Below are 288,358 nucleotides of genomic sequence, written 5' to 3'. Positions count from 1 at the left end.
ACAGCAAAGAGAACAGAGCTCAGATGGGATGAGACATCAGCCCATAAAGTTATGCTTGAGGCTACGGCTTGGCAAGGGGTGAATACCAGGGGCTGGGAGGAGGGTGGAGATTAGAAAAGAAAGCACCTCAAGTAGCCCAGGAAGAACCTAAAGGCATTAGGTACTTGGGATGGGACTGTGAAGTGGAATGTTCCTCCAGAGGAAGGAGTTGGACACCAAGGCCAATGTGCCTTTGACCTTGGTTTTAAGAACCAAGGCTTTCAAGACAGCATGGCTTTCAAGAAGATCAAAGGGCAGAAAGAAAAGGTGCTCATCAAAATATTGCTAAATATGTCATTTAATGGAGGGTGTATTTGGACAAAATTGAATGTTTTCAGTTTGATTTGGCCTTCAGAATTAATAAATCTTTCCATAGCCCTGGAGATTAAATAATTATTTGAACCCAGTTTTATTAAATAATACAAATTCAGCTCATTGGTAATGAAAATAATCATAAGTCACCTGAGGAAGATGAGAGATTTGACCTTTTAATTAAAGATCAGCAGTCTCTAGCAACAATGTGCTAAAATCATAAAGGCAACATGACCTTTAAATATCTGCACTAAGGATGCAAGTGGGGTAAGTTGTGTATGTGTGCGTGCACACGCATGTGCTCATGCACTTGTATGTATCTGTATATCTATACATTTTCATGTAATGTACTATCGCACACGTTTAGATTGAACATGCACTAATCTCAAGAAATGTGGAAAATATCAGCATAATTTTCAATAATGTTAAGGTAAAAAAAAAAAAGAAATTGAACGTCTGTTTTCGTATTTTCTACAAAATGATCCATGCATAAAGGTCAGGCATTTATATCGTTCTAGCCTCGGAAACACTAGACAAACTTTCAGTATAAAACATCCATTCACTGCTCCAATGTTTGTTTTGTTTTTTCCATGTAAGCCAAAATGAAAATCAAGTGACTACCTTATTTAGAGTTCATGTGGGAGCACGGATCAAAGGGCCACTTAAATTTGCTGAAAGAAAAAAAAGGTGGTGGAATTTACTGGAAGAATATAGAGGTACATCACAAACCCTGGGTTAGGGAACATAGGTCAGTTTCCTGAGGACCTGGAACCAGTAACATCAAAGTTGGTTAGAAGACAGCTACTCCGATCTCTTTTTCTTTGGTGACAAATGGTGCTGTCTTGTCTCTTGATTTCTGTTTTTCTATCTCCCGGTGGTCTCTGTTCCACGTGCACATTACCAAAACAAGGCTATCCCAGTTTCAGCTTCACTTGATCTCCCCCTGTTCAGGTGCCCAAAAAAGACTAGTTGGAACCTCTTTTTTCTGGAGAAAGAAAATTTATTTAAGCTAATATTCCTGTACTATGGCTGCCAACCCAGAAGTAGGTACCTGTAGCTCTGTTTATACTATCTCCTTGGTTCAGCTGATTGGGTAAGAACTGGACACCTGAACCACTGTAACATTTAATATTATAGTTACAAAGTATAAGCATAGTGCCTACAAAGAAATAATCCATGTCTCCAAAAGTGATATTAACCCATTATCTGGAGTCATGCTCATTTTAATTAGGAAGCATTCATTTCACTCCAAGATATAATGTAATACGATACTAGTTACAGAGTTTGGGAATGATATATGTTGAAAGACACTATTTCACAATTCTATATACAATTGGAAGGAGCCCTGGTGGTGCAGTGGTTAAGCGCTCGGCTGATAATCAAAAGGTTGGAGGTTCAAACCCAACAGCCTCTCTGCAGGAGAAAGACGCAACAGTCTACTTCCATAAAGATTACAGCCTTGGAAATCCTATGGGGCAGTTCTACTCTGTCCTAGCTTAACCACTGCACCACCAGGGCTCCTTTCCAAACTAGATAGTAGACAGCAATTCAGAAATCCCCAGAGGTTAAAGAACAAAGAACTATGAAGAAAAATGTGTGCCTTGTAAACAGTGTTCCCCAGTAATTTGTTTAAGTTGTAAGCCGACAGCCATGCTATATCAGCAACAAACTAGGAAGACTGAGCAAACATATGAGATCATTGCTGTAATCCAATAAAACTCTCAACAAAGATGCCATCCGATGCACATTAGATGGCCTACATAATTATTACTGTTACATGCAAACTCATGCTTTTTAAGCATTTAAAAACCAAAACTAAACCTGTTGCCATCGAGTTGATTCCCGACTCATAGCAACCCTAGAGGACAGAGTAGAACTGCCCCATAGGGTTTCCAAGGAGAGCCTGGTGGATTCTAACTGCTGACCTTCTGGTTAGCAATCAAGCTCTTAACCACTGCTCCATCAGGGCTATAGGGTCACTATGAGTCGGAATCAATTTGATGCAATGGGAACAAAATTGAACGGTCCCGGTCCGCCAGGAGCTCAAAGTCTAGAGGGAGAAGACAGACAAACTGATAGAATGCTTTAGTAGTAAAACACAACAAAACAAAACCCTTTGCCGCCAAGTTGATTCTGACTCACAGTGACTCTCTAGGACAGAGTAGAACTGCTCCTCAGAGTTTCCAAGGCTGTATATCTTTTTTTTTTTTTTATATCTTTATGGAAGCCGACTGCCACATCTTTCTTCCTCAGTGGAGCTGGCGGGTTTGAATCGCTGACCTTTCAGTTAGCAGCCAAGCGCTTAACCTCTGTGCCACCAGGGCTCCTTAATTTAGAAGTACAGTAATGCAAATACTCACAATATGTTTTGAGGGCCCAATGCAGTCTGTAGGACGGAAAGGGATTGTTATTGGGTGCCATTGATTTTCAACTCATAGCGACCCCGTATGACTGAGTAGAACTGCCCCATAGGGTTTTCTCGGCTGTAATCTTGGAAAAAGTACAGCCAGAATGCTCCTTAGAAGCAATGATGGTGAGACTTTGTCTCACATACTTTGGACATGTTATTAGGAGGGGCCAGTCTCTGGAAAAGGACATCATGCTTGGTAAAGTAGAGGGTCACCAAAAAAGAGGAAGACTCTCAATGAGATGGATTGACACAGTGGCTGCAACAATGAGCTCAAACATAGCAATGATTGTGAGGATGGCGCTGGACCAGGTAGTGTTTTGTCCTGTTGTACATAGGGTTGTTATGAGTCAGAACCGACTCAAAGGCACCTAACAACAATCTCTACAGAAGAAGATCACCAGGTCTTTCTTCTGTGGAGCCACTCGGTGAGTCCAAACCATCAACCTTTTGATAAGCAGCCTAGTGCTTAACTGTTTGCGCCACGAGGGATGGAGAGTAAAAGGCAGGTAAATCTCTCTGGAAGAGGTGCTGTAAGACTTGATTCCTAACGGAGAAGTATGAGTGTACTAAGGAAAGGACGAGGGTGCAGGAAGTGTAAGTAGACTACATGAGCAAATGCATCATGGCAGCAAGAAACATTGTGGAGTGTGTGTGAGGAAAAGGCAGGCAACTCATCCCTGCAGAAGTATTCAGTGCGAAGCAGGGATAAGGCTGGAAAATGAAGGAACACCCAGATCATGAAAAGGCTTAAATAGCAGAGAGTGATAGCAATGGTGGCATGACTTTCTCTTTGTAATTTTAGTCCTCTAGCATCACGGTAGGAGCCCTGGTGGCGCAACAGCTAAGCGCTTAGCTGCTAACTGAAAGGTCGACAATTCAATCCCATTAGTGGCTCTACTGGAGAAAGACCTGGCAATCTGCTTCCATAAAGATTACAGCCTAGAAAACCAGATGGGGCAGTTCTACTCTGTCACACGGGGTTACTATGAGTCAAAATATACTTGATGGCCCCTAAAAGCATCACGGTGGACATTTTATACTGGCCCTATCTAATTATCATCCTCACTGCACAAAATAAAGGAAACACTAGTCTCAGGTTTTAGCCCCTAACATCTGAGGTTTCCCTGCAATCAACTGCTTTTACCTGCCCTGTTCGAGAACCAAGTTTCACTTCGTTTCACCGATGAACAGCCCAACTGGCTGGCTTCTCCCTTGCTCCAGCCCCAAACCTCCAGGGCCCTGGTCAAATAACCTGGAACCAGGATGTCCTAAAGCACCTAATACTCTGAACCATAAGATTTTGAATTGTTTTCCAGCCCTATATGGGGCTGGGAAGGGCTATGATTACAATGGTGGGAGGAATTTTCCCCGGCATCTCAGAACCCTTGAACAGGGAACAGAATGGGAGAGAATAAGGTCAGTGTTATGAAAGTGGAAAAAATCACAGTAATAATGATAGACAATTTTGCATGATAATGGCATTTACTGTACATGTATAATGCTCTGCTAGGGGCTAGACAGATATCATCTTGTTTAATTCTATAAGGTAGTTGTTGTTGTTGTGTGCCATTCAGCCAATTCTGACTCACAGTGATCCTATAGGACAGAGTAAAACTACCCCAGGGTTTCTGAGGGTGTAAATCTTTATGGAAGCAGACTGCCACATCTTTCTCCCAAGGAGCGGCTGGTGGATTTAGAACGGCCAATCTTTTGGTTAGCAGCGAAGCGCTTAACTGCTGCGCCTCCAGGGCTCATTATAAGGTAGTTAGTGCCTCCATTTCGTAGAAGGGGAAACTAAGGCCCTGAGAAACTCTAAAAAATGAGTAAATTACTCAAGTTAGTATGTAGCAAGGTTCAGACCCAGGTTATTCTGACCTCAAAGCTGAAGCACTCCAAAACATAACACTCTGGCGAGTGGAAGGAGAGGGGAGACCACAGGAACTGACTCATTCTTTGATCCAGGTCCCCAGACATAAAGAAGAGACTATCTTTAAGGATTGCAAGGGAGGGACGTTTAACTCTTTCAGAAAAAAAAAAGGCCTCTCCAGCCTCCAAATACCCTCAATCCCTCACCCCATTCCCACCTAATATCTTTTTAACAGGAAGGAAGACAATGTATTTCCTTCTACTGATAGTTACAATTTAAGTCCTTTTGCTGGAAGAAACATGGTCTTTGAAGACAGACTAGGGTTTGAGTCCCAGCTCCCCGTCATCTGAGCCACAGTTTCATCATCTATAAACTGGATGCTATAACAATCTCATCTTCCGGGTGTCTAATGAGATTTAAATTAGAGCATGCAGGAAAAGCATTTATCACAGTGGGTTTGACCTAGAAAATGCTCAACAAGTTGGAAAAATATATCCAATCGTGTTCTTCCTTACCAGCACCCTCAATTTCCTCACTTCTTTGACTTTCCAATATGTGTTTCTGCCAAACCCCAAATTTCAATTGTTTATTACGTTAATTCAAATGCCCATTTTCTCTTTTCCTGCTCCTGGGTGGCTAAGAATTCTAGAAAATCATGTGAATATCATGACAGGCTCTTTTCCATGAACTCTTGCTGTCCACCCTCTACTGGGTCTTCACAAGGGAATGGCAATGCTTTTATTTTTCACAAGTCCAGCATATTTGGGCAGTTTTTCAAGGTAACTATACCGAAGGTGAAAACCCTGGTGGTGTAGTGGTTAAGAGCTATGGCTGATAGCCAAAAGATCAGCAGTTTGAATCCACCAGGTGCTCCTTGGAAACCCTGTGGGGCAGTTCTACTCTGTCCTATAGGGTCGCTATGAGTTGGAATCAACTCAAACGCAATGGGTTTGGGTTTGGTATACCAAAATTATTCCACTTTTTTCAATGCCCCCAAGCCATCAAAGCCCCCTTCAACTTTGGCAGATGGCTCCTTCTATCTACTTTTCTGAGGGGAAAAACAGCCATTTCATAGGAACCCTTCCAACTCTCAGTGGGCCAACTTAAAACTTCCCTATATCTTTACCTTTTTTCCCTTTCATCCTTCCTTCTTGTTTCAGAGGAAGAAATGTCTACCTCTTCCAAGACAAATTTCTAAATCTCTGTTGTCCCTCTCAGCAACTCTGGCCTCCTCCAAGACCTTACTCTGGTAGTCAGCCCTTCTGCCTCTTCCATTTTCAGTCTTTTTTCTTTGCACAACTTCCTTCTCTTTGGCCTGCAAACCTGTTTACATCTCCCTTTAATTAAAACACTCTAGGAGCCAGCAGAGTGTCTAGGAAGTAGCAGTCAATGAATGTTTATTAAATGAGTGAAATCTGTGGTGAAAAATTCTCTCCTTGAAAAAAAAATTCCATATCTCTCATTCTTTTTACTCCAAATCTTTGTTGAAAGAGTAGTTTTTAGTTAATTCTGTATTTGTTAGGTGCACTTATCTCATAGATGTATTTCTTTGACTCTTCTTGCTCGTTATCTTTTATGAGCACTTCTTCTCCCTTCTAATTCCTGAATATAGGAGTTCCACAAGGAATAGCCTTCACCTTCTCTTCTCCCACTAGACCTCTACTCATAGTGATGCCACCAACCCTAAAGAGTAAGTGATCACATTTATGATAAGAGCTTCTAATTCCATATTTTTACTCTGACTTTTCTTTGAGATTCCCACTGCATGCATTTTCAGCTGCCTTCTGAATACCTCCATCTGAATGTACAAGTAGCAATCAAGCTCAACATGTCCCAGCTTCCTCCTATCACTTATCTCCTCTAACAAACTGCCCCAGTGATCCCAACTCCGACGTATGGAACTATCTTTCTCCCATTGATCTGTATGGACATAATGGTGTCATCTTTAAAACCTTCCTCCCTTCATCCATCAGTTCTAGTCAGCTGCTAAAATCCCATAGATCTCCTTCCACCTGTCTTTTTTCCTACCCCACCTTTCCATCTTCTCTGCCAGTGGGCCCATTAAAAGCATCATCACATCTCACTTATACAGCTAAAGTAGCTTCTTAACTCTTTCCCATCCTTCAGCCTTCCTCACTTCAACCCAACATTCATAGTCCATCAAACGTATCTTTTAAAATTAGAGCTCCTGTCTTCAAAAACTAGTGATGACTTCTTGTTGCATAAGGAATAAAATCTAAATGATTCTTCCTAATAATCAAAGCCTATTGGTATCTTCTCCATAACACAATCCTCACATACCCTACACTCTGGCCAGATGAAACTCCTTACTGTTCTTGGAACATGTCCTGCTACCTAAGGGTACCTAAGGAGCCCTGGTGGTGCAGTGGTTAAGCACTAGGCAGCTAATAAAAAGGTCAGTGGTTTGAACCCACCAGCTCCTCCTCAGGAAAAAGACGTGGCAGTCTGCTTCTGTAAATATTTACAGCCAGGAAACCCTGTAGGGCAGTTCTACTCTGTCCTACGGGGCTGCTGTGAGTTGGAATCAACTCAATGGCAACAGGTTTGGCTTTTTTTTTTTTTGGTCATATTTTCCTATTTTGTTTGAATTTTGTTGGTAACAGGTTTTACAGTTTGGTCTCTGAGTTATCCTAGGGCTTGTCTTTCATCTCTTCCATTTAATTTTTAAGCTGCTAATTTTCTTGAGGATAGGACCATGACCCATTAGCCTTTATATCCACCATATCTACCCAGTCAGGGCCTTGGATGCAATGGATGATCAATAGCCATTGATTTGAATTGAACTGAAAATACCCCACAGCAATATCATCATCACAGGAATGCAATGAAAGTAAAGCAATCCAATCATTTTCTGGTTAAGTAAGGGAGGCAGGTAAAAAGCAGCAGGGTGCTGAGAACCTGAAAGAGACGGGCACTTCACGGGGCAAAATGGAACAGAAATGGAAGGCTGAAGCTTCCAAGAAAAACTTGGCTGACTGCACAATTTTGCCTCCTCCGACTCTCAACAGAGAATAAAGGAAGCAGTGTACCAAATTGGTCCCTGCCATCCAGATGGGCAAGCACAAGTGTATCTTAGACTGACAGCATAGGCTTCATTTGCATCCACATCCTTTGGTTCTCCCAAATTGTAATGTATGCTACTAACCACAAAGACAAGTGCTGGAGATACAGACAGTCACACTTATGAAGTGACTTCAATTGCTTTGAACCGTGATCCATAATGCTGTTTCCACATATACCCAGTGTTTTACAATACAGCCATATTCCTGAAGTGTCCTGTGCAAAACAAACTTACATAAGTTGAGTCAAATTTTAATTCCTCTTGTCACTGCCACAGCACCTTCTGCCATCCACAAAAGCTATCGTCTGCTATAGGATTTCAAGACAGTACAACTCCCTACTCTGCCTGGAAGAGAAGGCTCCCTTCTATGCGAGATTAAACACACGCCATCCTCACCTTCTAACTTAAACATTAGAGAGCCCAGTGTGGCCCTTCCTTGTCCGCTATCAAGCCATCAGATCACCAGAAGAAAAAGTATCAAGAACATGCTACACTACTCTTACTTAAGCAGATGCCTTATTGGGCCTTAGCCCATGGGATCCAACTACAACCCCTGTACATATTTGCATTCATCTATCCTGTGCTAGGAAACCCTGGTGGTGTAGTGGTTAAGTGCTACGGCTGCTAACCAAAAGGTCAGGAGTTCAGATCCACCAGGAGCTCCTTGAAAACCCTACGGGGCAGCTCTATTCTGTCCTATAGGGTCGCTATGAGTCAGAATTGGCTTGATGGCAATGAGTTTGGGGTTTTTTCTGGTTTTATCCTGGCTAGGCAGTGGGGGTACTGGGTAGACATGGCCCTTGCCCTGGTGGACTTAGTTATTTGTAACTGAAATAGCTCTTATAATTAAAGCAGTTATGCTTAATGCCTTTATGTTATTCACAAAACAACTGTTTATTTATTCAGCATTAGCTGAATGCCCACTTAGTGCCAAGCACTGGACAAGGGAAGATTTTAATTTAGAAAGGGAGGCAAAATAGATAACTCATGGTCTATCAGGAACTGCCTGTCACTCTAGCCTTCAGTCAGCAGCTTTCATTATTTCCACCTCATGATCTAGACTTAAAAAACGGGCCCTGCCTTCATAAAAAAAAAAAAAAAAAAAAAAATTTTTTTTTTTTTTTTTTAGAAGGTAGTATATAAAAGCCCTTGGGCCGACACAACTAGGTTCTTGTTAGGGTCAAATTTATATATTTTTCAAGAATGGTAGGATGTTAGGTCAGTTTACATAAGGATCTCAAGATTTATTAGAGACGAGTAGTTTGACACAGTGGCTGCAACCATGGACACAAACAACAACGATTGTGGAGATGTTGCAGGATCAGGCAGGGTTTCATTCTGTTGTACATCGGGTAGCTATGAGTCAGAGCCAACTCAGTGGTACCTAACAACAACAACAGTGAATGGAAATCTTGTCAGATCCTCTATGTAAAATTTAAGATAGTCCTCTAGAGGATTGGACTGGACTATAAGATAGATAACAATACTGGTAAGAAGTGAGCTTCTTGGCTCAAGTAGACATATGAGAGTATGTGGGCAGCTCCTGTCTGGAGGTGAGATGAGAAAAAAGAGGGGAGCAGAAGCTGGCTGAATGGACACGGAGAAAATAGGGTAGAGAGGAAGAATGCACTGTCTCATTAGGGGGAGAGCAGCTAGGAGTACCTAGCAAGGTGTGTATAACTTTTTGTATGAGAGACTGACTTGATTTGTAAACTTTCACTTAAAGCACAATAAAGAAATTAATTAAAAGAAAAGATAGTCCTCTAGAAGGAGGTAACCAAATAAATACTACAACCCCTACAGCCATATTGGAACTCATCTCAAGCAAAGGGATGTCCAGCCCTCATGAGTCCTGTCTCATGACACTGTCAAGCTATTGAGTAGAGCCCTGAGTGGTATTCCTGACAAAGTCTCTCAGGATAGCTGTAAGGTATGGGAGTCAGGCAGTCTTACAACTCCTAGTAACTGAAGAAGTATAAACCCGTTACCTGTTGCGGTTGAGTTGATTCCAATTTGTAATGACCCTATAGGACAGAGTAGAACTGCCCCATAGGGATTCCAAGGAGTGGTTGGTGGATCTGAACTGCTGACCTTTTTGGTTAGCAGATGAGCTTTTAACCACTGCGCCACCACTGAATAACAGCCATACAATAAAGCTCAACACAAAGTTAACTATGTCACCATCTGTTGTGATAGCAGGTTCAGGAATAGAGCAAGGTGGTCCCAAGAGAGACTAGAACAAAAAAACCAGCTGCCATTGAGTTGACTCCACCTCATGGTGACCCCATGTGTGTCAGAGTAGAATTGTGCTCCATAGGCTTTTCGTTGCCTGATTTTTTGGAAGGAGATCACCAGGCCTTTCTTTCAAGATGCCTCTGAGTGGACTCAAACCTCCAACCTTTTAGTTAGCAGCCCAGTACATTGACTGTTTGTACCACCCAGAGGAATTTCCCTGAACACGTGGGCTAAGGAATTTGGAGTCCAGAGTTTTTGGCTCAGTAAAGAGGACACACCACTGCAAGGAAGCTACATTCTGCCATTGGGCATCCTGTAAGGGGGTGAAACACAGGAACTTGCCATAAACATAAACACCTCAAAGTGGGCACAGCATTAAGTCCCTAAGCTACTGAGAACAGACATGGGGGAATGGGAAACCCTGTAGGAGCAAGAGAACCTGCATGTAGCTCCCAACTTGGAGGTAAGCACTCTGCTCCATGTTCTGCCTATCTAACTCAAATACCTTGTAACGTCCCCACCAAGTCCGTGAAAACCACAAAGCAATAACTCATTTTGCCAGTGAAGTTAAAGCGATGCGAAAATCTGCCCAATGGCTGTGATCAACAAGTTCTTTGCCCTCCTTTAGCAAATTCAGAGTCTGAAATATTGGCAAGGAGAGCTGAGGGAGGAAAGCTGCAGTGGGGGAAGAAAGAAAATGATTTCTGCTTCCGAATCTCTGCTTGCTAGACTTTATCCCCCTAACCCCGAAGTCAAAGAAAGCATTTCCACACACTTTCCCACATTTGCTTCCCTCCCCAGTCTCCCAGAGGCTCTTCAGTCTCAAACAGGAGATAATCTTCCGATCAATGAGGGCTGATGTCAAACTCTTAACTAAGCCATGTTTTCCCAGCTGGGGGTAAATTCCGCTTGCCTGGATGTAAAACTTCCTAATTAGAAATGTCAAGTCTCTGTTTAAATAGCAAGGAAGGAACTCAGGCTGGGGAGCACTAAACATAAAAAAAAAAATTTAAATTAACTCTTCCTTTACTCAGAATTTCAAGGCATTGGGCTGTGAAGACTGCAGAGTTAAACTGCTGTGGCTTGATTTTCAGTCATTTTCTGCTTGATGCAGCTTGGGGGGATGCAGGAGTGTGGGGTGATACAAGGAGTCGCAGCTAGGGAAGCTCTGAAATTATTGATTCCTGGGTAGCTGGAGAAGACAGTGAAAAACTTCTGTCCTGAAACTGCTACTGCCAGTCCTCACTGTATTGACCTGCTGTTGTTATTGTTGTTAGGTGCCATCGAGTCAGTTCTGACTCATAGTGACATTATGCACAACAGAACGAAACACCGCCCGGTCCTGCGCCATCCTCACAATCTTTGTTATGCTTGAGCCCATTGTTGCAACCACTGTGTCAATCCATCTCATTGAGGGTCTTCCTCTTTTTCGATGACCCTCTACTTTGCCAAGCATGATGCCCTTCTTAAGTGACTGGTCCCTCCTGACAACATGTCCAAAGTATGTAAGATGAAATCTCACCACCCTTGATTCTAAGGAGCATTCTGGCTATACTTCTTCCAAGACAAATTTGTTCGTTCTTCTAGCAGTTCATGGTGTATTCAATATTCTTCACCAACACCACAATTCAAAGGCATCAATTTTTCTTCAGTCTTCCTTATTCATTGTCCAGCTTTCACATGCCTATGAGGTGATTGAAAATACCATGGCTTGGGTCAGGTGCACCTTAGTCCTAAAAGTGACAACTTCGCTTTTTAACACATTAAAGAGATTTTTTGCAGCATATTTGCCCAGTGCAATGTGTCATTTGATTTTCTGACTGCTGCTTCCATGGCTGTTAGTTGTGGATCCAAATAAAATGAAATCCTTGACAACGTCAATCTTTTCTCCATTTATCATGATGTTGCTTATTGGTCCATTTGTGAGGGGTTTTATTTTTTCTTTATGTTAAGGTGTAATCCATATTGAAGGCTGTAGTCTTTGATCATCAATAAATGCTTCAAGTCCTCTTCACATTCAGCAAACAAGGTTGTGTGATCTGCATATTGCAGGTTGTTAGTCTTCCTCCAATCCTGATGCTGCATTCTTCTTCATATAGTTCACCTTCTTGGATTATTTGTTCAGCATACAGATTGAATAGGTATGGTGAAAGGATACAACCCTGACGCACACCTTTCCTGACTTTAAACCATGCAGAATCCCCTTGTTCTGTCTGAACAACTGCCTCTTGATCTATGTAAAGGTTCCTCATGAGCACAATTAAGTGTTCTGGAATTCCCATTCTTCGCAATGTTATCCATATTTGTTATGATCCACAAAGTTAAATGCCTTAGCACAGTCAATAAAACCCAGGTAAACATCTTTCTGGTATTCTCTGCTTTCAGCCAGGATCCATCTGACATCAGCAATGATATCCTTTGTTCAATGTCCTCTTCTGAATAGGCTTAAATTTCTGTTCTGTTCCCTGTTGATGTACTGCTGCAATCGCTTTTGAATGATATTCAGCAAAATTTTATTTGTGGGTAATATTAATGATATTGTTCGATAATTTCCGCATTCTGTTGGGTCACCTTTCTTTGGAATAGGCACAAATATGGATCTCTTCCAGTGAGTTGGCCAGGTAGCTGTCTTCCAAATTTCTTGTCATAGACTAGTGGGCACTTCCAGCATTTGTTGAAACATCTCAATTGGTATTCCGTCAATTCCTGGAGCCTGGTTTTTTGCTGATGCCTTTAGGCAGCCTGGACTTCTTCCTTCAACCTCATCGTTTCTCGATCATATGCTACCTCCTGAAATGGTTGAATGTCAACCAGTTCTTTTTGGTAGAGCAAGTGTGTATATTCCTTCCACCTTCTTTCCATGCTTCCGGCATCATTTAATATTTTTCCCCAAAGAATCCTTCACTATTGCAACTTGAGGCTTGATTTTTCCCTTCAGTTCTTTCAGCTTGAGAAATGCTGAGTGTGTTCTTCCCTTTTGGTTTTCTAATTTCAGGTCTTTGAAAATTGCATTATAATACTTTACTTTGTCTTCTCAAGCTGCCCGTTGAAATCTTCTGTTTAACTCTTTTACTTCATCACTTCTTCCTTTCGCTTTAGTTACTCTACGTTCAAGAGCAACTTTCAGAGTCTTTTCTGACATCTGTTTTGTTATTTTCTTTCCTGTCTTTTTAATGACCTTTTGCTTTCTTTATGTATGATGTCCTTGATGTCATTCCACAACTTGTCTGGTCTTGCGTCATTAGTGTTTAATTATTCAAATCTGTTCTTGAGATGGTCTCTAAATTCAGGTGAAATATACTCAAGGTTATACTTCGGCTCTCTAATGGAATTGTTCTAATTTTCTTCAGCTTCAACTTAAACTTGCATATGAGCAATTGAACGTCTGTTTCACAGTGGGCCCCTGGCCTCATTTTGACTGATGATATTGAGCTTTTCCATTGACTCTTTCCACAGATGTAGTCCATTTGATTCCTTTGTATTCCATCTAGCCATGTCCACGTGTATAGTCACCATTTATGTTGGTGAACAAAAGAATTTGTAATGAAGAAGTCATTAGTCTTGCAGAATTCGATCCTGGGATCTCCGGTGTCATTTCTATCACCAAGGCCAAGTTTTACAACTACTGTTCCTTCTTGCTTCATACTTTCATATTCCAATCACCAGCAATTATCAATGCATCTTGATTGCATGTTTGATGAATTTCAGACTGTAGAAGTCAATAAAAATCTTCAATTTTCTCATCTTTGGCATTAATGGTTGTAAATAAATTTGAATAGTAGTTGTATTAAGTGGTCTTCTTTGTAGGCATATGGATATTATCCTATCACTGTCAGTATTGTACTTCAGGATAGATCTCGAAATGTTCTTTTTTGATGATGAATGTGACACCTTTCCTCTTCAATTTGTCATTCCCGAAAAAGTAGACCATGAGTTTATCTGATTCAAAATGGCCAATACCAGCCCATTTCAGCTCACTAATGCATAAGATATCAGTCTTTATGTATTCCATTTCATTTTTGACAACTTCCAATTTTCCTAGATTCATACTTTGTGCATTCCATGTTCTGATTATTAATGGATGTTTGCAGCTGTTTCTCCTCATTTGAGCTGTGCCACATCAGCAAATGGAGGTCCCCAAAGCTTGACTCCATCCACGTCATTAAGGTCAACTTTACTTTGAGGAAGCAGCTCTCCGCCAGTCATATTTGGAGTACCTTCCAACCTGAGGGGCTCGTTTTCCAAGACTATATCAGACAACGTTCCACTGTTATTCATAAGGTTTTCAATGGCCAATTTTTTTCAGAAGTAGACTGCCAGGTCCTTCTTCCTAATCTGTCTTAGTCTGGAAGCTCCACTGAAACCTGTCTACCATGGGTAGCCTTGCTGGTATTTGAACTACTGGTGCCACAGTTTCCAGCATCATAGCAAAATGCAAGCCTCCACAATACAACAAATTGACAGACATGTGGGGCTGTAAAGATTACAGCCTTGGAAACTTTATGGGGCAGCTCTACTCTGTCCTAAAGGGTCGCTAAGAGTCTGAATAGCCTCCACGGCAACGGGTTTGGGTCTTTTGGTTAATCTTTACAGAAGTACACTGCCACAGAGCGCCTGGCGCGTTTGAACCATGGACCTTTCAGTTAGCAGCTGAGCGCTTAACCACTGGGCCGTCAGGACTCTTCTTTAGGTTAGTAGTGAGTGTTTAACCATTTGTACCACCCAGGCACTCCTTTAAGGTGTGGAAGGCCCATCAAAAACATAGAAAAAATGTCTGGGAGTAGAGAAGAACTCATTATCTGCCATTAACACCTTCATTCAAATGTGTTTATTATAATAGCTAAGGGGTCTGTGGAGGAAATGAATGAAGACGTGTTAAAAATATCCCCTCATTCTTAGGGAGAGGAGAAATACTGAAAGCACACAGTGACACAGATTGATCAAATAACCCCACATTACCCCCAATTGAAAAAAACGGCTGGGAGAGACAGAGCCAAGATGGCGGAATAGACAGATGCTTCCCGCGAGCCCTCTTTACAAGAAACCCAAAAAAACAAGTGAAACAAGTATATTTCTGACAAGCTGGGAGCCCTGAGCATCAAAGGTAAGTTTAGACAATGAACTGAGGGGCAGGGGGAGGAAGAGACCGTTCAGAAGTAGAGAGGAGTTACCAGACCTGAATCGCATGAAGCCCTCAGGCACCATTCCCGGAGCTGCGGCAGTGGTGGAGGACTGGTACTAGCATTCGGCTGCAGTTTCCTCAGTGAGAAGCAGACATCCACACAGCCTGCTAACACCTCCGGAAACTGAGGGCGCTCTCGGAAAAAGTTAAGGACTTGCGTATATTTTACCACGCCCCCCCACCCCCAAGCCGGCTGCAGTGGCTGAATCCCTGGGCCTGAGATAGACCCTGTTGAGCACCTAGAGCCATCCTCCCGGCCTTGGGGAAGGAAAAAACTTGCAACTGGGGGGAAAAGATAATTTGCTAGCTCCATTAACTGGGGGGGCTCAGGACAGAAGCAGCTCCTGTCCAGGCATAAACTGTCCGTGGACCTTGAGCACCTTTCCCTTCTTCATGGACCTGTGTGGGCCTATTTCGGGGGAATAGGCCCTTGCTGGCAATCTCCAACCATTTCAGCTGTGTGGTAGAGAGGTGGGTATTTGATATTTGACATTGCTTTGCCTATTAAACAAGGTCCTCACCTACCCACATCAGGGATCTAAGGACTGGTAGCTACACTGAGATCACCCAGCCACCCGCGACAGGGGTCCAAAGATAACTGGTACCTCCCAGTCCTTACAACCAAAAACTTTGGGTGCCCATGGTCCATCTGTAGAACCCACCCACCAGTACACTCTAGGAACAGAGACACATTTTCTTCAGAGACGCTTTGGGGTCAGTTCTCAGTCCCCTGCCTTGTTCAGAGCATGACCCCCAGCTGCAATCAGATACTGGTATATACGCCAATCACCCCTGCCCCTCTAAGACTGTAGGACAGAGCTTCTATCACACACTTGATGATCAGTTACCTGGAAACCTGAGCTGAATTCATACAAGAAAACTGAATGGACTCCTAGAGTGATATACCTGATAACAGCTCTAGCCAGCTGGGGACAGGACACCAGAGCTCCAAAGACAAAAATAATCAAGCTAGCTCACTCAAGCAACCCATAGCGGTATACCAAAACAAAACAAAGCAAGCAGCTACGATATAGTAAGCAAGCATAAACTAATACCAAAACTTATAGGTGGCTCGGAGACAACATTCAACATCAAGTCATATAAAGAAACAGACCATGATCAACTCAACAGGCTCTCAAAACAAAGAATCTAGGGATCTTCTAGTTGAAAGTGCATTCCTGGAATTACCAGATGCAGAATACAAAAGTTTAATATACAGAACCCTTCAAGACATCAGGAAGGAAATGAGGCAATACGCAGTCCAAGCCAAGGAACACACAGATAAAGGAACTGAAGAAATTACAAAGATTATTCAGCAATATAATGAAAACTCTAATAAGCTCTAAAACCGTGGACAGACAGCAATCAGAAATTCATAAAATTAATAATAAAATTACAGAATTAGTCAACTCAATAGAAAGTCAGAGGAGCAGAATTGAGCAAGTAGAAGCTAGAATTTCTGAACTCGAAGATAAATCACTTGGCACTAATATATTTGAAGAAAAATCAGATAAAAGAATTAAAAAAAATGAAGAAACCTTAAGAATCATGTGGGACTCTATCAAGAGAAATCACCTACGAGTGATTGGAGTACCAGAACAGGGAGGGATAACAGAAAATACAGAGAAAATGGTTGAAGATATATTGGCAGAAAACTTCTCTGATATTGTGAAAGATGAGAAGATATTTATCCAAGATGCTCATGTAACTCCACATGAGGTAGCTCTTAAAAGAAAGTCACCAAGACGTTATAATCAAGCTTTCCAAAACCAAAGATAAAGAGAGAGCTATAAGAGCAGCGAGGGATAAATGAAAAGTCACCTACAAAGGAGAGCCAAAAAGAATAAGCTCAGACTACTCGGCAGAAACCATGTAGGCAAGAAGGCAATGGGGTGACATATTTAAAAAATTGAAGGAAAAAACTGCCTGCCAAGAACCATATATCCATTAAAACTGTCTCTTAAATATGAAGGTGAAATTAAGACATTTCCAGATAAACACAAGTTGAGGGGATTCATAAAAACCAAACCAAAACTACAAGAAGTACTAAAGGGAGTACTTTGGTTAGAAAATCAATATTATCAGGTATCAACCCAAGACTAGAAAACTGGGCAGAGCAACCAAAAGTCAACCCAGACAGGGAAATCCAAAAAAAAAAAGCAAGATTATATATATATATATATATATATATATATATAAAGCCCAAAACAGGGTAACAGCGATGTTATGATATAAAAGAAGACAACATTAAAATAATAAAGAAGGATTAAGGAATGTAATAATACACCTTCCATATGGCGAGGAAGATACAGCAATACAAAGAAATAAAAGTTAGTTTTAAATTTAGAAAACTAGGGGTAAATAATTAGGTAAGCGCAAAGGAGACAAACTATCCTATTCATCAAAATAAAATACAAGGAAAAAATACAGACTCAGGAGAAACAAAATCAACAACAACAAATATGAGGAAAGGACAATATATAAAGAAAATCTACTCAGCACATAAAATCAAGTGGGAAAAGGAAACTGTCAACACACAAAAAAAGACATCAAAATGACAGCACTAAATTCATACCTAACCAAAATTACCCTGAATGTAAATGGACTAAATGCACCAATAAAGAGACAGAAAGTGGCAGAATGGATTAAGAAACAAGATCCGTCTATATGCTGCCTACAAGAGACACACCTTAGACTTAGAGGCACAAACAAACTAAAACTCAAAGGATGGAAAAAAATATATCAAGCAAACAACAATCAAAAAAGAGCAGGAGTGGCAATATTAATTTCTGACAAAATAGACATGAAAGTTAAATCCACCACAAAGGATAAGGAAGGACACTGTATATTGATTAAAGGGACAATACACCAAGAAGATATAACCCTATTAAATATTTATGCACCCAATGACAGGGCTGCAAGATACAGAAAACAAACTCTATCAGCATTGAAAAGTGAGATAGACAGCTCCACAATGATAGTAGAAGGCTTACACACACCACTTTTGGTGAAGGACAGGACATCCAGAAAAAAGCTCAATAAAGACACGGAAGATCTAAATGCCACAATCAACCAACTTGACCTCATAGACATACACAGAACAGTCCACCCAACAGCAACCAACTATACTTTCTTTTCTAGTGCGCATGGAACATTCTCTAGAATAGAACACATATTAGGTCCTAAAGCAAGCCTTAAAAACCCGTAAACCCATTGCCATCGAGTCGATTCCGACTCATAGCAGCAGAATCCAAAACACTGAAATATTACAAAGCATCTTTTCTGGCCATAAGGCCATAAAAGTGGAAATCAATAACAGGAAAAGCAGGGAAAAAAAATCAAACACTTGGAAACTGAACAATACCCTGCTCAGAGAAGACTGGATTATAGAAGACATTAAGGATGGAATAAAGAAATTCAGAGAATCCAATGAGAATGAAAACACTTCCTATCAGAACCTTTGGGACACAGCAAAAGCAGTGCTCAGAGGCGAATTTATATCAATAAATGCACATATCTAAAAAGATGAAAGGGCCTCAGAAGACAGGGCTGGTGATATGCTTCCAAAGGTCACACCCTTACATCCAAAAAGAAGAAAGGGCCAAAAATCAAAGAATTATCCCTACAACTTGAACAAATAGAAAAGGAGCAACAAAAGAAACCCACAGGCACCAGAAGAAAACAAATTATAAAAATTAGAGCTGAACTAAATGAAATAGAAAACAGAAAAACAATTGAAAGAACTAACAAGACCAAAAGCTGGTTTTTTGAAAAACTCAACAAAATTGATAAACCACTGGCCAAACTGACAAAAGAAAAACAGGAGAAGAAGCAAATAACCTGAACAAGAAATGAGATGGGCGATATTACAACAGACCCACCTAAAATTAAAAGAACCATATCAGATTTTATTATGAAAAACTATACTCAAACAAATTTGAAAACCTAGAAGAAATGGATGAATTCCTAGAAACACACTACCTACCTAAACTAACACAAACAGAGGTAGAGCAACTAAATAAACCTATAACGAAAGAAGAGATTGAAAAGGTAATCAAAAAACTCCCAACAAAAAAAAAAAAAAGCCCTAGTCCGGATGGCTTCACTGCAGAGTTCTACCAAACTTTTAGAGAAGAGTTAACACCACTACTACTACACGTATTTCAGAGCATAAAAAAGACAGAATACTACCAAACTCATTCTATGAAGCCACCATATCCCTGATACCAAACCCAGGTAAAGACACCACAAGAAAAGAAAATTACATACCTGTATCCCTCACGAACGTACATGCAAAAATCCTCAACAAAATTCTAGCCAAAGAAATTCAACTACATATCAAAAAAATAATTCACCGTGACCAAGTGGGATTCATACCAGGTATGCAGGGATGATTCAACAGTAGAAGAACAGTTAATGTAATCCACCACATAAATAAAACAAAAGACAAGAATCACATGATTTTATCAATTCACGCAAAAAAGGCATTTGACAAAGTTCGACACATATTCATGATAAAAACTCTCAGCAACATAGGAATAGAAGGAAAATTCCCCAACGGCCAACAACACCCTAAATGGAGAGAGCCTGAAAACATTCCCATTGAGATCAGGAACCAGACAAGGATGCCCTTCATCACCACTCTTATTCAACATTGTGCTGGAAGTCCTAGCCAGAGCAATTAGACTAGATAAAGAAATAAAGGGCATCCAGACTGGCAAGGAAGAAGTCAAAGTATATCTATTTGCAGATGACATGATCTTATACACAGAAAACCCTATGGAATCCTCCAGAAAACTACTAAAACAAATAGAAGAGTTCAGCAGAGTATCAGGAGGTAAGATAAACATACAAAAATCAGTTGGATTCCTCTACACCAATAAAGAGAACATCGAAGAGGAAATCACCAGATCAATGCCATTTACATTATCCCCCAAGAAGATAAAAAACTTAGGAATAAATCTTACCAGAGATGTAAAAGACTTATACAAAGAAAACTAGAGTACACTTGTGCAAGAAACCAAAAGAAACTTACATAACTGGAAGAATATACCTTGCTCATGGATAGGAAGGCTTAACATTATAAAAATGTCTATGCTGTAGACACTTCACTAAAGAAGACATTCAGGTAGCTAACAGATATATGAGGAAATGTTCACGATCATTAGCCATTAGAGAAATGCAGATCAAAACTACAATGAGATTTCATCTCACTCCAACAAGGCTGGCATTAATCCAAAAAACACAAAATAATAAATGTTGGAGAGGCTGTGGAGAGATTGGAACACTTACACACTGCTGGTGGGAATGCCAAATGGTACAACCACTTTGGAGAACTACCATACAATCCAGCAATCCCACTCCTCGGAATATACCCTAGAGAAATAAGAGCCTTTACACGAACAGATATATGCACACCCATGTTTATTGCAGCACTGTTTACAATAGCAAAAAGATGGAAGGAACCAAGGTGCCCATCAAAGGATGAATGGATAAATAAATTATGGTATATTCACACAATGGAATACTACGCATCGATAAAGAACACTGAGGAATCTGTGAAACATTTCATAACATGGAGGAACCTGGAAGGGATTATGCGGAGTGAAATTAGTCAGTTGCAAAAGGACAAATATTGTATAAGACCACTATTATAAGAACTTGAGAAATAGTTTAAACGGAGAAGAAAACATTCTTTTGTGATTACAAGAGGGGGGAGGGTGAGAGAGGGGTATTCACTAATTAGTTGGTAGGTAAGAATTACTTCAGGTGAAGGAAAAGACAACACACAATACAGGGGAGGTCAGCACAATTCGGCTAAACCAAAAGCAAAGAAGTTTCCTGAATAAACTGAATGGTTCGAAGGCCAGTGTAGCAGGGGCAGGGGTCTGGGGACCGTGGTTTCAGAGGACATCTAAGTCAATTGGCATAATAAAATCTGCATCCCACTCTGAGGAGTGGCATCTGGCATCTTAAATGCTAGCAAGCAGCCATCTAAGATGTATCAATTGGTCTCAACCCACCTGGATCAAAGGAGAATGAAGAACAGCAAGGACACAAGGTAATTACGAGCCCAAGAGACAGAAAGGGCCACATGAACCAGAGACTACATCATCCTGAGACCAGAAGAACTAGATGGTGCCCGGCCACAACCGATGACTGCCCTGACAGGGAACACAACAGAGAATCCCTGAGGGAGCAAGAGAGCAGTGGGATGCAGACCCCAAATTCTCATAAGACCAGACTTAATGGTCTGACTGAGACTAGAAGGACCCCGGTGGTCATGGCCCCCAGACCTTCTGTTGCCCCAGGACAGGAACCATTCCCAAAGCCAACTCTTCAGGCATGGATTGGACTGGACAATGGGTTGGAGAGGGATGCTGGTGAGGAGTGAGCTTCTTGGATCAGGTGGATACTTGAGACTATGTTGGCATCTCCTGCCTGGAGGGGAGATGAGAGGGTGGAGGGGGTTAGAAGCTGGCGAAATGGACACAAAAAGAGAGAGTGGAGGGAGAGAGCAGGCTGTCTTATTAGGGGGATAGTAATTGGGAGTGTGTAGCAGGTTTTGTATGGGCTTTTGTGTGAGAGACTGACTTGATTTGTAAACTTTCACTTAAAGCACAATAAAAATTATTTAAAAAGAAAAAAAGGGCTGTGTGTGTAGAGCTAGCAACTTTCCCGCTAACCTAGGGTGGCTGAAAAAGAGCTGGAGGCATTTCTCAAATTCAGAAGGCTGAGAACTTCTTTCTGCCGTGTTTATCTCACCTCTGCAAGTGGTTTTGAGCCCAAGTCAGAGTGTGATTTTTTTATAGGTTCTATTACCAGCTGGCTTTCACCATCTGAGTTGCTTGCTCATGGGACTTTGGAAATAACAGGTCAAGCTGAAATGGTTGAGTTTTTCTTTTTTTTTTTCAAAAAGCTAAAGAAAGATTCTCTCCTATGTTTTAATTTTTTTTTTCTAGAAATAAAGGAGAGCTTGCCAAGCGGCATTTCCAAGTTCTAATTGGGAGCTGGGTAACATTTATCATAATTAGTCCTGTCCCCAGTGCCAGTCTCAAACAGCTTTCCTGTTGAGTTTCTGGCTGAGGCAGGCATGCCAAGCAGAATGGGAGAGTACCAGTCATCATGAACTCTTATACTATGCCAGGTCCGCCTCATCTGCCCAGAAACACGGGAGCCTACAAACATTTCCAATGAATGACAGAAAACTCATGTACCATCGGTTTGGTTTAATGGGGCACTTTCACCAGCTCCCTCAAATCAGAAATAACAGAATTATTGAGGAGGGTGTGCTGCCAGGAGCAAAATGGCGCGTTGCTTTTGTCCTTTACTTTGACTCTATCAGTGCAGTTCCTGAATGTGGCTTTCTCCTTTGAAAGGCATTCAGGACAATTAAGAATCCAAATTGAGTTGTTAGCACTAGTGGTTCTTTTCAGAAAAGTGGTACATGGATTTTGCTACAGCTGGGGACAAAGGAAGGAGCCATGGTGGCACAGCAGTTAAGTGCTCATCTGCTAACCTAAAAGTCGGCAGTTTGAACCCACCAGCCTCTCCATGGGAGAAAGATGTGGCAGTCTGCTTCTGTAAAGTGCCTTGGAAACCTTACAGAGCAGTTCTATTCTGTCCTTTTGGGTTGCTATGGATTAGAACTGGCTTGACAGCAATGGGTTTTTGGAGTATTTGGGGACAAAGGACATTCAGCATGGCAAAAGCTAGATGATAATTTTACTGCATGCCCAAAGTTAGGGATGTGAAAAACAAAACAAAACAAAGTTAGGGATGTGGCTGTTTTCCATTGTTTGTTCTTATAGTGAATATTGCTATTGGCTCTGAGCTGCAAGTGATGACTTGCCTGGCTAAGCCATGTGAAGTCACAGAAGGACTCTGCAGTTGCTTTTCCCTTGAGAATGACAAAGGTCTGGGGATGGCCTTCACGAACATCGGAAATTGTTTCCACAGATTGCATGTTTCAATGTGGGTGTGTAAGGCAGTGTTATACCCTAAGAACCACATCTGGCAGCCTTGAGTGTTGACCTATTTGGCAGTAAGTCCCTAAGACCTCTAAGGATGCTGCAGCATGAACATAAAAAATGGGAACCCAGTACCTCATCCCAAGACCCAGGGAGATTTTCCATATAGACTAAAAAGAGCAATTTAAGCACGAGCTGACGCTGTTATGTGGCTTTCCATACTCATCTGCTGAAAACTTTTCAAATGCACAAAAGGCAGCATGGAAAAAAAGAAAAAAGCTTGCAATCAATGGGCAACGGAGGCCAGGCACTTAAGGATGAGTGAGGGCTCAGAATCTAGGCTTCATTGGTCCCTAGAGCTGGACTCTGGTCTTCAGCAACAACGCTGACTGCTGCAAGGAAAATTCATGTCTCTTAGAGGAATTTAGGCCCCACCCACAGTCAGCTGCAGGAAATACTTGTGGCAAACAAACAAGGGAAGCAAGCCTCTCTAAAACAGCTACCTTGGCCCATCTTCATCAAAGGAAATGGGACTCTGCAGGCTTTGAGGTGACAGAACTCTGCAAATGACTCTGCCCAAGCCTGAGTTTGTGATAGCAGAGCTACTGTTGCTGGCTTGATTTATTCCAGTGTCTGGCCAGCCAGTGGCCAGGAGACAAATGGCCTACCTTCTATGTCTTTAACTTCACCTAAGCCCGTCTAGAAGCACCAGGTCAAAGCAAGTGAGGCTCTTAGCCAGAGCCAGTAGTTTATAAAAAAAAAAAAAATTAAGAGCTGAGCATTTGAGTTAATGGCATTTTTTATTTTGTCCACGATTTGCAAAAGAATGTCTTAATCTGTTTTGTTATCTGACACCAAAAGTTGGGTGTGCTAGTATTCTCTTGTGCTAGGTTTATAAGAAGAATACCTAGAAGGGTCTTGCATTTCCTCACACGTATCAAAATAAGCTAGCAATTGAATGTCTAGCTTGTGCATATCCCTGGGCTTGGATGTAGCTGGTGGGCTATGCTTGGAATTCCTAAGGCTTTTTGGCATCATGGGGGCCTTTCTGTGATGCCTTGTCCCAAATAGTCAAAATAAATATTTGACTTACATTGAGAGATGCACAGAAAGCTGAAGGTTGTTTGAAATTGTAATGGTAAATGTTGAAGCATTTGCAAGGGAAGCAAATACATGCTGTATTGTTCTCTTCAATTACATGCTGCACACCTGCGCTGTCAAAATGATAGTGCTTGTCCACTGGGAACATTTAAGTATAAACCAAGGGGTGAGTCAGCTGCCTTTAGTCCCTGGAAGTTTAAGAAGTTTCTTTTTACCTTTAATTTATCTTCTACTGATGATCTGTGGAATGAGTGAGGCGCGTAGTTTGGGAATTACTTACCACTGAGTGTGGTAAACCTGATTTCAAATGACTGGCCATTCCTGGAAAACCTGTATTATATTCTCTCCCTACTCCCGAAACTTAATAATTTTTTTTTATTGGCAAATAAACATTTCTTTGTTAACTTTGTATTTTTCTACCTATTAAGAGGTTTCAAAGGAACACTATTTTAAAAATCCTGGCAAATGAGAGCTATAAGAATGCCCAGATCAAGAGTTTGCTTTGGGCTTTCAGGCTCACAGTGAGTGAGAAACAGCACCATCACTAGGTATGATGCACAGAGATAGGACTTATTCTGCCATTGGTTGATAGTGGTTGAAAGTATACTTAGATACTATTAACATTTTTATGTGAAACTTGAAGTGAATCTCTAATGGTGAAATGTCAGGGAAAATGACAATATGACAAGCAGTAACTAGTCTTCATCCCTTTCCAGCACTCCTGCAACCTACTCTATCTACTCATAAGGTTAGGAGTGACCAGGGCCATGCCTTGACTTCCATTCAAATGTGGCTACACACACAGGTGGTACAGGCAAGTTCCTACGTACATAGCATTGTACTCTGAGGGAGACTGAGAAGTCCCCAAAGACAAAATTATTAGCAGAACATCCCTATACCATGATACCTCGAGTTCTACAATAAAAGATTCGATCCCCTACCTTAAGTTCTCCAACTTGAGAGAGTCATCAGTATCCCCTGGAGGACGTGGTCAGACTCAGATTGCTGTATTAAAAACAAAAACTAAAAATGATTTTTGGGCCCCACTGCCAGAATTTCTGATTCAGGAGGTCTGGGCTAGGGCTCAAGATGTTCACTTTCTGACAAGTTTTCAGGTCACACTGATGCTGCTAAGCCAGGGACCACACTTTGAGAACTGTTGCTCTACCTTGGAAACCCTGGCAGCATAGTGGCTAAGACCTACAGCTGCTAACCAAATGGTCAGCAGTTCAAATCCACCAAGAGCTCTTTGGAAACCCTGTGGGGCAGTTCTACCCTGTCCTATAGGGTCACTATGAGTTGGAATCAACTTTGCGGTAATGGGCTTTTTTTTTTCTCTACCTTAACGTAATGCAACTTTCTCTACGAAAGGTAAGTCATGACATCATTTCCCTGCTATTGCTATAACCTGTTGACCTGTTGCCATTGAGTTGATTCCTACTCATAGTGACTCTACAGGACAGAGTAGAACTGCCCCATAGAGTTTCCAAGGAGCACCTGGTGGATTCGAACTGCTGACCTTTTGGTTAGCAGCCATAGCACTTAAACCACTACACAACCAGGGTTTCCCCTATTGCAATGGGATATATCAACTGACTTTCCTGACCAGAGGGACTTAGGGCAGCAAATGAATATTTGGTGACTGGGCAAGAATGAAGGGAAAGAGAGAGAGAATGATTTAAGGCATAGAGAGGAGGAGAGAAGAGAGAACTGCAATGCTACACATTTTATTGATACCACAATTCTTCCAAGGATCACCAGGTTCAGTATATCCAGATTCTTTGGAATAGGAATTTCTCATAATTCATCAGATGGAGCAAACTTCTTGGATGTCTACTATGTGCCAGACATGGTAGAAATTAGCTCAGAGAAAATTGTCCTTCCATCTCATTGCAGAATCAGAAGCAGAGCTCAGCAGGCAAACGTTTTCATTTAAATGCGAGATTTAATTAATACATTTGTTGTTGTTAGGTGCCTTCAAATTTATTTTGACAAATAGCTACCCCCCGTAACACAGTAGAACTGTCCCACAGGGTGTTCTCGGCTGTAATCTTTACAAGAGCAGATCACCAGGTCTTTCTCCTGCGGAGCTGCTGTGTGGGTTCAAACCACCAACCTTTTGGTTAGCAGCTGAGTGTTTAACCATTTTGCCATCAAGTTTCCTTAAATAATGCATTAGGAAAATAAAACTGCGTTGGCCATTCATGATTCATACCTTTTAGGGATTAATGGAGTGAACTACTGCAGACAATTGAGAGAAATTACTCTTAGATTTCTTTGGCAGAAAAATGATCCCCCTTGGGGCTAAGATAGTATTTCTTTAGTGCTGATGGTAGGCTAGGCTGGGCTGGATGCAATAACAAATTACCTCCAACTCCCAATTGTTTCCAACAAAAAAAGGTTTATTTAAATTTCACACATGCCAAATGCACTGTAGTGGTCCAGGTCACTCTCCAGGGTGGCTGTTTTTCTCCTGCTGGTTTCTCATTGGATCTCTGCGTTAACACCTGCCTCCATAATCTCCTTAGCATTGGAAGAGGGAGTTGAAGAGTTGAGCACCAGCAGCTAAATGCGACTATGCTGAAATGGCACATGTCACATCTGCTCACACGTCATTGCCTAAAGAAAGTTACAGGGTGATGCCTGACTTGAAGGAACAGCAAAGCACAATCTTTCCATGTGCCCCAAAGGAGAGGAAAACCAGACACTGGTAAGGAGTAGTAATGAAAAAAAAAAAATGACTACCATACAAACTACCTCCATGGCAGCAAGAAAATTGGTGGGTGAATAAACATACCTGAAATTATTTGCTTCTGGTTCATGCAAATTCTGTTTTCCTAGCCATCAAATCTGCTTGCAAAGCCTGATATACCCTACAGGACAGAGATAAGTGGTCTGCTGTTTAGTTCTGACCCACTCTCCCAGGCTCAATTCAAGTCTCTCTTCCTCTAACCATTTTTTTTAAATCTTCACATAGATTTCTGTCCTCTCTTCATAACACTTATCCCTTCTGTTTGGGTAAGGCATAAATAGTAACACAGTAGCATACATTGTCGAATTTAATCCAAGTACCCATGAGGTCAACATGATTAGCCCCATTTTTCTGATGGGGAAATAGAGGCTCCATGTACCCTTCTCATGAAATTTGCTAGGCAGCAGAGCTGGACTAAAACTCTTCTCTGAGTAGCAAAGTTTAGCACTTAGGTTGGTTTCGAAACATTTGGCATATGTAACTTTTCATTCCCCAGCTAGTTGGCATATACTTTTGTAGCAGAGACCATGAGCGCCCTGCCCACATCCTCTTAGGTGTATCCTGCGCTCACAAAAGGTCCCTGGGTGGTGCATATGATTTATACTCAGCTACTAACCTTTTTTTTTTTTTTTTTTACTAACCTAAAGGCTGGTGATTCAAACCCACCCAATGGTACTTTGGAAGAAAGGCCTGGTGATCTGCTTCCATAAAGATTACAGCCCAGAAAACCCTACAGAGCAGTTCTGCTCTGTAACACGGGGAGTCACCATGAGTCAAAACTGACAAGATGGCAACAATTTTGGTTTTGTATTTGGTACTCACAAATAATATACTACTGCAAGCCCCTGTGCTTCATCACCTGAGAGCTTCTCTCGGCTCTCCAGAAGGTTCAGGAACTTCATAGTCTCAGGCGCATCCCTTGTCCAAAAGAGAATGCGAGTTTAAGGATAAATTACCTATACCCTTCAGCCCTCATATGGGATGATTTGCAGAGATTCACAATGGCACAGAGTCCCAGTCGCCTGCTGTAAAACATGCACATTAGCACACCCTGCATTGGCTGCCTTCCCTCCTCTCTCTCTTAAGTCCCCGTTCTCCTCTGCGACTGAGGCCATTCTGACTCACAGCGATGCCACATGTGTCAGAGTAGAACCGTGCGCCATAGGGGTCGCACAGCTGTGACCTTCCAAAAGTAGATCACCAGCCTATAAAAAGTTGTGTGATAGATATAATTAAAGCAATGACAAACAAAAATTTTTAAAGTAGCTCCTGAGGCTGCATGTGTACAACCAAAATTCTCATGGGATTTGGTTTCTTGGTTTGGAGGTTTAGGGCTGTGGCTTCATGGGACATCTCAGTTAACTGGCCTAATAACTTGTTTAGTGCCTCTGTTCTACTTCCTAGTTTGTTGCATAGTGCCTGGGGTATTAAAAGCTTGCAAGCAGCCATCCAAGGCACAACAGTTGGTCTGTATTCACCTGGAGCAACAGAGGAAGAAGGAGAGTCAAGAATATAAGGAGGGTATGGAATGTGTGGTTAATTTCCTCCATGAACAATTGCCTCCTTTGCCATGAGACCCGAACTGGATGATGCTTGACTACCATTATTGAACATCTTGATCAAATATTTTATAGAAGAATCCTGATCAAAACGGAGAAAATACAGAATGTAATGTCAAAATCTCATGGACTCCAGACTTTCTGGAGCCATGGAGGCTGGATGAACCCCTAATATAATTGTCCTGAGATAATCTTTCAACCTTAAACCAAAAGTATCCCCTGAAGTCTACTTAAAACCAAATAATAGTTCAGCTTAACTAGTAAAGAATGTCTGCCTTGAGTATTATGCTCCTTTAAGATCTATCTATATGGGATCAAATTGACAATAGCAACTGGAAAGATTAGTTAGGAACCTTAGGAGACGGTGAGTGTACATTAATGGGGGAGGAACAACTCAGAAGAGGAGGATGAGAATGGTTGCAAAACTCAAAGAATGTAATCAATGTCACTGAAATGTACATGAAGAAGCTTAAATTGGTGTATGTTTTTCTCGAGCATATTCTCAACAATAACAGCAAAAATAATAAAAATTAATTATTGTTTTAAAAACGTAGGTCATCAGGCCTTTCTTCTGATGAGCCTCTATGTAGGTTCGAATAACCAATCTTTCGTTTAGTAACCAAGTGTCTTAGTTATCAAGTGTTGCCATAACAGAAATACCACAGGTGGATGGCTTTAACAAAGAGAAATTTATTTTCTCACAGTCTAGTAGGCTAGAAGTCCAAATTCAGGGCACCATCTCCAGGGGAAGCCTTTCTCTCTGTGTCAGTTCTGGAGGAAGGTCCTTGTCCTCAATCTTCCGCTGATCAAGGAGCTTCTCAGGAGCAGGGTCCCCGTGTCCAAAGGACCCGCTCTGCTCCTGGTGCTGCTTTCTTGGTGGTATGAGGTCCCTAACTCTCTGCTTTCTTCCCTTTCCTTTTGTCTCTTGAGAGAGAAAAGGTGGTACAGGCCACACCACAGGGAAGCTCCCTTTACATTGGATCAGGGAGGTGACCTGAATAAGGGTGGTGCTACAATTCCACCCTAATCTTTTAACATAAAATTACAATCACAAAATGGAGGACAACCACACAATATTGGGAGTCATGGCCTAACCAAGTTGACACATATCTTTGGGGGGACACAATTCAATCAATGACACCAAGTGCTTCACTGCGCCACATATTCTATGTGTATCCTAATATCACCACCCAAAGAAGCCACTTGCATGCAAATCCTTCTATCAAGGTCTGTTCCTGGGGAGACAGCCCAGCCTAAGGGGGAGCCTGGCCTAAGGCAGATTGAAAGATAGGAATGTTCCACCATTTTCTCCCCTGAAAGAAAGGTTCACTAAACATCTATAGATTCATTGGGATGGGAAATTGAGTCATTTTGGCTTTTGTTCTGCATCTCAAAATAGAAAGCACCTCACAGTTTCAGCCTTGTTTGAAATGGAAAGTGTGGGGTCTTAAAGGAGAAAATGGTATCACATGCTATCAGTTTAATGGATGTAGAAAATATCATCACACAAGGCAAGTTTGTTTTGTGGAGCTTTTGAGAGGCTGATAAGTCTCTTTTATGAGTCCAAATTCATATTGTGCATTACAGAAAAGCAGCTGTCTAACTCAGTATAGACCACCAGGCTTAGAAAAAGTTTCTCTATGAACCCAGAGACTTCCCTGTACCAAAAAATGATGCCTAGAAACCTTGATATTGGTGGATAAAACCTGCCCTGATTCTAATAACAATTCACAAGCTTCTGGAGAAATAATGTTTCCGAGCAAGAATGATAAAAATTGCACAGGCTTTTGGTTCTAGTGAAAAATTAAAAAGATCACCATATACTTCCTTCAGTGATTGGGAACGCTAATTCAGAATGCCTTTCTTTTCCTTCAGTAAGAATCCATCCTCCAAAAAAATAAATATCAAATCTCAGAAACAACAAAGGAACTTCTCACACCCTCAAAGATGATATCAGACAAAATGAGAGTAAAATGCAAGACATGAGCCTCCTGGGTGTGAATTTTATTAAAGATGCAGGAAGTTACCGTGCCAGATAAAATAGAGAATACACTTTCTTCTGCATCTTTTGCAATGCCTTGCATTTCCATATGCAAAGACACACGCACACACATGCATAAGCGGGTGTGCGCACACACACACACACACACACACTTGGCATAGCTTTCTGGCTTTAACAACTCTAATAGGGAAAACGGAACAATCACTACTACAGAGATGGATGATTTCTTCTTGCCAGGAAGGCTTTCAAAAAAAGGTTCTAAATCTGTCATAAACTATTCAGGCCCTGACTCGGGCCACAGATCCTGTAACAGAGTCTGTTTCATTCATTCTCTTTTTGTCATGCTGAAGTTCCACCACTGAGGTTTCTATGACTGCACATGTACTCAGGACCCAGCACTCCCCATTGTACCCAAGAGTTGGTTAAAGTCAACTGGTTAAGGTCTGTCTGTTTCTTTAAGTCAAATCAATTTAATAAACATTACTGAGTGTGTACTATATATAGGGCACTGTGTAAAGCAGTGTGGGGAAACTCAGGAAGGCTGTCCTCAGCTTGTTGTTGTTGTTGGTAGATGCCATCGAGTTAGTTCCAACCCATAGTGACCCCATGCACAACAGAACGAAACACTGCCTAGTCCCGTGCCATCCTCATAATCATTGTTATACTTAAGCCCATTGCTGCAGCCACTGTGTCAATCCACCTTGTTGAGGGTCTTCCTCTTTTCCTCTGACCCTGTACTTTGCCAAGTATGATGTCCTTCTCCAGGGACTGATCCCTCCTGACAACATGTCCAAAGTATGTAAGACGTGGCCTCGCCATCCCTGCTTCTAAGGAACATGCTGGTTGTACTTCTTCCAAGACAGATTTGTTCGTTCTTTTGGCAGTCCATAGTACATTCAATATTCTTCGCTGACACCACAATTGAAAGGTGTCAATTTTTCTTCCATTTTCCCTAGCCATTGTCCAGCTGTCCTCAACTTGGATTTTTCATTATCTAAAATAAGCTGTTAAGAACACTAGTCTCCAAATGCCTGGCAGTACTAATCAGTGCTTTAGATCAGAGTTCACAATAAGGGAGGACATACATCTAGTAGGTTCAGTCAGGAAGGGCTTATGGAAAAGATAGGAACTGCACTGTCTCCATCAATGGGTCTGGCTTGGTTAGGGCTTGGAAAGAAGAGAACAGCCTATTGTCAGGAAAGTGCATGGAGAAAGGTACTGAGGTGGTAAACTCAAAGTTAGCCCAGTGAGTACAAGAGACTGGTGATGAATGACAGAGACTGAGCCGTCAAGAAAACTTCTTAATCAAAATCTCTGGGGATGGGGAAGGGTGTCAGAAATTTGTGGTTTTATAAAGACCCACACAAACACCAGTTAAACCCAATTCAAAGTAAAGTTGATGAACCACTTACCCTATACTATTCGTACCTTTACTCTTACTCATGTATCTTTCTAGGCTGTCCTTTCCCTTCATCTTTGTCCATCCCTCAAAAGTGAGCTCAAATGCAGCCACCTCCAGAAAGTCTTCCCTGATTTCATGTCCCTCACCCACAAAAGGTACATATTGTTTATTTATAGTGATTTAAAAAGAGAAAAGAGTTAAAAAGGATGAAGTATTCCTGAAATTAAGTTTGAACCACCCCCTTCCAATCCCAAGATCAAATCTGAGCCTAACATAGAAGGAATATGCCAACTGCAGGACATCTTATCTGCAGAAGGATGGCTTAGGCAAGCTGACCTCTTTGGTGTGTTCAAACTCAGTATATTAAGACCCTGAGACATAACTTTTGCATTTGGTTCAGTGGTAGAATTCTCACCTTCTGTGCACGAGACCTCGGTTTGAGTCCAACCCAATGCACCTCATTTTCAGCCACCACTGATCTGTCCAGTAGAGGCTTGCATGTTGCTATGATGCTGAACAGATTTCATCAGATGGGCTGGGAAGAAAGGCCTGGTGATCTACTTCCAAAAAATCAGCTCACAAAAACCTTATGGATCACAACAGTTCAATCTCATTGTGCGTCAGGTCACTAAATGTCGGGGCCGACTTCAACAACAGCTAACAACACCAGAAGAGTAAGGGGCAATGATGACTGGCCTTAGGGTTGTAAAGAAGGAACAGAGCAACATCCTAGTCACCTAGCAACCTTGGGCTATTCCCTGTAGAGGGCCATGGGAAAGAAAGGGGTAATTAGGAGTTGCAAAACATCTGCAAAATCTTAGTTCATGTCCTTGGAGCAGTCCAAGCCCTGGGGAGCAATAGTACAGACAGGAAATCAATATTAAATACTCTCTGTGCATCAACTTCTGAAAGTTCACTATCAACTTCTGAAAATGATCCTCTACAAAAGGCACCTAAATCCTGGGCAACCTTCACATAGCTTGGTGACACAGAGGCAGAAGGGTCCCCAAGGGACCCATGGAAACAGAGCACAGGAGCTATAGAAGATTTTTACAGAGTGGCATCAGGGCTCTTTGAGGGGTCATTCAACTCTGCATTTGCATACAATAACCTCTTCAACTATATCCTCCATGGGAGGTACCCATTTGCTGGAAATTGCTGAGTCACCTTACCCAGCATTGAAGACCTTGTCTACAGCGGGGAAAGTGGAAAGGGCAATGGGAAATAAGGAAGGGATTGGATTAGGAAAGTGGTTAGTAATAGGTGCCTCCCTCAATTTCCTTTAGGGATATTGATTATTCCTCTAAGCCGACTGTCTTCGTTTCTTAGTGTTACTGTAATAGAAATACCACAAGTGGGTGGCTTTAACAAACAAATCTATTTTCTCAAAGTTTAGGAGGCTAGAAGTCTGAATTCAGGGCACAGGCCCTAGGGAAAGGCTCTGTCAGTCCACTCTGGGGGAAAGTCCTTGTCTCTGGCCCCAGCATTCCTTGGTTCCTTGGAGATCTCCATGTGGCATCCGTTTTTCCTCCACTTGTGCTTGCTTACTTCTGTGCCTAATCTGCTCTTTCTATATATCAAAAATGATTAGGCTTGAGGAGCCGTGGTGGCACAATGCTTAAGTGCTTGGCTGCTAACTGAAAGGCTGGCAGTTTGAACCCACCCAGTGGCTCCATGGGAGAAAGACCTGGCGATCTGCTCCCATAAAAATTACAGCCTAGAAAACCCTATTGGGCAGTTGTTCGCTGTCACATGGGGTTGTTAGAAGTCAAAATCGGCTCAATGGCACCTAACAACAACAACAATAACATGATTGAGTATGTACAGAATCCAAAAATAATCTACATATGAATTATCTGAATAAATACATGAGTTTATCAAATCACTGGATGCAAGATCAATATACAAAAATATTACATTGCACTGTTTACAATAGCAAAAAGATCGAAGCAACCAAGGTGCCCATCAATGGATGAATGGATAAATAAATTATGGTATATTCACACAATGGAATACCACGCATCGATAAAGAACAGTGAGGAATCTGTGAAACATTTCATAACATGGAGGAACCTGGAAAGCATTATGCTGAGTGAAATTAGTCAGTTGCAAAAGGACAAATATTGTCTAAGACCACTATTATAAGAACTTGAGAAATAGTTTAAACTGAGAAGAAAACATTCTTTTGTGGTTACAAGAAGGGGGAGGGAAGGAGGGAGGGTGGGAGAGGGGTATCCACTAATTAGATAGTAGATAAGAACTACTTTAGGTGAAGGGAAAGACAACACACCATACAGGGGAGGTCAGCACAATGGGACCAAACCAAAAGCAGTTTCCTGAATAAACTGAATGCTTCGAAGGCCAGCATAGCAGGGGCAGGGGTTTGGGGACATGGTTTCAGCGGACATCTAAGTCAATCGGCATAATAAAATCTTTTAAGAAAACATTCTGTATAACACTTTGGAGAGTGGCATCTGGGGTCTTAAACGCTAGCAAGCAGCCATCTAAGATGCATCAATTGGTCTCAACCCACCTGGATCAAAGGAGAATGAAGAACACCAAGGACACAAGGCAATTATGAGCCCAAGAGACAGAAAGGGCCACATGAACCAGAGACTACATCATCCTGAGACCAGAAGAACTAGATGGTGCCCAGCTACAACCCGTGACTGCCCTGACAGGGAACACAACAGAGAACCCCTGAGGGAGCAGGAAAGCAGTGGGATGCAGACCCCAAATTCTCATAAGACCAGACTTAATGGTCTGACTGAGACTAGAAGGACCCTGGTGGTCATGGCCCCCAGATCTTCTGTTGTCCCAGGACAGGAACCATTCCCGAAGCCAGCTCGTCAGACATGGATTGGACTGGACAATGGGTTGGAGAGGGATGCTGGTGAGGAGTGAGCTTTTTGAATAAGGTGGACACTTGAGACTTTGTTGGCATCTCCTGCCTGGAGGGGAGATGAGAGGGTGGAGGGGGTTAGAAGCTGGCAAAAAGGACATGAAAAGAGAGAGTGGAGGGAGAGAGCAGTCTGTCTCATTAGGGGGAGAGTAATTGGGAGTATGTAGCAAGGTGTATATAGGTTTTTGTGTGAGAGACTGACTTGATTTGTAAACTTTCACTTAAAGCACAATAAAAACTATAAAAAAAAATTACATTGCTATATACCAGCCTCAAACAATTATAAAATGAAATATTTAAAAATGATTAGGTTTAAGGCATATGCTACATCGATATGGCCTCGTTAATAGAGCAAAGAAAACCCTAGTCCCCAAAGCATTGCGTCTACAGGTATTATATAGGGGACACAATTCAACGTGTGACACAGCTCATCGACTGACGGAGAGAGGGCGCACACAGAAGAGCCCTGTCTGCTGGAGCTGCGTTGTTGGGCCTCCCGCCCTGTGCCACCCTATCAGGCAGAGTCTGGTTGCCAGGTGTGTGCGCTCACGTGCTTGTGAGAACGTGTGCACGTGTGCTATGATGTGTCTTAACTCATACAGGAAAGGAACTGAAGAGTAAGGGGTCTCCCTGTGATTCATTTGGCTTCAAGGCCCTCAAATCCTGAAGCTAAACTTGACCCTAAAAGGGACCCATACACATTTTAAGCTTTTTTTTTTTTTGGTCATGGGACATCTTAGCAGATGGTCGCAAATAGAGTAACAATGGCACTGGGTTTCTGGGATACAACCTTTGACTTGGCTCTTGTCGGCTGAAAAATATTGTTGCCATGGCGGACAGGTCATCCCGTCACAGGGCATCATATTTCCAGTGTTCACATTTGGTTAAAAAAAAAAAAAGCTGTCTCATTCAGAACACGGTGGGGGGGGGGTGGAGGGAGACCAATTTGCGATTTATCTCCTCCCCCAAATCTATGTGCGTTTCTGCATCCCAAAATACTGACAGGTTTAGCTCTCTGTGACAGGAAGAAAGACCATATACAGAATGTGCTTGCTAAGGTTAAATGGCACATGATGGAGTTTGCTTACTTGCCAGTTTACGCCTATTGTCCTGGCTTAATTGGCGCTCCCTTTCACTTTCAAAATTGTCCCAGTTTGAATGCTGAATAATTTGGCTTTGTTGTTAGGTTGTTAGGTGCTGTTGAGTGGATCCCAACTCATAGCAACCCTGTGTGACAGAGTAGAACTGCCCCCATAGAGTTTACTAGGCTGTAATCTTTAAGGAAGCAGGTCTTTCTCCCCCACAGAGCTGCTAGGTGGGTTCGAACTGCCAACCTATCAGTTCGTAGCCAAGCGCTTAACTGTTGAGCCACCAGGGAGATTCCTTGGGTCGACTGCTTTTTTCTAATTTAATTAATATTTGGACTTCTGTCTATGTATCCCCTACTAGATGTTTTCAAGGCCAGTAGCAACACCAAGTGAAAGTGAGTGACGATTGCTAAGTGCACAAACTTCATTCAGTGACTGCAGGGCACTCTCTACAATGTGGAACCTCTCCCTTATGAGATTATTCTTTTCAGCATCTCATTAGGCATGCGTTGCACATGAACTTGGGAGCCAGGGTATGCTCTGAAGTAATGCTCTCCTGCACCCTAACAGTACACTGGCAACCTTTAGCCATTACACTTGGAAATTGAAATCAATTTCCCCACTGTGTCTTTAGGGCCAGGTGTTTGGAAGGTTCTTTTGTGGGTAAAAGTGCCTCCACAGTTCAATGGAGCTGATGAACTGGACTGGAGAAAGCCACCCCACTGACAAGCCCGTGCACTTGAGGTTGCAATGAGAGGCCTGCTGTTACAGAACGGGTTAGAGGCCAGGAATTCAGATCTAGTTCTAGGGCCAGCCTGTGCATGCTGGAGGCACTGTCCACACATTTTCTTCTTAACTGCCCTTGTACTCCTCAGGGCACGGGTGATATACATTTGCTTTAATTACCTTGATGGCTTCAAAGTATTTCTCTTAAATGACTAGCAGTTAACTCCTAGGTCCATAAAAGAACCTCTCAAGCATCTCCTAGAGACACTAAACTGCTCTGAAACTAAAAAAAACCAAAACCAAAACAAAACAACAGTAAGATCAAAGAGGACTCAGGTGTCTGTCCAGAATAGCAGAAAGAAAACAATTAGAACCAGGGTTCTCAATGGCAGTGTGATGAGAAAGCAGACTCTAAGGCCCACTTTCTTGGAGATTTTGATTGCTTAAATTTGTGATAGGAGCCACGGTGGCATGGTAGTTAGGAGCTCAGCTGCTAGCCTAAAGGTCAGCCATTAGAACCCACCAGCCCACTTCACAAGAGAGAGGTGTGGCAGTCAGCTTCCATAAAGATTACAGCCTTGGTGACCCTATGAGATAGTTCTGCTCTGTCCAGTAGGGTCCTGTGAGTCGGAATTGACACAATGGCAGTGGATTTGGGTTTGGAAGTTGGTGATAGGACCTAGGAATCTGCATCTTACTAAGCCTTGTGGGTGATTATGATGTGGTGGTTTCATGATCACTTATTGTTTGTGCTCGACTGCTAACCTAAAGCTTGGTACTTTGAACCTGCCCGGCAGTACCACAGAAGAAAGGCCTGGCAATCTGCTTCCATTAAGATTACAATTTGGAAACCCTATAGAGCAGCTCTACTCTGTTATACATGGGGCTGCCATGAGTAGGAAACAACTCGACAGCAATGAGTTTGGTTTTTCGGTTGGCTCTTGAGAAAAACTAAATTAGAGAAAGAATTTTAGTTCAGAAAATTCAGAAAAAGGAGATAACAGTTCAAACTAAGGGAAAAGGAACTCCCTGGAAAGGCAGACATCACTGACCCTGCAGGAGAAAAAGCAGTCTAAGCAATGGTGGGCTGATATCGGCAGGCAAAATAACCAAAGGAAGCTGGCAAAGGCTGTGAACACTACATTAAATATCTGTAGAGGCCAATTCTGGTAGGGATGAATGCCCTATTCCAGCCTCACCACCTGTAGGATAGTAGTAAAGGCAGCAATCAAAACCACAAAATTCAGTGCCCAGTGCTCTGCAGGTAGCAGACATTCAATAACAAACAGGCTGACAGATAGACAGATACCAGCATGGAATTTTACATGGAAGAGCCTCAAGAGATGGTTGGGGGCAGAGTAAGGATATGATTCACACCGTATGGCTACTGTCATGGATTGAATTATGTCCCCCAAAGAATGTGTATATGAACTTGCTTAGGCCACAATTCTCTGTATTGTGTGGTTGTCCTCCATTTTGTGATTGTAATTTTATGTTGAGAGGATTAAGGTGGGGTTGTAACACTGCCCTTATTCAGGTCACCTTCCTGATCCAAGGTAAAGGGAGCATCCCTGAGGTGTGGCCTATACCACCTTTTATCTCTAAAGGAAAGGGAAGCAAGTAGAGAGTTGGGGACCTCATACCACCAAGAAAGCAGCACCAGGAGCAGAGAGCATCCTTTGGACCTGGAGTTCCTACACCTGAGAAGCTCCTCGACCAGGGGAAGATTGGTGACAGAGAGAGAAAGCCATCACCTGGAGCTGACATCCTGAATTCAGACTTGTAACCTACTAGACTGTGAGAGAATAAATTTCTCTTTGTTAAAGCCATCCACTAGTGGTATTTCTGCTATAGCAGTACTAGGTGACTAAAACAGCTACCAAGTCTTCCTCCATCTTTGGGCAGTGAGACCACAGGCAAAGAACAAGAAGTAAGTGAACTATTGGTGCATGTCCCCATTATGCTTGCCCTCAAAGGCTGTTATTTTTGGCAATTGCATCGGTATTTCTCATTTTCTGGCTCCTCCCTCCAATCCCTTGCTTTATGTCCCTACTTATTACACACGCAGTGCAAGCGGGCAAGATGATTTTCATCAAACTGAAAACTTTGCCTCTCATATGGGGCTACATTGGTGCACTGGCTACTGAGAAAGGAAATAAGGTGCAGCTCATCCCATAGGAAAGAAAGATGCTCTGACTGAGGATGCATCATGGGAAAATAACTCCTGTCCATGGGCTCCTGAAACAATGTGTTTTGTGTGATACAGTAAACAGGCAAGAATTTCTTCTAGATTACTCTAAAACATTAGGAAAGAAGTACAGGCAATAAAGCAGGGAAAGCCAGGGTCAGTGAAGCAAAATGAATGAACCTGTGATCTGGAATCAAAAAGACCTGGATTTGAATCCAGCCCCTGCCGTGTGGAAACTTGGGCAGAGCATTCAACATGTCTGCGTTGCCATTTTCACATTTATAATGACAATAATAATACATTCTCAATTCCACAGATTATTCTGAGGATTGATTAAATGAGATTAATGTAAAACATTGAGCCCAATGCCTGGCACATAATAAGCACTCCACATTAGAAATCATATCTGCATCTATATGCTGGAAGTCATAGCAATGTGAGAAGATTGACTTTGTAAGGGCCTAGAGAAGCAGCCTTACCTCTGTGCTGTCCACATTGCCTTGGTGATAAAGGAAGACGGCTAGTAATTTGTGAACTGATGCTAATTATATATAAATATCTCCGGTAGATATTTACTATTATTATTGTCAGCTAGTAGAGGCAGTTGATATACAGCTGCAGCAGTACATCGACGGAGAAATGCCAGAAATTCAAGCCGGATTTAGAAGGGGACATAGAACAAGGGATATCATTGCTGATGTCAGATGGATCCTGGCTGAAAGCAGAGAACACCAGAAAGATGTTTACCTGTGTTTTATTGATTATGCAAAGGCATTCGACTGTGTAGATCATAACAAATTACGGATAACATTGCAGAGAATAGGAATTCTGGAACACTTAATTGTGCTTATACGGAACCTGTACGTGGATCAAGATGCAGTTGTTTACATAGAACAAGCAGTTACTGAGTGGTTTACAGTCAGGAAAGGTGTGTGTCAGGGCTGTATCCTTTCACCATATCTTTGGAAAGTGGCATCTGGGGTCTTGAACGGTAGCAAATGGCCATTTAAGATACATCAATTGGTCTCAACCTACCTGGAGCAAAGGAGAATGAAGAATACCAAAGACACAAGGTAATTATGAGCCCAAGAGACAGAAAGGGTGACATAAACCAGAGACTACATCAGCCTGAGACCAGAAGAACTAGATGGTACCCAGCTATAACCAATGCCTGCCCTGACAGGGAACACAACAGAGAACCCCTGAAGGAGCAGGAGACCAGTGGGATGCAGACCTCAAATTCTCATAAAAAGACCAGACCTAATGGTCTGACTGAGACTAGAAGGACCCTGGAGGTCATGGTCCCCAGACCTTCTGTTAGTCCAAGACAGAAACCATCCCCAAAGCCAACTCTTCAGACAGGGATTGGACTGGACTATGGGATAGGAAATGATACTGGTGAAGAGTGAGCTTCTTGGATCAACTAGACACGTGAGACTATGTGGGCAGCTCCTGTCTGGAGGGGAGATGAGAGGGCAGAGGGAATCAGAAGCTACCGAATGGACATGAAAATAGAGGGTGGAGAGAAGGAGTGTGCTGTCTCATTGGGGGAAGAGCAACTAGGAGTCTATAGCAAAGTTTATATAAGTTTTTGTACGAGAGACTGACTTGATTTGTAAACTTTCACTTAAAGCACAATAAAATTTTTTAAAAAAAGGAATCAAAAGACGCATTGGGCAAATCTGCTGCAAGAGATTTCTTTGAAGTGTTAAAAAAGCAAAGATGTCACCTTGAGGACTAAGGTGTGTCTGACCCAAGCCATGGTGTTTTCAATAGCCTTGTATACATGTAAAAGCTAGACAATGAATAAGGAAGATAGAATAAAAATTGACACCTTTGAATTGTGGTGTTGGCAAAGAATATTGAATACACCATGGACTGCCAAAAGAACAAACAAATCTGTCTTGGAAGAAGTACAACCAGAATGCTCCTTACAAGCAAGGATGGTGAGACTACATGTCACATACTTTGGACGTGTTGTCAGGAGGGATCAGTCCTTGGAGAAGAACACCATGCTTGGTAAAGTAGAGGATCAGCGGAAAAGAGGAAGACCCTCAACGAGATGGACTGACACAGCGGCTGCAACAATGGGCTCAAATATAGAAACAATTGTAAGGATATTGCAGAACCGGGCAGTGTTTTGTTCTGTTGTGCCTAGGGTCATTATGAGTCGAAACCAACTTGATGGCAGCTAACAGCGACAACTAGAGGCTCTGGTTGCTGCTTCCTCCCTTACTCCCCATGTGGTGCCTCTTCAGTCTTCTAGCCTCCATAGTAAGACCGGGTCTCCTAGGATGTGGCATCAATTTTCTTATATCCTGTATCCAAATCAGATCTGGTTAAAATGCAAAAGCTAACTAATACCAGGCAAAAACTAGCTAATACCAGGCAGTAATGAAAATAACCAGCAAGTGATAAGATTTTAACAAAGTTGACTGCACAGTAAGGAGCAGCATGAAGCCAATCTGCAAACTGTGGAGATGAATTCAGTCCCTACTTTCCCACTTCTCCATCCTTGTTGTTAGCCACCCCTACAGCACTCTCTCTCTCTCTCTGAAACTATCCCCCCAGAGCTAGGTCAGACCTCACAAGACTGCCAAATAGGCAAATGCCAGCCACAAGTTTGGGGAGTCTACACGACACCCCAACTTTCTGACCTGCTGGCCACAAAATTGGGGCTGGTTTCCCACTGCCACTTCAGGATGCCAGCCACAAGCTCAGGAGTCCATAAGACACCCTAACTTTCTAATTTGCTGGCTCCCAATGCCCCTTTAGTTTCAATAATTCACAGCAACAACTCACAGAACTCATGGAAAATATACCATACTTATGACTACAGATTTATTATAGCCAAAAAGGACACATGAAGCAATGCCTAGGGCAAGGTCTGGGAGCTTTCCCAACATGAAGCTTCCATGTCTCAAGGGATGCGCTACCCTCCCTAGAGTAGATGTGCTCATCAACCAGGAAGCTTTCTGGAGCCTCCGGGTTCAGATGTTTTATCAGCCAATCCTGTATGATAGGGTAAGTAATGCCTCCTGAGGCTAGCTGATATTGGCCTTTCAGGTGCATCTTTTCTGGTCTGGCCAGCCCCCACTTGCCAGCACAAATTCTCAGGTGTGCCCTAGAATTCCAAGACCAAGGCACCCCACTTACTCCAAGGGTTATTTCTCTGGAGCCAAGGACAAAGGCTGCCTTACTTGGGACAAAACTAGGTCCTTTACCCCACACTCTCCCACACATTTTTTTAAAAACATAATTGTTTCTGAATTTTACTCGTGTTGGTTGTTTCCATTCCACATTCTCATTAGACCAAAAGATAGTCTGTAGAGCTTGTCAAGGAGATTGCTCTGGTTATTTTCTTCTGATTTTATGACTAACTGGGGATTTGGCACACTTTCAGAGCCGGTAGCAATGCCACTTAACATTGTATAAAGATTGCCATTTGCAAAGCACTTTCACATACCCAGTCCTCATGATAACTCTATGGTAGAGACTTGCAGGTATTATTACCCTTCCCCTCATTTTACAGGAAACCCTGGTGGCGTAGGTGTTAAGAATTTGGCTGCTAACCAAAAAGTCGGCAGTTCGTAATCCACCAGGCACTCCTTGGAAACCCTATGGGGCAGTTCTACTCTGTCCTATAGGGTCGTTATGAGTCTGAATCGGCTTTTTGCCTGATCATAAGAAATTGCTTGTTGAAAATGCAGATTAGTGTGCCCACTCCAGATAAACTGAATCAAGATCTTTGGTGGTGTGTTCTGTAAATCTGCATTTTCCCACTCGCCCCATTAATTTTCACGCACACCAAATCATCATTGGCTAAGACAGAGGGTGCCAAACGTTTTCTGAAAAGAGCCAGAAAGTAAATGTTTTACAAAACTTCATTTACAAAAACAAGGTCTGATTTGGCACACAGACCCCAGCTTGCCAACCCCTGGGTTAAGAGAGGGATCTCAGGGTGGTGCAAATGGTTAACACGTTTGGCTACTAGTTTAAAGGTTGGAGGTTCAGGTCTACCCAGAGGTACCTGGGAAGAAAGACCTGGTGATCTGCTTCCAAAAAAATCAGCCACTGAAAACTCTGTGGAGCACAGTTCTACTCTGACACGTGTGGGGTTGTCATGAGTTGGAATCAACTTGATGGCTACTAGTTTCTGGCAAGTTAAGAGATTTTGTGTTTGGGGAAGGCAAAAGACTTGGTGGGGGGGGTGCTCCAGGTAAGTGAAATATCATCATTCTCTCCCCCACCCCATAAAGTAACTGAAGTCATTGAGGATCTTGTTGGGGGTAGGGGATTTTTCACACAAGGTTGTGTACAGGAGAGTGTCAGAGACACAAAGAGAAGACCTGGAGAAACATAGAAAATCAAAAAAGGCAGACAGAGGCTAAGAGAGTGAGATAAAGAGACAGACCTCAATAAGGAGAAAGACGGCGACCAACAGGTACTATGGAGACACAGAAGCTGAGGGAAAGGGAACCTGAAGTCATCAAGTGTGAGGTAACTGGATATAAACAGCCAACAAGCAGACTAAGCAAGGCAGAAGCGGTCAAAGAAGAAAACAGGTGAAATGAAAAGGCAAGGGGAAAAATCAAGCACCTCATGAATGAATAAACACTGAGTCGGGCTCTTAAGGAGAGCAAGGTGCTGTCTGTCACACAGGGCACTCTTCCCTAGTTCCCCTATACAGGACACAGGTGAACTCAAAGGGCCACCAGTCAGAGCGCAAATGCATGAGCAAGGAAGGCCTAAAGGAGAACGTTGATTTTCTCAATCTGTTAACAACGCATCCCCTCTTTTGAGAAATGTAACTGCTTCCTTTGTTGTGATGAATCCTCTCAGAGGTATTTGATACCCAAGCACTTGAGAATCACTGACATGAGGTGAAGGAAACGGTTAAACGCTCGACTACTAACCGAAAGGTTGGCAGTTTGAACCTACCCAGAGCCACCTTGGAAGAAAGGTGTGGTGATTTGCTTCCGAAAGAAAACAGCCTTGAAAACCCTATGGAGAAGTTCTACTCTGCACACATGGGGTCACCATGAGTCAGAATCGACTGGACAGTGCCTAACAGCATTTTCACCCCAGGAACCGTTCATCCACAAGTAATCGGTACTTATGTTCGCCAAGAATGTTCCTAGCAACATTATTTATAATAGCTAAAAGTGGAAACAATCTACAGTCTAAATATCCATCAATGGATAAATATGTGATAGTACAGTGTAATCTTCCTGGGATCACGGTTTTTACAATGTCTTTCCTTCTACCATCAATATTCCAGGCCTCAGGTAGCATGGACTAATTGGTGTAGCAGAAACTATCATGAAAGAGATTTGATGTCTCTCTCTCTCTCTCTTTTTTTAAGGCTTAAAAGGCTGTGTTTTTCCTGTGAATGCTCTGACCTTAACTTTGTAGCGACTGCAAGAAGATACTGCTGTCGCTTCATAAAACCAAGGCAGCATGCCCATCTCAACACATCCCTAGTGGGTGAAGGGGTCCACTGGCAGTGAAGTGCAGCTAATGCCAAAGGAAAAGTCATTAGAAACAGAAGCAGGGGGCATGCAAAGAGCAGCTTCCAACTGAGTTCAGCTAAGTTCCCCCTCCTGCTGCATTGGGTAATATTTCTGGTGTTGGGTGTGGGGATGGGGATGAGTCTCTAACTTGGCCTGCTGCAGAGGCTGCCAGGCCACTTGGATGATGACCTGAGGGGTCTAAAGCATTTGCAAAGGCCAGATCACAATTGGCAGGTGGCTGGATTGCCCGACCCCTGCCTTGTATCACTGTACCAATGGGGAGTCACTGACTGCTGCGTGTGAGGGAAAGCAAGCAGGTTCATTTCACTTCACACTTCACACAGGGGTAGAAGTAGCAGGGAACTTCAATGTATGGCAGCAGGTGGGAGCAGGAGAAACTGTATGGAGCAATTTGAATTGCATTGTAAATGGCACTAAGACCAGAAAGCAAGTGGAAGTCCCTGCTGCCTTGCCTGGAACTGGCTAGTTCAGGGGCATGGATATGATCCCCCTGTGAGTCAATGAGTTTGCTCTTATCCTCTTCACTACTCAGACCTTAACCTTGCACAAAACTGAAACCCTAAACCCTGGCCACATCCTGAGCCCCAAATCTTGACCAGCTGTTTTAAAAATCAGAACCGAAACCAGACAAAAGAGGGGGCCTGGGTCACTCCATTCCTACAGCCAGAGAACCAGTTCAAAGTAACATTTAGGGACTAAATAATCTTTGTATATGAAGAACAGAGAAGAGAAAACTTGGATTGTAAAAAGGAGAAAGAAGGCTTGCCTTGAGAATCTTCTGCCAGAAGTTTTTCCTACAGGGCCCAGATGTTAGCTGCCTGCTACTTTTGACTAATGGCTAACCACGTGGAATGCAATGCCCTGTGTGTATATTCTGAGGCTTCACCTCAACAACTTGGCAGAGGGAGAGTGAGTCACTGATTTCCCACACCTTGTCAGAGTGCCTCATTGTAAGACAAAGAATACCTTTAAAGGTTGGCCTTTCCAGCTAACTGAAACATGGCACTGTGGTAAGATGACTTGATTTTGGGAAACCAGAATCAAAGAACCCTGAATTCAAGCCCTGACATTCCTACTCCCTACTTACAGGGCCTTGGGCAAGACATTGTCCACCCTGAGCCTTATATTCCACACCTACCACACAAGAATTCCTATGATATGTATTTCATAGAACTGGTGTGAGGGTTAAATGAGATCATGCAGGTACTTAGCAAAGTTCTGAGCACTTAATACTGGTATGATAGGTCTCTGGGTGGCACAAAAGGTTTCTGCTTGACTATGAACCGAAAGGTTTGAGGTTCGGACCCACCCAGAAGCACTGCAGAAGAAAGGCCTGGCAATCTACTAACATAAAGATTGCCAAATCAAACCCTTTGCCATCGAGTCAATTCTGACTCATAGGGACCATATAAGACAGAGTAGAACTGGCCGATAGGGTTTCTAAGTGTGGCTGTTGGATTTGAACTGCCGATCTTTTGGTTAGCAGTCATGTGCCACCAGGGCTCCATAGAATGAAACGAGGCCCCAAATAGCCAAACCGCTACTGAAGAAGAAGCAGGAGGCCTCATACTCCCAGATCTCAAAACATACTGTACAGCTACAGTAATCAAAATGGCCTGGTACTGGTTCAACAACAGACACATAGACCAGTGGAATATAATTGAGAACCCAGAAATCACCTATCTATGAACAACTGATTTTCGAACAAGGGGTCAAAGTCCATTCAATGGGGGAAGAAACAGTCTCTTTAACAAATAGTGCTGGCAAAATTGGATATCCACTTCCAGAAAAATGAAACAGGACCCATACCCCACACCATACACAAAAACTAACTTGAAATGGATCAAAGACCGAAATATTAAAGCTAAAACTATAGAAGTTCTTAAAAAAAATAAGGACAAAATTATGGGATCTAATTAAAAGAAAAACACATACAGATTATCAAACACAAATGAAAACAAATTAGGTAATTAGGACCTCATAAAAATTAAATACTTATGCTCATCAAAAGACTTTATCAAAAAAGTAAAAAGACAACCTACAGACTGGGAAAAAAATCTTTGGGTATGGCATATCTGATAAGGATCTAATCTCCAAAATACATAGAAAACTTCAACAACTCAACAACAAAAAGACAAACAACCCAGTTAAAAAATGGGCAAAGGACATGAACAGACACTTCACCAAAGAGGACATTCAAGTAGCCAACAAATACATGAAAAGATGTTTGTTATCATTAGTCAGTACCCCACCAACCCCACTGCCATTGAGAGATGCAAATCAAAGCTACAATGAGATATCATCTCACCCCTGCTAAAATGGCACTGATTAAAAAAAAAAAAAACAACAACAGAAAACATCAAATGCTGGTAAGAGTGTGAGGAGACTGGAACAGTATAGCCCTTTCTCAAAAAACTGGAAACAGAACTACCATATGATCCAGCAATCCCATTTCTAGGCATATATCCTAGAGATCTAATAGAAAAGACACAAACAGACATATGCACACCTATGTTCATTTCAGCACTATTCACAATAGCAAAAAGATGGAAACAATCTAAAGGCTCATAAATGGATGAATGGATAAACAAAATGTGGTACATACACACAATGGAATCATGTGAAGCCATAAAGAATGATGAGCCCTCAAACGTGTTTTAATATAGATGAATCTGAAGAACATTATCCTGAGTGAAATAAGTCAATCACAAAAGGACAAACATTATATGATCTCACTTTTATAAAAAGACAAGAATAGGTATATATACAAGACCAACATTCACTGATGCTTACCAGGACTGGGGAGGGGGAATGGTCGGGAAGGGAAAACACTCTCTAGATAGTAGATATTTACTATTTTTGGTGATGGGAAATGTAACACTGAATGTGGGTGAAGTGTGCTCCGCCTGATCAAGATAAATGATGTCACTAAGACAAACGCAAGAAAAAAAGACCTTTTGGTAGTTATTATGGCATATATAACTTTGCAACAACCACCAAAAAATATATGTGCAGATATATGCATATATGTGTATGTTGTTATTGCTTTTGTTAGGTGCCATCCATTTGGTTCTGATTCATAGCGACCCTACGTGCAACGGAACGAAACACTGCCAGGTCCTGAGCTGCCTTCAGAATCCCTGTTATGCTTGAGCCCATTGTTGCAACCACTGTGTCAATTCATCTCGTTGAGGGTCTTCTTCTGTTTTGCTGACCCTCTACTTTACCAATCATGATGTTCTTCTCCAGGGACTGATCCCTCCTAACAACATGTTCAAAGTATGTGAGACAAAGTCTCACCACCCTTGCTTCTAAGAAGCATTCTGGCTGTATATCCTCCAAGACAGATTTGTTCGTTCTTCTGGCAGTCCATGGTGTATTCAATATGTTTCACCAACACCATAATTCAAAGGCATTAATTCTTCTTCAGTCTTCCTTATTCATTGTCTAGCTTTCAAATGAATGTGAGGTAACTAAAAACACCATGGCTTGGGTCAGGTGCACCTTAGTCCTTAAAGTGACATCTTTGCTTTTTAAGACTTTAAAGAGGTCTTTTGGAGCAGACTTGCTCAATGCAATGCATCTTTTGATTTCTTGACTGGCTTCCATGGGCATTGATTGTGGATCAAAGTAAAATGAAATCCTTGACAACTTCAATCATTTCTCCATTTATCATGATAATGCTTATCGGTCCAGTTGTAAGGATTTTTGTTTTGTTTATGTTAAGGCGTAATCCATACTGAATGCTGTAGTCTTTGATCTTCTTCAGTAAGTATTTCAAGTCTTCTTCACTTTCAGCAAGGAAGGTTGTGTCATCTGCATATCACAAGTTGTTAATGAGACTTCTTCCAATCATGATGCTGCGTTCTTCTTCATGTAGTCCAGCTTCTTGGATTATTTGCTCAGCACACACATTGAATAGGTATGGTGAAAGGATACAACCCTGACACATACCTTTCCTGACTTTAAACCATGCAGTATCCCCTTATTCTGTTCAAACAACTGCCTCTTGATCTATGTACAAGTTCTTCATGTGCACAATTAAGTGTTCTGGAGTTCCCATTCTTTGCATTGTTATCCATAATTTGTTATGATCCACACAGTTGAATGCCTTATTATAGTCAATAAAACACAGATAAATATCTTTATGGTATTCTCTGCTTTCAGCCATGATCCATCTGACATCAGCAATGATATCCCTCATTCAACGTCCTCTTTTGAATCTGTCTTGAATTTCTGGCAGTTCTCTGTCAATGTACTACTACAACTGCTTTTGAATGATTTTCAGCAAAATTTTACTTGTGAATGGTATTAATGATATTGTTCAATAATTTCTGCACTCTGTTGAATCACCTTTCTCTGGAATGAGTACAAATATGAATCTCTTCCAGTCGGTTGGGCAGGTAGCTATCTTCCAAATTTCTTGGCATAGATGAGCGAGCGCTTCCAGCACTGCATCTGTTTGTTGAAACATCTCAATTGGTATTTCGTCAATTCCTGGAGTCTTGTTTTTCACTAATGCCTTCAGTACTGCTTTGACTTCTCCCTTCAATACCATCAGTCCTTGGTCATATGGTACCTCCTGAAATGACTGAACATCAACCAGTTCTTTTTGGTATAGTGACTCTGTGTATTCCCTCCATCTTCTTTTCGTGCTTCCTGCGTTATTTAATAGTTTCCCTGTAGAGTCCTTCAATATTGCAACTGAAGGCTTGAATTTTTTTCCTTAGCTTGAGAAATGCCAAGCGTGTTCTTCACTTTTGGTTTTCTATCTCCAGATCTTTGCACTTGTCATTATAATACTTTACTGTCTTCTCGAGCTGCCCTTTAAAATCTTCTGTTTAACTCTTTTACTTCATCATTTCTTATTTTCAATGTAGTTACTCAATGTTCAAGAGCAACTTTCAAACATCCATTCTGGTCTTTTCTTTCGTGTCTTTTTAGTGGCCTTTTGCTTTCTTCATGAATGATGTCCTTGATGTCACTCTACAACTCTTCTGATCTTTGGTCATTAGTGTTCAATGCATCAAATCTGTTCTTGAGATGGTCACTAAATTCATGTGGAATATACTCAAGGTTGTACTTTGGCTCTCGTGGACTTGTTCTAATTTTCTTCAACTTCAACTTGAACTTGCATATGAGCAACTGATGGTCTGTTCCATAGTCGCCTCCTGGCCTTGTTCTGACTGATGATACTGAGCTTTTTCATTGTCTCTTTCCAAACATGTAGTCCATTCGATTCTTGTGTATTCCATCCAGTGAGGTCCACATGTATAGTTGCCATTTATATTGTTGATAGGTGTGTAGGTATGTATATGTGAATATAAATGTGTGTAAATACATGTGCAGGTATATGCATGAATATCTGTATGCATAAATACTCGTGTATATAATAAAGCACATAGGGGTCACAGTTACAGATACTCCTTAGACATAACCAGATACCTCGTGAAATTGGTTTCCTGGGTTTAAGGCTTAAGACCACAGTCTTGTGGGACAACTCATTCAATTGACATAATATAATTCATAAAGTTTATGTTCCACATCCTACCCTGGTGAGTAATGTCTGGGGTCTTAAAAGTTTTCAAGCAGCCACCTAAGATACAACTATTGTTCTCTACTCATTCAAAGCAAAAGAGAAAGATGAAAACACAAGACTCAGAGAAGAAACTAATCTATAGGACTGTCTACATGAAACACGGCCTCATCTACCCTCAGACCAGAACTAGATGGTCCCCAGCTACCAGACTGTAATCAGTATCCGTAAAAAGTGTCTGTAACTGTGACCCCTATGTACTTTGTTATATATACAAATATATATGTATGCACACACATTCATGCATATACACATACATGTATATAAACACACATATACATGTGTATATACACACACATATACGCATATATACTCACATATACATACACACATATATGCATACATACATACATACTTATATATCTGCACATATATTTTTTGGTGATAGTTGCAAAATTACATATGCCATAGCAATTACCAAAAGGTCCTTTTTCTTAAGACTATGGTCTTAAGCGTTCAAATCCACAACAGATGGATTCTGATAGAATGAAAGAAAAATGTGGAACAGAACCTCAAATTCTTAAAAAATACAGGCTTTCTGGACTGCTTGAGACTATAGGAACCCCAGAGACTATTGCCCTGAGATACTCTTTAAACCTTGAACTGAAACTATCCCGAGGCCACCTTTAAGCTAAATAACAGATTAGCTCACAAAATAAAAAATATTTCCCGTGAGCACTGTGCTCCTTTAAAAAAATCATCTATATGAGACCAAACAGTCAACAATTACTTTAAAACAAAGATGAGAAGGAAAGGGGGCAGGAACATTAGATTACTGGAAAGGGAATAACCAGAACTGAAATAATGAGAATGTTCACACCTTGTGAAGAATGTAACCAATGTAACTGAACATTTGTGTAGAAATTGTTAATTGGCAACCTAATCTGCTATGTAAACTTTCACCGAGAACACAATAAAACAAAAGAAAATCCTATGTAGCAGTTCTACTCTGTAACACATGGGGTCGCCATGAGTCAAAATCGACTCATCAACAACAGGTTTGGTTTTTTTTTAAAATAATGGTTTTAATTATTGCAATTATTACTACTGCCACTACTACTGTGACATAGTTCTCTCCAGAGCCACCAAATATAGTATTGGACGGTCATTACTAAGAGCACAGGTTTGGCATCCAGACTTGGGTTTCTGTGTGTGCTCTACCAGTCCATAGCTGTGTGCCTTTGGGCAATTCACGTCCCTGCTCTGTGCCTCAATGATAACAGCATTGTCTGCCTCACAAGACTGTAAAGATTAATTGAGTTAACATATGTGAAACACTTAGAAATGATGCCTGGTACAGAGTAAGTGCTACGTAAATATTAGCTACTATTATCAGTATTTTGGTAAACATCTTGAGGGCTTGGCTTACAGGTCCCAATGGTGCCTTCAGCTCACAGCAGTTCTCCGTCTGTGTTGCTAAACCTACTAGTCCCATTAAAAGCCTAAACCCACTAAAGCTTCAGCCCACAAATGAGGACTTGGCACCACATCTGGTCATTAAGATTCTGTCAGCAAAGGCGTGTGCCATCTCACTTCTCTAGAATCCAGCCCTCTGTCGTCTCCCATTTATGAATCACTGAGATGCCATAGTTGCATCTGTCACGGTAGATTATGTTATGTCAACAAGACAATGCAACAACAGACACAACTGGTTGTGACATGTAAGAAAATGACAAATAAGTCCTACGAATTTGAAAGGACAGTTTTTTGAAGGGAGGGCAGGTGCTGAGCCTGGATGTGAAATGAAACTGCTTACAAATTGAAAGATGGAGAAATGGTTGCTTCATTCCAGATTTGGCCTTTGGCCAAGTTGGAAATCCACACAATTATATTTAAAGCCTTCCTTCTAGTCTCTCAGTGTACCCAATGTCTGGATTGGTCACTATGGCTCCCTAGTTAGGCCTGTCTTCCCTGGAAGGGATCCTTTCTCCAGAATCTTCCCTTTCAAGTCCCTTCTATTTCTCTTACTCCCTCAATATCTGTCCTGGGATATATAAAGCTAATCAAAAATATTCTTCTCAGTAGTATTTCCATTTTCAAATCCTCTAAGAACATGGCAATGCTTTAAAAAAAAAAACCAAACCCACTGCTGTCGAGTCAATTCCAACTCATAGCAACCCTATAGGACAGAGTAGAACTGCCCCATAGAGTTTCCAAGGAGCACCTGGCAGATTCGAACTGCCAACCCTTTGGTTAGCAGCAATGCTTTAGCCTATGGAAATTCCTGAGGGAAAAAAATATCTGGGATTTTTGGTAGATAGAGGTATATGAAGATATTAGACTAAGAGGGACCACTGGTAGTGCCTATTGAATTAATTCATTTTTTCAACAAATATATATTGACACTATGTATTAATTTTTTCCTAGGCACTAGAGTTTTAGCAATAAAAATGCTAAGGTCCCTACATTTAGGGAATTTACATTCTAGTATGGAAGAAAATAACCAGGATAAAATTAAATTGCAGATTATGTGAGCAACATGAAAGGAATTTATTTAGCAGGGTGATAAGATAAAGGGTGAATGGGATAACAGTGATTGCTAATTTATATAGTATTGCAAGGGAAGAGGAAACCCTGGAGGTGTAGTGGTTAAAAGCCACAGCTGCTAACAAAAGGTTGGCAGTTCGAATCGACCAGGTGCTCTTTGGAAACCCTATGGGACAGTTCTACTCTGTCCTATAGGGTCGCTATGAGTCGGAATTGACTTGATGGCAACGGGTTTGGTTTTGGGGTAAGGGAAGATGTCTTTGAAGTAGTGACATTTGTCCTGAGATTTGACCGATGAGAATGAGCCTGCCAGGCAGAGGTCAGTATCATGGGGAAAAGCATTCCAGGTGGGAATAACAGCAAGTGCATAGACTGCATAGGGGGGAGTGAACTTGAAATTGTTGTTGTTAGTTTCCTTCCAGTCAATTCCGACTCATGGTGACCCCATGTGTGTCAGAGTAGACCTGTGCTCCATGAGGTTTTCAAGGCTGTGACTTCTCAGAAGTAGATCGCCAGGCCTGTCTTCAGAAGTGCCTCTGGGTGGGTTTGAACACCAACCTTTCAGCTAGCAGTAGAGCACTTAGCCATTTGTGTCATCCAGGGACTCCTTGAAATTGTAGAGGAACACGAAGAAAAGCAGTATGGCTTAAGTGTGGGGAACTGGGAACAGAGAGGTAGGAAGTGAGATTAAGGAAGAGCCCAGGGCCAGATTATGGGATAGAGCTCCGTCAGCAAAGGAAAGGGGGATTTGGACTTAATCCTAATGGGAAGCCATTGGAGGATTTTAAACAAAGGAGTAACATGATCTGACTTACATTAAAAAAAAAAAAACAGAAATAGTGGTCAACAGGAGATGCAAGCAGGAAGAAGATGATATAGAGGCTTCTAGAATAGGGCAGGAGCCCTGGTGAGACAGTGGTTAAGAATTTGGCTGCTAACCAAAAGGTCAGCAGTTAGAATCCACCAGTGGCTCCTTGGAAACCATAAGGGGCAGCTCTACTCTGCCCTATAGGGTCGCTGTGAGTCAGAATTGACCTGATAGCATCAGGTTTAGGTTTTTTTGGTTTTAAAATAGGGTGAATCATATCACATTAGTCCATAAATCCTACTTTGTTCAAAAGGAGAATAGGGGTAAACTTCTGGGGTGTGTACACCATAGCTTTGATAGCTTTATCTTTGTGTAGGCAAAGAACCCCTGAGTTTCCCTGGAATCAAGCTTCTTTTCTTACCTCTCTAATCCAATTACTGTCCTCAGTGACTTCCTTTCTACAAACCATTTTCCTTTTCTCAATATATGAGTTTCTTGAAATCCATGTACCAATGTACCAAATAACTTAGCATTTACATTCTTTTCTAATGACTCCATGTAAGATAGTTTTTTTTCACCTCAACAAGTGTTTCACCCAGTATTGTCCTTAGAACACCTGCTTCCAAATTGCCACGTGAGCCTGTGAAAGAAACAGATTCTTGGACCTCATCCCAGACTGACAGAGTAAGAATCTCTGGGGATAGAACCTTATTAATTGCATGTTCTATGTTTCCCGAGTGATTCTGATGTACAATCAAGTTTGAGATCCATTGTCTTACACTTTACACGCCCTTGTTTCTACTGTTGTCCCTATCTGGATTGTGTTTTCTCTAAATATCTATCTGTAGAAATTTTGCACATCCTTCAAGGCTCTTTCTTACCTCACACCACACACACAAAGCATTTCAAAATGGATTATAGATCATCAGGTAAAAGATAAAATAACAAAGCTTCTAGAAAATAATATACAGCAACATCTTGAAGACCTTGGGATAGGAAAAGGCTTATAACCTGAAGGATAATACTGATAAATGGCAGTTTGTGAAAATTAGGAACTTCTGTTCAAAAAGAGACATCAATAAGAGAGTGAAAAGACAAGCCACCAAATAGCTTTTGCCACATATAACTAGCAAGGAATGTGTATCCAGAAAATAGAACTTTATCAACAAAAGGTTGAAAAAAGAATCGATACATAAAAGTGTATAAACTATGATTCCAAACAGGCCAATAAAATCTATGGGATTCAAAATCAAGATAGTGGTTACCTTTGGGGAGGGAAGTTGGAATAATGAATACAAGGAACAAAGGGAGGCCTTTGAGGCCTTGTAATGCTACCTTTATTAATTGGGACAGTGATTACAACAGGTGTGTTCCCATGGTCATTCACTTATTTTTCCTTTCTGAGTCAGAGAGTCAATTCATATCCCATTGGACCTTCCAATGGCTTCTTGGTCTCAGTCTCCTCACTACTATGCCCATCTCTGCACAAGCTTGACATGACTAGCACAAAACTTTAGTATTCAAAGGCTAACTGGTTTTCTACTGACATAAGCAAGTGAGAAAGAGAGAGGGAAAAAAGAGTAATAGAGCAAATAAGTAGAAAAGTTGGAATCTGTGAAGGATGGACTACATCCCTCCGTACGAAACTGGGAACAGCATAGGAACCAAAAACTTGGAACAGCAATACCTACTGCATAATGTCTACTCGCCAGTCACATAGGGTCTGATAACAAAAGAAGTGGTAAGGGTGTGCACACAAACATCCTCCAGCTTTCTCCTTATATATTTTAAAGCTTTTGTCTCTTTATACATGCAAACACACACTAATATCTGTCCACCACAATCACCGTCCCTTGCCCCTAATATTTCCCTTCTTTACATCTGTTTCCTCAGTGATAAAACAGTTGAAGCAGTTAGGGTCATGAGCCATGGTACATGATCTCAAAGCCAAAGAAAGACAGGTAAGAAAGATTCGAGCAGGAAGGAATCTAGTCTAATGGTTCTCAAAAACTTCAGTGTGCATCAGTATCACCTGAAAGAGTTCGCAAAAACAGATTCTCAAGTATTTTCCCTAGAGCGGCAACATTTTAGAAGCACATAGGTGATTCTGATGCAGGTGGTTTATGGGGAGAAATACCGATCTAGCTAAATATCCTACCTCCCCACAGGGTTACTTTATAATCCCACTGCCTACATCAAGTCACTTCCGACTCACAGCGACCCTATAGGAGAGAGTAGAACAGCCCCATAGGGTTTCCAATGTTGTAAATCTTTACAGAAGCAGGCTGCCACATCTTTCTCCAGTGGAATGGCTGGTGGATTCAAACTGCCGACCTCTCGGTTAGCAGCCAAGCGCTTTAACCACTGAGCCGCCAGGGCTCCTTATGGTATAATAGTGTCATGTATATTAACTCTGAGCCTATTTTTTTTTAAGTTATTTTCAAGGAAAGAAAAAAATCTATAAAATTTACCACGTGTCATAATAATTGCCTATTTTTTGAATACTTGAATTTGGATTTTTTTTTTTACAGTAGAATACCTTTGCGACATGCACTAAGGGATCTAGCTACTTCAAGGAACCCCCTGGTGACTCCTTCTGTAAAAGGAAAAATTATCCCTTGATTTATTTGTTGCATAAATCTAGATTTTCATATCTGAATTCATCTGCTGGGAAAAAAATGTTCTCCCCGTTGTCTAGGTCCTCTTGGCTAGCCTTCTGTTCAATATGTGACCTTCTCACAATTCTGTGATTTACATGGAACTATTCAGAGTAAGAAACAAGTAGAGTTGCATGTTAACTAGAGTGATTGGATTGAAGGGCTGCCAGGAGCCAGCCGGACAAAAGATAAAGGAGCTCAGGCCTCTGTATGGGAGGAAAACAAAGAACAGGGAGGAGGTTAAAACGAAAAGAAGGATCTTGTAACACTGAGAACTGTAAGGAAATGTAGCTATGAGACTCAAGAGCCCTAGGCATGAGATGCTGTTTTTCCACAAGCTGGAGCAGGAGTTAGACGGCAACACAGTCATCAGTTCCTTCAATGACAAGGTAAGTTTAAGGAAATGTCTAATTGGTCTGGGGTATGAAAATAGAGGAATTAGGAAGTGAAGACTTGTTAGAGATCCAAGAGAGAAAGGTGTGGGTCAGAAAGGACCTATATTTGGGGGTTCTTTAAGTCTTTTTTTTTTTAAGTCTATAATACCAAAGTTATTTACATGTCCAACTGCTTCCGTGTCAACATTCCGTACTCTGTGATGGCCTCAAGCCTATAGTAAAGGAGATCTGTTAAACCCCGTGGAAACAGCCAAGAAGGGTTGTATCAAAACTCACTACAGGAGACAGAGTGGAAGTTGTATTTTCCAGGCCACATTCCATAAAGAAGCCCTGACGACCAAAGTGATAGCAGCAAAAGCAAGATCAGACTTTTGAACCATACAGTCTGCATGTTAAATCAGACAAGAAGCCAACAGTATGGCAAGGAAGACCCAAATGTCTATACTGGAACCTGTTGCATTGCTATATAAGCACAATAAATAAGATAACATAGGCAAGATGCCAAGGACAATACACAGTATATAGTAAATTTATAAAACGGTCAGTTCCCTTCCTGTTTATTCCCCACCAAACTCAACTTATTTTCAACAAGACACCTGTTTTAACACGGAATATCATAGTGAGTTATGGTCTACTTTGGCACCAATTTGATTTAACAAATTATTTCTGCACACCTACTTCCTGCCCGGTACTATGGAGGACACAACCCCTATCTTAATGGAGAAAATAGTCCATAAATGAAATAAAATGTGCACAAATGACCTCAATTCAAAGAGTAAGCCAAAATGCTGTAAGTTTCCGTTAAATACCAGCAAATCCACCAGGTATTTTTAATTAATCACAACAGTTAATCAGAAGAAAAAAATATATAATTAATAGAATTTTACTTTTGTTAAAATGATAGTAGCATATCAAACCAATAGATCTGAAAGACAGCTGGAGTTCTATTTCACATTGTTGGACACACTCAAGATAGAAAAGCATAGAAAGGAAAGAAATTGATGCCCTTAATAGTAAAATCATCCTAACTCAAAAGTCAAATCATCCATTGCCTACATCCAGGGTAAAACTGACCTCCCTGGAACACAACAAGAATATTCCCTAGAAGTGAGAATGGCAAAACTTTGGCTCACTTACTTTGGATACATCATCAGGAAAGACCAATCACTAGAAAAGGACACCATGGTTGGTAAAGTGGAAGGCTGGCAAAGGTGAGGGAGGCCCTCAGTGAGATGGATTGACACAGTGGCTGAAACAATGGACTCAAAAATAGCAATGATCATGAAGAAATCACAGGACTGGGCAATATTTCATTTTGTTATACACAAGGTCACTATGAGTAGGAGCAGACTCAATGACAGCACAGGTCCTGGCACATAGCAGATGCTCAGCAAATTTTGGTTGAATTGATTTAAACCAGCAATTGTAAAACACTGCCAATCTCTGGTACAGCCTGAATGCCTTATTGCAAAAGACCAGCCAGTAGGAAGATTTGGGGATAGTTTTAAGCCACGGATACTATTTGTCCTGGAGTTTGTCATCTGGACTCTGAAACAGGTTTTCTGCTTCTGCATCTTAGCATTACAAAGTTTTGTACAACTGCCAATTAAAAAAGCAGGTTAATAAAGTGACTAAGAGAAAAGGCACTGGACTCAGACAAATCAGAGTCCAAATTCTGACTCTGTCACTTATGACCTGTGTGACCCTAGGCAAGTTGCCTGATCTCTCTGAGACTCAATTTCTTCACCTTTAAAATGTAGAGAAAAGTAGAACTTTTTCCCCACATTAAATGTGCAGTATAGCAAAGAAATTGACAGTAAGTACTCAAATAACATTAGCTACTTTTTTTTTTTTTTTTTTTACCAATACTGAAATAAGGAGCCCTGGTGGTGAAATGGTTAAATGCCCGGCTGCTAACCGAAAGGTCGGCAGTTGGAACCCACCAGAGGCTTCAAAGGAGAAAAGACCTGGCAATCTGTTCCTGTAAGGAGTACAGCCTTGGAAACCGTATGGGGCAGTTCTACTCTGTCCTATAGGGTCTATCAGTCGGAATCAACTTGAAGGCAATGTGTTTGCTTTGGTGCTTCATTCAGGGCCTGTGGTGTTTTCTCCAGAATATACACTAACCTTTAACAATACTTTCAGCATTGGTGGGGGGGGGTTGGGTGCTGTTGTGTCAATTCGGACTCATAATGATCCTATAGGACAGAGTAGAACTACCCCATAGCGTTTCCAAGGCTGTAATCTTTATGGAAACAGACTGCCACATCTTTCTCCTGTGGAGCTACCAGTGAGTTTGAACCACTGATCTTTCAGTTAGCAGTCGAGTACTTAACCCTTGTACCACCAGGGCTCCTGAATTAAGCACAGTTATAGCTTAACTATAAGTATAACGAGGAAACCCTGGTGATGTAGTGGTTAACAGCTATGACTGCTAACCAAAACGTTGGCAGTTTCAATCTACCACACACTCCTTGGAAACTCTATAGGGCAGTTCTACTCTGTCCTATAGGGTTGCTATGAGTTGGAATCGACTTGACAGCAAAGGGTTTTGTTTGTTGTTGTTTTTTTTTTAATAGCTTAAATGTAGCCCTTGAAATTCCTACACACTCCTTTTCCAAAGTCCTCCCCTAGTCAGAGGCCAGAACTGGATAACTGCCGGTAGAAGGGACTGGAATATACTTTTGAGGCTTCAGAGGTTTTGGGACACTGATCAGTCTCACCAGGTCTAGCTCTGCATTTAGTGCAAAACATCCCACAGGTCTCAAGGCAAATGATGAAGTTCGTCATCTGGGGGTTGGCTTCCTGTGGACAAATACCTTCAATTCTCTGTTACAAATAAAAATCTTGCTATATTTTGAATATCTATGTTTTACAAAATGTCTTCTGATAAAATGTGGATGTGGGCCCTTTAAAAACTCAGAAGCTAGGCTGAGAGTGAACAGAAATAGTGCTAGAATTATTACTAAGGCTTGAAACCAGTTGTATGCAGATGGCCTGGAAATGGTGGGTGAGGGGAAGCATGAGCAGCCTGGAGTGACCTGGAAGCTGACAAGCAAGGAGAGGGCTAATTGGAAAAGGGCTATTTCAAGGATTCACTCTGCTGGCATACAGCCACAAAACGTGTCATCAACCTTGTTTTTTCTTCCTTCTGATTCCATTCAATGGGCTATGAGAGGTTAGAGACGAGATAGCTTCCCTCTGCTCAGGTAAGTTAGAATAGACTTTAGGGTTGACAAAGCTTTTCTGTAAAGAGCCAGATAGTAAATATTTTAGACTTTTCAGACCATATGGTGACTGTTAAAACTATTCGACTCTGCCATTGTAGTAGGGGGTGGGGAAGCCATGAACAACAGTAAATGAATAGTGTGGCTATGTTCCAATAAAACTTTATTCACAAAAATAGGCTGTAGGCTGGATTTGCTTGATTTGGGCCATGGGCCATGTGCCATAGTTTAACCATTCCTGCTCTAGAAATCATCATCTGCGTGTGCTAAGAAAAGGACAGGAAGAATATTTCTGGGTAATAGGAACAGCATATGCAGATCCAGGATCATGAGGGTATGGCCACTGACTAGCTATATGACCCTGGGTAAACCACAGTCATTTGTGCCTGTTTCCTTGTATGTGAAATGAGATGGTAGAAAGAGATGATCTCTAAGAACCTTTCCAGTGCTAAAACTAAATGACTTTCCTGTTGGAGTAGTGATCATCAAACTCTTTTCAGTCCTTGGTTGAGTATTTGCCTTAATAAAATCTTATATAGAAGCCTTAAATGTATAATACATGAAAATGGAGTTAGTCTATTTGGAGCTGTGGAAGGAAAGAGAGCCTGCCCCTCCCATTACCAACTCAAATTCCTGACCATTCCCAAGCCTTTGATTTCCATCCATAGTTGTCAGCACCCTAAACTAATTCACAGTGAGGTGTTTAATGATGGATAATTGTTTCATTATACATACATCTGATCTCCTATTTCTTGACTAGTCATGAATCTCTTCCACATATATTTTCCCCTAAATCAAAAATTTCCTGAAATAGCCTATATTCACTTTAACCAAGACTTTTAAACTCAAAGGAATAGCTATGGACATTTCAAGAAACATGGCAAAAGAAACCCGTTGCAATCAAGTCAATTCTGACATATAGTGACTCTATAGGACAGAGTAGAACTGCCCAGTAGGGTTTCCAAGGAGCAGCTGGTGGATTCGAACTGCCGATCTTTTGGTTAGCAGCCTGGGCTCTTAACCACTGTGCCACCAGGGCTCCTAGTAAAAGAAAAGCGGAGTTTATTTCAACAAATATGTGCAGATTTATTTGGTCTATCATCTCTTAGAAGTAGAAAAGACTGGTAATATTCACGCAAATATTTGAGCTATTTTGGCAACAGTCAGAATTTTGAATGAATGTGACACAGGACTAAGTAATCACTGTGCCCTGAATAACCTTTAACACAGAGTCCTATCATCCATTTCTACAATCTTCAATTGATAGGCTGGAAGTTGAGCTTGCCTGTTGCACCAACAGTGACTGGAACTTGGTTCACTACCTAAATGACTGTTTCAGCTTGTCTCTGTGTGTGTGTACAGGGTGGTGCTTAGAAGAGAGATTTCATTTGCTAGGAAAATGGAGGGAGAGGAGAAGATGGGGACATTCATAGGGCATAGAAGTGAAACATAACAGCTTCTGCAAAATCACTGGAGTCAAATGCAGCAAATTGGATCTAAACTGGGATTTTAAAAGCCTACTATTATCTCATCTGTTATTCTGAAAACCCTCAAAAAGCTGATAATATCATGGCTAGCTGGCTTCTAGAGGGCAATTTTATTCAAGCCAGCTGGTTTTTCCTTACAGCACCTGCAAAATTATACTAAATTAACTAAAAGGCTATCCCAAATCATTAGCACTGCCCAGGGGGACTCAAGCAGTGGTGTAGGAGGTTTCAATGACCAAAAATAAAGGAAGAATACGATCAAACCACCTCACTTCAATTTCACCATTCATAATGGTCACTAAAAGCCAATTGAATGTTTCTATGCTTTCGTGAGCATTTTTATGCCTTCTGAGATCACAGAATCAGAAGTAGATAATACCGTACCACATTGGCTTTATAGCTAATGTAAAGAAAGCAAAATGCATATGTTGAGTATAAGGATGGAGCTGAAACCAAACCAAAACAAAAAAGAAATTTATTGGCATGCTATATCATGAAATGGAAGAAAGAGTAAAAAAATCAGGATCAAAGGGGCCAGGAACCAAGTTAATTCCAGGGATCAAGATAACAGGAGCTAACCAGCAGTCTTTTCAGAGTGGGCCAATGGATGTAACCAACAGTCTTTTCAGAGTGGGCCAATGGATGTCATCAGAGGGACCATCAGCTGCCCCTTTCTTTTATGTAGACCATTAATGTCATCTCAATCTTATGTAAAATGCTATGCAAACACAGCATCAAGCCCTTCCAATCAAACTTGATGGCCACCCTTAAACCCCTCCAGTAGAGACATTAGTCACTGGAGAGGCACCCTTTGAAATGAATTTTATGCCTCCGTCCTTGCACTAATAATGATAAGAATGTTCCTGGGAATGAACCGGACTAGTGGTCTAGCTTGGGTCTCAAGCCTACCCTTGGTTAGAAGCTTACCATTGGCTGGAGCAGACCAGGACATCTTGACTGTTAGTTTGCACCAGCAGGGCACATGGAAAGGGGAAATCCTGTTTCTGTAAAATGTCTTTCTATGTCTTTAGTCCATGTCTTCTTCTTTTTATTTAGGGTAATTATTTATATTTTCTGATCACTAATTCTTTGTCAGTTACATGCGTTGCAAATATCTTCCTGCTTCTGGTTTATCTTTTTACTTTTAAGTGACTTTTGGTAACAAAAAGTTCTTATTTTAATCTGGCCAAATTTATCAATCTTTTTCTTTATGGTTTGCACTTTTTGTGACATAAGAAATCCTTCCCTACTCCAAAGTAAAAACAAGAACAAAAAGTTCTATACATTCTTCCATAAATTTTAAAGATTTGCCTTTCCTATGTAAGTCTTTAATCCATGTAGACTTGTTTTGTGAATGATGGAAGGGATCTAATTGCAGTTTTTCTATATAGATATTCAAATGTTCCAGCACCATTAAATGAATAGCTTCTCTTTTACTCAGCAATCTACAAAGCATCTGTGCCAAAGATCAAGATTTCACATGTACTTCAGTTTATTTTTGGATTCTCTATTTTATTCCATTGTTCTACATGATTATACCTATATTGATACCATAAAGTTCTAATTAAAACACTTTTTTATAACAAGTTGTGATATCTGAGAAGAAATACAATCCCCAATTTATTTTCCTTCTTCTTCAAGAGTGCCTTAGATATTCATTATACTTTCTTCGATAACATGTTCTTGCATATAAATTTAAACTCAGCTTTTCAGGTTCCATGAAAATCTTTTTTGAGATTTTTATTGGAGTTGCCTGGGCCCTACAGATCAATTTGGAAAGAACTGGCATATTTAAAAAATTTAGTTTTCCTACCCATGAACAAATAAATCTCTAAATTTAATAGCTCTCACAAGTTTTACAGTTTTTCCTGAAAAATACTACCCAAACCCAGTGCCATCAAGTCGATTCTGACTCATAGCGATCCTATAGGACAGAGTAGAACTGCCCGTAGAGTTTCCAAGGAGCGCCTGGCGGATTTGAACTGCTGACCCTTGGGTTAGCAGCTGTAGCACTTAACCACTACACCACCAGGGTTTCCAATAATATAGTTAAAAATACTATACATCTTTTATTAGATTTAATCCAAGGCTTTATCACCATTATAAATGGTAGCTTTATTTTAATTAATAACATTCTCTTTTTTTTTTTTTTTTTTGTTTGCTGGTGTCTGGAAATGCTGGTGTCTAGATTTTTATATATTGGCCTGTATCCAGCAACCTGGCTAAATTCTTACTAATTCATAGATTGCTTAATAATATATTCTTCCTATTGCATAAATGGATGAACATTTTACCTGCAAAACATAACATTTTTATTTTTATCTTTACAATTCATACAAATTTATTTTCATGTCTTATTGCATTGGCTAAGAATATCTATATAACTGAATAAAAGTAGAGATCATGAGCATCTGTTGTCTCGTTACTGATTTTAAAAAGAATGCTCCTAGTGGATCATGATTGAGTTTTGCTAAAGCTGTTTTACAGATACTCATCGGGTGAAGGAACTGTGCTTATAATTTTAGTTTGATAAGAGTTTTTTAATTTTTATTATGAATGGATATTAAATTTAATCTAATTCTTTCCTGCATGTATTTAGATGGTCACTTATATGGCTTTAATGTCTTAAACTGAGAGTGGTGAACTGCATTAAGAGTTTCTAATGTTGACCTAACTTTACACTCCTAGAAAAAAAAATAGTTATGGTGCATTATCCTTGTTTTACATTGCTTGATTCAGCTTGCTAATGTTTTGTTGATTTTTGTATCTATGCTAAAAAATGACACGAGCTGTAATTTTCCTTACTCATCTCAACCTTATCTTTGTTTTGATAAAGTTATTAGGAGCTCCACAAAACAAGTTTGGGGCGTTCCCTATTTTTCTCTTTTCTGTATGAGATTGGAGTTATATGTTGCTTAAATATTTTATAGAATTCGACTCTAAACCAAATAGGTATGGTACATTCTTCTTGCAAAGATTTTAAGCTAATGATTCAGAATTTCTATTTCTACCTAAGTCTGTTTCGATAAGTTCTATTTGTATAGACGATTTCACCTTTCATCTATATTTTAAATTCATTGTCATAAAGTTGTTCATACTATTATTTATTTTTCATTTTAATATCTACTAAATCTGTTATTTTACCCATCTTCATTTGTACTATTTATTTGGGCCTTCTGTCTTTGTTCTTTGTTCTAGATCAGTATTGCCAAAGATTTGCCAATATTTTCAGTCTTGTTTAAAATACTGTATTTTGTCTCTGCTGATCTATTATCAATGGTTCTCAACTCTTTCTACATATTAGAATCAACTTAGGACTTTTTTTTTTTTTAAACTCACATCCCCAGAGGCTCTGATTTAATTGGTCTGGTATGAGGCCTGAACATCTGTATTTTTGAAAACTCCCAAAGTGATTCTAACATTCAACAAGTTACTGAGACTTGTTGCTTTATGTGGAATCTTAACTTTTTAATTTTTGCTCTTACATTTATTATTTTTCTACATATACACTATCTTTATTGTTATTCTATTGTTCTTTTTGAAAATTCTTAAGTTGGATATTTAACTTCATAATTTTCAGCCTTTTCCATTCTTAATATAATCATTTAACACTATATATTTCCTTTTGAATATTACTTTATCTGTAATCCCTCATTATGCATTGATATACAGAATTTTCTTTATTACTGGATTCTAGATGCATCCTGACTTGTACGATTTTTTCTTTGACCCCTGAGTTAAACAGCAGTGTGCTTTTAAATTTCCAAATATATAGGGGTTGGTTACATTTTTTTATTACTTATTTCTTACTTAGATGTATTTTGGTTACAAAACATACTCTATAATATTGATTCTTAGAAATTTGTTAAAATTTGTTTTAGGGCATAGTATTTTTTATATGATCAGCTTTCTGTGTACTTTTTTGTGTGCTTAAAAAGAATCTCTGTTCTCTACTAGGTGAAAACAGTATTCTAATTACATATGTCCACTAGATCAAGCTGGTTAGTTGTGTTATTCAAATCTTCTATATCTTTCCTTAGTTTTATATGCTTGATCTATCAATTACTGGACAGATGTATAAAACACCCCTACTATGATAGTGGAGTGGTCAATTTCTCCAGGCATTTCTGTGAGATTTGCTTTCTCCTTACTTGTTGCTCTTGTTAGCTGTTGTCAAGTCAATTCCAACTCGTGGCGACCCCATGTGTGTAGAGTAGAACTGCTCCATAGGGTTTTCAAGGCCATGACCTCTAAGAAGCAGATCACTAGGCCTATCTTCTGAGGCATCTCTGGGAGGGTTCGCACTGCCAACCTTTCAGCTAATAGACAAATGCTTAACCGTTTGTACTACCCAGCGACTCCTTCTCCTTCTTATCAGCTCCTCTCTGAGTTGCTGTCTACTCAGATCATCAAAAGAGGGACAATCACACCTGATAAGTTCTACACTTGGGATGTCTCATTGCCTAGAAACAGTGTCTTTTGAGGTTTACATATGCAGGTCGGATGTCAATGCTCATATTGAAGAGGGGACGAAAGTAGGCAATCAAGGTATTTTATCAGTTCCCCACAAAACAGAGAGAGAGCTACCTATCCACCTACATTCCTGGCTATAACAATTGAGGACCTAAACTCAGAGTAAACTCCATAGTATTTAGTTTGTGCTGCTTCAAATAAGGGACTTACTCTCTTTTTCAGATGTTGCGAATACAATCCAAGAGCTAAAAATAGAGCAGAACTAAACCAGGAAAACCAAGGTGACATCAAAGTAGAAATCTAAAAATACCAGGACCAAAATAACCAGAGTAATTGGTGATTTCCATAAAGTAAAGATAGAATGCCTTCTGCACGTGTGTGTCAAGACATCACCTCAAACATCAAGCACTTCAGCTTTCAAGATACATTTAGCTGCCGGCAGTCTCAAATTAATTACAAGCTGCTTATCCCAAAGAGAGGCACTCCATCCTGAAGGGTGAGTTCCAAAATTCATGGAAGAACTAAGGAGATGGAGATGGAATTCTGGGTGCTGGTATTGACCCATACATCCTCACCCCTCCTTCTTCAACCTTTGATTTTCCTCCTCCTTCTACATACATTTCTCAGGCTTCATGTATCATATTTTTTCCCCTAAAAGACAGCCTTTAAAGTTTATTTCCAGTGGATTTCATTTTATAAATATATATATACATACACACACATATACCAAAAAACCAAACCCACTGCCATCGAGTCAATTCCAACTCACAGTGACCCTGTATATAGGACAGAGTAGAACTGCCCCATGGGGTTTCCAAGGAGTACCTGGTGGATTCAAACTGTCAATGTTTTGGTTTGCAGCTGTAACTCTTAACCACTACACCACCAGGGATTCCGTGTTTTTTATGTATATATACATACACACACACACACACACACATATGTGTATATATATATGTATATATAAATATGTCATGTAATACCATGCTGCGGAATAAGTGTTATGGTATACAGAGGTGGCAGAGAAGTCAATATGACCCAGCCTCATTCTTCCCTGACTCTAAGTTCAAAGGCAAGCAATTTTGCATGATCTATTTTTCCCAGAGAGGAAATCACCTTCACTCTGTCCTCTACCAATATGGTTCAGCCACTGTTATTAGAATTGGCTTTCTGACTCCACCTGAAAAAAGAACCCACTGATTGACCATTTAGCATCTCACAAAAGACATGGAAAAGGCCAGCCAGTTTCCTTTTTCCACTTTAGAAAAAAAATAATAAAAGTTGACAAATAACTGTGAGGAACTGAGAGGCTGGACTTTCTAATACTCAAAAGACTTATCTTGTCTCCTTCTGGGAAGAAAAAAAAAGATATAGAATGGGGTGTCCAGGGAGTAGACAGTGCTGCTGTATAGAAGGGAGCAGCCCACACAGCCTGAGAGGCCTCACTAATGGAGCTCTTAAACTAATATGTGTCATCCATCGGCTGGAAGTTTAATCAACTGGGACCAGTTCCTTCTAATATCCCAAGTTCTATAAATCACCAAATGCTCTAATTAGAATCATCCATCAGGAGACTTGCTGCAGATTACTCTGACCCAGAAATACAGAAGGGAAACCAAAAGAATGAAATAGTGCTGTTCAACTCATCCCTGCCTCTCATTTCTGTAGATCTCTACTTTTCACCCAACAAATATTTACCAAGTCACTACTACAAGCAGGTTTCATATTCATCAGAGCAGTGAGTGAATCAGACATGAACCCTGGCCTCAAGGAGTTTACCAAGAAGGAGACAGACATAAGGCTCTGAGAATTCAGAGGAGAAAGAGATGATGGGATCTGTATTTAAATGGGGAAGAAAAAGGAACACGAGAGCTTCCACAGGAACCACTTCCCTGTGAGAGCTGCTGGGTGAAATACAAGGCGCTTCTCAATTTTGAATTTCAGATAAACAGTGAATAATGTTTTTATTATAAATGTTCCACATGCAATATTTGGGGCAACTTACACTAAAAAATAACTCGTTTATCTGAAAGGCAAATTTAACTGGACATCCTGTGTTTGAATTTGCTGAATCTTGCAACTCTACCCCTTACCATTTCTCTTTGTGACAATCCCAGAAGAGACTTCACTTTGTAAAGAGTTTAGGAGGGAGGCCAACAAACCAGTATGTGGGATTCTTTTGAATTTTATCAACAGCAACATTCCCAGCCAGAGTGATTTTTTGAAGTAGATATAAATCACATCATTCTCATGCTTAAAACCCTTCCTTGGATTCCTAGCGCACTCAGAATAAAATCCCAACTCCTTACTGAACCCTGTAAAGTTGTAAAAGCTCTGACTCCTACCTACCTGTCTAACTCCCACAATAGCCCTCTGAACAGGAAACCCTTATTACTCCCATTTTACAGGTGAGAAAACCCAAGCAGAGAGAAGGGGGACATGCCCTACCAAATATCACAACTAGATCTCTTACATAAAAATAGTTATTGTACTCACGCAGGTGTAGAAAATTCAATTGGGAGAACAATTGAAAAAAAATTGATACTACCCAGTGTTGGTAAGGATACATAGCAACAGGCATTTCATACACCATAATATGAACTGGTTATGCTGTTTAAGAGGGAAATTTGCCATTGTCTAGGACAATTTAAAAAACGTATGTTCTCACTTGAAAGCAGCAAGGCAAACAGAAATATGTACACCAATGTTCATTGCAGCACTGTTCACAATAGCCAAAAGGTGTAAACAACTCAATTGTCTATCAAGAGATGAATGGATAAGCGTACCATGATATGCTATGCCATAAAGAGAAAATAAATCTGGCAAAATGCCACAACATGAGCGAACCTTGAAAACAACAGGTTGAGTGAAATAAGTCAATCACAAAAAGACAAATGTTAGATGATGTCACTAATATGAAGTACATATAATAGGTAAATATATAGAGGTCAGAGTTCAATAGCAGTTACCAGGGGTGCAAAGGGAGGGGGAATGGGAGAATTATTGTTTAGGAAATGTTGAGTTTTTATTTATGGAGATGAAAAATTTGGCAAATGACATTGGTGGTGGTGGCACAACGTAACTGTTACAATTGATCTCACTGAATTGTATACGTGACAAATGTTAATTGGCAAATGTGGTGCTATCTATATTTTTACACCTCTGAAAACTATATAGATACAGATATAGATATATAGATGATCTAGATATAGATACATGTTGTTGTTGTTGTTAGGTGCCATGGAGTCGGATCCGGCTCATAGCAATCCCATGCACAAGAGAACGAAACACTGCTCGGTCTCCTGTGCCAGCCTCAGAATTGTTGCTATGCTTGAGCCCATTGTTGCAGCCACTGTGTAAATCCATCTCATTGAGGGTCTTCCTCTTTTCAGCTGACCCTCTACTTTGTCAAGCGTGACATCCTTCTCTAGGGACTGGTTCCTCCTGTTACCATGTCCAAAGTATGTGAGATACAGTCTCGACATCCTTGCTTCCACAGAGCATTCTGGTTGTACTTCTTCCAAGACAGATTTGTTTGTTCTTTTGGCAGTCCACAGTATATTCAATATTCTTTGCCGACACCAAAATTCAAAGGCTTCAATTCTTCTTCAGTCTTCTTCATCTGTTGCCCAGCTTTCACATGCATATAGGGCGACTGAAAAAAACCATGGCTTGGGTCAGGGTCACCTTAGTCCTCAAGGTGACATCATTACTTTTCAACACTTTAAAGAGGTCTCTTGCAGCAGATTCGCCCAATGCTACGCATCTTTTGATTTCACAACTGCTGCTTCCATGGACCGCTATGAGTCAGAATTTACTCGATGGCAATGGATTTGGTTTTTTTTTTTTTTTGCTTCCATGGGTGTTGATTGTGAATCCAAGTAAAATGAAACCCTTGACAACCTCAATCTTTTCTCCGTTTATCATGATGTTGCCTTTTGGTCCAGTTGTGAAGATTTTTGTTTTATGTTGAGGTGTAATCCATACTGAAGGCTGTGCTCTTTGATCTTTATCAGTAAGTGCTTCAAGTCCTCTTCACTTTCAGCAAGCAAGATTGTGTCATCTGCATAACACAGGTTGTTAATGAGTTGTCCTTAAGTGCCCTGGTGATGCAACAGTTAAGCTCTGGCCTGCTAACTGAAAGGTTGGTGGTTCGAACTCACCCAGAAGCTGCACAGGAGAAAGACCTCGTGATCTGCTCTCGTAAAGATCATAGCCTAGAAAACCCTATGGGGAAGTGCTACTCCGTCACATGGGGCTGCAACGGAAGGCACCTAACAACATATGTCTATTATTTCCTCTGACTGAGCATTCAGATCCTACGTATTATCCTACAGTTGAAGGAGCTCTGGTGGTGCAGTGGTTAAGCACTTGGATGCTAAGCAAAAGGTTGGCAGTTTGAACCCACCAACCACTCCACAGGAGAAAGATGTGTCGATCTGCTTCCCTAAAGATGACAGCCTTGGAAACCCTATGGAGCACTTCTACTCTGTCCTATAGGGTCGCTATCAGTGGGAATTGACTCGATGGCAATGGGTTTGTTTTGTTTCTTTTATTTTTATCTCACAGTTACATGCAGGCACACATACTTATATATATAACTACATAAAATAAGATCAAAGAGGATTCAAACCTCTAGGGAGGGAGTGTGAGGGGAGGAGGAGACTTCAATAGGGCCTTTCACTTTTTACTCTATTTTTTGTTAAAGATTTGTGGTTTTTCTTGTGCAATTTAAAAGAACACTTTAAAAAATAAAGACAACAGGCTAAATAAACCCACTCCAAAAGTCTTTAGGGGTGGCAGAATTATGAGTAACTTCTATTTCTTTTTCTCTTGAAACAGGGTAACTCTAACTGAAAATTGGCTCTGAGGTTTTAGAAACTGTGATGGGCACAAGAGGAAAAAGCTGTCATGTAAAAGCTGCAAGCCATTTTCTTTCTCTCAGGTGGTAAGTACTTAAATCATCTTTGGGACTGACTGCTCTTGTGTTTTGGGGGTACATCCCCTCAATGGCCCCTTATTACACGAACAAAAAGCATCTGTTTTTCTTGGAGAAAAGTATAAAGTAATCTGAATTGTAGATGTTTTAGACTCAGAAGTAAATGCTCTCTCTGGTAATGTAAATTCTCATATATGATTGAGCCAGGGCTATATCTGCAGACTTTATTGCTTTTAGGGTGGCAGGTAGCAGCTTTCTATGCATTTAGACTATATTGTGCTTGAATTGGAGACCCTGGTGGCATAATGGTTAAGAGTTCAGCTGCTAACCAAAAGGTCGGCAGTTCAAATCTACCAGCTGCTCCTTGGAAACCCTATGGGGCAGTTTTACTCTGACCTATAGGGTCGCTTTGAGTCGGAATTGACTCAACAGCAATGGGTTTGGTTTTTTGGTTTGGTGCTTGAAATGTTGCTTGTTCAGTTGGAGATGTAGAAGTGTTCTTGTTTAGCAATTTCTCACCAGATAGCTTTAGCTGAGACCTAGAGAACTAAAGGGAAGATGTGCAGGCATGATCTTTACCTAGTGCATAATTCTCTTATGAAACGAGAACCACAGTAAGTTTATGTGGCTCAAACTGGACTGAATCAGAAATATTCTACACATTGTACTTTGTTGTTTGAAACCAAAAGATGCAGACTTTGGGAATGCAATGCTATTGAATAAATCGCCTTCTGATATAACTACCTTTTGGGTTAAAGAAAAAAAAAATCAGACCCATTGCCATGGAGTCAATTCTAACTCATGGTGACCCCATGTGTTACAGAGAAGAATCGTTCCATAGGGTTTTCTTGGTTGTAATCTTTACCGGAAGGAGCCCTGGTGGTGCAGTGGTTAAGTGCTCGCCTACTAAGGCTGCTAACCAAAGGTTGGCCATTTGAATCCACCAGCTGCTCTTTGGGAAAAAGATGTGGCAGTCTGCTTTCATAGAGATTACAGCCTTGGAAACCTATGGGGAAGTTCTCTTCCATGTTATGAGGTCCCTGTGAGTCCGAATCAACTCAATAGCAATGGCTTCTTTTTTTATTAATCTTTACAGAAGCAGATTTGTAGGTCTTTCTTCCCAGGCACCAGTGGGTGGTTTCAAACCACCAACTTTCAGGTTAAAAAAAAACCGAGCTCGTTGCCATCGAGTTGATTCTGACTCATAGAGACCCTAAAGGAGAGAGAAGAACTGATGCATAGGGTTTCCAAAGAACAGCTGGTGGATTTGAACTGCCAACCTTTTGGTTAGCGGCTCAGCTCTTATCCACTGCACCACCAGGGTTCCATTAGGTTAGTAGTCAAGCACAAACCGTTTGCACCACCTAGAGATCTTTAAAGAGTAAAATTCTTGATAATGCTACACTCAAGAGGGTGTAAGAGATGGTGGCTCAGAAGAGTTGATGTTCCGATTAGCAATCATCCTCAAACATTCCAGAGCTTGGCAGAGGAAATAGGAACATGGGAATTGGTCATCTTTTGGAAGAATGGGAAAACTTTTTCTCTCTCTGGGCATGGAAGGAGTTGGAGCTTGACCTGGATCCTATTGGGTAAATATGCTCAGAGAGTGTTTGTTGGTTGTGGCAGGGAGTGGCAGTTAGCTAGATCCTGGCCACATAAGAAGCAAGCCAAGAGCTAGGCAGAAAGCTGTCTTTTACTAATTTCCGATTATAGATTTGACCCCATGGCTCTAAGAGCAGCCACATGCAGTAGTGGTGGCGGGGGTAAAGTATCTTCTATGTTGTATTTCCCTTCCATGATCACCAACCTTTCAGTAAAGTGTTCTGAAAAGCAAAGCCAGCTTTCTGCACATGCAGCATCGCACAGGGCTCCACATTTAGAACGGTCCTCAACTTGAGCTTACTGTGGTGCAGTCACCATTTTAAATTTCTTACTAATTTTTTAACAAAATGGCCATAATTTCTTATGCATTGAGCTCCTCAAATTATGTAACCGGTCCTGCTCAGACGTTCCAGCCATGTATCAGCTGTGCAGTGGAACACAGAGACATGGGGGGTAGGGGGAGCACATCTCATAGGGTCTTTGCTACCTGGTTGGAGTACTGGTAGCAGTGGTAGACATAAACACAAAACATCTATGCACAGCAAAGCCACGAATCCTAAGGACAATTGACAAGGACCCAGAAGGTTGACAAAAACAACTTTAGAGCACCCCTGAAGATTCTCATATATTCGGAACAATTTCAAGAGGGCCTAGCCAGGTATAGTTCTCAAAGTCTCCGTAATTTGATTAAACAATGGAAGTGTGACATCATTGAAAGCCCATTTGTCTAGAATTATTGAGTGTGGCCCTTTGGCTTCTTTGTATTTCTTTTTTCTAAATAAATAGGGACTGTTGTTAGGTGATGTCAAGTCGGTTCCAACTCATAGCGACCCTATGCACAACAGAACGAAACACTGCCCGGTCCTGCACCATTGAGCTCATTGTTGTAGCCACTGTGTCAATCTACCTCACTGAGGGTCTTCTTCTTTTCCGCTGACCCTGTACTCTGCCAAGCATGTTCTTCTCCAGGGACTGATCCCTCCTGACAACATGTCCAAAGTATGTAAGACACAGTCTTGCCATCTTTGCTTCTAAGGAGCATTCTGGTTGCAATTCCTCCAAGATAGATATGTTCGTTCTTTTGGCAGCCCATGGTATATTCAATACTCTTCCCTAACATCACGATTCGAAGATGTCAGTTCTTCTTTGGTCTTCCTTATACACTGTTTAGCTTCCACATGCATATGATGTGATTGAAAACACCATGGCTTGGGTCAGGCGCGCCTTAGTCTTCAAGGTGATATCTTTGCTTTTCATCACTTTAAAGAGGTCCGTTGCAGCAGATTTACCCAATGCAATGCATCGTTTGATTTCTTGACTGCTGCTTCCACGGCTGTTGATTGTGGATCCAAGTAAAATGAAATCCTTGACAACTTCAGTCTTTTCTCCGTTTATCATGATGTTGCTCGTTGGTCCAGTTGTGAGGATTTTTGTCTTCTTTACGTTGAGGTGCAATCCATACTAAAGGCTGTGGTAGAGATTAATCACGTAAAAATAACTGCTACAGATTCAAAACCATCAATTTTAGGAGTTGGGAGGAATCTTTGTATATATTTAGTCCAGCAATTCCCATCCTATGTGTCACACACCCCTGAAGAAGGGTGCTGTCACAGGAATATATTTGCACCAGCTTGGTTTGCAGGCAGGATAAATATGCCTTGTTGTCTCCAGAGCCTGAAATGTATTTTTTCTCCCTCTATTTTCTTTTTTATTTGCATAACTAACACCTACCGATATTTTGTGTACTCTGTGTCTTAGTTTAGATATGACCTTATCCAGAAACCCTTCTCTGAAGACCTCAGGCTGCACTGGGTGCTCCTTCTTTGAGCTGCCGGAGGACACTGTACTTCCCCTACCACAATACCCATCACCCTACAGCTACCTATTAACTTTATCTGTCTCCCCTACCAGACAATGAGACTTTGAAAGTACAGACCATGGTTCATTTGTCTTTGTACCCCTGCCACTTAGCAAGGATCCTGCCACATCGTAGATGCTTAGTAAATAGTGGGTGAATAAATGACCAAATGAATATACAAAGGACTAGTATTTTTTTCTCAAACTATACAGATACTGCTGTAATTATTAAAGAATGTATTCATTTTGTAGTCTTACTGTCATCAAGTAAGTATTCAATTCACATATACATTACATACGCATTGCTATCACGGCAGTTTGTGAAATTCTTTGATAATAAAAAGGATTCTTCATAATTAAAAATACTAAGAACAACTTATATAGTTTAACTCCTGTATTATACAAATGAAGGTACAAAGGAGAGGTTATATTCATTTGTCCACTGTCTCAAACATTACCAAGGGTAATCGGACCAACAGCCAGCATCTGGGCCTCAGTCTCTTCCTGACTTCTAACTTTCTGTTGTTTCTTCTCCTCGAATTTGTCAATGCAGCCAATTCAGACAAGTTTGATGAAAAAACTGTTTTCTTGTACCAGTGCCTCCTCCAGATCTACAAAGTAGGAGTGGCAAAGTGGTCCATGCCTCAAGGCCTATGTCTGGGTCTCAAGAAGCCAAATGCAAGGATAAGGTAAGGCAGCTAGCAGGCAGGCTTAATGGGTCTTTGTGAAGGCATGTCACAGAGCAAGCAATGAGGTCAAGTTCTTTGTCCAACATAGAATCTGGCAACATCAGATGTTGGGCCAAGGAGTGAAGGCATAAAAACTACCTGGAGCTGAGATTTCTGAGAGTGTCTCTTAAACCACTGCTTCTGCTGCCCATAATTTATAAAAAGTACATTGCTAAAGGGCATTTATACAAAGCCAACAGCCAACATCACCCTAAATGGAGAGGGCCTGAAAACATTCCCATTGAGACTGGGAACCAGACAAGGATGCCCTTCATCACCACTCTTATTCAACATTGTCCTGGAAGTCCTAGCCAGAGCAATTAGGCTAGATAAAGAAATAAAGGGCATCCAGATTGGCAAGGAAGAAGTCAAAGTATCTCTATTTGCAGATGACATGATCTTATACACAGAAAACCCTAAGGAATCCTCTAGAAAACTACTGAAACTAATAGTTCAGCGGAGTATCGGGATACAAGATAAACATACAAAAATCAGTTTGATTCCTCAACACCAACAAAAAAAACATCGAAGAGGAAATCACCAAATCAATGCCATTTACAGTAGCCCCCATGAAGATAAAATACTTAGGAATAAATCTTAGCAGAGATGTAAGACTTATACAAGAAAACTACAGTACACTTCTGCAAGAAACCAAAAGAGACTTACGTAAGTGGAAGAACATACCTTGCTCATGGATAGGAAGGCTTAACATTATAAAAATGTCTATTCTACCAAAAGCGATCTATACATTTAATGCAATTCCGATCCAATTCCCAATGACATTCTTTAATGAGATGGAGAAACAAATCACCCACTTCATATGGAAGGGAAAGAGGCCCCGGATAAATAAGGCATTACTGAAAAAGAAGAATAAAGTGGGAGGCCTTACTTTACGTGATTTTAGAACCTGTTATACCGCCACAGTAGTCAAAACAGCCTGGTACTGGTACAACAACAGATACATGGACCAATGGAACAGAATTCAGAATCCAGACATAAATCAGTCCACATATGAGCAGCTGATATTTGACAAAGACCCCAAAACAGTTACATGGGGAAAAGACAGTCTTTTAAAAAAAATAGTGCTGGAATAACTGGATATCCATCTGCAAAAAAATGAAACAAGACCCTTACCTCACTCCATGTATAAAAACTAACTCAAAATGGATCAAAGACCTAAATATAAAATCTAAAATGATAAAGATCACGGAAGAAAAAATAGGGACAATGTTAGGAGCCCTAATACATGGCATAAACAATATACCCAGTATAGAAAACATTATAAAGAATGTAGAAGAAAAACTAGATAACTTGCAGCTCCTAAAAATCAAACACCTATGCTCATCCAAAGACTTCACCAAAAGAGTAAAAAGACTACCTACAGACTGGGAAAAAGTTTTTACCTACGACATTTCTGATCAGCGCCTGATCTCTAAAATCTACATGATACTGCAAAAACTCAACTGCAAAAAGACAAATAACTCAATTAAAAAATGTGCAAAAGATATAAATAGACACTTTGCTAAAGAAGACATTCAGGTAGCTAACAGATATACGAGGAAATGTTCATGATCATTAGCCATTAGAGAAATGCAGATCAAAATTACAATGAGATTTCATCTCACTCCAACAAGGCTTGTATTAATCCAAAAAACACAAAATCATAGCTGTTAGAGAGGCTGTGGAGAGATTGGAACACTTCTACACTGCTGGTGGAAATGCCAAATGGTACAACTACTTTGGAAATCGATTTGGTGCTTCCTTAAAAAGCTAGAAATAGAACTACCATACGATCCAGCAATCCCACTCCTTGGAATATATCCTAGTGAAATAAGAGCCTTTACACAAACAGATATATGCACACCCATGTTTATTGCAGCACTGTTTGCAATAGCAAAAAGATGGAAGCAACCAAGATGCCTATCAATGGGTGAATGGATAAATAAATTATGGTTCCACATCGATAAAGAACAGTGAGGAATCTGTGAAACATTTCATAACATGGAGAAGCCTGGAAGGCATTATGCTGAGTGAAATTAGTCAGTTGCAAAAGGACAATATTGTATAAGACCACAATTATAAGAACTTGAGAAATAGTTTAAACTGAGAAGAAAACATTCTTTTGTGGTTACGAGAGGGGGGAGGGAGGAAGGGTGGGAGAGGGGTATTCACTAATTAGATAGTAGATAAGAACTACTTTAGGTGAAGGGAAACACAGTACACAGTACAGGTGAGGTCAGCACAATAGGACTAAACCAAAAGCAAAGAAGTTTCCTGAATAAACTGAATGGTTTGAAGGCCAGCGTAGCAGGGACAGGGGTCTGGAGACCATGATTTCAGGGGACATCTAAGTCAAATGGCATAATAAAATCTATTAACAAAACATTCTGCATTCCACTTTGAAGAGTGCCGTCTGGGGTCTTAAATGCTAGCAAGCAGCCATCTAAGATGCATCAATTGTTCTCAACCCACCTGGATCAAAGGAGAATGAAGAACATCAAGGACACGTGGCAATTATGAGCCCAAGAGATAGAAAGGGCCACTTGAACCAGCGACTACAACATCCTGAGATCAGAAGAACTAGATGGTGCCTGGCTACAACCGATGACTGCCCTGACAGGGAACACAGCAGAGAACCCCTGAGGGTGCAGGAGAGCAGTGGGATGCAGACCCCAAATTCTCATAAAACCAGACTTAATGGTCTGACTGAGACTGGAAGGACCCCGGTGGTCATGGCCGCCAGACCTTCTGTTGGCCCAGGACAGGAACCATTCCCAAAGCCAACTCTTCAGAAATGGATTGGACCGGACAATGCGTTGGAGAGGGATGCTGGTGAGGAGTGAGCTTCTTGGATCAGGTGGACACTTGAGACTATGTTGGCATTTCCTGCCTGGAGGGGAGATGAGAAGGTGGAGGGGGTTAGAAGCTGGCGAAAAGGACACGAAAAGAGAGTGGAGGGAGAGAGTGGGCTGTCTCAATAAAAAAAAAATAGGGGGAGAGTAATGTGTATATGGGTTTTTGTGTGAGAGACTGACTTGATTTGTAAACTTTCACTTAGAGCACAATAAAAATTATTTAAAAAGAAAAAACAAATAAATAAAAGTACATTGCTGGTAGACCACTGCTCTAAAATCCAGTTTCTAAAACACTATTCCTCTATTTCACAACAACAAAAACAACACATATATAGGACTTACTATTTTTTTTTATTTACTAGGCACTGTTTTCGACTCGATGGCAATGGGTTGGTTTTTTGTTTTGTTTTGTTTTATAACCCACCATGAAGGCAAGGCCTGTCTTGTTCACTGCCATATCCCTAGTGCTTAGGAAATTGTCCTAGAACACAGCTGCTGATTAGTATATATTTACTGGCAGAATGAATAAATGAAAAATGAGAATTGAGCATCTCCAGGCCTAGAAGGAACTTATCCAAAAGCTACCCAAAGAAGCTTTTGCTGCTTTTGGTCTTGCAGATCCACCTATCTGATTCCAAATGGGCACTGTTTGGTCTTCAATCATGCTCCCTCAATATCTAAATTACTAGGCAAGAGTACCATTTAAAAAAAAAGAGGGAGATGCCCAAGGGGGACTAGACATCAAGGATGCAGCTAAGTGGGGAAGATGGATCCCTAGTTGATGCTAAAATAAAGGAAACCAAGTCAGGGGTGCACATGCACAAAATAGGCCTTTAAAAGCTCATCACCCAAGCAAAGTGAGGGGACTGTGCCAAAGTCTTCATGTTACACCCACAAGGATGGCCTTTTGTAAAGACTTTGTTTTCTTTTCCTTTTAAGTCTTTATTTTATGTTCCTTATATTCTGGTTCCCTCTGAATAAATTGGGGGTGGGGTAGGATCAGTAGAATATGATAGGTAGACAGTAGTGGGATTATTTCTGGGCTTCACAAACCCCAGGGACGGGCCCTGAGCCCCACACACCCCTGGGAAGTCCTGACTCGTCTTAAAAATTTATTTTTTCTGCATAATGGTGTTGGGGACCTTAATTTTTTTTTTAAATTGCTTCGACTCTCCATTTACCTTTGCTTATTTAGACACAAGTTAAGTGGCTATTTCAAGGTGGGAATTTTCTGATTTCTTTCACCTGCCTAGCTGCCATTTCATGGTGCCTTTTTAAGCAAGTTTTCATGTCATTAATTCCCCTCTTTAATCTTGTTAGGAGCCAATGTCCTTTAATATCATCCATTGAATTTCCCAAGAGTGAACATTTTTTCTCATCTTGCGAACATCTCCTAATGAATGGTCAGCACCGCCTTCTCATTAATACTCAATACAGGAGGCAATTAATGATCACTTATGCACCAGATGAGATTTTCAGGCACAGCTCACTCCTACAGTGCTATAGTTTTTGTGACCTCAGTCAAAATTTCATTTCTGTGTCCTTTCGGTAAAGGGAGGATGCTACAATCTTACTCTCTCAACTTCTCTCATGCAACAGACTTTCCGCTAATGAACATGTTCAAGTCTTCATGTATTATTTTTAAGTCCAAGAACAATAAAAAGCACCACAGTCCCTCAGCTCTCTATCTCCCTCTAGATATTACCTTTTCCTCACTTCATCACAGCCAAGCATCTTCAATGAGTAATCTATACTCAGTGTTCCTATTTCTCCCACCTTAAACCAGTATAATCTGGCTTCACTCTTGCCACTGAAATTATCTCTCTAAATTCCACAATTACTTCTAAATGCAAAATCCTTTATTTCTGTGCACAGTATATTTCCACTGACCACCAATTTTTTTTTTTGTAACTCTTCTGATGATGTCTATAGCACCACTTTTTCTCAGCTCTCACCTAATTTCTTAGACTGTATCTCCTCATTCTCCTTCAATGGCTCATTTTACTTCTACTAAACCCTGGTGGCGCAGTGGTTAAGTGATACAGCTGCTAACCAAGAGGTCAGCAGTTCGAATCTGCCAGGCGTTCCTTGGAAACTCTATGGGGCAGTTCTACTCTGTCCTATAGGGTCGCTATGAGTTGGAATCGACTCAACGGCACTGGGTTTTTTTTTTTATCACTTAAATATTAGTATAATCCATTGACCCATTGCCATCAAGTCGATTCTGACTATAGGACAACGTAGAACTGCCCCATACAGTTTCCAAGGAGCACCTGGTAGATTCAAAAGGCTGACCTTTTGGTTAGCAGCCTGAGCTCTTAACCACTGCACTCTTTCCTAAAACCATCTACTCTTCCGCCTTCTCTAATCACTTTCCAAATTGGTGTCTTCAGCCCCATTCTATTCCCCAAGCCCCAGACTCATTATATGACTTCCTATGGAAAATTTTCACTTGTATGACCCACAGGTAACTCACACTCAACATTTCCCAAAACAGACATATCTTCTACCCTCACCTCAGTATTTGAAATACTGGTGGCATGGCTTCCAGCATCACACCAATATGCAACCTACCACAGTACTACAAACTCACAGGCAGGTGATGGCAGAGCTACAAGGACAGGACTAAATTGTCCTGAGGGTTTCAAGGTGAGGGTAGGGAATGGTAGGATTAATGGGCTTGAGGTAAGGAAGGGTTCCAAGGGTAACATGTCTGCCCACAATGTCTTCCAGTCCAGTCAACAAAAGATGGACTTTAATATGCTTCAGATTGGTCTTGACTTACTTAAATGCTTTTGGAGACGCAATACTTAAAAGAAATTCTTCTCCTATGGTACAGAATCCAAATCTTGAATCAGGCTAGTAAGAGAAAGATTTTGAGGCCTTTAAATAGGGCTCATCACAACATCGGAGTAGGCCCTTGTCTTTATGGGTAGTGTGCTAGCATTAAAAGGAGACGGGAAAAGAGGGTGGGATTCTAACATCTCTGTACTTGTTTGTTTCTTTAAGCTTGCCCATTGCCCAACACTACTTCTAGCTCACCTCCCTTTCTAAAACAGCTTGTTTTCTCCATGTATCCTTCAGTGGGTGGTCCACACCTGCTGCAACTGCTATCTTTATGAAGATTATTTTTCAATCCAATTTTCCAGCCTAATACTCCTCTCTGACCATTTCTGACTCTCTTGCTGTTTTGTTCCACTCTCACTTGGGAGATTTCCCCAAGATTTGAAACTCAGCTTTGAAATATAACATATCCATTTCCTTCTCCACCAGGAAAGCCACACAGTCTCAACTATAAGACATTCAACCTGATTTTTGGCTCTTTCCTCTAACATATCATTGTATTCAAGTCATCATCAAAGCTTTGTCTCTTAAACCACTGCTTCCGCTGCCCATAATTTATAAAAACTACATTGCTGGTAGACCACTGCTCTAAAATCCAGTTTCTAAAGCACTATTCCTCTATTTCACAACAACAATAACATGTATATAGAACTCACTATTTACCAGGCACTGTTCCATACATATATATACACACACATATATATACATATATATATAACCCAGAAAACCATGCCGTTGATATGTTTGTGTGTATATATATATATATATATATATATATATATATATATATATATATATATATATATATATATATATATACACACACATACATGTAGTTGTTGCTGTTAGGTGCTGTTGAGTCGTTTCTGACTCATAGCGACCCCATGTACAACAGAACGAAACACTTGCCACTGATCCTGTGCCATCCTCCCAATTGTTGCTATATTTTGAGCCATTGTTGCAGCTGCTGTGTCGGTCCATCTTGTTGAGGGTCTTCCTCTTTTTCACTGACCCTCTACTCTACCAAGCATGATGTCCTTCTCCAGTGACTGGTCCCTCCTGATAACATGTCTGAGGTATGTGAGACAAAGTCTCGCCATCCTTGCTTCTAATGAGTATTCTGGCTGTACTTCTTCCAAGACAGATTTGTTTGTTCTTCTGGCAGTCCGTGGTATATTCAGTATTCTTTGCCAATGCCATAAATCAAAGGCATCAATTGTTCTTTGGTCTTCTTTATTCATTGTTCAGCGTTTGCATGCAAGAGGCGATTGAAAGCACCATGGCCTGGGTCAGGAGCACCTTAGTCCTCAAAGGGACAGCTTTGCTTTTTAACACTTTAAAGAGGTCTTTTGGAGCAGACTAGCTCAATGCAAATTTACCTAATGCAATATGTTGTTTGAGTTCTTGACTGCTGCTTCCATGGACATTGATTCTGGATCCAAGTAAATATATGTATAAAATACAATTTATTCTTGTGATGTAAGTACTATTACTATCTTCATTTTATGTATGCGAAAACTGAACTTCAGTGGAGTTGTTACCTTTCAAAAATCACATAGCTTTAAATGGTAGAGCCAAGATTTGAACCAAGATGTGCTCAGTTTTAAGGTCATCTATCTACATTGCACTATTCTGTAACATATCTAATATATCATTAGCTCCCGTTTACCTATGTACAAGCCACTGAACTAGATGTTTCATAAAGAAAGAAATAACTTATAGCTACTATCCTTAATTCTCACTTTAATTGTTTATGGGAAATGGTGTGAGCTCCATATCACAGATTAGAGATTTGAGGCCCAGGGAAGGAAGTGGCTTGCACACATGAAAAAAACATGGATTAAAACCCAGGCCTGTCTGTTTCTATACCCATAATGCTTCCTGGCTAACAAATAGCTTCCATAAAAAGCCACATGGAGGGCTTTGAGCATGATTTCATCTCTTCTTACCTGTAAAATTCTCACTTCTAAGACTTCCTTCTTTAGACCCTCTTTTAGATTGGGTACATGTTTCAATTGGCTAAGTGCCCACACCATCCAGGAATCCCTCACCCTCTGAAGAACATATCCTCCTCTCAGCTCTTCATTTCATGGGAGTCCACCCAGTGGTGACCCCCAGAGCTTCTGTATGACAGATTTAGAGATGGTGAGCTGACCGGGGTGCTTACTTAGCAGACCTGTCTTGAAGCTGAATCTGCATACCAAGCACACAGTTCTTGCTTTGATTCTAGTATACACTTCAGGATTTTTTCCTATTGATCAGCCTATTTTTTTAAACATTTGTTTTTGTGGAGGTAAAATGTACGTACAAAGAAATGTATGTATCTTAAGGGTACAGTTTGATGTGTTTTGATAAATGTATACACCCATGTAACCAATACCCAAATCAAGATATAGAATATTTCCATCATCCCAGAAGAAAGTTTCCCTGTGCCATTTTCAGCCCTATCCTATCAGGCTATAACCAAAAAATCTACTGTAATCTGAGACTACACTGTATGTTGTCCAGAAGAAAAGCACAAACCCACTATTCTCTGTGCTGCTCAGCTCCCTTATAGAACATGGTGTTTTGGGGGAACAGGCAAGCATGGTTTTGATTAGTTTTGTGTGCTCTTGAAATTCATAAAAATAGAATCATACAGTATGTACTCTTTTGTGTCACATACACTCAGTATTGTGTGTGTGAAACTAATCTAGGTTGTAGCATGTATCAGTAATTCATTCCCTTTTTTTGCCAATTAAAAAATTAGTATTCCGTAAAATTGATATAGTATAACTTTTCATCCATTCTCCCGTTGAGAGACACTTGGGTTATTCCCAATTTGGGGGTTTTATAAATAAATCTACTATACACATTACTTACCAGTCTATTTTGTGGATATATGTTTTCATCTGTCCTAGGAAAAGTGCCTAGGAGTCAAAATGCTGGGTCATAGGGTAGGTATATGTTTAACTTCATAAGGAACTTCTGAATCATTTTCCAAAGTGGTTTTAACATTTTATACTCTTACCAGCAATGTATAAGAGTCTTGGTTGCTTCACACACTCACCAACATTTGGTGTTATCAGTCTATTTAATTTTAGCCATTCCGGTGGGTGTGTAGTGGTATCTCACTACGGTTTAAATTTGCATTTCCCTGATGACTAGTGACACTGAGCATCTTCTCATGTGCTTAGTGAGGTTGGCCTATTTTTATAGTGGTAGACGACACATTTCTTTTAAACTGAGACTCTATTAGTCTGAAGTGCTTTTGGATCAGGTAGGGTGGGGCTAATGGAGGTTATGAGATGGGCTAAAGTCTTTCTGACAAGCAGCTTCTTGCCATGGTCACTGTCTACCTCAGGCAAGGGTTCTATTTGCTGCTACTGCCACTACCATCTTAAAAATTAAAAAGTAATAGCCTTTTTCCCTTGAGCCACTCCTGTCTCAGGACTCAGAACTGTAGTTCTATTTTTTAAGTATCTTACAAATCTACTTAAAGGTTATCATTCTTCCTTTGGAACACTTCCGAGGACCTGAACTTTAGGTTTGAGACCGGAAGAAAGGGAAGAAATTCACACTTCATAGATTTACGTCCCCATAGTCAGCCTACAGGTCCCGAGGTGGCACAAACAGCTTGCTCTCAGAGACTAACCAAAATGCTGGTAGTTTGACCCACCCAGCAGCATGACAGAAGAAAGGCCTAGTGACCTGCTTCAGTAGAGATTACAGCCAAGAAAACCCTACGGAGCAGTTCTACTTGGTAACACATGGGGTCACCATGAGTTGGAATCTAGTCGAAGGCAACAGGTTTGTTTTTTGGGGGGTTAGTCAGCACACACTGGAGATGGCATTTATACTGCATAACTGTATTATAATTTAGGTCTCACCAAGTTTAAATGGGAACCCTGGTAGCACGGTAGTTAAGAGCTCAGCTGCTAACAAAAAGGTCGGCAGTTCAAATCCTCCAGCTGCTCCTTGGAAACCCTGTGGGGCAGTTCTACTCTGTCCTATAGGGTTGCTATGAGTCAGAATCGACAGCAATGGGTTTTTTCTTGGGGGGGGTTGAGTTTAAATAACGGCATCTCCAAAAAACAAAATATATTTTTACAAACCAAAGGAGGAGGAAAGAGGGACAAAGAGACAGAGAAAATCAAACAGGTGAAGGCAAAGTGACAGAAAGTGCAGGGATGCCTACATTTGCTGTGGAGGAATACAGTTCAAATTGACTCACTGTGACATTATTCTCTTCCAGCCAAATGAATTTCGTATAGTGAGGTGGAGGGTGAGGAGAGGATTAACAATCAGCTGGATACGTTTCAGAAGCCTGACTGTTGTAACTTGAAGGCATCTTCAAGGTCATTTAATACAACTCGCAACAGAGTGCAGAAATCAGCTCATAGAACACATAAACGTTTCTATCTTATAAAGTCCATTGGTCATAGACAGAGTCTCTGGAGCCACAGAAAACAAATCTATTGTGTTCTACGTGTCAGCACTTCGTATGTTATGAAAGGTTAGTTATGTTGCTACCCCCAACTCAGGTTTGACATCCTCAGTTTCTTCAACCGTTCCTTATAGAGACTATTAAACATCCTAGCCATCTTTGCTTATCACATTTCGGTTTGTCAATATTTTCCTAAAATGTCCCCCTAAAACACCATGTTCTATATGTAACCTGACCAGCACAGAGAATATTTCTTCTGGACAACATACAGTGTAGTCTCAGATTGGCACTAGCCTTTGGGTTACAACATTACCTTTGACTGGTTTTGGCATTGCGGTCAACTAAAACCCTCAGGTTTTTCCACAAGCAGTTACTTCAACCTTGGCTTCCTCACCTGAGTCCATGGGGGGAAGAAGTTGAGTACAGAACTTTTCATGAGTTTTTATTCTACCACATCCTGTTAGTTTCAGTACACTGTTCTAACCTGCTATATTCTACCACATCCTGTTAGTTTCAGTACACTGTTCTAACCTGCTAAGATTCTGTCGTACCCTGTGAAAATCCTTTGTAATTTCACCACTTATTTTTGTTGGAAAAATTTTCCATAATATCTCAGAACACCTCTCTGCTTTAGAGCCCAGAGTCTAAAGGATAAAACTGAATCATTCCTTGTTGCCTGAGGCTCTTGAAGGGTCAATATTCTAAGCTACAGTATTTACTCTTCAGGACCTTACAAGCATAGGTGAAGACACAGGAGATGTAGGACATTGGCTTGCACTTGTATCAAGCCCAGGACATCCTATGGAGGTATTTTTGCTTCACTAAATACCTGATGGAGCCCTGGTGGCGTAGTGGTTAAGAGCTACGGATGCTAACCAAAAGGTCGGCAGTTCAAATCCACCAAGTGCTCCTTGGAAACTCTATGGGGCAGTTCTACCCTGTCCTATAGGGTTGTTATGAGTCAGAATTGACTCAACAGCAACAGGTTTTTGTTTGCTTGTCTTTTGTTTTAATACCTAATATGACATCATTTTATTTAATTTTCTTCCTTTTTCAGAAAGGGGCAGGTAATAACAACAAACCACAATTCTGTCTGACTCAGGGTCTGAGTTGATTATATGTAATTGGAGACTTTATTGGAATGTAACTTTAGGTAAGTTACTATCCATGTAGCTTACCTGAATTACACCTGATAATTTTATCTACTCGCTAAGAAAAAATATCGGGTCAAAAAATTTCCCTCAGGAATGCAACAGAGAACCCCTGAGGGAGCAGGAGAGCAGTGGGATGCAGACCCCAAATTCTCATAAGACCAGACTTAATGGTCTGACTGAGACTAGAAGGACCCCGGTGGTCATGGCCCCCAGACCCTCTGTTGGCCCAGGACAGGAACCATTCCCAAAGCCAACTTTTCAGACAGGGATTGGACTGGACGATGCGTTGGAGAGGGATGCTGGTGAGGAGTGAGCTTCTTGGATCAGGTGGACACTTGAGACTATGTTGGCATCTCCTGCCTGGAGGGGATATGAAAGGGTAGAGGGGGTTAAAAGCTGGCGAAATGGACACGAAAAGAGAGAGTGGAGGGAAGGAGCGGGGCGTCTCATTAGGGGGAGAATAATTGGGAGTTTGTAGCAAGGTGTATATAAGTTTTTGTGTGAGAGACTGACTTGATTTGTAAACTTTCACTTAAAGCACAATAAAAATTATTAAAAAAAAAAAGTTCCCTTAGCCCCAGAGGTCATGGCCCCTGGACTCTCTGTTAGCCCAAAACTAGAACCATTCCAGAAGCCAACTCTTTAGGTAAAGATTAGCCTGGACTATAAGACATGAAATGATGCTGGTGAGGAGTGAGCTTCTTGGCACAAGTAGACACATGAGACTATGTGGGCAACTCCTGTCTGGAAGCAAGAAGAGAAGGCAGAGGGGGACAGGAGCTGGTTGAATGGACACGGGAAATAAAGGGTGGAGAGAAGGAGTGTGCTGTCACATTGTAGCAACTAGGGTCATATAAAAACGTGTGTATAAGTTTTTGTATGAGAAACTGACTTGAATTGTAAACTCTCACTTAAAGCACAATAAAAAAAAATTTCCCTCAGAAGCCAGTGTTCCTGCCATACCCACATAAGGAGGGGAGCATGGTAACTCTGCTCTTTGATCTAGTCTTATCACTCCTTTAACATCTGAACTTTCTAGAAGGTAACTTTGTACTTTCTGTTTACTTGAATGAGGCAGGAAGGTGGGGGTTTACTAGAAAAGAATCTCTGCAGAAAATATTCGAAATGTTATAATGCAAGTGTTCTTCATGGGGATTTGACATCTCTCACTTTACCACTCAGGAAAGTGCATTACCAAAGGAGAATTCATGATGAATATGTCAACACTCTGTACCTGCTGCGCACAACAGCTATAACATTCACTCCTCCCCACTTACCTTTAAATCTGAACGTTCACTGTTGGTCTAGAAACTTCATTGCCTGAAACTAATCAGATATTTCTCTGAATCTTAGTTCATATCTATTTTATGCCCCCCCCCTTACTCTTATCTTTATCCAAACTGTTGGTTGGATAAAAGTTCAGTAATTGCAAGCACTTGACCAAAGGGGGTTTAAATCCAACAAAATAACTGCTTTCTGATGAATACTAATCAGGCAAAAATTCTCCTGTTTGCTCAGAAACAACTAGAGATCTAGGTCAAGTTCATTAAAAAACAAATTCTGGCTTTACCTAAATTCTGGCTTTCCTCAAATCTTATTCATTTACTGCGATATTGGCAATCTATAAAAATAGTTTAAAAAATGAACATTTTGGGAATTTTCGCCCAAGGTTTTTAGAAAGTTCCAGTGTTTCCACCCCACTCCCAGTAGTCAGAACCTGAATAGAATATTTCAAAGTAGCTATATAGAGTCCCAAGGAGCCCTGGTGGCACAATTGTTAAGAGCTTGGCTTCTAACAGAAAAGTCGGCAGTTTGAACCCACCAGCCACTCTGTGGGAGAAAGATGTGGCAGTCTGCTTCCATAAAGATGACAGCCCTGGAAACCCTATGAGGGCAGTTCTACTCTGTCCTATAGGGTCGCTAGAAGTTGGAATCGACTCAACGGCAAAGGTTTTGGTTTTATATAGAGTCCCCAGGTGGCGCAAGTGGTTAACGTGCTTGGCTCCTAATATTGACATTGGTGGTTCAAACGCACTCAGAGGCGCCTTGGAAGAAAGGCCTGTAAACCTGTTTCCAAAAGGTCACAGACATTGAAAACCTCATGGAGTACATTCTTCTCTGAAACATATGGGGTCACCATGAGTCAAATCAAGTCGATGGCAACTGGTTTGGTTTGTATAATGTAGTGTGGTAGGAGCACAGGGTTCTGAGTTAAATAGATCTGATTTCCAATGCCATCTCAGTCTCAGTTATCTCATTGTCAGAATTGAGCTAATACATATCTTTATAAGGTGAGTGGTATAGAGTAGGCACTCGGTAGAGACAAGTTTCTTTACCCCTCACCCCTAGTCTTATCCCCGTGCCAAGGTTAAACACTACATGATAGTTTCTAAAGAGAGGAGATTTAAGAACAAGATTCAATTTATACCCCTCTCTGTATGGCAGAAATGGTTAAGCACTTGACTACTAGTCAATAGGTTGGCAGTTCAAACCCACCCGGAGGCACCTTGAAGACAGGCCTGGAAATCTGCTTCTGAAAGGTCACAGCCTTGACAACCCTATGGAGCAGTTCTACTCTGCACACATGGGGTCGTCATGAGTCAGAATCGACTCTACAGCAACTAACAACCACTGTGAGCTGAACATTTGTTTTAAGTGAAATGATCTGTTTTTATCAAAATTATCAAAGTCCACATCAAATGAAAGCAATATCTGAATTTCAACACACCCTGTATTTTGTAGACGAAACTCAAGTGCAGCTAGCTTTCTCATAGAAAACACACTGCCGTCGAATCAATTCCCACTTATAGCGACCCTATAGGACAGAGTAGAACTGCCCCCATAGGGTTGCCAAGGCTGTAAATCTTTGTGGAATCAGACTGTCACATCCTTCTCCACGGAGTGGCTGGTGGGTTCGAACAGCCCACCTTTTGATTAGCAGCTGAGCGCTTTAACCACTGATCCACCAGGGCTCCCTTCCTTATATAACTGGGGTATATAGTCCGTTGCCGTTGAGTTGATTCCAACTCATAGCAACCCTATAGAACAGAGTAAAACTGCCCCATAGGGTTTCCAAGGAGAGGCTGGTGGATTTGAACTGCTGAAATCCTGGTTAGCAACTGTAGGTCTTAACCACTGCGCCACCAGGACTCCAGGGTATATAAAAAAATTAAACACATATTGCTTTTAAAAATATAAAGCCCCAATTCATGGATTTACTCATTTGCAGTTCTTTGTTGAGACTATGTGACAATTTGGAGCATGAGTATGTGACTACGATGTGTGTGGGTGTCATATATATATACTTTATGTTACTGATTTTTTGTTTCCTTTAAATCAAGCTCGGAGCCCCCTGAGATCGGGGATTGTATCTCTACTATAGCAAGATGCCATCATGAGCAGCATGCATGTCTTCCCCATTAGACTGAACTTTCCCCGCAAGCAAGGACCAAGTCTCCTCCAACCCAGCTCGGAGTCTTCCCCACAAATGCTGCTGACTGTCAATCCCTTGCTGATTAATTACATGAGCACAGAGCAGAGCCTGGAGATTACTGACAGATGCTGAGAGCAGCTGAATATGTATCGCTGTGACCTGTGTCACCCAACATTGGGCCCTAGATTTAGGATACCCACAATGAAGTAATTCCTGGGTGGGGTCCCTCAATGGCTAAAGAAACTGCAGATGTTCCCCTGCTGCGTTAATAGCATCGCAGCCAAATGGCCAATAAAATGCAGCAGCAGAGAGGCACACTGAAAACATGACTGATGGGAAGTTTGTGGGAACATAAACAACCCTGGGCTGCCAGTCAGAGACCACCTGGGTCCCTGTTCTGTCCCTACCACTGACTTTTCCAAGACTGGCTGGTTTATTCAGTCTCTCTGGGTCGCAGATCCTGGGTCATTTATGAAACGAGTACGTGAGACCCTAAGTCCCTTCTCAGGCCTAACAGTCCAAAGTTTAACATCAAATCAAAATTGGCACTTCTCTCTCAAAACTCAGGCGAAGATCAGAATGTGTATGAGTGGTTTAGCACCTGATGAATTGCTGCTTTGGCATCATACAGTTTCTTATATACACAGCTTGTATCCCTGATACAGGAGCCATGGCTCACACTTCCATATCTTAGGCCAAAACCTAAGCTAGCTGCTCAAACTAGCACACGCTTTAAAAAATATCTGTGTTGATTGATTGATCTGGAAAATGAGAAATCTAACTACTGATGTGGTCTCACAGCTGTGATGTTGAGATTAGCAAGGTAATGTACATTAACATTGGCACTGCTTTGAGCTTGCTAAATAAGAGATGGCATGAGTCCAGAGGAAATGCATAGATCAGGATCAATTTTCTATTTCCTTCCAAACCTTTCCAGTGCTCAGCAAATATGAAATAACATGATGAGGTCTGCTAGCTTCTTTGAAAACCCATTTCTTCAAGAAGTCTGGCATTTCTATATCTGGCCATAAACGAACAGTTAAAAAGGCTTTGTTGGACACCTAGCCCCAGTCAGTAGCCACCAAGATCAGCCCTGTGTTTAAGGGAAAAGTGGCTCCCCACATGGTTTGGTGTGAGGGATTCCAGAAAAACTCTCGGTCCCCAATCCTGCTCAACAGCTTGTCTTCTTGCAGCTTTTCATGGTCACTGAGATTCTCACCTTGGAGCCACTACTACGCAGGTAGCTTGGATGGTGGGCGGAAGCATCAAGAAAAGTGTGCAGGGCATTGAGGGAGAGCGAACCCAGGAAAGGGACGGGGAGAAGGCCTTGAGGAGAAAAGGGATGCTTATTGTATGACTTAAAAACAAACACATAAAAAATAACTGTACCAAGGTTTGATCCAAAGTGGAGAAAGGTGGGCAGAAGGGAAAACATTTCTCTCTGTCGGATGGATGAAACAAAATGACAATTTAAATATGACTTGCAAAGTGAACATTTTGTCATTTTATAGACCCTGGGTATATCGCTTCAGCATTCAGCTTTCAACTTCCCCAACAGAATGTAAACACTTTTGACTGTCTCTGCTACAACCCTAGTCCAAGCCACCATCATTCCTCACCTGGATCTTTTTCTCAGCCTCTTACCTGGTTTCTTAGTTTCCACACTTACCTCTTACATCGATCACACAACAGTCAGAATGATCCTTCTAAGACATGAATCAGGTATTGTGGCTCCCCTGATTAAAACTCTCCAGTGGCTTCTTATAGAAAGTGGAATGAAATCCTGTCCTTTCATGGTCCCTTGCCTATCTCTGTGACCTTCCATCTATCACTTTTCCTCTCTCTTTGAAGTCCACCTACACTGACCTTCATCCTGTCTTAGTCTGTTCTTGTCTCAGGATATTTGCACTTACCCTTCTGAATGGAACTTAAACCAATATAAAATTACTTGTTTTTAACAAGCTTATTTTCCACCTTCCTTCATGTAATGATGAACTCCATGAAGGAAGGAGCCTTGTCAGTCTTGATCATCACTGTACCCCATTGCTTGAGAGCATACCTGAGACATAAGGAACGTCTAATAAGTGTTGAATAAACGAATGAAAAAAGGAGCCGACAAGTGACGAAGAGTAGATGAGCAGCCTCGAAAGCCCAGCTGAAGTTAGCTAGCATGACAGTAGAGAACCAAATCATCATGGTTTAGTGATTTTTCTTAGAAACATTCAGCACTTCGGTGGCAAACAAAGTGGCTGGTGGAAGTTACCAGGATTTGGACTGACAAGGCAAGAATGGTAACAGACTGTCAGAGGCCTAAGGGATACCAGATTGTTAGTGAGTACATCATCAAAATGGCTGCCCACAGAGCTCAGGTGAGCATGGAGGCAAACCATGGCGGAGGGTAACGGGCTGGGAGAATTGGGACTAAGGGTTTGAAGTGAAGATGAGCCCAAAAAGAGAACATTCAGCAGGCGCTAAGGGGTAGGGAGCCATGGAAGTACAAAAGATTGTGGTGGGAGAGGAGAAGCAGAGTTCAGGATCATGGATCAGAGCTGTTCTCAGTGATGATGGGATGCAAGTTATGGCCGAGATGAAAAGAATATGGAGTTGAGGAACTGAGTTTAGGGCCAGGACGGAAGACTCCTGAATTACTTAGCATGGTCTTTTTTAGTTGCAAAAAGTCTTCTCTGACAACATTGTGAAACTAATAGATCCTTCGGCTTTACAATGTACGCCCTACTCCTTCAGGTGTGGTCTATCTCATCAAAACAGGGCCTATCTGGAAAAGTCCCTAAAAGCATCTGATTACTGACTTTGGAAAACCTGGGCCAAAATGAAGGCTAGGAGGACTTCTCCTCAGCTTCCTCTCACCTGGCTTTTCTCCAGCCCTTAAGCCCTACCCCTAATTCTAAATCTTTCCTTTTCCATATCAAAAAGGATCTGACCTCTATAGGATGGCCTTGCTTGCTAATAGAGCTTATTATTAATATAATTCACGATAGATGAAAATGGCTTAAAGCCTTCCCATTCCTGGGTTATGTGAACATTTTGACAGCACCCTTCCTGTCTTAAATCAATGAATGATAAATAAGGCGGGAATTTAGGCCTTTGTCAGGGCCCACTTTTGCTAGGCTTAAGGTCATTTCTAGCAGGCAACATCCCTAGGCTCCACTGCTGTGCTATTGAATATTCATGTGGAATTAGGATCTGTAGGTAGCACTGCCATCTATTTAGATTAAGCCTGGATTATAGGCTCTCTGACTACACAGAACCGGGAAGGACAATGAAAATCTCACAGCAAAGAAAGCAACTCTAATCTCCACACGTCTGTTTGGCTATTGACATGCCCTCCATAAAGAAAGTGTCCCTCCTTGGAGCATGAGGCCCTTAGGGACAGATTCCCCAGCGCGTCATTTTTAGATCCATTAGAACTAACATGCACGATGGTTGCTAGGATACTGTAAATTGGGAAAGAAAGTATCACATAATGGTAGGTGCAGAGAGACAGGCGCTGGCCTGTTTTGCCGGCCACGTACTGGCCCATTACCTATTAGCATCATGGTTAGGATCATTTCCAACAGCTCCTGTCTACTTCCCTTCTGGATGCTAGGATGCTACTGCATTTCAATTGGTAAAGAGTGTTTATAATTCATATTTTTCCAGGAGTAATTGAATTTGTGAAAGTTGAACCTCATAATCGCTACTGAGGTATCTATCAATAAGTAAGAAGGAGGTTGGGGTGTGCTTGTGTGTGTGTGTTTTTCCCTATTAAATGGTAACTTCAATTTGGGAATGAAATCACCCTCCATTGATTTCCAGTGTATTCTGCCATCATCCAGATAGCACTTCCAAAGAGTTCTGTAAATGAGATTTGTAGCTGCAAAAGCATGCAATAGAAGGCAAGCTTTATAACTGCCACTTTCTTGATGTTGCAATTTAACTACCTCCTTGCCAAATCAACGCTGAGTGGGCTAAAAGAGGAGGTTCTGTTTGATACTCGACCTTGCCTCTTATCTCCTCTAGAGAGGAGGGAGACGCTCCAGACAACTCTTTGATCCCCATTACACGTCATGATGTTAATTACCGAACTGGAAAACAGACAAACTTTTGAGCAAATTGCTTGGTATTAAGGATCACAGCTTCATGACTCTTAGATTTGGTGGCCTTCCCTTAAAACTAAGACAGAATAACCAATCACTTGGCAATGATTTTTCAGTGGTGGGGCCTAAGAGGGAACCAGGAGCCCTTTCCCAGGTAGAACTCATTACTTCCAAGTGCAGTGCCTTGGTAGGGGGCCGGCTCAGGGAGATGCTAAAAATCACTTCCACGGACTAACTCTGTCTACATTCAGTGCCTGGGTAAGATTCATTAACAGTGGACACCCTCTACCTGGGTCAATGCTTGAAAAGCAGGCCCTCTATCAACCACTAGTGCTTGTGTCGGAATGCCTGGGGAGGACTCATTACGAGGACCATCAGGCACCTGGGACAGTCCCCCCTTTTCCTCACCAATCTTATAATTACAACTGTGAGATAGGCTGGTATCAGGCTGAGTCTTTACACGGCCTCCTTTGCATTCACTAGCTTCTATTATAGGTAATTGATATGGTCGTATCTTCTTTCCTTCATACCATTGGTCCTAATTTGAGATTTTCTGGAGGGTGGGCAAATATATTATTTCTTCAGCCTCTCATAATCCTTACAGATTTTTTACCTAGCAAGTCCTTACTTAATGTTTGTTTAAATAAAAATGTTTTGTCACTATAATAAATAACACGAAGCTGTTAAAAGTATGGTAACTGCCTTTACTGTCATTTGAACATGGTGGTGGTGGTTGTTAGATGCTGTCGAGTTGATTCCAACTGTTGGCAACCCCTGTGTGCAGAGTAGAAGTAAGTGTTCCACGGGTTTTTCAGAAGTAGATCACCAGGCCTGTCTTCCGAGGCACCACTGGATGGGTTGAACTACCCACCTTTCGGCTGGAAGTTGAATGCTGACCTGCTTGCGCCACTCAGCGACTCCTTGAACATGATTAGAGGAGTCAAAACATCATATCATTCAAAAGTAAATTGCAGCCAGTTTGGAAGCCTTTGGCAGGCTTTTATAAAGAGGTTTGTCTCCCTAGGTATAGCTTTCATAAGATTGTCAGGTATCTAAAAAGATGAAGGGGCCAATGGGGGGAAGGCAAAAGTCTTTTGAAAATAATCTTCAAATTAAACAGAGAATTCTAATGATGACGATGATGAAGATGATGATAATGATAAAAGAATGTCATGGATAATGGCTAAAGACCTTCTTTCATTTTCCCAGACTGAGATTTCCTTCCTTCCTGGATCCTTTGCTTGCTGTAACGTAAGGTCCTGGCATCCTCCCTATCATGTCAGAATTAACTAGGTCAGGATCCCTATGAAATCTAGTCCCTCAGGAGTACTTAACAGGGAACTGCCCTCAAGGAAGCTGTGCAGCCACAGTGAGCAATCAGAAGAATGGAACAGAAATGTCAGCCTCCAGTTTATCTATTATTATAAGGTATTTACCTTGAAGTTTGCCTGAGGGAGGAGGAAAGATTGGGCTCTCTTTTTCATTTTTTTAAAAAATTATTATTAGTATTGGAACAACATGCTAAGAATGACTAAACACACCCCACCCCTGAAAATCACAGGAAGTAATCATCGATTGCCACGGATTTAGGAATGATTCACTTCACTCTCACACAATCTTAGCAAAGCCTCCTGACTGAAGGCTGTGGGGCCTTGCAAGCGACGAAGAAGGCACCTTCACTGGCCTCTATTTTACCAACCTTCATTCTTATTTCGTACTTTTCCAGCTGCCTCCTCCCATTCACCCAATTTGCTTGGCAAAATTCAAGTGAAAAAGCGGGTACACTAGACCAGCTTGTCAGGAATCCCAGAAAGTCATGTTGTAAGAAATCAAGGGAAGAACCCGACCCTGAGTCAGTCCGGGAGTTCTTAACTTGGGAACTCTATTTATACTCCAAACAAAAATCCTCACAACTGGACCAATAAGCAACATAATGATAAATGAAGAAAAGATTGACATTATCAAGGATTTCATTTTACTTAGATCCACAATCAACACCCATGGAAGTAGCAGTCAAGAAATAAAATGACGCATTGCATTGGCCAAATCTGCAGCAAAGGACCTCTTTAAAGTGTTGAAGAGCAAAGATGTCACCTTGAAGACTAAGATGAGGCTGCCCCAAGCCATGGTGTTTTCAATCACATCATATGCATGGGAAAGCTGGGCAATGAATAAGGAAGACCGCAGAATTGACAAATTTAAATTGTGGTGTTGAAGAATATTGACAGTACCATGGACTGCCAGAAGAATGAACAAATTTGTCTTGGAAGAAGTACACCCAGAGAGCTCCTTAGAAGTCAGAATGGCTAGACTTCATCTCATGTACTTTGGACATGTTATCAGGAGGGATCAGTTCCTGGAGAAGGACACAGTGCTTGGTAAAGTAGAGGGTCAACGAAAGAGAAATATCCTCAACGAGATGGATAGACACAGTGGCTACAACAATGGGCTCAAACATAATGACTATGAGGAAGGTGCAGGACTGGGCAGTGTTTCGTTCTGTTATACACAGAGTCACGATGAGTCAGAACCAACACAACGGCACCCAACAACAAATATATACATATATTTATTTATTTATTGCTGGTACTGCAAATGGTGTCTGGGTGTGAGGAGCCTGAAGAATAAAATTTGTAAGCCAGGAAGTCAGGCAGATTCAGGTGAGCCATGATCCCAATTGGGACAGACATGAGAGCTGAAATTTCAGAAAAATACAATTGTTCCCAAATAGAGGAAGAATAATTGTTTTTTGTTTGCAGCGATTATCCTAGTGTGGTCCACGGACCCCTGGGGGTCCTTAATATCTTTCCATAGGGTCCACAAAGTCAAAACTATTTTCATAAAAATCCTAAGACTTTCCTTGTTTTTCTCACAATGTTGATATTTTCATCAATGGTACAAAAGCAACGGTAGGTAAAATTGCTGGCCCTTTAGCATGATTCAAGATAGTGGCACCAAACTATATTAGTGCTATTTTAAATATGGGCTGTCTACAATAATAAATACTGTTTATACAGGTTCATCAATACAGTTTCTCTTTTAAGACATATCTCAAAAAATGAGATGTTCTGTCTTCATTAAAAACCTTTATACACATGAAAAAATGTTTCTGAGTTTGTCAAGCATGCTACAATTTCATGCATCTCTGATGTCATGAAAAGAATCCCAGATACAATCTTCTCTATATTGATAGAAAAAATGCTTAAAACAGTTAATAAGTAGTTGTAATTAAGCTAACAGAGAATTATGCTTCATAATTAAGCTATTAACATGCATATAGGCTATGGATAATGACCAAAGAAAGCCCAGTGATCCTATCAGGGAAGACTCATTTGCAAATTCCTTACTTGAAAGACAGAGCAACTTCAGAGTTCAAGAACAGACTCTGCCACTAGCCAGCCTGGGTTTGAATGCCAGATTTGGCACGTCCTAGCTGAGTGACCTTGGATTAGTCACTTAACTACTTCGTGACTCAGTTTCCTCATTTTTCTTAAATAATCATGACAATTAAATGAGTTAATATGTGCAAAAGGCTTAGAACAGTGACTGGTACATAGCGTCATGTAAGTATTAATTTTTAATATGATTGGTGAATTATTTGGAACTGGGATCAAGTGTGAGGACCAAAGCATTTTAAGAGTGGTTTGATGTGAGTTTGTGGAGGTCAAGTGTATGTCTTGTACTTCAGCATGTACCAATAAATTCTAATTAGCTCATATCTCAGAACTAAAAAAGTGTTACTTTTGGTTGATCTACCACTTCCACAGCTAGAAACCAATTTTTTGTTGTTCCCAGTGGGAGGCAAGTTCAACACTCGGTCATATACAAGGTTGTCTTCTGGCTTTATGCCACTTTTACCAACACATTGATCTATTTTCTGCCACCAGTATCTAAGGATAGTCCCTGATCCCTACTTTTATAATACAATGTTTTCGAAACATGGTTTCATAATATCCCCCTTTATTTCAAGAATCATCACAAAAATCATTTTAAAAAATTAATTTCAGTGTACTTTTTTAAAAGAAAAGGTAAGGAGGGTCTTTAAGGTGTTGTCAGTGTTCTATTTTTTTTATTGGTCGGTGGTTACATGGGTGTTGGCTTTGTGATAATTTACTGAGCTGTACATTCATGCTTTGTGCACTTCTCTGTATGTGTTCTACTTCACAATGAAAAGAGATTTAAATGGAAAATAAAAGAAACAGTAAGAAAGTCGCTTATGTTCTTTTAGGAAGAAATAGAATGGTCTTGCAATTTTTGTCCTTCTTCTGAATTATGATGGGACATTGAGTTCAAAAATATTAGGAGTTTATCAGTCTGAGACTGGAAGAAATAGACAGTGCCTGGCTACCACCAATGACTGCTCTGACAGGGAACACAACAAAGAATCCCTGATTAAAAAAAAAAAATGCCTGATGGAGCAGGAAAAAAGTGGGATGCAGACCTCAAATTCTAGTAAAAAAGACCAGACTTAATGGTCTGACTAAAACTGGAGGGACCCCAGCGATCTCGGCCCCCAGACTTTTTATTAGCCCAAAACTAAAACTATTCTTGAACCCAACTCTTCAGACAAAGATTACACTGGACTATAAGACATAAAATGATACTGGTGAGGGAATGTGCTTCTTAGCTCAAGTAGACACATGAGACTATGAGCACAGCTCCTGTCCGGAGGCAAGATGAGAAGGTGGAGGGAGACAGGAGCTGGTTGAATGGACACAGGAAATACAGGGTGGAGAGGAGTGTGCTGTCACATTGTAGGGAGAGTAACTAGAGTCACATTACAATGTGTGTATAAGTTTTTGTATGAGAAACTTACTTGAATTGTAAACTTTCACTTAAAGCACAAGAAAAAAATTAAAAAAAAAAAGATGACAGCCTAGGAATCCCTATGGGGCAGTTCTACTCGACATACAGGGTGCTATGAGTCGGAGTCGACTTGATGGCACACAACAACAACAAAGCTGAAAAACAAACATCAAAAGGATAAACATAGTCCACAAGTAACTGCCTGCCAAAACAAACTTCAACGTTCTTTAAAGCAAGACAACAAAAGCCAAACATTCAACATAGCATTTGCAATGTCCACCATCCAATAAAAAATTACAAGACATGTAAACAAGTAGCAATATATGACCCAGAACCAGAAGAAAAATCAATTGATAGAAAAATAAATCAATAAAATTCATCATATTAACAGAATAAATGAGAAAAGCAAAAAATCATCTTGATAGATGCAGAAAAACACATATTAGAATTCAACATCCATTCATGACAAAAATTCTTAGCAATCCAGGTACCGAAGAAAACTTTTCAAATCTGATACAAAATATCCACAAAATCCTATAGCAAAAACTATACTTTATAGTGAAATATTGAAAGCTTTGTCCCTAAAATTGGAAAGGTACGAAGATGCCCGTTCTCACTGTCCCTACTCAACACTATATTGGAGGTCCTCAAAAGTGCATTAAGGGAGGAAAAGGAAATGAAAGGCATATAGATTGAAAGGAAAATAAAGTGTAAGGATTGAACAGGAAGAAATAATACTATTATTATTCACAGATGACATAATTATGCATGCAGAAATTCCAAACGAATCTACAGTCAAAATAAATGATAAGTGAATTCAAAAAACTACAAAAATCTATTATAGCTCTATATACAAGAAACAATTAGAAAGTATAATAGAAATGCCATTTACTATAGCATTAAAAATCAAATAGCTAGGAACAAATTTAACAAAAGATGGCCAAGACCTCTCTAAATAAAAATGTAAAACATTATTGAGATTAAAGAAGACTTACATAAATGGAGAGACATACTATATTTCTAGATTATACAGATGCTACTTCTCTCCAAATTGATCTATATATTCAATGTAATTCTGATAAAAAATCCCAGATTTTTTTTTTGTGCAAACTGACATGATGATCCTAAAATTTATACAAGGACTAAGAATGGCCGATAATTGTGAAAGTGGAATATTGTGAAAGAATATACACAATTAAATGTCAAGATTTATTATAAAGTTACAGTCATTAAAATAGTGAGATGCTAGCATAGTAAAAGGAAAATAGACTAGTGAAACAAGGATTACATAAAAACATAAACCAACCCACAAATATATGATCAGTTGATTTATGACAAAGATGACACTACAGTGTAGTGGGGGAAAGGATGATCTTTTCAATAAGTAGTGCTCAGTTAATGGGATAGTCACATTAGAAAAAGATCTTGATCCCTATCTCACATCATACAGTGAAGTCTATTGAGAAGGCAGACACAAAAACATACATTCCATGTGATTCCATTATATAAAGCTAAAAAACAGGCAAAACTAATGGTGCCAGAAGAAACCATGATCATTTGCTTTGGCAGGTAGTATTGACTGGCAAGGGAGGCCTTGATGGCACAGTATTAAAGAGTTTGACTGCTAACTGAAAGATTGGTGGTTCAAACCCACCAGCAGCTCTGCAGGAGAAAGATGTGGCAGTTTGCTTCGGTAACGATTTACAACCTTGGAAACTCTATGGGGCAGTTCTACTCTGTCCTATAGCATAGCTATGAGCCAGAATTGACTCGACAACAGTGGGTTTAACGACTGGCAAGGCCTCCAACAGGGAATTTTGGGAGAGCCGATACTGTTTTATTCCTTGATTTGGGTGATAATTACATGATTGTTTTCATTTTATGAAAATTTATTGAGTTGTTCACTTATGACTTGGGTACTTTTCTGTGTAGCATATGTCAATAAAAAGTTTGCTTAAACTGAAAAAAAAAAAGACAATATTAGGAGTTTGTGCTTTACTCTCTGACAGTTCTAAATCTATCACCCAGAAGGCTCCACTTCAACGGAGAACAAGCTGTGTCCATTGTCTTGAAACTCCACTCAAATGGGTAGCTCATTTCCAGAAGTCAGTGTGAAGAGAAGACTCAGAGAAAGACACCACATTATTTCAAACTGTTCCAACATTAGCTTATGCTGGCACAGCCTCTTTTCTCCAAGTATTGCCCACAGTCACTGAGAAAGATGGCTCTGGTCTGAACCAGTTACCTAGGATTAAAACCTTCTAGTTGGGGAGATAGTTGGTTTTGAGTCTCCATGGCTTGCTTACCACCACCCCCTCACCACCCGCCATGCAATGCTGAGTTTGAAGTCCAATAAGATGATGTGTGAACAGCAAAAGACAGCTGGCTTTTGGCTAGTACCCTTCCTTGTAAATCCATTAAGAAATTCATTTAATACTTCAATAATTTTGTCATCCTCTTTGGTCATATTTTTCATTTCATCCTGTAATGTTCAAACTTCTGCCTTGACTGATTCCCCCTGGCTTTTGACAGTTCAGAGAAACTATGTATTTGAATGATACTAACAGTTTTGGGGGTAGCTATATTGCATTCAATTTTCTTTCTTCCTTACCCTTTACTGACTTGCCTTGTTGTCTGTGACTCCTCTTTTCCAGAAATAAGTCTGGGACAGATGGACTCTGAGTTTTGTTCCTTTGTAGCTGAAGTTTTACATATCATATTGTATCTCCTGATACTCCCCAACAGGCATCTTCCACTTGTAATCAGTCTTCCCAGTCATGTAATTTTTTTTTTTAGCATTTTGAACAGTCACCATGCTACATGAACAATAAACTCTATACACTGGGCTATATAAGTGGAGTTTAGTGATGACTTAAAAAAAAAAAAGGTGATATCAGCAGGAAGAGCAAAATAAGTACCTTCGAAAATCTTCTCCACAAAAGCAATGAGAACACTAGCAAAAGTTTTTAAGAATCAGCTCTTTCAGAACTCTGGCAATTAACCAAAGAATTGCAACAACCCAACGAGCATTTATTTAAGAAAAATAGTTGAATCTCAGTGAGAACAATGAGATTTGTGATATTTTCATTTGTTCTATTCCCCAACTCTGAAATATCCTTGAAAACTCACAATCACCATGAAAACCAGCAGCCTGGCAGCCACTAGAAAGAGTATATAATGGGATTGGAGCTCCTTCAAAGCCCCATCCCCAGAGAACTGTCATTATTTGACCTGAGGGTGACTCCTTGGGACACCCCATTCACAAGGCTTGTATATGTTTAACCTGACTCAGAGATCATTCAGATAGAATTTTTCCTAGGAGCAATCACTGGTAATTATTTAACACTGAAGCTGCCTGTAGCAGTGAATAAGAGTTGAGGAGAATGATAGGCTAGCCAAAAAATTTTAAAGGAAAAGATGAAGAATGAGATATTCATGAGGGCCAAGACAATTCGATGAAGAAAGTATAGTCTCTTAAACAAATGGTGCTGGTACAACTGGATACCCACATGAAAAAGAATGAATTGGAACTCTTACCTCACACCATACAAAAACATAACTCAAAATGTATCATAGACCTAAATGTAAGAGTTAAAACTGAAAAAAAAATGAAAAACCACAAATGTGGGGGAGGATGTGGAAAAATCAGAACCCTCTTCCACTGTGGCTGGGAATGTATAATGATGTAATGTTTTTGGAAAAACGTCTGGCAGTTCCTCAAAAGTTAAACATGTAGTTACTATATGACCCAGCAATTCCACTCCGAAGTATATGCCTAAGAAAACTGAAAACATATGTTCACACAAATACTGAAATATGAACATTTATAGCAGCATTATTCATAATAGCCAAAAGGAGAAAAGAATCCAAATATCCATCAAATGCTGAATGGATAAATTGTGACATATTCATGAAATGGAATATTATTCAAGCATAAAAAGAAATGAATTACAGCTACACACTACAACATGGATAAACCTCAAAAACGTTATGCTAAGTGAGAGAAGGCAGTCAAAAAGTACTATGTATTGTATGATTCCATTCAAGCGATATGTCCAGAACAGGCAAATATAGAGAAACAGAAAATAGATTAGTAGTTGCCAAAGCTTGGGGCCAGGAGTGGGAAAGAAGGAGGAGCGACTGCTAAATTTTGGGGGGTTCTTTTATTGGGATATGAAAACTTTCTCAAACTAGATTATGATGATGGTTACACACCTCTGTGAATATATGAAATACCATTGAACTTTATACTTTAAATGGACAGATCTTATGGTATGGTAATTGTAACTCAATATAGCTGTTTTGAAAACCTTGGTGGTGTAGTGGTTAAGCGCTACAGCTGCTAACCCAAAGGATGGTAGTTCATATCCGCCAGGCACTCCTTGGAAACTCTATGGGCAGTTCTACTTTGTCCTATACGGTTGCTATGAGTTGGAATCGACTCGACAGCAATGGGTTGGTTGTTTGTTGGTATAGCTGTTTTAAAAAGTGTCTTGAATAAGTACCTTAAAAAAATTACTATTTACTAAATGCAAAATAAACCAAAAAAGGAAAAATTAACACCATGTGGTTTTAAGTTCCAGAGCTGGTATTCAAACCCCTATCTGCCTTGTTCTAAAATTTGTATTAATAACTAATGAGAGTTGGAGCCTAAGGGGCTGACTTAATTGTATGGCACTGTTGGGGGTCTGATTTAAAGGTATCTGGAGAAACTTCATCACGAAGGTACCAGAAGACTAAAATTATTACTAATGTGGCATGCCTTTGGGGTAAGCATGCCTCTTTACAAAAAGGGTTTTTTTTTTTAATTATTGTACTTTATATGAAGGTTTACAGAACAAACTAGCTTCTCATTAAGCAATTAGTACACATATTGTTTTGTGACATTGCTTACCAACTCCACAACATGTCAACACTCTCCCCTTCTGGACCTTGGGTTCCCGATTACCAGCTTTCCTGTCCCCTGCTGCTTTCTGATCCTTGACCCTGGGCTGGTGTGCCCATTTAGTCTTGTTTTGTTTTATAGCCCTGTCTAATCTTCGGCTGAAAGGTGAACCTCAGGAGTAATTTCATTACTGAGCTAAAAGGGTGTCCAGGGGTCATATTCTCAGAGCTTCTCCAGTCTCTGTCAGGCAGTAAGTCTGGTCTTTTTTTGAGTTAGAATTTCATTCTACATTTTTCTCCAGCTATGTCCAGGACATTATTGTGACCCCTGTCAGAGCAGACAGTAGTGGTAGCTGGGCACCATGTAGTTCTGCTGGACTCAGTCCGGTGGACGTTATGGTAGTTGTAGTCCATTAGTCCTTCGGACTCATCTTTCCCTTGTGTCTTTGGTTTTCTTCATTCTTCCTTGCTTCCAAAGGGGTGATACCAGTGGAGTATCCTAGATGGCTGCTCACAGGCTTTTAAGACCTCAGACGCTACTCACTAAAGTACAACGTACAACATTTTCTTTATAAACTAAGTTATGCCAATTGAGGTAGATATTACCCAAGACCATGGTTCCCACAGCCCTCAGCCCTCAGCCCTGTAATTTGGTCTCTCAGGGAGTTTGGGTGTGTCTATGGAACTCCCATGACTTTGCCTCAGGCAAGCTGTACTGGCTTTCCCAGTACTCTGTACTGTCTTACTCTTTACCAAAGTTACCACTTATCTATTGTCTATTTGGTGTTTTCCCATCCCCATATCTCCCCTCCCTTGTAACCATCAAAGATTGTTTCTTTTTGTGTCTAAACCTTTTCATGAGTTTTTATAGTTGTGGTCTCATACAATATTTGTCCTTTTGTGATTCACTTATTTCACTCAGCACAATGCCCTCCAGATTCATCCATGTTGTGAGATGATTTGCACATTCATCATTGTTCTTTATCATTGCATAGTTGTCCACTGTGTGTATGTACCATAGTTTGTTTATCCATTCATCTGTTGATGGGCATCTAGGTTGTTTCCATCTTTTTGATATTGTGAACAATGCTGCAATGAACATGGGTGTGCATATGTCTGTTCATGTGACAACTCTTACTTCTCTAGGATGTATTCCTAGGAGTGGGATTGTTGGATCATATGGTATTTCTATTTCTAGCTTTCTAAGGAAGTGCTATATCATTTTCCAAAATGGTTGTACCATTTTGCATTCCCACCAGTAGTGCATAAGAGTTTCAATCTCCCCATAGCCTCTCCATCATTTGTTCTTTCCTGTTTTTTTTATTCCTGCCAGTAATGCCAGAGTGAGATGGTATCTCTTTGTGGTTTTGATTTGCATCTAGTGATCTCGAGCATTTCCTCATGTGTCTGTTAGCCACTTGAATGTCTTCTTTGATGAAGCATCTGTTCCTTTCCCTGGCCCATTTTTAATTGGATTATTTGTCTTTTTGTTGTAGAGGTGTTGGATTTTCCCATAGATTTTAGAGATTAGACCTTTGTCAGATTTGTCATAGCCAATTTTTTTTTCCCAATCTGTAGGTTCTCTTTTTACTCTTTTGGTGAAATCTTTTGATGAGCATAAGCGTTTAATTTTTAGAAGATCCCAGTTATCCACTGTATCTTCTAGTGTTTCTGTATTGTTAGTTATGGTTTGTATCCTGTTAATGCCATGTATCAGAGCCTCTAGTGTTTATCCTTTTTTTTTTTTCTACGATCTTTACAGTTTTTGGCTTTATATTTAGGTCTTTGATCCATTTTGAATTAGTTTTTGTATGGTGTGAGGTATGGGTCCTGTTTCTTTTTTTTCAACAGGACATTCCATTTTGCCAGCATCATTTGTTAAAAAGACTGTCTTATCAAAGATCAGTTGACCATAGGTACATGGATTTACATCTGGGTTCTCAAAAGAAAGGGTCTTTTGAAGGTCAGTAATTTGACTGAAATGGTTATTCTAATAGCTTAATGAATTCTAATTTCTTAGTGAAAAGTCCCAAGACTAGTTGCAGGAAAATCTGGTTCTCGGCCAGTTCTGCCGTCAATTTACTGTACTTCATTGGCCAAGCCATCTCACTTCTAAAACCAAAAAAGAAAAAAAAAAAGCCAAACCCATTGCCGTCAACTCCATTCTGACTCATAGCCACCCTACAGGACAGAGTAGAACTGCCCCATGGAGTTTCCGAGGAGTGAGTGGTGGATTTGAACAGCCAACCTTTATGGTTAGCAGCCGAGCTCTTAAACACTGCACCACCGGGGCTCCATGTCACCTCTGGCTGCTCCAATTTCTTTACCTCTAAATCAAAGTTGAACTTGACAACTCTAAAGCCACAGGTCCTTCCAGCTCTAATATTCCATTTATTAAATCATTTATTCAACAAATATTTACTGGCCACTTGCTATGTTCTAGGTATTGTGATACGTTCTGAGGATAGTGTGATGAATAAGACATAGTTCCTGCTCCCATGGACATAAGATACTAATAATGTGTTTTGTTTTGTTTTAGGGGGAAGGGGCTGGCCACAGAAAGCTGCTCTAAGAAGACAGCATTTGGCTGTGACTTAAAAAGGAAGGAGGAACTGGCCATGTGAAAAAATTAGAGTAAGTGTGTCTTAGTTATCTAGTGCTACTGTAACAGAAATACCACAAGTAGGAGCCTTTAACAAACAGAAGTTTATTCTCTTACAGTCTAGGAGGCTTGAAGTCTGAATTCAGGGCTCGAGCTTCAGGGGAAGGCTTTCCCTCTTTGTTGGCTCTGGAGGAAGGTCCTTGTCATCATTCTTCCCCTCCTTTAGGAGTTTCTCAGCATAGGGACCCCAAGTCCGAAGGACGTGTGCTTCTGGTTTTACTTTCTTGGTGGCATGATGCCCCCCTGTCTCTCTGCTTGCTTCTCTCTTTTATATCTCAAAAGAAATTGGCTTAAGATAAAACCAAATCTTGTCGATTGAGTCCTGCCTCAGTAACATAACTGCCTCTAACCCTCCTCATTAACATCATAGAGGTAGGATTTACAACATATAGGAAAATCACATCAGATGAGAAAATGGTGGACAATGACATATTACTGAGAATCATGGACTAGCCAAGTTGACACACAAATTTTTTTTCTTTTTTTTATTTTATTGTCCTTTAAGTGAAAGTTTACAAATCATGTCAGTCTCTCATACAAAAATTTATATACACCTTGATATGTACTTCTAGTTGCTCTCCCCCTAAAAAGACAGCATACTCCTCCTCTCCACCCTGTATTCCCCATGTCCATTCAGCCAGCTCCTGTCCCCCTCTGCCTTTTCATCTCCCCTCCAGACAAGAGCTGCCCACATAGTCTCATGTGTCTACTTGAGCCAGTATCATTTTCTATCTTATAGTCCAGTCCAATCCCTTTCTGAAGAGTTGGCTTTGGGAATGGTTCCAGTCTTGGGTTACCAGAAGGTCTGGGGACCATGACCTCCGGGGTCCTTCTAGTATCAGTCAGACCAATAAATCTGGTCTTTTTATGAGAATTTGGGGCCTGCAGCCCACTGCTCTCCTGCTCCCTCAAGGATTCTCTGCTGTGTTCCCTGTCTGCTCTCCTGCTCCCTCAGGGATTCTCTGCTGTGTTCCCTGTCAGGGCAGTCATCGGTTGTAGCTGGACACCATCTAGTTCTTCTGGTCTCAGGCTGATGTAGTCTCTGGTTTATGTGGCCCTTTATGTCTCTTGGGCTCATAGTTACCTTGTGTCTTTGGTGTTCTTCATTCTCCTTTGCTCCAGATGGGTTGAGACCAGTTGATGCATCTTAGATGGCTGCCTACTAGCATTTAAGACCCCAGATACCACTCTCCAAAGTGGGATGCAGAATGTTTTGTTAATATATTTTATTATGCCAATTGGCCTAGATGCCCTCTGAAACCATGGTCCCCAGATGCCCGCCCCTGCTACTCTGGCCTTCAAAGCATTCAGTTGTATTCAGGAAACTTCTTTGTGTTTGGTTCATCCCAGTTGTGCTGACCTCTCCTGTATTGGACACACAAATTTTTAGGGGACACGATCCAATCCATAACAAAGAGCAACGATTGTTCCTGACAGAGGACATAGCAACTGTAAAAGCCCTGAGGTGGGAAGAAGTTTGGAGTGTTGCAGGGAGCCAAGCAGAAAAGGAATGCCAATGTGACTGGAGTGTGATGTGCAATGCGCAGAGTGGTACTGGATGACATTGGACAGCTGTGAGTCATAGGTACAACTTTAGGTATTACGTAGGTTACTCTGGAAAACAGTAAAGAAGTTATACGAAGGGGTATGACAAGATCAAGTTTGTATTTTTAAAAACATTACTCAGGCTGCAGTGTGAAAACTGTACAGGAGGAAGAAAAGAGTGGGAGAGGGGTGTCAAATTAGTAATAAATTGCCCACAACACACTAAGTATAGGACATTATGTGTTGATGTTAGGTGCCATCGAGTCTGGTATGACTCATAGCAACCCTATGTACAACAAAATGAAATACTGCCTGGTCCTCAGCCATCCTTATAGTCCTTGCTATGTTTGAGCCCATTGTTGCAGGTGCTCTGTCAATCCACTTCGTTGACGGTCTTCCGCTTTTTCACTGACCTTCTACTTTGCTAAGCAAGATGTCCTTCTTCAGGGCCTGGTCCCTCCTGACAACATGTTCAAAGTATGTGAGATAAAGTCTTGCCAGCCTTGCTTCTAAGGAGCATTCTGGCTGTAGTTCTTTCAAGACAGATTTGTTGGTTCTTCTGGCAGTCCATGGTATATTCAATATTCTTCACCAACATCATAATTCCAAGGGATGAATTCTTCTTTGGTCCTCTTTATTCATTGTACAGCTTTCACAAGAATATAAGGCAATTGACAATACCATGGCTTGGGTCAGGTACATCTTAGTCCACAAGGTGACATCTTTGCTTTTCAACACTTTAAAGAGGTCTTTTGCAGCAGATTTGCCAAGTGCAATATGTCACGTTTGATTTCTTGACTATTGCTTCCATGGATGTTGATTGTGGATCTAAGTAAAATGAAATCCTTGACAACTTCAATCTCTCCGTTTATCATGATCTTGCTTAATGGTAGAGCTGTGAGGATTTTTGTTTACTTTATGTTGAGGTGTAATCCATACTGAAGGCTTCATCTGCATCAGTAAGTGCTTCAAGTCCTCTTCATTTTCAGAAAGCAAGGCTGTATCATCTGCATAATGCAGATTGTTAATGAGTCTTCCTCCAACCCCGATGCCCCATATTCTTCATGTAGTCCACCTTTTCCGATTATTTGCTCAGCATACAGATTGACTAAGTATGGTGAAAGGATACAACCCTGACGCACGCTTTCCTGATTTTAAATGAGGCAATATCCCCTTGTTTTGTTTGAACAACTGCCTCTTGGCCTATGTACTGGCTCTGCTTGAGCACAATTAAGTGTCCTGAAATTCAAAATGTTATCCATCATTACGTTATGATCTACCTAGACAAATGCCTTTGCATAGTCAATAAAACACAGGTAAACATCTTTCTGGTATTCTCTGCTTTCAGCCAAGATCCGTCTGACACCAGCAATGATATCCTTTGTTTCATGTCCTCTTCTGAATCAGGCTTGAATTTCTGACAGTTCCCTGTTGATGTACTGCTTCAACCACTTTTGAAAGATTTCAGTGAAATTTTACTTGCATGTGATACTAATGATATTGTTTCATAATTTCCGCATTCAGTTGGATCACCTTTCTTTGGAATAGGTACATATATGGATCTCTTCCTGTCAGTTTGACAGGTAGCTGTCTTCCAAATTTCTTGGCATAGACAAGTGAGCACTTCCACTGCTGTATCCATTTGTTGAAAATCTCAACTGGTATTCTGTAAATTCCCAGAGCCTTGTTTTTCACCAATGTCTTCACTGCAGCTTGGATTCTACCTTCAGTACCATGAGTTCTTGATCACACCTCCTGAAATGGTTGAATGGTGACCAATTCTTTTTGGTATAGTGACTCTGTATATTCCTTCTATCTTCATTTGATGCTTCCTGTGTCATTCAATATTTTGCCCATAGAATTCTTCAGTGTGGCAACTCAAGGCTTGAATTTTTTCTTCAGTTGTTTCAGCTTGAGAAATGTGGAGTGTGTTCTGTCCTTTTGGTTTTATAACTCCAGGTCTTAGCACTTTTCATCATGATACTGTACTTTGTCTTCTCGGGCTTCCCTTTGAAGTCTTCTGTTCAGCTGTTTTACTTCATCATTTCTTCCATTCAGTTTAGCTACTCTATGTTCAAGAGCAAGTTTCAGAGTTTCTTTTGACATCCATTTTGCTCTTTTCCTTCATTCTGTCCTTTTAATGACATTTTGCTTTCTTCACGTGTGATGTTCTTGATGTCATCCCACAACTCACCTGGTTTTCAGTCATTAGTGTTCAGTGCATCAGTTGTGTTCTTCAGACGGTCTCTAAATTCAGGTGAGATATACTCAAGGTCACACTTGGGCTCTTGTGGACTTGTTTTAATTTTCTTCAGCTTCGACTTGAACAGCATATGAGCAATTGATGGTCTGTTCCTCGATTGGCCCCTGGCCTTATTTTGACTGATGGTGTTGTGTTTTTCCATTGTCTCTTTCCACAGATGTCGTGATTTGATTCCTGTGTATTCCACGGGGTGAGGTCCACGTGTATAGTCACCATTTATGTTAGTGAAAAAAGGTATTTACGTTGAAGAAGTCATTGGTCTTACAAAATTCTATCAGCGATCTCTGGCATCATTTCTACTACCAAGGCCAAATTGTCCAAATACCATTCCAACTTATTTGTTTCAAACTTTTGCAATTCAATCACCAGTAATTATCAATGCATACTGATTGCATGTTCGATCAATTTCAGGCTGCAGAAGTTGATAAAAATCTTAAATTTCTTCTTCTTTTGCCTTAGTGGTTGGTGCATAAATTTTGATAATAGTCGTATTAAGTGGTGTTCCTTGTAGGCGTATGGATACTATCCTATCACTGAAAGCATTGTACTTCAGGATAGATGTTCTTTTTGATGATGAATGCAATGCCATTCATCTTCAATTTGTCACTTTCAGCACAGTAGACCATATGATTGTCCAATTCATAATGGCTCATACAAGTCCATTTCAGCTCACTATATGCTAATCAGAAAATCTAAACTAGTTACTACAACTTTCTAAAGGGTGTAACTCTTCAAGATGGCATATGTATGTAATTGGTAAGAAACCAGTTGATGTGGCATAGAGTAAAATTACATCTTGGAAGAAAAGAAAAAAAATTATTATGTTCCTTGTAAAGGACTTTATATCGGCTAATGGACTACATTTTAGAATGTGTATATACAGCTAAACATTGTCAGAACTACAATGTCAGAACATTATGATGATGTACAATTTTCTGCTTCTAAAATAGTGTTAAACCTTAGGCTTGGGAACAAAAGAATCAGCAGTGATACAATTTACCAATCATTTGGTAATATGTTAACATCTCTGACTAAAGACTAGAGCCCTCATGGTGTTTATTGCTTCAATAAACATGCAATTAGTTTGAAGAGAAAAGATCAGCCCAGCTGGCATCTATAGATATACTGGTCCTCAATTGTCATTAGCCAGAATTTCACCAGCTGTCAACAAAACCTTCCAGGAGTATATCTCAATTGCCTGGAAGATTCACACTTTCGGAATAACACATAGCCCAAGAATGCTTTAGCAATACATTATTACTATGATACCAAAAAAAAAAAAAAATGCACTGCCGTCGAATTGACTCCAACTTATAGCGACCCTATAGGACAGGGTAGAACTGCCCCATAGATTTTCCAAGGAGCGCCTGGCGGATTTGAACTGCCAACCCTTTGGTTAGCAGCCGTAGCACTTAACCACTACGCTACCAGGGTTTCCAAATAGTTAAAAAAAAAAAATTCATATACCATTGGTAGCAAAAGTATCAGCTAACGATATCATGCATAATTTATCTCCACAGAAAGAAAAAATGATAGTAACTCTTATTGCATTCACCTCTCTCCATGTTGGATGAATGTAAAAACCAGAACAGGTAAGGAGCCCTATACTAAGGCTCTACCACACGGCTTTAATATAAGACTGCAAAGAGAAAGGCCTTGGTAGAAATAAGGTAAGCTGTTGTATGTACCTACTTAAGAAAGAAAAGCTGATACTATTAAAGATTTTAAGCTCTGAAATGAATCCTGGTATTTTTCTATGATTTCCATATTTAAAAAAGCAAGATTTTAGGTACAAATCAAGATAATAAGGAATTGATTCAGAGACAAATCACCCATTTGCGGGTAACTGCTAGTTTTTAGCTGTGTGTCTCTGTGAGTCAGAATCGACTTGATGGCAACGGATTTGGTTTGGTTTTTTGGCTGTGTAATGCATAGCTCAGTAGCAGAGCATTCCAGAAAGGCTGCTGAGGCACAAAGCTAAACTTAGCTTTCACCAGGAGTCAAAAGGCCCAGTGAACTTCAACTGAGAATCCAAAGCACAAGGCAGCATGTTTGCATATATATAAACTGCAACAAAGCAGCATGCTGCCTTTAAAAGCAGTGCCTCTATATGCGTGTTTAAGCTGGAATAGTGCCAACAATTCTATTTTAGAGAACTAAGAGAGCTGTAAATAAATGTGTCTGACAAAAAGTCAAGACAAGAGAATGGCCCACTGTTGAATTTCCAACTTTTGTGGGGATTGCAACATGCTACTTATTTTTATGAAACTGTCCCCAGGGTTCTGAGCATTTGGCTACACATTTTGAAATTATTGATAATCCTTTAAACTTCCACAAAACCAGGATTTATACATCCATGTCTTTGCTTCCGGTGATTTGTCAACTGGTGACTGCCTCTACCTCAAGGTCCAGTTCAAATGTCTTATCCTCCCTTCTGCAAGTAATAGCCCTTTCTACCTGACCCACCTCCTCCACAAGCAACTCAATTGCCCTTATGCATATGTTTACTTTATATGTACCCGATTACCAAACCTTTCAAAGAAGTAGCGTAGCTTAGATGTTAAGAACATCAACTTTAGAGAAACCAGACCTGGATCCAAATTCCAGCTCCACTATTCACTATCTGTGTGACTTTGAGCAAGGTGATCAGCCTCTCTGAGGCTCAATTCCATTACCTAGAAACATGGATATTTATTTCCAGTACCTTTATCTCATGCTCTTCTCTAAATTTTTTTTTTCTCTAAATGCTTTAAGTTGTTTGATAGCACTAGGCAATCGCTTCGCTCAATCCTTCCAACTTTCTGCATCTTCATTTACTTATATAGTTATCTCCCCTCTTCTTTCAAAATTCAAGTGTAACTTTCCCCAGGAAGTTTTCCACAATTACTTCTCCTCCAATAGATTCCAAACTCCATACTCTAAGAACAGTTAACATACGATAATAACTTCTATAAAAAAGTGTGAAAGCCATCCATGTTGTTTCATGTGGTGGTAGCTAGTTCACTTTCTTAGTTGTAAGCTCACTTTCTTAGTTGTATACTAAGTAAACTATTGTGTGAATATATCACAACTTATCTTTTGGAAAGTTTCAAGTCTTTTACTATTATGCATAGTGCTGCAAAGAACAAGCTAGTACATACCTTTTGGTAACATATCCACACGTTTGGTTTGCTGAGTCACAGGATATACATGTATTCAAATTAGTTGTTGTTCTTGTTAGGTGCTGTCAAGTTGGTTCCAACTCATAGTGACCCTATGTACCACAACACGAAACACTGCCAGGTCCTGCACCACCCTTACGTTGTTATGCTTGAGCCCATTGTTGCAGCCACTGTGTCAATCCATCTTGTTGAGGGTCTTCCTCTTTTCCGCTGACCCTCTATTTACCAAGCATGATGTCCTTCTCCAGGGACTGATCCCTCCTGACAACATGTCCAAAGTATGTGAGACGCAGTCTGGCCATCCTTGCTTGTAAGAAGCATTCTGGTTATACTGCTTCCAAGACACACTTGTTCATTCTTTTGGCAGTCCATGGTATATTCAATATTCTTTGCCAATACCACAATTTAAAGGCATCAATTCTTCTTCGATCTTCTTCGATCGTCTAGCTTTCACATGTATATAACGTGATTGAAAATACCATGGCTTGAGTCAGGCGCATCTTGGTCTTCAGGTTGACATCTTTGCTTTTCAACACTTTAAAGAGGTCCTTTGCAGCAGATTTGCCCAATGCAATGCGTCTTGATTTCTTTACTGCTGCTTCTATGGCTGTCGATTGTGGATTCAAGTAAAATGAAATCCTTGACAACTTCAATCTTTTCTTTATCATGATGATGCTTATTAGTCCAATTGTCAGGAATTTTGCTTTCTTTATGTTTGCTTTCATTATGGTTATCATTATGTGGCTTACTGGTCCAATTGTGAGGATTTTTGCTTTCTTTATGCATACTGAGCCTGTGGTCTTTGATCCTCATCAGTAAGTGCTCCAAGTCCTGTTCACTTTCAGCAAGCAAGGTTGTGTCATCTGCCTAACGCAGGTTGTTAATGAGTCCTCCTCCAATCCCGATGCCACTTTCCTCTTCATATAGTCCAGTTTCTCAGATTATTTGCTCAGCATACAGATCGAATAGGTATGGTGAAAGAATATAACCCTGAGGCACACCTTTCCTGAGTTTAAACCAATCAGTATCCCCCTGTTCTGTCCAAACAACTGCCTCTTAATCTATGTAAAGGTTCCTCATGAGCACAATTAAGTGTTCTGGAATTCCCATTCCTCGCAATGTTATCCATAATTTATCATGATCCACACAGTCGAATGCCTTTTGCATAGCCAATAAAACACAGGTAAACATCCTTCTGGTATTCTCTGCTTTCAGCCAGGATCCATCTGACATCAGTAATGATATCCCTGGTTCCATGTCTTCTTCTGAATCTGGCCTGAATTTCTGTCGATACACTGCTGCAGCTGCTTTTGAATGATCTTCAGCAAAACTTTGCTTGCAGATGATATAAATGATATTGTTCGATAATTTCCGCATTTGGTTGGATCGTCTTTCTTAGGAATAGGCATAAATATGTAGCCCTTCCAGTTGCTTGGCCAGGTAGCTGTCCTCCAAATTTCTTGGCATAGATGAGTGAGTACTTCCAGCACTGAATCCATTTGTTGAAACATCTCAATTGGTATTCCGTCAATTCCTGGAGCCTTGTTTGTCGCCAATGCCTTCAGTGCAGCTTGGACTTCTTCGTTCCATACCATCAGTTCCTGATTATATGCTACCTCTTGAAATGGTTGAATGTTGACTAATTCTTTTTGGTATAATGACTCTGTGTATTCCTTCCATCTTCTTTTGATGCTTCCTGCGTCGCTTAGTATTTTCCCCATAGAATACTTCACTATTGCAACTCCAGACTTGAATTTTTTCCTCAGTTCTTTCAACTTGAGAAAAGCCAAGTGTGTTTTTCCCTTTTGGTTTTCTATCTCCAGCTCTTTGCACATGTCATTATAATACTTTACTTTGTCTTCTTCAGCTGCCCTTTGAAATCAAATTATTAGTTACTGCTAAAAGTTTTCTAAAGTGGTTCTACCAATGTATTACTCATAACAGCTGTGTAGGTGCATCCCAGTTGTTCCAGATCCTCACCAACACCTGGTATTATCAGGTTTTTTTTTTTGTTTATTTTTTAGGTATTTTGTTAGGTGGGCTGCACTTTAATAGATGGAAGATAATCAGAAAGATGTAGAATATTCAACACACATAGTTGAAGACATAATATGGGATAAAGTAAAACTGTTTCATGTTTATACCCCACCGAGTTTAGATTGTTCAATAAATCAGTTACATTTCTTTAGGAGTTGGACTTCCTCCTATATGGATTACATGGGACAGCAGAAACTATACCTTATACATCCTTGCCCTTGATGACTTCCACAGGGCCCAACACATAGTAGGCGCTCATGTTTGGTGAATAAATGAATAAAGGCACAAATATCTCCTTTTATGAGAGACTTGCTACACCCCAAGGCTGGAGAAAGCAAAGAATGGCGGCGCTTCATGGAGCAAGAGAAGCTTAAAGGATGAATTGGATTAAAGCTGGAAAAAGAGGAGAGATAGTGGAAATAAAAGTACAAAGATGAAAATGAGAGTTATATGAAAGAGAGAATGGAGAGCTAGATCTGAAAAAGTTGACTAGGGCTCTACATCTAATAGTATGGCATGGAGTTACCTGCCAGGAGAGAGAGAAACATAGGTGTGCATCATCGAGGTACTAAAACCTTCCTGGAAGAAGAGAGAAGAAAGGAGAGAAGAAGAGTGACCACCACCACCCTAAACAAAGCCTTCAATATGGCCAGTCCCATGGCATTACGGTATCTACTTGAATATGCTTGGCTTTTGCCAGATCTAAGTTTCAGTCAGAGCTGGTATTCAATCCTCCAGGGGGTTCAAACTGAAGATTTTCCTTTTCCATTTGCTACAGAACCATTTGTCATTTTCCCTTTAAGTCAATAGCTGAAAGCCACTGTGTCACAAGTCTACCCATTTCAAGCCAGCCTGAGTCATATCAGCAAGCAGAGTTGGCACTGACCTTTTCATATTCGGTATTTGACTGCCTGGCCCATCAGTGGGTCTCATGTCTCTCTGTTTACAACTTCACTAAACTGTAAAGAGGGGACCGTCAGTCAAAATACCAAGCGCAGAAAGGTCACAGCGGACAGTTTACTATTTGCCGATGATTTTTAATCATTCACTCTGCAATACACCCGAGACTCTGTGGTTAATTCCATTTGTTCTTGACAGAAAGAATTTCACCCAGCCCTCCCTGTCGGTTTTAAAAAGAAACCAGAGACAAATACAATAGAATCTCAGTATATTCAGGGGACTGGGGATAATTTGATTCAATTCAATAGGTTTTTCTTCAGTACTTTTTACATACTGAGCAATGTGTGGATTACTACAAAAGAAACAAAAATCATGTCCTTCACTTAACTGAGTTTTGGAAATGAATGTAGATAGACAAGACATATACATATAACTCACAGGTTCTCAAGCCCTTCATATTCTCTGGGTATTAAAGTCATCAAAGTACATTGGATCGATTGGATAAATTCTAATACTGTCATAGAATGGAATACTATGTATCCCTCTAAAACATAGTTTCTCAATCTCAGCACTATCAACTTTGGGGGCTGGATAATTCCTTGTCATGAGGCATCTGTCCTGTGCATTATAAGATGTTTAGCAGCATTCCTGGCATACCCACTGACAGTAACACTTTCAGCAGTTGTGACAATCCAAAATGTTTTAAGACATTGTCCCCTGGGGAACAAAATCTCCCCTGGTTTAGAACTACTCCTCTAAAAAATGAAAGAGGTTTATATTCACTGACACATTATTAGTGCACAGTACAAGATGTAGAAGATTTTTCTCTTTCTATATGTAGTGAAGAAAGCCTGGACCAGTAATTCTCTACCCTGGGTATCATTATAATTAGTGGAAGAGTTTTTTAAAAAGTCTCTGGAGGTACACCTAGGCTCTGGCACAGACCTGCCTTAGGGCCAAAGAATTTGCATTTTTAATAAGTCCCCAGGTGATGCCCATGCCGCTAGTCTGAGGACCAAGCTTTGAAAATCTCTGTTCTAGAAGGATATACCCCAAATTATTGACAGGGTATACCCCAAATTATCTTTCTTAGAGTAGAAGAAAAGAGGAAGTTCTATTTTAAATCTTACATTCTTCTGTATTGTTTGAATATTTATGATAGGCATGGATTGCTTTTAATAATAGGTTTTCGATTTCTAAAAATAAAGTGATATTCAAGAAAATAACTGATATTTCACTCTCTGGCTTCCATCTACTCATGGTCTCTAGTATCACCATGGAGAGACCTCTTCTCTAGCATTCCTCCAAAGCTACTCATGGTGTGCCCCCAAAGATTTTTGAGAGTTTTCAAGAAATGCCTCCCAGGTGCTCCTAAAGCACTCTCAGCTACGGCCACCATGTGGCTTCTATCCTAGTCTTTATTACTTGCTTCTGCTACCCTTGTCTCTCAACTTATGAAGTCACATTATAGCGTCTTTTCCTAGTGCTCCCTAATCCTCCAAATGCAAAGGCAAAGCTGAATTCCTTGAAGAAACTGGAAGAATATCCCCACTCCTGTGCTGGGCTGGATTAAGCTTGTCAATTATACATGGCAGTAGAAGCAGGGTAAAGCAATGAGACGAAAGGATAGTACCAACGTAGTACAAGGACAGCCTGACAGCCTTTCCTGGAAAAGCCTAACCCCCTTGAGTCTGTCTGCAATAAATCAAGACACGGAAGAGTTTGGTCTCAGGTGCACGTTGCCACTCCACAATCAAATACAACTGGCACATGCCCCATCTGGTGCTGTACTTTATCACCTGAGTTTTCTTTTGTGCACTCTCCCGCCTCATTCTACAAGTCCCTCAAGGAAATAACTCCTTCAGCTTCTTTCCACAAGACATCATACCATCTTCTGATTTTGTCCTCATTGCCCTCCTGTTTCTCATCCATACACAACAAGGAAACATAGATCTCCTCCCTCTCACTTAAAACACACAAAACAAAAAAGAAATCAAACACTCACAAATCAACCTATGTGCATAAGTGATGTTCAGAGAAGCAACAGCAAAAATCAGATTCCTAGTCCAGGTCAGCTATGCATCCTGCTAGACACGAAAGGAGAGGTAACGACAACAAAAAGCAGGATAGAAACAAGTAGCATAACCTATGGCTCAGCAGGGGAGGGGTGTGGTTCTGCAGAGGAAGTAGAGCTGAATCTAGGCTGGCACGATTATGGAGGGCATCATAGAGAAGGCCAGATTTGAGTTTCATCTGTAGGATGGGAAGGGGGCAAAGAGAGCACCTGGCTCAGTGAAGGCCATGACCATGTCATTATTTCTCAGCACTCAGAATAAAGTGGGGCTCACTGTTGAACTTCCCCTTGGTGACTATGGATTGTAACTTTTTTATGGTGAAAGAGATTGTTCCTACTCATTCAAGGCCATACAGCCAATTTGTAGCTGAGCTGACAATAGTCACCAAATCCAATCCTCTTTTCAGTACTCCGCCCTGCCCTTCTGAGAACAGGTCTGTGAAAGAAATTCAGCATGGAGATCTCTGATATCGGGGGTTCAGGAGATAGAGGAAAAGGTCTTAGGCACAGAAAGTTAGCCTGTAGTGCTCAGACCAAGAAAGTCATTCTTTAAGGGGGTTTTAGCATCACCGAGGGATAGCCTCAATGTTCTCATCCACAGTTAGGACAATCAAATACAAGGTCAGTGAAGGATAGTGCTTTTCAATGAGCCAGTCCCCAGTCACAGAGTAACCTGCCAGCCACCTTGACGTGGGCTTCTAGAAAGCATTGCTTAAAAGCCAGCACCATTGCACTGGCTTAAAATACCTCAGTCAGATTATCATGCCCTTAATTAGCTGTGCATGATGGCAATCAATTAAGGATGGCATAAAAGCCAATAGAAATAATGCAACTCTCATTAGGGATTCCTCATTTGTTATATGAGTGTGTCTACTGGGTGGGCTGCCATTAAAGTAAACTGGGGCCTATTATTTAAGCCATTTCAGGAGAGTGCTGGGTTATCTTTCCCTTTGACATTTATTGTACCTGGCATAAAGGTTAAAAACAATTATGTTCACTAGGAATATTTATTATCTTATGAGATTCAAGCAGGGCTATTATGTTTGTTTTCTTCTCCTTATCAAAGCTGGTCAAGGGGAGACTTTTTAATGAGCTTGAGCTAAATATTAAGAAAATTTTCTCTTTTCTGCACTCAGAGAGATAAACCTGGAATTAAAGCTGGAAATGATGATACTTTATAAAAGCCATAGCTCTGAGACTTGTTTATCATTTGCACGCTGCTGCTGCTGCGCGGGCTTTCAGGCTAGCTTCAATTGTCTGGAGGAATCATATCAGCATTCCAAGGAAGACACAACCATATCAGTGGAAAGAGCACTGGCTTTGGAGATAGGAGGCCTAGTTTCAAGAGCTTGCTCTTCCACCAACTTAATATACAACTTTGACAACTCCACCCTTCCAGTTGCTCCAGCCCAAAACCTTGATTCCTCCCTTTCTCTTGTACCTCACATCCACACCATCAACAAATGCTGTTGGCAGCACCTTCAAAACAAATCCAGCATTCGATCACTCCTCACCTCTTTCACCGCTACCAACACGGTCCAAGACAACATCATCTGTAGGGTGGATAATTATCATAGTTTTTAAACTAAATCTCCTGGTTTCACCCTCATCCCCCAGAAAAGATACATTTAAAATTTAAGTCACAGATGACCCGTCAACCTCAATCCTATGTATGTACCCGGAAGATGGGAGAGCAGGAACACAAACAGATACTTGTACACCAATGTCCTTTGCAGCACTATTCACAATAGCGAAATAGGTGGAAACGGCCCAAGTGTTCATCCACAGAAGAATGGATAAACAAAATATGGTATGTACATATAATGGAGTAGTATGCAGCCATAAAGAGAAATGAAGTCCTGATGCATGCCACAACATGGATGAACCTTGAAAATATTATGATGAGTGAAATAAGTCAGTCGCAAAAGGGCAAATACTGCATGATCTCACTTATATGAAATAAATATTTAAAAACCACAGATTATTAGTAATCAGCTACCAAGAGTGGGAGGAAGAGGAAAAGGGGGAGATTTTGCTTAGGGGAGATGGAGTTTTGTTAATGGTGGGGGAATGATTTGGTAAAGGATAGTGAGAATGGTTGCACAACTTGAGGAATGTAATCAATGTCACTGAATTATACATGTAGAAATTGTTGGGGAAAAAAATCTATGTAAAACATGTCTCCTCTGCTCAAAACCCACAATGATGACCATCTAAAGAAAGATGGCAGAGTAAGCAGCTTCAAACTCCTATCCTCCCACCACAGAAGCACTGAAAAACAAGCAGAAACTACCAGAAGCAACTTTATCAGAGCTCTGGAAAATACTCAAAACTTCACAGCAACTAAATGAAAGCAGAATAATAATAAAAAGGCAACATGAAAATAGTAGGAGAGCTTTGTGTCTTTTTTACTTGCCCCTGCCCTACCCACCCCCTACCTTAGAGGCCATCTTGGAGATGGCAGCACGTGCTTCCAGCCTGAGACCCTGTTCCTTGGTTCCAGAGGGAGCATGGAAGATCTTATTTGCAAATTATTGGATGCATCTGTTCTAACCTGCCTGGTGACTACCTGAAGGTCTGAGGCAAGGTGCTCAACTCTGATCTGACTACCTCAGAACACTCTCATAGCAGAAAAGAGGCAGGCAGGTGAACAATCAACTCATAACAACTCGAGCAAAAGATTACCGCTGAGATATACAATAGCCCACCTAAGATCTGAGAGAAAAAGCTGGGGAGACAGTTTTGTTTTGTTTTATTTTTAAATTAGGGCAATCAAAAGCATCTGTGAATACATGGGAATTTAGAAAGCCTGCACATACCCAGGGCAAGACACATGATCAGAAAGGACTTGAGAAAACCCTAAACTTACACCTGGAGTTAATTTCTATGCCCAGTCTAAATCTAACGAAGTGTTAAAGGTATACTCCAGCAAAGAGCCCCCAGGCATCCGTCGGTTTGTCGTACTGTGGGGCCTTGTGTGTTGCTGTGATGCTGGAAGCTTTGCCACCGGTATTCAAATACCAGCAGGGTCACCCATGGCAGACAGATTTCAGCTGAGCTTCCAGACTAAGACAGACTAGGAGGAAGGACCCAGCTGTCTACTTCTGAAAGGAATTAGCCAGTGAAAACCTTATGAATAGCAGTAGAACACTGTCCGATACAGTGCTGGAAGATAAGCCCCTCAGGTTGGGAGGCATTCAAAGTACTACATGGGAAGAGCTGCCATCTCAAAGTAGACTGGACCTTAATGACGTGGATGGAGTCAAGCTTTTGATGTGGCACGACTCAAAATGAGAAGTAACAGCTGCAACTATCTGTTAATAATCGGAAGCTGGAATATACGAAGTATGAATCTAGGAAAATTGGAAATCATCAAAAATGAAACAGAACACACAACAATCGATATCCTAGGCATTAGTGGGCTGAAATGGACTGGTATTCACCATTTTGAATCAAACAATCATTCATATGGTCTATTATGCCGGGAATAATAACTTGAAGAGGAATGGCACTGCATTCATCATCAAAGAGAACATTTCAAGACTATCCTGAAGTACAACGTTGTCAGTGATAGGATTTTACAAGGAAGACCAGTTAATATGACTATTATTCAAATTTACCCACCAACTATTAAGGACAAAGATGAAGAAATTGAAGATTTTTACCAGCTTCTGCAGTCTGAAATTGGTCAAACATGCAATCCAGATGCACTGATAATTACTGGTGATTGGAATGAGAAAGTTGGAAACAAAGAAGAAGGATTGGTAGTTGGAAAATATGGCATTGGTGATAGAAATACTGCTGGAGATTGCATGATTGAATTTTGCAAGACCAACAACTTCTTTATTGCAAATACCATTTTCACCAACATATACTGCAACTATACACATGGACCTCATCAGATGAAATACACAGGAATCAAACTGAAGACATCTGTGGAAAGAGACAATGGAAAAACTCAATATAATCAGTCAGAACAAGGCCAGAGGCCAATCGCAGATCAGACCATCAATTACACATACGCAAGTTCAAGTTGAAACTGAAGAAAATTAGAACAAATCCATGAGATCCAAAGTATGACCTTGAGTAAATCCCACCAGAATTTAGAGATCATCTCAAGAATAGATTTGACAAATTGGACACTAATGAACGAAGACCAGATGAGTTGTGGAATGACATCAAGGACATCATACATGAAGAAAGCAACAGGTCATTGAAAAGACAGCAGAGAGACAGAAGACCTAAAAGGAAGTCAGAAGAGACTCTGAAACTTGCTCTCAAACATCGGGTAGCTAAAGCAAAAGGAAAAAAATGATGAAGTAAAAGAACTGAACAAAATATTTCAAAGGGTGGCTCAAGACAACAAAGTAAAGTGTTACGATGATATGCAAAGTGCTGAAGAGAGAAAACCAGAAGGGAAGAGCACGCTCTTCATTTCTCAAGCTGAAAGAAATGAAGAAACAATTCAAGCCTCAAGTTACGATTCTGAAGGATTCAACAGGGAAAATATTAAATGACGAAAGAAGATGGAAGGAATACACAGTCATTATACCAAAAAGAATTGGTTGATGTTCAACCATTTCAGGAGATAACGTAAGATTAGGAACTGATGGTACTGAAGGAAGAAGCCCAAGCTGTACTGAAGGCATTGGGGAAAAACAAGGCTCTGGGAATTGACAGAATACCAACTGAGATGTTTCAACAAACAGATGCAACACTGGAAATGCTGCTCACTTGACTATGCCAAAAAATTTGGACAATAGCTACCAAGCCAACCGACTGAAAGAGATTTGTATTTATGCCTAGTCTCAAAGAAGGTGATTCAACTTAATGCGGAAATTAACAATATCACTAATATCACATGCAAGCAAAATTTTGCTGAAGACCATTCAAATGCAGTTGCAGCAGTGTATCAACAGGGAACTGCCAGAAGTTCAAGCTAGATTCAGAAGAGGACTTGGAGAAGGGATATCATTGCTGATGTCAGATGGATCCTGGCTGAAAGCAGAGAATATCAGAAAGATGTTTACCTGTGTTTTACTGACTATGCAAAGACACTCAACTGTGTGGATCATAACAAATTATGGATAACATTGTGAAGAATGGGAATTCCAGAACACTTAATTGTGCTCATGAGGAATCTGCACATGGATGAAGAGGCAGTTGTTTGAACAGCACAAGGGGACACTGCACGGTATAAAGTGAGGAAAGGTGTGCATCAGGGTTGTATCCTTTCACCATACCTATGCAATCTGTATGCTAAGCAAATAATTCACGAAGCTGGACTATATGAAGGAGAAGGGGGCATCAGGACTGGAGGAAGACTCATTAACAACCTATGATGCAGATGACACAGCCTTGAATGCTGAAAGTGAAGGGGACTTGAAGCACTTACTAATGAAGATCAAAGACCACAGCTTTCAGTATGAACTATGCCTCAACATAAAGAAAACAAAAATCTTCACAACTGGACCAATGAGCAACATCATGATAAATGGAGAAAAGACTGAAGTTGTCAAGGATTTCATTTTACCTGGATTCACAATCAACACCCACAGAAGCAGCAGTCAAGAAATCAAAAGATGCATTGCATTGGGCAAATCTGCTGTAAGAGATCTCTTCAACGTGTTAAAAAGCAAAGTTGTCACCTTGAGGACTAAGATGCCCCTGACCCAAGCCATGGTGTTTTCAATCGTCTTATATGCATGTGAAAGCTGGATAATGGATAAGGATCACTGAAGAAGAATTGACACCTTTGAATTATGGTGTTGGAAAAGAATATTGAATCTACCATGGACTGTTAAAAGAACTAACAAATCTGTTTTGGAGGGAGTACAATCAGAGTGCTCCTTGGAAGCAAGGATTTTGAGACTGCATCTCACATACTTTGCATGTGTTGTCAGAAGGGATCAGTCCCTAGAGAAGGACATTATGCTTGGTAAACTAGAAGGTCAGCGAAAAAGAGGAAGACCTTCAAGGAGATGGATTGACACAGTGGCTGCTACAATGGGCTCAAGCATAGCAACAATTGTGAGGATGGCGCAGGATCAGGCAGTGTTTCATTCTGTTGTGTATACGCTAGACAGCACCTAACAACATCAACAACCAGCAAAGAGCCAACCTACAAAGACTGGGAGATGTGGTGGTGTTGTTACCGTTGTTTGGTTTGGTTTTTTGTTTTTGTTTTGTTTTGCTGTTGGATACAATCTGCTAGTATTTTGTTGAAGAATTTTGCATCTATGTTCTGTTGTAGAAAAAAAACTTGAATGCTATTTCAAGTTAAAACAGAGAGGTTTATTAAAGGTTTGAAACAATGGCAATTGGGAACCACGTAGCCCACTGAAAATGGAACCAGGTAGTCCCAGGGCAGCTTCACTATACAATTATTCTTATGGGGTAAAAAGAGGAACCAATCTATAGGGAGGGCAATTATAGGAAAATCAATGAATATTGTAACAATCATACACTGATTGGTTATTGATTATTAACAGTGTAGTTAGTGATTACAGATAGTTTCACAGGATGTTTACATCATGATCACAAGATGCTTACATGTATTTTCTTCATCTGTCTTGCAAAAATATCTTGTTGGCAACAGCACAGAGACAGCACTCCTACTGAGTAAATTTATTTTAAGGGGTGCAGATGGTCACTTGGTTAAGACCCATGAGGGCGTATAACTTCACATCCTGGTTTTGACCACGGAGAAAAAACATGTTTTTCTCAAAAATATAGCTGTTAGTCTAGAAAAACAGATTAAAATTAGATAGCATGGGCGGCATATTATGCCTCTGCCCCAATGACTGGACTGAAAGTTGTCTTTTCCTGAGACAATTCACAAGGCATATTAGCCTGTAATAGTTTTTTTCTTGTGGTATCTTTATCTGCCTTTGTTATCGGGGTAATGCTGGCCTCATAGAATGAGTTAGGACATGTCCCTTCTATTTTGGGAAAGTTTGTGAAGAATCAGTGTTAGTTCTTCTTTAAACGTTTGGTAGAAATTTACCACTGAAGCCATTTGGTGTTTGTCTTTTTTTAGTTGGGAGGTTTTTTGCATATTTGTTTATAAATTGTGGTAAATAACAAATAAAAATAAAAAACAAAATATTTTTCATTTCAGTATTCTTCATATGTATAATTCAGTGACATTAATTATGTTCATCATGTTGATCAACTATCATCATTATCTCTTTCCAAAATTTTCTATCACCCTTAACAGAAGCTAACAGTGTCCCCTAAGCAATGAATCCCCCCTTACCTGGTAACCACTAATACACTTAGGTCTCTATACACTTGCCTATTCTAGATATTTAATATAAGTAGGATGATACAATATTTGTCCTTTTGTTACTGACTTATTTCACTTGGCAGAATGTTTCCAGATTAGCGATTCCTCAAAAAGTTAAGCATAAAATTACCATATGACCCAGCAACTCCACTCCTAGGTATATACGCAAAAGCACTGAAAACAAAGACTCAAACAAATATTTGTACACTTGTTCACAGCTGCATCATTCACAATAGCCGAAAGGTGGAAATAGCCCGGGTGTCCATCAACAGATGAATGGATAAACAAACATGGTATGTCCATACAATGGAATATTCATTCAGCCATAAAAAGAATCAAGGTCCATTACATGCTACAATATGTAGGAACTTGAAAATATTATGCTAAGTGAAATAAGCCAGACACAAAAGGACAAATAATATTATTCCACTTACATGAAATATATGGAATAGTCAAATTCATAGAGATAGAAAGACTATTAGAGGTTGCCAGCGCAGGGGGAGGAGGGTGTGGAAGTTATTGCTTAATGAGTATAGAGTTTCAGTTTTAGGTGATGAAAACATCTGGAAATAAACAGTGGTGATGGTTGTACAACAGTGTGAAAGTAATTAATATCACTGAATTGTACACTTAAACCTGGTTATAATGGCAAATTTATGTTTTATATATATATATACATACATACATATTTTACCACAATAAAATTTTTTAAAATTAAAAAAATTCGCCATTTCACTCAAAGTAAAATCCAAAGTCTTCACAACAGCCTTACAAATCCTAGGGCGTCTGGTCCCCACTACTTCTCTGCCCTCCTCTCCTACTATCCCATCCTTACCCACTTTACTTCAAACAAACTGGCCTTCTTGCTGTGCCTTGACATCTCCCTCAGGGCTTTGCTTAGAAAGATCTTTTCCCAGGTGTCTCCACAGCTCACCCCATCACCTTCTTCAAGTCTGTTCAAACCTCAACTTCTCAGTACAGACCTACTTTCATCACCTTATTTAAATTTTCAACTCACCACATTGTACACTCCTCCTTCACCTTTAACCTGCTGTTGTTTTGTCTGTTTCCATGGCTCTTATCAATTGCTAACATAAAGTATAATGTTAGCATAATCGTTACTACAATGTTAGTATAAGTAGCATAGCATTTTTTAATCTGTTTTGTTCACTGATGTATCCCAAGTCCCTTCAATAAGTGCCCAGCAGAGAGTAGGTACTCAAAAAATATTTGTCTAATTTGCTTTTGCCCCACCTTCCCTTCTCCCTTCCCTGATGCTGCCTATGGAGGTGGCAGCCAACTCCTACCAACATCATGGTTGCCCTCAGACCCCTGGTGAAGCTCAAGATTGTCAAAAAGAGGACCAAGAAATTTATATAGCACCAGTCAGACTGTTACGTCAAAATTAAATGTAACTGGCACAAGCCCAGAGGCATTGACAACAGGGTGCAGAGAAGAGTTAAGGGCCAGATCTTGATGCCCAACATTGGTTACAGGAGCAACAAGAAAACAAAGCACATGCTGCCTAGTGGCTTCTGCAAGTTCCTGGTCCACAATGTCAAGGAGGTGGAAGAGCTGCTGATGTGCAACAAATCTTACTATGCTGAGATTGTACACCATGTTTCCTCTAAGAAACGCAAAGCCATCATGGAAAGACCAGTCCAGCTGGCCAGTAAAGTCATCAATCCCAGTGCCAGGCTGCACAGAGAAGAAAATGAATAGACAGCTCATTTGCAAGTTTTATTTGTGCGTAATAAAACCCTAAACGGCCCCCCCCAAAAATTTGTCTAGTTTAATAGAATTTCCCCAATTTGGGCTTCAATTTCTCCATCTGCAGAATGATATCATTGAACTAAGTAGAGGTCGGCAAACTTGTTCCTAGAAGTGGCCAGGTTAGTATATTCAGTGTTGCGGCTATGCAGTCTCTGTCTCAACTGCTCAACTCTGCCACTATCACACAAAAGCAGCCAAAGACAATACACAAAAAAAATGAGCATGGCTGAGTTCCAATAAAACTTTATTTACAAAAACAGTCCAGTCAGAGAACCTCTGGGCTGTAGTTTCCTGGACCCTGACCTAGATGGTTTTTAGGAGACAATTGTGGCTCCATGGTATGAAAGAATAGGTTTGTTGCTAGGGGATATTTTTCGTACCTTTCATGTCACACCACCTAATAACTACCTATTCTGCTGTGCTTAGGCCTGGACAGCCCTGTAGAGAAAGTAGGGGAGGCCAAAGAAAGCACCAGGATGCCAGGCCACTGATTAATATTTTTGCATGCTCATGTCACTACTTCCCTTCTAAAAGATCAAAAATTTATCAGCTTCCTCGGTGGTTTCCTTCACAGAGAGGCACATGCTGGTACAGAACCCCCAAGGGGTGGTATCCACTAGACAGGGTACCATAGTCTCCTAGCCGAGGAAAAGGAAAGCTCTTCTTTTGGCTTCCCCTGTTGTCTCACCCTCATGCTAAAGTTCCCGGGGTTTTTTAATGCCTAATTTTGATTCTGTGGAACTCAAGACTCCACCAAACTACCACTACCAACCATTCTAATCAGGGCCATAACAGATAGACCCTGATAGAATGGGAGAAAACTTTGGAATAGAACCTCAAATTCCTAAAAAACAAACAAACAAACAAACAAAAAACACCAGACCTACTGGACTGATTGAGACTGGAGGACTCCTCAAGACTATTGTCCTGAGATACTCTTCAAACCTTGAATGGAAACTAACCCCCTAAGGACACCTTGTAGTTAAATAACAAATTGGCTAAAAAAATGATATCACCTGTAAGTACTGTGCTCTTTATAAAATCACCTACATGAGACCAAATGGTCAACAACTACTTTAAAACAAAGATGAGAATATAAGAGGGCAGGAAAACTAGATTGATGAAAATGTAAAAACCAGAATGAAAATAATGAGAATGTTTTCACACATTGTGAAGAATGTAACCAATGTCACAAAACAACTTGTGTAGAAATTGTTGAATGGGAACCTAAACTGCTGTGCAAACCTTCGCTAAAAACACAATAAAATATTATTTAAAAAAAAAGACCACCAAAGGCAAACTCCCAAATGCAATGAAGACTCGGAACCACTCCAAAAGGCGCAAGTCTAAGCTCCGAACATCAGCCATCAATACCCATGAAGTTGTGATATTGAGGTCAAGATATAGTTATGCAAAGTCACTGATTGACAGGTGGTCATCAAAGGAGACCTCAGAGGCATTTCACCCAGGCATTACATCACAGAACCAGGTTTAGCCAGCACCTAGCAGTTCGTACTTGCCCACTGCTCTAATGCGCCATTTTTTCATTCTCCTGTCTCTGCTCCTTGTCCCTCATCCCCCTCCCACCTTTCATTTCTCTCTCCCTCTGTTGTTTCCCTAAGAACAATCAGGTCAGTGAAAGCACCACATTAATATAACCAAACACAATTGTTTGTATATCCCAACAATTTAAAAAATACATGCTATTAAAAACACTTGTCAATTAGAGAACAGTCAAATGAATTATATTATGAATTATGATATTTCCATAAAGTTCTCTAGCCATTAAAATAATATTTATGGTGTTTTTAATGACAGACAAAAATAATTCTAACAATAAGTGAAAAAGCAGAATTGAAATTTTATATACAGTGATCAGTTATGTTTATATACATATTATATACATCTATATAATGCAAATACTATAATACCCATTCCTCACTTATCAACATGGTTAGGTTCCAAAGACCAGGTCATTATGCAAAAATCAGCGTTACGTGAAAACAGAGGATGACTACATCATTACATAACTGCCACATTACATCATTACATAACTGCCAAACCACTGAGAATCATGGCACAGCCAAGTTGACACATAACCTTAACCATCACAGGCAGTGTTACTCTCACCTTGCACCTCGGTGTTCATTCCTAACAGATGTACATCGTTATTGTGCAAAATAGTTGAATGGGAGGGTTTTTTACTATTGTCGTAAATATGAAATGTTGGATAACGAGATAGTTGATATATGAGCAGTAAGTGTAAAGATGAAGAATTATATAAAAATATTAACAGTGATTATCTCTGCTTTAGGGGATTATGAATGATTTTATATTCTTGTATATTTTGCAAACTTTTTGCACGTGTTATTTTCACAGACAAAAAAAAATTTATTTCACAAAGTAGAAACTTTACTGATGGCCATAAGAGAGACAGTACCTCTTGGTGCCACAAACAATTCCCCCTTCAGGAGACACATCTAATGCATTACTAGCAGATGGCCCAGTGTGTTATATGCTGATCAGTCATTTGTGTGTCTGTTTCCTTGGGGTCAGAGGCCCTGTCTCCTTCCTTCACTGTTGAATCCCCATCACCTCACACAGAGCATAGTATAGACTCAGCATTTCCACAATAAATGTCTGCTGAATTGCAGTTATAGTGGTAAGGAATGGCAACTTTGTTTATAAAGGACGAGACATACTGTACTAGGTTGAATACTGCCTCTACAAAATTCCTGTCCACCCAGAACCTCAGAATGTGACCCTATTTGGAAATAGTGTCTTTGCACATGCAATTAGTTAAGATGAGGTCATACTGAAAGAGAGTGGGCCCTAAATCCAGTGACCGATGTCCTTATACCAAGGCTACATGAGGACTCAGAGACAAGAACACATACAGAGGAAAAAAGGTCATGTGATGATGGAGGCAGAATTGGAGTCATGCAGCTGCAGGCCTAGGAATGGCAAGGATTGCTGGCAACCACTAAAAGCTAGGAAAAATTAAGAAAAGATTTTTCCCTAGAGCCTTTAGAGGAAGAATGGACCTGTTGACAACTTTATTTTAGAATTCTACCCTCCAAAACTGTGAGAGAATAAATTTCTGTTGTCTTAAGCCACCCAGTTTGTGGTCCTTTCTTATGGCATTCCTGGTAAACTAGTATATATAAGTTCTTTCTTTCATCCACACCAACACTCCTCCAAGAATCTCTTCAATGCTCAGTTGGCTTGAATGGATTCCAGATGACTTCTTGTCAATCTATCTGGTGAGAAATGTTGCATAGGGCAGAAGCGAAAACACATTGCTTTTAGCCACACAACTTAGTGTAGGCCAAAATCTCTTCTCATGTCAAAAACACTGTGTCCCTCTAGATGGCCCAATTACCTTCTTCCCCACTACTCAATTAACAGCATGTTAAATACCATTCCTGTAACAGGTTTAACCTCAATCACTGATTGCCCTGTGGCTTTCAAACCCAAATGCCAAGTCATATTGCTCTATTTCTTGGAGCTAGTCAAGTAGAACAGAATTTGTTTACTGCTATGGGGGCCAATTCTCAACATTTTCTATGACTTCTTGTGATTTGTGGCCCAGACAGTGACCTTACACTTACACACAAAGTGTTGCTCATTTGTAAGGCCCTCTGGTTCCCAAAGAAATCCCCTGTCCATCTTCTAGAGAGCTGGTCAGCCATGTTACCGACACAGGCACCATTTTCCAGGAGCCTTCTGAATAATTTTGAGAAAATTTTCAGTAAATTCTTGGTCCGTACTTGCCCTGCTTCCTCTACAGAAGAAACAGCAAGTACATGGACTGTTTTAGCTGCTTTCCTTGCATAACCTAGCAGTACTCTCGGGACATATAATGAAATGGCTGGTTAATCACTCAACTTGCCTTGAATGACCACTGTGTGGAAAGTCAATTTTTAGTACGATAGAAGGGACACAATGAAAATAGAAGATGAAAAAGCTCCTTTGTCCATGCCCTTGAGAACCTAACAATCTAATTGTCCAAGCACATAGATACATGAAAAAGGGTGATCACTCCTCTCAAAGAACTAGAAAATGTATAATTAGAAAGTTGCTATGGATTAAATTGTGTCTTCCAAAATATGTGTTGGAATTCTAATCCCTATACCGGTGGATGTAATCCTGTTTGAGAACAAGATTTTCGTTGTTCTGTTTACTAGATCATAGGAGAGTAGGATGGGTTCTAAATCTACTCACTTATAAGTTATAAAAGAGCAGATTAGACACAGAAATATGAACACATGGGGGGAGGAGGTATGTGATGATCATTTACAAGCCAAGGAACCAAGGAATGCCTGGGACTACTTACAAGGAAGGAATCAACCTGGCCAAGACCCTGAATTGGACTTTTAGTCTCCAGAACTGTGAGAAAATAAATTTATGTCCTTTAAAGCCACCCACTTGTGATATTTGTGTTACAACAGTACTAGGTAACTAAGAAAAAAGTCAACAGAACAGAGATTTTCTGGTAAAAAGTTGAGACAATGAGAAAGAATAAGCTTAGAACTCATCAAGACAAGTTACCTGGAGAGAATGACTTTGTAGACAACGCTTTGAAGCAGGGAAGTGATATGGCATGGTGGTGAGTAGTATGTCACTTGGCACATAGTGGTCAGAGAGAAGAAAATGTTGAATTGAGACTATCACTGCCCGGGTAGCACTGGTAGAGTGACATACATAAACAGGTGGCCTGACATCAAATAGCAGCAACTCTGGAGATTTTCTAGAACTTATAGCTCAACAGTAAGGCCTGAACAAGATTGAATGCGAGTACTACAGCTCCCCCAAGGCTGAAAGAAGGCCTACTGGCCAATATTATAAAGGTTTACAGAAAACCATTGTTGTCTGTGAACACTAAGTATGGATAACACTTGCCTATCCAAACTCACGTGGATCTCTACAAGGTCTACCTTCCATGTCTCTACTTCCAGGCAAACCAGTGTTCTACTTGCCAACATGCTGCTAATATAACTGTTAATCACAATTATACTGCCAGTTCTAAAATTAAGAATGTTACACTAATCTTTTCACTGACTTTTTGCAATAACACTTTGAGGTAGCTTCTATTATTATACCCCATTTTTGGATACAAAGAAACTGAAGTTAAGAGAGGTTACACAACTTGCCTATAGTCACACAGCTAGAAGTAGAAGAACTGGAATTGAATTTGAGTCTGTCTTACTTCCAAGTCCATTCTCTTATCCACTATACTATAGGCTTTCAATATGTACATCAAGGAACCATAAGTTCAGCATCTTCTCATTTCTCTTCCTAGAAATCATATAATGTAAAAATAAAACAAAAAATTTTTCAACCTTCATTTTCAGAGAGCATGGTGTGGCAGAGTCTGTAATGTGTTCATCAAAATCCATTTCCTTTGGAACACTGATGTTCATTGCAGCTGTATTCACAATAGCCAAAAGGTGGGCACAATCAAAATGTCCATGAACAAATAAATTGTTGTTGTTAAGTTGCTATTGAGTTGGTTACGACTCATAGTGACCCTATGTACAACAGAATGAAACACTGCAAGGTTCTGCACCATTCTCACAGTCCTTGTTATGCTTGAGCCCACTGCTGCAGACACAGTGTCAATTCATCTCATTGAGGGTCTTCCTCTTTTTCCCTGATGCTCTACCTTACCAAGCATGATGTCCTTCTTAAGGGACTTATCCTTCCTGATAACATGTCAAAAGTATGTGAGATATAGTCTCACCATACTTGCTTCTAAGAAGCATTCTGGCTGTACTTCTTCCAAAATAGATTCGTCCGTTCTTTTGACAGTCCATGGCATAGTCATTATTCTTCACCAACACCTAATTCAAAGGTGTCAATTCTTCTTCTGTCTTCCTTCTTCATTGTCCAGCTTTCACATGCACATGAGGCGATTGAAAACACCATGGCTTAGGTCCAGCGCACCTTAGTCTTCAAAATGACAACTTTTGTTTTTTCATACTTTAAAGAGGTCTTTTTCAACAGATTTGCCCAATCCAATGCATTGTTTGATTTCTTGACTGCTGCTTCCTTGGGTGTTGATTGTGGATCCAAGTAAAATAAAATCCTTGACAACTTCAATCTTTTCTCCATTTGTTATGATGTTGCTTATTGGTCCAGTTATGAAAATTTTTGTTTTCTTTATGTTGAGGCGTAATCCATACTGAAGACTATGGTCTTTGATCTTCATCAATAAGTGCTTCGAGTCCTCTTCACTTTCAGCAAACAAGGTTGTATCACCTGCATAATGCAGGTTGTTAATGAGTCTTCCTTCAATCCTGATGCCCCATTTTTATTCATACAGTCCAGCTTCTCAGATTATTTCCTCAGCATACAGATTGAATAAGTATGGTGAAAAGATACAACCCTGATGGACACCTTTCCTGACTTTAAACCATACAGTATCCCCTTGTTCTGTTCAAATAACTGCCTCCTGATGAATGGATAAGCAAAATGTGGTATATACACACAATGGAATATTACTCAGCCATAAAGAGAAATGAAGTCCTGATAGATGCTACGACGTGGATGAACCTTGAAGATATTATGCTGAATGAAGTGAGTCAGTCACAAAGGACAAATATTGTATGATCTCATTCATGAAGTAGCTAGAATAGGCACATGTATAGAGACCAAAGTTCATTAGTGGTTAACAGTGGCAGAAGGAAGAAAGAGCAGGGAAATCATTGATAAAGAAACAGTGAGCTTCTGTTTATGGTGATGGAAAATTTGACAGTGATTACTGGTGAACGTTGGAAAACATGATTAACATAACTGTTACCACTAAATTGTACACATTAAAAAATTTGAATTGGTAAATGCGTTATATATATTTTACAACAATAAAAGAAAAGAAACCATTATTGTTTTAATCCACTGGGGGAAAAATTCATTTCCTTTTCTTTATAGACAAAAAGACACACTACATTTCCAAGACTTCTTTTCAGTTAGGTATAGCATGTGACTTAGTCTTGGACAACGGAATGTGGACAGAAGTGCTGTGTACCACTTCAAGGACTGACCCACAGGATTATCCCATGTATTCTCCCTCTGTCTTAAAGAAACTTCCAGGAGGGGGCAGATGATGTGTTACGAAGATTTGAAGTCCCTAGCAGATAACAGAGCCACATGATGGAAGAAGTCTGGGGCCTTAACAACCACATGGAAGACTGCCCACTGATCAGGAATATCTATATTGGGCTCTGCATGGGTGAGACATTTTTATCATGTTAGGTCACTATGATTTGGAAGTTTATTTGTGAAGGAAATAACCACAGATAACATGGAATTATTTTCAATTATTAGACTACTTATGTAAATAAATATGAGAAAAAGGATGAAATGAATAATTTTCTACCAAAATATAATTTATCAAAGTGACACAAGAAGAAATAGACAAATCAAAACAAGCTAATTTCCAATGAAGAAATAGGTAAAGTTGTCAAAGGCCTATCTCCCTACTGTCCTCCAAAAAAATATAAACAAAACATGTTCCAGATGGTTAAAAAGTAAGTCATTTTAGAGGTAATAAAATTCCAAATTCTTGCATATATGATGTCTTGGATATGCGTAACATCTAACAACAGCAATGAATGTATAACTAGCTTCATTATAGTATCAACTTTCCCTAAACTAATTTATAAATTTAACATGTCTAAATAAAAATAACATTGGTTGGGGCTGGGGAAAATTAGACGAGTGGTTTCTAGAGTTCATATGAAATTAAACAAACAAAACTAGCCGGGGAGAAAAAAAAACTCTGGAAAAAAAAAAGGGGGAACAGGGGCAATGAGTAAGGGAAAGCCCTATTAGATATTCAAAGATATTATAAAGCTACAATAATTAAAACTGAGATATAAGTGTACAAATAAGCAGATCAGTGGAATAGAATATAAAGCCTAGACATAGGTCAAAATGTTTATGGGTATTTCAAACATGATGAAAAGGTAACACCTACAAGTTCTGGAGGATGAGAAAGATCATCCAATAAATGATTTTAAGACAAGTGACTGGTCATCTGAAAAAAATTAAGTTTGATCTATACTTTATACATACATCAGGATAATCTCCAAATGGATTAAATATTAGAATGTAAAATAAACCACAAAAAATCTAGAACAAATCATGCATGCACTTATTTATAAACTTGAGCTGAGGAAAATCTAACAATAACTTAATCCAGAAACAATAAATTTTGACTACATTAAAAAAAAAAAGGAACACCTTTTGCATTTCCAAAATTCTCTTCATCTTGAGGTCATGAAGATCATGTCATGTAGGCATTAGTCAGTCACTTACCTAAAGGAAGTGACTCAATTCCTTCACTGACCCCAGAGGGAATTAGGCTTCCTCTAGAAAATCTACCAGAGGCTATTGAGACAATCCAAATTTCTTGAAGATTCCAAATCCTCAGAGATGTCTGAATGTGTAGAGACTGTCATTGAGGTAGCAGCCACTATTCTGAAATATTAATATGGCTCTCAGTCCCCATGGATAGCCATGCCCCTAAGGGCAGCTTCTGAAATGGGAATTCCAGAGATTCATCTAGATGACAAAAAGAAGTTCCAGGGCACCATTCCTGAGCTAGGGCCCCACTCTGGACTTAATTTAACCAGTGTTCGTTCATTTGTTTATTTTGTTTTTAATGAGCTTTACAAGTAGCTCAGAGAGTTCCAGAACCTTGATACCCAAATTAGTAAAGCCAACCCTAACTGAGATGGTTACAGATGAGAATCAAGTGGTCCCAGGATTTCAATGTGATCTAGCCATTCCCATTAAATGTCACATGTAGGTGAAGAACATGTGTGTGTGTTTTTTTAAATAAACAAATAACAGTGTATAACAGCAGTCCAGCGAGATATCTCCAAGTATATTTCTCTGTAACATACATTTGATACCTAAGTTAGCTCAGAGATATAAATTTTAAACAACAAGAAAGGCATGGTTCTCCAGAGAGTATCCCAAGTTCAGTCACCTGCTGAGCTGGAGTAATCCTCTCTTGAAGAAAATATCACCAGAACATTCCAGTGAACTACAATAGTGGCCTTGTTGGGTTATCTTTTTTAATATATAGAATATAGGCAGTTCAGTGCTAAAAATATTGGAGAACTAAGAACTTTTACCTCCTTTGAACCTTTTCTTCTCACTATTTATTTACTTAAATTCAGTGGTGTGGACCTCTCATAGCTAATAATTTCTCTGGCATCATGAATGCCACTCAACATTGTACCAATGAACTCACACACGGAAGGGTGGAGGTATAGGTGTTGAAAAATTGTCCTGGCATCCCTCAAGATATACATATTTAGATACCTAAAAAAAAAAAATTGGCAAGCCATACTGTTTCATTGGGGTTGGGCCAGTTAGCTCATTTTGTTAGAACTCAATATTAACAAAGCTAAGATAGAAGCAGGAAAGATAGTGAAACTCTTCTAGTCTCTACAGCTGGAGCACTAACTCAGGCCACAGACTGAATCCTAACTCCAGCTCAGTGAGTTACCTCATGAAAGGGGGCTTTGGCTCAAGTGAAATTATATGGATGGCTCAGTGCAAATCCACCCTGACTACTGGAGAAAAACTAAGAGAAGGTTGCTACTGGGTCCAAAATATGTCATTTTTGTATACAAAGGACAGATGGTACATTCTTTTCGTTGTTCAGCAAATGTAAACACCCCCAGACCCTTCCTTACTCTGGCAGCTCGATCTGTGCTCTCGGCTTCTAATGACTTTGGCTCTTCAGATTAGCATAGTTTTAAGGCTACAGCGTTGGTTGATTTTTGTTTTATTTCCCCTGGAACCATACAGAATGTGCACACAAAACACAGCCTTGACCTTTGAGCTGCATAATGCTTTTGTAATCAGTACCACAGGAAATGCATGGCTTTATCATTTCTAACACTAAAAAAAATCTTCTACGCACCATTGGTAATGATGTCACCAGTCTGCTCAACAAGTGCCAGACCTCCATCAGGACTAAACAGATGGAGGGATTGAGGCCATGACTACTGGGTCTGTCTGGCATCTTTTTGGAGAGGAAATATCACTTCAGAGAGTGGTGATAGGAACTTAAATCCCTGGGAGCTGAGCCCAGTGACCTGATGGAAACTGCTGTAAACATGGTTTTCAGTGCCAGCTCATTTGATTTTCACAACCTATCCTGAGGCATATAGGAGACAGTTTAATGCTCTTCATATTAGAGGAGATGAGAAAGAAATAAGAGAGAAGTGACTTGCCCAAGGTCACACAGCTGCTTATTGATCCAGCCAAGACTCTCTCTTGGGTCTCTTGATTCCCATATGTTGCTCGTGTCAGCATACATTTGCCTGGCCTGCTTACAGCAGTTGCTTAGACGAAATGGGCTCTCATTTAAAATTAGTACTGCCCCAAATGGCTGGGTTTTTTCAATGGGGCATGGCCATATTATGGATAGCCTTGTATTCCATTCTTGCTCTGGGGATGAATGTATCCTTAAGGATACCCCATTTCCTATCTGAGCCAAGATTCTTGCAAGAAGTGTGACTGAATGGGGAAAATTTACTTGTTGCCAACTTTGAAATCTGGAGGCTTGGTGGGACTTTTCTGCTCCTACATTTCCATTTCCTTATTCCTCATTTACCCGAGTTGTCAAATAAACAAGTCCATTTCCTTTCTTCTCATTTTGTCCAACCCCCAACTGTGCGCTTCAGTGTCCAGGCTTCTGGGGGCATTATGTATTCTCTCCTGCTTACACAGATAAACCTTTTTTCCTCTCCCCAGGTCTTTTCTTCATCAGGTCCTGCAGAAACTCATTCCAGTTTATCATCTGCTGACACCAGTGACAACCACTGATCCCCCAACTTGTTTCTACTCTTTCCTCAGATTCTAGGAGTCTCTGTATATATTAGTTTTGAAATGTATTGATTCAAAATTTTGCAGCTCTCTTTTCCTTAGGGTAGTTTCCTAAAATTCCTACAGAATAAGATTATATTTAATTTCCATTGTAAAACTGCTCTCAAGTCAGCCAGCCCATGGCCCAGGTGTAAAACCAATAGGCAGAAAGGGCAGCCCTTCAGAGCTGGGAGGGAAGCCAACATGTGCACAAAACAAGGAGAAAAAAAATTCTCCCTCATCTATGCCATCTGCCCAACCGGAAACACAGAATAAGATTCATAACCTTTATTCTAGTATTTGAAACTTCAGATGTAAACAAAAGAATAACCTATAATAATCATCAAACACTTCTCAAGACATACTATTTCTGTGGCTTGTGAAAATAGAACCCTAAGGCTGGAAAAGAATTTGAAGGGTCATCTTTGTCTATTTCCTGGTCTTCACACAGTAAGACCCTGTATATATTAGAATTAATCGTGCATTTTCAAAGATGTTCAGAAAGGGCCAGTACACAACTTTCTTCTGGTTGTTGTTGTTAAGTGCTTTTGAGTCAATTTTGACTCATAACTACCCCATGTGACAAAGTAGTACTGCTCCATAGGGTTTTCTAGGCTGTAATCTTTATAGGAGCAGATCACCAGGTCTTTCTCCCATGGAGCCGTTGGGTGGGCTCAAACCATTAACCTTTCAGTTAGTAGCTGAACGCTTAACCTTTGTGTCACCAGGGCTCCTTTGCTATTGGGCAAGGACATCAAAAATGATGTAAATTATATAAGCTCTGAAAGCATAAAGCCTAAACATGAATCTTCTCCAGACTAGTGGAGGATGAGTTTTAGGAGTTTTAGAGATGTTCATTGGTTGAGTGACGGGCTTAGTTACAGGAACGGGAAATAATAAGAAGGAACAAAACAGAGCTTTGCTCCTAGAGGGCCCCAGTCTTTTGGGGGAGAGCTATACTAACAGTGTGATAGGCATTTGAATAGTAATGTTCATGAAGTTCTATAAGATCAAATATGAAAGAAGAACCAAATCTGGATAAGGAAGTTGGGGAAGGATTCATGGTTGGATCTTGTGGCTGTACTATGTAGAAAAGTGTGAAAGCATGCACACACTATTTCAGAGAAACCAAAGAGCATGGTATGTTGAGGGACAAGTCCATCTATGTGACCTATATTTATAGAATATATTAGTGGCAGGAGATAAAGTATGAATATGGTGGTAAGAGCCATATTGTGTATGGCCTTGTATTCTGTAAAGATTTGGGATTATACACTACAGGCAGGCTTAAGAGCAGAGAATTACACGATTCTGTTTGCATTTTTAGAAAAATCACTCTGGCATCGGATGGAGGGAAGACTAGGGGAAAGACAGCAAAGGATGGGTTATAAAGCCAAGTTGTCCAGTACCTGCCCAGAGCTTTCCAATGGCTAAGACAAATAATAAAAGGTGCCAAGAGTGGAGTTCACTACTGATGAGGATGAGAGGCAGGGAAAAATAAGATGAAGAAAATGTGAGGGAGAAATAAAGCATGAAAGGAAGAAGGGAAGGAAAAAAATAATAATGCTAAAATTGATCGTTTGCTGTGTGCTAAGCACAGTGCTAAATGTTTTATGTACACTATCTCATTTAATCTTTACAACAACCTGATGAAGTAGGTACACTTATCCGAGTCCACAGATGGGGAATCTAAAGTAGAAAGAGATTAATTGTTTTGCCCAAAGTCATATAAGAAGTGAGTGGAGAAAGCAGGATTCCAATCTCTACTCTTAATCACTTACCTGGAAAAAGTGAGAGCAAGAGAATGAAACAATTAGGTTAAACCATATGAGACTGCCATTATTGGACCATGTTTTACCTACAAAATCAGCAGCTTCATATGGTTCATCCTGATAGCTTCCCACCAATCTAAAGTTAAGGTGAAATATGTTTTCAACCAAATGGCACTTTATTTTGAGTCTTGTGACTGAATATTCCTAGCACTTTCCACAGGGACACTGCACCTTGCCAAGCTGCAGTGAGAGTCAAACAGCCTTTAGGGGCTCTTAGGTGTTGGCTCACAAGTGGGTTGGCCTAGTTTCAAAAGCCAAGGGGAGGTAAACACTAGGGAAATGTACACTTTTTTCACCTTCTCTTGGCTGTGGTGGGTGGGGGTGGTGGAAGGGGACAGAGTTGTCAGAGTACTAACTAAATTGAAAACGGGACCCGGGAGTCACTGAGATGTGCGTGTCTCTCCCATTACGGCTGATAATAGGATATCATTAAATTCTTATAAACAGTAACCTCATTCAAGCTGACTTCAATCTTGTTTTACAGGTCTTAAAAAGGAAAGTTATTTTAAAATTTCTTATCAATTAACGGCTTAGTTAATAAAAGCTCTCTCTCCTAAAAAAAAAGATTGCTATCTCCTTGGGTAGACTGCATTTTTAATTACATGAACTGATCTCTAAGCAAAGCTGCACTGAACTGAATCTCTGCTCCAAACACCTCAGGTGTTTTGCAGTCAGTGGCCTTTCAGGATCCTCATTTTTGAGGACTTTTATTTTCTCTAACGCTGGAGAAATGGTGACTGGAAGACAGATGGAAAATCAAGATAGGAGGCATAAAAGCAAACTGCTCCACGTTTGATATTTTTTTCTGATTATCAGAAGCCAATGAAAGAAGGAAAGGAAAAATCTTTCTTGGCAGACATGAATTACATTCTTTTCTCTCTCTCTTTTTTTTTAATATACCATCTTCTACTGGGGAAGGAGTTTGTATTCAATATTGAACACTACCATTTTAGAGCTGGAAGGAATTTTAGATATTATTTAGTTCTACACTTCATTTCATAGTTAGGAAACCAAGAATCAGAGAGGGTAAATGTGTTGCCCAAGGTGAGTAAGTGGCAGGCAGGACTAGAACCCAGGTCTCCTGACTCCCCAGCTCTTGCTCATTCCACTAGACTGCGTTAGTTTATTTTGTGCTCTTATATGATAATAATTAACATGTTTAAGCACTTACTAAACACTCTATATAGTAACTCATTTAACCCATACAACAACCTTTTGAGTTAGCTACTATTATTGTTGTTGTTGTGGGCCATGGAGTGGATTCCAACTGATAGCAACCCCATGTGACAGAGTAGAACTGCCCCACAGGGTTTTCTAGGCTGTAATCTTTAGGGGAGCAGATCGCCAGGTCTTTCTCCTGCAGAGCCACTGGGTGGGTTCAAACTGCCAATCTTTCAGTTAGCAGCTGAGCACTTAACCATTGCGCCACCAGGGTACCTTTAGCTACTATTATTACCCTTTTTTTCATATGAGCAATCTGAAGCCCAGAGAAGTAAAATAACTTTCCCAAGATCATCCAGTTAGTAAGTTAGCCAGTCTGGCTCCAGAGTCTTTTGTTCTTCACTCTAATGCTATATATTATAGCATCTATTTTTTTTTTTTATCTTCTTAGGTACATAGCCTGTCTCCCCAACTAGATATAAGTAAAGGAACCATTGTATCTGAAGTATCTTACAGGTAGAAAGCATGGAATATATGCTTGATCCTGAGGAAAGGAATAATGAAGATAGAAATGAACTGGAGCTTGGCAGGGGACCACGTGAATTTATGTCATAACAACCTTATTGGCTAGGTCTTTGGGTTCCTGTGACCTGCCTTTCCCCGGTAGTGATGAACATACACTTTGTCTCAAGTTCTTCCCAAACTTTTAATACTAAACTGTTCTTATAATAACTTTATAATAAAAAGTGTTTGATGGGATCACCATGAATTAGAATGAACTAAACGGCAACTAACAACAACGACGACGGCTTCATGAAGAGAGGTCAAACATTAAGCAACATGGGTTTTTCTATCCAATTTCTTCAGTGCAGGAAGGGAGCAGCTTGACCCCCACCCTCCACCCTACAGACAGTAATGTAGGTGGCCACAGTAAGTATGCTATCACTACTTTTACCCCAGGGGAAGCCTGAGGGGTCTACCGCTTCAAGTTACCAAATATTCACCGCATACCTCTTCCGGGCCAGTCACTGTGCCAATTGCTGTGGAAGACACAGAGATGAAAAAAACACAGCCTTTGTCTTTGAGGGTCTCTGCCACACTAGTAATGAAAGACTTGTAAATAACAAGCTGACACTTGAGGCAGTATAACATAAATGTCAAATATGGGTATAAGCAATATGCTATGGACACAGAGGTAATTCCATCTTCCTTGGAGAGTCAGGGAAGCTTCAAAGAAAAGGTAACATTTGAGCTGGGGCTTGAAGAATGAGTAGATTTTACAAGCAATGGTTAGGCAGAGGGGGGAAGACGAGAGTATTCTAGAAAGAGCAGTGAAAGCAAAGGCCCGAAGGCAAAAATTTCAGGGCATATTATGATGAGCCATCAGTTTGTTATTAGAAGTGGCAAGAAGATAAAACTGAAAAGGAAATTAGAGGTCCAAATATGAAGAGCCTTAAATGTGTAGCCAAGGAATTTCACTTTATTCTTTCAGAAATGTTGGATCATTTAAGAATTTTGAGCTGAGGAATGGCAGGAGTAGAACTGTGCTTTAATAAAGGCAATCTGGCATTATTGTGTGGAATGGACTGAAAAGGAAACAGGCTAACAGCAGTCAGACTATTTGGGAAGCTGTTACAATGAAAAAGTAAACAATAATACCTGGGCAGAGTCGTGATAATTAAAGTCTATCTTTGGAGCACCTCCATAAGTATCCACAGAGGCATCTCGCTGACCTTCACCTGCCCCGCCAACAGCTTTCTCACCTATCACCCTATGCCCCGTTCCCTGAATATCTTGCTAGGTGACAGGTGGGAATGAGTTGATCATTAACGTTCCAATAACTGAGAAAACTGCTTTCCCCATGACCACAGCGGGTATATTCATCAAAATGTATCCCATGAAGACAATGGCTGGATGTTTACAATCACTATGGGCCAAATTGAGACTGGCGGCTTCACATGACAAGTAAAGTGGTCAGGCACAGACTTTCAAACGCCAGCATACCAAGTGTAGGGCAGGCTTTGGATTATCCACTGGACTACAGGCCCATGAGGAAGCAAATTATTTGTGAGTTCTGCTTCTGATTTTTCTTCCTGTCCTAAGGTTAGCATTTTTTTTATCGCTACTCACACACACACACACACACACACACACACACATGAAACCCAAAACCAAACCCATTCCTGTCGAATCATTCTGACTCATAGTGACCCTATAGGAGAAAGCAGAGCTGCCCTAAAGGGTTTCCAAGGATCGGCTGGTGTATTTGAACTGCTGAACTTCTGGTTAGCAGACACAACTCTTAACCACTGAGCCACTATTATTGTGGTGAAAATATACACACCAAAACATTAACCAGTACAACTTCCGCATTTAAATTCAACGACATTGGTTACATTTTTCATGTTGTACCACCATTATCACCAATCCCTAAGGTTAACATTTATTTAACTAAAACATCACACCAAGATTAAAACCATTCTAAGGTGAAAAATATTTCTTTGATTTGCATATGTGTTTGAATTTGCCCACTCTGGCAAGTTTCAGAGTGAGGATCCAGGCCAGGAACCATTCTTATCACCCCCAGCAAGCAAACTAAACTGATTTACAAATTTTCCCATGATCTCTTCCTGCTCTTCTATTATAAACATGGCTAATTCTAGTTGCTTAGACGAAATGGGCTCTCATTTAAAATTAGTACTGCCCCAAATGGCTGGGTTTTTTCAATGGGGCATGGCCATATTATGGATAGCCTTGTATTCCATTCTTGCTCTGGGGATGAATGTATCCTTAAGGATACCCCATTTCCTATCTGAGCCAAGATTCTTGCAAGAAGTGTGACTGAATGGGGAAAATTTACTTGTTGCCAACTTTGAAATCTGGAGGCTTGGTGGGACTTTTCTGCTCCTACATTTCCATTTCCTTATTCCTCATTTACCCGAGTTGTCAAATAAACAAGTCCATTTCCTTTCTTCTCATTTTGTCCAACCCCCAACTGTGCGCTTCAGTGTCCAGGCTTCTGGGGGCATTATGTATTCTCTCCTGCTTACACAGATAAACCTTTTTTCCTCTCCCCAGGTCTTTTCTTCATCAGGTCCTGCAGAAACTCATTCCAGTTTATCATCTGCTGACACCAGTGACAACCACTGATCCCCCAACTTGTTTCTACTCTTTCCTCAGATTCTAGGAGTCTCTGTATATATTAGTTTTGAAATGTATTGATTCAAAATTTTGCAGCTCTCTTTTCCTTAGGGTAGTTTCCTAAAATTCCTACAGAATAAGATTATATTTAATTTCCATTGTAAAACTGCTCTCAAGTCAGCCAGCCCATGGCCCAGGTGTAAAACCAATAGGCAGAAAGGGCAGCCCTTCAGAGCTGGGAGGGAAGCCAACATGTGCACAAAACAAGGAGAAAAAAAATTCTCCCTCATCTATGCCATCTGCCCAACCGGAAACACAGAATAAGATTCATAACCTTTATTCTAGTATTTGAAACTTCAGATGTAAACAAAAGAATAACCTATAATAATCATCAAACACTTCTCAAGACATACTATTTCTGTGGCTTGTGAAAATAGAACCCTAAGGCTGGAAAAGAATTTGAAGGGTCATCTTTGTCTATTTCCTGGTCTTCACACAGTAAGACCCTGTATATATTAGAATTAATCGTGCATTTTCAAAGATGTTCAGAAAGGGCCAGTACACAACTTTCTTCTGGTTGTTGTTGTTAAGTGCTTTTGAGTCAATTTTGACTCATAACTACCCCATGTGACAAAGTAGTACTGCTCCATAGGGTTTTCTAGGCTGTAATCTTTATAGGAGCAGATCACCAGGTCTTTCTCCCATGGAGCCGTTGGGTGGGCTCAAACCATTAACCTTTCAGTTAGTAGCTGAACGCTTAACCTTTGTGTCACCAGGGCTCCTTTGCTATTGGGCAAGGACATCAAAAATGATGTAAATTATATAAGCTCTGAAAGCATAAAGCCTAAACATGAATCTTCTCCAGACTAGTGGAGGATGAGTTTTAGGAGTTTTAGAGATGTTCATTGGTTGAGTGACGGGCTTAGTTACAGGAACGGGAAATAATAAGAAGGAACAAAACAGAGCTTTGCTCCTAGAGGGCCCCAGTCTTTTGGGGGAGAGCTATACTAACAGTGTGATAGGCATTTGAATAGTAATGTTCATGAAGTTCTATAAGATCAAATATGAAAGAAGAACCAAATCTGGATAAGGAAGTTGGGGAAGGATTCATGGTTGGATCTTGTGGCTGTACTATGTAGAAAAGTGTGAAAGCATGCACACACTATTTCAGAGAAACCAAAGAGCATGGTATGTTGAGGGACAAGTCCATCTATGTGACCTATATTTATAGAATATATTAGTGGCAGGAGATAAAGTATGAATATGGTGGTAAGAGCCATATTGTGTATGGCCTTGTATTCTGTAAAGATTTGGGATTATACACTACAGGCAGGCTTAAGAGCAGAGAATTACACGATTCTGTTTGCATTTTTAGAAAAATCACTCTGGCATCGGATGGAGGGAAGACTAGGGGAAAGACAGCAAAGGATGGGTTATAAAGCCAAGTTGTCCAGTACCTGCCCAGAGCTTTCCAATGGCTAAGACAAATAATAAAAGGTGCCAAGAGTGGAGTTCACTACTGATGAGGATGAGAGGCAGGGAAAAATAAGATGAAGAAAATGTGAGGGAGAAATAAAGCATGAAAGGAAGAAGGGAAGGAAAAAAATAATAATGCTAAAATTGATCGTTTGCTGTGTGCTAAGCACAGTGCTAAATGTTTTATGTACACTATCTCATTTAATCTTTACAACAACCTGATGAAGTAGGTACACTTATCCGAGTCCACAGATGGGGAATCTAAAGTAGAAAGAGATTAATTGTTTTGCCCAAAGTCATATAAGAAGTGAGTGGAGAAAGCAGGATTCCAATCTCTACTCTTAATCACTTACCTGGAAAAAGTGAGAGCAAGAGAATGAAACAATTAGGTTAAACCATATGAGACTGCCATTATTGGACCATGTTTTACCTACAAAATCAGCAGCTTCATATGGTTCATCCTGATAGCTTCCCACCAATCTAAAGTTAAGGTGAAATATGTTTTCAACCAAATGGCACTTTATTTTGAGTCTTGTGACTGAATATTCCTAGCACTTTCCACAGGGACACTGCACCTTGCCAAGCTGCAGTGAGAGTCAAACAGCCTTTAGGGGCTCTTAGGTGTTGGCTCACAAGTGGGTTGGCCTAGTTTCAAAAGCCAAGGGGAGGTAAACACTAGGGAAATGTACACTTTTTTCACCTTCTCTTGGCTGTGGTGGGTGGGGGTGGTGGAAGGGGACAGAGTTGTCAGAGTACTAACTAAATTGAAAACGGGACCCGGGAGTCACTGAGATGTGCGTGTCTCTCCCATTACGGCTGATAATAGGATATCATTAAATTCTTATAAACAGTAACCTCATTCAAGCTGACTTCAATCTTGTTTTACAGGTCTTAAAAAGGAAAGTTATTTTAAAATTTCTTATCAATTAACGGCTTAGTTAATAAAAGCTCTCTCTCCTAAAAAAAAAGATTGCTATCTCCTTGGGTAGACTGCATTTTTAATTACATGAACTGATCTCTAAGCAAAGCTGCACTGAACTGAATCTCTGCTCCAAACACCTCAGGTGTTTTGCAGTCAGTGGCCTTTCAGGATCCTCATTTTTGAGGACTTTTATTTTCTCTAACGCTGGAGAAATGGTGACTGGAAGACAGATGGAAAATCAAGATAGGAGGCATAAAAGCAAACTGCTCCACGTTTGATATTTTTTTCTGATTATCAGAAGCCAATGAAAGAAGGAAAGGAAAAATCTTTCTTGGCAGACATGAATTACATTCTTTTCTCTCTCTCTTTTTTTTTAATATACCATCTTCTACTGGGGAAGGAGTTTGTATTCAATATTGAACACTACCATTTTAGAGCTGGAAGGAATTTTAGATATTATTTAGTTCTACACTTCATTTCATAGTTAGGAAACCAAGAATCAGAGAGGGTAAATGTGTTGCCCAAGGTGAGTAAGTGGCAGGCAGGACTAGAACCCAGGTCTCCTGACTCCCCAGCTCTTGCTCATTCCACTAGACTGCGTTAGTTTATTTTGTGCTCTTATATGATAATAATTAACATGTTTAAGCACTTACTAAACACTCTATATAGTAACTCATTTAACCCATACAACAACCTTTTGAGTTAGCTACTATTATTGTTGTTGTTGTGGGCCATGGAGTGGATTCCAACTGATAGCAACCCCATGTGACAGAGTAGAACTGCCCCACAGGGTTTTCTAGGCTGTAATCTTTAGGGGAGCAGATCGCCAGGTCTTTCTCCTGCAGAGCCACTGGGTGGGTTCAAACTGCCAATCTTTCAGTTAGCAGCTGAGCACTTAACCATTGCGCCACCAGGGTACCTTTAGCTACTATTATTACCCTTTTTTTCATATGAGCAATCTGAAGCCCAGAGAAGTAAAATAACTTTCCCAAGATCATCCAGTTAGTAAGTTAGCCAGTCTGGCTCCAGAGTCTTTTGTTCTTCACTCTAATGCTATATATTATAGCATCTATTTTTTTTTTTTATCTTCTTAGGTACATAGCCTGTCTCCCCAACTAGATATAAGTAAAGGAACCATTGTATCTGAAGTATCTTACAGGTAGAAAGCATGGAATATATGCTTGATCCTGAGGAAAGGAATAATGAAGATAGAAATGAACTGGAGCTTGGCAGGGGACCACGTGAATTTATGTCATAACAACCTTATTGGCTAGGTCTTTGGGTTCCTGTGACCTGCCTTTCCCCGGTAGTGATGAACATACACTTTGTCTCAAGTTCTTCCCAAACTTTTAATACTAAACTGTTCTTATAATAACTTTATAATAAAAAGTGTTTGATGGGATCACCATGAATTAGAATGAACTAAACGGCAACTAACAACAACGACGACGGCTTCATGAAGAGAGGTCAAACATTAAGCAACATGGGTTTTTCTATCCAATTTCTTCAGTGCAGGAAGGGAGCAGCTTGACCCCCACCCTCCACCCTACAGACAGTAATGTAGGTGGCCACAGTAAGTATGCTATCACTACTTTTACCCCAGGGGAAGCCTGAGGGGTCTACCGCTTCAAGTTACCAAATATTCACCGCATACCTCTTCCGGGCCAGTCACTGTGCCAATTGCTGTGGAAGACACAGAGATGAAAAAAACACAGCCTTTGTCTTTGAGGGTCTCTGCCACACTAGTAATGAAAGACTTGTAAATAACAAGCTGACACTTGAGGCAGTATAACATAAATGTCAAATATGGGTATAAGCAATATGCTATGGACACAGAGGTAATTCCATCTTCCTTGGAGAGTCAGGGAAGCTTCAAAGAAAAGGTAACATTTGAGCTGGGGCTTGAAGAATGAGTAGATTTTACAAGCAATGGTTAGGCAGAGGGGGGAAGACGAGAGTATTCTAGAAAGAGCAGTGAAAGCAAAGGCCCGAAGGCAAAAATTTCAGGGCATATTATGATGAGCCATCAGTTTGTTATTAGAAGTGGCAAGAAGATAAAACTGAAAAGGAAATTAGAGGTCCAAATATGAAGAGCCTTAAATGTGTAGCCAAGGAATTTCACTTTATTCTTTCAGAAATGTTGGATCATTTAAGAATTTTGAGCTGAGGAATGGCAGGAGTAGAACTGTGCTTTAATAAAGGCAATCTGGCATTATTGTGTGGAATGGACTGAAAAGGAAACAGGCTAACAGCAGTCAGACTATTTGGGAAGCTGTTACAATGAAAAAGTAAACAATAATACCTGGGCAGAGTCGTGATAATTAAAGTCTATCTTTGGAGCACCTCCATAAGTATCCACAGAGGCATCTCGCTGACCTTCACCTGCCCCGCCAACAGCTTTCTCACCTATCACCCTATGCCCCGTTCCCTGAATATCTTGCTAGGTGACAGGTGGGAATGAGTTGATCATTAACGTTCCAATAACTGAGAAAACTGCTTTCCCCATGACCACAGCGGGTATATTCATCAAAATGTATCCCATGAAGACAATGGCTGGATGTTTACAATCACTATGGGCCAAATTGAGACTGGCGGCTTCACATGACAAGTAAAGTGGTCAGGCACAGACTTTCAAACGCCAGCATACCAAGTGTAGGGCAGGCTTTGGATTATCCACTGGACTACAGGCCCATGAGGAAGCAAATTATTTGTGAGTTCTGCTTCTGATTTTTCTTCCTGTCCTAAGGTTAGCATTTTTTTTATCGCTACTCACACACACACACACACACACACACACACACACATGAAACCCAAAACCAAACCCATTCCTGTCGAATCATTCTGACTCATAGTGACCCTATAGGAGAAAGCAGAGCTGCCCTAAAGGGTTTCCAAGGATCGGCTGGTGTATTTGAACTGCTGAACTTCTGGTTAGCAGACACAACTCTTAACCACTGAGCCACTATTATTGTGGTGAAAATATACACACCAAAACATTAACCAGTACAACTTCCGCATTTAAATTCAACGACATTGGTTACATTTTTCATGTTGTACCACCATTATCACCAATCCCTAAGGTTAACATTTATTTAACTAAAACATCACACCAAGATTAAAACCATTCTAAGGTGAAAAATATTTCTTTGATTTGCATATGTGTTTGAATTTGCCCACTCTGGCAAGTTTCAGAGTGAGGATCCAGGCCAGGAACCATTCTTATCACCCCCAGCAAGCAAACTAAACTGATTTACAAATTTTCCCATGATCTCTTCCTGCTCTTCTATTATAAACATGGCTAATTCTAGTTGCTTCTAGTTGCTCTTAGCCCAGAGTAAACACTCCCTGTTTCAATAATATTAGGGGGGGAATGACTTCATTAACATTGCCACAGGGCTCTCCTCCTTCAGAAGAGGTGGGAAGGACAATATCTGAGGGACAGCTGCCTTCAGGAAGCATTATGCTTCACAGTGGTTTGCTTTGCTCTTGTGGGGCATTAGAAGAATGACGGTGGTTAAAATTTGTTTGCAAATCTGTTGTTTCCTGCTTTGCTTCTAAGAAAACACACCACCATCTGTCTCACTAGTCTTAAATCAATCCCTGTCGCTGGGGCACCAGTTCGCTCTGCCTCTTTGTGTTTTGCTTTCTGGTTTAATCTTTGAAGAAGGGCGGGTTGTTGTTAGGATAATATAACTTTTTAAAAAATGTATTTTATTTTTTGTTACTGTTGTTGAGAATAGACACAGCAAAACATACACCAATTCAACAGTTGCTACAGGTACCATTTGGTGACCTTGATTACATTCTTTGAGTTATGCAACCATTCTCACCCTCATTTTCTGAGCTGTTCCTCTCCATTAGCATAAATTCATTGTCCCCTAAGGTTCCTATCTACTCTTTTGAGTTGCTATTGTCAATTTGATCCCATATAGATTGTTCTTAAAAGACCATAGTGCTCAAGGCAGGCATTCTTTACTAATTAAGGTAAACTAATGTTTGGTTTAAAGAAGACTTCAGGGGATATTTTTGTTTTAGGATTGAAAGATTATCTCGGGGCAATAGTTTTGGGGGTTCATCCAGCCTCAATGACTCCAGAACGTCTGGAAGGATAATATAGCTCTGATAATCTACATTCCGAAAGAATTCCAAGGACCCCCAAATCCTTTTGTTACAGATAAAGTCACATGGTTGTGCTGCAGAGGATACCACTTGTATACACTGTAATGTGAACGGTCCTGCCTGGTGTTAGGTAACACTGCAGACCTGCTACTGCATATGCCCTTCCAGACCCTGATCTGAGAACAAAAAGGAACCAGGTAATTGTTATTATGGGCAGCCCTCTGTCAGTTTCTTCAACCTGCCTTCTCCCTATCTTCCATTACCTCCTATGGCAGAGGCAATGCTATGTGCCTAACAAAATCTATATTCTTTCCTGCTCTCTGAGTACACCACTACTCTGTACTTCCTAAACCCCTTGTACCTAGGTAGTATCATGTAACTAATTCTCGCCAATGAGCGGAAGTGATTTGTGTCACCTCCGGGCCAAAGAAGTTAAGAGTAGACGTGCCTCCTGTGTCCCTTCCCTTTAGCTGCCAGCAAGACCCAATGGAATACTCTGAGGCCCTAGAAGATGGCAGAGCCAATAGACGGAAGGAGGCTGGGACCCAGACAACTGAGTGGAACAGAGCTCTGTGCAGGCTGACACTGGAAATGGACATGAAAAGACACATAATTTTAATGTGTTATGCAGGTACCATAAGACGATTTTTTACCTTCCCAAAGTCCTCAGACTTAACATTGTCCCCAGTGATCAGGGCATTCCATTACAAAACCCCACCCAAGCCTGCTCCCCACCCTGATCTCCTAATCAAAGTATCAGTGCTGTCAGTCCCGTTCTCTCCGGACTCGGTGAGCTGGTAATTTGCTTTAGTAACCCAGAATAATGTGTAATAGCTGCTAATGGGTTAGTGGATGTCAGCTCCTTTAGAGGTAAGGGAACCTAGATGAGGACAGCTCAGGAGGACTCGTGTCTGTCACAGTGCCATTGGGGAACCAGCAAGGAACCTGGGGCCAGAAATGGAGGGAGGAGCCGATGATCTTGCCAATAAGAAGCACTAGAATGAAAACTCTACAAAGCCAGGAACTGGATTGTTTTCAAGTCAGGGAACATCAAGTTCAAATTTCAACTTTGCCATCTTAGGTATGGGTTTTTAGGTAAGTTGCTTCTCTGAGCTGCAGTTTCCTCATTTTAACAAAAATGAGAATGGTAATACTAGCTTCCCTGTTGGGTTGTTTAAGGATTAAATGAGATTAGGCATGTAAAGTTCTTAGTATACTGCGTAGCACAGAATAATCACTCAATAAATGGTGGTTATTATAATGGTAAATTTTTTTTTTTATTATAATGGAGTCCCTGAGTGGTGCAAATGGTTAATCGGCATGCCTCATAACCAAAAGGCTGGAGGTTTGAGTCTACCCAGGGGTACCCTGGAAGAAAGGCCTGGCAATCTACTGCTGGAAAAATCAGCCATTGAAGATCCTATAAAGCATGGTTCTACTCTGACACACATGGGGCCACCATGAGTCAGAATCATCTCTACTGCAACTGGAAGAAAATTTATAATAGGATGCATGTCATGTCAGAACTAGTCAGAACCTCAGAGATCACTTCATCTACCGCGTGGACAGATGGTGAACTAGAGGCCCAGAGGAATGGTAAGACTTTTATCTTTTTTCTTTGAAAACTCAGCCCCAAATAAACCAGTTCCACTAAACCTTCAAAAGTTGTTCCCATCTGAATGTCCTAGACATAGAATTTGGTTTGTGCTCTTAACTTGCCTTTGTGGACATGTTACTTTTGCAACATCTTCTTGGGTGGTTTATTGGAGGTGGATGAGGAACAGGCATGCCCTACCCCTAACTCTCCCAACAGAACCTTGGGAGCTCAAGGGAGCATACCTCCTCTGCCTCTAGCATTCTAGTGCTCCAGCCAGCAAACAGTGGACTCTCTATCCATGTTCTCCACTGGCTGGACTAGCGGTTTTGAGAGGGCATTCCAAAGTGTTCAAAGTGTCCTTTCCTTTCCAAGGAATACTTCATTAAGTCAAGCGTTAATGAACTGCTTAGTTACCATCACAGGATTCACTGGATACAACACATGGGTCTGACCTTTTTTTTAATTTTACAAGTATCTCAATTCCTGCTTTCTCTATCAATTATTCACGTTTGTATTCAGGCTCCAGATTAGTCACGGCAACTACTTCCCAATGTAACAGTGGTACCCGAAGCTTCTCCCCCATTCCCAAAAGGGCTGTAAGCAAATCAATAGCCACAGCTCTGACTTCCTGGCCTGGGGTTGAGCCAGCCACAGCCACTAGAAGAATGGCAATGCTGAGGGCTTTGTTATTTTTCATAGAAAGAGATCTCACTATTGATCACTAAGGCAAAGAAAAGCTGGTGGCAGGATGGGGAAGCTAATGGAAAGAGATGAGATAAAATCCAGCTGGGCCTCCCTGAGGTCATTCTGTGGATAACTGAAGAAGTTCAGGAGAGGAGCTGAAAAAGCAAATAAAAAGATCCCAATTCCGCAAACATGCCACAGAGTATCTGACAGCCCTGGCTGTCTGGGTGCATGTTTTTTTTTTTTTTTCCAGCCGAACTACCTCATGATCAAACATGACACTGCTCATGCTTACTAGCCTTTGTTCAGGAAATATTCTGAAATTTGCTACCCAGCTGGAGGCTAAGACTGTGTACATTCTTTCCACTTTACTGAAAGACACTTTTTCAACAGAAGTGCCTCTGTGTGCTGGTACCGCTGTGCAGATGTGCCTTGCTTCATGCAGGTGGGTTTCAGAAGAGTCCCCTAAATTGAATTTCTGTAAATCAAATTTTATTTCCTCCATGTGACATAGTACAATCACAAAGCAGTTTTATCCCCATTTGAGCGACTGATAGAGGCTTGAAGGCTTTTGGTGCTTTTCACTCCCCACCCCGTCCAATAGTTAATGATATAACAACAAAGGTTTCTAGCATAAGGGAACCTGCTATTTCCGAGATATTTCTATCCTTTAGAAATAACAAGGTCAAGAGCCGTGGCACTGGGCAGTTTACATGTGTTATCACATTTAGTCCTAGAAGTACCTTTTGAGGTAGGTAGCCTTATACCAGTTTCAAAATGAAGAAACTGAGTCTCCAAAGCCAAAACCAAAGCAAACTCAGCACTGTCAAGTCGATTCCGACTCATAGCGACCCTGTAGGACAGAGTAGAACTGCCCCATAGAGTTTCCGAGGAGCGCCTGGCAGATTCGAACTGCCGACCCTTTGGCTAGCAGCCATAGCACTTAACCACTATGCCACCACTGTTTCCGAGTCTCCAAAGATTAAGTAATTTAACCAAAATCATGCAGCCACTGCGGAGCACAGCAGGGCTTTCAGGCCATGCTTGTCTAACAGCAACGCTTTGCTCTTTCCACAACTCTGTTTTTAGCTGCCCTCAAGTCAGCCCCCAACTCATGGCAACCCCACATACGATTGAACCGTTGTGATCCAAAGGGTTTTCACTCAATGATTTTCAGTAGTAAATCACCAGGCCTTTCTTCCCAGTCCATCTTAGTCTGGAAGCAGCTCCACTGAAATCTTTTCAGCATCATAGCAATAGGCAAGCCTCCAATGACAGACAGGTGGTAGCTGCACTTGAGATGCACTTATCAGGAATCAAACCTGAACCTCCCACAGGAAAGGCAAGAACGCTACCACTGAGCCACGACTGCCCCTCAACCACTCTACTACCTCCCTAATTTGGGGTAAGCGATGTGAAATTGCCAACAATCTATCTGTGATCATTAAAGTTGTGTATCAACTTGGCTGGGCTATGATTCTCAGTGGCTTAGCAGTTATGATGTAGTTTGCCAGTCATGTAATGATGTAATCACTTCTGTGATGAGATCTGATATAATGTGATCACCTCCATAATGGGATTTGCTATAAGTAGCCAATCAGTTGAAAGGGAGTTTCCTTGGGGGTGTGGCCTGCATCCTCTATAGGTGGACTTTCTGGCAAGGCTTGCAGGTTTTTGCTCACTCTGGATCCTGCAGCTGGCTTCTGTTTATCTGACCTCCGGTTCAAGTTAGCAGCTAGCCTGCCAATCTTGGGTCTACCAGCCCCTACAGCTACATGAGTTGGGAGAAGCCTCAAGTCTGACCCATGGATGTGGGACATTACATATATATATACCCTCCACTGGTTTTGGTTCTCTAAAGAACCCAGACTAAGACTCTATCTATAGTTTTAAAATGGAGGGTTGTCAAAATAATCTACCAGGATTTCAGTCTTGGCTCTGCCACCAGCTTGTTGGGAGAATTTAGACAAGCAGCTTCCCTTCTCTAGTTCTCTCAGTTTTGTTATCTGTACATATATGAGATTCATCCAGGTAATCCCTAATGTCCTTTTCACCCCTAAAAGTCAATGACTCTATACTTCTAAGTTCCTAAGAGAAACATGTTCATCTTTACAGTCCACTTAGGTGACATTTGATGCCATACACTTTTCACTAGTTCTTCCAAATAGGGTACTTTTCTTCCCTGATGAGCTATGACATGAAACTGATCACTGTCAAGTCTTTTTTCTGACCTCTACGCATGCAGACCGTTTTGCCCTGGTACTTCAAGCTAGCACATTTTGTTCTAGTCTCAGTAATGCCAAATGAAGAGTTGGACTGAATTTTCCACTTTTCAGTGGATCATTTTGACTTCCTTGTCTAAACGTTCTATCTTTGCCAACACAATGATATCCTACCTGGAAAATGGCTTTTTGTTTCCAACTGGCCTTTTTGAAAGCAACAAAGAGGCCCTGGCAGGCCTGTCATTAACCTTGGGGTAGGTAAAAGCAGTATGCCAGTCCCATCTCAAGTACGGCAGACACACTGTGCCTTATATTTGGTTTTGCTCCCAGCTCTGCTGCGCTTTCAGGAAACAATCTGGAACACCAATCTCTATAAGGAGTTGCACTCCTGCATGCCCAAATGTGGTTCAAAAGTCATGTAAATAAATATACATGAACTGAACTGGAACAGCTGGGGAGTTCTCAACAGGGGCCACTAATGACCTCTGAATTGGAAGAGCCACAGCTGATCAAGGAATCATTACTAAGATTAAAGGCTTATATCAAAACCACTGTGAGACTTAAGCTACTGAATTTACAATATTGATGCCATAAACTGAAAAGGACTAATTAGCCATATGAATGTACTGCTTGAAAGTCAGAGGAAGTAGAGAAATCTGGGTTATTTCTCTACCCTTTTCTTCACTTACAATGGAAACTAGGTGGTTGAGCTTTAGGAGATAAATTGTTTCACAGCCTACATTGCCCTTCAGGTGAGTGGTTTATAGCACAGTGTTAAATAAGTGAGTGTTGCGCTCAACCAACACTGTCCATGGCAGGAGACTTGGCCACCAGGTATGTCAGGATCTCAGTGAGAAAGTGGAGAAGGCTGGAACAGGGAAAATTAGGAGACAAAGGAAAGACTTGGCTATGTGTCTTGGCCTGTAAATGGTGGTTGTAGAGTAGGACAGTGCTCACTAGTCCAATAAATTCTCAAACTTTAGCTTGATTTCAATTGTAGTTGATAACTTGGAAAAGATGGGAGGTCAGGTCTACAGAATGGGGCCCATCAGAAATCTCCAAGTAATGGCAATACTCAAAGTCAGGCACAGAGCACCAGGAGTCATGGTTCCAGGCAGTTCAAAGAAAAGATTAAAAAAAAAAAAAAACCCAAAAAACTAGGAGTTGTGTGACAGGCTTCAGCTCCCAAGAGCAAGGCACTAACAACAGGCTAGATAGGAGATAAGCATCACAAGTTCTAATCAGCCCTAGCAGTGTAGCTAGGGGACTAGTTAGGAATCAAGAAGTCTGCCTGAGGTGTTTGCAGCATTGGTCAGGATTGGTTCGGGAAGTAAGGCAACAAGAGTAATTAGGTTGAAGACATCAGCTGAGGGGGGCTTAGGAAAGCTCACAGCAGAGGCAGCAGGTGAGAGGATGCAGCCTATCTGGCTATTGAACAAAACTCTACTTGAATAGTGTGCACAAGCCTAGACTCACTGCAGACAACACATGAGGACACCAAGACATTCTGTTACCATTAGTTATGTTTTCTGGTGTGCTGTTTGTAAATTACAAAGTGAGAATATTTAATACATCCTCAGATACAATCCAAAAACAAAAACTATTCCATACAATTTATAATAGACATCAAATATGCCATCAACCCCACCACTGAGTGTTCTCTGACGTCTTACACATAAAAGTATAAGACCTAGGCTAGAAATAAATCTGTTTCAAGTCATTATCTCATTATATCCCCCACAACTCTCTGGTATAGATTCTTTTGTCTTCTCCCCTTTACAGAGGAGGAAACTAAGGGTCAGAGTGGTTCATGAACTTGTCCAACTTAAAAGCAAGTAAGTGATGAAACAGCAGTTAGAAACCAGGGCAATTTTGATCCAAGCTACAACAACTGGCCTCCATTCACCTGGAGTAGCAGAAGAAGAAAGAGAGACAGGAATTGGAAGAAGAACAGTCTCCTATGCCATGAGATGAAATTAACTGATGGTGCCCAGTTTTTCTCCATTACTACCCATTTCTACCATTACTGAACATTTTAACTGAAGATTCTATAGAAGACTCCTGATCAAAAGGGGGGAGGAATGAAGAACAGAATTTCAAACTATCAATGCAATCCAGACTTTTGGGAACCATTGAGGCTGGATGTACCCCCAAAACTATTTCCCCGAATGTAGGGCAATGCTATTCAGCTATATGCATCCCTTCCTAATGGAGTCAGAATTCCTCTTCCCTGAAGCATGCTGGGGATGAACTCAGGATGGACTTGGGCTAAGGTACAAGGCGGGGAGTGGTGTGACTGGGCCACTGGCCAAGATTGAGGAACACCTTAGCAACAAGAAAAAATACATCTGGACCTGGATGTGAAGACCCTGGGAAAGTTGGCTGCCCAAGGACTTGGGAGAAAAATCTATAAGCCTTAGCCCCAGCTGGAATGGTGTATAAGCTTGTGTCCCCTGCTAGGCAGTAGCGGAGCACTGTTTGGTCCAGCCATGACCCTGGACTGTCCTGTATGTAAGTTCCCCTAATAAACCATATGTCCTGATCGCTGGTTCCAGAGTCTTTCTTTGGCCTCTTAGATTTGCAGCTGACCTTTGTTCCAGATGCCACTGGGCTATTACTCAACAATTGGCGAGCCAGCCAGGAGACCAAGGAAACCTCTGTGAGCACCAGACATATGGTGGGGAAAGGGACCATGACTGGAGGATTCCTGAGATGGGCCTCGTCCTCCATGGTTGGGGGGAGGTGGTCACAGCTATCTTGGATAGCTGGAGCCCACCACGTGAGCATGCGGACTCCACAAAAACGGCTAAGGGCATCAAGGATGTGCTGCATCAGTTGGAGGCCCCAAAGTGAAAGCCAGATTGCCGTGCTGCAGCAACTAGTGTGGGGTGGCTCCTACCGGCAGCCTTGAGAGGGATGTCCAATGCAGAGCTAGCCACTAGGGCTTGAATTAGGCAGCTGAAGCAGAGCTGCAACTGGAGAAGGACCTGCACGCTGCACATTCCTCCTCTACCAAAATATTAGTGTCCCATTTGGGGAAGCAAAAGGCAACTGCAGGGGAAATCCTCGATTGGCCAGCGACCTCCATGTGGGGAAATCTGGCCCATACGCTTTTATGTGGTGGAAATCCCGGGTTGGCCAGTGAAGCCCAGCTAGCTGCAGAAGCTCGTTTAAGAGCTTTTCAGAAAGAGTTACAGTTGGAAAGGTATGTGTGGCAGTCATGTGAGGGCATGTTTGACATACTGAGCAGCCGCGTCCGTGAACAGGATGAGCAACCTAGAAGCGCTCTCCTGCAGGTTTGTAAAGATGGGAGATTCAGGGGCTAAGGGACCAATCCCCTAGCCAGTGCCCTAAACCCTCCAACAATGGGACTGGAGATAGTTGGAGGGGCTAAGTAGGACCCTGGCACTAAGAACACCCTGTTAACACCCAGTGCAAAGCAAGAGGTAAAACAGCAGAGAAAAAAAGGAGTAAAAAGCCCTTCAAGATACTTTGTGTTGAGTGACCTTGAAGAGACCTCAGAGGCCCTCTCTGGCATTCTCTGATAGTTTCCCTTGCCAAGATAATCGAGCAGCAACATAGTTGCAGCTTAAATAGCTGCAATAGCAAGGGAAAAACTAACATAGGAGGGCCCGCCTCCATGTTACCAGGCAACTGGGCTGAAACCTTTGGTTTGGAGGACACATGGCTCCACAAATGACTGAGGGCTCTGCCAACTTTTCCCAGATCTTCTTTCAGAAATAATTAAGACTGAGGATTAAGCCTAGGTCCCTCTGTCAAAAGGGAGGACCAAAGGCCTTATGTTACAATTAAAATTCCATGAAGTAAACTTTGGGGTCTGAGGTCACTATCATTGAGGCACTTGCCCCAGCTGGACTATGGATAAGTCCCTTTGGGGCCCCTACAAATCCTTGTATGTACTGATGATGTTGATGTATTAATGCACACCTTTGTAGACTTTTGCCTCTAAGTACTGATGGGAATTGCTGCAGATAGGGCCATTTTTAGAGGGACACACAGAAACTGTGATGTGGGCTATAGCTAACAGCCTGGCCATTCGATCTGGCCACTGAACCCTCAGACTGACATATAATGCAAGCCCCTACAGAGATGAGACATCTGGACCAAAAAAAAATTGATTCTGCTCCTGATAAGCTCTTGTTACTTGTGTGGATGGTCATCAGAAAAGCCCCTATGCTGAGAGTGGAAAACAACCAAGGAGCAGACTGGTCTTTCCAGATGACTGCTGAGGCTGAAGCATTGTCTGCTCCAGAGCAAAGAGACGTGCAACCAACCACCTCCTGGATTTAAGAGAGGGTGGTCCATGGAGATTCACACACCATCCTAGACTGGACCTACACACATGGACTGCCACTGTCATCCAGACAGCATAGGAAAGCTGACCTGCCTACAAGACCCTAGCTAAAACCTGTGCAGGGACAGATTCCTGAGCCAACAGGCCAGGGCATTCTGGGCAGGTAAATCATATCAGGGCCTTTTATCTTTTACAGAGGCTTCCACTGGATCTTGAATGAACTCTTCACACTCTTTATCACCCCAAGCCATAGGGGTAATTGAGCACTGTTTCAATGGACAGGTTTAAATGGTTGATGGGAGGGGACAAGACAACCCCAGCCTGGACCATGCATCTCAGGCAAGCAGTTTGGGGTCTCAATGCAGCAGTTCCCTGCAAGGGCATTTCTTATTTGTGCCTTATGTTTGATTAAACTGTCTATTCTATAAAATGTGTCTCTTTGGTATACAGTTGTTCCTGACAAAAGATCTGGGTTCCCACAGAGGTCACTGCCTCAAGACTAGGACAGACAGCCTGGGTGGCTATACCCGGGCAACCCTCACCTCAAGTGCCATGGAGCAAATAGAGGGGGTGTTGGGCACTTACCATTTTGTCCTCAATTTGGCTAACACTTTCTTTAGCATCCTTCTACACCCAGACAGCCAGGACCAGTTTGCTTTCAGTTGGGAGGTGGGGCAGTAGACCTTCACCGAGCTCCCACAAGAGTACCTTCATAGCCTCACCATACACCATGGCATGGTTGCTGCTGACCTCAAGCAGTGGACTCCCCGTGCCAAGGTAGCCATATTCCACTATACTGATGTCATGCCGACCTCTGACTCATCTGCTTCTTTGCAGACTGCAGCTGGTGAGGTAGTCACACGCCTCCAGTCATAGGGATGGGCAGTGAATGGTGAACAAGGGAAAAACGCAGGGGTCTGGCTTGTTGATCAAGTACTTGGGTGTTATCTGGTCCTGAAAGTGCGAGTAGTGCCTGAAGAGGTGATAGATGAGGTCCAAGTCTACCCCCACCCAGAAACTGTGAAGCAACTACAGGTACTTGTCAGGCTCCTAGGGTATTGGCGCCACTTCGTACCACATTGAGCCCACACCTTATGGCCCCTACATAGGTTAGTGAAGAAAGGTTACTGTGGGACTGGGGGACAAAGGAAGAGGAGGCCTTCCACCAGGCAAAGGTCACCGTAAAGAAAACACAGGCTTTAGGAACGTTAATGCAGGGTCAGCCACGCAAACTAGACATAGCCTGTTGTCCTGAGGGGTATGGGTGGGGCCTGTGGCAACAGCAAAGCAGCAAGACAGCGCCACTGGGATTTTGGTCCCAATTGTGGCGAGGAGTGGAAGAGAGGTACAGCACATTGGAGAAATAGTCATGCACAGTGTATAATGCCCTGCTGCAAGTAGAAGCAAGTCCTTATGAAGAGCCAAGTTCCCCTTTGCTGGGAGCGTCAGAACAGGACTAATACCTCTCGCCCTCTCAGGGTGATGGGTTGGATCCCAGACAACAGTGTACTAGAACCCTGCTAGTTGTTGCCAATAGGTGCTTAGGGAAGCAAAAGCAAAGCCTATAGGCAGGGGCATACCTGTCACCCAAGGGGTGGCTTTGGACATGCAGTTCACATGGGTGGCCGTACCTGCCCTACGACTGGGTGGGGAGCTGCACCTAGGGGCGGCCGTACATAGCTGCTATTATTTATACCACCCTCCCCAATGTTCCCAGCAACTGGCACTGTAACAGCCTGGCACAGATACCAGCGTACATCGTGGTGATTTTACACCTTGGCCCTGTTCTCACCCCAGGACACCACTATAGATGTGGAGTGGCAGGTAGAGGTGCTAGCCAGACACACCACAGCTGCACTTAATGATACCAGGCGGGCTATAACCCTTCTGAGTGGGGAGACTCAACAAATATGGAAGGTCGTCCTTCAGAATAGGATGTCCCTTGACATCCTAATTTCCACCCAGGGCAGCACCTGTGCCATGATAAAAACTGAATTTTGCATATATATTCCTGATGCCTCTAAAAATGTGACTTTGGCTCTGTAAGACTTGCAGCAACACATCACTGCTATTTAACGTGACACCACTGACTCCATCTCAAGCTGGCTGCAATCCCTCCCATCCGGCTGGTGGAGAGGCTTCTGAGAGATATTGAGACTATTATTACTATGTGTTTTCCTGTGTTGCAGGATATACTGTATATATGGTCTGCTTTTGCAATTCTCCTCTACATACCAAGAATGAGGGCTGTTGCAGAAGAGGGGGTGGTAAGATTGTAAGGACACTAGGAGGGTATGCAGGAGTGGAGTGTAGGGTAATGCTATTCAGCTATATGCATCTGCTCCTAATGGAGTCAGCATTCCTCTTCCCTGAAGCATGCTGGGGATGAACTCGAGCTAAGGTACAAGGCCAGAAGTGGTGTGACTGGGCCAGTGGCCAAGGCCAAGGAACACCTTAGAAACAAGAAGAAAAACATCTGGGCCTGGATGTAAAGTCCCTGGGAACACTGGCTGCCCAAGGACTTGGGAGAAAAAAAAAAAGCCTTAGCCCCAGCTGGAATGGCATATAAGCTTGTGTCCCCTGCTAGGCAGTAGCAGAGTCCTACCTGGTCCAGCCACCGCCCTGGACCATCCTGTACCTAAGTTCCCCTAATAAGCCATACGTCCTGACTGCGGTTTCCAGAATCTTTCTTTGGTCTCTTGAAGACACAGCCGACCTTGGGTCCAGACACCACTGGGTTGTTACTCAACACCTGAAATAATCTTTAAACCTTAAACCTTAAACCTCAAACCGAAACTCCTGAAGTCTTCTTTGAACCAAACAACAGTTTAGCTTAACTAGTTAAGTATGTCTGCTTTGAGCATCGTGCTCTTTCAAAGAATTATCTATGTGAGAAAAAATTGACAAGAGTATCTCAAAAGGTTAGATGAGAAGCTTAGGGGGGCAGAGAGTTTGTGTTAATGGTGGTGGAATAATTTGAAAAGGATAGTGAGACTGGTTACAGAACTTGAAAAATGGAATCAATGTCACCGAATTTTACATGTAGAAATTGTTAAAATGGTGTACCTTTTGCTGTGTGTATTGGGTTAAGTTTAGTGCTCTGGCAGACAGCAGAGGGAGAGGTCCTCTGACAGACCTCTGTTAGAACATAGTGTTCTTCTGATTCGGGGGAAGTCAGGGAGAATGGGTTCTTCCTGCAACTCTTGGCTCTTATCATGATCAGGCCTCCAGCAATGTCAGCCTCCAGCCGTGGGCTTATCTATTTTAGAACAGCAGAACATCAGCAGGATAAATTGGTGGTGGTGGGGGGGTGGATAATCAAGATCAACCACAGGCCAATTCCTCCCTCCCCTCCTCTAAAATCAGAATGTCTAAGATTTGCCTTCAATTTTCACAGGACTGATAGGATTACTGCGATTTTCGGGATCCTCTGATCCCTCCAAAATCTCCACACTTGCTTGTAGAAAACTGAGATCCCTTTAAAAAAAAAGTCTAAGCTCATTATGGAATGAAAGGCATAAACCGTAAATGCCTACAGGCCAGGGAAGTCTTTGGGGGGGGGGGGGGCGTGAATTTATCAATTGATCCCAGATTCTGAAGAATGACATCAGTTCCTTTCCTATTTGGATAAGAAAATGTTGCCTATCCAGAAAAATGGCAGAGCCTTAATCAGCAGCCTTCAGATAATGGAGCTTCATCGCCAGGGGTTCTGTTGACAGAGTATCCCTGGGAATACCAAGAGAAACTATCACAACCTCCACAGCAAACGGAGCACTACTAAAAGGCAAAGATCTCGAGTCTGATGAGGTTTTCCTCAGCACACAGAAGACTCATGCTGTTTAAAATGTAATGTATGATCTGGAGCAGGGCCTTGAAATCTCTCAAAGCCTTGGCTGAGAGCAGTGAGCCTGGGATACTTTCTGCTTTTGGTAATGGGAGGCTTAGTAAACAAATGAAGGCCATAAGAATGTAGCACAAAGCAGTGCAAGGAGGGAGCCTGAGACCAGAATTCAAGAGACTGGAAGAAGAGAAGGCCAAAGCAGTTAGTTCTTCCTTAGCTTGAAACACTGATCCCAGTTTATGCCAAAAGAAAGATTAGGCAGGAACCTATTTACAATTGTGCCTACCTTTTAGTCATACCTTTCGGGTTTGCTCTCCCTCTGAAAAATTGCATTTGCTGGGTGTACCTCTGAGATAGCACCCCCATTCAGCAACGTTATTTCTTGTATGGGAGTTCATGTGCACGTTTGCTTGTGCTGTTATTTAATATAAGTAGCTGTGTGTTTCCTGTAATTACGGGATATTTTACCCACCCTTCAACTTCTTACCTGAGTTGGTGAGATGTTCTTTGTGGACCAACCAGCTCCTGCCTAAAAAGGTCCTGCCCATTTACAGGAGAAACCTGACCATATTACTCTCCTGCTCAGAACATTTCAACAGCTCCCCATTGCCCCATAGAGGAAACTCAAGGACCTTAACATACCTATCGGTCTTTCTAGTTATGGCTCCTGCTTGCCTCTCCAAACCACAGCTATTCAGGTAACTCTAAAGGCTAGACACATGATGCCATGGTCATCTCACCAATATACTATGAATGTTCACCCTCCATGACTTTGTTGATGTTGGTCTCTTTATCAGAAATGCCTTTCTCCAATTTCTTGCACAAGAACTCTAAATATTTCTTCAAGATCCCATTGCAGGAAGAAGAGGTTCTCTGCAGAGCTTTCACTGACATCACCACTTTCAAGAGAGTCCACACACCTATATCCTATGTTTCGATAGCTCTTTAGCTACACTTCATTAAAGCTGTTATCTGGTACAAAAAAAAAGCAACTGTTTATTCCGACTTCTGTCTCTTCCACTAGACTAACCTTTGTTAGGACAGGGACCATATCTGGCTTAAGCATTAGCACCTCCTTGAAAAGCTTTCTGGTTTAGAGTGGTGCTCAGTGAATGTCTGTTGGATGAATAAAATGTCTGTTGGATGAATAGACATGGAGAATTGTGGCTGACAGGGGAAAGAAAGGAACCTATTGTAACCTGCAAAAAATAAAAGGAAGCTATTGTTCCTTGCTTATTTTCTGTCTCTGCCATTGTAAACTCCATGAGAGCAGGCACCATGTCTATCTTGTTCATTACTCTATCACCAGAACGTAGCACACTGCAGGGAACACAGTAGGTGCTCTGAATGACTTAATGCATGAATAGCCTAAAGCAGGGTTTCTCAGCCTCGGCACTATCAACATATTGGGCTGGATAATTGTTTATTATGGGGCATCTGTCCTGTCCATTGTAGGATGTTTCACAGCATTCCCAACCTCTACGACTAGATGCTAGTAGCAACATCCACAGTTGTGATGACCCAAAATGTCTCCACACATTGCCAAATGTCCACTGGGAGCAAAACTGCCATTGGTTGAGAAGCACTGACCTAGAGAGGGAGCTGTTAGAGGACAACAAAGATATATATTCCATCTGCTCCTCAGAAGGAGGGCTTTGTCAATATTAAAATTAGCAAATTCACTTCCACCTCATAACTCTATCAGCATAAAGGAGAAGGCAAAGGGAGGTGAGAAAATGAGCCTAAAATCATGTAGTTTTCCTGGGAGCTAGGCATGCTGGTTTCCACGTACTCTCCCCTCTTCCCAGACAGCTGTAACCCCCATTGACCAGCACAGCATTTCTCAGTTAGTCATCCACCTCACCCCACACTGTGCCTGCCTGGCTATAAAGATAATCCTGTGTTGGCTGTGAATATTAGTTTTCATTCCGGGAAGCTGCGTACCATGCGTTCACTTCTCCACAGGAAATTTGATTAGCATTGTGTGTGGTGGGCACCCACTGCATTCATTATGATATGACCTGTTGGAGGCAGCAACTGTCCTGTGGGTGGAAAACAATGAATCATCTAGGGTTGTCTTCCATTATTTTACTAAGCCCCTGATCCTGTGGCTTTAATTCAGACCTTTCTGTGTTTCTCATTCCTGAGCCTTACGTTTTCAGGACTTAAACCTTCAAAGAATGCTCAGGAAATGAAAACTATAAGAACCACTTTTACTCATGATCTTCACTCTACTTTCAATGTCCTTCCCCTTCAAATCTGATATGTGGTGAATGAATGAATGAATGATGGTCTAAAAGTCAGGCAACCAAAGATTAGTCAAGCTGGAAAAACACCTTAGTGATTACCTGATCCAAGCCCCTTGTGGTCAGGGAAGAAAAATAAAACTCAGGGAAGAGACATGATGTGCCCAAGATGAAATCAGGGAGTGGAAAAGCTGGAACTACAACCCAGAACCCCTGACTCCCGTCTAGACTGAGTCAGTCTCATAGTTGTTGTTAGGTGCCGTCGAGTTGGTTCTAATTCATATCAACCCTATGTACCACAGAACAAAACACTGCCCAGTCCTGTGCCACGCTCACAGTCACTGTGATGCTCGAGCCCATTGTTGCAGCCACTGTGTCAATCCATCATGTTGATGGACATACTCTTTTCTGCTGACCCTGTACTTTATCAAGCATGATGTCCTTCTCCAAGGACTGATCCCTCCTGACAACATGTCAAAGTATGTGAGACATAGTCTCACTATCCTTGCTTCCAAAGAATTTTCTGGTTGTACTTCTGAGACAGATTTGTTCGCTCTTTTGGCAGTCCATGGTATATTCAATATTCTTCGCCAACATCACAATTCAAAGGCGTCAATTCTTCTTCGGTCATCCTTATTCATTGCCCAGCTTTCACATGCATATGATGTGATTGAAAATACCATGGCTTGGGCCAGGTGCACCTTAGTCTTCAAGGTGACATCTTTGCTCTTCAACACTTTAAAGAGGTCCTTTGCAGCAGGTTTGCCCAATGCAATGCGTCTTTTGATTTCTTGACTGCTGCTTCCATGGCTGTTGATTGTGGATCCAAGTAAAATGAAATCCTTGACAACTTCAATCTTTTCTCCATTTATCATGATGGTGCTCATTGGTCCAGCTGTGAGGATTTTTGTTTTCTTTATGCTGGGGTACAATCCATATTGAAGGCTGTAGTCTTTGATCTTCATTAATAAGTGCTTCAAGTCCTCTTCACTTTCAGCAAGCAAGGTTGTGTCATCTGCATAATGCAGGTTGTTAACGAGTCTTCCTCCAATCCTAACGCGCCCTTCTTCTTCCTACAGTCCAGCTTCTTGGATTATTTGCTCAGCATACAGATTGAATAGGTATGGTAAAAGGATACAACCCTGACACACACCTTTCCTGACTTTAAACCAGGCAGTATCCCCTTGTTCTGTACAGACAACTGCCTCTTTATCTATGTACAGGTTCCTCATGAGCACAATTAAGTATTCTGGAAATCCCATTCTTCGCAATGTTATCCAAAATTTGTTATGATGCACACAGACAAATGCCTTTGCCTAGTCAATAAAACACAGGTAAACATCCTTCTGGTATTCTCTGCTTTCAGCCAGGATCCATCTGACATCAGCAATGATATCTCTGGTTCCACGTCCTCTTCTGAAACTGGGCTGAATTTCTGGCAGTTCCCTGTCAATATGCTGCTGCAACCACTTTTGAATGATCTTCAGCAAAATTTTGCTTGCATGTGATATTGTTTGATAAGTTCCACATTTGGTTGGATCACCTTTCTTGTGAATAGGCATAAATATGGATCTCTTCCAGTCAGTTAGCCAGGTAACTATCTTCCAAATTTCTTGGCATAGATGAGTGAGCACTTCCGGTCCTGCGTCCATTTGTTGAACCATCTCAATTGGTATTCCGTCAATTCCTAGAGCCTTGTTTTTTGCCAATGGCTTCAGTGCAGCTTGGACTTCTTCCTTCAGTACCATCGGTTCCTGATTATATGCTATCTTTTGAAATGGTTGAATGTGCACCAATTCTTTTTGGTATAATGACTGTGTATTCCTTCTATCTTCTTTGTATGTTTCCTGCATCATTTAATATTTTCCCAATAGGATCCTTCACCATTGCAACTCAAGGCTTGAATTTTTTCTTCAGTTCTTTCAGCTTGAGGAATGCCAAGTGTGTTCTTCCCTTTTGGTTTCCTATCTCCAGGTTTTGCACATGTCATTACAAGACACTTCACTTTGTCTTCTTGAGCCACCCTTTGAAATCTTCTGTTCAGTTCTTTTACTTCATCATTTCTTCCTTTTGCTTTAGCTGCTCGATGTTCAAGAGCAAGTTTCAGAGTCTCTTCTGACATCCATTTTGGTCTTTTCTTTCTTTCTTGTCTTTTTAATGACCTCTTGATCTCTTCATGTATGATGTCCTTGATGTCATTCCACAACTCATCTGGTCTTCAGTCATTAGTGTTCAATGTGTCAAATCTCTTCTTCTGATTGTTTCTAAATTCAGGTGGGATATACTCAAGGGCATACTTTGGCTCTTGCGGATTTGTTCTAACTTTCTTCAGTTTCATCTTGAACTTGCATATGAGCGATTGATGGTCCGTTCCACAGTGGGTCCCTGGCCTTGTTCTGACTGATGTTGTTGAGCTTTTCCATTGTCTCTTTCCACAGATGTAGTCAATTTGATTCCTGTGTATCCCATCTGGCGAGGTCCATGTATATAGTCGCCCTTCATATTGGTGAAAAAGGGTATTTGCAATGAAGAAGTCGTTAGTCTTGCAAAATTCTTATCATGTGATCTCTGGCATCATTTCTATCACCAAAGCCACATTTTCAACTACCGATCCTTCTTCTTTGTTTCTGGCGTTTACATTCCAATCACCAGTAATTACCAATGCATTCTGATTACATGTTCGATCAATTTCAGACCGCAGAAATTGGTAAAAATCTTCAATTTCTGCTGCTTTGGCCTTAGTTGTTGTTGCATAAATTTGAATAATAGTCGCATTAACTGGTCTTTCTTGTAGGCATATGGATATTATCCTATCATTGACAGCACTATACTTCAGGATGGATATTGAAGTGTTCTTTTTGATGATGAATGCAACACCACTCCAGTTCAAGTTGTCATTCCCGGCATAGTAGACCATAAAAAATACCCAATTCAAAAGGGCCCATACGAGTCCATTTCAGCTCACTAATGACTAGTATATCGAACTTTACGCATTCCATCTCATTTTTTAAATTAATTTTTATTGTGCATTAAGTGAAAGTTTACAAATCAAGTCAGTCTCTCACACAAAAACTTATATACACCTTGCTACATACTCCCAATTACCCTCTCCCCAATTAGACAGCCCGCTGTCTCCCTCCACTCTCTCTTTTCATGTCCATTTCGTCAGCTTCTAACCCCCTCTACCCTCTCATCTTCCCTGCAGACAGGAGATGCCAACATAGTCTCAAGTGTCCACCTAATCCAAGAAGCTCACTCCTCACCAGCATCCCTCTCCAACCCATTGTCCAGTCCAACCCATGTCTGAAGAGTTGGCTTCAGGAATGGTTCCTGTCCTGGGCCAACAGAAGGTCTGGGGGCCATGACCACCGGGGTCCTTCCAGTCTCACGCAGACCAGTAAGTCTGGTCTTTTTATGAGAATTGACGCCTGCATCCCACTGCTCTCTGGCTCTCTCAGGGCTTCTGTGTTGTGTTCCCTGTCAGGGCAGTCATTGGTTATAGCCAGGCACCATCTGGTTCTTCTGGTCTCAAGATGATACAGTCTCTGGTTCGTGTGGCCCTTTCTGTCACTTGGGCTCCTAATTGCCTTGTGTCCTTGGCATTCTTCATTCTCCTTTGATCCAGGTGGGTTGAGACTCATTGATGCATCTTAGATGGCCGCTTGCTAGCGTTAAAGACCCCAGATGCCACTCTTCAAAGTGGGATGCAGAATGTTTTCTTAATAGATTTTATTATGCCAATTGACTTAGATGTCCCCTGAAACCACAGTCCCCAAACCCCTGCCCCTGCTGCACTGGCCTTTGAAGCATTCAGTTTATTCAGGAAACTGCTTTGCTTTTGGTTTAGTCCAGTTGGGCTGACCTCCCCTTTATTATGTGTTGTCTTTTCCCTCACCTAAAGCAGTTCTTATCTACTATCTAATTAGTGAATACCACTCTCCCACCCTCCCAACCTCCCTCCTCTCATAACCAGAAAAGAATGTTTTCTTCTCAGTTCTTGTAATAGTGGTCTTATAAAATATTTGTCCTTTTGCAACTGACTAATTTCACTCAGCATAATGCCTTCCAGGTTCCGCCATGTTATGAAATGTTTCAAAGATTCCTCACTGTCCTTTATCGATGTGTAGTATTCCATTGTGTGAAGATACCATAATTTATTCCTTCATCCATTGATGGGCACCTTGGTTGATTCCATCTTTTTACTATTGTAAACAGTGCTGCAATAAACATGGGTGTGCATATATCTGTTCGTGTAAAGGCTCTTATTTCTCTAGGATATATTCCGAGGAGTGGGATTGCTGGATCGTATGGTAGTTCTATTTCTAGCTTTTTAAGGAAGCGCCAAATCGATTTCCAAAGTGGCTGTACCATTTGACATTCCCACCAGCAGTGTAGAAGTGTTCCAACCTCTCCACAGCCTCTCCAACATTTATTATTTTGTGTTTTTTTGATTAATGCCAGCCTTGTTGGTGTGAGATGAAATCTCATTGTAGTTTTGATCTCCATTTCTCTAATGGAAAGTGATCGTGAACATTTCCTCATGTATCTGTTAGCTACCTGAATGTCTTCTTTAGTGAAGTATCTTCATATCTTTTGCCCATTTTTTTAATTGGGTCATTTGTCTTTTTGTAGTTGAGTTTTTGCAGTATCACGTAGATTTTAGAGATTAGATGATGATCGGAAATATAGCTAAAAACTTTTTCCCAGTCTGTAGGTAGTCTTTTTACTCTTTTGGTGAAGTCTTTGGATGAGCATAGGTGTTTGATTTTTAGGAGCTCCCAGTTACCTAGTTTTTCTTCTGCATTCTTGATAATGTTTTGTATACTGTTTATGCCATGTATTAGAGCTCCTAACATTGTCCCTATTTTTTCTTCCATGACCTTTATCATTTTACATTTTATATTTAGGCCTTTGATCCATTTTGAGCTCATTTTTGTGCATGGAGTGAGGTATGGGTCTTGTTTCATTTTTTGCACATTGATATCCAGTTATGCCAGTACCATTTGTAACTGTTTTGGGGCCTTTGTCAAATATCAACTGCTCGTATGTGGATGGATTTGTGTCTGGATTCTCAATTCTGTTCCAATGGTCTATGTATCTGTTGTTGTACCAGCGCCAGGCTGTTTTGACTACCATGGCGGTATAATGGGTTCTAAAGTCAGGTAAAGTAAGGCCTCCCACTTTGTTCTTCTTTTTCAATAATGCCTTATTTATCCGGGCCTCTTTCCCTTCCATACGAAGTGGGTGATTTGTTTCTCCACCTCATTAAAGAATATCGTTGGGATTTGGATCAGAATTACATCAAAGGTATAGATCGCTTTTGGTAGAATAGACATTTTTATAATGTCAAGTCTTCCTATCCATCATCAAGGTACGTTTTTCCACTTATGTAAGTCTCTTTTGGTTTCTTGCAGAAGTGTACTGTAGTTTTCTTTGCATAAGTCTTTTACATCTCTGGTAAGATTTATTCCTAAGTATTTTATTTCTTGGGGGCTACTAGAAATGGCAGTGATTTGGTGACTTCCTCTTCGATGTTCTTTTCGTTGGCGTAGAGGAATCCAACTTATTTTCATATGTTTATCTTATATCCCAATACTCTGCTGAACTCTTCTGTTAGTTTCGGTAGTTTTCTGGAGGATTCCTTAGGGTTTTCTGTGTATAAGATCATGTCATCTGCAAATAGAGATACCTTGACTTCTTCCTTGTCAATCTGGATGCCCTTTGTTTCTTTATCTAGCCTAATTGCTCTGGCTAGGACTTCCAGCACAATGTTGAATAAGAGTGGTGATGAAGGGCATCCTTGTCTGGTTTCCGATCTCAATGGGAATGTTTTCAGGCTCTCTCCATTTAAGGTGATGTTGGCTGTTGGCTTTGTATAAATGTCCATTAATTATGCTGAGGAATTTTCCTCCTATTCCTATTTTGCTGAGAGTTTTTTTTATCATGAATGGGTGTTGAACTTTGTGAAATGCCTTTTCTGCATCAATTGATAAAATCATGTGATTCTTATCGTTTGTTTTATTTATGTGGTGGATTACATTAATTGTTTTTCTAATGTTGAACCATCCCTGCATACCTGGTACAAATCCCACTTGGTCATGTTGAATTATTTTTTTGATATGTTGTTGAATTCTATTGGCTAGAATTTTGTTGAGGATTTTTGCATCTATGTTCATGAGGGATGTAGTTGTTTAATTATCTTTTCTTGTGGTGTCTTTACCTGGTTTGGGTATCAGGGATATGGTGGCTTCATAGAATGAGTTTGGTAGTGTTCCATCCTTTTCTATGCTCTGAAATACCGTTAGTAGTAGTGGTGTTAACTCTTCTCTGTAAGTTTGGTAGAACTCTGCAGTGAAGCCGTCCGGACCAGGGCTTTTTTTTGTTGGGAGTTTTTTGATTACGTTTTCAATCTCTTCTTTTGTTATGGGTCTATTTAGTTGTTCTGCCTCTGTTTGTGTTAGTTTAGGCAGGTAGTGTGTTTCTAAGAATTCATCCATTTCTTCTAGGTTTTCAAATTTGTTAGAGTACAATTTTTCATAGTAATCTCATGTCATTCTTTTAATTTCAGTTAGGTCTGTTGTAAGATAGCCCATCTCATTTCTTATATGGTTTATTTGCTTCCTCTCCTGTTTCTCTTTTGTCAGTTTGGCCAGTGGTTTATCAATTTTGTTGATTTCTTCAAAAAATGAACTTTGGTCTTGTTAATTCTTTCAATTGTTTTTCTGTTTTCTATTTCATTTAGTTCAGCTCTAATTTTTATTGTTTTCTCCTGGTGCCTGTGGGTTTCTTTTGTTGCTCTCTTTCTATTTGTTCAAGTTGTATGGATAATTCTTTGATTTTGGCCCTTGCTTCTTTTTCTATATGTGCATTTGTTGATATAAATTGTCCTCTGAGCACCGCTTTTGCTGCGCCCCAAAGGTTCTGATGGGAAGTATTTTCTTTCTCATTGCAGTCAATGAATTTCTTTTTTCTACCCTTAATGTCTTCTATAATGCAGTCTTTTTTGAGCAGGGTATTTTTCAGTTTTCAAGTGTTTGATTTCTTTTCCCTGCTTTTCCTGTTATTGATTTCCACTTTCATGGCCTTATGGTCAGAGAAGATGCTTGTAATATTTCAGTGTTTTGGATTCTGCTAAGGCTTGCTTTATGACCTAATATGTGGTCTATTCTAGAGAGTGTTCCATGTGCACTAGAAAAGAAAGTATACTTGGTTGCTGTTGGTTGCAGTGTTCTGTATATGTCTATGAGGTCAAGTTGGTTGATTGTGGCATTTAGATCTTCCATGTCTTTATTGAGCTTCTTTCTGGATGTCCTATCCCTCACCGAAAGTGGTGTGTTGACGTCTGCATTTCATTTTTGATGATTTCCAATTTTCCCAGATTCAAACTTCGTACATCCCATGTAACAATTATTAATGGATTTTTGAAGCTGTTTCTTCTCATTTTGAGTCATGCCACATCAGCCAATTAAGGTCCCGAAAGCTTGACTCCATCCATGTCCTTAAGGTCAACTCTACTTTGAGGAGGCAGCTCTTTCCCAGTCGTACTCTGAGTGTGTTCCATCCTGGGGGGCTCATCTTCCGGCACTATATCAGACAATATTCCACTGCTATTCATAAGGTTTTCATTGGCTAATTCTTTTCAGAAGTAGACTGCCGGGTCCTTCTTCCTAGTCTGTCTTAGTCTGGAAGCTCGGCTGAAACCTGTTCACCATGGGTGACCCTGCTGTTATCTAAATACTGGTGGCATAATCCAGCATCACAGGAACACACAAGTCCTCACAGTAGGACAAACTGACAGACGACTGGGGGAGTCTCATTGTATATGTAGAAAAAGGAGTATGGGTGCTGCTGTAGGAAATTGGTGAGCCTTACCTGCTGAGAGCAGGCTAGTCATAACTGTGGAACAAATAGGCAGAGATTTTGATATCTAGCACAGTCCTTTGTACATGGAAGGAGTGGATAAATATTTGTGGAATATATAGCTGAAATGAGATGTGACATGCTGTGGTCTCAGGGACACTGTTAAAACCCTTGGTGTTGAGACCCTTGCTTTCTTCACCTCTACAACTCAACCAGCCCGCTTCCTGGAGGCAACCTGGTCTAAGGCAGTGTCACATTAGGTTCATTCATCTTATCAGGAAGTAGGATCTGGAATTAATCTGGAAACCAGAAGCCTGGTGGTATACGGGGTGCTTGAGGTGACACATATCCATACCACACCCATTTGGATGCAATTTATGTAACTAGTTATGTGCCCTGGTTTATGTTCAAATTGCAGCTCTCCTTTGAGGCTGTATTCCTGTCTGAACCTCAGGCCACTTGGCTGTGGCTCTGATTGACACTTATTTTCTTCCAACCCCTTCCCATTATGGACAGACCCTACCGTCCATAGTTGCAATGACTGCCCTGGATACTGTTCTAGCATAGATTGATATCTGTGAACTATGACCGCATCTTTGAGATTCCTGCTGTAGTTCTTCACACATCAGTTCCCTCATCCACCATTTGGATACTAATGCTTCCTGTAGATAAGGCTTGATCCACCCTTCTTCCTTGGAACAAGATTATATAGACCACTGGCTGCTCCCACATACGTACTCTGGGGACAAACCCTAAGTCTCAGTTGGTTCTCCCAACCAGCATTATCCTTGGTATAAACTTCCTTTCCTTCCGCCATGTGACTATGCCACTAAAACCTCAGCATGCATTACAGACACACCTACTTATCCATGTTACAGTATCTTGCTTCTAGAATGTTGCATCAAATACAAATGAGAGCAAGTCTTTGGGTAAATCACTGGATTTTCAGAAAATTTCCTTTGAAATAATGATATTAAAAGAGAAAGAAGCTATACCATTAAGTCAGTATTGCGCAAAGACTCCCAAAATAGATGAGCTATCCCACAGCTTGTAATTGTCCAGGGCCCTGAAAGCCGGGAACCTCCAGAGACATGAAGGTTTTGGTAGATCAGCAAGCAAGAAAGAAGTGACAGGTGCTGAACATGAGGAGCTGTGTAGGAAAGCAGAGTTAGGGAGGCATCCATTGTGGGAAGCCATAGGCAGCTACTGAAACAACAGAAAAAAAAAGAAAGTTCCTTGAGTTAGAGGCACAAAGAGGTCAAATTTTATGAGCAAGCTTGGAACATTAATTTCGATTCCTCACAATGTAGCAGAAGGTTAACCCTATCTCTGGAAAAAGGAGAAGACTTCACTTGGTCATGATCAGATTACAGAGCGTAAGTGTGACATAGTATTTGCCTGTGGCTCTCTATGGGTGCCTATGTCTATGGCTCTGTCTGTATGTCTTTCTCTCCCTCTGCACTAGCATGCTTTCTATCTCTCTTCTGCTATACTCCAGCACCCATATTTACCAGGTTTATGATGTTGCATAGAAAACCTCAAAGGCTTGTGGTGTGGCCTTCTGTACTTGGGGCCTTTCTGTCTACTTTCCAGCATACATGCTTTTAAAGGAACTGAGGCCCATAATGAAAGCATATTAATAGGTAACACACAGAGGACCTATGCTAATTCACTGAGTAAGCAAATTTATTGCATTGCTCTTGATAGATAGCTTCATTAAGCTTTCATAAAGGATCTGTTAATAAAGTTATTCACTACCTTCTCCAAAGAGGAAATAGTAGTAGTGGTGGCCCAGGCTGGGATAATATACAACCGCTTAATGAAACATGAGGAGTAATGAGGTAGATAACCTCTTTTGAAAAAAGCAGAGTCAGAGATCAACCAGGCAGACCCCTAGTCCCTTTCCCAATGGCTGATGTTCAGTTCTGTTCCTCTTAAGTCTGGAAGTGTTTGCTGCCTGGTTGCCTTCTCACTAAAACATTATCTTTGTCTTGAACCAGATGGCCCAAGGCTAAATGGAATGTGAGTGAAGTTTTTGACTTACTAGTTCCAGTCACTCAGTGGCGTCATGTTTCAGATGCTCAAAACCCCACACCATGTTGTCCCATCGAGATTCATTCAGTACCCTAAGGTATAGAGTCTAGACTTTTCTCCCAGACTTTTTCTTCTGGACCAGCTAGGGATGTTCTTATAAGACTGATGTTATCCAATTTTTCAGGTGGCAGAGCACCTGAAAGTCACAGCTCACTTTACAGAATACCATGGAATACTGATGCATTAAACATGAATGGAAGATTTTGTACAGAATATAATGCACAGTCTACCAAACAATTCCAGCATTCTCTGCACATACTGTCTATAAATGGTTATGTCATGTCACAAGATTGTTTCAAGGCAATCCTATAAAAGGGGAGGATATAATCTGGAGTAATGAAAATTGCCCAGAAGAGAAACACCTTCATAAGACAATATTGCTTCCACTGCTCCTCAATGTACTTGAGCTCCAGCTAAGATATCCTATCTTTCCTTGATGTGGGCAAAAGCAGAGAGGCTGAGATTCAGAATAACCATTCTACAGTACATAACAACTTAAGACTTGATCAAGTCATTACTTTTTTGAGATAAAATTACAAGAGCCAAACCAGGGGCTGACCAAGAGGTAAAAAAAGCAAAAGAGCACATACAGAATAGTAGGACATACTTTGTGATGTAGGAAAAGATTATGGCAAAGTCAGATGTCTTGAAAAATTAGACCCCAAAGTCCATGCTGTGCAAGGGCTAGAGTCAACGTCTGTGGGTAATTCCACTGTCAAAATCAATGAGAATAAAAAGGACAAGGACCAGGAGCTAAAACGAGGGAAGCAATGGAGTAAGTGGCTATGAGGAAAAGCTGCCTGTTCACTTGTGTGTGTGTATTCATTTTATAAAGAACAGAATAATGGAAGTGCAGGGGAAATGGTATTTATAAAAAGGCCCAGTAATGACTAAAGTGAACAATGCAAAAGACCAACTAAATAGCAATTGGCATAGCTATAGTTCATACAAGTATGATGACTTACATAGGAGCCCCGGAGGCGCAGTGGTTAAATCGCTTAGCTGCTACTCGAAAGGTCAGCAGTTCTAACCCACCAGATGCTCTGTGGAGCAAAGATATAGCAGTTTGCTTCCATAAACATTTAAAGCTTTGAAAACCCTATGGGGCAGTTCCACTCTGTCTTATAGGATTGCTACGAGCTGGAATCAACTCTGCAGCAATGGGTTTTTTTATTTATGGTGACTTACAGCTGTATAGCCTTGGAAAAGTTATTTAACCTCTCAGTATCCTTTTCTGCAAAATGGGGGTAGTAATAATACTCAGTTACTACAGTAGTCGTGAGGATTAAATATGTATATAAAGTACTTAGAGCAGTGTCTAGTACATCACAGATGCTCAGTATATGTTGTTATTATGTGCCGTCGAGTCACTTCCAACTCAACAACCCTATGCACAAGAGAACGAAACACTGCCTGGTCCTGTGCCATCCTCATAATTGTTGCTATGTTTAAGCCCATTGTTATGGCCACTATGGCAATCCATCTCCTTGCAGGTCTTCCTCTTTTTTGCTGACGCTCTACTTTATGAAGCATGGTGTCATTCTCCAGGGATTGGACACCCCTGACAACATGTCTAAAGTGCGTGAGATGAAGTCTCATGGCCCTCGCTTCTAAGCAGCATTCTGGCTGTATTTCTCCCAAGACAGGTCTGTTTGTTCTTCTGGCAGTCCACGGTATAGTCAATATTCTTCACCAACACCACTTCAAAGACGTCAATTCTTCTTAGGTCTTCCTTATTCATTGACCAGCTTTCTCATGCACATAAGGTGATAGAAAATACCATGGCTTGGGTCAGGCACACCTTAGGCCTTAAAGTGAAATCTTTACTTTTTAACACTATTAAAGAGGTCTTTTGCAGCAGATTTGCCCAATGCAATACACTGTTTGATTTCTTGACTGCTGCTTCCATGGCTGTTGATTGTGCATCCAAGTAAAATGAAATCCTTGACAACTTCAATCTTTTCTCCACTTATCATGATGTGGCTTATTGGTCCAGTTGTGAGGATTTTTGTTTTCTGTATGTTGAGGTGTAATCCATACTGAAGGCTGTGGTCTTTGATCTTTATCAGTAAGTGCTTCAAATCTTCTTCATCTTCAGCAAGCAAGGTTGTGTCATCTGCATATCGCAGTTTATTAATGAGTTTTCCTCCAATCCTGATGCCACATTCTTCTTCATATAGTCCAGATTCTCGGATTATTTGCACAGCATACAGATTAAGTATGGTGAAAGGACACAACCATGACACACACCTTTCCTGACTTTAAACCACGCAGTATCCCTTTGCTCTATACTAACGACGGCCTCTTGATCTACATACAGATTCCTCATGAGAACAATTAAGTGCTCTAGAATTCCCATTCGTTTCAATGTTATCCTAATTTGTTATGATCCACACAGTCGAGTGACTTTACATAGTCAATAAAACACAGGTAAACCTCCTTCTGGTATTCTTCGCTTTCAACTGAGATCCATCTATGATAGGGAAATATCCACTCAATACATAAAAAAAATTGATAACTATTATTACTCTTTTATAAATGGTGAGTTTAGATAAGACGACGAACCTTGACTATAAGTCTCAGTACAAAAAAAAAAAAATTTGCCCAGCCTAGGACACTGTTAACAACATATGTGAAAGTCACACAAATCTGTGAGAAGTCAAGTATTTTCATTTACTCATGAATAATTATTGATTTAAGAAAAGAAAACAAACTTATTTTTTTAAATAATTAGCCAATATAATAGGAATATGGGTAGCACATTTGGTTGGGTATGGATAAAAAAAAAATGGATAGAACTCTTAAAATAACCTTGAAAATATTTCGTTCATGTGTGTAAACATTCACAGGGCTCTTTGCTCTTTAGCATAGCACCCCTCCACACACACACACACACACATACAGGCACACACACACAGAAAATGGTGCAAAATTCAGTCTAATTGACTATTTGGAATCAAAAGGTGGACTTTAAAAAAAAGTGGAAAAACAAAAGTTACACCTACTTGACCAAATTTAGGGTCGGTTTGTTGAATTAAATTGACTCAAATTGTGTGCAAAGCCACAGCTGCAGCAAACCCCTGAGGCTGAAAAGAGGGCTATTAAAAGTCCAAATTAGAAAAAAGCTCAACTAACTCGGCCAACTCTAAAGTGCCGAAAGTGTTGTTCAGAAGCGGCAGTACTAAGTGCCTGTTAAAAAACCAGAAATCAGATGGCGAACCATGTGGGGGACAAGGTTAAACACCATCAAAGAGAAGGATTGAAAGAAGGTCAATAATTGCCTGGACAGGAAAAGAAGATGAATAGAATTTTTTTTTTCTGGCTCACACTACCACAGACCCCTGCCAGATGGAAAGGTATTTATTGATGGAATTTGAAGTGACCAGGAAAAATGCAGGTGTGCCCTCAGCTTCACAACTTGAAACATCAAATGTAAAAAGAACTGGGGAGGGAGATGGAGATCGCCTTTAGCTCCCAAGTGTGAGCAGAGCTAGTACACACAAGACATTTTTGATGTATGCTGGACTAATACTTAATATGAATGGTTCAGTGTAAAAACTATTAGAACATAAGGAATAGGGGTTGAGTGAATTAAATGTCTTGGATAAATGATGGTTTAACCTAAAACCATCACTGCTAAAAATTGTTCAAAAATGTAGTTGTCACTTTGATGTATGTGTGTTGTATTTCACAATGATAAATGAAAACACACAGAGAAATACACATACACACGTGTGTATGTGTGTGTATCATGATGCATTAGTCCTTTACCACACTCTTTCGGGAAGTTCTTAAGTAAAGCCCATTGCATCTCTGCTGATAAAGGGTTTTTCACAGTTTCAGAGTCATCATTCTGAACATCAGTGATCCCCATTCAGGAGTCTTTGTGAACACAAGTAGTGTTTATGGAACCAGTACCTTACTGAGGGTCATTCTGTAACTTTTTCCTAAACGCTTCAGAATTAAAAAAAAATAAAAATAATACACATATACAAAAACAAATAACAGGAATTTCTGATAACAATTTTGATCATATACAACAGTCAATCCACCTTTTACTGTTCTTTCCTTCTTTTCCTAAAACTGTAATTCTTGTCACTTTAAGAACCAAAACAATTCATATAGCAAAAATATATTGAGTGCCTACTTCCTTCTAGATGCTGTACTAGGTGCCCCAATGACTACAAACATGAGTAAGACACTGTCTTCACCAAACTTAGTGAATCATTACAGCCCTATACTAATATTAAATACAAAGGGCTATCCCAGAAGTAAATCCACCCAAGGGTCAAAGTCCAGTCAATGGAGAAGAAGCAGTCCCTTTGACAAATGGTACTGGGAAAACTGGATATACATATACAGAAAAATAAAAAAGGATCCATACCTCACAACATGTACAAATACTAACTCAAAATGAATCAAAGACCTAAATGTTAAAGCTAAAACTGTAAAGTTGCTGGAAGATAACATAGGGTCAAAACTGTTGTTGTTAGGTGCCATCTAGTCATTTCTGACTCACAGTGACTGTATGCACCACAGCACGAGACACTGCACAGTCCTGCACCATCCTCATACTCCTCGCTATGTTTCAGCCCATTGTTGAAGCCTCTACGTCAGTCCACCTTGTTGAGGGTCTTCCTCTTTTTCACTGACCCTCTACTTTACCAAGCATGATCTCCTTCTCCAGGGACTGATCCCTCCTGATAACATGTCCAAAGTACGTGAGATGCAGTGTCATCATCCTTGCTTCTAAGGAGCATTCTGGCTGTATTTCTTCCCATACAGATTTGTTTGTTCTACTGGCAGTCGATGGTATATTCAATATTCTTTGCCAGCACCACAATTCAAAGTCATCAATTCTTCTTTGGTCTTCCTTATTCATTGTCCAGCATTTGGCTGCATATGAAAATACTATGGCTTCGGTCAGGAGCACCTTAGTCCTCAGGGTGATATTCTTTGCTTTTTAACACTTTAAAGAGGTCATTTGCAGCAGATTTGTCTAATGCAATATGTCATTTGATTTCTTGACTGGTGCATCCATGGGCATTGATTGTGGACCCAGGCAAAATAAAATCCTTGACAACTTCAATATTTTCTCCATTTATCATGATGCTGCTTATTGGTCCAGTTGTGAGGATTTTTGTTTTCTTTTCGTGAGGTATAATCCATATGTAAGGCTGTACTCAGTGATCTTTATCAGTAAGTGCTTTAAGTCTGATTCATTTTCAGCAAGCAAGGTTGTGTCATCTGCATATTACAGGTTAATGAGTCTTCCTTATTGCAATCCAGATTTTGTGCTTTTCTTCATATAGTCCAGCTTCTCCTGTTCTTTGCTTAGCATACAGATTGATAAGTATGGAGAAAGGATACACCCATGACACACACTTTTCCTTATTAAAACCACACAGTAATCCCTTGTTTTGTTGCAATGACTGCCTCTTGGTCTATGTACAGATTCCACATGAGCACAATTAAGTGTTGTGGAAACCCCATTCTTCGCAATGTTATCCATAATTTATTATGATCCACATAGTTGAATGATTCTAGTCTTTCAGTCATATCAAATTCATATCATAGTCATTTTCGAATTTACATAGTCAATAAAACACAGGTAAACATCTTCCTGGTATTCTCTGCTTTCAACCAAGGTCCATCTGACATTACCAATGATACCCCTGGTTCCATGTCCTCTTCTGAATCCAGCTTCAATTTCTGGCAGTTCCCTCTCAAAATACTGTTATGACCATTTTTGAATGATCTACAGCAAAATTTTACTTGTGTGTGATATTAATGATATTGTTCCATAATCTCTACATTCTGTTGGATCACCCTGCTTTGGAATGGGCACAAATATGGATCTTTTCCAGTTTTTTTGACCAGGTAGCTGTCTTCCAAATGTTTTGGCATAGACGAGTGAGCACTTCCAGAGTTGCATCCATTTGCTGAAAATCTGAACTGCTATTCTGTCAATTCCTGAAGACTTGTTTCTTGCCAACGCCTTCAGTGCAGCTTGGACTTCTTCCTCCAGTACCATCAGTTCCTGATCATATGCTATGTCCTGAAATGGATGAACATGGACCAATTCTTTTTGATACAGTGACTGTGTTTCCCTTCCATCTTCTCTTGGTGCTTCCTGCGTCGTTCAGTATTTTGCCCGTAGACTCCTTCAGTATTGCAACTCAAGGCTTGAATTTTTTATTCAGTTTTTTCAGCTTAAGAAATGCTGAGCGTGTTCTTCCCTTTTGGTTTTCTAACTCTAGGTTGTTGAACATTTCATTATAATACTTCATTTTTTCTTTTTGAGATGCCCTTTAAAATCTTCTGTTCAGCTCTTCTACTTCATCATTTCTTTTGTTCGTTTTAGCTACTCTATGTTCAAGAGCAACTTTCAGAGTCTCTTCTGACGTCCATTTTGATCTTTTCTTTCTTTCCTGCCTTTTTAATGACCTTTTGCTTTCTTCAAGTATGATGTCCTTGATGTTATCCCACAACTCGTCTGCTCTTCAGTCAACAGTGTTCAGTGGTCTCTAAAATCAGGTGGGATATAATCATGGTCATACTTTGACTCTCATAGACTTGTTTAAATTGTCTTCAGCTTCAATTTGAACTTGCATATGAGCAATTGATGGTATGTACTGCAGTCGGCCCGTGACCTTTTTCTGACTGATGATATGGAGCTTTTCCATCATCTCTTTCCACAGATGTAGTTGATTTGATTCCTGTGTATTCCATTTGGTGAGGTCCACATGTACAGTCACTGTCTATGTGGCTGACAAAAGGTATTTCCAATTAATGTCATTTGTCTTGCAAATTTCTATCCTTTAATCTCCAGTGTTGTTTCTATCACCAAGGCCATGTTTTCCAACTATTGATCCTTCTTCTTTGTTCCAACTTCTTCACTGTAATCACCAGTAACTGCCAATGCATCTTGATTGCATATTTGATCAATTTCAGGCTGCATAAGTTGGTAAAAATCCTCAATTTCTTCACCTTTGGCATTCGTGGTTGGCACATAAATTTGGATAATAGTCATATGAACTGGTCTTCCTTGTAGGCGTGTAGATATTATCCTATCACTGACAGAGTTGTGCTTCAGGATAGGGTCATAACTAGGGGATCTAATTTTTGGCATACATAGCCTCTGAAACAAAACTGAAAATGAGTGAACAACTGAGGATAAATTAGATAACTAGGACCTCCTAAAAATTAAAAACACTTACATTCATCAAGTAACTTTCCAAAAAGAGTAAAAAGAAAGCCTACAGACTAGAAAAAAAATCTTTGTAATGACATGTCTGTTAAGGGTCTAATCTCTAAAATATATAGAAAACTTCAACAACTCAACGACAAAAAGACAAACAATCCAATCAAAAAATGAACAAAAGACATGAACGCTTTACCAAAAAGGATATTCAGGCGGCCAACAAATACACAAAAAGAGACCCGTGATTATTAGCCATTAGAGACATGCAAACGAAAACTACAATGAGATACCATCTAACCACCGCAAAAATGGCACTGATCAAAAAAAAAAAAAAAAAAAACAGAAACAACAAATGCTGGTGAAGTTGTAGGGGAAGTGGAGCACTTATACGTTGCTAGTGGGATTGTAAAGTGGTGTAACCACTATGGAAAACAGTGTGGTGCTTCCTCAAAAAGCTAGAAATAGAAATACCCTATGATCTAACAACTCCACTTGTAGGTATATATCCTAGACATATAAGAGCAGTGACATGAACAGACATATGCACACCTGTGTTCATTACTATATTATTCACAGTAGCAAAATACAGAAACAACCTAAGTGCCCATCAAGGGATAAATGGATTAATAAACTGTGCTACGAAATACTATACAACTATGAGAAGTCCGCAAAACATCTTTTAACATGGATGAATCTGGAGGTTATAATGCTGAGTTAAATGAGTCAATCACAAAAAGACAAATATTCTATGGTCCCACCATTATAAAAAAAAATCAAGAATAGATAGTCACACAGAAAGCAGAATTCTTTGATGGTTACCAGGAATGGGAAGGAGAAGGAGGGGAAATTACTTTCTAGAGAGTAGACACTTGACACTTTTGGTGATGGGAAAGGCAAGACCAAATATGGGTGAAGTCAACACGACTTGACCAAGGTAAATACAAACACTAAGAAGTACACGAGAAAAAGAGACAATTTTGGTTAATGGTATAATGTGTACAACTTTGTGACAACAGTAAAAACAACTAAAAAATATGTATGCAGTTACTTGGGTAGATATGGATGCCTATATGTCTGGTATACGTGAATAAATGAACGTGCATGTATAGGTATAGCTGTACGCATATGTATATACACATTTATGGGTGCTGCATATAACATAAACGACAAAACCACATACAGGGCACAGTTACAGAGGCTTTCTAGACATATCCAAACAACTCACAGCATTGGTTTCCTGGGTTAGAAAGCTTGGGACCATAGTCTCGAGGGACGACTTAGTCAATTGGCATAACATAGTTCACAAAGATAATGTTCTACATCCTAGATTGGTGAATAGCATCCAGGATCTTAAAAGCTTACTAACAGCTGTCTAAGATACAGCTATTGGTCTCGTTGTGTATGGAGTAAAAGAGAAATGAAGGAAATCACAGGCTCGAAGAAGAAACTAGTCCACAGGACTAATAGCCCACACGAACCACAGGCTCCTCTAACCTGAGACCAGAAGAACTAGCTACCACTACAGACCATTCTGACCAGGGACAAAAGAGAAGATCCCAGACAAATACAGAACAAAACTCAAATTCCTAAAAAAAAATAAAAAAGCCAGATCTACTGGAATGATAGAGACTAGAGTAACCCAAAACTATCGTCCCAATATAACATTTGAACTTGGATTTGAAGCTATTTACGCAAGTCAATTTTCAGCCAAATAATAGATTGGCTTATAAAATAAACAATAACAACTGAGAATAATACGTTCCCTTAAACAATTAACTATATGAAACCAAACAGTCAACATTTACCCAAAAGCAAAAATGAGAAGGCAAGGAGAAGAAAGCGAGATCAATAGAAACAGAGCAAACAGAATGAACATAATGAGAATGCTGACACATTGTAAAACCTTGTAACCAATAAAAAAAAAAAAAAACCAATAGCACAGAACAATCTGTATAAAAATCATTAAATGGTAACCTAATTTGCTATGGAAACTTTCACCTGAAACACAATAATTTTTTGAAGAAAAAAAGGGCTAATAGGTTTATACCAAATGAGTGCTTACTATGTGTTGGGAGCCCCGGTGGTGTAGCGGTTAAGTGCTATGGCTGTTAACCTAAGTGTTAGCAGTTCAAATCCACCAGCCACTCCTTGGAAACCCTGTGAGGCAGTTCTACTCTGACATATAAGGTCGCTATGAGTCGGAATTGACTGGAAAGCAACAGGTTTTTTTGGTTACTATGTGTCGAGCACTGTTTTAAATGCTTCATACACATTAACTCATTTAATCTTCCCAGTAGCTCTACGACATGGATACAATTAGTATCCCCATTTTACAGGAGGAGAAACTGATACACAAAGTAATTCAATAAATTATCTGAGTTAACCCAGTAAGTGGTGGAACAGGGATTTGAATATAGCCTGATTCCAAAGCCCATTCCTTTAAAAGTTATTTAATCCTGCCTCTCATTAGGAGAATTTCCTTTGATTCAGAGAAGAGAGGGATCCATTTGGTCTAGAAGTTCTGAGAAGGTGAGCAGCACTCAGGGCAGTACCTGTGGCTAGATGGCTTCCACACTGCACAAAAGCTATCCTACTATGCCCAGCTTAATGTTTTTTAAAAGCCTGCTTTCTTAGTGACCCACCTTTGAGCATTCTCTCAGGCCATCTCAAATATCCAAACTTTAAATTCTAATCTTCCTTCTTTTGTTGCCATACATTTTCCTTCTTTGCTTTTATATTGGAATCCACAATCACTCTTCATTTCATCGAAGGCAAAACCAGGAAAAAAAAAATGGATCCAGGTGTTCATAAAATTATACGTAAATTAATCTTCAGTATTCTCACAGGAAGCTGAAGATATTTGCAAAGATTAAGGAAGCTCAAATTTTGTTTACACGGCATTATTTGTATCAGGCTGTATGTTCAGCGCCGTGAAAGCAGAAAATAGTTGACGTGACTACTGGCCTTTTCCCGGTCTCCCAAGACAAAGCTTTCAATTACAATACCACTTCATAACATGCTGTTTATACAAGCATGTCACAATTATTCAATCCCTATGGGATAAATTTTTTGTTTTTATGGGATAAATTAGGATTGGAATCTTGAGCCCCTTTCTATGAATTCTTATTGTCAATCTCAGCTTCCCCATGACCACACATTATCCAGTACTTATTATGTTGCCCTTTCTTTATATAAGGATATTTCATAAAAGTCAGGGTTTTCTGGCAGCCACAAATAGCTACCACCAATGCTATGGGAACAATTTTATAGAAACCACACAGCTAATTAACAGGATGCTCATAAAACGGGAGAGCCCTAAAATATTGAAATAGAGCATTGGCTGCTAAACTAAGAACCATAGGGCGGGGGTGGGAGAAGGAAGAGATTCTTACATAGCGCCCGTTCCTCTCACTGCATTATCTCAGAGTTTACCAGTTCTATTTTCGAAATTACTTTTTAAATTGTTTTAAAATTTCTTTGGCCATAAAATGAGGCTGCCATGCCTCTCAAATGGCCTTCTTCTGAGAGAAAGAATCTTTAACCTGAACTTCCGGTGGCTAAACTTCAGAAATTGTGAGCAGAATTCTCTGTGGCTATGTGATCCAAGCCATAGTATTTTCAATCGTCTCATTTTCATACAAAAGCCAGACAATGAATAAGGAAGACTGAACCCACCCAGAGGCTCCATGGAAGAGAAGGCCTGGCCAACTGCTTCCATAAAGATTACAGACCAAAAAAAAAAAAAAAAAAAAAAACCCGATGGAGCAATTCTACTCTGTAACACATGTTTTTGTTGCTGTTAGCTGGCCTCGAGTTGACCTCAACTCATGGCGGCCCACTCCAGAGCAGCTAACAACACCACCCCTGCTGGTAGAAGATGCAACCCCTAACCACTGCTCTGAATGGGTTGTGAAGCCTAGCGACAGAACATTTCCTAGATGCTATCTGAGAGCACAGCCAAGCCAGCAACCTAAATATCTCCTGTTGACATCATTACTACTTGGATTTGCTGGAATGGAATCGCAGAGTCACATTAAGCACGGGAAGTTTTATTATAATAAATTTCATTACAGTGAAATTTCACTTCTGGTAGTTCAGTCATGACGGCCAAGACTAGGAAGAAACCTCAGTCAGCCATCAAATTTGTATTTAAAATATCACAGAAAAATGAAACTCCTGGAATGAACACTGGGTCCAATAGGTGACAGTCTCTTTGGTTGGAGACATCCTTCTTTCATGGTTTTCCACATGCTTTTGGGCTCTCTCCTAGAACCCATTAAAGGACACTCAGAGAAAAGGCCAACTGAAGATATTTGCAAAGATTAAGGAAGCTCAGAATTTGTTTACAGGGCATTATTTGTACCACACTGTATATTCACTGTCATGAAAGCAGAAAATAGTTGAATTAATCCTAACAAAGCAAATTAGGGCAATATTGTGCTGGGTCACGTTTGTGGATTATCAGATTTCCATCCATCAATCTTGAGCTATTGCTCTGCAAATACTCAAAACTAATTTGATACCCTACATAAAGTTGGAGTAAAGCCAGTTGCACCCCCTCTCCTTCATCAGGATTTCATTATTCTTAAAAAAAAGAAAGACATTGAGACAGTGACATGACCTAATGCTTATAACTGTGCGTTGGTGAATGAATACAGGTTTCTTTTTAGGTGCAATCTTTCCTGGTTAATTTATGTGCAAAGAGGGGTAAGGGCAAAATACCACGGCTTAGTTGGCTAGGGGAGGACCGAATTCAGTTTTCCCCGGAACACAGCATGGTTGCCATCAACGTTATCTCAGGAGGAGGGTACACCATCAGTTTATGCGTTGATTGCAGCCACTGTTTCTGAAGGAGAATCAAACCCATTGTAGTTGCTTAAAATAAAAACTCCGATTACAGAAGTGCTTTCTGCTGAAACTGACCAGATTAAAAAAAAAAAACAACAACAGGTAGTGAGCAACTAATATGGAGCACTCACCATGTGCAGAGCCCTACATTAGGTCAAAAGAACAATTGAGACAGGCCCACTTGTGAGGGTATGGGCAATGCCATTGACGACGGACTCAAACTGGCATGGGTGAAAGCACCTTCTTTCCCTTCTCATCTAAGGGCAGTACTTGTCACTGTATTGCTTCACTTCCATCTTCCCCTGAGTGTTCCAAGCCGGCTTGTTTGAACATCACTACTTCCCCCGTGTTAGAAATAAGCAGCACTCTAATAAGATGGGTGTGATTTTCCCACATGCAGGCAGATAAATAGAGTGTCTAACCTCTGGGGTTTGAGTAGAGTATGGGCCCAGAAACACAGAAAGGGACTAGAAAGACAGCTCATTTATTTGAGTAAAGTAACGGGGTGAAGGCTCATTGGGATTCCCCTGCCTTCTCCCTTTTCTCCCCTCTTCTCATGTAATTCCCCCCCCCCCACGCTTGGCCTCCCAGAATCACCATCATCATTGCTGCCTCTGAGCCTGGAGAGTGTAAATGCTTACCAATCATGTCATGGGGTGATCTCCATCCCTTGCCCATTGAGACACGGCTTGGGCAGTTTTTTTTGGGGGGGGGCAGGGATAAGGAGGAAGGTGGTTATTTCTAACATCCTCACTCTCCATTTCAGAAAATACCAGGAAACAGGCCAGGATTTGCATAGTTCTCTGAAGGGTTGTTTAAGTCAGGCTAGACGGAAAAGGAAAACAGTGGGGGGATCTAAATTTACTTAAAATTATTCAACGAAATATGCAGTTGTTTTCTGTTTTATAGTAGGTATTTCTCAGGTTTATGGAGCCCTGGTGGCACAGTGGTTAAGAGCTACAGCTGGTAACCAAAAGGTCAGCAGTTTGAATCCACCAGCTGCTCCTTGGAAACCCTATGGGGGCAGTCCTACTCTATGCTATAGGGTCGCTATGAGTCGGAATCGATTCAATGACAACAGGCGCGAGCCTGATATGAACAGAGAGTTTTCTATGAAATCTGAAGCATATTAGCAAGAAAGAGAGTGCAGAGTTAAAGGAGTAACACAGAATTATTAACCTGCCTGGGGACCAGATTTTCAGCCATTGCTAACTTGCTGAGAAGTGTTACAGTGCGGAATACTTTTCTGATTTCATTTTTCTCGTACGCAAAAGAGATGATCTTTCCCTATTCTTTCACAAGAATGCTGTGAATATATCTCTAACTTCATTACATACATTGTCATTATTACAAATATTGCCCTTCAGCAAAAATAAAAGGAGGCGACAATCCCCTTCTTTAAAGCATCTTTCATTCAGTCAGCAAACATTTATTGAGTGCCTACTACATACCAGGTACTTTACATGGAAATACAACATATGCGTCCACAACCTTAAGGAGCTTGCTGCCTCTCAGGAGGGAAGACATAAAAAAAAAAAAGGTACAAACCAGTATGAGATACATCCCCTGAGAGTGGTTTAGAAATGCAGAGGTGAGTTATATACCCTCTCTGGGGTAATAATAACAAAAACAGCTACCTTTTATAGAGTACATACTACATACCAGGCGAGTTCTTTACATACATTACACCTCATTTCCTTCCTACAGGAGTAATAGTACCTACTTCATAGGGTTGTTACTATTTTCCAGTTTGGGACACTGAAGCTCAGAGAGGTTAGATAACTTGCCCAAGGTCACAGAGCATATGAGATACCTCACCCTGGAGTAGGGAGAGCCACAGTTAGAGCCTAGGGTATATACCTCATATATGAGGAGATGCCATTTGAGCTGCACCCTAATGGATGAGAAGGTTATTGGTGAGTCCAGATACAGTAGAGTACTTCTTTATGAAAGGAAAACATTGAACAAAGCCACAAAGATAGGAAAGACCAAGATGTATTCTGAAAAGGGTGGAAAGAAGATTTGGACTAAAGCACACAGGGGATCAATGGGACGGATAAGGGCTGGGCCAGATTGTACAAGGCCTTGGACGCCTGTCTAAGGACTATGTTCACCTGTTCAGTAAGCAACTGGGAGCTACTGAAGTGTCTAAGCAGGGGGAAGAAGTGATCTACAGCAATGATTTAGGTAGATTCATCTGGAGAAGTGACAGGATGCACTGAGGTGACAGAGGCTGGAGGCAGAGGAGCAGTTAGTGGACCATAAAGTAAGGCATATGTAGAGCCAATGAGCCTATGAGATGGTGATGACTGACAGCAGGAGATATACATACAAGACACCATGAACAAAGTCACTAGACTTGGCGACAAGGAAGGGAGAGAAAGATGGAATCAAAATGCACCTGAAAAACTGCTGCTGGATGCAGCAATAAGAGAGAGCATCAGAGGTTCAGTGCTAGAATCCTCGTCTTCCATTCGGGAGACCAGGGTTCAATTCCAGCCAATGCACCTCAGGCACAGTTACTACCCATCTGTCAGTGCCAGGTTGTGCATTGCTATGATGCTGAACAGGTTTCAGCGGAGCCTCCAAACTAAGACTAGGAAGAAAGACCTGGCCATCTACTTCCGAAAATCAGCTAATGTAAACCGTATGGATCACAATGGTCTGAGCTGCAACACATCATGGGAACGGCACAGGACCGGGCAGGGTTTCATTCTGTTGTGTATGGGGTTGTGCAACTGAACAGGGGTGGGGGCAACTCCCCAGCAACTAACAACAACAACAGCAATAAGAAAACCAAGAAGAAGAGCTGATTTGGGATAGAAGATGATGAACTTGTTTACAGACAGGCTGCATTTTAGCTATCAGGCTCCACTAAGAAATTCAAAACAGCAGATGTGTTTCTACTGGCCTTTGGACTTGACTATGGCAGAATTTTCACGTATGTGGTTAGATGTCAGAGCCCGATCTCCTTCAGAGATTTCTGAATGAAGTATTCATATTTCAGAAAATAATACCTATGTGGGAAATGAATCGTCGGGCAAATCCACATTAGTCAGTTCACTGTGTAGTCATTTTAAGCAATGTCCCTAAAAGAGAATCCAAAAGAGGGATGGCCTGCTTCAGAGAAACATTCCCTTTCGTAAGTCTGGTAACAATGAGTCATTACTTATTTCCAACTTTTTCTTTGTCAGGACACAGTGTAATGTTTGCAGCAGTACCTTTCTGATGGGAGTTTTACGGTTTCCTTAGCACTGTGGCTGGTACTGAACATTCTTTAACCTTATCTAAAACACCAAATAATAACAAACGATGCAAAGAGCATTTGTGTAGCACATTACAGTCCACAAAGAATATTCATACATATATTTTCCCACTTGATTTTCACAGCAACCCTACTGATACAGATTTTATTATCCTTGTTTCATCAATGTAGAGATTCAAGCTCAGAAAGTTTTATGATTTCCCCAAGGTCACAATACCTAGTAAATGACAGAGCAGGGACTTGAACCCAAGTCTTCTGATCTGTTCTCCTTTCTATGCCACAAATCGTCCTTCTTGAGCAACCAAATGTATTTACTTTTTATCAAAAGAATGACTTCACCACCCCCCAAAGCTACTTCAAAATTAACAGAACTCTAGTTTATCCTCAGTGAAGTTAACTATAACGGTTTCTTTAAATTGCCTTTAGTGCATCATAAAAATACAAGACTGGTTTCAAGCAAACAATGGGAGTTATTGTTGCTTGTTAGATGCCGTCGACTCAGTTCCAACTGAGAGCACCCCTACGTACAACAGAACGAAACACTGCCCAGTCCTGCGCCATCCTCATAAATGTTGCTATGTTTGAGCCCATTGTTGCAACCACTGTGTCAGTCCAGCACGTTGAGGGTCTTCCTCTTTTTCACTGACCCTCTACATTACCAAGCATGGAGTCCTTCTGCAGGGACAGGTCTCTCCTGATAACATGTCCAAAATACTTAAGACAAAGTCTTGCCATCCTCATTTCTAAGAAGCACTCTGGCTGTACTTCTTCCAAGACAGATTAGTTCGTTCTTCTAGCAATCTAGGGTATGTTCGATATTCTTCACTATGACTCAAAGGCATCAATTCTTCTTAGGTCTTCCTTATTTATCGTCCACCTTTCACATGCATATGAGGCAACTGAAAACAATTACCAAACCCTTTGCCATCAAGTCAATTCCAACTCATAGAGACCTTACAGGACAGAGTAGAACGACCCCCGTAGAGTTTCCAAGGAGCGCCTGGTGGATTCAAACTGCCGACCTTTCAGTTAGCAGCTGTAGCACTTAAACACTATGCCACCAGCATTTCCAAAAACAATCAGCAACAATTTATTATCAAATCTGTCATAACCCAATGCTAATATTAAAAATATATATATATATATATTAGCTGCTATTTATTCATTCACTCATTGGACAAACATTGAGTTGGCCCCTACTCTGCACAGGCACTGGGCTAAATGCTGGGGATTGTATGGAGCCTCTGACTGAGTAGAGAGAACATGGAATTAGGAGTTAGGAAGTTTGAGTTCTAGTCTGGCTCAACCGCTAATTATCTATGTTGCCTTGGCAAGGCATTAAATGTCTTCTCAGCCTTGTTTATTTATATGACCACTGTACAATTCAAATGAGAAGATGTGGATGAAAAAACTCTGGAAACTGTTAACATCTGGGAAAATGTGAGGTTCAAGAAGGAAATAAAGTACCATAAATTCACAGACTAATACAAATAGGGATGAGGTGGCAAATCTAATTAATGAGGAGTTTCAACCATAGTAATTGTACACTCAAACATGGGCTACATGAACAACACACACATACACACTCTAAGTCCCACAAGAAATATGCAATTTCTTACTAGTTCTTTCAAAATAACCTCTCAATTGGACGACTTTCAACAGCTGCTTTGTTTTTCTAACTAATTTATTTGCAGAAATAGATGTTGTAAAAGCTTCATAACACAGGTCCTAGCAGACCTGCTTCAGTGAATTTCGAAACATTCTGAAAGCAAAGCATTAAGTCTTCCTCCTAAGTAATCTCAGATTTAACTCCTTCTTCTCCCAGCCCCACTGCAGATGCCTTAATTCAGACCACGCCACCTTGCACCTGAGCTACTACAAGAGCTTGGGCTTTGGAGTTAGACTTGGATTTGAGCCCTGGCTCTCCCACTGACTAGCCATGTGACCACTGGTGGGAGCTACTTAACCACTCTATACCTCAATTTCCAACTCTGTCAAATGGGAGGATAACAATAATACCAACCTCATAGGGTTGTTGTGTGATTTAAATGGGAAAATACAGTGAAACCTGTGAGAACGGAAACTCAAAGGGACAACTTTGTTCTTCTGGATCTCGAAAGCTTTCCACGTTTGAGAGGGTGCAGTCTTACCGCTTCCCTATCATTCATTTTAGTGGAAACTATTTGTGTTTTCCTTCTCTGACAGATTTCTGCCTTACACAGGTTCCAGCTTTCACAGGTTTTATTGTATATGTAAAGTGCAAAAGAATGTAATGCCTTCACATAGTAAACACTTTTTAGATATTGAGCTACACGGAGATGTAGCTCATATAAACAGAGAGAACTGACTTCATAACATCTATTTTGGAAGAGCCTGGGGATAGCAATCTGGTTGGAAATGGGCTTGAGGTTCTTTGCATAGCACTTTTCATTATATTGCAAAAATGACCCAGGTCAAAATCCCACTAGAAAGAAGCTAAAGGAGATTACAGGGACGTTAAGCTTCTCCCCAACCACCCCCTGGTACAGCTACTGATACAAACATAAAGACAGAGACATGATCACAAGGAGAACCCATCACTGCCCTGCCTAAAAGCTGCTGATAACTCGCCATTATGTATTGGTAAAAATTTGTACTTCTTAGAACGACTTACAAAGTCTTCTACAATATAATCCCAAGCTCCTATTCCAGTATCTTCCCTCTGACATCTCATACCTTATATTCACGCCCTAGTTATACTAGACTGCTTGCTCGTCCCAAAATACGATAGGCGTTATCATTCTTCAGTGTCGTCGATGTTTTCTCTCTTCTATCGGTACTGCTATCCTCTTCCACGTGTGGCAAATTTCCATCCGTCATTAAAACTGAGATAAAAATATCAATTTCTTGGTGAAGCTCTTCCCAATAAGAGTACTGATGATAATGGTAAATAATTACTGATCATAATGGTACATTAAATCGTCGAGAAATAGTATGTATTTGGTATATTTCTTTTAATAAGACAGGATCATGTTAACCTAATTTTTTAATTGAGAAAGTTATCTACCCAAAATGGCCAGGTTAAAATTAGCCTTGCATTTCAAATGAGTAAGTTTCAATTATGTGGGAAAATCATTTGCGTGTAACACCTGATTCCTTGATTATTCAAAATACATGCCAAATTAATATACCTTCCTTTCTTAAGCTTCACGCAGAAGCTACAAATGCACATACATGCACACATCCCCCTCTAATATTCCAGAGCTTTATTTGTTCGTTCAATCAACATGCAAATCATGAGCATTCATTCCACATTTGTGGCTCCCAAAGGACTTCAGTGAGTTAACTCGCTTTTCGCACACTCCGGTTTGGAATGCTGCTCTTTCTTCCACTGTTGGAATTCTGTTCCGGCATTACATTACAGAGCTTCCCTAATGCCTGCCTATGGGGATGCGGGTAATGGTGCCATCTGACACTTATCATAATTTCATTCAAACTCATATTGCGTTTACATTGTATTTCCTTTTGCCATTCTGGCTCCTAACTGCCAGCAGCAGGCTCAAATTTGACCTAAATGGGAGCATTTTGACTTGAGGAGAGAACACTGTTCAGTGCTATTTGCTTAATAGTATACATTGCTGCAAAGGGAGGTTTCTGACCCAGGGCCAAGTCCCTATATCCAGTGCATGGGAAGTTTCAAGGGCAAGATAGCAGACCCTGCAGAGATTTTGAAAATCCTTGCTGAGCAGCAAAAGTGGGGGTGGAAGAGAGTCACAGTGGAGCTTGTCCCCCCAAATCAAGGCTGGGCCTGAAGCGTTTGGTTAGGATGGGGGGAGGAAGGAAAACAAGTATACGTCCCCTCAGTTGCCAGATAAATGCTTCTTAGCCATTCCTCCTCCCAGAAGTCCACTGCACATGTAATGCTAAGTAAGTTCTAAGTGCTAATCATAGAAGAGACGGCATGAAATAAGCTTTTGAAGAAGGCAGGTGATACACGCAGGATAACAAGAGCCAAGGGACAGACAAACTGTTTTAATTCACCAGAAGATATGTTCTAAACAGGGCCTAGAAACAGAGATGTCTATATAATGTGGGAGACAATATGCGAGCCCTATGAAGAGGTGTAATTGAAGATGTAGAAGTAATAACGACAACCTGAGGTAAAGAGGGAAGGGTATTAAACTGTGAATTTTCAGGAAATATTTAGACTTCCTGCTGTCAAAGAAGTTTGGGCGATTTTCAGTACTGGTGTAAAAAGGCAAGAAACCAAGTCAGCAGGAAAAAAAAAAAATGCAGCTGGTGGGGCAGGAGTAGGAGTACAGTGAACTGGGAACATAAACAAGACAGAAGCTTCTGGAATATGGGGAAAGTTGGTACCAGACCACATGGTGGCCCCCTACACCTTTAACCATGTCCATCTCCTAATCACTACTCAACTCCTGTCTTATCCACTCTTGCAGGTCTTCACAGCTCCATACTGACCCCGGTTTCTCAGAGCTTCCACTGACTGTCCCACCATGGTTGGCCCTACCCTCTGGGACCAAACCTTCCCTCTCAATCAACATCACATCCCTTCCCAGAATTCTTGGGTTTCACAGGGTACTTTCTAAGATAGGTTGGCTCAGGGCTCTCCTGCTTCAACCGAAAATCTCCATTCTGTCCATTTTATCTGTTGAGATGCAGAATACATTTTTGTAAAAAAAAAAAAAAAAACTGTCACTGTTAATGTAGGGTTGAAAACTACTATGATAAACACACAATGTAGTGGTAATTGCTGATAAAAACTTAATAGGTTAAAAAAACAAAAATCCAAACTAGTTGCCATCAGGCCAATTCTGACTCATGGTGACCCCATGTGTGCAGAGTAGAACTGCCCTCCACAGGGTTTTCAAGGCTGTGGCCTTTTGGACCATTTGTGCCACCCAGGGACTCCCAAATTTCAAAGCTCCATGGGTTGGTAAAGCTGTTGGCTCAAGTAGTGAGAATTCCAGTTGTCATTAGTAAACCCATGTACTTTATCCATCATGGCTCCCTAAAACAGCCAGACCTTCCTTCAAAACAGGAGAGGACTCTTAAACATTTTCTGTATTTGAAGACAAAATCCTGAAGGGCTCAGTTTGATCCATGTCTTCCAATGTGCCTCCCTCTCTCAGTTTTCCCAGCTACTGACTTCACTGCACAATCTGATTCTTTCCTCACCTTGCCTTTTATATTTTACATATGTTGATATCTTCCTGGTGACAACCTTGTTGTTGATGTTGGGTGCTATCCAGCTGATTCTAACTCACAGTGGAGAAGAACTGCCCCATGGGGGTTTCTTGGCTGTAGTCTTTATGAAAGCAGATCGAAAGAGCCTTCTCCCTAGGAGGCACTAGATGGGTTTGAACTGCCAACCTTTCAGTTAGCAGAGAAGCACTTAACCGTTGCACCACCAGGGCTCCTTTAGCTCCTTTCTATTTTACCCCCTTCAACTCAGCAGTCAACTTTCAGCTGTACTATTTCAGATACAGCTTAGCCAGACTTGTGAGTCACTCCTACAGGGAACTACTTCGTGAATGAGGAGCCTGACTAGCTAGTGAGCCTCTTGACCAGGATGGTAGTTTTTTTCAAAAAACATCTATAAAAAAAAAAAACATCTATAGGCAGCTAACTAAAAAAGGCTCAAGTTAGTAGCCCCAGATACAGGGCTGCCGAGATCAGACCCAGTCCTGGTGCAGGGCTGGGGGGCGGGGGGAAGGAGTTTCAGAGCCCCAGAAGGATGGATTGGCTAAAGGCCTTTGCACAAATTCTTTTCAGACCGCCTTCCAGGACCACAAGGCGTTCCAAGATAATTCATAGTTTTCTCTATTTATCTGAAGTTGTACATTTCCACTTTCCCCAGAGCTTTTACAGTCCATCTTAGAACTTGGACAGACGTGTGTATTAACTTTAAATAGCCAAGACTGTAACCGTAAGCTGTCCAAATGTACAGTATATATATCTTTGAATACCTTTCACTCAAATTTTCAGCTTTCTGTTGTAAACTAGCACTTTATCAAAGCTGCCAAGTACTTAGCTGTCTCAAATTTCAGGAGATTAAAATCTCTCTTTTCTTGGCTTTTCTATTTTATTCTCTCACTGAGCTACCACCACAAGACTAGTCCAACAAAGGCCTAATTAATTATTAAATTGAAACAATATCTGTACCAAAACCTAACCAGTTGCCATTGAGTTGATTCCAACTCATGGCAACCCCATGTGTGTCAGAGTGAAACTGTGTACTGTAGGGTTTTTAATGGCTGTGATCTTTCACAAGCAGATCGTCAGAACTTTCTTTAGAGACAACTCTGGGTGGATTTGAACAGCCAACCTTTTGTTTAGGAGCTGAGGGCTTGACCGTTTGTGCCACCCGGGGACTCCAAACACTATGTAAGAGGCATGCCTGTATTTCTCAAATAGCCATTATTTATTGACTGAGAAGCCTTATTATTTCCCTCTCAAAATCCAAAAGCTAGCATAACATTTAAAGTCCTCCATGATTTCGACACTCAAAATCTCCAACCTTCATATCTTACGGCATCCTTCCCCTTAGTCTCCGTGCCAAACACCCTTGACTACTCACCAGTCCTTGAATTCTCACACCTCCCTTCCTTTGTTCATGCTGTTCCTTCTGGTCAGGATCCCTTTCCCCACATGCTATGCTTACCAAAATTACCATTATTTTCAAGGTCTAGCTCAACTACCACCTCTTCATAAAGTTTACCTGATGCCTCCAGGCAGATTTACCAACTACTTCTTCCGTGGTACTGTGGTAGTTTGCTTACAGCCCTACTTACCACACTCTACCATCTGGTTGTGTGCTTGTCTGGCCCCCACCTCCCACGGCTTCATTTCAATTTACTTTCTATGGCCTCACAAAAATGCTTATTTTAAATGTGGATCACTCACCATAATCATGTTTATTTTAGCTTATGACCAAAGAGGTCCTGGGGAAAAAAATGATTCATACATTTGATTGTACATTTATCTTCAAGAACACTGATGCCACTTATGCTTTAATGATTCGAAAGGGCTGAGCAAATCCTTTAGTCATCCTAGGACTTGATTGCAATGAGTGCACTATTGGCAGAAGCACAGAAATCACTTATGTGGAAAACAGTGTAATGGGACTAGATCGTATAGTGTGAAATTCATCTTTTGTTTGTGTGTATGTTTTTCAGGAAAAAATTGCTTTTTTATGTCCCTTACTGCTTAAAAAAATAAAAAGATTTTAACTTTGGAAATTCCATTTCATCCATTGATGTAGCTATACACTTAGAGATCTAATTCAAGAAAAAAAAATTCCCTACAGATTGAGTCCACTACACTGAAACTCACCTAAAATATAAGTGTTTCCCCAGTGCCACATGTTTGTGTAGCTAGTTATTTATGCATTTATTTACACCCCATCTCATTCCATAAAGGTAGTTCACAATAAGCACACATTCAGTAAGCTAATCATAAATATAAACAGAGAATCTGGTCCAGGACAAATACAAATTACATTTTTTTTTTATTTACCCGTTTATTGTCTAAAATCTCCCTCTAGACTGTCAGTTCCTTGAGGGTAGGGTTTATGTCTACTTCATTCAACAGTATATACTCAGCACCTGGTACATAGTAAGTGATCAATATCTACATGTTAAATTAATGAACTTTAAAATAACATTCTAGGTAGACCATAAAGGAAAATCTACCCACTGTCATTTAGCCTCAGATTTGGACATGAACTTCCTGGCGGGCAAAGGAAAAAGGAAGATACAGGTAATTCTTGCAAAGAAGAATGCAAACGAAGTTTTTCAGGTGAAACAAACCTTTCTCTAGAATTCAATTCTAAATAAATTGCTCACGTGGGGCTTAAAAAAAGCAATGGGTGATATATGGAATGATATCCTTAACAGTACTTCAACAGTAAATACAGAAATAGCTTTCCTTTGGCTGTTCCTCATGATATCTGTTGATAAAAGTAGGAACCAGAATTAAAACACAAGTTGAGTAGAAGGGGTGGTTCATGTGAGGCAGTAAGAAAATAGAGGTATCTTGATGTATAGGCATTTGGTGGTCTGGCTTGATTCAAGCATAGAATTTTATATTTATTTAGATCCTCTATAGCACCAATATAGTACCTCGTGTACATCACACGCTTACCGCCAACTGATAATCCTTTTTAAATATCAATTGCATATACTGAGCACCACTCTTACTTCTTTCCCACCTATGTGTCTTTGCTTTATTGCTCCCTGTATCTGTAAAGTCTTCCCTGCCTTATCTCCATCTGCCAAAAACTAACCTATCCTTCAAGATTAACTGTTAAACACTTCGAGATCCTCTCAACCAGTTGTGATCTTTGAAACTGAGTGGTATGATTTACCACCTCTCATCCGCATTTATTTTACTCTCCTTTGTATTGGAATCATCAAGAATGTTCCCCATTATGGCAGGGATCCTGACTTACTCATCTTTAAATTCTCCACAGGGCCCAGTGCCCTGCACTAACTAGGCATTTACAATATTCAGATAAATAACAATAGGTTGGTAATTGTGAGATTCGGCTAAACCCATTCAGGTTATAGCCCTAAGGGTCATTCTATAAGTCATGGAGGTAAAAAGATATTCTGAAATAATAGTGATTGGCATGTCAAATGTAAACAAGGAAGGATATTAATGAATTAATGAACATGGGTGCTAAATTGTACAGGACAAAATTCAGGGATCTACTAAGTTTCTGAATTTAATCTCTGTATGAAACAATTTTATTCCATATTGATATCACAAATTATAACTTTAATCCTGGCCCTGGCCAGCTGCCTCATTTGCGAGTTGATAGTGATCTAGGTAAAATAAATAAAATGTGCAATGGGAACTGCAATTCATTTTTCTAAAACCCCAGTCTGGCATTGGTTTTGGTGAACCTAGTTGGCCAGATCAACTGCTCTTTCCACAATGACTTTGAGGTTTTGGGAAGAAACACTGTGTGGAATCTCACCATAGGAAGATTTTCTGCATATTGTGAGCAGCAGTCTCAGTTCCTTGACATTTTCCACAGGGACTTCTAGAAGCTGCTGGGCACCACCTGCTCTGTTTTTATATTGGTCCTGTAACCAATATCAGACACCAAGATCAAACCGTTATACCTCAAACACATGCTGCCAACAGTGACTCTAGATTTCTTCCAGGTTGATTTAATTTTGACTTTTTGTTTTTTTAGACTGGTAGTACATGAATGTTTTGTTTTTCTTTTTGGCAAGCGTAGCTTTCCTGAGTTCTCTGAGAGTGGCCAAAGGACCAGTCAGAAGATACTGCTTGCTACCTCTAGAGGCAGTACTGAAGAAAAGAAAGGAGAAGAAGGATTGCAGGGGCTGAAGGGCCCAACTGCCTCCTTTTTATATAATAACAGCTTTATTGATATATTTTCACAAACCATAAAATTCATCCTTTCAAAGTATACAGTGCAGTGGTTTTTAGTTCTATTCACAGAGTTGTGCAACAATCACCACACTTTAATCTAAGAACAACCTCAACTGCCTTTTGATAAATGTTTCCCATCACAAATTGGACTAAGAAAGAGAATATCCAGTATGAGCCTAGCCCCACTGCAGGAAACAACTCAAAGTATGAAAGATCACCAACGCCAACATATATGGAAGCAGCAACATAAACGGCACCATACATACGCACAGTCCTAATCATGTCCCTTTTAATTTGTACTAAAGCGACGTGTCACCCTCTTTTATACCTGAAAAAATGTAATTATGCAGTACTGATAAACATTCAGATATCTCAATGTGAGTAATTAAAACCACAAAGAAGATAAGCTGAATGTGGGTGCTAAATATAGTAGCTGAAAATTGGATTTGTGATAGGTGCCACCCACACGGTTTTCTATTGATCAGAACAATAAAGATATATCGATGGGATCATTTTCCTTGTTCTGGTAGTCATTCAAAATTACCACGTGCACTATTTTTACTAATAAGCATCTTATTTTATTTCTATATTAAGGATTCTAGTTTTGATCTCCAGCTGAAAAATCCAGAGTTCCTATGGTTGCTAGGGAACCAACAAATAGAACTCTGCAAACTCTTATAACATAAAGGTGTAATTATACACTGCTTTCAGAAAAAAAAAATCCAAAGACTATTTTTCCTGAAAATTAGATTAACTAATGCAATCATTTCTGTACGGGAAATAAATAAAACTAAACAGAAATGGCAGTAAGCATGATAATAGGTAAATCATCTGAGCGTCCTATTGTTCTCTGCACCCTCCACTTCTTCAGACCTACTCTTTCTGAGGAAATAATCTTGATTTGGCCCCCAGTGCAAAACACATTCTCTTTCTGCCTTCAGTAATATTTCATCTCGCTCCCCTCCAAAATTAGAAACCAGGAGCTCATTATACTGGCTTATGAAATTTACTCTTGATAGATTGTCAAATTGGTTATTAATATTTCATTATTATGATTGCTGATAGTCTCAGGTTTAGGGGGAAGCTTTCCTGGGATAATCAATCTACTGTGTTTATGAGAAACATTATTCACAAACTTATGTAAAAGGTCTGCTCTTTCATTATAGTATAACCAGCTAACAATCTATCTGCAAATGCCCATCTGACCTGGCAATTACTGGCTTATCTCTATGATGCATTGCGATGGAGTTATTAATTCCACTTCCTTAAGACTTTTATTCTTTTGCTCTGCAGGTCAGCCAGGGACAATGACAGAGATCCCATTAATAACAATTATCAGCAACTCCGAAGGCATGTGGAAAACATTCTATCAAAAGGTAAGAGTTTGCTCCTGAAGAGAAGCAAGTGTAGATAGCTCCGATTCCAGGAAAACCCTGTCTCTTAGTCAGGAAAATCAACTCAGTGGTAGCCTTGACTGGCTGAGAAAACAAAAACAAGAGAATTCAAAAGCATCAGGGGCTCCCAGCTACAAACGGACCGATCAGTTTCTCATGAGACTTCTGGCAGATTCTCAAACTCTTACCTTTGCCCTTTTCACAACTGTCCTGCTCCTTGCATGATTTACCACTGGAAGTGATTAAGTGCTACAACTGCTAACTAAAAGGTTGGCAGTTCGAATCTACCAGCTACTCCTTGGAAACCCTGTGGGGCAGTTCTACCCTGTCCTACAGGGTCACTATGAGTCAGAATCGCCTCCACGGCACAAAGCAACAACAGTCTGCTAGTAAGGGAGAAGGGAGGCGTGGTTCCAGACTGCCCCAAAGTGCCAGACCTACAAACACCAATGCCCTCATTCCATCAGTGCTAAAACCACATTTGTGCAGCTTTGTCTCTTTGTCTCAGTCAATAATACTCTTAGAATCCCTCCTGCTTCGAGGAAGCATGCATGCATTGACATGGAAGTTGGGGATGATGAAATTATAATATCATTACAGCATTATAATATCATAGCTCTAAAAAGGATGCAGAAAAGATCATCTTGCTCACCATATCTCCTGAAGGCAGGCTGTCAAATCCATTCTGCTCTAATTATGCCCATTTTCTCTTACATATCCTAGGGCTGGAAAGATTAAGAGAGAAGGAGTAATCCTGCAGAAGATGAGGGTGGGCTCCCTAGTCTCCTTTTTCTCTCCATTTATTCCTGATACCATCGTGGACCAGGCTCTGTTGGTTTCGTGACAGGAAGACTCCAAGAGCCCCTACTGGCTTCACCAACTCTGCCCCAATCACCACCATCAGAGTTATCAGTGCCTGTAGATCATTTCAGGTTCCTGAGTGAAGCAAAAGGTTTGAGCTCCACTATTAACCTAAAGGTTAGCAGTTCAAACCTACCCAGCAATACTGAAGAAGAAAGGCTAGATCTGCTTCCATTAAGATTACAGCCAAGAAAACCCTCTGAAGCAGTTCTACTCTGTAACACATGAGGTCGCAATGAGTTGGATCGATGCAACAGCAGTGGGTTTGGTTTCTTTGCTTTGCTTTTTTTTTGGTAGACCATTTCATGATCAATAAATTTAGAGCAGCTCCCTTCCTGGTTCCTAGTATAATTATTTATTCAAGTAAAACTATTTATTAGACATCTACTACTAGCCAGAACCTAATTCTAGGCACTAGGGACAGAACAGAGAACAAAACGAGTATAGATCTCAACTCTCATAGAACTCACATTCAAATAAGGAGAATAAGACAATGAATATATGTTATGTCAGATGGTGGCCCAGGCTATGGATGAGAATAAAATAGGGAAGCACAATAGTGATTGATAGGGTTGGGTGGGGAAGGCACAAGCAGTTATAACTATCTCACTTTCTTAAAATGATTTTAGATCTGTCTTCCAAAATTTGTTTGAAGTGCCCTGTGTATGTGTTTTTGCCTATATTCTATCAGAAGGGAACTGGGCAGGATATACAGTACAGATAATCAAAAAACTTTATCCTATCAAATTAGTTCAAAATGCCTCTGCCTGGTTTTCAGGGTCCTCCATATTCTGATTACAATATAGTTTTCAAAACCTCAGTCTCCTATTGCAGATTGAAAAGACTACTTAAATCTTTTAAACCACTCTTGTTGATAGGACTTGGTTAGTCTGGCGTAAATTTCTCTCCCCCAATTCCCTAACATGTCTCCTCTGTGATGATATCAGAAAAGGGATCCAGTACATTAGGACATTTAACAGAAGACCTTCCAGACTTGTCCATAAGGCTCTGAATACTGGCGGTGGAGGGGATCAGAGTCCCCTCCCTTCTTACCACTATTAAAAGAGCAGCCTAAGGTAGGTAGGAGCGGCTGGAAGAGCTGTAAGCTAAAGGACTGACAATTAGCAAAGGATACATGTGCCTCCATTCCCACCCTTGGTGTCAGCATGCATTGGTGATCTGATTTAGGGCCTAAATGGTGATATCAGCACATTAAATAGCACTAAAGGTGGTTAGATAATGAGTTCAATAATACATCTCTTGTCTGTTAGCAGCAAGCTGTCTGGCTCATAGTAGGTGGTCAATAAATTTTTATTGACTTTCCATATGAAACACAGACTCCTGTGCTTAAGTCTATGTTCAGGGTGGCACCAAGGAGGCCAGCCATGTAAATCAGATTCCCAGGTAGGCTAAGTGGTCTTGCTCCAAAAGTACTACCCCACCAGCAAACAGTTTTTCTCTTATGCCCTAGTGCAAAGAAGAATGCAGTCAAAGACGCACACAGGAACCAATAAAAAAAGAATGCTGCTTTTGGCTACCACGCTGTGGAAACTTCTGGAATACAGCAGAAAGAAAAGTATAGCTCAGAATGTGGCAGGAAGCCAGGTGCAGACACACATGGCTTCTGAAAATAAGTTCTTTCCACACCACATTTCATATTGGCAAGGCACACCCACTTCCCCACTGCCAGTGACATGTGTGATCTATGAGCCCAACACATAGACATACATTTCACTCTAGGGTAAAAGTATTAAAGAGAAATAGCCAGTAGTCCTCATATTTCCCATTATAATAATGCCTCAAAAGATATATTACCTTTTCAAACAAGATGGCTGTGATAGAAAACAAAACTAAATAGCCCATTAGCCCTTTCTTACAACATTATATGACATAAACCAAAACATTCTATCTTATATGCTGCAAGTCTTAAATGGAGATGAAACTCCATAGGCCCTTATCAAACGCCTGGCACTTTCTCTCGGTGTAAATAACAATAATGAAGGAACACCTAATCTCCCCTTCATAACTACAAGGTTTATGGCATTGTTCCTATTACGCTTCTGTGTAAGTAAAAATGTGTAAAAAATTAAATGGGTCCAAGTTGACCTGGTGAAAAAAATTGTAGCCTAATATTGAAAACTGCCCTTTGGTATGTCCCACGCTGCACTGTAAAAAATCCTGGCTCTTCCTTTGGAAGCCTTGCAGATCAGGATGGGCCTGGCTAGAAAAAGTCACTGATTCATAGCTAGAAGGCAATAAAATGTAATCAAATGTTCTCATGCTTAAAAACACCGTGTGTGTGTGTGTGTGTGTGTGTGTGTGTGTGTGTACTGGGGAGGAGGGGGTTGACTGAACCCTATAGATCCTGCAGGGAAAGTGTTATAATGAAACACAAATTATCCTGCCTTTGAGCAATAAACTAGAGGCCTAACATCTTAACTTGCCTGTTTCTAGGTGCGTGCCTCTTTCTAGCAATTAACCGTGATAGTTTTATTATGGTCCACAGAACAGCTAATCAATAGGGTGGGATGCTAGTTACAGTCCACAGCCGGTTCTGTGTGCCTGCATAATACCCATGGTTTTGCTCCCAGCTGTTCGGTCTAATCCATTTATGGCTGTTTATGGCTCACAGTCAGAGAAAACTTCTATTTACAGCTCATTCATCATTCTTAACATTTTCACAGATCCAGACTGAATGCTCTGAGGGTGGGAAATAAACCCAGACTTCCCCACTCATCTCTGCTATCTCGGCTTTTCGGTCAGAGGGTATTCCCAACCAAACTAAACCCACTGACTGCCATCGAGTCCACTGTAACTCATAGTGACACTGTAAGGACAGAGTAGAACTACCCCATATGGTTTCCAAGGCTATAAATCCTTAAGGAAACAAACTGCCATATCTTTCTCCTGCAGAGCACCTGGTGGGTTCGAACTGCTGACCTTTTGATTAGCAGCCACGCACTTTCACCACTGTGCTACCTGGACCCCTTCAAAAGATATTCCTATCAAAAACCCATTGTCGTCAAGTTGATTCCAACTCATTGCTACCCTATAGGACAGAGTAGAACTACTCCATAGGGTTTACAAGGAGCAGCTAGTGGATTTGAACTGCCAAACTTTTGGTTACCAGCCGAGCTCTTACAGGATTTGGGTTTGTGTTGGGTGATTCTGGGGAGGGATCAAGGAAGCATGATTTTGCTCTGGGCTAGGTACTGTCAGGACGCAGGGGTACTTCTATGATTGGGTATCTTAATTTTTATGTAGCAACGAGAGAAATGCAGTACGGCTATAGCTTTAATTGGTGAAGAAGCAGCAGTCACTCATTTACCAGGGTTGGGGTGTGTTCGGTCATTTTTGTGTTTGGGAAATGTTGTTTTTCTGCTCAAACATGATTACAAACAGGTCATGTTTATGTCTTGCTCTCTCACAGTAACAGATAAATTGTTGTGAGAAATTGTTTATGTTCAACAAAACACCAAGGTCTAACTGAATGCCAGGCCGGCTATAAGCAGGCTGCAGTGAAGACCAAAAAACCAAACCCTTTACCGTCGAGTTGATTCAGAATCACAGCAACCCTAAAGAAAAGAACAGAACTGCCCCATAAGGTTTCCAAGGAGCACCTACTGGATTCAAACTGCCAAGTTTTTGGTGAGCAGCCATAGCTATTAACCACTACACCACCAGGGTTTCCCGGCAGCTGTATGGGGCCACTTTTTTTCTTTTTTGTGAAGAGAACTGTCATGAACTCTCATAAGAAAATGCCAAATAAAGCTACGTGCCACAATACCTAGTACCAAGTATAGCTCAAGCTTTTTGGAAGAATCCTGCCTTTCATCATCTCAGAAAAATCAAGACAGATGTTTTGAGTTATCATAGCTTCGGTTTCTCAGGGCCCGTTTCTGGCTGCTGATAGGAGCTTCCATTTTCTTAGTCTCTTTTCTTATACAGCTAAGCCGAAAAGTAAAAAATATAAGGAATAAAAAGACACATGTTTAAAAAAAAAAAGTCATAGTTTGAAATTGAGGAAAGTAGGTTTTTTTCCCCCAAAACTTCTACTCCAAAGAACTCTGTACTTTGATAAATACTTTAAAAACAGGCACAGCATTCCTTACTAAGCCTATAGCAATGAGGAGGATATGGGCACCTAAAATTAAGCATTCAGGGGAAAATACTGAAATAAGAATTTCCAACCTGATACATCCATCTCAGGAGTTGGAACAGAGCCCTAGACCATTCTAGAAAAAAATCTCTCACCTTCCCCGACATCATTACTTTATTCAATAAATATTTATTGAATACCTAATACACACAGGGGCAGACTCCACTTCCATCAGTATGGCAAAATAGATCATCTAAAAAGTCTTTCTCCTTCAAAACATCTGCATTGCACATAAACTGAACAAATATAATTTTAAATGCAGTGTTGAGCTTGTGAGAAACAAGAAAAATCTCTAAGGGAGTTGAAGGGAGAGCAGAGATAGAGAAAGAAAGAGAGAGAGAAGCTGAAACCAGTGTGGTAAGTAAACGCCAAGGCTGGCTCAGGGGCTGTGCAGATATCAGAAACCCAGAACTAGGGGATTATATATTCTCTAAGTAATGGAGATTAGGCTTTGAGTCAGAGCAAGAGAAAGATGGGCACCTACACTAAACCCCAGGGGAAGACTGATGACAAGGACCTTCCTCCGGAGAGGACAGAGAGAGAAAGCCTAATCCTCTTTAACGTAATCTAATAGTGCCTCATAACCGCAGGCAGAGATTAGGATTTACAACACATAGGAAAATTATATCAATCACAAAATGGAGGACAACGACACAATATTAGGAATCATAGCCTAGCCAAGTTGACACATATTTTGGGGGAATACAATTCAATCCATGACAATGTCCAAACTATGTGAGATAGAGTTTCGCCATCCTTGCTTCTAACGGGCATTCTGGCTGTATTTCATCGAAGACAGATCTGTTTGTTCTTTTGACAGTCCATGGTATATTCAATACGCTTCATCAATACCATAATTCAAAGGTGTCAATTCTTCAGTCTTCCTTATTCACCGTTCAGCTTTTGCAAGCATATGAGGTGACTGAAAACACCATGCCTTCTGTCAGGAGCCCTTAGTCTTCAAGGTGACATCTCTGCTTTTCAACACTTTAAAGAGGTGATTTGCAACAGATTTGCCCAATGCAATGTGACGTTTGATTTCTTGACTGCTGCACTTCTATGGGTGTTGATTGTAGATCCAAGTAAATAGACACAATAAATGACTGATACAGACTCTCAAAGACTTCAGGTATTAAAATTTTATAACACAAGGTAAAAACAAGTAGATTTGAAAAGAAACAAAATAGAGTATCTAGAAATAAAAATGTCATAAAATTAAAAATGTAGTTGATGTGTTATATGGAAGATGAGATAAAGTTGGAAAAAATAAGTGACTGGAAGATTGAAATGAAATAATTATCCAGCATAAAATACAGAGAAAAAAATATGGAAAACACGAAATAGAAATTAAGAGAAATAGTGGACTGAATGGAAAGGCTTAGTACATGTCTAATTTAAGTTCTAGAAAGAATAAAAGGAATGGTAGAAGTAATATTTTAAAAAATAACAGCTGGGAAGTTTCTAGAATTAATGAAAGGCACGTATCCACTGCTTCAGGAGGAACATGGTATCCCAAGCATGCTTACATATAGTGTGGTGAAAATATAAAACACCAAAGTCAGAGAAAAGATCTTAAATGCACCACAGAAAAGAAGTTAACATACAAAGACATTTAGACTGAGAATACAATTCTTCATAGCAACAATGAGCTCCAGAAGACAGTGAAACAATAATCTTCAATGTGTTGAGAGGAAAAAAAAAATCAATCTAGATCTATATAGCTATCAAAACTATTTTTTAAGACATCACACAAAATGGTAGAGTAGGAAGCTCTAGAGAAGAGTCCATCCACCAAAACAAAAAGGTCTGTCCATTCCAAAGTTGAAATGGAAAGAGCAATTGGAAACAACTATTCAGGACCTCTTGAATCAGATAGGGCACTTAAACCAAACAACAGAGTGCCAGATTGGGGGGAAAGGCTGCTGATATTCTGTAAGCGAACTGGGTGCACCAACTTGCTACCATTTCCCAATTCCTCACCCCTAGCAGTAATGGTGGAGTCAGTAGTTTTCTTCCTACAACAGCCAGCTGGTGCCAGGGCAGGCAGTGGGGCCCTTGTCCTCGAGGGATTTGGGGTTGTATAGTTTGTACAGTTGGGTTGGTCTGGCAGTGCCCTGAAGACCAGTGCAGATGACTGACACATTCTTGCAGTGGAAGCTTCTCCAGATAGCAGCAATTTAAAGGGCCAGAGTTCCTTCTTGTGTGTTTCTCTCTCTCTCTCTCTCTTTTTTTTTTTTTTAGTGCCTGGCCACTGATTATAGAGATAACAGATTTAGAATACACTCACTGTGAAAACAGCTTGCAAAATACTTTGCAAACAAAAGGACAAATATTGTATAAGACCACTATTATAAGATCTTGAGAAATAGTATAAACTGAGAAGAACACATACTTTTGTGGTTACGAGGGGGGGGAGGGAGGGAGGGTGGGAGAGGGTTATTTACTGATTAGTTACTAGATTTTTTTTTTTTTAGTAGATAAGAACTGCTTTAGGTGAAGGGAAGGACAATACTCAATACACGGAAGGTCAGCTCAACTGGACTGGACCAAAAGCAAATACTTTTTTTTTTTCCTAAGTCAATTGGCAAAATAATTCTATTATGAAAACATTCTGCATCCCACTTTGAAATGGGGCGTCTGGGGTCTTAAATGCTAAGAAGCAGCCATCTAAGATGCATCAATTGGTCTCAACCCACCTGGAGCAAAGGAGAATGAAGAACACCAAGGTCACACGATAACTATGAACCCAAGGGACAGAAAGGGCCACATGAACCAGTGACTTACATCATCCTGAGACCAGAAGAACTAGATGGTGTCCGGCCACAACCGATGACTGCCCTGACAGGGAGCACAACAGAGAACCCCTGAGGGAGCAGGAGATCAGTGGGATGCAGACCCCAAATTCTCATAAAAAGACCAGACTTAATGGTCTGACTGAGACTAGAGGAATCCCGGCGGTCATGGTCCCCAAACCTTCTATTGGCCCAGGACAGGAACCATTCCCGAAGACAACCCATCAGACATGGAAGGGACTGGACAATGGGTTGGAGAGAGATGCTGACGAAGAGTGAGCTACTTGTATCAGGTGGACACTTGAGACTGTGTTGGCAACTCCTGTCTGGAGGGGAGATGGGAGGGTAGAGAGGGTTAGAAACTGGCAAAATTGTCAGGAAAGGAGAGACTGGAAGGGCTGCCTCATTAGGGGGAGAGTAAGTGGGAGTATGGAGTAAGGTGTATATAAGCTTATATGTGACCGACTGACTTGATTTGTAAACGTTCACTTAAAGATCAATCAAAATTATTAAAAAAAAGAAAAAAAATACTTTGCAAACAGTAAACTGCAGCCATCACGAAAATCACACAATGTATCTTCTCCAAGCACAATAGAATTAATAAAACTAGAAAATCAGTAACAAGAAAACTGGAAATTACACAAATATGAGGAAATCAAACAACAATTTAATAAACATCCAATTGGTCAAAGAAGAAATAAAAAAATACTTAGAAACAAATGAAAATGAAAGCACAACATACCAAAACTTAAGTGTGCTGGAAAGGCAATCCTTTAAGAGAAACTGATAGCAATAAATGCCTACAATTAAAAGAAGAAATATCTCAAATCAACTATCTAACTCTACAACATGAGGAATTAGAAAAAGAAAAGGCAACGGGGTGAACATTTACCAGAGAAAGGAAATAACAAACATTAAAGCAGAGATAAATAAACTAGAGAATATAAAAACAAGAGAACCAACAAAACCAGAAGTTAGTTCTTTGAAAAGATTAGTAAAATTGACAAATCTTAAGCTAGACTAACAAAGAAGAAAAGGAAAAAGATGCAAATAACTATAACTAGAAATAAAAGTGGGGACATTACTACTGACCTTATGGGAACAAAATGAAAATAATACTATGAACAATTATATGTAAACAAATTAGATAGTCTAAATGAAATAGACAAATTTCTAAAAACATATAAACTACATAAACTGACTCAAGAAGAAGGAGAAAATCTCAACAATTCATAACAAAAGACTAGATCAGCAATAAAAAAAAAAAAAAACTTCCCAACAAAGAAAAGTTCAAGACCAGATGGCTATACTGGGAAATTCTACCAAATACTTAAATACCTGATGCCAATCCTTCTCGAAAACTCCAAAAAACAGAACAGGTGACACTTCCAACTCATTCTATGAAGCCAGCATTACCCTGATACCAAAGCCAGAGAAGACCACAAGAAAAAACAACAGGCCAATATCACCTGTGAATGTACACTTAACAATCCTCAATAAATACTAACAAACCAAATCCAACAGCATATTAAGAAGGATTATACACCACAATCAACTGGGCTTTATCAATGTAATACACCATATTCATAGAATGAAGGGGGAAATATCACATGATCATCTCAGTTGATATGAAAAAGGCATTTGTCAAAATCCGACACCCTTTCGTGATAAAAACATTCAACAAACAAGGATTATAAGGGAAATTCCTCATCACAATAAAGGTCATTCATTTAAAAAAAAAAAAACCCACAACTAACATAATACTCAATAGAGAAAGACTGAAAGCTTTCACCCTAAGATCAGGAACAAGATACGGATTCAACCTTTTACCACTGCTTTTCAAAATTTACTGGAAGTTCTAGCAAGAGCAATTAATCAGGAAAAAGAAGTAAAAGGTATCAAAAGTTGAAAGGAAGAAGTAAAACTATCCCTTTTTGCAGATAACATACTATATAGAGAAAATCCCAAAGAATCCACAAAAAAAGCAACTAGAGCAAAGTTGCAGGATACAAAATGGACATGCAGAAAACAGTTCCATTTCTGTACATCAGCATTAAACAACCTGAGAAGGATATTGGGAAAACAATTTCATTTACAATAATATCAAAAAGAATAAAATACCTAGTAGGAAAGTGAAAGACTTATACACTGAAAATGATACAACGCTGCTGAAAGAAATTAAAGAAGACTTACTGTATTTTTGCACAAATAATGCACACCTTCTACGTTTGTTTGTTGACTGCTCTCCCCCTGCAAGGTATTTTTGCAAACATGCTCACTAATTTTTTAACAGCAACATGTTAAAAAAAATTGGCATAGTGCTGCTTATGAAAATACCCCATGGAGGAAAGGCACAGCTGGCACACAAACATAGAAGGTGTGCGTTATTTGTGCAAAAATACAGTAAATTAATGCAAAGATATCCTGTGTTCATGTACTGGAAAATCTAACATTGTTAAGCGATCAATACTAGACAAAGCATTCTACAGATTCAACACAATCCCTATCAAAATGCCAACAGCCTTCTTTGAGAAAACAGAAAAGCCAGTTCTCAAATTCATATGGAATTGTAAGGGGCCCCAAATAGCCAATCTTTAAAAAGAAAAACCAAATAGGAGGACTCGCAACTCTCGATTTCAAACCTTACTAAAAAGCTATAGTAATCAAAACAGTGTGATGCTGATACAAGAGTAAACATACAGACCAATGGAACAAAATAGAGAATCTAAAAATAAACCCGTATATCTAAGGCCAAATCAATTCAATGAGGAAGGAATAGTCTTTTCAACAAATGGCGATGGGACAAATACATCTCCACATGTAAACAAATGATGTTGGGTCCATACCTCACACCACACATGAAAATTAACTCAAAATGGATCAAGGATATAAATAAAAGAACTAAAATCATAAAACTCTAGACAAAAACAAGTAATGCTTCAGGATCTAGTTTTTGACGATGGATGTTATATATGACACCAAGAGCATGAACAAAAAAGACAAAACAGATAAAATGGACTTCATAAAATAAATAACTCTCGTACATCCAATGGCTTTATCAAGAAAGTGAAGAGTAACCTACAGATAGGGAAAAAATATTTGGTAACAATATACCTGATAAAGGCTTAATATCCAGAATATATAAGGAACGTATATAAGTCAACAACAAAAAGACAAATGAATAAATTTTAAAAATAGGAAAAAGGACTTAAATAGACATTTATAAAAGAAGATAAAGGAATAGGCAACAAGCGTATGAAAAGATGCTCAACATTATTAGCCATCAGGGAAATATAAATCAAAAACTACAATAAGAAGATGGCGGAAGAGACAGACGCTTCCGTAACCCTCTTTACAACAAAGACCCAAAAAAAAACAACTAAAACGAGTATATTTGGGAAAAGCTGGGAGCCCTGAGCATCAAAGGCAAGCTTAGAAAACGAACTGAGGGGCAGGGGGAGGAAGAGGTTGTTCAGAAGTGGAGAGGAGTTACCGGACCTGAATCGCAGGGAGCCCTCAGGCACAATTCCTGGAGCAGTGGTGGCTGAGGCAGCAGTGGTGGGCTGGGACTAGCATTCGGCTGCAGTTTCCTCAGGGAGAAGCAGCCAGCCACACAGCCAACTCACACCTCCGGAACCTGAGCAGAAGGGCGCACTTGGCAAAAGCTAAATACTTGCATATATTTTACCGCACCCCCCCAACCCCCAAGCTGGCTGCAGCGGCTGAATCCCCAGGCTTGAGATAGACCCTGGTGAGCAGCTAGGGCCCTCCTCCTGAGCTTGGAGAAGGAAAAAATTTGCAACTGGGGGGAAAAGATAATTTGCTAGCTCCATTAACTGGGGGAGCTCAGGACAGAAGCGGTTCCTATCCAGGCATAAACCGTCTGCGGACCTTGAGTACCTTTCCCTTCTGCATAGACCCGTGTGGGCCTATTTCAGGAGAAAAGGCCCTTGTTCACAAACTCCAAACATTTCAGCTGTGCGGTGGAGAGGTGAGTGTTTGACGTTTGATGTTACTTTGCCATTTAAAAAAGTCCTCACCTACCCACATCAGGGACCTAAGGACTGGTAGCTCCACTCAGGTCACCCAGCCACCCGCGGCAGGGGTCCAAAGATAACTGGTACTCCCAGGCGTTACAACCAAAAACTTTGGGCGTCCATGGTCCCTCTACAGAACCTACCCACCTGCAAGCTCTAGAGAACAGAGACACATTTTCCTAAGAGACACTTGGGATCATTTCGCAGCCCCCTGCCTTGTTCACAGAGTGAACCCCTGCTGCAATCAGATACCGGTATATATGCCAATCACCCATGTCCCTCTAAGACTGTAGGACAAAGCCTGTACCACACACTTCATATCAGATACCTGGACACTTGAGCTGAATTCATACAAGAAAACTGAATGGACTCCTAGACTGATATACCTGATAACAGCTCCAGCTAGCTGGGGACAGGACACCAGACCTCCAAAGGTGAAAATAATCAAACTAGCTCACTCAGGAAACCCATAGCAGTATACCAAAACAAAACAAAACAAGCAGCTATGACACAGTAAGCAAGCATAAACTAATACAATAACTTATAGATGGCTTGGAGACAACAGTCAATATCAAGTCACATAAAGAAACAGACCATGATCAACTCAATAGGCTCTCAAAACAAAGAATCCAGGGATCTTCTAGATGGAAGTGCATTCCTGGAATTACCAGATGCAGAATACAAAAGCTTAATATACAGAACCCTTCAAGATATCAGGAAGGAAATGAGACAATACACAGAACAAGCCAAGTACCACACAGATAAAGCAACTGAAAAAATTAGAAAGATTATTCAGGAACATAATGAGAAGTTTAATAAGCTGGAAAAATCCATAAGCAGACAGCAATCAGAAATTCAGAGGATTAACAATAAAATTACAGAATTAGTCAACTCAATAGAATGCCAGAGGAGCAGAATTGAGCAAATAGAAGCTAGGATTCCAGAACTCGAAGATAAATCACTTGGCACTAATATATTTGAAGAAAAATCAGATAAAAGAATTTTTAAAAAATAGGAAACCTTAAGAATCATGTGAGACTCTATCAAGAGAAATCACCTACGAGTGATTGGAGTATCAGAACAGGGAGGGATAACAGAAAATACAGAGAAAATTGTTGAAAATTTGTTGGCAGAAAACTTCACTGATATTGTGAAAAATGAGAAGATATCTACCCAAGATGCTCATCGAATTCCACATAAGGTAGATCTTAAAAGAAAGTCACCAAGACATATTATAATCAAGCTTGCCAAAACCAAAGATAAAGAGAGAATTATAAGAGCAGTGAGGGATAAACAAAAAGTCACCTACAAAGGAGAGCCGATAAGAATAAGCTTGGACTACTTGGCAGAAACCCTGCAGGCGAGAAGGCAATGGGATGACATATTTAAAAAACTGAAGGAAAAAAATTGCCTGCCAGGAATCATGTATCCATCAAAACTATCTCTTAAATACGAAGGTGAAACTAAGACATTTCTAGATAAACACAAGTTGAGGGAATTCATAAAAACCAAACCAAAACTACAAGAAATACTAAAGGGAATTCTTTGGTTAGAAAACCAATAGTATCAGGTATCAACCCAAGACTAGAACACTGGGCAGAGCAATCAGAAGTCAACCCAGACAGGGAACTCCAAAAAAACAAAGCAAGCTTAAAAAAAGCCCAACAGAAGATAATGTCGATTTTATTATATAAAAGAAGACAACATTAAAATAATAAAGAGGGACTAAGAAATGTAATTATACATCTTCCATATGGAGAGGAAGATGCAACGATACAAAGAAATAAAAGTTAGTTTTAAATTTAGAAAAATAGGGCTAAATAATAAGGTAACCACAAAGGAGACAAACTATCCTACTCATCAAAATAAAATACAAGGGAAAAACACAGACTCAGCAGAAACAAAATCAACAACAAAAAATATGAGGAAAGTACAATATTGAAAGAAAATCTACTCAGCACATAAAATCAAGTAGGGAAAAGAAACTGTCAACACAGAAAAAAAGACATCAAAATGATAGCACTAAATTCATACCTATCCATAATTACCCTGAATATCAATGGACTAAATGCACCAATACAGAGACAGAAAGTGGCAGAATGGATTAAAAACTAAGATCCATCTATATGCTGCATACAAGAGACACACCTTCGACTTAGAGACACAAACAAATAAACTCAAAGGATGGAAAAAATTATATCAAGCAAACAACAACCAAAAAAGAGCAGGAGTGGCAATATTAATTTCTGACAAAACAGACTTTAAAGTTAAATCCATCAGAAAGGATAAGAAAGGACACTACATACTGATTAAAGGGACAATACACCAAGAAGATATAACCATATTAAATATTTATACACAAAATGACAGGGCTGCAAGATACATACAACAAACTCTATCAGCATTGAAAAGTGAGATAGACAGCTTCACAATAATAGTAGGAGACTTCAACACACCACTTTCGGTGAAGAACAGGACATCCAGAAAGAAGCTCAATAAAGACACAGAAGATTTAAATGTCACAATCAACCAAACTGAACTCATAGATATATACAGAACACTCCACCCAACAGCAACCAACTATACTTTCTTTTGTAGTGCATACGGAACATCCTCTAGAATAGACCACATATTAGGTCATAAAGCAAGCCTTAGCAGAATCCAAAACATTGAAATATTACAAAGCATCTTCTCTGACCATAAGGCCATAAAAGTGGAAATCAATAACAGGAAAAGCAGGGAAAAGAAATCAAACACTTGGAAACTGAACAATACCCTGCTCAAAAAAGACTGCATTATAGAAGACATTAAGGATAGAATAAAGAAATTCAGAGAATCCAATGAGAATGAAAACAATTCCTATCAGAACCTTTGGGACAGAGCACAAGCGGTGCTCAGAGGCCAATTTATATCAATAAATGCACACATACAAAAAGAAGAAAGGGCCAAAATCAAAGAATTATCCCTACGACTTGAACAAATAGAAAGAGAGCAACAAAAGAAACCCACAGCCACCAGAGGAAAACAAATAATAAAAATTAGAGCTGAACTAAATAAAATAGAAAACAGAAAAACAATTGAAAGAATTAACAAGACCAAAAGCTGGTTTTTTGAAGAAATCAACAAAATTGATAAACCACTGGCCAAACTAACAAAAGAAAAACAAGAGAGGAAGCAAATAACACGAATAAGAAATGAGATGGGTGATATTACAACAGACACAACTGAAATTACAAGAATCATATCACATTACTATGAAAAACTATACTCAAACAAATTTGAAAACCTAGAAGAAATGGATGAATTCCTAGAAACACACTACCTACCTAAACGAACACAAACAGAGGCAGAACAACTAAATAGACCAGTAACAAAAGAAGAAATTGAAAAGGTAATCAAAAAACTCCCAACAAAAAAAAGCACAGTTCCGGACAGCTTCACTGCAGAGTTCTACCAAACTTTCAGGGAAGAGTTAACACCACTTCTACTAAAGGTATTTCAGAGCATAGAAAAGGACAGAATACTACCAAACTCATTCTATGAAGCCACCGTATCCCTGATACCGAAACCAGGTAAAGACACCACAAGAAAAGAAAATTATAAACTTATATCCCTCATAAACTTAGATGCAAAAATCCTCAACAAAATTCTAGCCGATAGAAATTAACAACATATCAAAAAAATAATTCACCATGACCAAGTGGGATTCATGCCAGGTATGCAGGGATGGTTCAACATTAGAAAAACAATTAATGTAATCCACCACATAAATAAAACAAAAGACAAGAATCACATGATTTTATCAATTGATGCAGAAAAGGCATTTCACAAAGTTCAACACACATTCATGATAAAAACTCTCAGCCAAATAGGAATAGAAAGAAAATTTCTCAACATAATAAAGGGCATTTATACAAAGCCAACAGCCAACATCACCCTAAATGGAGAGAGCCTGAGAACATTTCCATTGAGATCAGGAACAAGACAAGGGTACCCTTTATCACCACTCTCATTCAACATTGTGCTGCAAGTCCTAGCTAGAGCAGTTAGGCTAGATAAAGAAATAAAGGGCATCCAGATTGGCAAGGAAGAAGTCAAAGCATCTCTGTATGCAGATGACATGATCTTATACACAGAAAACCCTAAGGAATTCTCCCGAAAGCTACTGAAACTAATAGAAGAGTTCAGCAGTGTATCGGGATACAAGACAAACATACAAAAATCAGTTGGAATCCTCTACACCAACAAAAAGAACATCGAAGAGGAAATCACCAAATCAATGCCATTTACAGTAGCCCCCAAGAAGATAAAATACTTAGGAATAAATCTTACCAGAGATGTAAAAGACTTATACAAAGAAATATATAGTACACTTCTGCAAGAAACCAAAAGAGACTTAACATAAGTGGAAGAACATACTTTGCTCGAGAACACTCCATGCACAAAAACTTACTCAAAATGGATCAAAGACCTAAATATAAAATCTAAAATGATAAAGATCATGGAGGAAAAAATAGGGACAACAGTATACAACAGTGTACAAAACATTATTAAGAAAGCAGAAGAAAAACAGGATAACTGGGAGCTCCTAAAAATCATACACCTATGCTCATCCAAAGACTTCACCAAAAGAGTAAAAAGGCTACCTACAGGCTGGGAAAAAGTTTTTAGTTATGACATTTCTGATCAGCACTTGATCTCTAAAATCTACATGATACTGGAAAAACTCAATTACAAAAAGACAAATAACCCAATTAAAAAATGGGAAAAGATATGAATAGACACTTCACTAAAGAAGACATTCAGGTAGCTAACAGATACATGAGGAAATGTTCACAATCATTACCCATTATAGAAATGCAGATCAAAACTACAATGAAATTTCATCTCACTCCAACAAGGTTGGCATTAATCCAAAAAAAAAAAAACAAAATAATAAATGTTGGAGAGGCCGTGGAGAGATTGGAACACTTATACACTGCTATTGGGAATCTAAAATGGTATATCCACTTTGGAAATCGATTTGGCCCTTCCTTAAAAAGCTAGAAATAGAACTACCATACAATCCAGCAATCCCACTCCTCGGAATATATCCTAGAGAAAGAAGAGCCTTTACACGAACAGTTATATGCACACCTATGTTTACTGCAGCACTGTTCACAATAGCAAAAGGATGGAAGCAAACAAGGTGCCCATAAGTGGATGAACGGATAAATAAATTATGGTATATTCACACAATGGAATAGTACGCATCGATAAAGAACAGTGAGGAATCTGTGAAACATTTCATAACATGGAGGAACCTGGAAGGCATTATGCTGAGTGAAATTAGACAGTTCCAAAAGGACAAATATTGTATAACGCCACTATTATAAGAACTTGAGAAATAGTTTAAACTGAGAAGACAACATTCTTCTGTGATTACGAGAGGAGGGAGGGTGTGAGGGTGGGAGGGGGCATTCACTAATTAGATAGTAGATAAGAACTACTTTAGGTGAAGGGAAAGACAACAAACAATACAGGGGAGGTCGGCACAATGAGACTAAACCAAAAGCAAAGAAGTTTCCTGAATAAACTGCATGCTTCAAAGGCCAGCGTAGCAAGGGCAGGGGTATGGGGACCATGGTTTCAGGGTACATCTAAGTCAATTGGCATAATAAAATCTATTAAGAAAACATTCTGCATCCCACTTTGAAGAGTGGCGTCTGGAGTCTTAAATGCTAGCAAGCAGCCATCTAAGATGCATCAATTGGTCTCAACCCATATGGATCAAAGGAAAATGAAGAACACCAAGGACAAAAGGTGATTACGAGCCCAAGAGACAGAAAGTGTCACATGAACCAGAGACTACATCATCCTGAGACCAGAAGAACTAGATGGTGCCCGACTACAACCGATGACTGCCCTTACAAGGAACACAACAGAGAACCCCTGAGGGAGCAGTAGAGCAGTGGGATGCAGACCCCAAATTCTCGTAAAAAGACCAGACTTAATGGTCTGACTGGGACTAGAAGGACCCTGGTGGTCATGGCCCCAGACCTTCTGTTGGCCCAGGACAGGAACCATTCCTGAAGCCAACTCTTCAGACATGGATTGGACTGGACAATGGGTTGGAGAGGGATTCTGGTGAGGAGTGAGCTTCTTGGATCAGGTGGACACTTGACAGTATGTTGGCATCTCCTGCCTGGAGGGGAGATGAGAGGGTGGAGGGGGTTAGAAGCTGAAGAAATGGACACGAAAAGAGAGAGTGGGCTGTCTCATTAGGGGGAGAGTAATTGGGAATGTGTAGTAAGGTATATATGGGTTTTTGTGTGAGAGACTGACTTGATTTGTAAACTTGCACTTAAAGCACAATAAAAAGTATTAAAAAAAAAGAAGAGGTGGATTGTAAGACCTCCATTTCTACATAATTGGGGACTTTTTCCCTGTACTTTGTTTTTATTCTTTAAAAAAAAACGTTTTTTCACAGCACCCCAGGGGCAAGAACAAAAAGGTAGGAGGGGACAGGAAAGCTGGTCATGGGGAACCCAACATCAAGTTGGGAAGAGTGTTGACATGTCATGGTTTTGGGTAAGAAATGTCACAACACAAAGTGTGTATTGTTTAATGAGGAACTAATTTCTCTGCAAACCTTCATCTAAAGTGCAATAAAAAATTAAAAAAAAAAACTACAATGAGATACCACTTCACCACCACTAGCATGCAATTACCAGAAAAATGAAAAACAAGTATTAGAGAGTAGGTAGAGAAATCGGAACTCTAATCCTTTGCTGGTGGGGATTTTCTGGCTGCTCTGGGAAATGGTTTTTGTTGGATTCTTAAATAGTTAAACATACAATTATCATATGAAGCAGCAATTCCACTTCTAGGTATCTACCGAAAAGACTTGAAAGCGGGACATCAAACAGATATGTGTACATCAATGTTTATTGCAGCATTATTTACAATAGCTAAAAAGTGGAAGTACTCAGAGGTCTATGCCAAGAAATTTGGAAGACAGCTACCTGGCCAACCTACTTCAAGAGATCCATATTTATGCCTATTTTCAATAAAGTGATCCAAATGAAAGCGGGAATTATCCAAAAATATCATTAATATCACATTCACAAAAGCGGCTGCATCAGTATATCGACATGAAACTGCCAGAAATTCAACGCGGATTTAGGAGAGGACATGGAACCAGGGATATCATTGCTGATGTCAGATGAATCCTGGCTGAAAGCAGAGAATAACAGAAAGATGTTTACCTGTGTTTTATTGACCATGCTACGACAGTTGACTGTGTGGATCATACCAAATTAAGGATAACATTGCGGAGAGTGGGAATTCTGGAATACTCAATTGTGCTCACAAGGAATCCGTACATGGATTAAGAGGTAGTCGTTCGAACAGAACAAGGGGATACTGCGGGGTTAAAGTCAGGAAAGGTGTATGTCAGTTTTGTATCCTTTCACCATACCTATTCAGTCTGTATGCTGAGCAAATAATCCAAGAAGCTAGAATATATGAAGAACGAGGTATCAGAATTGGAGGATGACTCATTAACAACCTGCGTTATGCAGATGACACAGCCTTGCTTGCTGAAACTGGAGAGGACTTGAAGAACCTACTGATGAAGATCAAAGACCACAGCCTTCAGTATGGATTACACCTCAACATAAAGAAAACAAAAATCCTCACAACTGGACCAATAAGCAATATCATGATAAAGAGAGAAAAGGCTGAGGTTGTCAAGGACTTCATTTTACTTGGATCCACAATCAATACCCATTGAAGCAGCGGTTAAGTAATCAAATGACATATTCGGTTGGGCAAATATGCTATAAAAAACCTCTTTAAAGTGTTGAAAAGCAAAGATGTCACCTAGAGAACTAACATGAGCCTGACACAAGCCTTGGTGTTTTCAATCACCTGTTATGCATTCAAAAGCTGGACAATTAAAAAGGAAGACCGAATAAGAATTCACACCTTTGAATTGTGGTGTTGGCGAACAATATTGAATATACCATGGACTGCCAAAAAAACAAACAAATTTTACCTGGAAGAAGTACAACCAGAATGTTCTTCAGAAGCAAGGATGGCGAGACGACATCTCACATACTTTGGACATATTAACAGAAGGGATCAGTCCCTAGTGAAGGACATCATGCTTGGTAAAGCAGAGGGTCAGCAAAAAGCGGTGTATTGACACAGTGGCTACAACAATGGGCTGAAGCATAGCAACAATTGTGAAGATGGCGCAGGACCAGGCCGTGTTTTGTTCTTTTGGGCATACAGTGGCTATGAGTCGGAACTGACTTGATGACACCTAACAACACAACAATAAAAGGTGGAAAGAACCCAAATGCCCATCAACAGATGAATGGAAAAATAAAATGTGCTACAGACATACAATAGAGTACTATTCAACAATAAAGAGAAATGAAGTTCTGATACATGCTCTTATATGGATGACCCTTGAATATGCTATGCTGGGTAATATAAGTCAAATATTCTGTGGTTCCACTTACATGAAATATCTAGAAATAGAAATGCATAGAGACAAGAGTTTATCAGTGGTGACCACAGTATGGGGGGAAAGGAGTTAAGGCTTAAGAGGCACGGCCTTTTTGATTTGGGTGATAATATTTTTTCTTGGAAAGAACACTGGTAACGGTTGCACAATATGCTGAATGTGGCTAATGTCACTGATTTACACACTTAAGACTGGTTCAAACAGCAACAATTTTGTGACATTTTACCATAATAATAAAAAGCTATCTTTTAAGAATGAGAGCAGAATTTTAGTTTAACCCTAGAAAACCTAAATGAAGCAACGTCTAAATGATATTCTTCAGGAAGAAAGTTTAATTACCCCACAAGTTTGACTGAGTTGCATGAAAGAATGGTGAATAAAGAAACTAGTAAACAGGAGGCAGAGCCAAGAAGGCAGAATAGACAGACGTTTCTGGCGAACGCTCTTTACAAGAACCCAAAAAACAAGTGAAAGGAGTATATTTGTGACAAGCTAGGAGCCCTGAGCTTCAAAGGCAAGCTTATAAAACGAACTGATGAGCAAAGGGACAAACAGACCATTCAGAAGCAGAAAGGAGTTACTGGACCTGAATCATGGGGAGCCCTCAGGCATCATTCCCAGAGTGGCAGAGTGGCGGGCTGGTCCTAGCGTTCGGCCGCAGTTTCTTCAGGGAGAAGCAGCCAGCCACACAGCCCACTCACACCTCCGAAACCTGAGGAGAACGGCACTCTTGGCTAAAGCTAAGTACTTGCGTATATTTTAACGCGAAAAATGGCTTCAGCGGCCGAATTCCCTGGGCCTGAGACAGGCCCTGTTGAGCAAATAGAGCCATCCTCCCGGGCATGGGGAAGGAAAAAAAATTGCATTTGATGGAAAAGATAATTTCCTAGCTGCATTATCCAGGGGAGCTCAGGACAGAAGCAGTTCCTGTTCAGGCATAATCTGTCCAAGGACTTTGAGCACCTTTCCCTTTTGCATGGACCTGTGTGGGCCTCTTTTGGAAGAATAGGCCCTTGTTGGCAGACTCCAACCATTTCAGCTGTGTGGTAGAGAGGTGGGTGTTTGATGTTCGGCATTGCTTTGCCTATTAAACAAGGTCCCCACCTACCCACACCAGGGACCTAAGGGCTGGTAGCTCTACTCAGGTCACCCAGCCACACACAACAGGAGTCCAAAGATAACTGGTACCTCCCAGTCCTTACAACCAAAAACTTTGGGTGCCCACGGTCTACCTGCAGAACCCACCCACCTGCATGCTCTAAGGAACAGGGATGTGCTTTCCTCAGACACACTTGGGGGTCAGTTCTCAGTCCCCTGCCTTGTTCAGAGCATGACCCCCAGCTGCAATCAGATACTGGTATATACGCCAATCACCCCTGCCCCTCTAAGACTGTAGGACAGAGCCTGTACCACACACTTGATGATCAGCTACCTGGACACCTGAGCTGCATCCATACAAGGAATATGAATGGACTCCTAGACTGATATACCTGATAACAGCTCTAGCCGCCTGGGGATAGGACGTCAGAGCTCCAAAGGTGAAAATAATCAAGCTAGCTCACTCAAGCAACCCATTGGGGTATAACAAAACAAAACAAAGCTAGAAGCTACGACACAGTAAGCAAGCATAAACTAATACAGTAACTTATAGATGGCTCAGAGACAACAGTCTATATCAAGTCACATAAAGAAACAGACCATGATCACCTCAACAGGCTCTCAAAACAAAGAATCCAGGGATCTTCTAGATGAAAGTGCATTCCTGGAATTACCAGATGCAGAATACAAAAGCTTAATATACAGAACCCTTCAAGATATCAGGAAGGAAATGAGGCAATATGCAGAACAAGTCAAGGAAAACATAGATAAAGCAATTGAAGAAATTAGAAAGATTATTCAGAAACATAATGAAAAGTTTAATGAGCTGGAAAAGTCCATAGACAGACAGCAATCAGAAATTCAGAAGATTAACCATTAAATTACAGAAGTAGACAACTCAATAGAAAGTCAGAGGAGCAGAATTGAGCAAGTAGAAGCTAGGATTCTGGAACTCAAAGATAAATCACTTGGCACTAATATATTTGAAGAAAAATCAGATAAAAGAATTTTAAAAAATGAAGAAACCTTAAGAATCATGTGGGACTCTATCAAGAGAAATCACCTACGAGTGACTGGAGTACCAGAACAGGGAGGGATAACAGAAAATACAGAGAAAATTGTTGAGGATTTGTTGGCAGAAAACTTCCCTGATATCGTGAAAGATGAGAAGATATCTATCCAAGATGCTCATCAAGCTCCACATAAGGTATATCTTAAAACAAAGTCACCAAGACATATTATAATCAAACTTGCCAAAACCAATGATAAAGAGAGAATTATAAGAGCAGTGAGGGATAAACGAAAAGTCAGGTACAAAGGAAAGCCAATAAGAATAAGCTGGGACTACACCCCAGAAACCAGGCAGGCAAGAAGGCAATGGGATGACATATTTAAAAAACTGAAGGAAAAAAAATTGCCTTCCAACAATCATATATCCAGCAAAACTGTCTCTTAAATACGAAGGTGAAGTTAAGACATATCCAGATAAACACAAATTCAGGGAATTCGTAAAAACCAAACCAAAACTACAAGAAATAATAAGAGAGTTCTTTGGTTATAAAATCAATTATATGAGGTATCAACCCAAGACGTGAACACCGGGCAGAGCAACCAGAACTCACCCCAGGAAGTGAAATCCAAAAAAACAAAGCAAGATTATTAAAAAAAAAAAAAAAAGCTCAAAACGTGGTAACAGTGATGTTATTATATAAAAGAAGACAACATTAGAATAACAAAGAGGGACTAAGAAATGTAATTATACACCTTCCATATGGAGAGGAACATACCACGACACAAAGAAATAAAAGTTAGGTTTCAATTTAGAAAAACAGGGCTAAATAATAAGGTAACCACAAAGGAGACAAAATATCCTACTCATCAAAATAAAATACAAGAAAAAAATAGAGACTCAGCAGAAACAAAATCAACAACAGCAAATATGAGGAAAGGACAATATATAAAGATAATCTACTCAGCACATAAAATTAAGTGGGAAAAAGAAACAGTCAACAACACACACAAAAAAGACATCAAAATGGTAGCACTAAATTCATACCTGTCCATAACTACCCTGAATGTCAATGGACTAAATGCACCAATAAAGAGACAGAGAGTGGCAGAATGGATTAAAAAACAAGATCCGTCTACATGCTGCCTACAAGAGACACATCTTAGACTTGGAGAAACAAACAAACTAAAACTCAAAGGATGGAAAAAATATATCAAGCAATCAACAATACAAAAAGATCAGGAGTGGCAATATTAATTTCTGACAAAATAGACTTTAAAGTTAAATCCATCAGAAAGGATAAGGAAGGACACTATATACTGATTAAAGGGACAATACACCAAGAAGATATAACCATATTAAATATTTATGCACCCAATGACAGGGCTGCAAAATATATAAAACAAACTCTATCAGCATTGAAAAGAGAGATAGACAGCTCCACAATAATAATAGGGGACTTCAACACACCACTTTCAGTGAAAGACAGGACATCCAGAAAGAAGCTCAATAAAGACACGGAAGATCTAAATGTCACAATCAACCAACTTGACCTCATAAACATATACAGAACACTCCACCCAACAGCAACCAAGTATACTTTTTTTTTCTAGTGCACATGAAACATTCTCTAGAATAGACCACACATTAGGTCATAAAGCAAGCCTTAGCAGAATCCAAAACACTGAAATATTACAAAGCATCTTCTCTGACCATAAGGCCATAAAAGTGGAAATCAATAACAGGAAAATCAGGGAAAAGAAATCAAACACATGGAAACTGAAAAATACCCTGCTCGAAAAAGACTGCATTATAGAAGACATTAAGGATGGAATAACGAAATTCAGAGAATGCAATGAGAATGAAAATACTTCCTACCAGAACCTTTGGGACACAGTAAAAGCGGAGCTCAGAGGCCTATTTATATCAATAAATGCACACATACAAAAAGAAGAAAGGGCTAAAATCAAAGAATTATCCCTACAACTTGAACAAATAGAAAGAGAGCAACAAAAGAAACCCACAAGCACCAAAAGAAAACAAATTATAAAAATTAGAGCTGAACTAAATGAAATAGAAAAAAGAAAAATAATTGAAAGAATTAACAGGACCAAAAGCTCATTTTTTTAAGAAATCAACAAAATTGATAAACCACTGGCCAATCTAACAAAAGAAAAACAGGAGAGGAAGCAAATAACCCGAATAAGAAATGAGATGGGCGATATTGCAACAGACCCAAGTGAAATTAAAAGAATCGTATCAGATTAGTATGAAAAATTGTACTCTAACAAATTTTAAAACATAGAAGAAATGGATGAATTCCTAGAAACATACTACCTACCTAAACTAACACAAACACATGTAGAACAACTAAATAGACCACTAACAAAAGAACAGATTGAAAAGGTCAGCAAAAAACTCCCAACAACAACAACAACAACAAAAAAGCCCTGGTCCGGACAGCTTCACTGCAGAGTTCTACCAAACTTTCAGAGAAGAGTTAACACCACTACTACTAAAGGTATTTCAGAGCATAGAAAAGGATGGAATACTACCAAACTTATTCTATGAAGCCACCGTATCCCTGATACCAAAACCAGGTAAAGACACTACAAGAAAAGAAAATTATAGACGTATGTCCCTCATGAACGTAGATGCAAAAAACCTCAACAAAATTCTAGCCAATAGAATTCAACAACATATCAAAAAAATAATTCACCATGACCAAGTGGGAATCATACCAGGTATGCAGGGATGGTTCAACATTAGAAAAACAATTAATGTAATCCACAACATCAATAAAACAAAAGATAAGAATCACAGGATTTTATCAATTACTGCAGAAAAGGCATTTGACAAAGTTCAACACCCATTTATGATAAAAACTCTCAGCAAAACAGGAATAGAAGGAAAATTCCTCAACATAATAAACAGCATTAATACAAAGCCAACAGCCAACATCACCCTAATTGGAGAGAGCCTGAAAGCATTCCCACTGAGATCGGGAACCAGACAAGGATGCCCTTTATCACCACTCTTATTCAACATTGTGCTGCAAGTCCTAGCCAGAGCAATTAGGCTAGATAAAGAAATAAAGGGCATCCAGATTGGCAAGGAAGAAGTCAAAGTATCTCTATTTGCAGATGACATGATCTTATACGCAGAAAACCCTAAGAAATCCTCCAGAAAACTCCTGAAACTAATAGAAGAGTTCAGCAGAGTATCCGGATATAAGATAAACATACAAAAGTCAGGTGGATTCCTCTACACCAACAAAAAGAACATTGAAGAGGAAGTCATCAAATCAATGCCATTTATAGCAGCCTCCAAGAAGATAAAATACTTAGGAATAAGTCTAACCAGACATGTAAAAGACTTATACAAAGAAAACTACAGTACACTTCTGTTAGAAACCAAAAAAGACTACATAAGTGGAAAAACGAACCTTGCTCTTGGATAGGAAGACCTAACATTATAAAAACGTCTATTCTACCAAAAGTGATCTATACGGTTAATGCAATTCCAATCCACATCCCAATGACATTATTTAATGAGAAGGAGAAACATATCACCAAGTTCATATGGAAGGGAAAGAGGCTCCGGATAAATAAGGCATTACTGAAAAAGAAGAACAAAGTAGGAAGCCTTACTTTATCTGATTTTAGAACCAATTATACTGCCACAGTAGTCAAAACAGCCTGGTACTGGCACAATAGCAGATACATAGACCAATGGAACAGAATTGAGAATCCAGACATAAATCCATCCACATATGAGCAGTTGATATTTGACAAAGGCCCCAAAACAGTTAAATGGGGAAGAGACAGTCTTTTTAACAACTGGTGCTGGCAGAACTGGATATCCATCTGCAAAAAAATGAAACAAGACCCATACCTCACTCCATGCACAAAACGAGCTCAAAATGGATCAAAGATGTAAATAGGAAATCTAAAACGATAAAGATCATGGAAGAAAAAACAGGGACAACGTTAGAATCACTAATAAATGGCATAAACAGTATAGGAAACATTATTAAGAATGCAGAAGAAAAACTAGATAACTGGGAGCTCCTAAAAATCAAACACTTATGCTCATCCAAAGACTTTACCAAAAGAGAAAAAAGATAACCTACAGACTAGGAAAAAGTTCTTAAATATGACATTTTGGATCATCATTTGATCTCTAAAATCTACTTGATACTGCAAAAACTAAACTACAAAAAGACAAATAACCCAATTAAAAAATAGGCAAAAGATATGAATAGACACTTCACTAAAGAAGACATTCAGGTAGCTAACAGATACATGAGGAAATGCTCACGATCATTAGCCATTAGAGAAATGGAGATCAAAACAACAATGAGAGTTCATCTCACTCCAACAAGGATGGTATTAATCCAAAACACACAAAATAATAAATATTGGAGAGGCTGTGGAGAGATTGGAATACTTATACACTGCTGGTGGGAATGTCAAATGGTATAGCCACTTCGGAAATCAATAAGGCGCTTCCTTAAAAAGCTAGAGATAGAACTTCCATACCATCCAGCAATCCCACTCCTCGGAATATATCCTAGAGAAATAAGAGCCTTTACACGAACAGATATATGCACACCCATGTTCATTGCAGCACTGTTTACAATAGCAAAAAGATGGAAGGAACCAAGGTGCCCATCAATGGATGAATGGATAAATAAATTATGGTGTATTCACACAATGGCATAGTACACATCAATATAGAACAGTGAGGAATCTGTGAAACATTTCATAACATGGAGGAACCTGGAAGGCATTATGCTGAGTGAAATTAGTCAGTTGCAAAAGGACAAATATTGTATAACACCACTATTATAAGAACTTGAGAAATAGTTTAAGCTGAGAAGAAACATTCTTCTGTGGTTACAAAAGGGGGGAGGGCGGGAGAGGAGTATTCACCAACTAGTTGGTAGATAAGAAGTACTTTAGGTGAAGGGAAAGACAACACACAATACAGGGGAGGTCAGCACAACTGGACTAAACCAAAAGCAGTTTCCTGAATAAACTGCATGCTTCGAAGGCCAGTGTAGCAGGGGCAGGGGTTTGGGGACCATGACTTCAGGGGACAGCTAAGTCAGTTGATATAATAAAATCTATTAAGTAAACATTCTGCATCCCACTTTGAAGAGTGGCGTCTAGGGTCTTAAATGCTAGCAAGCAGCCATCTAAAATGCATCAATTGTTCACAACCCACCTGGATCAAAGGAGAATGAAGAACACCAAGGAGACAAGGTAATTATGAGACCAAGAGACAGAAAAGGCCACATGAACCAGAGACTGCATCATCCTGAGACCAGAAGAACTAGATGGTGCCCGGCTACAACCAACGACTGCCCTTACAAGGAATGCAACAGAGAAGCCCTGAGGGAGCAGGAGAGCAGTGGGATGCAGATCCCAAATTCTCATAAAAAGACCAGACTTTATGGTTTGACTGAGACTAGAAGGACCCCGGTGGTCATGGCCCTCAGACCTTCTGTTGGCCCAGGACAGGAACCATTCCCGAAGAGAACTCTTCGGACATGGATTGCACTGGACAATGGATTGGAGAGAGATGCTGGTGAGGAGGGAGCTTCTTGGATCAGGTGGACATTTGAGACTGTGTTGGCATCTCCTGCCTGGTGGGGAGCTGAGAGAGTAGAGGGGGTTAGAACCTGGCGAAATGAACAGGAAAGGAGAGAGTGGAGGGAGAGAGGGGCTTGGCTCATTAGGGGGAGAGTAATTGGGAGTATGACCTTGAGTATATCCCACCTGAATTTAGAGACCGTCTCAAGAATAGATTTGACGCACTGAACACTAGTGACCAAAGACCAGACGAGTTGTGGTATGACATCAAGGATATCATCCATGAAGAAAGCAAGAGGTAGTGAAAAGACAGGAAAGAAAGAAAAGACCAAGATGCATGTCAGCTGAGACTCTTAAACTTGTTCTTGAGCATCGAGCAGTGAAAGAAAAAAGGAAGAATTGATGAAGTAAAAGAACTGAACAGAAGATTTCAAAGGGCCTCTCAAGAAGACAAAGTAAAGTATTATAATGACATGTGCAAAGACCTAGAGATGGAAAACAAAAAGGGAAGAACACGCTCGGCGTTTCTCAAGCTGAAAGAACTGAAGAAAAAATTCAAGCCTTGAGTTGCAATAGTGAAGGATTCCATTGGGGAAATATTAAACGACACAGGAAGCATCAAAAGAAGATGGAAGGAATACATAGAGTCATTATACCAAAAAGAATTAGTCGATGTTCAACCATTGCAAGAGGTGGCATATGATCAGGAACCCACGGTATTGAAGGAAGAAGTCCAAGCTGCTCTGAATGCATTGGCAAAAAACAAGGCTCCAGGAATTGATGGAATACCAAATGAGATGACTCAATAAACAGAAGCAGCTCTGGAGGTGCTCACTCATCTATGCCAAGAAATATGGAGGATAGCTTCCTGGCCAACTGACTGGAAAAGATCCATATTTACGCCTATTCCCAAGAAAGGTGATCCAACTGAATGTGGAAATTATAAATCAATATCATTAATATCACATGCTAGCAAAATTCTGCTGAAGATATCCAAAAACGGCTGCAGCAGTATTTCGACAAGGAACTGCTAGAAATTCAGGCTGGTTTCAGAAGAGGATGTGGAACCAGAGATATCATTGGTGATATCAGATGGATCCTGGCTGAAAGCAGAGAATACCAGAAGGATGTTTACCTGTGTTTTATTGATTACGCAAAGGCATTTGACTGTGTGGATCATAACAAACTATGGATAACACTGCGAAGAACGGGAATTCCAGAACACTTAATTGTGCTCATGAGGAACCTTTACATAGATCAAGAGGCAGTTGTTTGGAAAGAACAAGGGGATACTGATTTGTTTAAAGTCAGGAAAGGTGTGCGTCAGGGTTGTATTCTTTCACCGTACCTATATAATCTATATGCTGAGTAAATAATCCCAGAAGCTGGACTATATGAAGAAGAACAGGGCATCAGGATTGGAGGAAGACTCGTTAACAACCTGCGTTATGCAGATGACACAACCTTGCTTGCTGAAACTGAAGAGGACTTGAAGCACTTACTAATGAAGATCAAAGACCACAGCCTTCAGTATGGATTACACCTCAATATAAAGAAAACAAAAATCCTCACAACTGGACCAATGAACAACATCATGATAAATGGAGAAAAGATTGAAGTTGTCAAGGATTTCATTTTACTTGGATCCACAATCAACAGCCATGGAAGCAGCAGTCAAGAAATCAAAAGATGCATTGCATTGGGCACATCTGCTGCAAAGGACCTCTTCAAAGTGTTGAAGAGCAAATATGTCACCCTGAAGACTAAGGTGCACCTGACCCAGGCCATGGTATTTTCAATCACATCATATGCATGTGAAAGCTGGGCAATGAATAAGGAAGACCAAAGAAGAATTGAGGCCTTTGAATTGTGGTGTTGGTGAAGAATATTGAATATACCATGGACTGCCAAAAGAATGAAAAAATCTGTCTTGGAAGAAGTGTGGGCAGAATACTCCTTAGAGGCAAGGATGGTGAGACTGCATCTTACATACTTTGTACATGTTGTCAGGAGGGATGAGTCCCTGGAGAAGGACATCATGCTTGGCAGAGTACAGGGTCAGCAGAAAAGAAGAAGACTCTCAACAAGGTGGATTGACACAGTGGCTGCAACAATGAGCTCAAGCATAACAACAATTGTAAGGATGGCTCAGGACTGGGCAGTGTTTCATTCTGTTGTGCATAGGGTCGCTATGAGTCGGAACCGACTCGACGGCAGCTAACAATAACAACAATTGCGAGTATGTGGGAAGGTGTATATAAGTTTTTATGTGAGAGACTGACTTGATTTGTAAACTCTCACTTAAAGCACAATAAAAATAAAAAAAATTAGTAAACAAGTGGTTCAAATATGAAGAAGCATAGGCAGAATTATTAATTATAGTAATGAGTCAAAAAAATGGAGAAAAGATTCAAGTTGTCAAGGATTTCATTTTACTTGGATCCACAATCGACACCCATGGAAGCAGCAGTCAAGAAATCAAAAGACGCACTGCATTGGGCAAATCTGCTGCAAAGGTCCTCTTCAAAGTGTTGAAAAGCAAAGATGTCACCCTGAAGACTAAGATGCTCCTGACCCAAGCCATGGTATTTTCAATCGCGTCATATGCATGTGAAAGCTGGACAGTGAATAAGGAAGACCGAAGAAGAGTTGACGCCTTTGAATTGTGGTGTTGGCGAAGAATATTGAATGTACCATATACTGCCAAAAGAATGAACAAATCTGTCTTGGAGGAAGTGCGGCCAGAATGCTCCTTAGAGGCAAGGAGGGCGAGACTGTGTCTTACATACTTTGGACATGTTGTCAGGAGGGATGAGTCCCTGGAGAAGGACATCATGCTTGGCAGAGTACAGGGTCAGTGGAAAAGAGGAAGACCCTCAGCAAGGTGGATTGACACAGTGGCTGCAACAATGAGCTCAAGCATAACAACAACTGTAAGGATGGCGCAGGACCGGGCAGTGTTTCTTTCTGTTTTGCATAGGGTCGCTATGAGTTGGAACTGACTCGACGGCACCTAACAAGAGCAACGAAGTGATGAGCCAGAATCGACATGATGGAAACAGGTTGTACTAATCACAGGGATTAAAAAGATCACTCAAATAATAGACAGCAACAGTATACAAATTTGGAGGTGATGACTGGAGTTCAAGTGTTGTAAAACCTTTGTATTCTTGGAGGGAGCTTAAAGATATTATTCTTAGAATATAAAATTTCAAGGTAAATCACTAATATAACTAGAGTATGTAACTTCCAAATAGGTAGAAGGGAAAAAACATAAAAAAACTCCTCAGAATCAAACCAAAAGAAGGCAAATGAGGAGGAGAAAATGATAAGCACTGAAAAGTGGGACAAATAAAAGGCTGAAACTAAGATGGTAAAAACGAATCCAATTGATTGGTAATCACAATAAATGTAAGTGGCCTAATATACCCAATGCAATAAAACAAAGTAGTATAGGAGTACAAAGTAGTTGTGAGAATCATTCTTGTTTCCCATAGAAATTTATTCTAGATCTGTATTTGAGCTGTTTAACTAAGTCTCTTTTGAGATGATGTTTCCTGACTTACTCAACTGTCTGGCTAATGAGATCCAGAAGTTTGCCCCCTGCTGTGTAAGGAAGGTTTGTACTTCCTTTATACTAAAATGACCTTTCAAGACTCAATTGGGGCTCACTGAAGTCTAGTATTCCAAAGATTGGAAATAATTGCATGATTGCCCTTTCCAACTGTTTCATAATTCCATAGACATCAATCCTTTTACCTCTCAGCTTTCCCTGTCACACAGTGAAAAGGTCTCATCTATGTGTTTTGTCTAGAGAGTTAGGCATCTACTCCTACCCCACCTCATATTGGAAACAGGAAAATACCTGAAATACTGAATCCTTATTATAAGATTTAGTTCAGAAAATGAATCCTGATCAATCTCAGGAGTAAATATTATTTTAATTACAGAAAAGATTCCAGCCACCAAATATATAAATAAATAAAACACAATTAGTCAGACTAATTCCCTATATAATTCCCTCTAGAAATTTATTTTCCAGCCATTTTTGACCTAAGGATTTGCTCAGGAAATTCTTATAAAAATACTTTTTATTGTTTCCATGTGGTAATAAGAAAAATATTTTTGGTAAAAAAAAATTGTATATATGTGTTTTAATATGAAATTTATTTCTAATATGTTTCATTATAATAATAATCTAATAAGTAAACAGTGATAATTAATTTTCTTCATGTGGTACTAGCATAATGAGAACCTATAAATTCCTAAATGATACACTGCTTTCAGACGAGGGACTAAATGTTTATATAAAAGAAAGTTGAAACGTTGCTAAATGGTATAAAATCAAAAATAAGCAACAACTGATATGTGGAGCTGTTGCATTTTGTGTTTTAAAAAAAGCGGTTTATTTTTATAATTGTTATTCTCTCTCTAAATGACAGCCTAAGAAACAAGGTTTTGGTATTTTATTTACCAATTTTTATCCCCCAAATAATTTACTATGATTGTAGTATTCATTCCTGATAAAAGAAAAGGCCAAAATGGATATAGTTAATATTATATTTCCTCTTTGTAACATTAATCCGCCTTTCAAAAAATCACTTCGCATAATGAACAAGAATTTTGATCAGATGAGGGCAACTAATAAATCTAGTAAAAAACACCTGAAAGCACATATAATATTATTATCTTTTCCTTCTCTTTATCGGCATGTTAAATTTTAACATCGGTGTTTTAGATGCTTCCTGCCTTAAGCTAACATTTCTTTAAGGGTATCAATATAGGTAAATACATGAATAAGACCATTTGGAAGTTTGAATGTTTGAGCTGAATTATTACCAACACAGGGGCTAGGACATGAACTTGCCGTCCATCAGATTGTTAACTTATCACCATACATGCTCAATCAATGTATGTGAGGTGCCTCTCAAACAGATCTGTATTAAGGGGAAATGTTTTTTTGTTAATTGGATATTGAAACGGATGCCAGATGTTACTACCTTTAACAAAATGGAACCTTACCTGGGACACATTGAAAACTTAGGGATTCAAGACTCAGCAGTTGGATAACGCTGCCAAAGTCCCTGGGTGGTGCAAACAGTTAGGCGCTCATTGACTAGCTGCAAGGATGGCGACTCAAACCCACCAAGAAGCATCATGGAAGTCAAGTGTCTTAGATATCTAGCGCTGCTATAACAGAGATACCACAAGTGGATGGCTTTAACAAACAGAAGTTTATTCTCTCACATTCTAGGAGGCTAAAAGTCGAATTCGGGGTGCCACCCCCAGGGGAAGACTTTCTCTCTCTGTCGGTTCTGGGGCAAGGTCCTTGTCATTAATCTTACCCTAGTCTAGGAGCTTCTCAGTGCAGGGACCTTGGGTGCAAAGGATTTGATCTGCTCCTTGCACTTCTTTCTTGGTAGCATGAGGTCCCATCTCTCTACTTGATACTCTCTGCTTTTATCTCTTCTAAGATAAAAAGTAATGCAGGCCATACCCCAGGGAAACACCCCTTACACCTGACCAGGGCTGTGACCTAACTAAGGATGTTGCTTTCCACCCTAATCCTCTTTAACATAACCTAATCTTGCCTCATCAACCACAGGCACAAATTAGGATTTACAACACAGGAAAATCACATCAGATCACAAAATGGTGAACCACCACATAATACTGGGAATCCTGGCCTAGCCAAGTTGACACATATTTTGGGGGGACACTATTCAATCCATGACAACAGGTCTGGCTATCGGCTTCCTAAAAGTCACAGCCTTGGAAATCCTAAGGAGCAGTTCTACTCACCACACGTGGAGTCGCCATGAGACAAAATCAACAAAACAACAACTAACAACAATAAGTGTAGAACGGTAATCCCTGGGTGGTGCAAATGGTTACCATGCTTGCAGGCTAATGAAAATATTGGAGATTCGAGTCCATCAAGAGGCACCTTGGAAGAAAGTTCTAGCCATCTCTTCCAAAAATTCAGCCATTAAAAACAGTATAGAGCACAAGTCTACTCTGACACACACATGGAGTTGAGATGAGTCAGAACTGGTAGGCAGTCTAAACCAACTAGTTTAAGTGTTAATTAAAACATATTAATTTGATTATTCTTTCAGTTAAGCTTCATGTAGAAAAAGTCATAGTTAAAGAGGACTGCGTATTGATATGAAAGAAAGAAAAGAGAAATGGGCTAAAGCCAAAGAAAAACATAAAGACAAATTACAATGTGAGGGCTTGGAAGGAAAATGTAAAAGGTGTGACCATGATACGCTGCAACAAATACTCAGCAAAAAGGAGTGGTATCCCTTTCAAAGTGGCCAGATTGGGAAGCTAGACACTCATTTCAATGAAGCCACTCAAAATGCTATTTAATAAATCTGCTTAGTGAAGAGACTTCAGTGCCATTTTATAAGCACATTGGAAAAGCCGTCTTTTCTTTTTTTAAACGCACAAGTGGCATATATTCTGTTTAATCAGGCATATTACTCATGAAGCTTGCTTTTAAACGGCTTTTATCTCTATAGAAAATTTAAAACTATCCTGAAAGAATGAAACTTCATCACAAAAGAGATTTCAAGATTCAGTCACAGTGTCAGAAGGAAATTCCCAAGGTGGATTTTCAGCAATGTCAAGAACTCTGGCAGCCTCATTATAACAAGAGTTATTACTGCCAGGGATCCACGTAAAAGATAGTAATGTTGAACTAGTTATATCAGCTTCAGTATTTCTGTAAAATAAATCAAACTAATTATTCATTTATAATCATACTTCATATAAGGCAGGGCTGTCAACTTTAGGTTGCTTCACCTTGTTAGATTCTAAACACGTGCTTCTTCTGGCTAGGCAAGTAATCCTGTTGTTGTTAGGTGTCGTCAAGCTGGTTCTGACTCAACATGACCCTATGTACAACAGAACAAAAGACTGCCTGATCCTGTGCCATCCTCATAATCATTTCTGTGTTTGAGCCCATCGTTGTAGCCACAGTGTCAATCCATCTCACTGGGAGTTTCCCTCTTTTTCTCTGACCCTCTACTTTACCAAGTATGATGTCCTTCTCCACAGACTGCTCCCTCCTGATAACATGACCAAAGTACATGAAATGAATCTCACCGTTCTTACTTCTTTTTTCTCCCCCCCACCCTTTTTTTTTTCTTTAGAGGAGGGTTTACAGAACAAACTGGTTTCTCATTAAACAGCTAGTACACAAATTGTTTTATGACATCGGTTAACAGCTCCATGACATGTCAACACTCTCCTTTCTCAACCTACAGTTCTCTATTACCAGCTTTCCCACCCCCTCCTGACTTCTAGTCCTTGCCCCTGGGCTGGTGTGCATGTTTAGGCTTGTTTTGTTTTATGGGCATGTCCACTATTTAGATGAAGGGCAAACTTCAGAAGTGACTTCATTACTGAGCTAAAAGGGTATCTGGGGCCATACTCTTGGGGTGTCTCAAGTCTCTGTCAGGTCAGTAAGTCTGGTCTTTTTTTGTGAGTTAGAATTTTGTTCTACATTTTTCTCCAGCTCTGTTCAGGAATCTATATTGTGATCCCTGTCAGAGCAGTCCGTGCTGGTAGCTGGGCACCATCTAGTTGCACCGGCCTCAGTAAGGTGGAGGCCGTGGTAGATGTGTTCCATAGTCCTTTGGACTAATCCTTCCCTTGTACCTTTAGTTTTCTTCATTCTCCCTTGCTCCAGAAGGGGTGAGATCAGTGGTGTATCTTAGATAACTGCTCACAGGCTTTTAAGACTCCAGACGCTACTCACCAAAGTAGAATGTAGAAAATTTTCTTTATAAACCATGTTATGCCAGTTGACCTAGATGTTCCCCAAGACCATGGTCCCCACAGCCCTCAGCCCAGCAATTCAGTCCCTCAAGGAGTTTGGATGTGCCTATGGAGTTTCCATGACTTTGCCTTATACAAGTTGTGCTGGCTTCCCCAGTACTGTGTACTGTTATACCCTTCACCAAACTCACCAACCTCACTTCTAAGGAGCATTCTGGCTGTACTTCTTCCAAGACAGATTTGTTCGTTTTTCTGGCAGGCAGTCCAAAGTATAGTCAATGTTCTTCGAAAACACTATAATTCAAAGGCATCAATTCTTCTTCAGTCTTCCTTATTTATTGTCTACCTTTTACATGCATATGAGGTGATTGAAAATACTATGGCTTGGGTCAGGTCCACCTTAGTCCTCAAGCCTACATTTGTGCTTTTCAAAACTTTTAAGAGCTCTTTCGCAGATGATTTTCCCAATGCATTATTTCATTTGATTTCCTGAATGCTGCTTCCATGGTGTTGATTGTGGATCCAAGTAAAATGAAATCCCTGACAACTTCAGTCTTTTCTGTTTATCATCATGTGGCTTATTGGTCCAGTTGTGAGGATTTTTGTTTTCTTTATGTTAAGATGTAATCCATACTGAAGGCTGTGGTCTTTGATCTTCATCAGTAAGTACTTCAAGTCCTCTTCACTTTCAGCAAGCAAGGTTGTGTCATCTGCATATCACAGGTTGTTACTGAGTCTTCCTCCAATCCTGGAGGAAGGATTATTTACTGGAAGAAAATTATTCAAATGTATGCAACAACCACTAATGCCAAAGACAAAGAAATTGAAGACCTTTACCACCTTCTGGAGTCTCAAAATGATCAAACATGCAATCAAAACGCATTGATAATTACTGTTTATTGAAACACGAAGGTTGGAAACAAAGAAGAAATATTGGTAGTTGGAAAATATGGCATTGGTGATAGAAAGGTTGCAGGAAATCTCATGATAGAATCTTGCAAGACCAACAATTTTACCACGGAAAATACCTTCTTTCAACAACATGCATGACAACCATACACATGAACCTCGCCTAACAGAATACACAGGAAAATAGGCTACATCTGTGGAAAGAGGCAACTGAGAAGCTCAATATCATCAGTCAGAACAAGGCCAGGGGCAGACTGAGGAACAGACATTCAATTACTAATATGGAAGTTCAAGTTCAAGCTGAAAAAAATTAAAACAAGTTCACAGGAGCCAAAGTATAAAAAAAAAAAAGTATAACCTTGAATATATCCCAGTTGACATCAAGGACACCATACACACAGAAAACAAAAGGTCATTAAACAGACCCACCCACCCACCACTGCCCTCCAGTAGATTCTGACTCATAATGACCCTATAGGACAGAGTAGAACTGCACCATAGAGTTTCCAAGGAGCGCCTGGTGGATTCAAACTGCCGACCTCTTGGTTAGCAGCTGTACCACTTAGCCACTAAGCCACCAGGGTTTCCATATTAAACAGACAGAAATGGAAAAAAAAAATAGATGCCAGAAGACACTCTGAAACGTACTGCATAGAACAGAGTAGAATTGCCCCAAAAGGTTTCCAAGGAGTGGTTGGTGGATTCGAACTGCCAACATTACGATTAGCAGACTGAGCTCTTAACCACTGCACCACCAGGGCTCCCTGTGCTGAGAATGTGGTGGGGGAGAGGGACTCATTATCACTTGCAAAACAAGGCAAGCCCTCAGAATGTCCTATTGCTAAAAATGTACTAAATGCCAAGATCATGTATGATGAGAGATTGTTTTTGCTGCTGGAAAACAAAGATCATGTTTTACTGGACTAGTCTTCAGTAGAAAGAAACCACCAGCTTCATAACCAAGAATCTCCTTGATCCAGAAGAAGTGAAGGCAAGAATGCAAACCTATACATCAATATTCATGTGGCACTTTTCACAACAACCAAAAGGTGGAAACAACCAAAAAGTCCATCAACAGATAAATGGATAAACAAATGTGGTATATACATAAAATGGAATATTACCCAGCAGTCAAGAGAAATGAAGTCCTGATACATGCCACAACATGGATGAACCTTGGAAACATTATGCTGGACAATATAAGCCAGTCACAAAAGGACAATTACTGTATGATTTCACTTACATGAAATAAACAAATATATAGAAACCAAAGATTAGTAGTTACCAGGGGTGGGAAGGAGAGTGAAAGGGGGAGTTTTTGTTGGAGGAGCATTAAGTAAATGTTAATGATGGTGGAATATTTTGCAAAAGGATAGTGATAATGGTAGCACAGGATGAAAAATGTAATCAACGTCTTCTAAAATTACATGTGGAAGTTGTTGTACTGGTGAATGTTTTGGTGTGTATATTTTCACAATAGCAATAATAAAAGAATCTGCTTGAACAATTGAAGTCTTCCTGATAGTTCTCTAGCTGAAAAAGTCAGCGTAAGTTGCAAGAAAGTCTATAGACTACTTTTTTCTTTTATCTAAATTTTCCTTATTTTGTTGTTTAGAACATACAAAGCAAAACAACACCAAGTCAACAGGTTCTACATATACAATTTAGTGACACTGATTATATTCTTCGAGTTGGGCAACCAATCTCTCCCTACTTAATTGAGTTGTTCCATCCTCATTAACATAAATTTACTGCCCCCTAAGTTTTTTTTTTAAGGTTCTTATCTAATCTGAGTTGCTGTTGTCAATTTGATCCCATATAGACAGTGCTTAAAAGGGCATGATGTTCAAGGCAGACGATAAAATTGCTTACATGTCAGAGTAAGCCTAGCATGAAGACCATCCCTTATACTTAGGGAATCATGCTGTTCTTTATATATAAAGACCTGAACCAGTGCTTGACACATTAAAAAACAAAAGCAAAACCAGTTACCGTTAAGGCAATTCCAACTCACGGTGACCACATGCATGTCAGAGTAGAAATGTGCACCATACTGGTTTTAATAGGTGATTTATCAAAAGTAGATGGCCAGGTCTTTCTTCCTCTGGGTAGACTTGAACCCCCAACCTCTTCATTAGCAGGCAAGTGTGGTAACCATTTGCTCACCACTCAGGAACTCTGACACCTAAAACTCGTTGCCATCAAGTCAATTCCAACACATAGCAACCCTATAGGACAGACTAGAACTGCCCCATAGGGTTTCCAAGAGGCTGCTAGTAGATTAGAACTGCAGGCCATTTTGGTTAGCAGCCAAGCATTTAACCACTTCTCCACCAGGGCTCTAAGGAGTTCCCAAGTGGAATTTAATACATACCAAACCAAAAACCCATTGCTGTCGAGTCGATTCCAACTCACAGCGACCCTATAGGACATACATACTACATACTAGTAGGCATTTAATACGTGGCATATAATAAATGTTAAGCTACCTGACTATTATAAATATGAAACCCAAGATCTCCTATCACCTGAGGTCAATAAATGTCTCTGTCTGTCTGTCTCTGTCTCTCTCTCTTTCAACATACACACACATGCACATACATATATGGCAAGAAGGGATAGAAGAGGAGAAGCCAAGAGATCAGGAGGCCATAAATATGGATATGAATGCATGTGACTAGTGTAATGTATCCATCCTATCTAGCCATACGTTCAATTTTGAACAATAACAACCTCACCTCACAAGGGATATTCATGCTCTTTAAGAATGAAAACTCTCTAATATGGCCTTGGTTCTGTTTCTTAGCAGTGGAGAGAAGATAAAGAAAAGAGAACGAGAGGAAAGAAATGTTATAAATGAAGAATCAAATGTGAGGAAGCATGGTGTGGTAGGAAAAGCGCAGGACCAGATGTAAGATGACTTGGGGTGTAGTCCAATCGCTGCCACTCACTAGCTGCAGAACTTTGCAGAAGTCATTTAGCTTCTCTGAGCCTACATTTCTTCATCTGTAAACAAAGAAATAAATCTCTGTCCAGCATACCTCTTTGGATCAGGCTGAGAATCCAATAAGATAAAGGATAGCAAAGTGGTTGGCCAAATATAACCAAACCTATTGTCATCAAGTAAATTCCAACTCATAGCAACCCTATAAGACAGAGTAGAACTGCCCCACAGAGTTTCCAAGCAGCGCCTCATGGATTCGAACTGCCCACATTTTGGTTAGCAACCACAGCACTCACCCACTACGTCACAAGGATTTCTGGCCAAATATAAAGTGCTATAAAAAAAAAATGGTACTTAATACAATTATGTTTATTAAAGATTTCCATAAACATTGTTAACTAACTCTTGATTTATAAGGATATACCATGTGGAGCAGACTTTGATGGCTCAGGAAATAGGACAGATGTAATAAAAGCATGGGAAAAGAAGGCTTCATTAACCAGCTAGGTTGTAACCACAACCACAACTGAATATCTTTTTGTAACATCACAGCTCCAATATCCATGATTCCCTCAGAAACCCAAACTCTAGCAACTTAAGAACTCAGTTAATGCTATATTGGCATACAGCATCTCTGAATTCTCTTTCAAGTCCAAAGACATTAATCTGTATTTTTTAAATATCTGTATCTGCTTTTACTAGAATAAATATAATATAAAATGCTAGAATACCTTTATAAAAGCTGCAGTTTACCTACTATTGGTTATCCTTAATAAATGAGGACCTGTCCTTAAACAAGACACAGGCAGTTCCCAGATTACAAACAAGTTCCATTCCTAACTCTGTCTTTAAGTAAAATTACAGTCAGGTACAGTTTGTATCTAAAGTCACATAGTCAAATGTTTGTCTCAGTATATAGTATATAGTGTACCTTTCTATGTATTAAAAACATTAAAGAAACACTTCCAGACACACTAAAACATCTTTAACATAATAATACAGTAATAAAAATAATAATATTTTGTATAAGTAGAGCCTGGTTGTTACTATGAACGATTCTATGTACCTGGAATTTTTAATATAATAGGCTTTAAGGGTTGGTTCCTAACAATGGAACTGCTTGCAGGTCCTTAATCTCAACCCATATAATGAAAAAGAATCAGAGACGCCACAGGGCACTGATTCTGTCATAGAATGGTCACCATTCCTCCTGAGGCTCACGATGACCTGAGGCACAGCAGTAAAATGCTTGAGAGACCCTGGTTGATCCCATCACAGTAGGGTGGTAGTTGGCTCCTCAGTTTGTCGTTTCTTGTTTTCCTACATTTTAACTTGGTGCTTTGTTGATATCATAGTGCCACTTTCTTCCTTTTCAATTTCCCTTACCTATTTCATAAGCCATTATCCTCTTTTATGAGAAATTTCTTTTCTGAAAAGCTGGCCTATAATCACCTCCCCATTTCTATGCCTACATTCTGACATGTGAAATGTCTACTATCAATTCACCCTCCTTCATTTCTGCACTTTCTTCTTTTTTCCTTGGATGCTCATTTTCTATGCCACCTTCCATTCTCATTTATATGGGATTTCCTTTTCATTTTTACTAAATATTGCCTTCATTTATTTCAGAGACCTCAGGAAGCCCTTCATCCTGACATTCATATGACTGTGAGCTATTTATTCCTTTTTAGATGTAAATAAATTTAAAAGTTTAGCAGGGGTCCTTTTCCTTCCTCAGGTAGTTAAATCATTCGAAAGTGGCTGAATTTTAAAAGAGCCTAATGTTCCCTGACTGTTTTGAAAATCAATCTCCTAAATAATACAGGAAAAAGTCCAAGTTCAAGAATTCAACGGAGAATGCAAGTTTGAGCCAAGAGAGAGTTGTCATCATCTATGCATCAATATAGACTCTATTGGCTTTCAAAAAAAATTGAAAAATTTCCAGTTAGCTATGATTCCAACTTAACCATAACGTTATTGAGTATACTTAGAATTGACCATATTGCTCTCCAAATGGGTCTTTCAATTCAAGAAGCAGCCAATCGTGACACTACCTACAGATGAAAGACAAAATGTCTGCCACTAAAATACAATCTATTTTGTGTTTCTACCTCCAGTTATCTGCTAATTTGATATATTTGTGGTGTTCTTGTTGTTGTTTCCTTGTTTGTTAATAACCAGATCTCATTTTGGCCACATGATATGAACTTCTGCCATTGATCTCCTCGACTAATGACAGACCTTGACTGAAGCCCTAAGGGTCCCTTTTAAGATACCTTATATCATTTAGTAGAATTCCCAATAACCTCTTGAGCTCCAAAAGGATGGTCACTTAGAACTGTAATCCTCTGCTCACAATCAGCACTTTGCAGGTTGTCTCGCTGCGGTGGCTAGCGTGTTGCTGTGATGCTGGAAGCTATGCTACTGGTATTTCAAATACCAGCAGGGTCTCCCAGGGTAGACAGGTTTTAGTGGCGCTTCCAGCCTCCAACACGCTAGGAAAAAGGACCCAGCAGTCTACTTCCAAACAAGATTAGCCAGTGAAAAAGTTACGGATATCAGTGGAACACTGTCTGATATGGTACTGGAAGATGAGCCTGTCAGGTTGAAAGGCACTCAAAATACAGCTTCAGAAGAGCTGCCTCCTCAAAGTGCAGTTGATCTTAATGACATGGACTGAATAAAGTTTTGGGGGCTTTCATTTCCTGATGTGGCACACCTTCACAAACATCTATTATTAAAAGGAACATGGAATGTAAGAAGTATGAATTTAGGAAAATTGGAAGTCATCAAAAATGAAATGGAACACATAAACATTGATATCATAGCCATTAATGAGCTAAAATGGACTGGTATTGCCCATTTGGAATCAGATAATCATATGGTCGGTCTACTACGCCACGAATGACAACTTCAGGAGGTATGGCGTTGCAATTATTGTCAAAAAGAACATTTCAAGATCTATCCTGGAATACAACACTATCAGTGACAGAATACTATCCATACACCTACAAGGAAGATCAGTTAATAACACTATTATTAAAATTTACACTCCAACCACTAAGACCAAAGATGAAGAAATTGAAGATTTTTACCAACTTCTACTGTCTTCTAGTTAGTAATGTCTTGTATGCTGTTTATGCCATGTATTAGGGCTCCGAGCGCTGTCCCTATTTTTTCTTCCATGATCTTTATCATTTCAAATTTTATATTTAGGTCTTTGATCTATTTGGAGTTAGTTTTTATGCATGGGGTGAGGTATGGGTCTTGTTTTATATTTTTGGAAATGGATATCCAGTTATGCCAGCACCATTTGTTAAAGAAACTGTCTTTTCCCCATTTAACAGACTTTGGGCCTTTGTCGAACATCAGTTGCTCATATGTGGATGGATTTATGTCTGGAATTTCAATTCTATTCCATTGGTCTATATGTCCGTTGTTGTATCAGTACCAGGCTGTTTTGACTACTGTGGCTGTATAATAGGCTCTAAAATCAGGTAGAGTAAGGCCTCCCACTTTGATCTTCTTTTTTAGTAATGCTTTACTTATCCAGGGCCTCTTTCCCTTCCATATGAAGTTGGTGATTTGTTTCCCCATCTCATTAAAAAATGTCATTGGAATTTTGATCGGAATTGCATTAAATCTATAGATCACTTTCGGTAGAATAGACATTTTTACAATGTTCGATGGCACTGGGTTTTCTGGGGTTAAGTCTTTCTATCCATGAGCAAGGTATGTTTTTCCACTTATCTAGGTCTGTTTTGGTTTCTTGTAGTACTGTCTTGTAGTTTCTTTGGTATAGGTCTTTTATGTCTCTGGTTAGATTTATTCCTAAGTATTTTATCTTCTTGGGGGGCTATTATAAATGGTATTAATTCTGTGATTTCCTCTTCGAAGCTCTCTTTGTTGGTGTAGAGAAATCCAACTGATTTTTGTATGTTAATCTCATATCCTAATACTCTGCTGAACTCTTCTATTAGTTGCAGTAGTTTTCTTGAGGTTTCTTTAGGATTTTCTGTGTATAATATCATGTCATCTGCAAATACAAATACTTTTACTTCTTCCCTACCAATCTGGATGTTGTTTATTTCTTTATCTAGACGAATTGCTCTGGCTAGAACCTCCAGCACAATCTTAAATAAGAGTGGTGATAAAGGGCATCCTTGCTGGCTCCCGTTCTCAAGGGGAATGCTTTCAAACTCTCTCCATTTAGGGTGATGTTGGCTGTTGGCTTTGTATAAATGCCCTTCATTATGTTGAGGAATTTTCCTTCTATTCCGATTTTGCTCAGAGTTTTTATCATGAGTGGGTGTTGGACTTTGTCATTCCTTTTCTGCATCAATTGATAACATCAAGTGCTTATTTTTTGTTTTATTTATATGATGGATTACATTGTTTGTCTAATGCTGAACCATCGCTGCATACCTGGTATGAATCCCACTTGGTCATGGTGGATTATTTTTTTAACATATTGTTGAATTCTATTGGCTAGAATTTTATTGAGGATTTTTTCATCTAATTTCATGAGGGATATAGATCTGTAATTTTCTTTTTTGTGTGTGTAGTGTGTTTACCTGGTTTTGGTATCAGGGATATGCTGGCTTCATAGAATGAGTTTGGGAGTATTCCATCCTTTTCTATGCTCTGAAATACCTTTAGTAGTAGTGGTGTTAACTCTTCTCTGAAAGTTTGGTAGAACTCTCCAGTGAAGCCATCAGGGCCAGGGCTTTTTGTTGTTGTTTTTAGGAGTTTTTAAATTACCTTTTCAATCTCTTCTTTTGTTATGGGTTTATTCAATTGTCCTACCTCTGTGTTAGTCTAGGCAGGTAGTGGGTTTCTAGAAATTCATCGATTTCTTCTAGGTTTTCAAATTTGTTATAGTACAATTTTTTGTACTAATCTGATATGATTCTTTTAATTTCCATTGGGTCTGTTCTGATATCGCCCATCTCCTTTCTAATTTGGGTTATTTGCTTCCTCTCCTGTTTTTCTTTTATCCTTTTGTCCAATGGTATATCAATTTTGTTAATTTTTTAAAGAACCAAATTTTGGCCTTGTTTATACTTTCAATTGTTTTTTCTGTTCTCTATTTCATTTAATTCTGCAATAATTTTTATTCTTTGCTTTCTTCTGGTGCCTGAGAGTTTTTGTTGCTCTCTTTCCATTTGTTCAAGTTGTAGGGATAATTATTTGATTTTTGCCCATTCTTCTTCTTGGATGTATGCATTTATTGCTATAAATTGACCTCTGATCACTGCTTTAGCTGTGTCCCAAAGGTTCTAATAGGAAGTGTTTTCATTGTCATTTGAGTCTATGAATTTCTTTATTCCATCCTTAATTTCTTCTATAATCCAGTCATTTTTGAGCAGGGTGTTGGTCAGTTTCCAATTGTTTGATTTCTTTTCTGTGCTTTTTTCTGTTATTGACTTCTACTTTTATGGCTTTATGGTCAGAGAAGATGCTTTGTAATATTTTTATGTTTTGGATTCTGTTAAGCCTTGCTCTATGACCTAATATGTGGTCTATTCTAGAGAATGTTACATGTGCATTGGAAAAGAAAGTATGCTTGGCTGCTGTTGGGTGGAGTGTGCTGTTTATGTCTAAGAGGTCAACTTGGTTGATTGTGGCATTTAGATCTTCTGTGTCTTTACTGAACTTTTGTCTGGATGTTCTGTCCTTCACCGAAAGTGGTGTGTTGAAGTTTCCTATTGTCATGGATTGAATTATGTCACCCCCAAAATATGTGTATCAATTGGGCTGGACCATGATTCCAGGTATTGTGTGATTTGCCCATATGTTGCAAATCCCTCCTCTATGATGTTAATGAGGGAGGATGGGTGGCAGTTGTGTTAGTAAGACAAGACTCAACCTAAAGGATTGAATTGTGTCTTGAGGCAATCCCTTGAGATATAAAAGATAGAAGCAAGCAGAGAGAGAGGGGGACCTCATACCACCAAGAAAGCAGCACCAGGAACAGAGTGTGTCGTTTGGATCTGGGGCTGCTACACCTGAGAAGCTGTTTAAACAAGGGAAGATTGATGAACAGGTATTTTCCTCCATAGCTGACAGAAAGAAAAAACCTTCCCCTGGAGCTGACGACCTGAATTTGGACTTGTAGCCTACTAGACGGTGAGAAAATAAATTTCTCTTTGTTAAAGCCATCCACTTGTGGTATCGCTGTTATAGCAGCACGAGATACCTAAACCCCTACTATTATTGTGGAGATGCCCATCTGACGTTTCAGTGCTGTTAGGGTTTGTTTTATGTATCTTGAAGCCTTGGCCTTTGATGCATAATATTTAATATGGTTATATCTTCCTGGTACAGTATCCCTTTAATCATTACGTAGTGTCCTTCCTTATCTTTTCTGGTGGATTTAACTTTAAAGTCTATTTTGTCAGAAATTAATATGACCACTCCTGATCTTTTTTGATTGTTGTTTGCTTGATATATTCTTTTCCATCCTTTGAGTTTTAGTTTGTTTGTGTCTCTAAGTCTAAGGTGTGTCTCTTGTAGGCAGCATATAGATGGATCGTGTTTTCTTAATCCATTCTGCCACTCTCTTTCTCTTTATTGGTGCATTTAGTCCATTTAAATTCAGTGTAATTATGGACATATATGAGTTTAGTGCTGTCATCTTTATGTCTTTTTTTTTGTTTTGTTGACAATTTCTTTTTTCAACTTAATTTTTTGTGCTGAGTAGTTTATCATTATATACTATTTGTTGTTGATTTTGTGTTTGCTGAGTCTTTACATTTTTCTTGTATTTTATTTTGATGAGTGGGATTATTAGTCTCCTTTGTGGTTACCTTAATATTTACCACTGTTTTTCTAAGTTTAAAGATAGCTTTTATTTCTTTATATCGCCTTGACTTCCTCTCCATATGAAAGATCTGTAGCTGCATTTTTTTAGTCCTTCTTCCTTGTTTATCTTGATCTATTTTTTTGATTTCCCTATCTGGGTTGATATCTGGTTGCTCTGTCCTGTGTTCTAGTCTTGGGTTGATATCTGATATTATTGATTTTCTAACTAGAGAACTCCCTTTAATATATCTTGTAGTTTTGGTTTGGTTTTCACAAATTCCCTAAACTTCTGTTTATCTGGAAATGTCCTAATTTTACCTTCATATTTGAGAGACAGTTTTGCTGGATATATGATTCCTGGCTGGCAATTTTTTTTTTCCTTCCGTGCTTTATATAAGTCATTCCATTGCCTTCTTGCCTGCATGGTTTCTGCTGAGTATTCCCAGCTTATTCTCATTGACTCTCCTTTGTAGGTGACTTTTTGTTTATCCCTAGCCACTCTTAAAATTCTCTTTATCTTTGGTTTTGGCACGTTTAATTATAATATCTCTTGATGACTTTCTTTTGAGATCTACCTTATGTGGAGTTCCAAGGATATCTTGGATAGATATCTTCTCATCTTTCATGATATCAGGGAACTTTTCTGCCAACAAATCTCAACAATTCTCTCTCTATTTTCTGTTATCCCTCCCTGTTCTGATACTCTAATCACTCAAAGGTTATTTCTTTATAGAGTCCCACATCATTCTTTGGGTTTTTTCACCGTTTAAAATTCTTTTGTCTAATTTTTCTTTGAATATATTGGTACCAAGTGTTTTAACTTCAGTCTCACTAATTCTGCCTTCCATTTTCTCAGTTCTGCTCCTCTGACTTTCTGTTGAGTTGTCTAATTCTGAAATTTTATTGTTAATCTTCTGAATTTCTGTTGCTGTCTATGGATTCTTGCAGCCTATTAAATTTTTCATTATGTTCTTGAATAACCTTTTTAATTTCTTCAACTGCTTTATCTCTGTGTTCCTTGGCTTGTTCTGAGTTTTGCCTGATCTCTTCAAGAGTTTATTTTGTTTGCTTACTGTAGCCTAGCTTCTTACTTTGTTTTGATATGCCCAAATACACTGCTTGAGTGAGCTAGCTTGATTATTCATGAATTGGAAGTTCTAACATCCTGTCACCAGATGGATAGAGTTGTTACCAGGTACATGAGCCTAGGAGTCCATTCACCGTTCTTGTATTTATTCAGCTCAGGTGTCCAGGTAGTATGGTACAGGCTCTGTCCTACAGTCTTGGAGGGGCAGGGGTGATTGGTGTAGGCATAAGTATCTGGTTGAAGCAGGGAGTCACATTCTGAAAAAGGCAGGGGGCTGACAACCATCCCCCAAGTGTCTATAAGGAAACAGTGTCCCTGTTCCCTAGGGAGCACAGATGAGTGGGTTCTGCAGCCTGACAATGGGTACCCAATGCTTTTGGTTGTAAGGACTGGGACCATCCTAGGACCACTGTCACGGGTGGCTAGGTGATGTGGGTGGAGCCACCAGTCCTCAGGCCCCTGATGTGGGTAAGTGAGGACTCTGTTTAATAGGAAGAGCAGTGTCAAACACCAAAAATCCACCTCTCCATGGCACAGTTGAAACCGTTGAAGTCAGATCTCACACACATATACCATTGCAGTCTGCCAACAAGGGCCTAATCTCCTCAAATGGGCCGACATATGTCCATGCAGGGGTGAAAAGTAGTCAAAGCCCACATACCATTTATGCCTGGACAAGAGCCTCTTCTATCCTGAGCTCCCCAGTTTAGTGGAGCTGGCAGATTATCTAATCCTCTAATTGTTAATTTATCCCTTCCCTAAGGCTGGGAGAATGGCTCAGGGCTCACAGCAGGAACTATCTCAGGCCCAGGGAAATCAACAGCCACTGAAGCCACCTTGAGGGCTGGGGTCAGGGTAAAATAAACACAAGTACTTAGCTTTTGCCGAGAGCATTGTTCTTCTCTGGTTCTGGAGGTGTGAATAGACTGTGAGGCCCACTATAGCTCCCTGAGGAAACCGCGTCCCAAATGCTACCTCTAGCCCTGCCATGGTCACTCCAGGGAACCATGCCTGCGCGGCACTGGTTCCTACAGAGTCAGGTCCAGCAACCCTTTACTGTCTCTGAACTGTCTCTCCCTCCCCCTACCACTCAGTCTGATTTCCTATCTTTGTCTTTGATGTTTACAGCTCCTAGATTGTCATGTATGTAATTGTTTCACTTGTTTGTTTATGCTTTTGTTGTAAGAGGTATCACTGGAAGTGTCTGACTATTCTGCCATCATGGCTCCACCTCTAAATATCAAAAACAATTTTTTTTTCATCAAGATAAACTACGATTATACAGATGGGGCTTGTTGGATGGAATACACAGGATCAGATTGAATACATTTGTGGAAAAAGTTGATGGAGAGGCTCAAAATCATCAGTCAGAACAAGGCCAGGGGCAGAATGAAGAACAGACCTTCAACTGCTCATATGGGACGTCAAGTTAAAGCTGAAGAAAATTAAGACATGAGAGCCAGGGTATGGCCTTGTGTACACCTCACCTGAATATACAGACCATCTGAAGAAGAGATTTGACACAATGAACACTAATGACCAAAGACCAGATGAGTTGTGGGATGACATCAAGGACATCATACATGAAGAAAGTAAAGGGTCATTACAAAGAAAGAAAAGGCCAAAATGGATGTCAGAAGAGACTCTAAAACTTGCCCTTAAATGTAGAGTAGCTACATCAAAGAGAAGAAATGATTACAGAGCTGAACAGAAAATTTCAAAGGCCAGCTCGAAAAGAAAAATCAAAGTATTATAATGAAATGTGCAAACACCTGGAGTTAGAAAGCCAAAAGGGAAGAGAATGCTTGCCATTTCTCAACCAGAAAGAACTGAAGAAGAAATTGAAGCCTCAAGTTGCAATATTGAAGGTTTCTATGGCAAAAAAATGAATAACAAAATAAGCATCAAAAGAAGATGGAAAGAATACACAGAGTCCCTGTACCCGAAAGAATTGGTCAAAAATCAACCATTTCAGGAGGTAGCATATGATAAGAACTGATTCTACTGAAGGAAGAAGTTCAAACTGCACTGAAGGCATTGGCAAAAACAGGGCTCTAGGAATTGACAGAATACCAGTTGAGGTGTTTCAACAAGGCGATACAGCTAGAAGTGTTCAGCTGTCTATGACAAGAAATTTGGGAGAGAGCTACCTGGACAACTGATTGGAGAGATCCATATACGTGCCCATTCCAAAGAAAGGTGATCCGATAGAATGCGGAAATTAGGGAACAATATCATTAATGTCACACACAAGTAAAATTTTGCTGAAGATAATTAAAAAATTGTTGCAGCAGTACATCAAAGGGGAACTGCCAGAAATTCCAGCCAATTCAAAAGAGGACGTGGAATGAGGAACACTTTAGCTGATGTCAGGTGAACCTTGGCTAAAAGCAATGAATAACAGAAAGATGTCTACCTGTGTTTTATTGAGTATGCAAAGGCATTCAATTATATGAATCATAACAAATTATGGATAACATTGCAAAGAATGAGAATTCCAGAACACTTAATGGTGCTCATGTGGAAACTTTAAATAGACCAAGAGGCAGTTGGTGGAACAGAACAAGGGTACACTGAGTTGTTTAAAATCTGAAAAGGTGTGTGTCAGGGTTGTATCCTTTCAAATATTTATTCAATTCAAATGCTGAGAAATAATCTGAGAAGCTGGACTATATGAAGAACGTGGCATCAAGATTGGAGGAAAACTCATCAACAACCTGTGATATGCAGATGACACAACTTTACTTGCTAAATGTGAAGGAGACTTGAAGCACTTACTGATGAAGATCAAAGACTACAGCCTTCAGAAAGGATTAAAACCCCAAACCAAAAACAAAACCCACTATCATCGAGTCAATTCTGACTCTTACTAACCCTAAGGACAAAGTAGAACTACCCCATAGGGTTTCCAAGGCTGTAATCTCTATGTTAACAGACTGCCACATCTTTCTCCCTCAGAGTGGCTGGGGGGGTTGAATTGCTGACCTATCAGTTACCAGCTTAATGCTTAAACAATGCATCACCAGGACTCCCTTTCAGTATGGAAAACAAAAATCCCTACAACTGGACAAATAAGAATTATCATGATAATGAAGAAAATACTGATGCTATCAAAGATTTTATTTTACTTGGATCCACTATCAATACCCACTGGAGCAGCAGTCAAGAATCAAACGACATATTATATTGGGCAGGTACACTGCAAAAGACCTCTATAAAGTGTCAAAAAGCAAAGATATCACTTTGAGGACTGAGCTATGCCTGATGCAAGCCATGGTATTTTCAACTGCCTCATATGCACGGAAAAGCTGGACAATGAATAAGGAAGAACAAAGGAGAATTGACACCATTGAATTATGGTGTTGGTGAAGAATACTGAATATACCATGAACCACCAGAAGAACAAACATAACTGTCTTGGAAGAAGTAAGGCAGAATATTCCTTAGAAGCATTGAAGGGGAGAGCTCGTCTCATGTATTTTGGACATGGTATCAGAAGGGATCAGTCCCTGGAGAAGGTCATCACACTTGGTAGAGTAAAGGGTCAGCAAAGAAGAGAAAGACCAAAGAGATGGAAAGACACAGTGGCTGCAACAATGGGCTCAAGCATAACAACGATTGTGATAGTGGTGCAGCACGGGGTAATGTTTTCTTCTGTTGTGCATGGGGTCACTCTGAGTCATAACCAAGTTGAAGGCACCCAACAACAAACAATAACACTTACAATCTGCCTCTCCCAGAGAAACTGTGATAACCTCGATGGGCTCGGTTTCATTCAACATTACAGCTATTTTGAGAATCACTTCTTATATCAAAATTGTTGTTGTTAGGTGCTGTAGAGTTGGTTCCAACTCACAGCAACCCTATGCACAACAGAACGAAACACTGTTGAGGGTCTTCCTGTTTTTCGCTGACCCTCTACCAAGCACGATGTCCTTCTCAAGGGACTGATCCTTCTTGCCAACATGTCCAAAGTATGTAAGATGCAGTTTCACCATCCTTGCTTCTAAGGAGTATTCTGGTTGTACTTCCTCCGAGACAAATTTGTTCATTGTTCTGGCAGTCCATGGTACATTCAATATTCTTCGCCAACACCACAATTCAAAGGCATCAATTCTTCTTTGGTATTCCTTATTCATTCTGCAGCTTTTGCATGCATGTGATGCGATTGAAAATACTAGGGCTTGGGTCAGGTGCACCTTAGTCTTCAAGGTGACATCTTTGATTTTCAAAACTTTAAAGGGGTTTCTTGCAGCCAATTTGCCCAATGCAATGCTTCTTTTGATTTTTTGACTGCTGCTTCGATGCATGTTGATTGTGAATCCAAGTAAAATGAAATCCTTAAAAATTTCAATCTTTTCCCCATTCATCATGATGTTGCTTATTGGTCCAGTTGTGAGGCTTTTTGTTTCCTTTATGTTGAGGTGTAATCCATACTGAAGGCTGTGGTCTTTGATCTTCATTAGTAAGTGCTTCAAGTCCTCTTCACTTTCAGCAAACAAGGTTGAGTCACATGCCTAAGACAGGTTGTCAATGAGTCTTCCTCCAATCCTGATGCCCATTCATCTTCATACAGTCCAGCTCCTGGGATTATTTGCTCAGCATACAGACTGAATAGGTATAGTGAAAGGATACAACCCTGACACACACCTTTTTTGACTTTAAACCACTCACTATCTCCTTGTTCTATCCAAACAACTGTCTCTTGATCTATGTACAGGCTCCTCGTGAGCACAATTAAGTGTTCTGGAATTCCTATTCCAGATCGATTACTGGCAATTATGCTGATGAGGTCTACAAGATTTGGTAGTGTCTTAAGCCAATCTCTTTTGAGGTATCAAACAGAGAAGCAAGCAGAGAGACATGGGGATCTAATACTACAAAGAAAGCAATGCCAGGAGCAGAGGGCATCTGTGGGACCTGGGGCCCCTGCACAGAGAAGACTGATAAAGCCAACAGAAAGAGAAAGCCTTTACCTGGAGCTGATGCCCTGAATTTGGACTTTTAGCCTACTTTACTACGAAAAGATAAATATCTCTTTGTTAAAGCCACCCACTTGTGGTATTTCTGTTATAGCAGCACTAGATGACTAAGACACTGAAAAAATGACTAAAGATGGGCAACACAGTCGACAGCATTGCAAGACTAGGGTGACAAAATTTGGAATCCAGAATTAGGAAAGTACAGAAGTCCTGTCAAATCACACCGTGTTTAGGGCTGTACCTTAGAGGGTGGATGAGAAATAAGCAGCCCTCTTTGAGACTAAAGGCCAAGTTTGAGTTATCTAGGTAGCCTAGATTAGGGTGATTTTTTTAGTATGCCCAGGCACATAAGAGTAACAAATGAACATTCGCGCTGAAGAAAAATAACATCATTCTAGGTCTCACATTTATTTTCAAAAGTACATTTTTTTAAAAATATGATATCCAGGCCTCCCAAATGGCTAGTTCTAGGGATGAGGCAATACGTACACAAAATGAGCACAGAGCATCTCTTACTGCCAGAAAATAAGATGTTCTCAAAAATAAAATAAACAACAGTAATAAGGGTGGCATGTCAAAGTGACACAGGGACCAACTGGAAGAGCTCCCATTGGCCAAAACTGAAACAATTTGAGTAACAAAATAAATCACGTAATACTGGATTATAATCCAAAGTATAAAATAAATGACTGAGTCCATACTTATATAGATAAATGAACGAATAAATAAATAAATGGGAGAGAAGAGAAAGATCTCCTGTGCAGAAGAATTTCAAATAAGTTATGGAGAGACTCCCTTCCTCAAGGAGGTTGAACACACATAGTCATTCCGCAGCATAGGTTGCATATAATGACTTTTTTCCAAAGAGTATAGTATGGAAACCTTGCTAGCATAGTGATTAAGAGCTACAGCTGCTAACCATAAGGTTGGCAGTTCGAATCCACCAGGCCCTCCTTGGATACTGTATGGGACAGTTCTACTCTGTCCTATAGGGTCACTAAGAGTCGAAAACAAATTGATGGCAACGGAGTTGGGTTTTTTTTTTTTTTTTTGGTTACAGTATGGAAAGGGAAAAAACAAGAATAACTTTACAGTGGAGAAACTTAAGAAACACTACCTCAGCCAGGTGATCAAGGTCAACATCAAATGTGATAAGATATGTAAATAGTATGCTCTCTTCATATGATGTGATAAGAATGGTACTTTACCTCTGTGTTCTTCCTTCTAAAAGCTAATAACCCCAGTTTAATCATGAGGAAAATATCAGACAAATCCCAACTGAGGAACATTCTATAAAATCCCTGACCAGTATTTCTTAAAACCTTCAGAATCATCAAAAACAATGAAAGCCTGAGAAATTTTCCTAGCCAAGAGGAGCCTAAGGAGACTTGACAACTAAATGTAATGTGGTATCTTAGATGTGATCCTGGAATAGAAAAAGGACATTTGGTAAAAACTAAGGAAGTATGAATAAAATATGAATTTTATTTTATAATAATGTATTAATATTGGTTTAGTAATTTTGACCAATGTACCATACTAACTGAAAATGTTAATAATAGGGGAAAACAGGCTGTGGGATATATAGGAACTCTTTTCATTTTTTCTGTAAATCTAAAATCTATTCTAAAATTTTAAAAGTTTATTTAAAAAAAATACGATGCCCAGCAAACAACAAAAGATAACCAGTCCGATAAAGAGACATAAAAACATGAAAGAGGAACAGCACAAATGACAGAAAAAGAGAGCCACAAAGACTATAGATAGTAAGATTATCAGGCATATCTACAATATAAGTATGCTAAACATTCTCATGGAGATAGAAGCTGAGCTTTAAATTCATAGCAAGGAACTTGAAAGCATAAAAATAATACAATAGATTAGAAAAATAATCAAATAGAAATTCTAGAAATGAAAAGTTCGCGTAACCAAACTTGTAAATGTAATGGATGGACTTAACAGCTAAAAATAAATTAATAAAATGGAAAATAGATGAGAATTTTAAAAAAATATTCTGGATGAGACAAATAGAAACAAAGAACAGAAAGAAATAAAAGTTAGACATAAAGGATAAAGCAAGAAAATCTAAAATATGTGTAACTGGAATTCCAGAAAGAAAGGCAACAAAGATTGGACAGAAGTATTTGAGGAAATAAAAGCTGTGGATTTTCCAAAATTGATGAAAGGCATCAATCTGTACATTTACCCATACCCATTGCCACTCTGTCGATTCCAACTCATTGTGACCCTGTAGGACAGAGTAGAACTGCCCCACAGGGTTTCCAAGGAGCATCTAGTGGATTCGAACTGTCTACCTTTTGGTTAGCAGCCATAGCTCTTAAGCACTACACCACCAGGGTTTCCTCCATACACTTAGGAACCTCCCAAAATCCCAAAGAAACTAAATAAAAATAAATCCACAAGAAAACATATAATGATGAAATTGAAGATAAAGACAATAGGAAAATGTTTAAGGCAGCAAGAAAAAAAAATTCCTTCAAAGGAGCAAAGCTTAATCTGACAGAAGATTCTCATCATAAACAGCAGAGGTCAAAAGACAACGGAAAGATATCTTCAATGTGCCGGGAGCAGGGGCCAGGGGGTGGGGCAAGGAGGGAATTGCTAACCTGGAAGTCTAAACCCAATAAAAATATCTTTCAAGACTGAAGATAAAATAAAGGCAGTTTCAGATATACAAAAACTAAGAGAATTCACCAACTACTTACCCATCCTAAAGGAAAGAATAAAAGGTGTTCTTTAGACTGAAGGAGAATGATTCCAAATAGAAAGTTAGAAGAAAACACGAACAACAAAAAAAAAAAGTCAACATGTGAACACGTCTAAAAGAATACTAGATGCATTAAAAAAAACAATGGCTAATGAGGATTTTTTTGTATGTATATATAAAATCAAAATACATGACAATACCGTATAAATCAAGAGTGGGAAAAAAGAAGTTAAACTGCTCAGAAATCCTTGTATTTCTCAGACAAGGGTAAAACTGACAATTAAATTAGACTTAATAAGTCAAAAATGGATGTTATAATCCCTAGGTTAATTACCAATAGGAAAAAAAAAGAATATATAACGACCCGGGGAAAAAAAGAAATAAAATTTTTTTTAAAAATCAACCAATCCAAAATAAGGTAAGAAAGAATAGAAAGCAGGAACTAGAACAGGAAAAGCAAATAGAAAGCATATAGCAAGATAGTAGATTTAAACCAAAATATATTAGTTATCATAATGACTGTAAAAGAACTAAGTGATATGCAATGTACAAGATACATATATAAAACGTAAGGTTACAGAGTGGTTGAAAGTAAAATGACTGGATTATGTTACTATTGTTGCAATAGTTATTACAACAATAACCAATAGAAAGTGAATATAGGTTTATTAACCTCAGACAAAATAAATGTTGATGCAAAAAGTATCATTAGAGATAAAGTGTCATTAATCATAATGAAATATATAACTATTCTAAACTTGTGACATATGACAATATGGCCTTAAAGTATACAAAGCAAATGTTATAGAACTCAGGCACATCACACACACACACATAGATGAAAATCTTAATGGCCAATAAACATTTCAAATAATGTTCAACCTCAATAGTAATTAAAAAAAATTAGGAAATGAAAATTAAAATTCTAACAAGAGACTGCTACACACCCACCAGAACAGATTTAACTAAAAAAAAAAAAAGGCTTAAAATAACTAGCACTGATGAAGATAAAGAGCAACAGAAAATCTCACACATTGCTGGTGAGATTGTAAAATGGTACAACCACTTTGGAAAACCATATGGCATTATCTTAAAGTTGAATATATGTATATGCCACGATTAGTATGTCTTATATTACCAACCAAACAGGCATATTTTTTAGAGTGAAATGGAGCACTATAAATATTTACACCAGGACAATAGGCATAAATCAGGACTAAACCAAGTAAACCAGGATACAATGTCTCTCTACCCATATCACACAATTCTCATCTTAGGTATATATGCAACAGAAATGCATGTATACATACACCAGGAGCATTATTCATAATCGCTCGTTTTAGAACTAATCCAATTGTCTATATACAAGAAGAGAATGTAGTATATTCACCAAAAAAAAGAACAAATTTCACCTACATTCAACAATATGGATGAATTCCAAAAGCATAATATTGAGCAAAGTAAGCTAGACACAGAACACATACTGTAGGATTCCATGTCTATACAGTTCAAAATAATAGCAACACTATATGGAGCCCTGGTGATACAGTGGTTAAGAGCTTGGCTGCTAACCAAAAGGTCAGCAGTTCGAATCCACCAGCCGCTCCTTGTAAACCCTATGGGGCAGTTCTACTCTGTTCTATGGAGTTGCTATGAGTTGGAAGTAACTCGAGGGCACAAAACAACAACAACGTAGAGTTTAGGAAGGAATAAAGGAGCCCTAGAGGAAGTAGTTAAGCGCTGGGCTGCTAAGCAGAAGGTCGGTGTTTTGAACCCACGAGCCAGGAGAAAGATGTGGCAGTCTGCTTCCATAAAGATTACATTAAAAAAAAAAAAAAAGATTACATTACAGACTTGGAAATCCTATGCAGCAGTTCTACTCTGCCCTGTAAGGTCAAGGTGAGTCGGAAGGAACTCGATGGCAACGAGTTTTCGGTTTTATAGTTGGGAAGAATGAGGAATGAGTACTTGGAAGGGTACATAGGAGTGCTTCTGGAGAGCGTCAACCAACCATGGCGATTCCAGGTGTTGTAGCCTTCAATATCTTCATCTGGGTGGTAGTTACCCGTGAGTGTTCACTTAGTGAATATTCATGAGCTCTACATTTTATTTTGTGCACTCTTCTGTATGTCTATTGTATTTCACAATAAAAAGATCTAATAAAAACAACATACCAGGGGCTGAGCAAGGAAGAGCCTAGGAGTACTATACAGAGGGAGCCAGGGTTTAGTACTGGAATGCACAGTCTTCAAGCTGAACAGAGAAGGCCTCTTAAACAGTAGCAATATCTTAGCTCTCCTTTTGCTTTAAAAAGCAAATGCAAAATGAAAATCATTTGCAACACAAGAACCCCATTAGAAAGATGTACTTTATGAGGCTAAGTTCAATATCACCCTGGGGTGCTGAGAACCCCGCTCCAAAGTTCTTTACCCAACAAATATATCAAAGGAACCCATTTATAGTACAAACCTGGCCCCTCAGCATGGAACCCCATAGCCATGCTAAAGGGAGATATGAGTGTGGCTTTGTCCTTCTTTCTGAACAAGCAGTAACTAACCTTAAGTCTTTTCACTTGGGGTACTGTCAAACAAAATAAAGCAAAGGAATGCAAAAGACAGACCCTTTCTCTTATATATCCCCACCTCCATCGGTCCTAGACAAACCTCTGCAAGTGTTCCAAGAGACAGTCCAATCAATGCGTCACTTGCTAAGTAAATAGAATAGATTTGACCTAAGTTTTAATTTTATGGGTTTTGTCTGTTTTCAACAGGAGGCAAAATGTGCCAAATTCTTACTTCATTTTCACTCTAAGGTTTAAACAAGAATAACCATTCATCTAAGTGTTGGACCACACTGTACAGAACCACTTAAAGCCCAGGAATATGGCATTTGTGCTAATGGCTTCCGCTGTCTATGAGGAAATGTTACTTGCATCTTACTGACCACTTTGGATTGATGAAAGCAAAGCAAAAAAAAAAAAAAAACAACCTCAAAGTTAATTCACCCCTGTCCTTAAAATGCATGGAATCAGCATCTTGAGGACTTTAGACACATTTCATTAGGGATTCTTCAAAACTTACAAGGGACTAGCTCCCCATTAAAAAAGTAAATTTGTGTCCTCAAGGTCCCAGGCAAGAAATGCTTTTTCTATAAAAGATGAGTCGGAATCGACTCGAGAGCAGTGGGCTGGGCATAAAAGATAGCAGTAGGCTAATCAGTGAAGTTTGAATAAGGACTACAGATTAAATAATAATACTGTATCGATGTTTATTTACTGATTTTGATCATTGCACTGTAGTTATATAAAAGATTTCCCTTGATTTTAGGAAACGCACTCAAGTTTTAGGGGTAAAAAGACATAATAACTTACTTTCAAACAGTTCAAAAGGTCAGCAATTTGAATCTACCAGTTGTTTTCGGTTTCGTTGCTCCTTGGAAACCCTAGGAGGCAGTTCTACTCTGTCCAAAATAGGGTTGCTGTGAGTCAGAATCAACTCGACAGCAGTGGGTTTGGTTTTTTATACCTATTGTTAGTTGCCGTCCAGTTTATTTGGAAGAGAGAGGGAGAGAGAACAAATGTAATAAAATATTAACATTTGGGAAATCTTTGAGAAGGGTATATGGGAGCTCTTTGTATTTTTACAAAATTTATGTAAGTCTGAAATTATTTCAAAATAAAAAGCTTAAAATAAGTAACCCCATGGTAGAAGGTCTAGGTTTAAAAACTGTATGTGACTCTTTGATAGAAGAAAAATATGCTGGCTCGACCAATAACAAGCTGAATGGCTGTGGGCAAACCACATGATTTTTTGTGAATCTTGGTTACAGTATCTTTAATAAAAATTATTTGATTAGATGGTGTTTCAGTCCCATTCCAATTTTGACATGTCATGATTTCAGGTACTCTTATTTGCCCTCCGAAATTACCTCTTTCAAGGGAATCTACAAATAATAAAAACGGGTAGCATTTATTAAGAACTCTGTTCTAGGCGTTTTTCTAAATGTCTTACTTACCTAAACTCATTTAGTCTTCTCATTTTGTAAAACAGGAAACTGGGGCACAAAAAGGTGATAGAATATGCCTTAGGTAACACAACTGATAAGCGGGCAGAGACCATGCTTACATCCCTGATACCAGGAGACAGCATACTTTTCCTGTCAGGGACCATGTGGTTAGTATTTTAGATTTTGTGAACCACATAGGTCTCTACTGCATATTCTGGTTCTATTTATATATAAAAAAATTATATACCCCTTTAAAATTTAAAAATACCCTTTTAATGCTGCATATTCTGGTTCTATTTATATACCCCTTTAAAATTTAAAAATACCCTTTTAATGCATAAAATTTTTTTTTTTTTTGCATAGGTACTACTAAAACGTGTTTTAGCCCACAGGCTGACCTCTGTCTTAAACCATCCTGCCTTTTAGGATGTGACTTGGCAGTCAACAAATGACATAACTGGTAAGGGACCTGAATGATCACCTAGTCTAATCCCCTCATTTTACATATGAAGTGCTAAAATGGCAAGTAGTTTTCCTAAGGCCATATTGCTCATCGGGATCCTTGATCCAAAATTAAAACCTTGATCTTCTGGCTCTTCACCCAGTGCTCTTGGAATCACGGAGCACTAACTTTTATGTCTCTCCAAGGAAAACCCAAAATATGCCATTAACTTATATTTGAATTAATGGCCACAAACCACTGACTTTAAATCGAGCTGTAAAATAGGACCTATGTAACAATAACATATGTTACACAAATACAGAGCTATTTAAATTAACTCAAATCAATTCAATATATTCGAGGGCCTTCTATGTGTCCAGCATTGCAGGAAAAAAAAAAAAAAAAAACTAAGTGGCCTCTGCTTTCAGAGAAAACCCTTGGGGAGAAACATAAAATTGTAAGTAAAAGACAAGAAATCAGGAAGGGGAGGGATCAATGAGGGTTGCAGCTCTCCCAGGAGTTCCATGAGAAACAGAACTACAGACAGAGCTGAAGGAATGGGAACGTTTCCCTTTGGGAAACGTTCAGTATTGCAGTAGCATGGACTTCAAAACAGTCAACAAATATCATGCAAGCATTAAAGGGAGGCATGTGCAATGGGATACAAAAAGAAGACATGGCCTCTGTGCTCAAGAACTTTGAAACCTGGTGGTAATCACATGATTTCACTTGTGGTATCTGTAACGATTTAAACACACGCCTCCCATTAGTTCCTCCAAAAGCCATTAGCTTGACAGCTGCCACAGAAGACACAAAGAGCTCAAAAAGGAATGAAATTTGGTGGGTACAAAGGACAATGGTGACTTCAGATGAGACTGATTAATCAAGTTCTCAGTAGCTCCCTCCAAGGTTACCTTTCCCTCGAATCCTTTACAAGGCTACTCACTCAAGGACAAGATGAACTGTATTCAGATAACAGAGAAGTCAAGCATTCATCCCATTTGAGCTGAATGTATTCAGTCACTGTGTAAAATATAACAATTCCTTCAATGTGATGTATATTTTCTGTCTTGTTATTGTTTTCCAGTATAAACAACAGTTGACACATTAGTATGTACCAAAGCAATCTGTAACCATCAAAGGCCACAAAATTATGAAATAACTTAATTTTGGCTATAAAATTGATGCAATATCAAGTTCACTTAAATAGTCATCATTTTTTCATAGTTGCATATTATTCTAATATTCTTATAACCTTATGTTGTTGTTGTTAGGTGCTGTCAAGTCAGTTCCGACTCATAGCAACCCTATGTAAAACGAATGAAACGCTGCTGGGTCCTGCGCCATACTCACAATCGTTATGCTTGAGCCCATTGTTGCAGCCACTGGGTCAATCCATCTGCTTGAGGCTCTTCCCCTTTTCTGCTGACCCTGTACTTTACCAAGCATGATGTCCTTCTCCAGGGACTGATCAGTCCTAAAAACATGTCCAAAGTATGTAAGATGCAGCCTCGCCATCCTTGCCTCTAAGGAGCATCCTGGTTGTACTTCTTCTAAGATAGATTTGTTCATTCTTTTGGCAGTCTGTGGTATATTCAATATTCTTCACCAATAACACAATTAAATGGCATCAATTCTTCTTTGGTCTTCCTTATTCTTTGTCAAGCTATCGCGTGCATATGACGTGATTGAAAATGGCTTGGGTCTGGTGCACCTTCGACCTCAAGGTGACATCTCTGCCTTTCACCACTTTAAAGAGGTCTTTTGCAGCTGATTTGCCCAATGCAATGCATCATTTGATTTCTTGACTGCTGTTTCCATGGAGGTTGTTTGTGGATCCAAGTAAAATGAAATCCTTGACAACTTTGATCTTTTCTCCATTTACCACGATGTTGCTTATTGGTCTAGTTGTGAGGATTTTTGTTTTATGTTGAGATCTAATCCATACTGAAGGCTGTGGTCTTTGTTCTTCATCAGTAAGTGCTTCAAGTCCTCTTCACTTTCAGCAAGCAAGGTTGTTGTCAACTGCATATTGCAGGTTGTTAATGAGTCTTCCTCCAATCCTGATGCCCCGTTCTTCTTCATATAGTCCAGCTTCTTGGATTATTTGCTCAGCATACAGATTGAATAACCCACTGCCGTCGAGTCGATTCTGACTCTTAGCGACCCTATCAAACACATATGGTGAAAAGATACAATCCTGACACACTCCTTTCCTGACTTTAAACCATGCAGCATCCCCTTGTTCCATCTGAACAACTGCCTCTTTATCTGTGTACAGATTCCTCATGAGCACGATTACATGTTCTGGAATTCCCATTCTTCACAATGTAACCCAAAATTTGTTATAATCCGCACAGTCAAATGCCTTTGCATAGTCAATAAAACACAGGTAAACATCTTTCTGGTATTATCTGCGTTCAGCCAGGATCCATCTGACATCAGCAATGTTATTGCTGATTCCACGTCCTCTTCTGAATCTGGCTTGAATTTCTGACATGTCCCTGTTGATATGTTGCTGCAGTCTTTTTTGAATGTTCTTCAGCAAAACTTACTTGCGTGTGATATTAATGATATGGTTCGATAATTTCCGCTCGGTTGGATCACCTTTCCTGGGAATAGGCATAAATATGGATGTCTTCCAGTCGGTTGGCCAGGCAGCTGTCTTCCAAATTTCTTGGTACAGACAACTGAGTACTTCCAGGGCTGCATCCATTTGTTGAAACATCTCAATTGATATTCCATCAATTCCTGGAGCCTCATTTTTCACCAATGCCTTCAGTGCAGCTTGAATTTCTTCCCTCAGTGCATATGCTGTCTTCTGAAATGGTTGAACGTTGACCAATTCTTTTTGGTATACTGACGCTGTGTATTCATTCTATCATCTTTTGATGCTTCCTGCATCGTTTAATATTTTCCCCATAGAATCCTTTACTATTGCAACTCGATGCAAAGCATGTCCTTCACTTGGTTTTTTATCTCCAGCTCTTTGCACATGTCATTATAATACTTTGTCTTCTCGAGCTGCCCTTTGAAATCTTCTGTTCAGTTCTTTTACTTCATCGTTTCTTCCTTTTGGTTTAGCAGCTCGATGTTCAAGAGTAAGCTTCAGAGCCTCTTCCGACATCCATTTTAATGACCTCTTGCTTTCTTCATGTTTGATGTCCTTGATGTCATTGCACAGCTCAGTTGGTCTTCACTCATTAGTATTCAACATGTCAAATCTATTCCTGAGATGGCACCTAAATTCAGGTGGGGTATACTCAAGGTCATATTTTGGCTCTCGAAAACATCTAATTTTCTTCAGTTTCAACTTGAACGTGCATATGGATAATCGATGATCTGTTCCGCATTTGGCACCTGGCCTTGTTCTTACTGATGATATTGAGCTTTTCTATCATCTGTTTCCATAGATGTAGTCAATTTGATTCCTGTGCATTCAATCCGATAAGGTCCATGTGTATAGTCACCATTTATGTTGGCCTTACAGTAGATCTTATGAGCTACAGAAATGACACCGATACTTAGCTACTGGGACTAGAAGCTAAAGTAAAGGAGCTGATGTGGTGAGTAAAATAGGTAGAGGATGAACAGATCTTAAGCTCTTTGTGATGACCACTAACTGAAGCAGGAGAATATAATACAAAAATGAGAAATTAGAAGATCCAAGTTTTAGCTCTGCTTCTGTCACTAATAAGATATGAGATGGTAGTACAGTAACTCCTCTGGCTGTCAATTTCCTTATCAGAACATAAAGAGCTAGATCAGATGACATCTAAAGGCCCTTTCAATTTTAACTATTATTCAACGGAATACACACATTTTTGTTAAAAATGAAAGTTTAAAGAAAAATAAAACAAGGCATATATATTAACACAACTGAAAATCAGCCAAAGATTAGAATAAAAGACGATCAACATTGGAAAAGGCCTATCTGATCACTAAACCAGGAATCAGAAAACATTGTGAAGAACTAGATAGCAAATATTTTAGGCTTTGAGGACCACTAATGGTTTCTACCAATTCTTTATTCTTTTTTTTAAAACAACCCTTTAAAAATGTAAAAACCATTCTTAGCTTGCAGGCTATACAAAGAGGCCAGAGTTGACTTGTGGAACATACTTGACCAACTCCTGATCTAGTCCAGGGGCCCTGGTGGTGCAGTGGTTAAGAGCTCGGCTACTAACCAAAAGGTCAGCAGTTCAAATCTACCAGCTGCTCCTTGGAAACCCTATGCTGCAGTTTTACTCTGTCCTATAGGGCCGTTATGAGTCAGCATCAGCTCGAGGGCAATGGATTTTTTTTGCAGGGGGGGTCTAGTCCAATGTTCATTTTACAGATGAAGAAACTGAGGCCCAGACACGTTAAGTGACTTGTCTATGGCCACAAAGTTAGTGAATAACAAAGTCAGGACTACTTGTCGGGACTCCAAAATCCATTTCCAGTACTCTTGGCTGACCCCTGAAAAATGACTTATCATAGACTTTCAAAAGCTCTTTAACACAGTGGAATAATTTGTTAGACCTTCTCTAAACTGGTCTCTTCCCTTTTGGCATCCATCTTTGTGACACGTGACCTTCTGATTCCTTCTAGGCATCCCAGTACCTACCTAGGACCCTTACTATGGTACCATATCTAAGCCTGCCCTTTTTCAGACAGTATCTTTTAAATCAGACTTGTATTCTCTACTCTTTACATCCTATTCAAACTTACCCATTCAGCATCTCTTTCCCTCAAACTCCTGGTCCTGTGCCATCTTCATGATCATTGGTATGTTTGAGTCCATTGTTATGAGAATGGTGAGACTTCAACTCACTTTGGACACAGCATCAGAAGGATCAATCACTAGAGGAGAACATCATGTTTGGTAAAGTGGAGGGCCAACAAAAATGAAGGAAACCCTCCATGACAAGGATTGATGCAAAAGTCACAACAATATACTCAAACATACCAATTATCATGAAGATGGCGCAGGACAAGGCAACATTTCATTTGGTTATACATAAAGTTGCTGTAAATCAGAGCCAACTAGATGTCAACTAACAACATTAGTATTCTCATTTTTTGGGTAAGAAACCAAGAGGTTAGAGCCTTGTCTAAGGTTATGCAACTAGTAAAGGGTGGAAAAAGGATTTGAAACCAAACCTGTCTGACTCTGAAGCCTTGTAAACAATAAAGTTTATAGATTCAGAACAACTGAGTGAAACAAAAGGGTAAGAGGGCATTACACAAGAGACAGATTCTCTATAATCTCCAGGGGACATCAGACCTAGTTCTAGTTTCCTTTGCTTACAAAAACATCAGTCATGAGGCCAAAGCTTGGCTTGAACAGTTACATTGACACCCATGCCTCCAGTGTGGCTTACCCAATATGGCAGCAACAACAACACTGAATATCCCTAGCCTAACCAAAAGCTGTGATGGAAATGAAGTTCATTGGGCAATCAAATAATAGGCTATCCATCAAGTAAAACAGAGGGAGTCTAGCTAATGCAGAATTTGGAAATTAAAGAAAACCACTGAGCAGGTGGTGAGAGGTACTTGATCATTCCCATCTAATGTCTAAATTTAATCATCTCCCCAGCTGGGTAACCCACAGTGGACTCAGTAGAGAGGGACTTCATGTTTGCAGAAGAACACAGTACCCTGTGGCACAGCTCTTCATCAAAGCAGTCACTACCAGACATTTGTTACCGCCAAAGCTCTGAGGAGTTGCTCCTGAACAGCTGTTAGTCAGGAATTCATTCTTATGAATTACTTGCATGTTTAAGTATACATGCAATACTTAAAATTACAAGTACCACTCTCACTTTATCACTTTCATGGTATGGTAGAAAATTCACTGAGCTATCAATCAGAAAGCTTCAGTCTGTCCTCAGCTCTGCTGTAACTGGCTGGGTAAGCTTGGGCTAGTTTTTTCCTCTCTCGAAGTCTGTTTTTCCTTCCAAAAAAGGGGGAAAGGTTTCAATTCACTGATTTCTAAAATCCTCGTTCAGGTTTCCCTATTATATCACAGATGCACATCCTTCCCTTGTTTTAGAACCCTGATCTCTATGAATAAAATGCAAGCCTGGCATTCAAGCTTCTTGATGATTCAAGATACCTTTATTATCCTATTCCATCTTCCAAACTTTCTTACAAATACATCTTCTGTTCAGATCAGGCTGACTATTCCATTTCTTTGACATGCACTCTATGTTCACTTCCACAGCCATATCTTCTTTCAGACTCTTCCCCTAGCCTAAAATGTCTGCTATGTTCCAAACCTGTCCCACCCTTCAAGACCCAGCTCACTCTCATGTTCTATGAAATCTTTCTTTCAGGAAAGAGAAAAAGGAAAAGATAATGGTTATATCATCCCTACTGCAGAGTTTATTCAGAACTCTGCAGCCCAGTAAGGTGGTGGTTGTAATTCAACCCCCTGCAAGTCTAAAGTAGCAAAAAATAAACAAACCATAATGATGGACACATTGTAGATGGTCAGAGTATCTCATAAAAGGTCCCATAGGCAAAATGATACACCTTTTAAAATATGGGACAGCTGTCCTTGAAATTCTCTTGAATTTTATAAAACAATTAAGAATACTAGGTTGCAGATGTTATAATGTGGTATTCTCACTAGATCTCAGACATCATAAAATATCAGAGTTCAAAGGATTCCTTCTTGTTATTGTTAGGTGCCGTCCAGTCATTTCCAACTAATAGCAACCCTATGTACTACAGAACGAAACACTGTCCAGTCCTGTGCCATCCTCACAATGCTTGTTATGCTTGAGCCCATTGTTGTAGCCAGTATGTCAATCCATCTCATTGAGGGTCTCCCTCTTTTTCGCTGACCCTCTGCTTTACCAAGCATGATGTCCTTTTCCAGGGACTGGTCCCTCTTAATAACATGTCCAAAGGATTCCTAGAGGTCCTCAAGTCAACACTCCCACCTAATGCAGGCTATCCCAGATAGATGGTCATCCTATCTCTACTTAAACATTTCCAGGAAAAGGAAACTCAATACCTCACAAGATAGCCCCTAAACCACCTGTGATTCATTAAATTCATTCAGTACATAAATATTGAGAACCTACTATGTTCCAGGCACTGTTTTAGGTATGATTGAGACAGAGTGGTAATCAAGACAAACAAGGTCCACTAATGGAGCTTACGTTCTATCTGTAGGGAGATAAGTAGCAAGCAAGTAAATTAGTGCATAAACAAGAATGTCTGATAGCTATAAGTGCAAAAAAAGAATAAAAAAAGGTTAAGAGATAAGGAATAACAGAAAGTAGGGGCACAAGTGCCAGTGTAAAATTGGTTGGTTGGAGAAAACCTCTTTGAGGAGGTGACACTTGACCCTGAATAACTAGAAGGAGCCAACTATGGAAATTTCTTGGGGAAGATTGTCCCATGGAGAAAGAGGGAACAGCAAGTACAAAGGGCCTGAGGTAGGAACATGCCTGATGTGCACAAAGAATAGCAAGGAGGCCAGTGTGGCTGAACTGCAAGCAGTGATACAGAGAGTGGTAGTAGATGAGGTGACAGAAACTAGCAGAGGCCAATTATAGGGTCCTGTAGGCCATAGTTAGGAACTTGGTGTTTTCTTCTGAGTGCAATGGGCTGGTCTGCCTTTTAGGATGATATACACCAATGTTATCCCTCTTCCACGTGACAATTCTTTATATATTTGAAGACACTGATTATATCCTCCCTAAGTCTACTTCTCTGTAGGCCAAAAGTCACTAAATTCTTCTATTTCTCCTAGATTCTTTTTAAATTCCTCACTATTCCCTTCACCCCCTTTTGATCATGCTCCAGTTTGCTAACATCCTTGAACTGTATAGTGACATATATTAGGTGAGAAAAAAATGTTAGCTGAAGAAATAAACAACATATCATATTCCACTTGTGCTTGGTTCAGTGCAAAGTACAGTAGGATAATTTCTTTCATTGCACTTTAAATTGTTTCTATTATTATAACCCAACTAGCATTCATTTTGAACGTTGTACACTCCATTTTTCAAAGCATCGGCAGCCCATGTCATGTGTATCAAAGATGGCGTGTAGCTTAGCTCTCTGGTGCTGCTATAGCAGAAATACCACAAATGGGTGCCATTAACAAACAGAAATTTATTATCTCACAGTTTAGGCAGCCAAAGGTCTGAATTCAGGATGCAGCTCTAGAGGAAGGCTTTCTCTCTCTGTCCTCTCTGAAGGAAGGTTCTTATCTTTTTGAGTTTCTGTTCCTGGGCTTGGCATCTCCCGTGCTATCTCTAAATCTCTTGCTTGCTTGTTTAATCTCTTTTATATCTGAAAAGAGATTGATTTAAGACACACCCTACACTGATCCTGTCTCCTTGCTTGTTTAATCTTTTATATCTCAAAAGAGACTGATTTAAGACACACCCTGTACTGATCCTGTCTCATTAACATAACAAAGACAACCCATTCCCAAATGGGATTATAACCACAGGCATAGAATTTAGGATTTACAATACATAATTTGTGGGGACACAATTCAATTCATAACAGCATTGAAGCTGATTTTTGCTGGTATATGTGGCAGCAATCACACCCATGGAATCCGGTTACTCTTGCTTCAAAAGGTGTTGCCATCTCATCCGAAAAGACCATAGTGGATGGATTGCAAAAAATGACCAAAACTCTTCAACCCTCACTGAATCCATGTCCTTTGCTATGTGACTTTGCAGTACTTGCCCATTCTAGATGAGATATTCTTCCCTATACCTTAATTTTGAGCTTGGACATATGACTTCCTTTCTGTAATGGAATGGTAGCAAATGTGACATAGCAAGGCCTTTGTTCATTTATGCTTGCTCTATTAGACACCTTCCAACACCACATGAGTACCTTCACTCTAGACTGCAGGGGACATGAAAGAGAATGTGGAGAAGGGCCAACTTATCCCAGCTGAGGTCATCCTAAACACGCCAGCCCTCAGGTGAACCAGAGATGAATGCAGATGCATGAGTGAGATCAGAGAATACCAGAAGAACTGCAAAGGCAACCCATTGGCTCACAAGAAATAATACATGATTGTTATTTTAAGCTACTGAGTTGCAGAGTGGTTTGTTACGCAGCAGTAACTTAACTGATACAAACAGCCTTCAGTCTATGGCATTCAGTCATAAATTCCCATCCCCCAACACATACATGCACCAACAGAAGAGTTTGAATCTCGGTGTATTGGTTTTGGAAGGCTTTAGACCCTTCATCTAAAACAGCATAGGTATAATGGGGATATTGTATATATAATAAGGGTCACATTCATTTAAATATCTAAATATAACAACCTCTCTTGAACTCAACCTCTGTATACAAGACCTTGCACAGTATGCAAAATGTTAAATCAATCAAACCAAAAACAGATGTTCCATACGCAAAGCCTACACCTGCTTAGAATTTGTTATTTTCTCTATTTTCACTCAGATCTATATGAAATTATGGACCATCACCAGAACAAAAATGATTTCTTGAAAGAGCTGGTTTTCCATCGTGTCTAAAGTAATAGAAAGGATATTACCTCTCCAGTAAATCTTTCTGCAGTTGATGTGCAGTGAATTGCTACAGTAAATAAAAGAAAATCATTATTAGGGTTCAAAAAAAATGTTGTTTTAAATAAATTTTACATTAATCTGCAGGCATGGCACACCAAAAAACCCACAATTCCCAGTAATTGTTCAGGGCTTATTAGCTGCTTGTATATTTGGATTTACACAGTTTAGTATATTTTTCTTTGGGTTGGTTATTTTGACTCATTGGGAAAGCAATTTAAGACAAATTAAATTCAATTTCCTTGCCAGCGATGTGTCTGGACTACAAAAACTGACTTTTTTTTAAACTACAGGTTATAAGAAAACACGATAAAATAGCTACATCTTGAAGGTCCTTTCTAGCTGTTAAAATTTGGAAAGTGCCACAGAGAAGTAAGGACATGTGTACTAAAACTTTGTTTGTGAAAAGTACTTATATTTTATTGACCAGAACCTTGATATCACACAGGGGAGTCAAGAGTATGTTGCTCAGAGAGACCCTCGAGTAGGGGTTAGAGTTATAGAAATCATTGCTTAAAGACAAAGTGTGGGGGCTAAATGGGCTCATTCCACTGCTATCCCACCTCATATTGGTGAATCCTGGGAAAACTTCGCACAAGAGGCTATGGCAAAGATGAGGACATAATTCTACTTAGACTACTACCCAACATAATTACTAGCCTGGTTCCCTGGGCCAAACCCTACTCCTCCTGGAAATTCGGTTCTGGTACCCAAGTTATTCCTAATAAGACAGGATTTACGAAGCCTAGTTTAGTACTCAAGGGGCTCATCATTAAACTACCTTTACTACAAGTCATGTGTTGATAACATTCCCCATTACCATTCTAGAAACAGAACTTCTGGCTAAACTTCTCTGAGCCTGAGCTAAAAAAAATGGGGTGTTATAAGACTTAAATGAGATAATACAAGTGCCTGGAACACAGTAAGCATTAAAAAGAAGTCACCTGCTGCTAGCTTATTCCCATTACCAGTGCTGTTCAGATAAAAAATGGAAGAAGAAGGCAGCCTAATTGCTCATTTTCGTGGTATAAATGCTATCACAACAGCTGATATGAAAAACCAATGTGAAGGAAGAGGAGATCATGGAGATAACTTTCACAAGCCAGTCAAACCAGTCCAACCACACCATTGCAGGACCAAGATTCCCTTGTAACCCACTTCCAGTAATTGCCCCTCTCATTTTCCCCTGAGTTTATTCCTGACAATTATTAGACTTGGCTCTATCTTGCTATCAAACTGAAGTCCCATTCTTGAATCTCAGAAGTGACCCAGCACATGTTATCAGTCCTCTCTGATCTGACAACGTCCCTGCTAACCTGGGTCATGACACACTGCCTGCTTCGAGAATTTCTGCCATCATGTAGCACCTGAATGTTAAGCCACTCCATCCTATATGGACCTCTGTAATTAAATCCACCTTCCTGGGCTGCCATCATCTTCTAGATATGGTTGTTAATGACTAATGGGCTTCTATCTGGGGCAAGGGCCTACTGTTATAGGGGTAGAGTTTGTGACCAGAAACAAAAGAGCTTACTCATCCACAACAATAAAATCCATCCCCTTGGTCGAATTAGTACTTTATTTTCACTATCTGGATACCAAGCACTATGTCTAGGTACTAGGGGCTGAGTAGGGCCAATATGAACAAATGAGGAGTAGCAGGATGCTAAAGACACAGCCGATTCATAAATAAGAGACACATCCATTTTAGTGAATATCTCACAGCACATAATCACACCCAAGCCATGAACTCTGAAATTGGCTCAACATATAAGAAAAAATCAGTGCCAATAATTTACTCATACTCTCATATAGCTATTGGGTATATTACTTGGTAGCTGGCAGAGCTGGCGACAAATTGACTCAATTATCTATGTGAGTGAGCAAGTGATCCAATTATGTGTATAATTATGGTACAGCATTAATACTGATAATGACAAGAAATATGATCCCATAGTGACTGAGCCAGAAAAAGGAGAAATTTGATTTGGGAAACATAAAGCCACTTAGAGCATCTGTGGACAACTGAAAGCTCATGGCTATTCACAAGACAGAGACAAGGGGTCACAGGAAAGGACTAGCCCAGTGAATTTTATCTTCCAGAAAATAAAAAGAAATGTAGAGAACTTCCATAGATTATAAAATAACAAAGATTTAGGACACTGTGAAATTCATGCAGCAAGAAATATGAACCTGATCATGCATACTCTCGCTTTAAGATCTCAGCATCATCATTATGCTTATGAGTTTTGCACTAAATTACACATGTGTAGAAAGGCTGAGCAATTAAGAGGCTCCCGGGTTTCTGTCCCTACTGGGGACATATACATATATCCAGCATGGGGCATTTCTCTTAAGGACCTATGCTAAAAGTAATGAAGTTCAAACTAAAATAAAACCAGTTGCTACGGAGTTATTTTCAACTCATGGCAACCCCAAATGATGCAGAGAAAAACTGTGCTATGCAGGGTTTTCAAGACAATGATCTTTCAGAAGCAGATTGCCAGGCCTTTCTTTCAAGGTGCCTCTGAGTGGGTTTAAACCAACAACCTTTCAGTTAGTAGTGGAGCTCTTTAACTTTTTGCACCACCCAGACTCCAAAGCTCACCATGTTATGAATAAAAAGGCAGATTCCATAGAAACACAACAATTATGTCTCACCAAAACAACATAAAAATCAACTAGCTTTTCCTACTTAGAAGCCCAGGAGGCACAGTGATTAAGTGGTTGGCTGCAGAACAAAAGGTCAGCATGTGAACCCACCAGCCACTCAAAGGGAGAAAGATGTGGCGGTCAGCTTTCGTAAAGATTTACACCTTGGGACTAATAGACCACATCTACCACGGCCTTCACCAGACTGAGTCCACTACAACTAGATGGTGCCTGGCCACCGCCACTGACTGCTCTGACAGGGATCACGATAGAGGACCCCAGACAGAGCTGAAGAGAAATGTAGAACAAAAGTCTAACTCAAGAAAGGCAAGGCCAAGATGGCAGAATAGTCAGACGCTTCTGTTGATTTCTTTTATGACAAAGACCTGAAAAAACAACTGAAATGATTATATTTATGACAAGCTAGGAGCCCTGAACATCAAAGGCAAAGTAAGAAAATGGACTGAGCAGCAGGGGGAGGGACAGACGGTACAGGAGACGAGAGGAGTTGTCAGACCTGAATCGCCGGGAACCCTCAGGCATCATTACCAGAAGTGACTGCAGGGGGCTGGTGGTAGCATTCGGCTGCAGTTTCCTCAGGGAGAAAGAGCCAGCCACACAGCCTACTCATACCTATGGAACCACAGCAGAAATATTTGGCAAAAGCTAAGTACTTGCATATATTTTACAGTGCCTCCAGCTGCCACATGGTTTCAGTGGCTGTCAGTTTCCCTGGGCCTGAGATAGGGCCTGCTGAGTGCCCTGAGCCATTCTCCTAGCCTCAGAGAAGGAATACATTCACAACTGGGGGAAAAGAAAATCCGCCAGCTCCCCTAACCTGGGGAGCATAGGACAGAAGCGGTTCTTGTCTAGGCATAAACGGTTCATGGATACTGAATACCATTCCCCCCTGCACGGACATGTATGGGCCTATTTCAAGGGAATAGACCCTTATTGGCCGACTACAACTGGTTCAGCTGTGCGGTAGAGAGGTGGGTGTTTGATGTTTGACACCGTTTTGTCTATTAAACAGTGTCCTAACCTACCCACATCAGGGGCCTAAGTACTGGTGGCTACACCCATGTCGCCAAGCCACCTGCAACAGGATTCCAAGGGTAACAGGCACATATCAATCCTTACAACCTAAAGCATTGGGTTCCCATGGTCCGTCTGCAGAACCCACCCACCTGTATACTCTACAGAAGGGGACTCACCTTCCTCACGGACACTCAGGGGACAGTTGTCAGCCCCCTTCCTTGTTCAGATCATGACCCCCTGCTGCAACCAGATACAGGTACCTACACAAATCAACCCTGCCCCTCTAATACTATAGGAAAGAGCCTGTACCACACACCTGATGGCCAGCTACCTGGACACCTGAGCTGAATCCACACAAGAAAAGTGAATGGACTCCTAGGCACATATACCTGATAAGAGCTCTACCCATCTGGTGACAGGACATTTACAGCTTAAAGGTGAAAATAATCCAGCTAGTTCACTCAAGCAACCTATTAGGGCATATCAAAACAAAACACAGCAAGGAGCTAGGATACAGTAAGAAGACATAAAATAAACTAATACAATAACTTATAGATGGCTCGGAGACAACAGTCAGTATCAAATCACATAAAGAAGCAGACCATGATCGCTTCAACAAACTCTCAAAACAAAGAATCAAGGGATGTTCTGGATGGAGGTGCTTCCTGGAACTACCAGATGCAGAACACAAAAGATTAATATACAGAACACTTCAAGACATCAGGAATGAGATCAGGAAGGAGATCATGCAAAATGCAGAACAAGCCAAGGAACAAACACATAAAGCTGTTGAAGAAATTAAAAAGGTTATTCAAGAACATAATGAGAAATTTAATAAGCTGCAAGAGTCCATAGAGAGACTGCAATCAGAAATTCAGATGGTTAACAATGAAATTACAGAAGTACACAACACAATAAAAGGCAGAGGAGCAGAAATGTGGACGTGGAAGGCAGAATTAGTGCGATTAAAAATAAAACACTTGGCATCAATAAGTTTTAAGAAAAATCAAATAAAAGAACTTAAAAAAAAATGAAGAAACACTAAGAATCATGCGCAACTCTATCAAGAGAAATAACCTATGAGTGATTGCAGTACCAGAACAGGTAGGGATAACAGAAAATACAGAGAGAATTGCTGAAGATTTCTATGCAGAAAACTTCCCTGATATTGTGAAAGATGAGAAGATATCTACTTAAGATGCTCATTGAACTCCACATAAGGTAGATCTTAAAAGAAAGTCACCAAGACATATTATATCAAACTTGCCAAAACCAAAGATAAAGACAGAATTTGAAGAGCAGCTAGGGATAAATGAAAAGTCACCCACAAAGGACAGTCAATAAGAATAAGCTCGGCCTCCTCAACAGAAACCATGCAGACAAGAAGGCAATGGGATGATTTATATAAAGCACTAAAGGAAAAAAATTGCTAACCAAGAATCATATATACAGAAAAACTGTCTCTCAAATATGAAGGTGAAATTAGGACATTTCCAGATAAACAGAAGTTTAGGGACTTTGTAAAAACCAAACCAAAACTACAAGAAATACTAAAGAGAGTTCTCTGGTTAGAAAATCAATAATATCAGATATCAATGCAAAACTAGAACACAGGACAGACCAATCAGATGTCAACCCAGAACAGGAAATCACAAAAATAAATCAAGATAAAAAAAACGCTCAAAACAGGAAACAACGATGTCATTATGTAAAAGGTGACAACATTAAAACAATAAAGAGGGACTAAGAAATGTAGTCATATATATGGAAAGGAAGACAAGTCGATATAAAGAGATAAAAGTTAGGTTTACACTTAGAAAAATAGGAGTAAATATGAAGGTAACCACAAAGAAGACTGTCAAACCTACTCATCAAAATAAAAGAAAAAAATAGAGACTCAGCAGAAACAAAATCAACAACAATGAATAAGACGAAAAGGCAACGTATAAACAACTCAGCACAAAAAATTAAGTGGGAAAATAAACTGTCAACAACACACACACAAAAAAAATGAAAATGACAACATTAACTCATATCTATCCATAATTACGGTGAATGTAAATGGACTAAATGCACCAATAAAGAGACAGAGAGCAGCAGAATGGATTAAAAAACAAGATGCATCTATATGCTGCCTACAACAGACACACCTTAGACGTAGAGACACAAACTAAAACTCAAAGGATGGAAAAAAATATAATAAGCAAACAACAATCAAAAAAGAGTAGAAGTGCCAATATTAATTTCTGACAAAATAGACGTGAAAGTTAAATCCACCACAAAGGATAAGGATTAAAGGGGAAGTAAACCAGGAGGATAAAACCATATTAAATACTTATGCACCCCATAACAGGGCTGCAAGATACATAAAACAAACACTGACAGCATTGAAGAGTGAGATAGACAGCTCCACAATTATAGTGGGAGACTTTAACACACCACTTTGGGTGAAGGACAGAATATCCAGAAATAAGCTCAATAAAGACACAGAAGATCTAAAAGCCACAATCAAAAAACTGGACCTCACAGAAATATACAGAACACTCCACCCAAAAGCAGCCAAGTATACTTTCTTTTCTAGTGCACATGGAACATTATCTAGAATAGACCACATGTTAGGTCATAAAGCAAGCATTAGCAGAATCCAAAACATCAAAATATTACAAAGCATCTTCTCTGACCATAAGGCCATAAATGTAGAAATCAATAAAAGAAAAAGCAGGGAAAAGAAATCAAACACATAGAAATTGAACAATACCCTTCTCAAAAATGACTCAGTCATACAAGACATTAAGGATGGAGTAAAGAAGTTAATAAAATCCAATGAGAATAAAAGCACCTTCTATCATAACTTTTGGGACACAGCTAAAGCAGTGCACAGAGGTCAATTTACATCAATAAATGCACACACACAAAAAGAAGAAAGGGCCAAAATCAAAGAACTATCCCTAAAACTTGAACAAATATAAAGAGAGTAACAAAAGAAACCCTCAGGCACAAGAAGAAATCAAATAATAAAAATTAGAGAAGAATTAAGTGAAATAGAGAACAGAAAAACAATTGAAGAGTTAACATGACCAAAAGCTGGTTCTTTGAAATAATTAACAAAACTGATAAACCATTGGCCAAAATGATAAAAGAAAAACACGAGAGGAAATAAATAACCCGTACAAGAAATGAGATGGGCGATATTACAACAGATCCAACTGAAATTAAAAGAATCATATTAGATTACTATGAAAAACTGTACTCTAACAAATTGGAAAACCTAGAAGAAATGGATGAATTTCTAGAAACACACTACCTACCTAAACTAACACAAGCAGAGGTAGAACGACTATATAAACCTATAACAAGTGAAGAGATTGAAAAAGTAATTTAAAAACTCCAAAAACAAACAAACAAAAACCCCTGGCCTGGACTGCTTTACTGCAGAGTTCTACGAAACTTTCAGAGAAGAGTTAACACCGCTACTACTAAAGGTATTACAGAGCATAGGATAGGATGGAATACTCCCAAACTCATTCTATGAAGCCACCATATCTGTGATACCAAAACCAGGTAAAGACATCACAAAAAAAGAAAATTACAAACCTATATCCCTCATGAACAGTGGTTTTTATTCCTCATGAACGTAGATGTGAAAATCATTAACAAAATTCTAGCCAATAGAATTCAACAGCATATCAAAAAAATAATTCACCATGACCAAGTGGGATTCATACCAGATATGCAGGGATGGTTCAACATTAGAAAAACAATTAATGTAATCCACCACATAAATAAAACAAAAGCCAAGAATCACAGGATTTTATCAATTGATGCAGAAAAGGCATTTGACAAAGTTCGACGCCCATTCATGATAAAACCTCTCAGCAAAATAGGAATAGAAGGAAAATTCCTTACCATAATAAAGGGCATTTAAACAAAGCTTTTTAATAGCCAACATCATCCTAAATGGAGAGAGCCTGAAAGCACTCCCCTTGAGATCAGGAAGCAGACAAGGATGCCTTTATCACCACTGTTATTCAATATTGTGCTGGAGGTCCTAGCCAGAGCAATTAGGCTAGATAAAGAAATAAAGGTATCCAGATTGGTAAGGAAGAAGTAAAAGTATCTCTATTTGCAGATAACATGATCTTATACAGAAAACCCTAAGGAATCCTCCAGAAAACTACTGGAACCAATAGAAGAGTTCAGCAGAGAGTCAGGATACAAGATAAACATACAAAAATCAGTTGGATTCCTCTACACCAACAAGGAGAACTTCAAAGAGGAAATCATCAAATCAATGCCATTTACAGTAGCCCCTAAGAAGATAAAATACTTAGGAATAAATCTTACCAGAGACGTAAAAGACCTATACAAAGAAAACTGCAAGAAACCAAAAGAGACCTCCACAAGTGGAAAAACATACCTTGCTCATGGATAGGAAGACTTAATATTATAAAAATGTCTATTCTACCAAAAGCAATCTATACATTTAATGCAATTTCAATCCAAATCCCAAAGACATTCTTTAACGAGATGGAGAAACAAATCACCAACTTCATATGGAAGGGAAAGAGGCCCCGGGTAAATGAGGCATTACTGAAAAAGAAGAACAAAGTAGGAGGCCTCATTCTACCTGATTTTAGAACATATTATACCTCCACAGCAGTCAAAACAGCCTGGTACTGGTACAAGAACAGATACATGGACCAATGGAACAGAAATGAGAATCCAGACATAAATCCATCCACATATGAGCAGTTGATATTTGACAAAGGCCCCAAAACAGTTAAATGGGGAAAAGACAGTCTTTTTAACAAATGGTGCTGGCATAACTGGATATCCATCCGCAAAAAAGTGAAAGAAGACCCATACCTCACACCATGCACAAAAGCGAACTCAAAATGGATCAAAAACCTAAATATAAAATCTAACATAATAAAGATCACGGAAGAAAAAATAGGGACAACGTTAGGAACCCTAATATACGGCATAAATAGTATATAAAACATTACTAACAATGCAGAAGAAAAACTAGATAACTGGGAGCTCCTAAAAATCAAACAGCTATGCTCATCCAAAGACTTCACCAAAAAAGTCAAAAGATAACCTACAGACTGGGAAAAAGTTTTTAGCTATGACATTTCTAATCAGCATCTAAATCTAAAATCTACATGATACTGCAAAAACTCAAGTACAAAAAGACAAATAACCCAATTAAAAAATAGGTAAAGGATATGAACAGGCACTTCACTAAAGAAGACATTCAGGCTGATGATACATGAGGAAATGCTCACAATCATTAGCCATTAGAGAAATGCAAAACTACAATGAGATTCCATCTCATTTCAACAAGGCTGCATTAATCCAAAAAACACAAAATAATAAATATTGCAGAGGTTGTGGAGAGGTTGGAACACTTCTACACTGCTGGTGGGAATATAAAATGGTACAACCACTTTGGAAATCGATTTGGCGCTTCCTTTTTTTTTTTTAAAAAAAAAAAAAAACTAGAAATAGAAATACCATACGATCCAGTAATCCCACTCCTTGGAACATATCCTAGAGAAATGAGAGCCTTTACACGAACAGATATATGCACACCCACGTTCACTGCAGCACTGTTTACAAAAGCAAAAACATGGAAGCAACCAAGGTGCCCATCAAGGGATGAATGGATAAATAAATTATGGTATGTTCACCCAATGGAATACTATGCATCAATAAACAGCAATGATGAATCTGCGAACCATTTCATAACATGGAGGAATCTGGAAGGCATTATGCTGAGTGAAATTAGTCAGTTGCAAAAGGACAAATATTATACGAGACCACTATTATAACAACTCAAGAAACAGTTTAAACAGAGAAGAAAATACTCTTTGATGATTACGAGAGTGGGAAGGGAGGGAGGAAGAGGGGTATTCACTAACTAAATAGTAGACAAGAACTATTTTAGGTGAAGGGAAAGACAACACAAAATACAGGAGAGGTCAATACAACTGGACTAAACCAAAAGCAAAGAAGTTTCCTGAATAAACTGAATTCTTCGAAGGTCAGCATAGCAGGGGCAGTGGTTTGGGGATCATGGTTTCAGGGGACATCTAGGTCAATTGGCATAATAAAATCTAATAAGAAAACATTCTGTATCCCACTTTGGAGAGTGGCATCTGTGGTCTTAAATGTTAGCAAGCGGACATCTAAGATGCATCAATTGGTCTCAACCGACTTGGACCAAAGGAGAATGAAGACCACCAAAGACACAAGGTAATTATAAGCCCAAGAGACAGAAAGGACCACATAAACTAGAGACTACATCAGCCTGAGATTAGAAGTAGATGGTGCCCGGCTACAACTGATGACTGCCCTAACAGGGAACACAACAGAGAACCCTGAGGGACCAGGAGAGCAGTGGGATGCAGACCTCAAATTCTCCTAAAAAGACCAGACGTAATGGTCTGACTGAGACTGGAAGAAACTCGGAAGTCATGGTCCCCAGACCTTGTGTTAGCCCAAGACAGGAACTATTCCTAAACGCAACTCTTCAGACAGCGATTGGACTGGACTATGGGATAGAAAATGATACTGATGTGGAGTGATCTTCTTGGTTCAAGTAAACACAGGAGACTATGTGGGCAGCTCCTGTCTGCAGGGGAGATGAAAGGGCAGAAGTGGTCAGAAGTGGGCCAAATGGACACGAAAATAGAGTGGAGAGAAGGACTGTGCTGTCTCATTAGAGGTAGAGCAAGTAGGAGTATATATAAAAAGCCCAAAAGCCCATAGCTGCCGAGTTGATTCCGACTCACAGCGAGGAGTATATATAGCAAGGTGTATATAAATTTTTGTATGAGAGACTGACCTGTTTTGTAAGCTTTCATTTAAAGCACAATAAAATTTTTTTAAAAATCAGGAAAACAAAACAAAAAAAAAGGTCTTACTCAAAAAATAAGACCAGACTAGCTGGCCTGACAGAGACTGGAGAAATCCTGAGATTATGGTCCCTGGACACCCTTTTAGCTCAGTAATGAAGTAACTTACTCCTGAGGTTCACCCTTCAGCCAAAGACTGTACAGGCCCATAAAACAAAATGAGACACCAACCCAGAGCAAGGACTAGAAGCCAGGAAGGAACAGGAAAGCTCGTAATAGGGAACCCAAGGTTGAGAAGGGAGAGTGTCGACATTTTGTGGGGTTGTTAAACAATGTCATAAAAGAATACGTGTACTTAAAAAAAAAAGTTATACAGCCTTGGAAACCCTATGGTGCTGTTCTATTCTGTCCTATAGAGTCACTATGAATCTGAACTGACTCAAAGGCAATGGGTTTTGGGTGTCCTAGTTTTACTATGAGGAGCCCAGGTGTCTCAGTGGTTAAAGTGCTCAGTTGCTAATCACAAGGTGGGCAGTTCGAACCCACCAGCCATTCTTTCGGAGAAACATGTGGCAGTCTGCTTCCGTAAAGATTTATAGCTTTGAAAATCTATGGGGCAGTTCTACTCTGTCATATAGGGTCACTATAAGTTGGAATAGTTTAGACGACAGTGGGTTTTTCCTTTGGTTACACTTCAGTTATTAACTGTTACCACATAGCCAATTCTCCCTCCTCTTCATTTATCTGGCTAGCCACCTGTCATGGATTGAATTGTGTCCCCCAAAAATATGTGTCAACTTGGTTAGGCCATGATTCCTGGTATTATATGGTTGTCCTCCATTTTGTGATTGTAATTTTATGTTGAAGAGGATTAGAGTGGTATCGTAACACCATCATCCAGGTCACATCCCTGATCCAATGCAAAATGAGTTTCTCTGGGGCACGGCCTACACCGCCTTTTATCTCTCAAGAGATAAAAAGGAAAGGGAAGTGAACAGAGAGGGGGCACCTCATACCACCAGGAAAGGAGCACCCAGAGCAGAGTGTGTCCTTTGGATTCAGGGTTCTTGCACAGAGAAGCGCCTAGTCTGGGAGAAGATTGATGAGAAGGCCGACAGAAAGAGAAAGACTTCCCCTGCAGCTCAGAGCCTGAATTTGGACTTTTAGCCTCCTTTACTGTGATGAAACAAATTTCGCTTTGTTAAAGCCATCCACTTGTGGTATTTCTGTTATAACAGCACTGGATGACTAACACACCACCTTAGTCCTGAGGCTGGATCACTTGCTTGTTTGTATTTTTATCTCTTTTATCATTTATTAAAGAAACATTATTGAACATCTATGTGCTGTATATTATGTTAGATGCTTGCGAGAAAACAAAAACATAAATAAATAAATCATAGGATCAATGTCCTCAAAGCATTCAGTTTTATGCAATAGACAGGAAAACAGCCAACAACAAAAGAATGTGAAAGGATTTATTTTGTTTTGAAGGGGCAAACTAGGAGCCTAGAAGAGTAATACTAATCCAGACTAGGGGAATTAGAGAAGGTTTTCTGGAGAAAATAACATCTGTGACAAAGGGCAAGTAGGAGGTAGAAAAACAAAGACAATAGCAGTGAACAAAGCAAAGTCCTTGCTTCCGTGAATCTTCATTTTAGGGAAAGACAAACAAAAATAATATGTATATAATAATATATCAGTTAGTAACTTGTATGAAGAAAAATAGAGCAGGGTGTAGGCATAGAGTAATAGGAGTGCTACCTTAGATCAGGTATTCAGAGAAGGCCTTGCTAAGATATTTGAGCAAATGTAAATGAAGTAAGTGAGCAAGACATGCAGATATCTGAGGGAGGAATGTTCTGAGACTTGAGGCAGAAGCCTGCTTAAAGAGTACAGTATATAGATGAAGCTGAGGGAACTTGCATAAGAGATATACAAAATTAAATCAGAGGGAAGCCACGTACCAGATTACACAGGACCTTGTAGGTCAAGGCGAGATGTTTATTGTTTAGGCTTTTTCTTGCATCTCAGGTGTACAGGATTGAATTAATCATTATTATTGGTTCAAGTTATACTAAAATTGGCTTTTTAATCATATATTTCATCTATTTATTTATGTTAATGTCTGAATAAATACTCATGACTCACCACCCAACCCCAAACTGTATTATTACCTATGTTTTCCTCCACTATCCCATCTCACAGGTAATCACTATTTGAATTTTATGTTTATCATTCACTGCCTTTTTTTATTAATTTTATCACATACATATACACTCCTAAAAACTGTATTGTGGGAGGGGGCAGAGCAAGATGGCAAAGTATGTGGACACTCCCATTTACTCCCCTAGCAACTAACTCACTGAAAAACAAATAAAAACAAGCACAGACTGAGATCTCAGAACTCTGGACAGCAGCAGAGGTATTGGAGAGTTGGAGCCAGCCCAGAAGTGGAGAAGAAGAGGAACAGGGTTGGCTCAGGAGCTGGGAGATCCTACTCGCTAACATCGGGAAAGGTTGTTCATAGTAGCCATTTTGGGATGGAACTGGCTAACACCCCAAACAGAAAACAGAGAAAAGAAGCTAATCTGAAGAAGCTCTAGCCGAATTTTTTTTTAAGGCAGCATAAATTAGCCATGGGAGTTCATAGGCAGGGCAACTGATAAGGGGCAAAGGGAGACTATGGCTCTGTGAGAGAGCTTTGCTGAACCTCACTGAGGCTTAACACAGGTAGGTAATAGAACTGGGAGGAACTGCAAGGACAACAGGGTGAGGGGAATACTTCAGACTAACAGGGAACAAAGTAAACCCCCATAGCGGGATACCATACAGTGTCCATGCACTGGCACTGGTTAAAGGAGAGGTAGAGAAAGCCCCACACTGTCATCACAGCAAAGTCAAGCCCCACTGCTTTTCTCGGCATCTCTGAACAACTAACCCCTCCGCCACACACAGACCCAGACACAGGCACACACACAGACACAGACACAGACACACACACACAGAGACATATTGCATTCCACAGACCAGGCATACAGGAGTTAGAAATCACCAGTGGAAAAAAAAAAAAAGAACCTGAGGATAAGAGTGCCATCTAGTGGTCCTCAGGAGAAGATACCTAGCCCACCAACGATGGGTCAATCTGTGGGGCTCAGGGGAGCTACCCTGGGGTGTTCCCAGGGCTGAGTCTTTGCAGAGGCGGTTTACCACATCTTTGTCCTGTGGAGCGGTTTGCCACATGTTTGCCCTGTGGAGCGGCTGGTAGGTGCAAACTCCGACCTTTTGGTTAGTAGCCAGGAGCCTGGCCACTGCACCACCAGGGCGCCCACTCAGAAAATTTTTCCACAATAAACAGAATACAAACTTTGAAGCAAAATTTAAAAAAAGATAACAAAATGGCCCAAGTCCAACAAAAAATAGTAAAACACAAAAAAATCACAAGAGAAGAAGGAAAAAACAAAAGCAAAACTTGAACAGGAAATCTCTCCTATGGAATCCAGAATGAGGCAAATAATTGATAATTCATAGACTATGGCACTGGGTTTTTGCGTTATGGTGCCATATATGTTTAAAGAAAGTAAAAAGCACACAGAAAACAAAATAGTGGTGAACAGGAAAACAATAAAGGAACAAATTAAGAGACCTAACAAAGAAATTGGAAATTAAAAAAAAAAAAGCGACTTAAAGGAATTGAAGAATAAAACATCTGAATTAGAAAAAGTAAAAGAAACATTCAACAATACAGTTGAACAGACAGAATATAGAATAAGTAAACTGGAAGAGAAAATGACTGAATTTATAAAGTCTCAAGAGAAACAAAAGAAAAGAACATAGAAAAGTGAACAAATGCAATAGGAGATGTGGGATTCAATTAAGAAACGTAATATTGGAAATATTGGAATCCTAGAGCACCATGACAACAATAAAGCCACAGAAACAATTTTCCAAGAGACAACCAGCAAGAATTTCCCAGATCTGAGCAGAGAACCAAGCCTGCAAATACAAAAAGCTACACGAATCCCAATCAGAAAAGAGAAAAAGATCAACTCCATGATATATCCTAATAAAATTCTTGAAAGCCAAAGAAAGGAGAGAATTCTGAAAGCAGCTAGAGAAAAACCCAATATAACATACCAAGGGTCCTGCATAAGAATGACTGCAGTTTTCTCCCCAGAAACTTTAGAAGCCAGAAGACAATGGAGTGACATATGTATAAAATACTGAACTAAAACAAATGCCAACCAATAATTCTTTAGGCAGCAGAGTTGTCATTTCAAATCGAGGAGGAAATCAAGACATTACCAAACAAATAGAAGCTCTGGGAATTTGCCAGTAACAGACCAGCTTTGTAAGTATTACTCAAGGGAGCACTCCAAATGGAAAGGCAAGCGCATTAATAAAGAAGGACAAAGTAAACTTATAGAGTATAAGTTGTATATTGATATTAATGGAGACACACCAACAGACTTATAGAGTATAAGTTGTATATTGATATTAATGGAGACACACCAACAGACATGGGGAAGGGAGGAACATATCAGGAATAGATTTATTATGTTAGGGTTGTATCTTAACAGTTGTTCATATGTTAAAGGTTGTTATAATTCTAAGTTGTGTAACGTAACATACGTAGTGACCACGAAGAAATCACCAAGAACAAAATTCAGAAGGAAGATAAAATGGTTCATGACAAGAAAGCAGCCAAATACAAACAAAATCAGAATAAAATAATGAAAAAGACATGAAACACTCAAAAAACAAAAGCAAAATGAGTGAGTTAGGCACTTCCTTTTCAGTAGTACCCTTAAATGTAAATGGTCTCTACTTACCAGGGGCAAAACAGTAAGAAGGTAACCAAAAGAGCAGGGAAGAAACAAGTCTACAGGAGCCACAAGCTCATCTACCTTGAGACTGGAAGAAGTAGATGGTGCCCAGCTATCACCACTGACCATCTGACTGGGGTCACAATAGTTAGTCCCAGATAGAATGAGAGAAAAATTTGGAGAACTCAAATTCTTATAAAAATTTAATTAAAAAAAATGCCAGGCAAATTGGAACAGTAGAGAACAGAGGACCCCTGAGACCATCACCTGGAAATACTCTAAGTCTAGAGTTGAGCCTATTTGGTGAGATCATCTTTTGGTGAAATAGCCAAGTGGCAAACAAAATAAGGGATATTACCCTATAAGTTTGGTGCCCTATTTAAAAACCATCAATGTGAGACCAAAGGGTCAACAATTTCTTAAAAGCAAAGATGAAAAGACAAGGGTGCAGGGAAACTAGAGTACTGGAAAGGGAACAAACAATTAAAGAGAATGTTGACACATTGTGATAAATGTAATTAAATGTTCCTGAACAACATGTGTGGAAATTGTCAAATGGGAACCTAATTCGCTGTGTAAGCTTTCACCAAAAACTCAATAAAATATTAGAGAAACAACAAACTATATTGTATTTACCTAGAATAGGCAAATGTATAAAGATCAGAGTTCAATAGTGGCTGCCAGGGACAGGAGGAAGGGGGAAAAAGGGAGGCCCATTGTTTAAGAACCAACGAGTTTTTGTTTATGTTGTTGTTGGCTGCCATCAAGTAGGTTCCAACTCATAGCGACCCTATGTAAAACAGAATGAAACACTGACCGGTCCTGCACCATCCTCACAATCGTTATGTTTCGGCTTACTGTTGGAGCCACCATGTCAATCCATCTCATTAACGGTCTTCCTCCTTTTTGCTGACCCTCTACTTTACCAAGTGTGATGTCCTTCTCCAAAGACTGGTCTCTCCTGATAACAAGCTTTCTTTATGGTGATGGAAAATTTGGCAACAGATTTTTGTGATGGTTACACAACATGATTGAGGTAATTGATCTCATTGAATTGTACATGTGAAAAGTGAAATGGCAAAGATGTTTATATTTTTACAATAATAAAAAAGATACGAGTAAATAATAAGCAGCTAATGTTGTTATCGTTAGGTGCCGTCGAGTCAATTCCGACTCATAGCAACCCTATGTACAACAGAACAAAACACTGCCCAGTCCTGTGCCACCCTCACAATCATTATGCTCGAGCCCATTATTGCAGCTACTGTGACAATCCACCTTGTAGTGGGTATTCCTCTTTTTCGCACACCCTCTACTTTAACAAGCATGATCTCTTTCTCCAAGGAGTGAGCCCTCCTGATATCAAGTCCAAACTATGTGAGACATAATCTCATCAGCCTTGCTTTCAAGGAACATTCTAGTTGTACTTCTTCCAAGACAGATTTGTTCATTCTTCTGGTAGTCCACGGTATATTCAATATTCTTTGCCAACACCACATTTCAAAGGGGTCAATCCTTCTTTGGTCTTATCAACATCCAGCGGTTCATATGAGGCAATTCAAAACACCATGACTTGCGCCAGACCCAGAAACTCTGGTGGCGTAGTAGTTAAGTGCTATGGCAGTTCAAATCCACCAGGCAATCCTTAGAAACTCTATGGGGCGGTTCTACTCTTTCCTATAGGGTCACTATGAGTCAGAATCGACTCAACCGCAACGGGTTTTGTGTCAGACACACCTTAGTCTTCAAAGTGACATCTTTGCTTTTTTAACACTTTTTTTTCGTAATCAGCTAATACCTAAAAAAAATCTTTGTCTTATTTTTGATTTGTAACAAAAAGTATCACTGTACGCTATCTTCTGGGTCTTTTTTTTTTTTTAATAGACTTTATTTTTAAGATCAGTTTTAGGTTTACAGTAAAATTGAGCAGGAAGTGAAGTTTCCATATACTTCCTATCCCCCACCCACAGTTTCTCCTATTATTAATATCTTGCATTGATGTGGTATATATATTGATGAACCAATATTGATCCATTATTTTAACTAAAATTTATAGCTTATATTAAGGTATACTCTTTGTGTTGTACAGTTTCCCGGGCTTTGACAAATGGATCTACCATTACTGTATTATATACAATAGAGTCACTGTCCAAAAACACGCTCAGTCCTCCACTTCTTACTCATTCCTTCCCCCTCCACCTCAGCGTTTACCCCTCCAACTCCTCGTAATCACTGATCTTTTTACTGTCTTCATAGTTTTGCAGTCTGGCTTTTTATACTCAGCATCAGGTTACTAAAGTTCACTCGCATAGTTGCTTGTAACTGTAGTTCATTCATTTT

At 40.1% G+C, this 288,358-nt stretch overlaps 1 long non-coding RNA gene and 1 pseudogene across 2 annotated transcripts; both read left to right on the top strand.

Annotated features, from left to right (window-relative positions):
* The first annotated feature begins 70,271 nt into the window (after positions 1–70,271).
* Positions 70,272–201,284, top strand: LOC126069175 (uncharacterized). Of its 2 annotated transcripts, none has more exons than XR_007515864.1 (3): positions 70,272–70,429; positions 105,646–105,740; positions 201,222–201,284. It is a non-coding gene; the product is annotated as an uncharacterized LOC126069175 (long non-coding RNA). The 2 variants fall into 2 exon arrangements; XR_007515863.1 differs by lacking the exon at positions 201,222–201,284 and adding an exon at positions 107,159–107,417.
* On the top strand, positions 126,275–126,758 carry LOC126069174 (60S ribosomal protein L32-like; annotated as a pseudogene).
* Positions 201,285–288,358: the final 87,074 nt, after the last annotated feature.

The sequence above is a fragment of the Elephas maximus genome, chromosome X (assembly GCF_024166365.1).
Source record: "Elephas maximus indicus isolate mEleMax1 chromosome X, mEleMax1 primary haplotype, whole genome shotgun sequence".
Classification (NCBI taxonomy): Eukaryota; Metazoa; Chordata; class Mammalia; order Proboscidea; family Elephantidae; genus Elephas; species Elephas maximus.
Note: the sequence above shows the minus strand (reverse complement) of the source record. Positions and strands in the feature narration are given on the sequence as shown.